Below are 288,358 nucleotides of genomic sequence, written 5' to 3'. Positions count from 1 at the left end.
TCAACAATTGCTCAGCTTGTTAGAAATAAGATGTGCAGTAAGTATAGAAAGGAATAGGACTATACAGCAATTCGCTGGATCTGGAAAATTGCACCTGAAAGTATGCTTTTGCTTTTAATTTTAACTCCTTAATCTCAATTAAAACATTAAGTAATGGTCACATTATATATTAATATGAGCCTGAATAAAGAATTAATGTTCTGAGATAAAAGTTTTAATAAGTGAGAACATCAAGTTCATTGATAGTTAACAGGAAAATAAAGAGATGCTTAGGGGTGTATTTACTAAAGTGTGTTTTTTAAATTGGAGATGTTACCCATAGCAACCAATGAGATTTTAGCTATTATCTTCTAGAAGGTGCTAGATAAATGTTAAGTAGAATCTGATTGGTTATGAGCAACATCTCTACTTCTAAAAACCTGCACTTAAGTAAATATACCCCATAGAGGGGGGAATGCGATACAGGTTGAGATCTTGTAAAACTGATGCAATTCTGATGTATTTCCAGTGAGTTTCAATTTGCTGTCTGTAATAGAATGAGAATAGAGACAAACGTGTTAGAATCAGTCCTCAATCAATCTTCCTGTGATGCAAGTCACAGTCTCAATTTTTCTAATGGTAAAGACAGAAGTGGTCAGATGTAATAGTCAGCATGTTGAAAAAGTGACAGAATAACTCCTGAAACAATAAACATGTCTCTGTACAGCTGAAATCTTGTGGTGAAAGATTGTTACTTACTGTTACAAACATTTTACAAATATAGATGTTCTACTACTCTTCCTATTTGAGGTGATGGCCTTAATCATTCTGCTCTTTATGTCATTGTGTCAAGTTTACTGCAAAAATGAATTGTCTGTCGTGGCGTGACATTAAAAATGTTTTGATGTGTTAAATTTGTTTTGTAAATTTGCTAGATGTAGTGTAATCATACTTACCTACTTTTTCTCCTCAGATAATCACTCTGGGGGTTCTTCACATCATTGAATCGCATCATATAGGCCCTGCCCCCTCCATATAGACCATTGATGCCCTGTATTATCTCCCCATCCTGCCCATTTCACTAAGAAGTGGGTGGGATATGGAAGATCCACACACTGTTCCAGGGACTACCCAGAAAATCGGGTTCCTCCCACACCTTCCAGGACAGTAGGCAAGTATGAGACAACATGGATTCCTTTTAGGTATAAAAATGTCTACTGTATATGTTTTGTAGAAAAATAAAAAATGCTAAATTTGATTAAACACTATTTTTACTTAAAACAAAACAGAATACACAAAATATATACAAATAATATCACACAACAAAATGTTTATTTTCTTTTTGCTACTCAAGATCTGACCCTCTTGACATTCCTCTCCCCTGTCCTCCCCTGTCCTCCCTGGATCTCACACTCTGTCTTGGTGGACTAGTTGGAGCAGATGCTGGTGAGGTCTTGGCTGTGCTTGACTACTGGAAATGTATCTACTTGGGTTTGGTAAGTGAGGACCAGATTGTAGATTCACATATTTGATTATTAATTGTTGATTTGTGCTTTGCTCATGATAAGCTTGTGTAAGGTCAAGCATACATCTAGTCTTGTTAATAATTGTGATTGTATAATATAGGCAATGAAGATGTAAAACTGTAATCAGCCTGTCAGAAGCAGACAGCATATGCTGGCCACATAATCATCAGACTGAAATTGCACCAACTCCCAGACACCTACAAGTGATATCGCTACTGACAGGTGTATGCATCTCTAGGCAGGTTTGACTCAACTTACAAGTACACAAACATTCCCTTACTGTACTCCGTCTATTTTGGTCCCTTCTCTCCCTTGTTACTCCTATCCAATTGTAAGGAAGCACAAGTAACAAATCTGAATACTGATGTTGCACAAATCTTTGTATTTTATGTTAAACAAACAGGCACATGCCCAAGTCATCATCGGCTCCCAAGAGATTATGAATAAGTGTAGGTGTGTCAGCTAAGGAATAGTTGTTTGGGTGGTATAAATGGAAAATAGAATAAGATATACCGGGAATGGGAAGGGTTAGCAGAGAAACTGGAGAGAATGAGCCCACGATGTCCCTAGAATAAAGAGATAGAAGCACAGAGTATAGTACTGTTTGGAAAAAAATGTGTTTAGTTGAAACAGTTACAGCATTAGCTTAGAACCCCAGCTAGAATGAAGTAATGAGGAAAACATATTAATAACATAAAGATCATAGGGAAAGATAATCCCAGGAAAAAAAAAGTTCCATTTTGTGTTTTAAATCCTATGTATATTAAAAGATGAAAGATTACTTACATGGCGTTCACCAATATCATACACATGCCCACCAGGGATCATTTTACTCCTACACACTGATAAAAGACTGATTGTCAGAAGTGAGAGGAGTCTCTAGAAAAGATCAGCAATGTCTGCCTCACTCACTTTGATTTCAGACACTCTGTATTTCCTTTTTGCTTTATAAATCCATGCACAGATCCGTAATATACAATTTTGTGATGTCACAAAGGTTCATGCAATTTATTATTACAATTATACAGTCTTTAAATTGATATTCCACATAACTGAACAACCAAGGGGAAAAAAGTAGTTTCACATGTAATGACAAATGCTGTATAAATCAGACACACAATGGTATACCCAAAGGTATTTGCATATTTTATCAAAAATAATGTGAAAACATGAAAGAAAAATATACTGCAGTAAATCCATACATTTAACTGCAATGGTAATTTAAATTAGCAGAGAGTGTAACAATGATAATAATATTAATAATAATTAACTTCATCATAATAGTAGTGGTAATAGTAGTAGTAGTAGTAGTAGCAGCAGCAGTAGTAGTAATAATAATAATAATAATAATAATAATAATAATAATAATAATAATAATAAATGTAGACATGATTTCAGCTTGTTTTCCAATTGTGAAAGAAACTTTTTTTAAAGCAATTTAAAAAAAAAAAAATCTTTCAATACTGTGTTTCCTTGTGTTTGATGTAAAATAGCTCTCACTTTGCAACATCGCTACAAAGTGTCTGAATTAAGTTATTGCAAGGAAGCAGTGATCATAGCATGAACACATTCAATCTGGTGATCTGTGAAAACAGCCTCCCTGTAGGAGTTCTTAAATTAATTACTTTAGTTCACTTGACAAGGTCAAATCCATTCCCCATCTTGATGGATCTCATCTGTTGCAGTACATAAAGAGATGTTTTCCTTCTCTTGTGACAGTGCTAGAAGCTCATCCATCTCTGAGTTCCAAGAGTGATCTGGCTACAGAGGAAAGGAGTATTCAGGGGGCAGCTGATGGCCAGTATGATACATTGTGTTCACTTTCAAATGGTAACAAGTGATAGAAAGCAGCCCTGATCCAGGTCTCGGGAGTTTTTTAAACAGTATCAGCTACAATACACAGAAGTGGGATAGGGAAAAGGAGAGAGAAAACAATCAAGTGAAAATAAGAAGGTATATGTTTAATTATATATAAAATATCTGCATAGACCTGAGTTAGAGTTATACATTAAGATGTCCTATATTTATAAGAACTTGCATTTTCAAATCATCCAATTGAATTGCATGCCTCTTAAGATATATGAAATTCTTGCACATAAATGCAACTAGACATACACACAACAACAACAATCATCATCATTAATGCCAAAGTTTTAATCTGGGTTATGTAGGTGCAAAATCTACATATTTACATAATATATTATAAGATATGTCTAAAACCAAAATAAATGCGTATTAATGGAGATTATTTTATTTGTACCCTGTACTATGCATCAAGACCCCATGCCTCTTTAAGAAAAAAGGGCTGCAAGTGTAATATACACAAACTTTATTTACATATGTAAATTGAGCACATGCTTAGTGCACCAAGTGCATCTTTGTGTCCAAAAAACACAGTTAAGTTGGATACACACCTTTTCGATCAGAGACCGATTGGGTAAAACTTTCCTAATTAGCCATGTAGTATGTCCCCAGCGTGACCTCCTGTCAGCTGCCTGCCAGCACCCGACACAAGGCTTCTATGGGATCGGTAGGTCGGGCCGACAAATATTAAACAGCACATAACAACTTCCCAATCGAGAACGTTGCAGGAGCATTTTAATCGGCTAACGCTCCTGCAACAGTACAGCATACATACCTATACAATTGTCACCTATATCCGGTGATCGGGCCAAGGATTGTATAGCTTTAGATGCAGTTCTAAATGTTATTTGATGAGAATATATATATTTGCAGAGTTATTTGTGCACATTTTAATGATATGTTTATATTGAGCTACTGCTACATCCTTCCCTCATTACTTGTGTTAAGTACGCTCATTCATAACTTCTGTGGTCATTTCAGTGATTTGATTGACTACATACAGGTTGCTCTATCCCCACTAAAAGGGCAGAGTCAATGGTGATATACAGACATTGGACTTGGAGAAGAAGAGAGTGATATGTTGTCAGCAAAAAGGGAAAAGGGTGGGAGTAGAGGGAGCCTTGGCTGCGAAAGACAATAAGTTCAGTTTAAGAAATTGTGAGTTTCAGAAAGCATTGTGCTATCCAGGATGAGGTGGCTGACAGACAGTAGGTAACATGAGACAGGACAGAGGAAGGTGGGTCAGTGGAAGAGAGTTAAATTTGTGTATTGTTAGCATAGAGGTTATAGTGAATTACAGCAGGGACTGATTAACTAATCAAGGGAAGACATTTCAATGTAGAAGACAAAGTGGTTAAGGGCAGAAACTTGGGGGACCCTGACGGGAACGGGAAATGGATGGGAGGTAGAGGTGATTTTATATATATATATATATATATATATAGTCCAAAAAGGTCCACACTCTCGTCTTCAATAATAAATTGCTGGGGTGACACACCCATATGGGATCACAATAATCCTCTTCATGCAAAAGTAGAAAAAAAGGGGGGGTTGCACTCAATAGTCTTCTTAAAAACATCTCTTTATTATATCTCAGTAAAAATGTTACAACATTTCAAAATCCGACGTTTCGGTCCTGTGCATGGACCTTTGTCAACCTTATTTATATATATATATATAGATATATATATATATATATATATATATATTGTAACACGACCGGATTAGGGGTCCCTCTCCTGGGGTAGATGGACTCCCTCTTCACACACACAGCAGCCGGAAAAATAGTACACCAGTCTGGGGTCTTGTACTAGCTGGTTGGTACCAGTATTTATTGTGCAACATATAAGGAAAACAAAACATAACAGTAAACTCTAGCCCATCTGGGTGCTAACTAGACAAGAGGTTCCCTCTCTAAAGAAATAGTGGGGCCTACTGCCTCCACCATCAACACAAGCGTATGCACAAGACTTACAGGTAGTTTTCACCAAGTGTCTCTGAGCCAGCCAGTTTGCTTGCTCTCCCATGTATGAGACACTAGCTTACAATCACACACAGCCTATATCATCCAGTTCCAGGTGCAGACCCTAATGAGCCTGCTAACAGGCCAAAAGGCCAAAACCTGGAGTGGCCTGTGGATGGAGCCCTCCCTCTCCTCACATCCACACCCCCAGGACCCAAACCGGCCTTTCAAAAAGCCAACACTAAAATCTGGTTCACTGCAGACTTTTCTCCTGGGGTTTTTTAGAACACATAGGTCAAAAACCTAGGACAAATGTATCTGCCACTGACCACTTTATCAGTGTTCCTATCACATATCCCCCCCTTTATTTCGACCTGTGGGGTGGAATACCTGAAGCCCACAAGCAAAGAACGCGTGATAACGCATCTGCATTGGCCAGCTGGCTTCCTGGCCTGTGTTCTACCAAAAATGTAAAGGTTTGTAGCGCCAAGAACCATCTCGTTATTCTTGCGTTACTGTCCTTGTTTTCCGACATCCATTTCAGAGGGGCATGGTCAGTAATCAGTCTGAACTTTTTACCCACCAAATAGTATCTGAGAGTTTCTAATGCCCATTTTATGGCCAAAGATTCCTTCTCCACTGTGGCATAGTTTCTCTCATGTATATTCAATTTCCTGCTTAGGTAAAAAATAGGGTGTCCCTCAGCCTCTTTGTTTTGGGACAGGCCCGCTCCGATGCCTACACTGGACGCATTGGTTTGTACCACAAACCCTTTGTCAAAATCAGGGGTCACCAGAACAGGTTGGGTACATAAGGCTATTTTTAATTCTTGGAAAGCTTTCTCCGCTTCAGACACCCATTCCACCATGATGAAGTGGGACCGCAATGGTGGCAAAACTGGGTATGAACCTCCTATAGTATCCAGTGATCCCTAAGAACGCTCTTACCTGCTTCTTATTAAGGGGTCGTGGCCAGTTCTGTATTGGCTCAATCTTATTGAGCTGTGGTGTTATCAAACCTCTGCCAATGGTGTATCCCAGATATTTTACTTCCTCCATCCCTAGACAACACTTTTTCGGGTTGGCTGTCAAACCTGCCTTAAAGATAGATCCTAACACTGCTTGTACTCTGGGTAAGTGAGACTGCCAATCAGGACTATGTATGACCACATCATCCAGATAAGCCGCAGCGTATCATCAATGGGGTCTTAGAATCCTATCCATCATTCTTTGAAAGGTAGCAGGTGCCCCATGTAGCCCAAAGGGTAACAGCTTGTAATGAAACAACCCTTCTGGTGCAGAAAAAGCAGTTTTTTCTTTGGCATATTCGGTTAATGGCACTTGCCAATACCCTTTGGTTAGGTCCAGAGTGGTTGAATATCTTGCTGTCCCCAACCTTTCAATTAGTTCATCCACCCTTGGCATCGGGTAGGTATCAAATTTTGAATTACTGTTCAGCTTTCGGAAGTCATTACAAAAACGCACACTCCGATCGGGCTTTGGAATCAGCACAATGGGAGTGGACCACTCACTATGTGATTCTTCAATTACCCCCAATTCTAACATTTTTTTAATTTCCTTTGACACAGACTCTCTTTGGGCTTCGGGCAACCTATAGGGCTTTACACTTTAGCCCCTGGGTCAGTGACTATGTCATGTTTGATGACCGTGTTTTTTCCTGGCAGGTCAGAAAACAGTACCCTATTTCTGATCAAAAATTCCTTGACCTCCTGCTGTTGACTGGCTGACAGGGTTTTTGCCACTGTCACTTCAGGTACCACAGGACCTGGGTTTACTGGAGGGGCTTGGACAGCTGCCAGTGCTGCTCTATCCTTCCAGGATTTTATCAGGTTCACATGATATATCTGCTGTGGTTTTTTTTCCCCGACTGGTAAACTTTATAGTTGACCTGTCCCACATTTTCTAAGATCTCAAAGGGCCCTTGCCACTTAGCCAACAGTTTACTTTCTACCGTGGGAACCAACACCAACACTCTGTCCCCAGGAGCAAAGTTTCTTAACCATGCATTGCGGTTATATACCCTCTGCTGTGCTAGTTGGGCCTGTTCCAAGTGCTCCTTAACTATCGGCACTACAGCCGCATTTCTCTCTTGTATCTGGGAAACATGTTCAATCACTGTTTTATAAGGACTGGACTGCCCTCCCCATGTCTCCTTGGCAACATCTAGTAACCCTCTTGGATGTCTCCTATATAACAAGTCGAAAGGTGAAAACCCGGTGGAGGATTGGGGAACCTCTCTTATGGCCAACAGCAGATAAGGCAACAAATAATCCCAATCTTTACCATCTTTGTCAACTACTTTCCTTAACATATGTTTTAAGGTCTTGTTAAACCTCTCGACCAAACCATCGGTTTGGGGGTGATAAACCGAGGTCCTTAACTGGTTAATCTTAAACAGGCAGCACAACTCCTTCATAACTTTTGATATGAATGGGGTACCCTAGTCAGTTAGTATCTCCTTAGGTATTCCCAACCTGCTAAAAGCATGGACCAGCTCTCTAGCAATGGACTTGGTTGACATATTGCGTAGCGGTATCTCTTCTGGGTATCTGGAAGCGTAGTCCAGAATTACCAGAATATATTGATGTCCCCGGGCAGACTTCAACAAGGGTCCCACCAAGTCCATAGATATTCTTTCAAATGGTACCTCTATAATTGGTAGTGGGACTAGAGGACTTTTGAAATGTTGTCTGGGAGCATGATACTGGCATTCAGGGCAGGAGGCGCAAAAGTCAGATATGTCTTTATGGACACCGGGCCAAATAAACCTCTGCACGATTCGCTCAGTGGTTTTCTCTACTCCTAGGTGGCCTGCCCTTATATGACCATGGGCCAGATCTAACACCGTTCTCCTGTAAGCTTTGGGTACTATTAATTGTTCCACAATCTCCTCCCCTTTCTTAGTCATCTGATACAACAGATCCTGACATATTACCATGTGAGGATACATCAAGGGACTATCGGGATCTACGGGTTTACCATTGACCACCTTGACATTCTCCCTGGCTTTCACCAGAGTAGGGTTATTTAACTGCTCTACGACAAAGACCTCTCTTCTGACCTCTAAATCCGGCAGATGATCAATGGGCTCTACAACACTTGGTGAGCCACCATCACGCTCTGCATTCTCTACTTCGCCAATTATACTAGAAAATGGGAACATCTCTGACTCTGCCACTAAATCAGTCACCCTTTCAGATGAGGCAGGGTGATTTACCACTGTGCACAACCGTCTTTCCCACAACTTCCAGAAGTTAGCAAAGTCTCTTCCCAATATCACATCATACATTAAGCCTGGTACCAAACCCACAGAGACTACCGCAGAACCACATGGCATCTCGATTTTCACTTTGGCAGTAATATAATACTGAGTATCCCCATGTATGCATGTCACACCAACAGATTTTCCCTTATGCTTCAAAGGGTTCACCAGCTCAATTCTCAAAAGTGTAACCAGGCTACCAGAGTCTAACAGAGCCTCCACTCGGTTGCCTTCCACAGTGAGTACACACATGTGTTTATCTGTTTCAGCCTGCTGGTCAGCAGTACAGGCTAGCTGTGCAAAAAAAGACCTCCTGCGGTTGACAGAAGCTGTATCACATTGCATTAGCTCAGAGGTAAGTGAATAATTAGCTGCTATATGGCCAAAGCCACCACATCGGAAACATTGAGTCACACTAATGTCTAGTCTTTTGCGGGGTAGGAACCTTCCTGGCCTGGCAGGCCTGTCTTCAGGTTCCCCACCCTCAGTCTTAGGCACATTCCACCACCCAGCACCCTTCTCCCCAGGAACAGTCTTACCATTGTTGATGGGAGTTTGCTGGTGCGCCATCGGGGCTCAGTGAGGCAGACTCATGGGAGGACCAGTAGTAGCATCTCCAGGCCGGGCGACCAGGTGCTGTACCACCTCCTTAAAAGCCTGGTGGGTTTCCTCAAGGGTGACTTGTTGCTGCCTCTGGGCTGCCTCCAAGGCCATCAGTTGTACATTGGTAGCTTCCTGCTGAGCCCGGATAGCTTCCTGCTGAACTTTAGTAGTCTCCTGCTGAGCTGGCGTAGCCTGAAGCAGGGCTTTTAGAATGTCCTCCATTTTACCTCCAGGTGCTGGTTGGAAGCTGAACCTTGCCTCTCTGAGCATTGGCTGATGCCACCTTCAGGTATTCAATAATCACATGTCTGCCCCTTTAAATTTTAAAGGACAAATTTTCCTTGCTGCACTTTTCAGTGTGTGCATGCCCGCATTCTCCACCAATTGCAACACGACCGGATTAGGGGTCGCTCTCCTGGGGTAAATGGACTCCCTCCTCACACACACTGCAGCCAGAAAAATAGTACACCAGTCTGGGGTCTCGTACTAGCTGGTCGGTACCAGTCTTCATTGTGCAACATAAAAGGAAAACAAAATAAAAGTAAATGCTAGCCAGTCTGGTTGCTAACTAGACAAGAGGTTCCCTCTCTAAAGAAATAGTGGGGCCTACTGCCTACTGCCTCCACCATCAACACAAGCGTATGCACAAGACTTACAGGTAGTTTTCACCAAGAGTCTCTGAGCCAGCCAGTCTGCTTGCTCTCCCAGGTATGAGACACTAGCTTACAATCACACACAGCCTATATCAGCCAGTTCCAGGTGCAGACTCTAATGAGCCTGCTAACAGGCCAAAAGGCCAAAACCTGGAGTGGCCTGTGGATGGACCCCTCCCTCTCCTCACATCATCACCCCCAAGACCCAAACCGGCTTTTCAAAAAGCCGACACTCAAACTTGCTTCACTGCAGACTTTTATCCTGGGGGTTTTTAGAACACATAGGTCAAAAACCTAGGACAAATGTATCTACCACTTACCACTTTACCAGTGTTCCTATCACAATATATATATATATATATATATATATATATATATATATATAATGAGCCGACCCCCCACATTTAAGCAATTTATAAATTCCCTGGTGCCATCCTGGGTGTTTCCAAAGAAACAACTAAATGCATAAACAAGGAAAAAAGGTGGCACTCATTGTAGATCAAGAGCCACTCTGACAACTTTGTCTATCAAAACAGACTCAGTTGTCAAAGTGATTCTTTATCTACAAGACCCATGAGTGTTGCCTTCTTTTCCTTGTTTATATATATATATATTAGGGATGTGCAGGCTCGGTTCTACTCGGTTCCGTTCGGTTCTTTTTACCGAATCTTATTGGCTATCCAAAACTCGTGACAGCTGAAACCCAATAAGATCCGGTAAAAAGAACCGAACGGAACCGAGTAGAACCGAGCCTGCACATCCCTAATATATATATATATATATATATACACACACACACACAGCAGTTGAACTAGCAAGACGTGAACCACGAGAAGACGAGTACAAAAGCCTGGAGTGGAGGGTTTGGAAGAGAATGAGGTGATCAAGGCATATGAGCATAGAGAACTGGACTTTGGATTGGGCTGTGAGGAGATTATCAGTGATCATGGTGAGGAAAGTTTTTGGTGGAATTAAAATACCCAAAGCAAGATTAGAGAGGGTCTAGAAAGGAGTTGGAGGAGAGGAAGAAGGTGAGGTGCTTGAAGGTAAAAAGAAGAAGAGAGAAGGGACAGTAGTTAGTGAGGGAGAAGTCAGAGAAGGTTTCTTTAGATTGGGGAAGACCAGGGCATACTTGGAAGATGCCAGAGAAAAGAGATAAGCTGATGAACTGGGCAATGTGGGAGCATAGTTCACAAGATCACAAGAGATCAGATTGAATGGTGTCAAGGGGCAGGTAAAGCATAGAAAGGAGTGCAAAAACTTCAGCATTGTCGACATGTATAAAGGAAGACAAGGTTGAAAGACCTGGAAGAAGGTGGTGGTGAGGGGAAGAGGGGTCTGATGTTATGGTGGATGGACTCTATTTTAGAAGAGAAGTGGGTGGCAAAATCAGAGGTGGGGAGGAAGAAATTGTAAGTACTGTACTGTAGCAAAAAGGCGGTGAGGATTGGAGACCTGGGAGAAGATGAGGGTATTGAGGTTGGATTGTTTAGTGAGTGAGAAAGTTGAACTATAGGATGAGATAATAAACTTGAAATGGTGGAAGTCAACAAAAGAGCAGTCATAGAAGTTGACAACTTTGTGAGGGCAGGTGATGGTAGTAATGGGTGACAGAAGTGTACTTAGAGACGAGAAAAAATTGTGGTCATGGGCATCAATATTCGGTCAAGTAGAAGTGGTAAAGAAAGTAGGTGGTTTTAAGATAAAGGTAAGTGGAGTTGTTGAAGTCAGAAATGGTAAACTGATAAGAAAAGACAAGGTCGAGGTAGTTACAGTAAATGTTGCTGATATGCATGTACTATTTGTGGTATATACAGACCAAGTAGTGAGACTTAACCTGGAATTTGGGTTTATTGCAGTGCTCAGATATTGTACAATGTACTCACAGTAGCATCAGCAGAGAGTGGAGATGGAGTGGAGCATACAGCGGACCGTCCGCTCATGTATGTTGTCAGCAATATTCAGTATAATACAAGGTCTTTCCCAGAGCTTGTCCATGTAGTACTGTAACTCTGTAACATAGTGGTAAGATGGTGCTGCGCTTGCGCAGTAACATTGTGGGTGGCCATCTTGTTAAAGGACAGATGTTGCCAGTAAAAGAAGCGTCATGGAGATAGTGCAGTAGCACACTCCATTTACCAACAAATGTTAGAGGAGGTCCATTGGGAGAGGCCAAACGAGAAGGAAAGAAAGAAAAGTTTGTAGGTTGCAATGTTGGTAAGTACCTCCATTGGGAAGGTAAAGTCTCTCAAGATGGTTGAGGATAATGTCATACGTGCTGGCCACTGCATACCTAGAAACAAACATACAAATAATTAGTTTTTCCTAATTATGGTAACCATAGAACTAATGGAAGTAACACTGATTACTTGTTTGCAATACTTCCTAAGATAAATTATTAAAAGCCATGTATATGCTGTAAAAATGTATACCTGTCTGCTCATCATAAGTTACAACCTTTCCATTACACCCTGTGACTGTGAATATGCCAATGGATGCTGCTGTGTTATTGACCACACAATTAAGCTGCATACACTCATAAAGATTTTCTGTCCAACCATCCAACTAGTTGATTGGTTGGAATGAAAATCTGGTAGGATATGAAAGCAAATGACAATCAGCAATTTGCTCCCAAACGCCGGAAAATGGACAAAAACTGTTGTTTGAACAAATTGTTTAGATCAAACATTTAACAAACTTGTCTAACGACCATTTACATGTTTTTTGGCATTTAGTAGCAAATTGCTGATCATCATTTACTCCCATATGTTACCAGATTTTCATTCCAACCAATCAACAAGTTGGATGGTTGGACAGAATATCTTTACGTGTGTATGCAGCTTTATACTGCTAGTCTAGGCCATAAAAATTTAATATAATATAAATAAAGAGGATTTAGGAATATAATAATTACAGGAAAACTGTTATTTCCAGAAATTCAATCATTCCAAGTGCACACTTTTAATTTTCTTATACTAACACACAGAAGCAATTGCAAAAAAAAAATAAAACATAATTATCAATAAGAGATGCAGCTGAACCTGTTTACTCTGGCTCTCCATCTCATTTGCTCAGAGGCCTCCAGCAAATGGTGACAAGTCTTGGACTCTATTTTAAAAGGTTGCTGCTCCTCTCAGTATGATCCTCTTTATGGAACTTCATACAAGATTACTTTCTCTGGATCATCTTCTTAAGGTTACTATTCATATAAGATATTCTATTTATCTAAGAAAAAAATATTGCCAAAAGAAACACTTACAGCTCTTCGCCAAAGCCTTAAGGGAAATTTACTAAATAATTTCATTTTTTTATGAGTATAATGACAGCTAAACTCACCCTTCCACTTCTGACTCCATGACATTTAATCCAGTGATATTTGGCATTAATACAGCATTCTTCTGTTTTTCTTCCATTTACACGCAGGTTTTGTACTTATTATTAGAAAAAAGTTTTACTTTATAATCCAAAAAATAATGTTTAGTTCCTCAACTTGATCTGCTTAGATCTATAATACAAGAATCAATTATGTAGTAAATGACATTTAGCCAACTTTGGAAACTGGAAGTCACATAATTACAGTTTGACTAGGAATGTGCCTTGAATTACACATAGATGTATCATACCACATTAAAGACATATGGTGAGATGTACTAAGCCTTGGAGAGAGGAAAAGTGGAGAGAGATAAAGTACCAACCAATCAGCTCCTTGCTGTCATTTTACAGGCTGTGTTTGACAAATGACAGTTAGGAGCTGATTGTTTGGTACTTTATCTCTCTCCAATGCTTAGTACATCTACCCCATGGTCTAGATTTGGACTTAAGTCCATATGTGGGCAACAAAAATCCACTTTACCTCACTGCGCAGGCAATTGTAGTTAAACTTAGAGTTGAAGTTTTAAATAACTCTTGTGTCCTCTTATGCCTGATGAGGCACACCAGGACCGTAAGATGAGTGTAAAGACACATGCTGTCTGATGCAGACCCCATTTCTGCCCCACGCAGGACAATTTATCCCGATGCTAAACAGAGGTTCTTCCAGGCATCCCTGAAACAGTTGAAGGGAAATTCAATGGTAGACTGTGGAATGAAGGTAAGCCACACTACAGGTATGCCTTTTATTGCATGACCAGCACAGCCTCACATGACCTGATGCTTGTTGTCACTTTTTTCCATGGTGCCCTTATGCTTCTGTCTCTCAGCTTTATCAGTAACCATATCAGGGCTACAGCATTGGTGTTGGTTGTTTGGTAACTGAGATGTGACAACATGCCTCAGCTGGGCATTTGTTACATTTGGGTGTGAAAGGGTTAATCAAAACAAAACCATCTGGTCTGTCTATAAATTAGTAAACTCAACCAATATGGTATTTTATTTTCACTATTAACTACTCAGTTCTATCACCATTAAGATTAGGTTTCAAAGTCGATACTTTCACTTAGGGGTCTATTTACTAAGCTGTGTTAGGAGATAAAGTGAACGGTGATAAGGTACCAGTGAATCAGCTCCTAACTGCCATGTCACAGACTGTGTTTGAAAAATGGCAGTTACAGTAGGAGCTGATTGGCTGGTACCTTATTACCATTCACTTTATCTCCTAACACAACTTAATAAATAAACCCCTAATTCTTTAGTTACTCCCTGACTTATCTTGAAACACAACCTCAACCTCATTCAAACAGAGTTATAATAAATTAAAAATATCTACCTAAATTGTAGCTTTCTAAGCAAGCAACCCTATCTAGCACATTGATTCTTTAAGAACAGAATGACAGAACATTATTACAGGGACTTTTTTATGACAAAGAAAGTCACAGTCTTTATAAAAATATAACACAATTACATATAAAAAACAGTTATAACAGTTAAATAGTTAAAAATTAAACAGGAATATAATCAGAAACAGAAAACTTAGGATATTATGTAGTTTCTCTGCATTACCGAAAATGAGGGCCAATGCTGAACATATTGCAACCAATGGTCGTGATGTTAATAAGTTCCTGTGTCTTCGGATGCAGGCATCTGATCTGAGATGCTGGCTGGAGGCATCTTTTTGTTTCAGATGCCTCCTGTAGCATAAGCATATATGCACATAGCTGCGTCTTGTGTGCATAGTGTACATCTCTGAATCAAGCCCTAGGTGTTTAATTTACTGTATCTTACCTTATCTGATATGTGTATATTAAGTTGCATGATGTATTTGTATTTTATAGTGCACATATGCACAACTCATAAAATGCATGTACGGCCACAATTTTTCATCTTTAGGTTAACACATATGTACTCAAATTCAGGCTTGAACTCCTGATCTATGCTTCATCAGAATTCTGCCATAAAACAGATGGTAGTAAGAAAGAAAATGTAAGTATTCTCTGCTTTCTTCTAACAGCTAACAAGGTAACAAACACACAATCAGGTTTTAAACTTTTACTTAAATTCTCAAAAAATATAACGTGCATGGAAATTTCTATATATCCCTAAACCTTGATAATCAGAATTATTATCCATTCAGTTTGGTGCTGAGAAACACTGAGACCTCATCTGCACGTGGAAAAAAAAAACATGAAGAATACAATATCTGTAGCCATACTTTAAGAACTGAAAGGGCTCTGTGTGTGGGTGATATTAAGGCTGAAATTGAATTCTACACCCCAATTTTTGTTTTATTTTTAAAAGAAACCCCTTGATGCATGCTCCAATCACCCTGTGCTGTGCTGATAGATAGGGAGTTTGGCTCTTTGGATCATCTTCTAATGGAAATTAACAAATCGCAATAAAAAGTCCAGGCACTTTCTCCAGATTATACAGTGATCATACGATGAAATATAGTCTCTAATCAGCATATCATTCCCATATGTAAATTCAATTCAAACTTTTATTCAGTTACTCCTCATTGCATCATGGTCACAAATATGGAAAAGAAGAAAAATATCACATAAAGTGAAATACTATTTATTCAGGTTTAAAATTCCTCAAAACAACTCTACCCCTCGTGGGATATTCAGCGTACCAGCAGTGAAGGTGTATCCTGTACACCAGACAACACATCAAGCAACAATGGTTTTAAACCAGATTTAAAATCTGCTTAAGCATCCACTGGATACAGAGATCTTTCCCACCGCTCACAGTCCTGGTAGTCAGCTCCGACCTTCCACCAACACGTTTCAACTTATCAAAAGTCTTTCTCAAGGTGTACCTGTGTGGGTTATATTAAGGCTGCAATTGAATTTTACACCCCAATTTAAAAGAAACATTGGTGCATGCTCCAATCACCCTGTGCTGTGCTGATAGATAGGGAGTTTGGCTCTTTGGAACATCTTCTAATGGAAATTGTTCCCAATTACCCAGAGCCAAGAAGCCCCTTATGGGACTAGGGTCTTCAGATCAACTTTAACCTCTTGCATTCAAATCAACCATGCCCTCCTCATGTTGCCCGAAATCTCACTTTTATTCATTTAAACCAAAATTTTACCTCTCTGCAACAAAATCTCTCTCCAACTTCTACACTATACTGTCCTGATCTGTCAGTATCACATATGCTTCCAATCTCTCATCTATTCTCAGGCATTTAGCTACACTTTTTTTGCTACATTTATATATCTTTTCAACCCTTCCACAGCAACTACTTTATCGCCACTTGCTGCCCAAGATCTTGCTTCATAATTCAAGAAAAAGAGTCATAGATATTATGTGAAATGTTGTACTCATTCCCTGCTGAACTTTATTCTTGCATCCTCTGGCACCTTGAATACATATTATTACACATTTTTACACACTCTACTACCTTAATACTTGACCATATCCCTTAACAAATGTGTTGTTTGCTATTTTAATCAGCATATGTAATCTCTACATTTCCTTCTTCATCCCCCTGACAAAACATACCCGGTTAACATCCCTCAAACAAAAACATACAGTTCCACTAGTCATTCTCTTTCACTGAAATCTGGACCCTCTAACCTGCTCTGTATGTTCCTAACACACTGTTTTGTTTTCCTTATATGCTTGTTTCCAATTGTAAAGCATTGCAGAATGCGTTGGGAGTATATAAATAAATGTAATTTAAAACAATAATGTTCCATCTATCTACAAAAAACAGAACTAAATTAAATCTGTTGAGAAATGCCCACCAGCACCATTGAAAATCTGCTGTACAGTACATTGCTGCAAAATTGATTTGTCATAAGAAACTTGGGGCCTGATTCAGACCCGGACGCTAAGAAGGGTTCGCTCGTTCTCAGCGTATGCAAATTTGGAACACACCCAGCAAGGCAGGCAGTCGCACGGCAAGGAATAAACACGTCCACTATGCCTTGGCATGTGTTCACTTTGTGTATGCAGACGCCCACCAGCCTGTCTTAAGATGCCCACTTGTGCACGTCATTTCCAGGATGTGTATGCAACCATCAATACATTGGGTACCATCGGAAGCGAATGCAGCGCTTGAGGTTGACATTACCCTACTACAAGCACTGCGAGCACTTCAGTGTATAAACCAGCCAGGTGACGTGTACTGTGACGCTGCCTGTTAATTATGTATTCCTCTGAAATGGCATTAAGACACTCAGACACGCCTGCGTTCGCACCTCCACTCCCCGGTTTCTAGTGGCCTGCCCTTGTTACCACCCATAAATGGCTTCTCCTGTCACTCACACAACTGGGCTCTCTATGCGAAGCATGCAAATGCTTCCTGATCTTTCACAGTGGTTCGCGCACGTGCCCTGCGATGCATATGCATGCGCACAATGCGAACCATTGGCAGCTACGAGCGAACGCTTCTTAGCATCCGGTTCTGAATCAGGCCCTTAGTGTTTAACACTCCTTTTTCCAGATTGTGTGCCTTAAAATATAAGTTGTGGGAATATAGTAGCCTCCAATTAGATAAAAATAGTGATTTTCTGGTGATTTTCCGGTGTGTAGCAAGTCACCATATGTCTAAATCACCAGAAACACACCATTTTCAAATTCAAGCCACCAAGAAGAGACAAGATAACACAAGTCCAATCAGGAGCTTAGCTGTTTTTTGGGGCTATGAGTCAAGGAAGGTAAGTATTAAGTTAGGATATTTTTTGAATCTGGCAACAATTTTTAAGTTATTAAACAAATAGGGGAACTATTATTAATTGTATGACTAAGCTGGTACTATATTTATTTACAAGGTGGCAATATTTTATTATTTATTTTACCTACAATTGTTTTGTTTATTTTAAAAAGGCGCACTCATTTTTAAATACACTTTATATTAAGACACAAAAATACATTATTAATTTCAAAAGGTGGCACAATTTTCATTATTATTTCCCTGGTACCCACAGCCTTGGGTTACCTGGAAGTGGACAAAGTACTCATTAGCGGTAAGTGGGCACATGTTTATTCCCTACCCAACCACTAGAGTACTGGACACCCGATTCTGAATAACACTGCCCTATTGTATAAAGGGTATGACAAAGTTCTTTCTTACTGTTTAAACAATACACCATTATAGCCCAAGTAGCCTGCAAGGCGTGGGTTTTAAACCTGCATAAGCTGCAGGTAGAGTTTTCACCCTCCAAATCACTGAACATTGAAGGGCAAAATCAATAATCGGCATGATTTGCAGAGTCTTAGAAGTCACCAAAAAATTGCCATTCTATTAGATTCCCCACAATTATCTTTTATGGCAACACCATAATTTGTTTGACATAAAGAAATCATTTGCATCAGTTATGTACTGTTTGTTTATGACTCTGCAAGTGGGTTTACTAATTAATTATGTATTTATTAATTAAAAGAAGGAATTCATATAAAAAATATAATATGTAGGTTTATTAAACAGACCCAAATCTTTATACTTACTTGAAATTTCCTTACAAAAATCTGAAAATAAATAAATACCTAGCTAGCAGGAGATTCTTACAGAGGTAACAGATACAAGTTGACAACTTGATATTCTAAACATGCCAACATATTTAGTGACATCTGAAATCAAAGAATCAAACCCTATTCATCTCCAATATATATAACTTCAAAAGGTATCTCAGATTCTAACATCAGCCTATCTGAGCCACAATATGCGCAAATGTCTAAAAAGAATGTAGAAAACATTAAATGCAATCAAAATCTACAATATTGGCAGCCTAGAAAAAAGAGAAGCTCATGTATTTACAGTCTTTAAGTTACTTTTCAGTGAACCGATTCCCAGTGCTCAGAATTCTTTACTAATATTCCACATTTTGCTGTGTGATGACTAAACCAATTATGGTATGTTCCCTCTCTAAATATTTATTCTATTGCTAGTATTACAGACTCATCATTTGCCAGGTTACTAGCTGTTGCTGTTTTATTTTTCCTGTCTGCTCCCCCTATCTCTCACCCACTTTTCCCCTGTCTCTCTTCCCCATTTCTCTAACCCCTCCTATCTCTTCTCCCACTCCTCCCTCCCATCTCTCTTTCTAACTTTTTTCCCATTTCTCCCTTTTTTTCTTTTTATCTTCATCTTCCTTGTGTCTTTCTTGCTCACCCAGTGAAGGAAGGTGGAGGCCCCAGTTACTCAGTACGTCTCTCCAATCCAGGTCAAACACACACCATGCATTATGCTGGACTCCTCTTGGAATGGATGGATGGATGGTCCAATTTGATCCCTGGCTGTTTCTGTCCACCCAGAGTACTGCAAGAAAGGCTGATGCAAGGTCAGTCCAGCAAAGGTGAATTGGTCAGGGTCACATCATCAGGAATAAAGGTGCACTGCAAACATTGCACACACTCATTTATATTTTAATAGTGCTATGTTAAACAGTAAAAATAAATGTTTATGATTTACTATCATCAGCACATATTATATACCAAGTCTTCAGTAAACACAACAGACTCATTTCCTGAGAGGAATATTTGGATGCAGCCTAGTCTAACTAGGCAAGATGGTTTCAATACAGCTATGGGGTTCTCTAGGTAAAATAGGGGCGGTAGTGGATTGAATGGTTGAATGCCAATAATCCCCAATGCAGTAAATCCTAGTCTGCTTCCAGAATATTACTTAGAAGCATTGGCAGTTTATTTTATTTTACACAGCAGGTTGCTGGTTAGAACTTGAAGGCCTTACCTGCAAGAACCTGTAGAACATTTTTTCCATGGTTTCCATTTCTTTTCGTGGGGAAGTGTGTTGAGAACTTCTAACAGGAGAGTGGCTGATTACGGTGAAGGAATGTAGCCAACGGAGAGTGAGAAGTTCCCTACAGACCACTCTCTGGTGCCAAAGGTAGTGCAGATCTTGAGGACTTGATAAGACCATGTAATGGAAAGGTAAGTTGAGTCTCCTGGCAGTATCTATCAACATGGAAGTAGTGCTGTGGTTGGTGTAGACAGATAATGCCTTAGGCATGGTAAGAAATGAATGCTCTGGATATTCCAAACTCTATAATAATTCACCGTGCAGAAACTAGGGTCCAAAAATGTGTCTTTATTTTTATTGTATCATATTAAGCTACTAAAGGAGCTGCCAAACTATTTCACCTTGGATTTTGCCTGGTTTTAGCTCTGGCAGCGTAGGAGGTTTCCATTGGTATTCAACCTCTAGAATAGCTCAGGATGGTGCTTTAAGTGTGGATAATTATGACTGTCCATTTACGGTTGTGGGCAATGAGGATTTAATGACCGAAACAATTGGCTTAACGGGATAATAATAGTTGGATCCATTAAAAATGTTATACATGTTATCAATGCATACTTTCAGCAGAGAAAAAGTAAGAATGGACTTTTTAAATAAAAAGGTGGAACACTGATGTCACATGACTTTAGTTTGGCCAGTAAAAGCCATCCATTGCTTCTTACTGGATGCTGTAACACAGTTTTACTAATCATAATAATCTGCTCTAGAAGCGTAAACAATGCCGAAAACTGGATAAATTGTATTGACAAATAAATTGCAGAACTGGAAGACCTGTGCAAAAAGGAGTTGCAGGTGTGTAAAAGTTTAAAAGAGAGCGTGGTTTGGTTTCTATAGAGGGTACTGTGTATACACGATACTTACTGTTCCTAAGATTTACCTAAAACCTGCATAACACACAAGAAACATACAGGCACTGATATATTTTTCAGTTGATATTCCTACATAAAATTTTATTTAGGTAATATAATATATATTATACATATAGTATACATATAATGGATCCGTCATTATCTCCTGTAAATATATAAAACTTGAAGCATCTTTTATTAGAGAGAAGCAAAACAGAACATATCAATAAATGCTAGTATCAAAAATAGTGTAAATACCCATGGGGCTTTATATCCAATCCTGTTCCTGCATGTAGACTTGGAACTATTGTTATGAAAATACTGACCTAGAAATATTTAAACTACAAAAAAATGCATTGTAACCAGTCAGTAAAATATTTTGATAGCAGTTGTAGTATCCAATTACATGACTGTCTGGTGGTAACTTGGTAAGTTTCCAGGTCTGATATTGGTTGACATATTCTATCTCTGCATCAGCAGCTTTAATCTGCTTTTGCTTCTTGTGAATAAGCAGTATTGTGCTGTTAGAAACATGTAGGATAAACATTACTCTTGATCCATCTTGTAAAGATGACATTACTCTCTCTCCTTCCCTGTCTTCTTAGTCTAATTCAATTTCACTGTCACTTTGAATGTTTTCCTGTATTTCTGTATGAGCTGGGTGTGTATTCCCAGAACACCTAGTGTTACTGGCTGCAGGTTGCAGTGCCGCCCCCGGGACCTGCGCCCTGGGAGACAGCACTGCTCACACACACCAAGTTACGGCCCAAGTTACTATTGGGGGGTGAACTGGGATGGCTACATGGTGATTGGGTATTGGAGAAAATAGGCAAGTTACATAAAGGGCTGTTAATCACACCACCCCATTACCAATTATAAAACTATACAGTACAATAATGAATTGTTTAGAGAGAATGAAAAATTTGTGGTATCATTGGAAAAATGAAATTACAGGTTATGGAAAAACTACACAGTATATAAGGTACAGGCCTCCAGTATTTACTCCACACTAACATCAGCATTGTCCTATGCTTCTGTCCACAGATTTTCTCATACAATACAGGCTGTACATTATAGGTATGTTGTATTGTGGGTAACCCAGCCCTCAGGCTTTTAAACAAACACACATTACCACATACAAACAAATAATCATAATCACTTGTCATGCAATTACAGGGGCAATTATACTGGCATGTGCACACACAAAATTGTGGGTAAGTCCCTGACTGACTGAGAGACCACCCCCAAGGTTCATTGCACCTTTTTACTCACTGACTGACCATGCTTGACTGATCAGAGATTAACTGACTGACCAAGAGACCACCCCAAGGTTTCACTCATAGGCTGTCCATGGACAGACTGTGACTGACTTAGCAACTATCTGCGAGACAGACTGAGCGATGTTGTTTGTGGGCTGACTTGAGTTAGTTACTGGAGCCAGTCAGTTAGTGGGTGCACCAGGCTAGCATACTGGCAATAGTTCACTATAGTGCTGGGCATTTGCCTTTCTGCACTGAAAAGAAATGTAGGCAATCATAGAAGGACAACAACTCCCAACATGCTGAGAAATAATCCTTAGTTGAATACAATATTGCATTTGTTTAAAGAACAGCTAAACAAAGTAGCAAAATGTATTCAAATTGCAGACATTGAGGGGCTCTTTCAGAAGTAAATAGCGAGTTGTACTGTAGTATACTGCACATAGATGAATTTTCACATTTTTGCTTATTGCCTTCTAATTCTGAGTCTGAGGACACTTGACACAGAAAAAAAAAAGAGATTTGCCCCCAAGCACACTGCAGCAAAAACAATACTTAAATCCTACATGATAATAGTGATTCAGAGGTATTAGTTATATACATTTGCAAATATATGAATAAGCGCCAGGCCAATCGTCAAGGCTCCTCTATACTGGCGTCCCTAGCATTAAGGGGTTCACGTCCGAGAAGCAAGGCACCCCAAAAAAATTCCAACCAAGGGCCATCCCCAGGGCATCACACGAAAAAGGGAAAAATGTGAGTCTGAGGACACTTGGCCAGATCTGTCTTTGCATGACATTGGCGTTTTGGGGTGGGAATTGGGTGGCAACAATTCAACCACAAAGAAATGTTCTGTCTTGTAGGAGTGTTGGGGGCGTGTAACTTGAGTTCCGTGCTATTCTGAGTCATGCGTATGGAGAAAGGAAGCCCATTTCAGATGGAAAACTTGCACCTAGCATGGGACTGGTGCAAGTGACAATACTAATGATGATGGTTGCGAATGTGGAGGAAAACAGCTATACAGCTTCCTGCTTAAGGGGCAAATGTAGGATTTCTAGTGTGAAGTTTCCAAATGCTTGATAGTAGAGTGAGTGTAGCCAGCTTATGCAGGACACATAATTAGCGCATAACAAGCTACAGTCTGCCTCATAAAAAGTGCAGGGTATGTAATACATAAGATATATAAAGAAAGAGTGATCACAACAAGCTTTTAGTTGTGTCAGTAGGGCCAGCCCAGCACCATTCCATAACCCAAGTCCCCTGCTCTACAGAGCATTGGAGCAAGTCCAAGAGTCTGGGGCAGCAGCAGAAGAACCTAGCACCGGCCCTGGCTATATATGTACACATTGGTCTCCTTATAAACTGGATAGTGTATGTAATAAGACATTAATAATTAAAGTATTTGTCGCATATAAATAACTTAAATAGTCAAGAAAAGGTTAAATATCCCATAATAAATATGCATGTATGATGTAGCCTGTAGGAGTACAAGCCAATCTTCTAAGTACACATTCTCCCACCTCATGGTTAGATGCCTGTCTCTTCTTACTGGCGCTCTGCTCCCTGATCTATCTGGTTCAGTGCACTGTTTGATCACTCAGATCCACACACTGCTGCCACTGGGCATGTCCAGCAGCACCATTCCATCTCTTACACTGCATGTTTGGGCTGCAGCACACGGAGAATCATATTATATACTACTGCTATTGTAGTGCTTATTTGAGCAGCTGACTGGGCCAAGAGGGTTTTCAGGCAAATGGAACCCCCGCTCCCATGTTTGCCTATGTGCTTGAAGACACATGGATTCTCACATTAGCCTTATGGAAACTCACAATAGCATAAGGTAGTAAATCAGGCATCTCACAAACACAGCCGCTTTGAATCCCACTAAGTATCAGTTCCTCAATGTCTTATGGGTTGTAGGAAAGATAGCAGCAAAATCTTATTGGTTCAGTACTGATGCAAACAAACAATCATAAGAAAAATATAATTCCACATAAATTATAAAGACTGGCACATGTATTATTTCTGACTTGTATCAAGTAGGAAATAGAGACCTCCCTACCCCATCTGATTATACCCTGTTTTTATCCTGTGATTATATACTGATTTAGGGGGGTATTTATCAAAGCTGGGAGAGAGATAAAATTGTAGAAAATAAATTGCCAACCAATAAGCTCCTAACTATCATTTTTAAACATATCCATTAACAATGTGTTAATGGATATACTATATATGTGACTTTGGGTGAAACTGTTGATAAGTGAGCCTAGTTTGTACGACAGACATTATCACATAATACATTTTACCACAAAACTCCCCCTTACAATGCAACTTTTCATCATGAAACAGAGATGAAAGGAGCAACAGGCAACAAAATTCTGCTGCTTTTCCTACTTTATGTTTCAATAATGTTAACCCCTAACAATACCCAGTTTCTGTTAAACACTGGCCTCCATATACCTACTCCTACCAGAAACAGTCTTTTAATTGGGCTGAAATCAATAGTGCCCCCTATGGGGGGAATTCAATTCAGCGCGATGGTAAATAGCCGGGGGAGGGAGCTAACGCAGCTATTCTATTCAATGCACTGTGTGCCTTGTCGGGAAGCAGGTAAGTCAGAGAATGCCAGTTCTCACGACTTAACCTGGGTGTTAAGGCGCGGTAACCGGCATTCTCTGACTAAAGTGCCGGGCACACGGCAACTGGCAAACAGCTGCATGCCCTGCACTTTTGTCGGATTTCTCCTCGCATCCCCAGGGTGGTGCGAGAAGAAATCCTTTGCCCACCCAAACAGCATGTTGAATTGAATAGCTGCGGGAGCTCCCTCCCGTGGCTATTCACCATCACGCTGAATTGAATTCCCCCTATGATGGCAACAAGTTATACAATAACAGCCATCTAATTCCATACCCAACAATCCAACACATCTAACCAAATGTTCAGGATTATGCTCTTTGAAGTAAATTGCACAAAACATCAATTTACATTGAGTAAAAAATGTATTTCACTAACATATGAACAAAATAAAAAGACATTAGTTCATACTTTTGCAAACAGCCGACTTTATTGTTGCCTCAAATTATAATTTCTTCTTGTGAAAAGTTTAGTAAAAATCCACATTAACAAGTAAAATACAAACTGCTAAAATAGAAGTGAATATTTTGTTTATCTGAGTTAGAAAAATATTGTTTCTACCTAAGGAAATGATTGGTAACACTATTTAATAACTTAATATTAATAAAAGAAAATGTAACAAGTTGAATATGCAAGTTCTCACTGTAAGCAAACAAAGGGTTTTAAAAAGGAAATCTTACTTATCTCAGGATCAGAGAAGAAACACTGTTTAGCATGCATGTGAAGGCAAACTGCTTTACATACAATGCACACCAGACAAGAAGCATCTCTAGGAGTGACATCTGCTTTATGTTACATTCACCCTCCTCACCATAACACATACCCTGCTTACTATACTAAACACTTTACACACACGCAGGTCATCTTGGTTACCTGAAACACATCCATACATATCCAGTAAATGTTACCATTGACATCCGTTGTCTTCCACATCATAAGAAGTAATAATAATTATACCAAAATATCCTTCTTTCCCATCTCCTTCTTCTCCCTCTCTCTTGTCTGCGCCTCTTTATCACCACTCTCTCATCAGCTAAGAAAAGTGGATCCCCCATGTTCTATTGTAACTATTGTCATTTCCTTTTATGCAGACCACTGTCATACTGACGACACCAAGATTTTTTCATTTCATCTCTGACTTTCTGCATATTTGCCCAGACTGCTGTAGTACTTTAGACCAGTGATTCCCAACTCCAGTCCTCGGGGAACCTCTAATAGTGCATGTTTTCTAGATCTCCTTATTGGTGCACAGGTGTAGTCATTACTGTCTGGCACATTTTAAAAGATCCACAGGTGGTGCTAATTATTTCATTTGTGATACTGAAGAGATCTGGAAAACATGCAATGTTACAAGTCCACATTCCAGGCAGTAATATGGGATCTTGTGAGACATATGACCAGCTGGAATAGGATGGATGAGGTGGGTTATGTTTCAGGCTTGAGTGGCTGTGGCTTAAATTCAAAGTCTTTCGACTACCACTGGCTCATTGCATAATTTAACAACTTTGGCAAAGAGAGAATTTGTAGCAATAGACATTCCTGGAAAAAGAAGCATCTGTAGATGGGATTATGGTGTCCTAAGCAAGATACAGTTTTTGACTTTCTTACACACCTCCATTTGTTAGAATAAAATTAAAACAGAAAAAATGGGTTGGAAAACTCAAATTTCCCTACTGGGCCATAGGCAGGAGCCTGGGTTGAGTAATGGATAATGCATCTCTGGGTGGGAGGTAAAGTAATCATGTGACAATAATCATAAGCTCTTAGCTAAACACACATTAACTAAGAATCTCCCAGCCTATGGCAATACATTTTGTGATTGTCTTATTGTAGTTTCCAAATCAAAGGCAACAATCCAGAAGTTGCAGCTCATTTTTGGTCCTCCCGTTCATAACCCCTTCTTTGCCATATAAATTTGGTGCATTAAATTGATTTCATCCACCAGAACACTGTAAGAAATAGCTGCATATAGCAGCACACAGTGCTCTGTATAGGAATAAAGGAATAATAAATATATTTTACATAGTGGTAGCACATCTTTAAATAGCTGGGGGGGGTCTCTTATTAAAATTGCTTTATGAACACCCTGTCATTAGGTTAAAATCAGAATTAAGTGTAAGAAAGAAAAACAATGTATAAATAGTTCATTTGTGTGGTGAATCTGTGGGGCTTCACCTTTCTGCTGCCCCCCTTATATCCTGTACCTGCTTAATTTAAGCTTATATCTATACCTTCGCCAGCAGAGACTGATATAGATGCCCTGGGGCCCAAGCAAGGTACTTATTTGAGCCACACTCCTTAGTGTCCACTGGTCCCTAGGTGTATACCTAGGTTACATAATAAATCTGCTCACCAACAACATAATGATTCACTATTTATCTAGCACAGTCTATAAAATGATAGAAGCTGATTGGTTGCTATGGACAATTTCTCCACTTTAGGTCTCTCTTAAGGTGCTTACACACGGGATGATTTTCTCCCCAAACAAAATTGTCCTGTGTGTCCCCGGCAGGGGTGTGCTCAGTGTTGTTAACGACACTGAGCACAAACACTGAACGAAATCAAGAATGACTTCGTTCAGTGCCGGGCTCCCTCCCTCATCATGTTCAACCTGACAATATCGTCAGGTTGGACAGGAGGTTCGGGCGATGAACGGCAACTACCAACTACAAATGGGAGCGCACAGTGGTAGTTATCGTTCATCGTTTTGGGGCTGAAACTGGATGATTTTTTGGATAACTGAAGGATAACGACATCGTTATCATTCAGTCATCCAAAAAAATCGACCCGTGTGTACGTACCATAAGGTTTAATATATCCCCTCCATAGGGATATATGTATCTAAACTTAGAAAGAGAGAAAGTTTCCCATAACAACCAAACAGTTTGAAACTGTCTTTTTATAGTCTTTGCTGGATAAATGTTAGCTAGAAGCTGATTGGCTGCTATGGGCAACTTCTCTACTTTATTTCTCTCTCTAAGATTTGAAACATCTTCCCCTATATTTTTACCATGACTGCAGTATAACAAACATTTTATGATCTATGTACAATTGTGCATCACACTGAAGGGGAGATGTATCAAGCCATGGAGAGGGATAAAATGGAGAGAGGTAAAGTACCAGCCAATCAGCTCCCAACTGCCATTTTTCTAGAACAGCCTGTAAAATGACAGTTAGAAGCTGATTGGCTGGTACTTTACCTCTCTTCACTTTATCCATCTCCAAGGTTTAATACATCTCCCCTTCAGTGTGAAGCACAATTGTACATAGATAATAAAGTACCAGCCAATCAGCTCCTGTAATTTTACAGGCTGTGCTAGAAAAATGACAGTTAATAGCTGAGTGGTTGGTATTTTATATTTCTCCAAGGTTTGATACATTTCCCCCTGAGCAACAACCAGGTCATATAAAGTAGATTTAAGTGAAAAGCACTTCCCCATTTTTCACTCCATAAATATATTTGTGATCCATACAGCAACTTTTTATTGCTCTCTACTTCACTTGTTTCTCCATAAATACTATTTACAGAATAGGACATATACATCTTACTAAAGGCACATTCAGTGCAATCCCTGCATTTAGTATTGTGAACTCCATAACGGACTCATTTTCAATAAGACTACTTTCTCACTCATCCACAATGCCTGGAATGTGACTGGGGAAAGGGGAGGAGAAGTAAATCAAAGCATAAGGCAATTCTCCAGATGCAGCATATTTTTCCTTTCTTTTTTCTCCACAAAGATTCTTAGTACATTTTTGACATTTTAATCCCTTCAGAGGAAACATTAATGGAATTATGATAGAGAACACGTAGCTCGTCCTTTTTGTGCAAAAATATGATTGTGTTCTGTTTTAGGAAAATTTGTGTTGATTAAATAAATAAATCAATCTTTCAATGTTTCAGTGATATAAAAAAGACAATAGTATTGTTATGTGCCTGTAAAGTATATACATACAATACAATCTTTAGATACAAATAGATTCACACATGTAAATTGCCATTAACTGTGAACTAGACAAGAGTCATTTGTAAATATTTTATACACTATTTACTGCTATAAAGATATGTAGGGAAATACAATATTTAAACACAGTTACTGTATAGCCACTTTACAAGAGTCCTAGGGAAAATAAAGGAAAATGTTTTAACATGAACTATTTCAACATGTTCTTTGCTTCTTATGTGTTCTCTCCCTCTTCTAGGCAACCACTGGTCTTTATTATTACAGTGCGAGGAAATTCCATTTGACATAAATTGCTTTCTGCACGTAGTTAAGGAAGAGAGGTTATTTTCTGTATAATTCTTGTGGACAGTGCTATAATCAAAGAGAAAATAAACTGCTACAATTGTGGCCTTTACAACACATAATGTCAAGGAGAATATCAAAGCACAGAGTGCAAATGGTAGCAAGCAGTAAAAATGGCCGGTAAAGGTGGCGAACACTGTATGTAGCGAGGGCATCAATCATATCCACATCTATTTGCCAGGCATGGAATGCTGTTGGCTGTATGGTTATGCAAAAGGTCTTCACTATTTAAACCATATAGAGTACACCACAAATATTTAAATTAAATCATCATATTCTCATGATGATGTGCTTTAATATTTTACATGTTTGACCTTCAAATTATGACTGCAAGCCTAATTCATCTAGAAGTTGTTTTGATCTCCCCATGTGTTATTTATATACTCAACAATACAAACCAATAATAGACTTGGAAGCGTTTGGTTGTGTTTCTTCTTCTATGTTTTTGACAGCTGCAGTGAAATAGAATTGCAAAGCCACACGGATTATAATTATGATTATAATAATAATAAAAAATACATGGATCAAAATATGGAAATATTTATTGTTTCTTATGTTTTCATTGTTTAGAAAGTGATCTATGCGTGGTTACATTGCATGTCATTAAAACGTATAGAGGTAAAGGGCAATGATTCAAATATTTATTTCCAATATATAAGTACAATAAGGTAAAACGCTTTGGGTAAAATGTGAGAATAGGGGGATGGTGTACTCACTGCACAGTTTAAAAAGTACAAAGTGTGGTAAAAAGACCACATTGCTGTCTATTATGTATTATTGTTTGTTTGTTGTTTAAATGTACACAATAAAAATATTTTCAATTATCAGATTCTCAAGTCTGAATTACCCAGGAAGAAATCTAGGTTAATCATAATTTTCTTTTATTCCTAACATTCATCAGTACAAAGGAAAACCTCTAATCTAATGGAAAAGAGCATTTAGATGGTATGGCCATACACATCAATAGTAACATATATGAACTTTTTCCTAAGGATACCCTTTATAAATCCCTCACCATTTTAAAATGAATTAACAATTCTCCGTCATTATCATTAGCATTTGCATGTTTTTTATTTACCAGAAATATAAATTATTGTTTTTGCACAAATACAATATCTGTATTTTACATTACCGGGCCAGTGGTGAAATATAAATGGGGCAATTCAAGTAGTAGCCCAGGCCCAGTTCTTCCTATTCACACTCTGTGTTGCGAGTCCTTAATAAAACATAGAGAAAGCGTTAGGGAGAAACTCCAATACATTTAGGGGTGATTCAATTGTTTTAGGTGCCCCTCGCTGGGCATCTATAAGATTGGGTGCCCAACGGAGCAATTCAATTGTTGCTCCGTTCAGATGCCTAAAGCTGCGGGGGACACATTTCATCTCTCGGCCTCCTGAGGTGTGAGAAGAAATGTGTGCAAAGTCCATTGTCTGGTCGCCCAAACTGTGGTTTGGCTGCCAAAACGGCTGTTTGGACGCCCTAACCTGTTCATTAGATGGATTTAACCGATTTGCACAGCTAAATCCGATGCTTTTAGACATGTTAAATACTAATGGGTGCCCGAACGGAGAACCAATTGAATTGCTCTGTCGGGTGCCTTTTCGTATAGACGCCCAGCAGGGGACAGGCAAAACAATTGAATTGCCCCATAGAGATGAAATAGCAGGTTGTTGTTGTTGCTGCTATTGTTTTTGCTTTACCATGTTCTGGATGTAATAAAACATTTGGGGGTATATTTACAAAGTGTTGGTTTGTAAAACCCGACACTTCTGTTCGTGTTTATGCCCCATAATTACAAGGGCAGTGCTTTTACTGGCAAGACATGGCTAGGAAAAGCACTGCCATTTTAATTATTGGGCATAAACACGAACAGAAGTGTTGGGTTTTGAAACCCAATGCTTCATAAATAAACCCCTTGGTGTGAGAGCATGATGTGCATTCTCTTGTTATTTTTAAGCCAAAAGTATTAAAAAAAGAATATTGTAAAATGATTGTCATTTGCACACATCGTGGAAGCCATGCCATGTCTTCAGTACTGTGCATGGCAGTTGTAACCAGCCGCTGCCTCTGACAACAATAGTGTAATGAGTGCAGACACAACTAAAATGTAGTAGTACCAAAGATGTATAGGCCTACATAGAAATTTCTAACTTTCATTATGGTTAGTTGATGTGGCCGTGCTTTTAAAATAATTAGAAGCAAGTACACACAGGGGTATATTAATTATTAAAAAAACTGATGCATTATTTTTATAGCATTTAGTTTTATTTTAAAACTTTGTTATTTACATAGATCTGCATCCAATACTTAGTTACAGATTTAAAAGAACATTTGTTTGTACTGTCTTTTTTATCATTACTGTAGACCAACGCTTTCCATTATAATGGTCATCTCTTATAGTGCTTACTGAGAACATTTGATCAGCAGATTGAACATGCCCTATGAGAACTTACAGACTGCTATTGCTCACTCTGCATAGCTTCACGTGTTCTCTCTGATAGTACAATGCAGAGGATGTCCAAGGTTAGGTAGTGCCCCCCAGCCTGTGTAGCAGTCAGAAGGATTAATGTGTCTGTGCTCCATCATTGTCCCATAATCACCACTGTAGCTTGTTTGAAGAAGGCTGGAGGATATAATCTCAGTGGAGGGGAATAGTGATGGCACAACATACGTCGATGGCATGGGCACTTGTCCAATTAATAGCATTATAAAATACAGCAGCACTGACAGCGATATTAAGGTAATCGTGGGTGTCACATGAGAGGGAATTCCCTTCACTACTGTGCACAGCATAGGGGCACTCTCCTGCCTAAGGAAGATGTTAATGAAAAAGACCTATAATCAATTTCTGCAGTTCACGCCTCTGTCCATCTGTTTTTAGATGTTTATTTTAAAATATAAGTAAGACATAGACTTTAGGATCATAGCATGTTATATTTATTTGTTACAAAGGAAATACTTTACAGGGTTGTATTGACAAAACAAACATGATTTGTAGTTTGGAGCATATCTGCACACTTAAGGCCCGATTCTGGGTTGAATACAAGTCTGAAAGTGGCCGCACCTTGCGATTCTCAAACAATCTGCACATGCACAGCAAGCAACTCGTACGCATATCTGCCGATTCTCTGTGGTTGCTGAAAAGGCATCACTGGGTGGCAACAGGGTGTACGCACATAACAGAACCGTTCCGTAGGTGTGTTGCTGGTATGTAGCCAGAGCCACTCACTATTCTGTGTTGCGCGTATGCAAAGTGGACGCCAAACTCAGACGGATCTCCTCCACCTAGCACGGGGCAGTTGTAATTGCTGATAATAGTGATGCCAGCTGCTCTCCTGGGCTCCTTCGTGAATGGAGGAATGTACGAGACACAGAATATGGGCATATAATTGCATTAGCATTCCATTTGCCGCAGGCATCTGGAATTGCAGCACAGAATCAGGCCCCCGTTTAATATAGTGTTAAATATTTCAAAATAAAGTGTATCCACTTTACTTACTAAACAAAAAAGTTTCATTTACATAGCCCATGAGATATTTGCTGTGTGTTCTTTGGCTTTCATTCGAAGAACTGCAATACTAGATGACCGCCGTTCAAACTCAGGTTTAGCTTCAAAAGAATGTCCATTTGTAGATCCTGATAATAATGATTCAGTGAAGAAATTGTTAAGTGGCATGTGGCTGAATTGATTCTGATGATTTGTGAAGCCGGCGTATGAAGAATCGCTGCGAGAAGAGTGAGAATAAGGTGACATGCAAGAAGAAGGTTCTCGTGGCAGCATACAAGACGGGACTACAGATCCTCCACCCGGGCTCCCTGTCCACAAATTGTTCTGCATCTATAAGAAAAGAAAAGAAAATATTTGAAAAAGAACCAATCAGGGTCATTTCATATTAATGTCACATTTTTAAAGGGGAGCAGTACTAAAACACATCCGCACATTGGGGGAGATTTATCGGAGAGTGATAAATTGGAGAGAGATGAAGTACCAACCAATCAGCTTCCAACTGTCACTATACAGGCTGTGTTTGAAAAATGATAGGAGCTGATTGGTTTCTACGTCTCTCTCCACTTTATCAGTCTCCAAGGCTTAGTACATCTCCCCCATATTGTGAACTCCAAGAGAAAAAGTCCTATGAAGATATCAATATGGTTCAGAACACTGTATACAGCCTACATGAAAGGAAGTCCATAGTGTGACATAAAAACAGCTGTGACGAAGTAATGCTTTTAGTGGATAAAAAGAAATTACAGTGTGATGAACAAGAGAAGAATTGATGGGACTGTCGCAATGAGTAATTTCAAATATGACTTCTGAGATGTTTTCTTGCTCAAAATTTTAAATATTTTTTGTACAAGCAAATGATAGTCTGTCTAGATGAATAACTATAGCTTCAATGAATGACTGATGTACATAACCATGCAATGAACAAAACAACATTTTGTGGCTCTTATAACGTGTAAACAAGTGTATAACTGCCCAATGAATGTCTGTTAAGTGTGTCAAAACATTGTTTATTTGTTTGTTTGGTTGTTCGTTTTCTTTATTCTGCCAATGAATTGCTGAAACTATCACTATTCATCAAGCAGCATCTCTGGCATGTTTGTTTACATTAAAGGTATCATGATTTGAGATACACTGTGACATAATTTTGGTTCGATTTGTAATGTACCTCCCATCAAACTACATGTCACCCTGCTGGAAACAGGCTGCAAAATGCTACATATTCTGGTCATACAAAATTTGAGCGGGTCAGTTTAATTTTTATTTATTATTTTTCACAAGTCATGTTGTGACAGTATTCCTACTACTGAATGATGAAGTTCTAGTTCAGGAGTAGGCAACCTGTGGCACTCTATCTGCTGTTGAACTATACATCACAGCATGCCCTGATACAGTTTTATCATGCACTAAGCAAAATTGTATTAAGGCATGCTGCAATGTGTAGTTCCACAAGCAGCTGGATTGCCACATGTCGCTCACCCCTGTCCTACTTAATGATTACATATTTGTTGACATAACACCTTTATTGTCATGTTGACTCCTGCAAAACTTAATCAAGGCAATAAAATCTACACCAGACTAACAAAATGTATTTTACTACAGAGCTATAATACACAGTAAATTATAATGTATACAATACAATCACTTTACAAAAGTGGGCAGCATTTTGTAAATGTAGATCTATTGTATTTCTGTTATGTCTGTATGATTTAGAGAAAATCACATACACTGGTCTATATTGCATAATGGTTTGTCTACTCATTCATTTTGTATGTTGTAAAAATGAAAATAAAGAATATATAATTAAAAATTCTAATGTGTCAGAATCATATATTGCGATGTGGGAGGACTCTTTAAAAAAGTATGAGATTTATTTTTTTTTATTTTTTTTACCAGAAACACGTTTGTATTTTCCCCCTCTAATACTGCACCTAGTTCGTTATCTATTGTAGTAAACTCAATTTAACTGACTTAAACAATTTTTGAGATGCTGTAAAATTGACTATCCTGTAGCTTTCCACCTAGTAAGGGTGCATTACCTATGAGTTTTAAATGACAATTTGCTAATACACTACATCAAGCTTATGCAATTTGTTTTCAGCTGCTATAGACCTAAAAATACTGCTATAGCTTGTCTATCTCTTTCATAGCTAAATATCATCTCGACGCAGTATACATAATTGTCCATAATCCATCTACTGTAGTCCTACCACTTTATAAAGATAATATACAGGTTGGGTCTCCCATAACCAAAATGCTTGGGGCTAAGGGTATTTTGGATATCGGAATATTCCGTATTTTGGAATATTTGCATACCATATTGAAATGTCTTAGGAATAGGACCCAAATCTAAACACAGAATGCATTTACGGTTCATATACACCTTATACACACAGCCTGAAAGTAATTTTAGACAATATTTTCAATACTTTTGTGGCTCAAACTAAGTTTGTGTACATACATGAAATTTATTTATGTTTCATATACACCTTATACACACAGCCTATAGGTAATGTTATACTTTATTTTTAATAATTTTGTGCCTTAAACAAAGTTTGTGTACATTGAACCATCAAAAATCAAAGGTTTCACTATCTCAGTCAAGCTAAAAATATTCCGTATTTCTGAATATTCCGTAATTCGGAATATTTGGATATGGGAGACTCAACCTGTAATATATACAGGTAGAGTATATATTGTTCATTTTCTTTTATGGTGTTGATATTGAAACTGTTTTTCAATTCTAATGTAGATGTAAATTTAATCTAGATATAAATTTATTAAACACACAGCATATTTTGCTATAAAAACTGACAATAACAAGAATATATAGTAAATGTCGTGTAAATGATTTGTCTAGCAACAAACGGCAATTTAACATAATAAAACTAACAAAACATGTACCTCTTTTAACATCAACTCTTTGAAGCATAGGAAAGGTTTATCTTACATTTGAAGAAAGGGTAGATAAAGAAAAGTCATTGAAAGAGTGAAACAAAAAAAATGAAAACAGATGTACTGGCTGGAAAAGGTTATTTCAAGCAATACTTTACCACTGGGTGCCAAGGTTCTCCTAAAAAGTCCCCAAAGGTAAAATACTATCTTATATCGAACTGTTTATTTATTCAACAGTCAACAAAGCCAAAGGACCTACAGTAAAATACTTCAGAGCTCAAAGAATTTCGGTTGCTGTGCCTCAAGATTTGGCAACATTCATTTTGTTTTCCCTCTAATGTACTCATACATTAAGGCCAGTTCTTACAGGAGAAAATTGCTGAATAAAAATAAATAAAAACATAAGCACAGCCCAAGCAAAATAAAATTAAAAGAACATCAAAATTGAAAGGTCTGAACAATACGTCTATAGTTGAAGTATAGATGTTGCTAACTTTTGGGTTTATTAATAATAATAATAATAATAATAATAACATAGCGCAAACTGGAAATATGAGCTATAAACCATAGAAATGTATCAGATATTTAGTATACAACTGCAGGCTAATCAAAGACAATCTCTGATTGGTTGATGTCCGTTGTAGCATACTGTACTATTTGAATCATGTTATTAAATAAGTATTTTAGTGGTTAAAATTTTCAACATTTTGTCAAAATTATAATAATTTTTATCTGAATTTCATCATTTTTGGCAATCCAAAGACTTTACGGATATGCCCGTGCTGCACTATGTGTGCTCACACATCACTACTCCCTTCGCATTTTAAGCTTTGCCCATTGGCACCTCCTTAGTACCTAATCATTCAATACAATATGGGTAAATAATTTCCATGCATCACAGTGCCCCTACTAATATGCAGGAAGCATCAGTGATGTGACACCCGGCAATGGTTAATTAAGATAATCTGGGGACCTGGACTGTAGTTACACCATAAGCCCCAAGCCAAACTGTCCCTTTGTTACAATGGGAGTTGGGAGGAGAGCGCATCCTAACTTTTCTTTAAATCGCAGTGTAAAAATAAAGCTTTCCAATGTTTGCATTCAACATGCAAAATTGTCATTGGCAGTGAGTGGGATAATCTGTTTTTTGGTTTTTTTTGTATTTGTTTACTACATTATAGCTAAATTTTTAGAAAAGGGTTTATGTAGTCAATGAAAACAACCTACAAAGGGCATAGAAAGAGCATCAAAAGCATACATGCATTTTTAAACACATATATATGTGAACATAGGGCCTGATTCAGCTTTGAGAATAGGGTAAGATATAGCAAGTAACTGTGAACTAGTACAAACCATGTTGCAATGAAAGGGGTGCAAATACATACATTTTATTTTGCATGCAGGATAAATCCTGGCTGATTTTGCATGTAGCCCACAAATACAGCACAGCTTTATTTTTACATTGCAATTTAGATGTCAGTTTGGACACACCCCTCTCAAATCTAAATCTTTGCACATTTTAAATCTGCCCCACCTGCAGTGCAGCATGGTTTTACCCAGATGCACAGTTACTTGCTATACCTTACTCTATTCCCAAAGCTGAATCAGGCCCATAGTTGTGACTACGCAGTTGTCACACAACATTGCATGATTTAAAAAAAATGAAAATAAAATTATAATCCACAGAGATCAGGGTGTTAATGTGTACAGAGCACTACTGTTCTAGTTATCTGATATATACATTTCCATTGCATGTAACCTTGCACTGAAATTAAAACAAGCATACTGTTTTACTCCATCAATAAATTACTACTAACAAGAGAACCATAGGAATAAATATATGCCATTTGTACTGGTGTAATATTAATTTGCTTCCATCTCAACAACTCAGTTGCCTGGAGAGAGGTAGAAATGGAACACTCAAATTCTAAAGAATAAACACATTTGTTTTGTTCTAGTATAAGTACATGAGTATGGAACAACCAAATACTGAAGTGTATCTGTACCCTAAGTTACTACTAAGAGTAAACAGAGGCCTAAATGACTAAATGATTAAATCATATTAGTCCCTTTTGCCTCCACCAGCATTAACTGTGCATTTTAAAATTGCACATAAATCAGCATTTAGACTTACAGTTGTTTAACTAATTCCTAACGACTCATATGACATCACAACGTGCTACAAATCCTTCAACCTAATCCCAAACTAAATACTGCACTTACTGCATCCCAACTGTGGAGACACTTTATTTAAAAAAAAAAAAAAGTTTTTTACATTTTAATTATATACTTTTTTATATTAAATGTTATTGGTAAGCTTTAAGTGAATTAAAAACATATCAAATTCTATAGATGATACATGTTTATAGTCTGCTGATTTCAAAATAAACAGAATACTAGCAACTATACCAATGTATGACTGATTTACTGTATTAATCCTGAAAGTTTAATGAAATCATTAACTGATACTGTCTATGGGTGATTTTTTTTTCTCATGAGAAAAATACAAAGCACAACTTTAGAGACTACAAATCTTCATAAACACGTTTCAATGATAACTTTGATTATTTGTGACATATTTTTACATAGTACTTCTGTAGCAAATAAAATATGCATATTTATTCATATTATTCTTATTATTATTATTACTACTATTATTATTATTATTTATAATTACCTGTGGGTAACTGTCACTCCTGGGTAAAACAGAGATATCATAAGTGGCAGCAAAGTGGGTTTTGGCTTGTTGTATCTGACCATAACGTTCTCTCTTTCTCCACTTAGCTCTGCGGTTTTGAAACCAAACCTGAAAAAGATACACAAAAAAGTCTCACTAAGATCATGCATGATAAATGTAATATATATATTAACCACTAATTTATATCTGAATCCTGCTGTAGATTTTACCTTTTCACAGCTAAACCATAGGACAACATAGCTGGTGGCAAAATGTGTTTCTCCAAGCCCTTTCAGGTGTCTGGCTGTGTCTGGCAATCTTATACATGCAACCACAGCTCACATGAACGGCGCCTTGTGAAAATAAAACCGTTTGCACAATACGGCGAAGCAGTAGCCGCAGGCAAGATATGACGGTATGTGCCAGTCATTCTATCTAAATAACATATACATATAAAATTCCTTGCAGCTCAGTGAAAATAACAATTACAGTATAATGCACAACTACTACTTTGTCATTTCCAAATATTATGTAGGAAATATAAATACTAAGGGGTATATTTACTAAAGTGATAGTTTACGAAGTGGAGATGTTGCCCATAGCAACTAATCAGATTCTACTTAACATTTATCTAGCACCTTCTAGAATCTGATTGGTTGTTTTGGGCAACATCTCCACTTCTATAAACCCACCCTTTTGTAGATATACCCCTAACAGTCTAAACAGTCACAAACCTCTTTTTTTATTATCCCTTCAACAAAAAAAGGAGGAAATTGCAGATAATAGTTGAATTTTCTGCATGTTATCTTCTTGACAGCATGTGATTTTTTTTAACCTCGTCCCAATTTTCCAGATAGCCACTCACCAAACCGCATGCTGTCAAATAGAACCAAAACCAGGTTCTGTTTTGTCCTTTTAAGATTTATCCTGTTGATTTCCGATATCTGTTTTATTTTAAATATTAAGTTTGCCCTGCTTTCTCCATGCCTACCCCCACCAAAAACCACATCAAAGAACTGTGTCCAAACCCCATGTGACAAAATGTCATGGAAGCAACCAAAAATGCACATATGTGAATCACTCCCTACCTTTCTCTGGGGGGAGAAATATCAAACCTTGGAGAGAGATAAAATGGAGATAGATAAAGTACCAACCAATCAGCTTCTAACTGCCATTTTACACACTGTGTTTGAAATTTGACAGTTAGACACTGGTTGGTGTATTTTATCTCTCTCTCACTTTATCTCTCTTAGAGGTTTGATACATATCCCCCAAGAGCCCTAGAAGAGGTACCATGGATAACAAATTCAGCTTATTACAAGTTATAAAGGTATCAGGAGAGATTCAATAACTTGGACAAAGAAAAACTATATTCGTTCTCATCCAAATGGACTTGTCACCATAAATTCATATTATCTGCCACCATGAATATTTTTTTTAACTATAAGACTTAGGGGTCTATTTACTAAGCAGTGTTAGGAGACAGAGTGAAAAGTGATAAGTAAGTGATAAGGTGCCAGCCAATCAGCTCCCAACTGTCATTTTCAAACACAGCCTGTGAGATGACAGTTGGGAGCTGATTGGCTGGTATCTTATCACAGACTTATCACTTTTCACTCTGTCTCCTAACACTGCTTAGTAAATAGACCCCTTTAACTTTCAAACTATAACTTTCAAACTGTAGGTTGAAAAGTGTGTTTCAATGGAAAATTGACTTGCAATAATAGTTTTCTCCTATAGAGTATATTACTTCATCTACCTTGCAGGAATTTAAGGTGGTCTAGTAAAAGACATTACTTTCCCCAGCTTGTGAGACATGAGTACACGTTTGAGGACAACAGGGGCTGTTTCTTTTTTCCCAAGGAAGGTTGGACGAGATAAAAGCAAATATAAATACATAATACTGGCAAAAGCTATGCACGTTACTAAATCACCCCCTAACGATATCTAACAATATATGTGTTGTTAACAAAAATTGATTTTCCTTTGCACTTTTAAATTCATAAAGTCTCCATAGCCCCCCTACTGTGCCAGGATATAAAAGAAATCTGTACTGTGTCTGCTTCATTTGAAAACAGAACATTCCAGGTTGGGTATCTTAATGTCTGTCTATGTAAACATTTTACATAACAATGAGTTCATGTAGCAAAATTATTTTCTCACAGTAACATATAATCTATCTTAAATATTAATATTTCTGAGTTGAGACTACCTCTGTGGCCAGATCCCTTTTTTAATGCAGCAATGGGCCGATAAGGTCAAATGTATCAAATAAAATATAATGATATTAAATGGAATTTTTATTAACAAAACGTGTTGAGTTTTTGCACCTTGCTGCACTCGAGAACCAATGATATGTTTTTAATAACAACTTGGCTCCAAAACTGACATGAAGCTTGAGATAAAATGGTATTGAAATAATACTGCAAGGCAAATATACTTTAGAATACATTATCAATCCACCATAAATGTGTATAGAGAAAGAGGGCAATATGGAGGTGAAAGGCAGATCTTATATTCATGGTAATAGCATTTTTATAGAAATTAACATTTGGCCTTTGTTTATCTTTTTTCATATAATTTACAATGTTTTATCTATAAATGTATTTACTATTTTACTTTTATACCAAACATTTAGTTACTGAACTAGCACTATTTTTATTGAATCTATTAAAACATCTTGAGGACTCAAATGACCAAGTAATATTACCAGGCATAGAAGGTTTACAATAGGTCTTCATGAGCAATAAAGTTTTTTTATTATTATTATTTACGTATACAGTATAGGACCACCATACTCTGTTGGGTTTACAATTGTGAACAAAACAGGTAATGAAATTAAAGAGAATGACAAGACAGACAAAGTGGTAAGAGGGCACTGCTTGCATACTTACAATCTATAACTATGTATGCCTCTACTGCAATAGCAATATATTTCTTGTAGTATATAATTTACAAGTACATATCGCTTGCACTTTCTCTGATTTCAAGCAATGGTTATCTGCTGTAATTACATTTTTAGTCTTTTTCATAGTGTTTATATTATTTATTCATATTTTACCTGTTACAAGGACTAAGCAGTCTATGACAACTAAAATGAGCTAAAAAAAAACATTTATTGCTTGGTGCCTTTGTTAGGTATAAAATGTGGAAAGAGGTAGCCCACATCTACAAAGAAAGTAAACATTACTGCTAAAACACAATGTAATACACCTGCAAATAGAAACAGTAACATAGTTACTGGATGTTTTTTATTGACACTGAAATACACAGCATTCTTCTTTTTTTATTTTTTATAATAATAATGGAGTGGGGACAAAGAGGAACAGTAATATGCCCCGTTTTGTCCCCTTAGCACAACAATAGTAGATAGTCATTCTGGCCCTACAATTGGATCTGTCACAGCCTGCATCACACTAACTAAATAGAAACCAGATTTCTTCCATCTGAAATCGGTTTTATTGGTATGATGTATTTACCTACAACAACTATTAATCTGGAAGTATTGCTGTTGAAAGAGTTTGTAGGAAATAACTCAATTAAGTTCAAAGCCCAAAACTGTAAACTATAATAAAAAATTCTCCCCTTAAGGTACACATAGCACAGCATGGTAAAAGTGTAATATCATGAGGGCAATTTCCACCATCAGCTCTCCCAGTTATTCCGCGCGCCACCATATGCAGCGATCGGGCAGGTACTGTAGCAATATTATACCTTCAAACAACTTAATAAACACATGTACTGCTACCAAGAGACAATAAATGTTGCAATGGTGAAATAGATTCCTAGTAGAAAAGGTACAGCTAACATTAGCTCGGTAAATGTATTCATCATGTCAGTGGGTGGAAAAAATATTTCCTGCAGTCTCCCCGGGGGATAGCTCAAGTAAGGAGAATTTAGTAATGAGGCTCTTTCTCTGGGGGTAAAAGACCTTGACAATCTCCTTTAAATGGGTGCCAATTACTACGCTGATGTGAAGCAGGAAAGGCAGCCAGCGAGATAAATTAGGTTCAAGTCTACTCCCCGTGCATACAAGGGAGGGTACTATTAAATCTAATGATATGTTGCAAGTAAAGGGCACTTATGTGGGTTATCTAGCATAGTGCAGGTATTTGTAATACACGGTACTGCTATGTAGTCCCATGCATATGTAACCTATGCCGGCCATCCTGGGATTTCTGGTTGCCCAACTGTACGAGTGCCTATTCATGGTCTATACAGCTGATAAAACCTCTGCATTTCATGCCAGTATGTTCATCTAGTTTAACACAAAGACATTCCTTTTAGATGACTGAACAATTCCAGAAAATGTAATATGAAAACATTACTACATCATCCACCTATCGGAACTAAAAATACTTTGCACATGTAGGAATCACAGTCTTGTAGTTTTATATATCAAGGGTTTAACATTGACAGTGCAATTGTACAAAATGAATATAATAGCTGGGAAAAAAATATTATGGATAGTTAATCCTGGGGCTCACCCTCGAAACTCTAATGCGCTGTATATGTATATATATATATATATATATATATATATATATATATATCCCATTATATTCCTTATAGTTTTTTTATACATTGACTGAAAAATAATTCTGTGTATTCTGTGATCTTACTTATTTGTGGTAACTGGGAGATTTTCTGTACCTGAGATGATATCAGGAAAATATACTTTCGTGTTGGAAACATCTTCCTATCTGATAACCAATACCCTACGTCCCCGAATGCCCCAAAGCAATCAATATAAATAGTATTTTCTTTCCTGTGTTTGCTTTCATTTTTATCCATATATACTGATTTATCCGTGTTCTGTGTGTTTTGCTTTTCTTTATATTCCGTAAAGGCCAGAGAGGTATTATATACATATTACTACATTTCCTGTTTTACTCTTTATAAGAAAAGTTTAAAATATTCACATAACGTATCCCCGAAACCCTGTCAGCGATTGAGGGCTGAAGAACTAAATAAACTATCAACGAAAGATATATGTCCCATAAATAATTCTCTACCATTAAATGAACAATCGCCATTAGTGGCAGCCCTATTACCCGAGTACACTGCTGACTCCAGCGCTAGGCACAGCTCTGTTTTATCTTTAATGACCATTATTTTCAAGGCAAATCGGGAATGAACTTTTACCACATGTTCCACCTTATGGCCTTTAATATAAAATTAAAAACAGGAAAACATGTAGTCAGTTAAATCCCCCATTACACTGAGCTGCCCGGGTTTGGTGATTACTATTAGTGGGAGATTAGCCTGCCTGCTCATATGTGTCATGTTTATTGCTTTGCATTAGTGTGCACTGAGGTGATACTGCACCCCTGCATAACCTAATTACCTGGGAACGTCTGGTACTAGCCTCTGACTTAAAAAAAATCAATAATAAAAATACTGTATATAAATGTATTTAAAATAAATTAAATATATTTTGTACATACACAAAAATATTTAAGGAACACTACTTAGCTTCTGAACTTGTATTTTTAACTTGTACTTTCACAATAAACAGTTAAGAGATATTTATGAGAAGAGAGAGAGAGAGAGAGAGAGAGAGAGAGAGAGAGAGAGAGAGAGAGAGAGAGAGGCTACTATACAATCTGTCTGGCTCCCACCTGTACTCTCGCCTCTGTGAGTTCTGTCCTTAGTGCCAGCTGCTCTCTCACATAGACATCAGGGTAGTGGGTCTTCTGGAAAACCTTTTCCAGTTCTTCTAGCTGCAGGCTGGTGAATGTGGTGCGGTGTCGTCTCTTCTTGCTGCTGGACACGTTGCTGTCACACTTGTCTGCCAGCTCTTCCATCTCCCCTTTGTCCTGCAGTCCCTTAACCGGAGAGACTCGCAGGCTGCAACAGGTCTCTATGGGCCGGCTGAGCTCTGTGTGGAGAGGCTGGCCTTCCACTTTGGTGATGCCATAGTTCACTAGGAAAGGAAAGGTAGTCCGGTTTACATAAGAAGGAGACACTATTTATTACCAACATACTGTACCAGTATATCAGCTCATTAATGCAGCACATCTATATATATATACAGTTCACTAGCAATTTATACTTATGTGCTGTAATCTTCATTTCTTGGAGTGAACTGTTGACAACGTGTCTTACACTTTCATGTACCATGTGAGACTGATTAAATGTGTTTTAAATAGTAGTGTTATGCTTGTATCAATTTATTGTAGTGCACAATCCACTATACCACTTCAGCGTTAATAAACTAACGGAGAATATGCTGAATGATGTCGTTTGTAAAGCAGATAATAATCCCCGGTATATAGTGTGTATATAGAGGGTCTGGCTGATGTGTACATGGAGGTATAGTACAGTAAGAATAACAAGCCACAGTCTCTCTGGTACCAGGCCGCTGGGTATCTGATACAGCATGTTACAAGCCATCAATGATCCCTTGTAACCTGAGAGAAAATAATCAGTGGACAGCTACATCATCAGCTGCAGGCAACCTGTGGCTTTCTGGTTAGTGGGACTGGGAATTCCAGCCGCTGAGGTGGCAGAGCAGCCTGCGACTAGCAGTAATAGTGGGGAGACAGTTTGCAGCTGTGTACTAAATGATGTACTGTAGATGAGATATGATGTTGCATAAAATCAATCCAAATTAATTTGCCTGATTGTAAAATATCTCCTGTATTTTATATTCTTCTAGTAGTTCTGTACTTCTTGCTCTTTGTGTATATCACAGCATAGCTAGCTGGAATGTAAAGAACATCCTTTAATTTACCTGCAAAGCTGATATCAACAAAGGGAAACGATGCTCCTTATACATCAGTGAGCATGCACTTATTAATGTCATGCAGACCACACAGGGTACAGAGAGAAAACTGAATACAAATATGTTAAGGGAATACAATGCAAAGATAACTTGTACAGGGGGAGCACAAAGTCGCCTGTAAGAAGACAGCGATGGAACTTTGACCAGGCTACAGCCGGTACAGTGTGGGTGTTAATATAAACAGTTAAATACAAATAATCATATTACAATAATAAAGTGAATGAGAAGATTTTTATTATTAACCAGAAAATAGCTCTGCATGCCAAATCCTCAGTATTTAGTTGTAGTGTACAAGAACTGGGAGCTATCAAAACAGCATTGGGTTAATTAATTTAGTGAATGCCAAAGAAAATCATACATGCATGAATTACATGCAACCTTAACAGCACATGTATGACAATGCATATATTTCTCTGAACAGGCAATGATCTCATATATCCAAACATTTGCGCATCCTCTCTATCTCTTTATCGCATTAGATGATCTAGTTGAGATAAGTAATATTTCCTTACATGTGTTTGTGAAGTTAAAACTTTTTTTAATTGTTTTCCTTACACTATAGTTCACCTTTTTATTGTAGAAACAATGTGCAATTAATATATGATTAAAGTTACATCAGAGTGATATATTACTATTTTAAAATCTAGACTATTATCAATTAATTACCAGGAACGATCAATATGATGGCGTCTATGGCTTGCTATTATTTTGGCCTGGCAATATTCCTACCTCAGTAAACGTTTCTGAATATATACAAATACACATGAACCTATTCACCTGGCTAATGACTTCAAGATGAATATAGCCGGGCTCCTGCCTGGTATACTACAGACTGTACACAGCTACCATCTGCTGTATCCTATTACAGGTTTGTTATAGATAGATAGATAGATAGATAGATAGATAGATAGATAGATAGATAGATAGATATGTGTATATATATAATATATACATATGGAGAGAGAGAGCGAGAGAGAGAGATCAAGCATTTCTGCTATTCCACGAAACCACACAAGAAAGGATTAGACAATTAAAATTATACTCATGTTTTGCATTGTATAACTGGATATTTTATATTAGACATATATATATATATATATATATATATATATACATGTCAGCAGTTCACCAGAAGATGATTTCTATAATGTATTGTTGAAACACTCCAGTGATGTTCAGTAGTTATCTTTGCACGTATTGGATTGTTCTATATTTACAAATGAATTGAATTAGGGGTGACAATTAGTAAGCCGTAATAGTGTATCTGCTGATCATGCCATTTAGTTGACTCTTTCACTACCAGATTCCATTAGGCTAAGGCCCACAGTGTAGCAGTCGGATTGGAAGAGGGAAGAGGGAAGGTGAATTCTTACCATTGCTGTCCTGACAGGGGGAACTCCGCTCTATCCGAACATGATGCTCATTCCTCTGAATGGCACTGAAGGCCTGTACACACTTACTGGCTGAGTTTTTGCTGTAAAAGGAGTCATTGTCCAAGGTTTCCATAACGTGCTCCAATGTGCCCCCAGCTCCCATGTAAAAGTCACTGTTCTTGCTAGTCTGATTCTTCATGGCAAACTTTTCACTCAGAAAATCCATAATCATCTGAGCTTGTTGTGCAGGGCTCCACTTATAGCATAGGTACTGTAATATATATAATATGAGAGAGGCTGAGAGACGCTTGAGCCGCTGAGCCTGTTAATTTGTACTTGTCTAAGAGGGGGGATTAGAAAGTGCTTTTATAGCCTGCATCGCTGCAGGGGCATTGGAGCAGCCTCCCATTGCTAATGAATATGAAAACAGGCAGAGTGTAACTCCGCCCCTCCCCTACCCACTAAATCTAATCCAAACAAGGGGATGATTCAAGGCTGCTATCCCAAGGCAGTCTGATCTTCTTTCAGCCAAAAGCTATTCTGTAAAAAAAAAAGGAAACCTTCTTTATTACTAAAATCATTCCTATTTTCCAGCATGTCATTTAAATCAGACAGCTCATTACTGGACATGAATGTGCTACACACATAATTTATTATACGCTCGTAGTCAGCAGTAATGCGCATAAACGCCAGGCATCATCAGATTTACATCAATTATATGTTTAAACAATATTTTACGTTTTATTCTCTATTTTATATTTACTATTGGTATTGATCAGATCTACGCCATACATTGTTATGTTAATATATAATGTATTAAATGAATGTGGCTATACATCTGTTTCTGTTATATGCTTAATTTTTTTATAATTTCGTGAAAATCAGAAGTTAATTCAACTTCCATATTGCTTCTTTATCATCCATCTCGAATTTTGAAAGAACCCAAGAAAAACATCTCTGGATTGGTATGGTAAGACGTAAATTATATAACGGTATATTCAATAAAACGTATGTGATATATATCGGTGCATCGGTCTTGGTCGGTCCGTCTGTCTGTCTGCCTATCTATATGTACACTGTGGAGACTTTGCAAAACTTTTTACCAAAGATCAACATTAAACTCAACGTAAATATTGTTTGTTGGTGTTTGTTAGTATTTTTTCTGCGTGTTGGGCTTTGTATTATAGAGCTACTATATGCTGCATGATATATAAGATAGTATTAGAAGTATTGGGAATAAATCAACAGTATATGCCATTTTATTTTATATGGCTGCCTAAATGGGGATTAATAATTCTGGTAGTGAAGCTTTCCTGTCATCCCTCTACTGTAGTTTAGCTCTTGCAAATATAAAATACTTTAGTAGATAATCACATTTTATTGTATTTATTGTAGAGCATTTGCTATTTCTGTGTAATTTTGTGTATAGGGTGGAATCGGACATTTCTGCAGTATATCGCAGCAGTAAATACAATATCTAATCAACTTGGACTTTATTGTTTAACTAATGCAACATAATATATTGGTGTCTTGATGTACATATCATACAACATATATGATATAGGTAGTCAGTCATTACCTCCTTACTATGTATAGGGTGCTTATCATATACACAAATACTGATTTGTCTGGAACCTCTGTTTGTGGCAGAAATGTTTAACAGTCGCTGCCCTAAGAGCTTTATAAATCTCTCCTCAGAAAGGCGGGGTGTCATTTACAAGGGAATTCACATGTGGAGCCCAACAGTGAGCTTTTATCGCAATAAGGCCACAAGCTTTACAAGGGATCTAGTAAACTGCAGGGAGCTGCTGACCAGACCCCACTTTACCTTTGATAATTGTGATTAATGCTGCTCAGGGAATATCATTCTAGAAATGTGGAGTTCAGTGTGTAAAAAGACTGGGATATTTTGGACTAAACTATTTCAACAAACAATCTATATTACAGCATATTATACTATTGATAAACTATTGCTACAAAGGGTTTTTTCGTTTGTTTGTTTGTCTGTTTGTTTTCCTGCTTTTAGAACATTGTATCCAACTTACCACATTGTAGTGCTACTATGGTATTGCTCACTTAGATCTAACGACTTCTCATGAAATTCACACAAAGACTATTTAAGAGCAAAATTTAGAAACGATAGAGGGTGCTCAAGTAACACCCCATCCCCCATACAAATGCCATTGACAAGGTTAGAGGCAGCACAAATATTGGGGTGCTTAGGTGCTTACCAATGCACCCAGAGAGCTGTTTCTCTCTCTCTCTCAATCTCTCTCTCTCTGTCTCTCTCTCTCTCTCTCTCTCTCTATCGCTGTTTTAAGACTGTGCTTCAGTGCTTCTACTCACTGTGGAAAATATTCAGTCATTATGATTTACTGGATTTAGGAATAGGCATTAGTACGATACAGTCTAGTTCCAGTTCTAGGATCAGACAGCAATTAATCATTTTAATGATGAATCGGGTTAAGATGAAAACCTGTCAGTGCCACTGTCAATGAAAAATAGACAGGTCGATGCCCTTTTCCTTCTCACCTCATTGTACATGATAACAGGACTAAGCTATTAGATCTATCCATAGTGATATCTAACCAATTGTTGTGCAATTTAATAAAATGTTTACTGTAACTCCCAAGGCTTGAAACATCCCCGTTATTTGGAAGTAGCTGAAGTAGCAGACGTAGAAATTAGACAAGAGAAAAATGGGGATAGTTAAAATAATTCTAATGATCTTTACAGGAAATACCATTCTAGTAATGAGATCAGAATTTCGAGATTCTTGACATTATTTTAATTAAAAAAATTAGATAAACCTCCAATTTTGGAACTGCAGTGAATTATATTCTGAGGGACCACTCTAGAAATACGGATAAAACATGCTGGGTAGGATCCCAGTACTATAAATCAGATGATAATAGCCAAATTATCTTTCAGTTCTATAAATGAGTGAGAAATCCTCGAATTTCTGGAAATAAGATACTATGGAGACGGACAGTCGTAACAGCAAAATTCTCACTTTTAGAAGTTTATAAGACTTTGAAAGATTCCTATTTCTGGAGATCTATTGAATCGGTCAATTCCAGAATTAAGTTTTTCCAGAGTCTAGACTGAGCTAACAGCACAGAAAACTATTAATGCATAATACCCAGAGCACAAACCTGCCGCACACACAAAAAGTTCTATTGTATCTAGAGGATAGTTACCTAGGATCGTAGACTCGGGTATACCTCCTAGCAATACTATGCTGTAGCTGGAGCTGGAGCTTTCCCCCACTCCACTGAAATGAAGCCTACAATCAGACAATACTAGGTTCTACTGAACTACAGCGTAGATGATGCATAACAATAGGATGTGTCCTTTGGATCAGAATCAAGAAACCATTCATGCATTACAGTATCATTAACTATCTTAATTTAGAATTATTTCATTATTGTATACATAGATGATGTGATAACAGCACGGTAAGACCACATACATGGTGGTTTATGATTGCAGTATTCAAGGTCTGGAGAATTCAATATCATTAGCTGTGGTTTGATTGCGACCTTAGAGGATGTAAAGTAAATATGCCGCTCTGAGCACGGTAAATAAATACAGACTATTAATAATGTATTCAATTTGAAACACGTTTAATTAACTAATCAATGACAGTCTTGTAAGTAGAATGTAACAGGGTAATGAAATATCTAAAAACATAATACATGTTTAAATATTAATTTAACATGTTAAAAGTGCCTTTTATCCTAAAACATTTACATATAGAAATTGGTTAACATATCAAAAAATGTGTTATGCATTTAAAATAAACCATACATTAGGAAAAATTAAATACTGAATAATTTAGGATAACACAGTAACTTATTTTTTCATTCTCTGATATCATGTAGCTCCAAAGCCAAATACATTATATTATTTATGCCGACTGAATATAGGAATTGCCCCCGGTTTGTACCAACCAATAAAAACTGTGTCATAGTATTGTTACTGATCTTTGGCAAAATATATATTTTCTGATATTCTTTAATATCGCTATATTGAAAAATAACAGATTGTTTTAGACAGTTTGGTGCAAATCTGCTTTTACATATCTCACGTATAACGTTTTCATTTTGTGTTCTTTGTTTCAAGTACAGTAATTATGGTCTCTTTTTGTAAATTGTATTTATGTAGCTTTTGCTCTTATTTCCCACACAATTAGTTGTTTATGTGTAAATGCTATAAAACTGATAGTATAAGCAATGAAACGCACTGAAGTGGTGCATAAAATAGTGTTTCTAATAAAATACTGCTTACTCAAAAAATGAATACAAAGCGATCTCTTCATTTCCCTTATAAAATATTACAACCCTATATATCACAAGCAGGACTTGTTAAAGAGTAATTTGCTCTTGTAAAAAAGGACCAGGTAAACCGAGCTCTAGTAATTTCCCCTAATTCCAACCACACATGGCACAGTCACTGAAGCCATTTATCTCCAACCATTTCATCTTCCTGTCACCGTTTTCCAGATAGGGCTTTAACTTTTTTGATGTTGTTTTCTGTGGTATGCGCCTTCTCCTTGATGAGATCTGTAGAAATCCCTGTACTTCCTCCGGGATGAGCCTGTGAAATAGACCTTATTCAATATACAGGCTCCTCTCATGTGGCCTCAAAATAAGAGGGTAACTACACTGTATCTTGCACCATTCTCCAACTCAGGACATGTGCGGTCTCCAGGACGTTGGCCTCCTTACCAGCTACAAGAGTGGAAGAGTCATACAAATATTCTACAAAAGGTGATTTGGGTGTCATAGGTCAGTATATATTTTGCAACAAACTAATTAAACATAAAAAAGTGCTTGATACGTTTTATAATATATTGATGTCTGCCTCATGCAAGGATGTGATCTGAGGAAAGACGTGTGTATGCTGGGGATGAGCAAAGCTTGACAGTTAAGTCTCTTTCTGAACAAGGTGCCAGCATTAGCTGCTCCCTGACTTAGCCAAACTTCAGCTACAGTCCCATCCACATTAGAAAAACAACACATTTTAAGATTTCCATGGAAATGTTGATGTTGGCAATAAGATAAATCCCCAGATTCATGGTATAATACAGCGTTCTTTCTGTGATATGGACTTGGCAAAATAAACGTAGATTTCCATGGAGATGCTGCTTGCCCAGTGAGATATTATTTAGTGACAGGACAACTGGAGGTTGCACAAACCATAGCACACTTCTGTGGAGAGTATCCCACTGACTACACAGCAGTGAGAACAATTCCACCTAGGCTGTACAAGAAGGCACAGCAGTCATGTTCTGCTTAGTTAAACACCAGATGTGTCCATTAACATGTAAGATGCATTACTCTGGATTTATAGTGAAATTTGCTGTTTAGTCTTAATGACATCGTTCAGGAATGCAGCAGCTTTTTGGGCTATTCTGCCAAATGCAAGAGAGTGCCCATCCCAACGTCTATATAGAGGCATCTTGGCACAAGATACATGTTAGTGCTATGACCAGGTGAACTGCGTTTGCGATAGCTGGACTGAGACAGTACACTAGCTACTACTTAAACACTGCAACGTAAGCAGTACCATGTAGATCAGCAGTACCATGTAGTTAGTAAATCCTGCCTTTTGATGGTATAAAAGCAGTCATTACGACGACAAAGCAGAGTGCAATCGACATAACTATAACAAATCAATTTAACCGGAGAGATGGAACAGACTGATGAGAAACATATCTGTGTTGACGCAGAATGCGATTGACGTGCGTACGGTGACAGCTATAAGTACTGTGCATGGAGCAATAGAGTTTGTCTGTGACACAAGTCATTGTGTTGTTTAGATTTTTTTATCATGAGGAAAATTGCTTATATATTATACAGTTAATGATAATCCCATTGAAGCTGTAAGAATGGTCTAACAACGTATGATTCCTGTACATTACTGCTTACACAACGGGTGGATTACCTGTATAGTGTATATGAACAAGCTCTCTTATTTAATTTTATAGCTTCCTGTTATGTTACTTACGTGTGATAATATGCTTACAAATATTGAATTGCATTTTATGTGTTTAGTATTGAATACGTTTTATTTGGAACCATTTACTTTTATCAATTTAGAAATGGATATGTTTTAAAATGCCATTCATTTTCATATCGCCTAAATCATTACATTTAGGTGGCCAGTGGTGTGTGCACATATACGGAATAACTTCTTGTCTAAAGAAAATCACTATGACTACAGCGAATTGTCAACTATAGATAATTGAAATACTATTACACTGAGAACTACAAATTCAATACTATTAGCGCAACCGAATTTTAAAAGATTTCTGTATAACATTGAAATGTCTGTAAGCAATCCCCATTAAGTTTTGTTTTTAAAAAAAAAAATCATCAATCCTCAAAAATAGCCACAGTGTAATGATTTCTCCCAGGTAAATGTATAAACAATACAAAGATGATAAGTATTTTCTGAATTTATAACTCACGATTATTTATTTGCCTGATATAAGGCGGACGTATTAACGTATTGGACTCATGTTTATCTGAGTGATCGTACATTAACCGACAGCTATAAAGTAAGGAATTAACGTTTTCACCTAAATATGAATATTATTAATAACTATTATTATTATTATTATTATTATTATTATATTTTGGAATGTTAATGTGCTATATTTTACACTCCAAGTAATATTTCCCAATGTATCTGAATGTAAAACAAAGTTGCACTGGTGGATAAAATTCATATTAGGAAATAAGCTACTATCCAACAAATGGGAATATCTGGGCATTGTCAGTTAACCTCAGATAGTAAACCACTTTCTATATTTTTTTTTCTTCATTTCTTTTTTGTCCTACAGATATACAAGTGTCCCATAAATGTACAAGTTTTCCAGGTAAAATAACCAAATAAAGAATTCTGAAACGTTGAAAAATCAAGTAACTGACTACATGATTGATTTAAGAAGACGCCTCGAGTGTCGCCCTTTGGAACTTGAATGTAATATATATATATATATATATATATATATATATATATATATATATATATAGTAACTTATTTGAGCTTTACCTTTGAAGAATTCAATTCCTGAAAAAAAGAAATATTCAAGATAGTTGTCTGTGCTGGGATTGATGAATGGTAAATTTTCATTGTTTGTATTGGTATAGCTGTATGATAAATTTTCACTGGCTGTCTGTGCTGAGATTGCCATATGGTAAATTGTCACTGGTAGTCTGTGCTGGGATTGCCAGATGGTAAATCGTCACTGGTTGTCTGTGTTGGGATTGCTGTATGGTAAATCGTCACTGGTTGTCTGTGCTGGGATTGCTGTATGGTAAATCGTCACTGGTTGTCTGTGCTGGGATTGCTGTATGGTAAATTGTCACTGGTTGTCTGTGCTGGGATTGCCATATGGTAAATCGTCACTGGTTGTCTGTGCTGGGATTGCTGTATGGTAAATCGTCACTGGTTGTCTGTGCTGGGATTGCTGTATGGTAAATCGTCACTGGTTGTCTGTGCTGGGATTGCTGTATAGTAAATCGTCACTGGTTGTCTGTGCTGGGATTGCTGTATGGTAAATTGTCACTGGTTGTCTGTGCTGGGATTGCTGTATGGTAAATCGTCACTGGTTGTCTGTGCTGGGATTGCTGTATGGTAAATTGTCACTGGTTGTCTGTGCTGGGATTGCCATATGGTAAATCGTCACAGGTTGTCTGTGCTGGGATTGCCATATGGTAAATCGTCACTGCTTGTCTGTGCTGGAATTGCCATATGGTAAATCGTCACTGGTTGTCTGTGTTGGGATTGCCATATGGTAAATCGTCACTAGTTGTCTGTGCTGGGATTGCTCTATGGTAAATCGTCACTGGTTGTCTGTGCTGGGATTGCCGTATGGTAAATCGTCACTGGTTGTCTGTGCTGGGTTTGCCATATGGTAAATCGTCACTGGTTGTCTGTGCTGGGATTGCCATATGGTAAATCGTCACTGGTTGTCTGTGCTGGAATTGCTGTATGGTAAATCGTCAATGGTTGTCTGTGCTGGGACTGCTGTATAGTAATTCGTCACTGGTTGTCTGTGTTGGGATTGCTGTATGGTATAATTTCACGTGTTGCCTGTGCTGGGATTGCTGAATGGTAAATGGTCACTGGTTGTCTGTGCTGGGATTGCTGTATGGTAAATTGTCACTGGTTGTCTGTGCTGGGATTGATGTTTTTTAAATGGTCACTGGTTGTCTGTGCTGGGATTGCTGTATGGTAAATTGTCACTGGTTGTCTGTGCTGGGATTGCTGTATGGTAAATTGTCACTGGTTGTCTGTGCTGAGATTGCTATATGGTAATTCGTCACTGGTTGTCTGTGCTGGGATTGCTGTACGGTAAATTTTCACTGGTTGTCTGTGCTGGGATTGCTATATGGTAAATCGTCACTGGTTGTCTGTGCTGGGATTGCTGTACGGTAAATTTTCACTGGTTGTCTGTGCTGGGATTGCTATATGGTAAATCGTCACTGGTTGTCTGTGCTGGGATTGCCATATGGTAAATCGTCACTGGTTGTCTGTGCTGGAATTGCCATATGGTAAATCGTCACTGGTTGTCTGTGTTGGGATTGCCATATGGTAAATCGTCACTGGTTGTCTGTGCTGGGATTGCTCTATGGTAAATCGTCACTGGTTGTCTGTGCTGGGATTGCCGTATGGTAAATCGTCACTGGTTGTCTGTGCTGGGTTTGCCATATGGTAAATCGTCACTGGTTGTCTGTGCTGGGATTGCCATATGGTAAATCGTCACTGGTTGTCTGTGCTGGAATTGCCGTATGGTAAATCGTCACTGGTTGTCTGTGCTGGGATTGCTGTATGGTAAATCGTCAATGGTTGTCTGTGCTGGGACTGCTGTATAGTAATTCGTCACTGGTTGTCTGTGTTGGGATTGCTGTATGGTATAATTTCACGTGTTGCCTGTGCTTGGATTGCTGAATGGTAAATGGTCACTGGTTGTCTGTGCTGGGATTGCTGTATGGTAAATTGTCACTGGTTGTCTGTGCTGGGATTGATGTTTTTTAAATGGTCACTGGTTGTCTGTGCTGGGATTGCTGTATGGTAAATTGTCACTGGTTGTCTGTGCTGGGATTGCTGTATGGTAAATAGTCACTGGTTGTCTGTGCTGAGATTGCTATATGGTAATTCGTCACTGGTTGTCTGTGCTGGGATTGCTGTACGGTAAATTTTCACTGGTTGTCTGTGCTGGGATTGCTATATGGTAAATCGTCACTGGTTGTCTGTGCTGGGATTGTTGTACGGTAAATTTTCACTGGTTGTCTGTGCTGGGATTGCTATATGGTAAATCGTCACTGGTTGTCTGTGCTGGGATTGCTGTATGGTAAATTGTCACTGGTTGTCTGTGCTGGGATTGCTGTATGGTAAATCGTCACTGGTTGTCTGTGCTGAGATTACTATATGGTAAATTGTCACTGGTTGTCTGTGCTGAGATTGCTGTATGGTAATTCGTCACTGGTTGTCTGTGCTGGGATTGCTGTACGATAAATTTTCACTGGTTGTCTGTGCTGGGATTGCCATATGGTAAATCGTCACTGGTTGTCTGTGTTGGGATTGCCATATGGTAAATCGTCACTAGTTGTCTGTGCTGGGATTGCTCTATGGTAAATGGTCACTGGTTGTCTGTGCTGTGATTACTGTATGGTAAATTTTCACTGGTTGTCTGTGCTGGGATTGCTATATGGTAAATCGTCACTGGTTGTCTGTGCTGGGATTGCTGTATGGTAAATTGTCACTGGTTGTCTGTGCTGGGATTGCTGTATGGTAAATTGTCACTGGTTGTCTGTGCTGTGATTGTTGTATTGTCACTGGTTGTCTGTGCTGGGATTGCTGTACAGTAAATCGTCACTGGTTGTCTGTGCTGGGATTGCTGTATGGTAAATCGTCACTGGTTGTCTGTGCTGGGATTGCTGTATGGTAAATTGTCACTGGTTGTCTGTGCTGGGATTGCTGTATGGTAAATTGTCACTGGTTGTCTGTGCTGGGATTGCTGTACAGTAAATCGTCACTGGTTGTCTGTGCTGGGATTGCTGTATGGTAAATCATCACTGGTTGTCTGTGCTGAGATTACTATATGGTAAATCATCACTGGTTGTCTGTGCTGAGATTGCTATATGGTAATTCGTCACTGGTTGTCTGTGCTGGGATTGCTATATGGTAAATCGTCACTGGTTGTCTGTGCTGGGATTGCTGTATGGTAAATTGTCACTGGTTGTCTGTGCTGGGATTGCTGTATGGTAAATTGTCACTGGTTGTCTGTGCTGTGATTGTTGTATTGTCACTGGTTGTCTGTGCTGGGATTGCTGTATGGTAAATCGTCACTGGTTGTCTGTGCTGGGATTGCTGTATGGTAAATTGTCACTGGTTGTCTGTGCTGGGATTGCTGTATGGTAAATTGTCACTGGTTGTCTGTGCTGGGATTGCTGTATGGTAAATCGTCACTGGTTGTCTGTGCTGTGATTGTTGTATTGTCACTGGTTGTCTGTGCTGGGATTGCTGTACAGTAAATCGTCACTGGTTGTCTGTGCTGGGATTGCTGTATGGTAAATTGTCACTGGTTGTCTGTGCTGGGATTGCTGTATGGTAAATTGTCACTGGTTGTCTGTGCTGGGATTGCTGTATGGTAAATCGTCACTGGTTGTCTGTGCTGGGATTGCTGTATGGTAAATTGTCACTGGTTGTCTGTGCTGGGATTGCTGTATGGTAAATTGTCACTGGTTGTCTGTGCTGGGATTGCTGTATGGTAAATCGTCACTGGTTGTCTGTGCTGGGATTGTTGTATGGTAAATCGTCACTGGTTGTCTGTGCTGTGATTGTTGTATTGTCACTGGTTGTCTGTGCTGGGATTGCTGTATGGTAAATCGTCACTGGTTGTCTGTGCTGGGATTGCTGTATGGTAAATCGTCACTGGTTGTCTGTGCTGTGATTGTTGTATTGTCACTGGTGGCTTTTCCAGAGACGAAGAAAAGCAAAGCGACCATTTGCTGAAGCCCCGTTTATGGTAGGACTCCAAATCAATTTACGTGGCTCTTTGTGATTGATGAACGTGACATTTTGCTTGTTTGCTGGACGCATTGGCCATTCCACAGAACTCTTGCATCACAGTAAAGTTTTGAGCGATACTTTCACATAATTTTTACTATTGTGGTCCATAATTTTTATATGGTTAAACATGTACACATCTTGTATACATATAATTTAAAAATACAGACTTGTCACTCCTAGGTAAGAAGTACTGTAAACATTTGCGCATGATTAATAGAGAGAGTATAGGTCAAAAGTAACTTGCACTTGATTACAGTTGTCAATCATAAAGACATCTAACTGATAGGTACAGTAGGAAGATCTAGATTAGTTTAAGGTCGACAAACCTTATTTGCTTTCCCACTATTATAATTTGGGAAAATGCCACACATTGATATAATAGATGTATACCATAAACTCTCAGAAATCCTTAATCACTCATTTCATAGCCAAATATTTTAATATTTTTCAAACAGTTAGTTTTAAAAGGTTTCTGCAATATTTACACCACATTGATTTGATAAATATAGCTATGAACAATCATATTAATGTTAGAGAGGGAATGCTTTATAATAAGCACCTTTTCCAGCTCATAAAAATATAAAGCTTTATTACAGTATTTAGGAAGCATTTATTATTACAATTGGTCAGAATCATCCAGTCATTGCTCAATTGTCACAGCAGCCAGATACAATGTATGTGTTTACTTTATACAGGGCAGCGATTCTTAAAAGGGAACACAACACAATTTGTAAGATTCATATCTCCCAGATGAAAGCTAGATAACTGGTAAATTATCCTTAGTAAGTTTGTATTGCCTTCTGGAGGGGCATGAGCATATTTCAAAGTCAACTACTTATTTCTAAGTCACCTTGTTTGCTAGAGTTTTCAACTTAGATCAACTTAGATCAATTGAGTAGGAAATGTTGGCAGTTTGGGGTTCCAGTTCTCATATACCCAGCAGTTCCTTTTCCGAACCTACTGTAATTGCCCAAACTGCTGCTAGTTATTTTTATTTTACTTTGTTGAAATGCAGTTACTGCACTTTGCAAAACAGTTAATCTAACATATATTGCTTCTGAGAAGTTGGTAAGTTGTTTTTTAACCCTAAAGTAGAAGAATTTTTTTTTTCATATTGGGAAAAATAAAAAGGAGGAAAATACGTGAATACCTCTTAAATCAATATCAATATGTTGACTTTCTTAAGTGCTGTAATTTACATAAAGGCGATTTGCAGAATTCAGTCATCGGCCACACATTTCATATCCATATAAAAATTACATGTGTGCAAATCTTCAGTCAAGGCTCAGGACCAGTTGCACTTAGGAGATATAATTGTATGGTTGTTAGCCAGTGACCAGGTACATTTTCATGGTGAAATTCCTTTTATTCCTCCAATTTGTGTTTTATAGACAGAAACTCTCAAATAGTGTATTAATATGTTGACAACTAAAATATTGTAAGTATAATATGAAATCTACGTATATTATAATAATGTATTGTTAAATAAAACTGTTTTCATGTATTTATAATAATATCATGGAGATTCTAGACTATACAAATACATTCTATAGAAAAATTTTATGCCTGATTTTATTTTAAAGTTAGTTGATGTTTACCAAGATCCAAATGACTGTAGTTGGTATAAGAACCATTCACAAATGGTTTGACTAATAGCTGCACACTTTCTATGTCATTAAGCTGGGTACACCCTGTACAAAGCTCACTTAAGTATGCAATGTAACTAACAATTTTTCCATGAGATGAATCATCTACTATTGTGCGTACACACTATTCAATTGTTCTTTTTGATTCTCACTATTTATTTGTGCTAATGATTGAAAGTAATAGATATTTATATCCGCCCATAACTATCTTAAAAACTGTCAGCAAGTCAGTCATTAGACCCTACACATTGTAAAATGCGTATGATACCATGACCCAATTTATCGTATCTTTCAAGCATGTTTGCAGCCCCAATCCTATGATTAGAATGGTCTACATTTGTGGCAGCCTTTGCGGGGAGGGTTCCTCCAGGACTCTCTCCCGGTAAATTTTGTGAAGTGTAGCTCATAGGCTACAGCGGCACAACGTCATTTTTAGATGGCGTTAGCTGCGGGGACCAAACTCCTGAATGCTTTGCCTTCCGAAGCTTGGTAAATCTGATGGCATGGCCTCCACCATAGAAACTTGGGGGTTACAGCTGCTGTTGGAGATATCTGCTGTGATCCCTCCATAGTTCATTTAGAGGATGCTTAATATTTATGGGTATCCCTCGAAAGCGGGTATATGCTGCAATTATTTAATGATAAATAGGTTCCCCTATGTGAGCATGCAATGTAAAATTCTCTGGGTGATCATAAAAATGCATGGAAAAAAAACTGATCTGCTATTTGTGCTTTAGTAATTACTTGCATTAGTTCCTTTATACAGTCTAGGATTTTAGGATATCCTCACAAAAATTGTATAGAAGATACAATGATACCAAGCAACTATGGAGAACAGAAAAATATGAATGTCTTCCATGTGGTCTTTGTTGACATGCAAACATTGATGTTATAGCAGCCACATGCTATTCATCAAAGATCCTAAATCCCACTTAGATCAAACTATGAAATGCATCATTTGAGCTGTCATGCTACATGTAGCTTATTTTCACATATGGTTGCCTTACATACTTACATGTAGTTCTGATTTTCCTTTACTATATTGTACATATTTTTCTCTATTATTTTACATTTCTTCATAATGATTATGTTTGATTATTGTTGGTATGGCAATACAATGTGGAAAGTAAAAGCTTAAAAGTAACAGTATATGCTGCAATTATATATTTTAGTGCTAAACATTGTAAAAGGGCAGTTTTAGTTTAATACAGGAATTGCCAAACTCGGTCCTCTAGGCACCCTAACAGTCAGGTTTTAAGGATATCCATGGTTGTGCATATATGGTATAATCAAACTGACTTAGGTACTAACCAGTGCTTAAGTATGGATATCCTGAAAACCTAGACTGTTAGTGTGCTTTGAGGACTGAGTTTGGGAACCACTGGTTTAATAGAAAAAAAAACCGACACAGAGGGCCTAATTCAGAGATGCACTTAAGGTAGCTGCAATCGTGGCTTCTTTATGTATTTGGAAACAAATACGAATTTCTGTCTGTAGTTATATTTGGCTGCATCTATGCAACTGCACTGCCCCCATCTTTTTGCTGGTGAAAGCAGTCGTCATCATCATCAGTAAACATTTACACCTGCAGATGCCCACAGAACACTTTTCCTACGTGCGCACGTTCCACTGCCACCCAGTAATATCCACTCAGTCGCATGTGGAGGTCCATACAAATCATCTATAATTGCTCTGAGTTGGCCTCAACACATGGAAGGCCTGCTAAACATTACAAGATCTGTACGCAGATGGAATTGTGTGCAACTCAGAATTAGGCTCAATATTGTTAAATGCATAGTAATGCAATGTAATACATTATTACAGCTGACAAAGTACCGTCTATGTCTATACAAACATGGAATTAAGAAGTGACCATGGCCAACAGACCAAAGATATATCCTAGATAGTGTGGCTGTCCTATGAGTTGCAGTCCGCAAAGGGTGAAGCTGTACAGGGGGACCAGCAGACCGGATTTCGACGGTCGCAGCTCCGGACTCTGAGGGGTTAAATTTGCCAGATTTGGTGGGCGAGCAGGGGGGGAGTGGGGCTATCCAATGCCACTCTCTGATTAAATTTAGACCCCCTGAAACCCGGAACGGCAGCCAGCCCACTTAGACCCAAAAATCACTATTCTTAACATAGAGAACTCGCGGTGGATGGGTCCCGTATTTGACCAAATGTCATTCACCAAACTCGGGGTAAGGACACAGAAGGAGTGGGGCTGTCCAGCGGTACCTGGCACAAAATTTTATTCCCCTGGGAACCGTGAGGTGAAGGGTGGGTCAAAATCAAGCAATCTATGCTCCTTGGCAGAGAGCTTGCCATAGCTCCAGTAGGGTCCAAAAGGTAGATAACTCCTTACCCCTACCCCCCTCCATTGGGTGGTAAAGCCTCACTACTGTTTTTTTCAAAGATACCGGCGCTTTAAAAGTTTTGTCACCTGCCGGTCTGCCCCGTGGCCCCACAGAGCTTAGGTCCCAATGGGGCCACTCTAGACCCCCTGGATGCGGAGCTATGCCTGGCCAACCGCAACATGCTAATGCCGCATTTAACATGGAAGGGTGCCCAGCCTGACTTGGCCGCCTTTCACCGGTCACGGCTCCGGACCCAGAGGGGTTAAATTCACAAGATTTTGTCCCGGTTCCTAGCTATCCAACAGTACAAGCCACTTGAATGTAGACCCCCAGGAACCGGAGAACTGGCCACTCAAAGTGGTAAGTACCGCCCGGGAGGAAGTTGTGGTAATGAGTACCTTTTTGAAACAGCTGCCATTCCAGTTCTGGAAGGTCTAGATTGCACAAAATGGTAAGGATACAGTAAATGAGTGGGGCTTTCCAAAGAGACCTAAAAAAAAGTTAGTGTTTGTGGGCACCGGAGCTGTGACTGGTCAAAGTGGGCCAAAATCCCATTGACTTAACATGGAGCGGTCTCAGGTTCTGGTGTTCCGTCTTTGACTGGCTGCCATTCCTGTTCCGGAAGGTGTAAATACACCTCCTTTTGTGTGGAAGCAGAGAAGGAGTGGATCTGTCTAATGGTGCCAGCCACTTAAACAGGCCCTCAGGAACTGGAGCTGCCTTCTATTGGGGGCCCTCGGTTCCCATATTGGTCCAAATTCACAAAAATTGCAGGGAGGATGTAGAAGGAGTGGGGCTTTACAACGCCACCTTCCAAAAAATATTACCCCCCTGGAAACCATACTTTAAGGGGGGGGGATCAAAGTCAACCAACCTGTGCTCCTCACGGAAGCAGTGCAGAGCAACCAGAACAGTGCTGGATGGTAGATTACTCTATACCCCTACCCCCCACCAAAGGGTGGAAAACACCTTGCATTTGGCTTTTTCAGAGAAAAGTGGATTTGCTACATTTGCACGTGCACCGAGTGCCCGGAGGCCCTGGAGAGCTTAGGGTCCAATAAGGGAAAGGTAGCTCTGCAATAGACCTTTCAAATGCAGGGTCCCACAAGCCTCTAGGCTGCATGGATCCAGAGCTAGAGTCACTTAACCACGATTAACATTGACCGCCCTTTGTGGAGCTTCTCCCTGGTCGTCTTGGCCGGTTTCAACTGCGTGCCATATGGCCCCCTTATATGTTAAATTTTTAAGATTTTGTGTGCAAGCAGCCTGGCTCTTAGCTATCCAAAGCCACCAGCCACTTAAATTTACATCCACCTTGGCCGGAGATACAGGCCCCCGAACTGTCAGAATCCTTACCCGGCCAGCCTGGAGCCATTAGTGGTCGTGGCTGCCAGATTTGACTGGCTGGTTTTCAGACCCCTGTTATGCTAAATTTACAAATGAGTTTGCAAATGTCTGTGGGCTGTGTCCACTTTTGGACTTGTGTCTGACTCAGAATCAGGCCCATTTTATTCACCATAAAATGTCAGGTCTATAAGTAATTGCCATTGGCTATTATTCAATATGCAAAAGTGCTGGTCACTCAGCGATGCTCTGTAAGACTTTAGTATTCAGTGTTGCACAAATCATATTCTGTGGGATGGGATAGTGATTGAAGAATCAGAAAAAGGGTTCTGCCCAAGGGCTGTTTAGTGTATATGGCCTCCAGTTTTTAGTAGTTTACTTATATTAGGACCTCTATTCTCCATGCCTCCTCTTCTTCTGTCTCCTCTTCTCCAGTGCACTAACAACAAGAAAGCATGTCCCATGCTGTCATCGGCATCCACGATATTACCAGGAGTTAAGCATTGCCACTTATTCAGGCAGCTGGTTGCTCCCCCTCTGCCCTCATTCTCTGCCCTGGTGGCCAGTGAATGTCATGTCATGACCAGCGCAAAGTAGGCCAGCACAGTACATGGTCCACCTGCTGCCACGTAAAGTACTATATGGCCAGCCAATCAAAACGGTCCCTGCAACCCCCCTCCTCCCAGCGTGTCTCTTCTCATTTTTTTCCCAGCTGCAGGGGCTGGTTGATGAGGTAGCTTTGAACTCTGGAAGCTATTTGTTCTTGTGGGACTTTGTTCTGCTTAGATAGTCACAGAAATTATGGAGCTTGACTGCCTCATCAAATCTGAAATCGAAAGAATTTTGCTAAACAGAAAATTGATAAAAACTCTAGGTGGGTACACGTGTAAAGATTTTCTGTCCAACAATCCAACTAATTGATTGGTTGGAATGAAAATCTGGTAACGTATGAAAGCAAATGACAATCAGCAATTTGCTCCCAAACGCCGGAAAAAGGACAAAAACTGTTGTTTGAACAAATTGTTTAGATCAAACATTTAACAAACTTGTCTGATGACCATTTTCATCTGTTTTCTGGCATTTAGGAGGAAATTGCTGATCATCACTTACTCCCATACGTTACCAGATTTTCATTCCAACCAATCAACTAGTTGAATGGTTGGACAGAAAATCTATAAGTGTGTATGCAGCATTAAAACTCAACAGAACTGATTTGGTATAACACTTATTTTGATGTATTTGATATTCTATTTTTAAGAATTTATTTTCAAAGGGGGATGATGGAATGCTATGTAAAAAGTCTAAAGATATATGTATGTTGACCATGTATATTACACTGCTAAGATTAGGGGAGTATTATCTATCTATAAACCAATCTACATATTTTAAAAAATATTGCACAGGATTATGCTGTTGACCATGGACTAACAGGAGGAGCTTTAATGTGGCTTAGTATATTAGCTTTTCAATCCTTTATATGTAATCCTAACAAATAAACAATTTGGGTTAATCACTAACAAATGAACATTTAATAGATTAAGGGCCTGATTCAGGATTGTACGCACTTCCAAATGTGGATGGAACTCGCAATTTCTTTACAAAGTGAGCATGCGTGCTGACCTATAAACACAACTTATAACATGTATGACTGCTACTGAGTCAGCTGCATCTTGGTCACTTCTTAAATTCAGCTGAATGGGCTGGGCTGGGAAGTGCCCCAATATAGGTCAGCACGCATTACCCCCCCCCCCCACATACACACGCTCACCCTGTCAACAGTCATTCACACACACACACACACTCACCCTGACATGACTCATGAACCCCCCCAACACACAAACTCTCACCCAGCTCTCATTAACCCCCCACACACACTCACACACTGCCAGCACTCAATAACACACACACACTGCCAGTGTTTATTAACTCACACACACGCACTCATCCTGCCAGCACTCATTAAACACCCCCACACACACTCGCCCAGTCTGCACTCAACAAACCCCCCCCCCACACACACACACCATCATGCTGGCAGCACCCAATAAAACCAAACCACCCCCTCCCACACACATATTGCCATCACTCAGTAAAACCTCCACCCCAGACACACACACTAACCGTATTCACTCATTAATGCACACACACAAGCCTCTCACCCTTACACACACAAGCCCCCAGCCCCCTACACACACACACTCACCCACCCATTTCTCATAGGCATCGGAATGGAGGGGGCAATGGGGCGGCTCGGCTTCCCCCCAAACATTTGAAAGGAGGTGGCTATGGGCAGTCAGGGGCTGTGCTTTATAGCAATAGGCTGCATGGTCCCTGAATTACACGAAGGAGATGTAATGTGCGGACTAAGACTGCACATTACACCTCCTCCTTCATACAGTGCAAGGGCTGCGAGCCCCTGACTATTCACGGCCGCCACTAAAGTCCTTTGTGCACAGGTTAAGTTGGAGGGAGGGGAGGGAGGTAAGGAGGGGATGGGGGGGCGTCAGAACAATTTTATTGCTCCCCAACATAAAATCATTCCAAAGCCCCTGATAACTCTATTACTGTGTGTTAGAAATTACACTGTGAGACTATTTATGTACTAAGAGGCAGGGCCATTTTACTTTATTTTTAATTTTAATAAATGTTTCTGAGTGTGTGATGATAGCGCAATCAAAAACTTGGCATTCAGTAGGTGGTGTTCTTTTTAGTTTAATAGTAAACTTTCTCAGGCAAAGAAAAAAATAATGTCTGTCCAGATTTGGCCATAGACATCTCAGAAGTCAACAAGTCAGTTTAAAGTTTAAACCTGAACACAAAATTAAACTGCAAATATTTTGAACAAACATGGAAGTAATGTTCCAAATTAAGGAACAGAAGTTCTTTGGATAAAGTAACCCAAAAAATGTACATAGAACAAGGAGTACACTCCACTTATAAAGAAACCAAGTTTTTCTTCAAGCAGCATCTAAAGGAAAAAACTGGTTCGCTCATCAAACATAGAAATGTTATAGCCCTACACATGATTAATAGTAGGGATAAAATGACCCCATTGACTTTCTAATTACTCTTTTGTTTTTAAGATAACTGCACAGAGGTATGAATAAAATATTTTCTTTTCTTTGTAGGGAAGGCCTCATACTGGGTTGGGTATGGGAGACCGGCAGTCAGGATGCCGGCTGTCAAAAGACCGAAAGTGGCATTCTGATGCTCAGAATCCTGACAGGGGCTAGGTAAGTATCCTAACCCCCCAAAATTACATGTGATTATTGCACTAATTAAGCTAATTGGAGACTTCTAAATGCCTATTGAATCATTAAGGGGGCGGGGGGGGGGGCAAGGAGTTCAGCACGGTGTCCTGAGTGTCCTGACATTTTAACCTTGAAATAAAGATTTTCCCTTCCATCTCTCACCCTCAGGGAGCGGTGCGATTGGAAAAATGCAAATTCACTTTGACTGGTTCAGTGCGAGTTGCTAATTGGATTGCAGAATGAATTCGCTATGTGAATTCGAAGAGAAAACATCAACTCGCACCTGGCAGCTCACACCTAATCGGATTGACCCAATAGATGTCGGCTTTCAACCCAACGGATTATAAATTGTAGTTTTTTTAGACAACAATACACTGTCTATATCTGTGGGTTACCGTTGGTTTTGTAATAGAACCAAAACCGACAGTTAGTAAATTTAGGCCACAATGTCTTTAGATTTTAGTGCAGAAAAAAACACTTGATGATTATGTCTGTGTGTAAGACAAAATCACTGATCTACTTGGTATGACCTCTCCTTTTCATACACCTGAAGAGTACTGCCAGATCGATTTGAGCAGCTGCCATTTTCAAATTCTAAAAAGATCCTGAGACATTTCAATACACGTACAGCACAATATGGCACTTACAGTAATGGATTTCACAGCAGATTGGTTTCCAAAGTCTAAGAATTCACTCTTTAAGTTCTGCATTTGTGATTCCGCAATGTATTTATAAATTCCAGGTTTCAAATAATATTTAGTATACTTATAATGCTGGGACCATAATAGTGTCAGTTGGTCCTGCTTGTGGTATGGTTATAGTATAATATGGTAGAGGTCTAGGTGGATCGAAATTAAAGGAAATTCTTATGGAACACTTAAGGCCAAATTCCACTAGAGAAACAAGTAGGTATCTGGTCAGAAGGTTGAAAGTAACCATGTCATCACAATGTCAACATGGTTCAAACTGTTGACATGCATATCCTTAAATATGTATTGTGCGGACTGCTATCTTGCTTAAAAGTATGTAGAATGGCCATTTAATGCATATCACATATTATGTAGAGTATTGATTATACTTATTATGGTTTATTTTGCCTGTATACCTTTGATGAACAGTGTAATCCAGTAGTGTCCAACTCGTGTCATCCAGCTGCAGTGGAACTACACATCCCAGCATGCCATGCCACAGTTTTAGCATGCAAAAACAAACAAAGCATGTTGTGTGGTAGCTGTGTTGGAATAGGTCATACAGATTTTTGGCAGTCTCCCCTTATTGACTCAAGCAGCATCATTCATTTTTGACTAATGTATTATAGACTCTCCCTTGAATAAAATTGAAATCTGTTTTCAGCGCAAAACATTCTTCACAGCTTCAAAGTAGTTTTCCTTTGGTTTTCAGAACCCTGTGCAAAGGGCTTCATTAACCACTTTTCTAGTACAGGTATTTTGGTGAAAGACTGTTATTTTGAAAGTTTTTAAAAACCAGAAAGGAAAAAAAAAAAGTAAATATGTTCCTTTATCATGAGGGTCCCCGTAGCCCCGTAGGGTCCCCGGTGCTACTCTGGCTGGGCCTCTTTAGGGCATCACCACTTAATACACGTAGTCACTTTTCATATCACCTTTTATGTTTGTTTTTTATTCATGGAATTTTATCACATATATTTTAACGCTTTTTCAACACTTATTAATCATTCTTACACATCTATACTTTACACTTCACTGTCACCCTTTTTTCTCTCTTCGTGTGATGCCCTGAGGGGGTCCTGGGCTGGATGATTTTTGGGGTGCCCTGTGCCCTAGACATGAACCCCTTAGTGTTAGGGACTGCTAGTAACAGAGAAGCCGTGACGTGGCCTGGCAGCTTCCAACAGATTTGCAAATGCACGCAACTAATATCTCTGAATTTCTATCACCATATAGTCTTCATGTATTGTTGCAGGTACAATTCAGTGTGCTGAGAAACAATAAGGGGTTAATACCCCCCCCCTTATTTCTATTTGGTATGACCCCTCATGCACCTGAAGAGGACTGCCAGATTGATTTAAGCAGCTGCCATTTTCTGTTTGTTGTTATGAGATGCATTAATGAGCCAGCATTAGGAGGGCATGCTGGTTCTAGTAGTGCTAGTTGGAGTTCCCAGGGGTGACTCCCAGGTAAGCTGGCTCTGAATTTGGATGCATTTATGTATGTGCCTTTATCATGAGGCCTTACAGTTGTCAAAATATATATGTGCCTTTATCACGAGGCCTTATAATTGGTGAATATATTACCTTTGGTGTGAGCGTTTGGATGTAGGGCCCCCAGGGTTACTCTGGCTGAGCATTTTCAGGGCATCACCACTTAATACACAGTCACCTTTTATGTTTGTTTTTTATTCATGTCATTTTTTCAAATATATTTTAACCCTTATTCAACACTTATTAATTATTCTTACGCATCTATACTTTACAATTCACTGTCAACCTTTTTCCTCTTTTCGTGTGATGCCCTAAGGGGCTGGAGGATTGTTGGGGTGCCCTGCACCCTAGACATGAACTCCTTAGTGTTAGTAACAGAGAAGCCGTGACGTGGCCTAGCAGCTTCCCATGGATTTGCAAATGCATGCAACTAATATTTCTGAATTTCTATCACCATAGAGTCTTCATGTATTGTTGCAGGTACAATTCAGTGTTCCGAGGAACAATAGGGGGTTAAACCCCACCCTTTTTTCTTCTTATTAGAATTTACCATATTTGAGAGAAAGCTGTGAGTGTGTGTGTGAGTGTATATGTGTGTGGAGTATCCTGACAATATAAGGTGTTGGAGGTGAGTGGGCACTGGAGTTTAGACACACTGTTCTAGAGGAATACACATACTGTATTTTAGAAACAAATGTAGTTCCTTTTTTTTGACCAACACTATCAAGGAATTTTGGAGAAATGCTCAACAAAAATCAGATGAGTAACTTAGAGATAATGTACAAAGAAAAATGTTGCGCTGGTATGTCTCAGTCAGGACAATTGTTCTGATGGAGACATACCAGTGCAGTATACATTTTTCTTTGTAAGGTGGGCATACCTCTTTTCTTACTGCAGCAGGTTGTCTGCTCCACACCAATCTAGCCTATTTATAATTAGAAACAATGTGTTAACTATGTCTAGAGTTTACAACTATATGTATATTTCCAATTGGGTACAGTGGACAGACTGGTATTACCTAGCCTTATCCCATAGCAATATTTTTTATGCTTATATTCAAATGTTTGATTTTTTTACTTTAGACCTATGGCCCTCATTCAGAGCCGTACGCTCTGAGCAGAGCGCACGCTCTGAATGAGGGCCGTTCTCCATAATTATGGAGCGTCCTCCTGGACGCTCGTATAGCTGTGGGTCACCACCCACAGCCTATACGAGCGTGCAGTTTGATGGCCGCGATGGTCTTGACCATCGCCACAGCGAGCCGGAGCCTGCGGTTGAGTTTTTCAACCGCAAGGCCCGGAGTGATTTTGGCTCTATCAGAGCCAAAATCACTCCCACTGACATCACTAGTGATGTCAGTGGGCCGGCTTCTGACGGTAGGCGTTCCCTTGGGAACGCCCCCGTCTGGGAGGCACGCCCCCGGCACGCCCACCAAAGGGGGCGAGCTGTCAATCAACATCGACAGCACGCCCCCTTTGATCAGACACAACGAGCGAAGGAAAGTCCTTCGCTCGTCGCGTCTGGCGCATGCGCACGACGGAGCTCCCGCCGACGTGCGCATGCGCAGTGCACAACATCGACCCACTTGCGAGCGGACAGCCGCTTGCGAGTGGGTCTGAATCAGGCCCTATATACAGTATTTCACTAATGTGTAGCAAATAAAAAAAACATACTCTAGCACTAATCTAACTCAAAGATTAAAATAAATGACACTTTTAATATAACTAATAAGTAAAAAAATATATACATTAACCTCTTCGTCACTGAGAGTTTTCCCACAACTTTGCAGAATTTCTAAGCTAGTCACATTCTAACATCAATATCTGTATTTTTTTATGCAGTAACCACAAAAATTATATCTTGTTTTTCTTTCAGAAGACCTTGCTTTTCAGGAAAGATTAGTCTGCTTACTCATCCTAACACAGCAAATAAAATATATATTTTTATTTTTACTGTAATTGCAAGAATGTTGACTAAAGGCAAATGTGCTTAATTTTTATATTTGTTTTTTATTTTGTTGTTCTTGCTTCAGCATTACTTTACCTTTCCAAACAGTAAAAAACAGGATTCTCTGCAAAGTTAATGTTTTCTACAGTGTTGGGTATCATTGTCTGATCACCAGAAAATAGTAACTAAAGGGGTATATTGTTTGAAGGAGAGGACTCCCCTCTTACAAATTACAGTATTGTGCTCCTCAGTACACACAAGATGGCATAGGATAAATAGGGCACTTCAAGAGCTCTTTGCCCATTTCTGGGAAATGTAAAGTTTCTCACAGTAGAGGGTGTTATTGTCTGGTGATCACAGGTGACCACCAAACGATAACTACTTAGGGCCCACATCATGGGAAGCCAAGATGGGGGAGGTCTTTACTTATACCTAGGGGTAAACTTACTAAGATTTGAGATAGGTCGAGATGACCATCTCAGGTGATTTATTGATTTTTTTCCTGCTTGCAAATTTACTAAAGGTAAAGTCGGGTGAGTTAGAGAGAGATTTCTCTCATCTCCCTCGTAAAACTCGGGTGAGATAGCAATCTCGAATCAAATCACCATCGGGCCAAATCAGAAGTACTTTTCACCTAAAACATACATCTCTCAAATTTACCAAAAATTGTGATGACAAGCTCTGGTGAGATAGGAGCAAACTCTCTGTCAAAATCACTTTTCAAACTCTGCGAGACAGTCAGAAACATACACAAATCACTGTGATTTGTGTATGTTTCTTTCTGTAAATGCTGAAAATAGGGATATGGAAAAAAAATGACGTGAGATCCCCCCCCAAAAGACTAACCAGCCCAGGGCTTGCCAGCCTGTCATGGTTCTTAATTTACAGGAAAAAAAATGTGTAGGGTTCCACTGTAAATTACGAACCAGCAACAGGCAGCAGGGACAGAGCTGGTTTTAAATATACGGAGAGAAAAAAAATGACGTGAGGTACCCCGTATATTTAAAACCAGACCTGGACCCTTTCTAACGGGGGACTGATGCCACAGCCAGGGGTGCCCTTCCAGTGGGCCCCCCAGCCGCAGCATCAGCACTGACCGTTAGTCAGCCCAGGCCAGGGATCGCTGGGGAGTTGGGGACCCCCCCAATAAAGGGGTCATACACTCCAGGGCACCCCTGGCCTAGGCTGATAGCCCGGGGCTATCCCCGCCACCCCTGGGCGGTGGGTGGCGGGTTGATAGTGTTAGGTGTAGTGTAAAAATTAGATTTTTCATAATTGTCTTTACAGTGGAACTACAGATGCAATAAAGCTTTATTTTCACGGTGTGTTGTGTTTTATTAACCATTTATTTGCAGGTGAACTACAGGTACCTTTGGAACCTTAATGCCCCACATGCTGGTACTTGTGGTTCTCCAAGTACCAGCATGCGGGGGAGGCTTGCTGGGACCTGTAGTTCCACTGTAAAGACAATGATGAAAATTCTAATTTTTACACTACACCTAACACTAGCAACCCGCCATCCACCACCTAGGAGTGGCGGGGATAGCCCCGGGCTATGAGCCTAGGCCAGGGGTGCCCTGGAGAGGGTGACCCCTTTATTTGGGGGGTCCCCAACTCCCCTGGGCTGACTAATGGTCAGGGCTGATGCTGCGGCTGGGGGGCCCGGTGAAAGGGCAACCCTGGCTGTGGCATCAGTCCCCCTTTTGGTTCGTAATTTACAGTGGAACCCTACACATTATTTTCCCAGTAAATTAAGAACCAGGACAGGCTGGCAAGCCCAGGGCTGGTTAGTGTTTTGTGGGGGGAACTCACGTCACTTTTTTTTAGAAAACATTTATCTATTTTTTACAAGTTTTAACACACAAGCAGCAAGCACATATCTCACTGATGTGTGCCGGCTGCTAGCTCGGGAGAGATTTGCAGAGAGATAGCACTGCAATCTCGGGTGAGTAATCTCCTGCAAAATGAGTTACTCGGGAGAGATATCTCGTTCTGCTTCACCATCAGCCAACTTGTTTAGCCTCAAATCGTCTGTAGGTAAATTTGCAAAAAAAGGGAATTAAATCACCCGAATTTTGGAGAGTACCAGCGAGATAAATCACCTTGAAAATCGGGACCATCTCGAATCTTAGTAAATTTACCCCTTAGTCTTCTTGCTGTTTTTTTGCAGTGGTGTAGTTTTTGTCTGGTAATCATACTGATAACGAGACAAAAATGTATAAAAAGGGATTTTTCTTTTTTAAGGGAGGGTACCCCCAGCTCGGTAGGTGCTAGGATGGGGGATATAGGGGTCTTTTAGTCCCTCCTATCCCTGCACTTAATTTGTGACATCATGCATAACTACTATGGCGCTCTCACAGATTGCATAGGGGGAGGGGCCCTAGATTGCACACCCTAAGCACAATGTGAGGTGCTACTTGCTGAGACTTGTAGTGCTGCAATTAAAAAAAGGAGATGCAAGTGCACACTCTAACTATGCTGAATCTAATAATAATACTGCTAAATTGCATCCAAGAGGTTCTTAGCATAACAATGGCCATAATTATGGGCCTGCCTACCAAGTCCAGGTGACCTCTATCAGGCAGGTCCCTAAAACTCCTATGAAACAAATACAGGGCACGGGACCCCCCCAGGCCAACCCAGCAGAACCGCCCCATGGCATCACACTAGTGTGAGATTTAAAGTGAGGGTTAAAGAATAATAAAGAAGAAAGCCTATGTGTTAGGTCCTACATAAGTAAGAGGTTATAATAAAAAGTGTATAAAGTGCTACATATACAAAAAACAAACTAAAAAAGTGAATGAGTGTACATTATGATGCCATGAAGCATTGCGGGTCTCTCTGGGCTGGTGTGGCTGGACTGCTTCATGGCATCACAATGTACACTTTTTCACTTCTTTAGTTTGTTTTTTTGTATATGTAGCACTTTATACACTTTTTATTATAACCTCCTACTTATGTAGGACCTAACACATAGGCTTTCTTCTTTATTATTCTTTAACCCTCACTTTAAATTTCACACTATTGTGATGCAATGGGGTGGTTCTGCTGGGTTGGCCTGGGGGGGTCCCGTGCCCTGTATTTGTTTCATAGGAGCGTTACCTGTATTTGTTTCATAGGAGCGTTAGGGACCTGCCTGATAGAGGTCATCTGGACACGTTGGGCAGGCCCATAATTATGGCCATTATTATGCTAAGAACCTCTTGGATGCAATTTAACAGTATTATTATTAGGTTCAGCATAGTTAGAGTGTGCACTTGCATTCTTTTTTTTTGCTCTCACAGATTGGCATCCTCCCCTGCTCCACATATGTAGTAATTGCTGCTGGGTACTAAGTATTTTTTTCCAAGTCCTTCACTGCTGAAGATCAGCAAGACTCATATTCGGCATTTGTAATGTACATGTAAAATAAGTCCAACTTGTATTTATTTATTTATTTTTTATCTGAATGACCCATTTGTCCGGGACTTACAGGTAGTTTCTTAAGAGGAGAAGGTATGAGAGATCTCCAGGGGATTAATATATGAGTGTCAGCTAATCAGCAGGCTGACAAATGTATGAATTCAGAATAAATACCATAATTTGAACTAGAAATAAATAGATATATTGATACAAATAAAAAGTATCAATGGCTGGAGAATGGAAATCTATACTAATATAATAAGAACACTGTGTCTGTCTGTTTGTTCCAAGTTGGTGCAAAAACTACTGAGCTGCATCATTTTGTAGTGGAAACTCCTAGAAACAACCTGCACTTTAATTCGTCTCCATCTGTCAAGTTAAAGCTGAGCAATAACAAAAACAAAATTTATTGCCATCATCACTGCAAGAGATAGGTGTGGCACCATGCGTGCGGCCGGTAAGGCATGGGGGAGAGATGCTTTGGGCCACGTTCACTTGAATAGGATAGGCTACATAGCAGTCTGTGCACAGGGCACACAGGGACATTGGTGTAAGTGGTGGGCAAAGGCGGTGCTGCCACTAATCTGTATAGTGCTGCTGGTCACGTGGGCTACTCCCTTTACAGGACTTGATTATTTCAACTAACCGTCTAGTATAGTGTGGAGATTGCAGCTATGGATGAATCCCAGTACATGCTATACAAATGAGAAGACTAAAATGATGGCTATGAATGAAACACTGTGGGCAAAATAAACTTGAATCACCGTAGAAATATAAATTCCTCAGTTGTGAGTCTAGAACATTGCTGGGCAGCATAGATCCTCAGCTTTATCTTCCTGCTAACTGTCAGATTTGCTTGTTACAGTTTGTAATGATAAAATGTCCCATGACGTGTTACTGTATTACAGATAGGTACCTCTTTGGTGAAATGTATAGTTTTAGTTTATTAGTTAGATGAAGGGCAATGGGTGGTCCTTTGGAAGGATAGAGGGCAGCTTATAAAGCCCCTGAAGTGTGTCAGGTTGCCTATCACTGCTCTAGCATATAACATTGTTGTTCATACAAATATAAAATATAAAATTTTTCAATCACTTACAACACTGTTATAAGGGGATGTAGTTATGAGACCGGCGGCCACATAACCACCGGTCTCAATCCCGACAGTGTCATCCCGGCAAGGGATGTAACATAGGCGTTGAAATACCGACGCCGATGTTAATCCTGACGCCAGAACGCCAGACCGATCGTCCTCCTGCCGGGTATGTATGCACTTAGCCAGGGGTTGGGGGGGCTTAGGTTTAGGGACCCCCGGGGGGACTTAGAGTTAGGCACCCCCCCGGGGAAGGTTAGGGTTAGGCTAGGGAAAAGGGGGGTTAGGGTTAGGTACTAGGGGGGGAGGTTAGGGTTAGGCACCCCTCCGGGGAGACTTAGGTTTAGGGTGCGGGGAGGGCGGGGTTAGGTTTAGGCACCCCAGGGGGGAAGTTAGGGTTAGGCACCAGGGGAGGGGTTAGGGTTAGGCACTCCTAAGGGAGGGTTAGAGGGAGAGAGGAGAGGGTTAGTATACTTACAGGCGCCCGTCGGGATCTTAATCCGTCAGTCTCTCACTGTCGGGATTAGAACCAGCAGCTATTAAGCCGTCTATATTTCGATCCCATTCCATTATAAATTACACATATCATATATTTGTAAAGTATGCAATAAGCCGGTGTTCTATAATCCTAAAATGGTCCATCTTTCAAGGAACATACACTGTATATATTGATATTTGAAATGGAAACATTCATTTTTATGTACTTCTCAAATGATGCTCAAGCTCCATTTTAAGTCAAACCTATTTAATTAAAAGATGCTCCCTAGAGTTCAAACCCCAAAGTATCATAAAGTTGTCTCTCCATTCAACTCGAAAAAATATTTTGTATACATTAATACATTTTGCATTCATAGATCTATCAACTGTAGAAGAAACTAAATAATTCTCAAACTCCTGTAATATAAACAAAACAAACAAAAGTACATTATAGAGAGGAGGACAATATAGGAAACTGATGTGAAAAATAGTATGATGACTGAGTCAACAAAGCAAAATGCAGCATTATACAGTAACAAATATGCATAAATAAATCACTACTCAGAGTTTTCATAATATTTCATACATAAACATTTTGAAGTTTTATACAATTTTTCAATAAAATTTTTACAGTTTTAGAAATATATATATCCCAATGTTTGCTCCGGAACTCCAGCTCATCATCCATCTACAGCTTGCTCTGGTGCCCTCCTTTGGGGTATGCACCCCCAAATATACTCCAGTAAAACACGAGGCGACACTCAGACTTCCAAACAATGAACCAAATGTGTGGGTGTTTATTATGTGGTCGATGTTTCAGGGACCATATCCCCTTCCTCAGGACAGCAATATATACAGAGAGAGAAAGAGAGCAATACATACAGAGAGAGAGAGAGAGAGAGAGAGAGAGAGAGAGAGAGAGAGAACCAAGAAAGCAACGACCTTCACAGACTTTGAGTCACACACATTTCTTCTGAAGTTCCCAGAGTGCTGTTGCTTTCTTGGTTCTCTAAATGCTTGTCATGCTTGTGAGCACCCCGGCAAGTATAATCATATTAAAGGAGTGCCACCTCCATTGTTAGATAAAGCTATATATAAAATTAAATCTGGCTCACTTTTATCCACAAAAGATTAAAACCATGAACTTCAGAAAAAAGGAAATGTAATAAAAGATGACAGGTTTTGCATTTTAACTTCCAATAGAGTTAGAATTGTTCTACTGCTTTCCCTTCTTTTTTCCTCCTCCCCAACCACCACTGAGTTGAACTGGATTGTCTCGAAATGAGATGCGTTCCTTTCGCTGAGGTCCTGAATTATTTTTCACTGGAGAGAATGCATTTCTGTCTAAAAGTAGGAAAATGGACAAATATATTAAACTATTTAAATAGTCATTATTGACTAAAAAGGTTAATCTGTTCCAGGTTATAGCACAGTCCAATATTACAGCGTCAGGGTTACAAAACGTTTTTAAAAACACATTTTGGAGGTAAAATGTAGGGAACACAATATCAAATGTTATTTGTTAGATCCTGTTTTTCCTGTCCGGACTCATTAAAAAATATGCAATTCAATTTCTAGGTGCTGAAATTGGCAGTAATGTTACAGAAACCCTAAGACAACACATAGCTCTAACCTAAAAAAAAGAAAAAACAATGTAACCAACAAAAAGCAACTTATGTCGGAGACGTCTGTATGTATTTTTAATTAACTAGTGCTTAAAAATAAAAAAAGCACAAAAATATAACAAAAGTGGCTATAATGTTGATAATATATTTTTTCTTTTACAGAATAACTAAACATTAACAAGTTTTTATTCATCACCAATTTTAGGAAAACCTCAAACTCATGCTCTCTACGAAATAAGGGTATGTTGGTTGCTGATAGTTTTCATGTGTAAAAAATTGACACCGTATATATATATATATGTATATATATATATATATATATATATATATATATTTGCCATATACAAATAACCTTATGGTTTCACATATCCCATTAAGGCTTCTTAGACATCATCTGAAAATTCACAAAACCTACTAAATTTGTGCCACTCAAACTAAAAAAAGCAATGACATTCCGATCATTAAGGCTGATGTCTTAATGGACGTGTTCCTTGCACAATACAGATATGGTAAGCCATCACATCCTGTGGTTAACTGCAGATTCAGCACTCTCACAAAGTGAGATTGCTGTCACTCTCAAAGTCGTGGAGCTGCTAATTCACAGAATTGTGTGCTCATTGGAATACACACATGCAGTCTACGCAGTTATGTGGCACACACATCCCACTCAGTGCCCACAATCTTCCCATTCATTCACCACAACAATCCCACTGGGATCCAACATCCTTCTCACTCCATACATCCATCTCATTCAGAATACACATTCAGCTCCCTAATTTCTAAAACTATTATACTTTGTCTATGCATATACACTATCTTCACCTCCATGCTGCTATAACTTCCCTAATCCCTGCAGCTGTGTGGTCTTCTAACTGTGCTAGTTCTTTATTCCCTCATCCGCACCAATCTGTCTTTCCCCATTCATGGCACTCTGTTTCCTTCCATCTGCACCACCACCTTCCCCCTAGTCACACCACTTTGTCTTCCCCTCATCTGTGCCACTCTTTATTTCTCCATCTGCACTACTCTGCCCAACAGTGGCAATCTTTCTTCCCCCCTATCTGCACCAATCTGTATTTCCCAATCTCTACTGATGTGTATTCTCCCATTGTGCTAATCTGTATTCCTTCATCCGTACCAATCTGTCTTTGCCCATCCATGCCACTGTGTACCCCCATCCACGTTGCTCTGTTCTCCCAAACTGTGCCACTCTGCCTCACCTGCATACGCACTACTGTTTTCCACGCATCTGTATCACTTTGTCCCCCCATCCGCACCACTGTTTTTCTCCAATCTGCATCACCTTGGCTCCTTCCCATCAGTGCTGCTTAATCCCCCCCTCTCCACGATTATATGTCCCCATCCACACCTGCTCTGTCTCTTCCCAATCCACTCCACTCTTATCCCATCTGTGCAGCTCTATCTTCTGCTCAGACTTCAGTTGCACAGACTGCATGTGTGTATTCCAATGAGCACACAATTTTGTGAATTAGCAGTTCCACTATTTTGTGAGTGACAGCATTCTCACTCTGTGAGAGTGCTGAATCTGCAGTTAACCACAGGGTGTGATGGCATACCATATCTGCCTTAATGATCAGAATTTCATTGCTTTTATTAGTTTGAGTGGCACAAAATTCAGTAGGTTTTGTGAAATTTCAGATCATGTCTAAGAAGCCTTATTGGGACATGTGAAACCATAAGGTTGTTTGTCTATGGAATTTCATTGCTTTTTTAAAATTTATTACCATCAGGGTTTTGACGAGCAAACCGGGCCACCTGCAGGGCAGAAGGACAACAAATAGATACACTAGCATGGGTGGAGGAGCGGACAGCACACAGGAGATGTTTTGGGGGAGCAAAGGGAGATTCGGCTGCGGGGGCAGGATACAGGTGTGTGGGGCAGTGGCAGCAACATTGCCGTGCACAGAAACATCAGCGGGCGACAGAGGGACTCACTGGTGCTGGGCATGCACCCAAGAAAATCAAATTAATAAGACACAGATGCATCAACGTATCAGTGAGATACATCCATGCATCTATTAAAAAATTAATGTGTAATATAAAAAAGAAAAAAGGACGTGCCCCCATAGCACAACCAGCATCGGGCTTTGGAGCCCCAGTGCTGGTTGTAATAAATACAGGGGACAAACGACATAGGGGTCCCTTGTATTAAGCACAACCACACCAGGCTAATCAAAGCAGTCCTGCTTGCCAAAATACAGGGGACATACGACATAAAAAAAATGGGGGGGCATCAGTGTTAGGCACCCCTGGGGGGATTAGGCACTAAGGGGGAATGGTTAGGTTTAGGCACCAAGGAAGGGGGGTTCGTGTGCAAGAAGGGAGGGTTATGGCTGTCGATATTTTGACAGCAGGCATCCCAACTGCCGGGATTTCATGCCCAACCCTTCAACAGGAGCAACCAGGTACGAACTCTAGAGTTGATTCTAAATTGGGAGCAAACCAAAAAAAACAAGTAACTGTGCTCCTGGAGAAACCATGTTGCAATGCAAAGGGTGTAAATAAATGTATTGTTTTAGCATGAAGCCCACCAATGCTGAATGATTTCACTTTTATGCTGCAATTTAGATTTGACTTAGGACATGCCCGTCTCACATCTACAGCTGTGTCCTTGCTCACCTAGCCTCAATACACCATGCAGCGCGATATGCCTGGCGTGAATGAGCTGTCGGTTCCCAAGCAACTATGCTGTGACTAGGACGCACCAGGAGACTGTGCTGATTAATTTGATATGTGACACTTTTATATTTGTGTGCGACTGAGATTGCAAACAGAACTTGGTGTGGAAAAAAACTGTGGCTGCTACACTGTAGCACTTCGCATGCTGATTGAGAAACTAAGTCGCACACAGATATACAAGTGTCACATCAAATTAATTAGCACAGTCTCTTGATGCGTCCTAGTCACATCACATTGTGACTTAGATGCACTTTTGGCAAAAAATAAGCAAAAAAGAAGCCTAAACAGGTCCAGGCATGCCAAGAGGGGCTGTTTGGCGTGACTGCAGCAAAGACAAGTGAGGACACATCTGTGAATCTCTGTGCATATTTTAAATGTGCTCCACCTACAGTTGCAAAGTTACTTTTTGCCTTGCTCCCTACTCTGAGTAAGCTCCTCTATATCCATCTTGTTGTCCGAAATAACCATTAATGCTTGGTACCCTGGCAGATACATTGACAGATCAATTGATAGGCGAATATATCTTGTGCTCATCGGCCAGTGTGTACAAGTGATATGTCTGTGAACACATATCGCTGCAGCTAATTAGCACTGCACCGCAGCTAATTACTTTTGTCTCATACCTTCTGCACTGGGACACACAGACCGGGATCAGTGTGCAGCTATTACGGAGATAGAGACACGGCGGCCACCGCTTGTATATCGCTGCTGACAGGTCCGGAACTCAGCGCTGTTGGTGCTTACCAACTATCTGCACCTTCATTAAAATCTGGATATATATCCATTGGGTGAGTGATTACTTGCTCATGTTTTACAGTGTTGCGGTTCAGATTATTTGTTGTGCATAAATTGATATCCCTACAAGTGTTATACATTGGAACATTTCCATTTGCGCTCTATATTAATTCAGAGACTAATTATATATGCGCATTAACAATCTGTGAATAGATGACATCTAACAGCACATTTTTGGAGATTTTGACAACAATCTGTGCTGATTAATTCGTCCAATTATATAAAGTCACTTGAAAGAACAAAGCATTTATTTTAGCCGGGCGCGGCTACATGTTCTAATAGATCTGAAAAAACAAAGGACTTTATTATTATATTATTATAAATTATATATTTTTTTTGTTTGTTTTTAACAAGTTTCATTGATATAGTTTAATATACAGTATATATGTTTTAGAATTTGTATCTAGAGAGTACACATATAACAGGTCAATTTTCCTAATAATTATTAAATATTTTTCAATTATTCATATGTTGCTAATTTATTAATTATTTAGAAGCGCGGTTATTGTTTTCTAATTTTCTATATATACAGTCAGGTCCATAAATATTGGGACATTGACAGAATTTTCAGATTTTGGCCTCTATTCACCACCACAATGGCTTTGAAATGCAACAAACAAGATGTGATTTAACTGCAGACTTTCAGATTTAATTTGAGGGTAATTATATCCAAATCAGGTGAACGATGTATGAATTACAACAGTTTCTATATGTGCCTCCCACTTTTTAAGGGGCCAAAAGTAATGGGACAAACTAAACAATCCTAAATCAAACTTTCACTTTTTAATACTTTGTTGCAAATCCTTTGCAGGCAATTACAGCCTGAAGTCTGGAACGCATAAACATCACCAGACGTTGGGTTTCATCCCTGGTGATGCTCTGCCAGGCCTTTACTGCAATGTCTTCAGTTCCTGCTTGTTCTTGGGGCATTTTCCCTTCAGTTTTGTCTTCATCAAGTGAAATGCATGCTCAATCTGATTCAGGTCAGGGGATTGACTTGGCCATTGCATAACATTCCACTTTTTAGCCTTAAAAAACTCTTTGGTTGCTTTTGCAGTATGCTTTGGGTCATTGTCCATCTGCACTGTGAAGCGCCATCCAATGAGTTCTGAAGTATTTGACTGAATATGAGCATATAATATTGCCCGAAACACTTCAGAATTCATTCTGCTGCTTTTGTCAGCAGTCACATCATCAATAAATACAAGGGAACCAGTTCCATTGGCAGCCATACATGCCCACGCCATGACACTACCACCACCATGCTTCACTGATGAGGTTGTATGTTTTGGATCATGAGCAGTTCCTTTTCTTCTCTTCTCTTCCCATCACTCTGGTACAAGTTGATCTTTGTCTCATCTGTCCATAGGATGTTGTTCCAGAACTGTAATGGCTTTTTTAGATGTTGTTTGGCAAACTCTAATCTGGTCTTCCTGTTTTTGTGGCTCACCAATGGTTTGCATCTTGTGGTGAACCCTCTATATTCACTCTTGTGAAGTCTTCTCTTGATTGTTGACTTTGACACATATACATCTACCTCCTGGAGAGTGTTCTTGATTTGGCCAACTGTTGTGAAGGGGTTTTTCTTCACCAGGGAAATAATTCTTTTGTCATCCACCACAGTTGTTTTCCGTGGTCTTCCGGGTCTTTTGGTGTTGCTGAGCTCTCCGGTGCATTCTTTCTTTTTAAGAATGTTCCAAACAGTTGATTTGGCCACACCTAATGTTTTTGCTATCTCTCTGATGGGTTTGTTTTGATTTTTCAGCCTAATGATGGCTTGCTTCACTGATAGTGACAGCTCTTTGGATCTCATATGGAGAGTTGACAGCAACTGATTCCAAATGCAAATGTCACACCTAGAATCAACTCCAGACCTTTTACCTGCTTAATTGATAATGAAATAACGAGGGAATAGCCCACACCTGTCCATGAAATAGCTTTTGAGTTGATAGTCCCATTACTTTTGGCCCCTTAAAAAGTGGGAGGCACATATTGAAACTGTTGTAATTCCTACACCGTTCACCTGATTTGGATGTAATTACCCTCAAATTAAATCTGAAAGTCTGCAGTTAAAGCACATCTTGTTTGTTTCATTTCAAAACCAAAGGTTCGGCATATTAAGCCATCATTAGGCTGAAAAATCAAAACAAACCCATCAGAGAGATAGCAAAAACATTAGGTGTGGCCAAATCAACTGTTTGGAACATTCTTAAAAAGAAAGAACGCACCGGAGAGCTCAGCAACACCAAAAGACCCGGAAGACCACGGAAAACAACTGTGGTGGATGACAAAAGAATTATTTCTCTGGTGAAGAAAAACCCCTTCACGACAGTTGGCCAAATCAAGAACACTCTCCAGGAGGTAGATGTATATGTGTCAAAGTCAACAATCAAGAGAAGACTTCACAAGAGTGAATATAGAGGGTTCACCACAAGATGCAAACCATTGGTGAGCCACAAAAACAGGAAGACCAGATTAGAGTTTGCCAAACAACATCTAAAAAATCCATTACAGTTCTGGAACAACATCCTATTGACAGATGAGACAAAGATCAACTTGTACCAGAGTGATGGGAAGAGAAGAGAAGGAAAGGAACTGCTCATGATCCAAAACATACCACCTCATCAGTGAAGCATGGTGGTGGTAGTGTCATGGCATGAGCATGTATGGCTGCCAATGGAACTGGTTCCCTTGTATTTATTGATGATGTGACTGCTGACAAAAGCAGCAGAATGAATTCTGAAGTATATGCTCATATTCAATCAAATGCTTCAGAACTCATTGGACAGCGCTTCACAGTGCAGATGGACAATGACCCGAAGCATACTGCAAAAGCAACCAAAGAGTTTTTTAAGGCTAAAAAGTGGAATGTTATGCAATGGCCAAGTCAATCCCCTGACCTGAATCCGATTGAGCATGCATTTCACATGATGAAGACAAAACTGAAGGGAAAATGCCCCAAGAACAAGCAGGAACTGAAGACATTTGCAGTAGAGGCCTGGCAGAGCATCACCAGGGATGAAACCCAACGCCTGGTGATGTCTATGCGCTCCAGACTTCAGGCTGTAATTGCCTGCAAAGGATTTGCAACAAAGTATTAAAAAGTGAAAGTTAGATTTAGGATTGTTTAGTTTGTCCCATTACTTTTGGCCCCTTAAAAAGTGGGAGGCGCATATAGAAACTGTTGTAATTCCTACACCGTTCACCTGATTTGGATGTAATTACCCTCAAATTAAATCTGAAAGTCTGCAGTTAAATCACATCTTGTTTGTTTCATTTCAAAGCCATTGTGGTGGTGAATAGAGGACAAAATATGAAAATTCTGTCAATGTCCCAATATTTATGGACCTGACTGTATATATTGGTTTGCTACCATTTTTCTAACTGCAGCTTTGTTATTCTTCTAGTTTATTCTGTGAATTTTAAACTCATAATTTATTGTATACCACATCTTCTGGTATATAAATTTCCAATTGTGATCTTTTCCAGCGCCTAAGACTTAATTTTTTTCTTTTCCATCTTAACATATCCCTAGATAAGTTATGTTATTTTTAATAGTCACTTAACAGATCACTTACTTGAAGACGCTGCAGAGTTTAACTCTGTTTCCAGTTTCTTTTCTCTGTTCTGACTTAAGGTACTTCCAGACTTCACAGACAGAAGCTCTAAGTCATCATCTTCTTTGCTTATAGCACTCTACAGTTAGTGACATAAAATAATGCTACTTTTTTAAAAGAAACAGATCAGGGGAAATGTACTATGCACAACAAAGGTAGCAACCAGACAATTGCTTTTAAAGACTAAAGTTGCACTTAATCATTCCAAAGTAATTGCTGACAGGGGCGCCGAGAGGGGGGGGGATCGGGCACAGATTACCTGGGCCCGGGCATGGCAGGGGGCCTGGGCCGCTGGAAGCACACTGCCGTTTTTCTTTTCAACTTTTTAATTTCTTTTAATAGCCCCTTCTCAAACCAACCATCGCTGTCAGCGGGAAACCCTGCCGCCACCCGGTGCCTGCTGACAGCGATGGTTGTCACAGCCATGATCGCACACTGTCTGTGTCAATTGTACACAGACAGTGTGTCACTGCTTACATGCTGCAGCCGCGCCATTGCGGGCTCTCATCACCAGAAGGCAGCGCGGCTCCGTGCGGCAGCGGCGGGCGGGGCCAGAGGGGATTACACAGACAGAAGAGGTGAGCGTGGGGCGCGGTGCGGGCATCCATGTTTGTGTGGCACAGGGAGGCAGCACTCAACTGACAAGGGAGAGGGTGAATGAACTGGCTGCACTGAAAGGAAGACCCTGAGGGCGCCGCGGCCACTGACTGTCTCTGCTGTGCTGTGAGCCTGTGTGTGAGTCTCAGAACCACTGTCTGTATATATATATCAATACAGTAGGATGGCGGCACTCCAGATTAGAAATATACTCATTGCTACATTACAAGACATGTTTCAGGCCTTTATTGTGCCCTTATGAGAAACAGCATTACTAATCTGTGCCGCCATCCCACTGGGAAGGTACTGTTGCGGGGCCCAGGATTTCTCTTGGCAGCCCTGATTGCTGATACTTGGTTATAGGTAACTGCATATTTGAATGTTAACCCACAGGAAAAAAATATTAAAATATTTAATTACAACAACTGAAACAAACACAAATTACTTGTTGTATACTGTGCACGTTACACAGGCTATAATGTAGTGTATACAAACACTAGTTAGGTGCTTTTATACAGGGGCATATCTACCCATTGGCCAGGATGCAGCGCCGTATCTGTACGGCAGTGCGCCCTGTGCAACACTGCCGCCCCTCTCGCTCCCTCTCCTCCTCCCCTGAGCGCTTACCTTTCCTTCCAGGGGGTGGAGGGAGTGCGGGATCCTGCGCCAACGTTCTTCGTGTGCCGCGCACCACTCCCAGAGGTCTCTTCCTGCAGACCTCCGGCGCCGGGAAGTGTGTGGCCGGTGTCAATGGAGGATTCCACCCTGTGTGGAGGCACCGGTCACACCACCCTCCCTACGGCCCTGCCAGAGGCACCGGCCAAATGGGGGGCGATGTCCGGCAGTGCCACCAGCAGAAAAGGGGTGGACTACCCCAGGGGCGGAATTGGTGGCAGTGAGCTGTGGTGCAGTGGCCCATAGCCACTGCTGCACCCACAGCTAGTCCCCCTGGCCCCATAAGTGTAGGGCAGACTGCAGTGAGAGCGCTCTGCCCTACACAGTAACAAACACACAGCCGCCAGCGGTGGCTGTGTGCTTGTTAAAGCAGCCAGCCAATGAGAGTCAGACAGACTCTCATTGGCTGCTGCATCCATGGAGGGAGCTGGCTGGAGCTCACTCATGAGCTCCGCCTTCCGGCTCCCTCCGCAGAGGGTGTTGAGATAGACATAATGATGTCTCTCCCATAGTGTACTGCAGAGCAGGCCAGGAGGAGCGGACAGTGGCGGATGCGTCAGGAGCGAGGATTCAGGTAAGTTGTTTTTTTTCTTCTGTGTGTGTAAGCCTGGCACGGAGGGAGGGCTACTAGGGGGCACTGTATAGCTGGTGGTCGCTACAGGGGCACTTTATGGGGGGTGGTGGCCGCTACTGAGGGCACTGTATAGGGGGGGCACTACTGGGGGCACTTTATGCGGGGGGGGTTGCCACTACTGGGGGCACTGTATAGGGGGGACTACCTACTACTGGGGGCACTGTATTGGGGGGACTACTACTGGGGGCAATGCAGCATAGGGGGGATTACTACTGGGGTACTGTATAGGGGGGACTACTACTGGGGGCAATGCAGCATAGGGGGCATTACTACTGGGGGCACTGCATATGGGGGGACTACTACTGGGGGCACTGTATGGGGGGGTGGCCACTACTGGGGGCACTGTATATGGGGGACTACTACTGGGGGCACTGCATATGGGGAACTACTACTGGGGCACTGCATAGGGGTGACTACTACTGGGAGAAATGTATGGGGGGGGTGGCTGCTACTGGGGGCACTGCATAGGGAGGACTACTACTGGGGGCACTGCATAGAGGGGTAGCTGGGGAATCATTTTAAGTACTTATTTAATGTATAGTGTAATTATTCAGAAATTATGGGGGGAGGGGGGTGCCAGTCCATTATTCGTGTATGATTATCTTTATCCAACATTACTGTACTTCCTTTGTTATCCCCTAAGTGGTTTGGACCTATAGTAGCAGCCAAAAGTGCTTTATTCATGGATGAGTTAAGGTGCCTACACACAGGGCCTGATTCAGACTTAGGAATAGAGAGAGATATCTCTCTTATCTGATCATCTTGGTGAAACCATGCTGCACTGCAGGTGGGGCAGATTTAAAATGTGCAGAGAGATTTAGATTTGGGAGGGAGGTGTCCAAACTGACATCTAAATTGTAGAGCAATAATAAAGCTGTGCAGTACTTGTGGGCTACATGTAAAAGCAGCCAGCATTTACCCTACATGCCAAAAAAAAAAAATGTATTTACACCTCTTGCATTGTAACATGGTTTGTCCAGGTACACAGTAAAGTGCTATCTCTCTCTCTATTCCCAACTCTGAATCAGGCCCACTATGCGATGTGGTCACGATGCGATCTCGTGTCTGATTTCCCTTGAACTCTCCCCGCCAGGTCCCAGGCAGTCCTGGACAAGTTTCGGTGTCCATTGTGACAAACGATCTATCGTGCATTCTTAACTTTTTCCAGTGCTTCGTGTACAAGATTGGCAGATATTTAGCTTGCAGCACGGCAAGATCTGAAGATGTGATGTACGACCAGCGGGCACGCGCTTCGGCATCGTGATCATGAGTGGACACTCACGATTTGGACATATTTTACACGATTTGTCGTTCTGATGCATCGGAATCGAGCAAATCGTGTAAAATATCGCCTAGTGTGTAGGCACCTTAAGGATGGACTATAAAATTTAGTTATATACACTGTTTTATTACCTTTAGTTATATACATGTTTTTAACAACTCTATTAAAATTAATTTTCTATAAAATACTATAGTATTTCTGTTCCATATGGTTACACCACTTTACCTTTGAGGTTAAATATAAAGTAATTATGATATAACTTTTGATGTACTAATGATACACACCACTGAGGAGCCCATGGGACACCACGCTTATCCTTGAAACCTGGAAAGCTAACTACTATAAAACGTCTACAAAAAAACTTTATTTGGTACATGCATAAGTTTAAAATAAGAAGCACACTACATCCAACATACTTAACCAGATGGGCATCTGTATGTGATAGATAGATGGATAGATAGATAGATAGATAGATAGATAGATAGATAGATAGATAGAATCTGGGCAATGCTATTTAAACAAACATGGGTTCACTATGTAAGAACACACTATAATGAATATATTTATACTTTAATAAAGGACTCTCTGTGGGAGATGTATTAACCGCCAAAGCGGTAAGTGAAGGGGCGGTAAGTGACAGGGTCTGGCTGGCAAGTGACAGGGCATGCGCCCCTGTCATTACCGGCGCTGCTATCTATAAGATAGTGGCGCCGATAGCCTGGGCTATGTATTATCAACAACTACAGCCTGGCGATGCCATATCCCCACAGCAGGGACAGCGCTGTGGGGGCTGCTGGCTCCAGGGCCGCACGCGGGATCTCGCGATACTTGCGAGATCTCGTGCATGCTCAGTGGAGCCGGTCTGGACTGAGACACAGTGCATTAGCTGTGAGATGGCAGAAAATATCAGTAAGGACTCAAATACTTACTGTATGTCAAATACACATATTATTTAATATAAATTCTACTTACACATTTTTTTTAAGAACATCTATTAGATATAATTGTGTATGTATAAAAAAACAGTTAAATAAAAAACTTGAATTAGTGACTGTTTCAATACTGGACCTCTGAATGTCAATAATGCTCTATCTGTTGCATATACTTAGCTCGTCATACACACCAAGTGAGCTTAGAGTAATCAAAGTTCAATAATAATTGTTCACGGACATCCTGAGAATAATTATATTTAGTGGAGATATTGCTGGTGCTTAATTAAGTCAAAAGATTTTCCACTTTAGACCATAAATACTAATCAGGTTTCCACAGACTGTTTATATACACCGCTGTTAATCACAGGAATATTGATACTTTTTAGCACTTTGGTTGGACAAAACAGCGGATAGATACACAGTCACTAGTGCTCACGGTATACCACACATTAAGGGAGGGTTATTATGGTTCCTGTACTCAGGACCTCTGTCCCACTGGGGAGTATCTTTATTGTTGAAAAAATCAGTGCTGTCTCAGATCACTTTAGGCCTGCAGGCAACACACAGCGGGTTGTAACTCCTTTTAGCAGAAGAGCATAAGGAGTCCACTGTATAGCCACACTCGATCTGGAATTCACCGTCGAGGTATGTATAATCGCGATCACGGTGTCTACAAAACGGGGTACAGCTTTGACGCGTTACCTAAGGTAACCTTTGCGGTTCTCACCTCTGACTTTAATGGTGGGAACCACTCATTGGCTGAGAGGCAGAAGGCTCACCTCTCTCAGCCAATGAGCGCTCAGCACTGGGATTTCCATAGAGGATGGTACTTAGGCCCTGATTCAGAGCCGCTCGTAAGCGGCCGCTCGTTCTGACTGATGTTCGCACATCTGCGCATGCGTACGGATTTTAATACGCATGCGCGAACCAGTCAGTGCGGCCGAAAATCGTTTGTTCGCTATATAGCGAATGCCTGCTATTTTGAGTGACAGAAGGAGGCGTCTGTGGGTGGTAACAGGGGAAGGTGCTTGAAAACGGGGGTGTGGAATTCGAACGCAGGCGTGCTTAAAGGTCAAAACGGGCGTTTTAAGGGAGTGCATAATTAATACAGCAGCGTCATTGACCACGTCACTTGGTTTTTTTTTTACTCAGAACTGCTCGCAAAATAGCGGTTGAAAAAAACAGCCACAAGAATAGCGAGCAGTTCATACGCTGTTCGATGTACTCGATTAATCTAATAAATAACGGACATGACGTATGCTGCGAGCGGCAAGGGGGCGTATTTTTCAAAATTACAACCGCAAGTTTTGCTCGCTCGTTCAGACTTAGAGGCGTGAACAGACCGCAATTAGCGAACGGTTCATTTGAATAGCCACCCCTTGTTTTAGAACGAACGACCGCAAATAGCGAGCGGCTCTGAATGAGGGCCTTAGTTCGCAGGTTTGGGTATTTAAATTTTTTTTGGTCTGCCAAGACTGGGGATTGCCTATATGGACAGAAGAGGACATGATCCATGCATAGGAGGAGGTGAGTATGGATTTTTTTTTACAGGTACCTTATGGATTCTGCATGGAGAAGAGGACGTGATTGGCTACAGGGATACATAGGTGAGTATGTGATACAGTGTGTGTGCATGTATGCTTTAATAAAGTTTTACTTTCTACGGTGTGTGTGTTCTGTGGTTTTTTAATAGAGCTTTTGCTGTGGAACTACAGGTACCAGCGGGCCTGTAATGACCCGCAAGCTAGTACTTGTGGTTCTCCAAGTATCAGCATGTGGGGGAGGCTTGCTGGGACCTGTAGTTCCACAGCAAAAGTCAATATTTGTAACTATTTCAAATGCACCACACTACATAATCAACCCGGCACCCACCGCCCAGGGGTGCTGGGGATAGCCCCGGGCTATCAGCCTAGGTCTGGGGTGCCCTGGAGAAGGGGACCCCTTTATTGGGGGGGGGGTCTTCAACTCCCCAGGGATCCCCGGCCAGGGCGGACTAGTGGTCAGGGGTAATGCTTTGGCTGGGGGACCTGGTGAAACGGTTTCCCTGGCTGTGACACTACCCCCCGTAAGAAAAGTTCGGTGCTGGTTCTGGTAAACACAGGGGAACCCTACTAATTTATTTCCCCTATATTTCCAGATCTAGGACTGGATCAGAGCCCAGTGCTGGTTGACCTAAATACAGGGGACCACTACGTCTTTTGTCCCCTGTATTTAGCCAAACCAGTACTGGGTAAAATAAACAAACCCGGGGCTGGTTGTGCTTTGGGAGGTTGGAGGCCACGTGTTTTTTTTTTTTTTTCACTTCATCGTATACAGATCCGAATGATATATCATTCACGCATAAACACTGAACAATATACCGCCGAATCGTGTATGAGATTGTCCGAGCTTGTCCACTGTAGGCAAGATCTGAAGATGCGATATACAACCCTCAGGTACGCGCATCGGCATTGTGATCATGAGTGGACACTCACGATTTGCACATATTATGCACGATCGGTTGTTTCCGATGCGTGGGAATCAGCCAAATCGTGCATAATATCGTCTAGTGTGTACGCACCTTCAGGCCCGCTGAGAGCCGTGGCGGGCCCGGGTAATAGGGGGCGTGGCCTAATAGTGGGAGGCGTGGCCACGCCCCATTCCTAAAAAATAACAATAAAAAAAGATTTGCGCGCTGGGGAGGGGGCGCTCTGAGCCCCTCAGCCTTGCTCAAAGCAAGGGGGGGCGCGATCAGTGTGATCGCTCCCCCCCACAGGCATAGGAGACTGCTGTGGCTGCTGCTCAGCAGCCATGAGCAGTCTCCACTGCAGCTCAGCACATGCTGTGTGCTGGGCTGCTGTGAGGTAGGAGTAGCGGCGCCGGACCCGGGCCCCCGTCTGGCCCCTCTGGAAGCTCGGGCCCCGGTAATCTGTACCCGCTCCCCCTCCCTCTCGGCGCCCCTGCGCACCTTTACATATATCGGACTTTATGGTTTTCTGCTAAAAAATCTTTATTGTAAATGGAAAACACTCTTCTGTCAATATTTCGATATTCAGCAATCATATGTGACATTGAGTCTGATTCAGAGACTGATAATATTAATAATAATACTATTTATATATCACTTTTCTCCCAATAGAACTCAAAGGGGTCAATCAAATTAGGTGCGATTTGCAAGTAGCGAGTTTGTTTCTTGAAACTCGCAGACTTCGGACTTATCTACGCTCCCGAGAACTATACCATCCAATCAAAAATGCCTATTCGTGGCACTTGCAGCGGAGGGGTGTAAATTGACTGACAAGTGAGATGTGAGAGAAGTGCATAAAAAAGTGGGGAGACCATCCTGGACCCCCCAAAATTTATAATTTCAGTAGCAGGATCTTATAGAAGGCTGTTTGTGGGCATAAGGAAAGTACTGCATGTATTTTAAATGGTGTCAAATGGCTGATTTTTTTTTTTTTTAAATGCAAAAAAATTATAAAAAGCAAACTTTTTTCGTTTAAAATCAAACGAATTAAATGAAAAATGCAAAATTTAACAAACAATTATTTTTCAATTAAACAAATATTGTAATTAAATTTGGGATGCCTAAACTAACAAAAAAGGTGATATGGAGGTAATTTGAGGAAATTTATTGTTACCCCCAAAAATGACATGTAATTATCGGAGTAATTAAGCTAATTGGAAACTTCCAATTGCCTAATTAGTCATTAGGGGGGTGTCCAAGAGGTTCGGCATAGTGTCCCGACGTTTTAACCTTATAATAAAGATTTTCCTTTCCATCTCTCACCCTTAGGGAGTTGCGAATCGAAAAATGCGAATTCAGTCTGACTGATTCAGCGTGAGTTGCTAAATGGATTGCAAAATGAATTCGCTGTGCGAATTCGAAGAGAAAATAGAAACTCGCAACTCGCACCTAATTTGATTGTCCCTATTGTGCTTTACATTTGCATTTAAAATACTAAATAAGCTTAATAGAATTGAGAAACATTACTGAAATGCTTAAACAGGTGAGTCTTGAATTTGTTTTTAAAAGCCTTTTAGGGTGTAATCCTCTCGAACTGTGTGGGGAAGCAAGTTCCATTGAGTTGGTGTAGCAAAGCTAAAAGCTTGACCCCAGATGAATTCAGGGAAATTCTAGGTACTGCTACTAGTCCTTCATCTACAGATCGCAGTAATCTTTTACATACATGTAAAAAGTAGCTCTAAATCTTTAGTACCCCTTTCATTATTTTAAACTTGTCATATTTGCTACTAAATGACTACTCATTTTAGCCTAATATGTAACTTAAGCTATTCGTAAACGTAAGGTGAGGTAGGGCAGCATAGACGGTGTAATGGTTAGCATTACTGCCTCACAGCACTAAGGTCATGGGTTCGATTCCCACCACGGCCCTACCTGTGCAGAATTTGTATATTCTTCCTGTGCTTGCGTGGGTTTCCTCCGGGTACTCCGGTTTACTCCCACACTCCAAAAATATACTGGTAGGTTAATTAGCTCAACACACAAATTATCACTATGTGTGTATGTGTGTGCGCATGTGATAGGGAATATAGAGTGTAAGCTCCACTGGGGCAGGGACTGATGTGAATGGCCAAATATTCTTTGTAAAGCGCTGCGGAACATGTGTGAGCTATATAAATAACTGGTAATAATAATAAATAAATACATGAGAACATATTGTATTAAATGTGGCACTATTGTATGTGAAGTTTGTTATTACACCACTTTCAGAACAAGCTTCTGACCCGGGATATTGCCGGGGCAAGCCGGGTCAACCCAGGTCCTTTCTCTGTGTGATAGGGTCTACCCTGGTCCAAATTGCCAGGGCCTCAACCCTGGTTGCTACCAGAGCTGTTCCCGGGTCGCCTGCTGAATAAAAGGTTATTCAATCAGGGTTACAATAAAAGTATCTAATTGGCAGCTCAGGGGGCTACTTTGAGGAATCAGGGTTACAATAAAAGTGTCTAATTGGCAGCAAAAGGGGGCTACTTTGAGGAATATAAAATATAAAACATATTTTGATTTGTTTAACACTTAACACTTGTTCTTTCATAGTTTTGATGTCTTCAGTATTAATCTACTATGTTGAAATTGTGTCCAAACTTTTGACTGGTACTGTATCTGTCACAGTTTAGATATTCTGTAGATCCATCTTGGGACCCTTAGGTTTGATGGATGTTCATAGGAAACATGGAAGCTTAATATCACGGGTATAAACAGGAGTATAGGCACATTAGTGACAATGTAGGAACCACAGGCTTGTGATATGCATGGATAATGAAATGGAACCAGAGTGAACAGACCAGATCCACTGGGTGACCACTTGTCTAGTGACCTGTGAAAGCCAGCAAGACCAGGGATACACTCCACAGACAAAGGTGACCTTACGGGAACAATATAGTAGTGGTAGATTGTAACTCAGAATAGGAATCAGAGTCCAATGTTGTCAGAGTACAGCTTGAGGAAGCTGCAACTCTGGTACTGATCTGGCGCAAGACGTGGAACTGGAACTAGTGAGGAACTCAGAAGATGAGAGTCAGAATAAGTAAAACAGCTTACTGGACACCTCAGTGTACAGACCATATACTGCACACTGAACCCTAGTCCTGGAACCAGCCCAAGACAATAGCACAAAGCAAAGGTAAACCAATACCCGGGATATTGCCGGGGCAAGCCGGGTCAACCCAGGTCCTTTCTCTGTGTGATAGGGTCTACCCTGGTCCAAATTGCCAGGGCCTCAACCCTGGTTGCTACCAGAGCTGTTCCCAGGTTGCCTGCTGAATAAAAGGTTATTCAATCAGGGTTACAATAAAAGTATCTAATTGGCAGCTCAGGGGGCTACTTTGAGGAATCAGGGTTACAATAAAAGTGTCTAATTGGCAGCAAAAGGGGGCTACTTTGAGGAATATAAAATATAAAACATATTTTGATTTGTTTAACACTTAACACTTGTTCTTTAATAGTTTTGATGTCTTCAGTATAAATCTACTATGTTGAAGATAATTTAAATAAACAAAAACCATTGAATGAGAAATTGTGTCCAAACTTTTGACTGGTACTGTATGTGTCACAGTTTAGATATTCTGTAGATCCATCTTGGGACCCTTATGTTTGATGGATGTTCATAGGAAACATGGAAGCTTAATAACACTTTGGCTCACGGGTATAAACAGGAGTATAGGCACATTAGTGACAATGTAGGAACCACAGGCTTGTGATATGCATGGATACTGAACTGGAACCAGAGTGAACAGACCAGATCCACTGGGTGACCACTTGTCTAGTGACCTGTGAAAGCCAGCAAGACCAGGGATACACTCCACAGACAAAGGTGACCTTACGGGAACAATATAGTAGTGGTAGATTGTAACTCAGAATAGGAATCAGAGTCCAATGTTGTCAGAGTACAGCTTGAGGAAGCTGCAACTCTGGTACTGATCTGGCGCAAGACGTGGAACTGGAACTAGTGAGGAACTCAGAAGATGAGAGTCAGAATAAGTAAAACAGCTTACTGGACACCTCAGTGTACAGACCATATACTGCACACTGAACCCTAGTCCTGGAACCAGCCCAAGACAATAGCACAAAGCAAAGGTAAACCAATACCCGGGATATTGCCGGGGCAAGCCGGGTCAACCCAGGTCCTTTCTCTGTGTGATAGGGTCTACCCTGGTCCAAATTGCCAGGGCCTCAACCCTGGTTGCTACCAGAGCTGTTCCCAGGTTGCCTGCTGAATAAAAGGTTATTCAATCAGGGTTACAATAAAAGTATCTAATTGGCAGCTCAGGGGGCTACTTTGAGGAATCAGGGTTACAATAAAAGTGTCTAATTGGCAGCAAAAGGGGGCTACTTTGAGGAATATAAAATATAAAACATATTTTGATTTGTTTAACACTTAACACTTGTTCTTTCATAGTTTTGATGTCTTCAGTATAAATCTACTATGTTGAAGATAATTTAAATAAACAAAAACCATTGAATGAGAAATTGTGTCCAAACTTTTGACTGGTACTGTATGTGTCACAGTTTAGATATTCTGTAGATCCATCTTGGGACCCTTATGTTTGATGGATGTTCATAGGAAACATGGAAGCTTAATAACACTTTGGCTCACGGGTATAAACAGGAGTATAGGCACATTAGTGACAATGTAGGAACCACAGGCTTGTGATATGCATGGATACTGAACTGGAACCAGAGTGAACAGACCAGATCCACTGGGTGACCACTTGTCTAGTGACCTGTGAAAGCCAGCAAGACCAGGGATACACTCCACAGACAAAGGTGACCTTACGGGAACAATATAGTAGTGGTAGATTGTAACTCAGAATAGGAATCGGAGTCTAATGTAGTCAGAGTACAGCTTGAGGAAGCTGCAACTCTGGTACTGATCTGGCGCAAGACCTGGAACTGGAACTAGTGAGGAACTCAGAAGATGAGAGTCAGAATAAGTAAAACAGCTTACTGGACACCTCAGTGTACAGACCATATACTGCACACTGAACCCTAGTCCTGGAACCAGCCCAAGACAATAGCACAAAGCAAAGGTAAACCAATACAAGGTCTGCACAATAGTATAACCAAATTACCTGAATAACCACAGAACACAGAGTAATACAGTACGGTACTTGCATATAAATACTGCAAATGGTGCAACGGCAATCAGCAGCCACTTCACCATTCCTGACACAAAATTTTTGGTGAACCTACGTGTTTTATGCCGTTCCTGATGGTGCAGATGATGCCGCACCTGTTAGTTAACATGATGGTGTTCCTTAAGATGTTCCCCGGAAGCATCATCCAAGGTGGCATAATTTGGTCCTGCTGGAAGAGGCCTGGTGTAGAGCTCTCCAGGTATCAGCAGGCGCATAAATAAAATTATAAAGTAGGAACTCATGTTCCTTATCCGAATCTTGCTTCAAGCGAGCAATAAGTCACAAGAAATAATACTGCAATGGCTGAGAGACAGTGGAGCACTGAAAAGGTTACAGTGCAAACCTCACTGACCCAATGTCATTGCTGTCATCGACTATTATAATGCATCACAATCACCTTATAGACATTTAACTATAGCTCTGCCAGGGGGAAATCCATAACTGACTGACAGCCTGGAGTCTGTAGGCCAGTTTAGTTGGTGTGTAAAAGGAGAAGGATGCAGAAAATCTATTTTTAATGCATGGTTTATGTATTAGTATTTTAAGAACTACAGATGTGTCCTAATACATCTAGCCTCCAGCGTTACCTAGACAGACGTCTCTCACGTGTTATGTATAACGCGACTTGCAGCACACGGATAGATAGATGTATGTGGACACGTGTGCATAAACATTTGTTTGATAAGATTGAGCAGGCTATATTAATCTTTTGCAGTCTCTGGGGTGATTCAATTGATTTCACTATCAGCTGGTGGTGCCAGGCGCCCAATGGAGCAATTCAATTGTTGCTCCGTTCGAGCGCCTACAGCCATTGGCGCCGGTATTTCTGCTAGCCCCCTACAGAGGAGGCAAGCAGAAATGTGCATTAAGCCATGGTTTTGGGCATCTAAATGGTAGTTCGGGCACCCTAACCTAGGCTTTAGACGGGTTTATCCTTTTAAGTAGCTAAACCCAGTCTGATTGGCCGTGAAAAGCATGATAATTAATTGGCGCCCAAAATAATTGAATTGAAGCATTGGGCATCCATTATTTACTGCAACATAAAAAACAACTGAATCGCCCCCCTGAGTGTGAGGAAATGTTTGGTCACAGGATTCTCACAAGAGAATATTATTAGGACTGGAGCTACCATTAGGCAGCTGTCTAGGGCACTGGTACCAGGGGCCGTCGCTGAGGTCACGTAAACACTAAAATTAAGGATGCCTCTAAAAGAAACTGAAACTTAATGGACCTGCATGTAGACTGCAGAGAAATCACTTGCACTACTACTACTACTACTACTACTACTACTACTACTACTGCTACTACTACTACTAATAATAATAATAATAAAAGAAGCATTAATGTATTTAAAGCAAATTATACTTTCTTCTCTAAACAAGATTATATTGGGAGTTGCTATCCCTGCAAGAGATTTTTGATATAGAGCTTCAACAAATCATTCCTTATTGTGGCCATATGCAATAAATAGGCTCTGTATACCTTTACCTCCAGTGGGTCAAGGACTGATGTGAAAGAGTAAATATTCTCTGTACAGTGCTGCATAATATGATTATATTACCAGTTATGTATATATTGCGCACACATATTACACAGCACCTTACAGAAAGTAGTTCAGTTATTCATGTTGGCAGAGTATGCAAAGGTGTTGGATGTGCAGGGGTGTGTGAATGGAGGTTAGTCCACACAGCAGACGACTTAACCTGGGTATACTTTTATTAACCAGGCAGTGCAAGGCACTGGATTAACACATGTACAGGCTGTAGATAGTATGCCAGATGCAGCCTGGAGCTGGCATACATACCTACTCTCCTGGTACCTGCAGGATACTCCTGATTTTTCAGTTAGTTACCCAGTAAGCAGAAGAGAGGGTACTCCTCCCGCATACCACCCACTTCCTATTGAAGTGGGCAGCATAGCGAGAATAATACCTGGAATCTTTTGTGAAGAGGAAGGCAGTGCCTAGTGAAACAATTCTATGCTAATTGCATAATTTTGGATCTGCACCCTATTCATTTCTGCGCAACATTTTTCGGCAAGGGGGCACAGCATGATTACACAACTTGTCCGGCCTCGGCTACTTGTATCTTCTCTCCGGGAGATTTTTTTTAAAGTAAGTTAGTATGCGTATAGGGTATGCTTGGTGTTGTAATGCGCTAGGTGTCACAAGCACACACACCCTGTACGTTGACAGCGGGATGTTTCCTGTACTAAGTTGTGGTGATGTAGGGTAATGGGTTCTCTGTGGGGCCTTAGAAATTCCCCTGATAGAGGAGTAACTCAGTGGCACGTCCGCTTGCATAAGATGCCATTGGATAAAGACACGCATGTCTGAGGTCAGAGGGAACACTGAATGGCAGCTCCCCTAATCGAACAGGGACCTGCCACTGTTTTTCACCTTATCCAAAAGTAAATAAACAATGTGATCTGTCTTGCTCTGCATCTCACTCAATATCATTAATATCTAAGACCCTGCATTCGCTAAATATACTTGGAGATTTGTACTATATAGTCTACCAATGATGTTAACTTTGTTGTAATCACTGTCAAATTCTGTCTATGGTAGCCAGTAAATATATCTCTTCTTTTTTTTAAACAAAATACTGCTGTTATTGGTGCTTCTGAGATTGTGTCAACATCAAAAGGTATTCTACATGGGCCATTATATCCGTCTGATGTTTAATTGCTGTTTTTCTAAGTTGCTCTATGATCAATGTCACCAATGCAGCATATTCCTCTGAACTTTTGTGGCTCATTTCAACAGTTTCCTCATTTACCTCCTCAATGTTAGATGGCTTCCTGTCATGATAGCTGAAATGATATTACAGCAACGGCATGCTTCGGAGTTTGAGTGTTTATTTTTTAGTTAATGTACAGGACTTTGCCTTTTACTCTGTCAGTAGTCTTATTTCTCTGTCCACCTCACTCATACCCTGCCCCCCTTTCTACCACTTTTTTTTTGTGAAAGGTAGCGTATTACACAGAGTGGGTGCAACCAGAAAAAAGACTTGTAACTGTGAATGGGCAAAAGTTAATAAGTGTGAATGAGAGAGGTAGATCTTGTGCAGAGAGCAGTTGAGTTGGGAGATAACTTAAGATAAGTGAAGAGATGTATGTTGGCGTAGTTTTGTTGAAAGTCTTATATCTTAGTAGAAGTATTTTATACAGTAAACAGGAAACCAATGTACAGACTGACAAAGTGGGTCAGTTGTAATAGAAAGATATGCAAGGAAATCAGTCTAGCCATGGCATTCAAAATAGATTGAATCAATATTTTTACTCTACTTTCCACCAATGTATAAATTCCAAATTATTATAAACAGGTATATTAAAGAATTGTATAAACATTGATGTGAGATGTAGAATATAACAACTAGGGGCCTGATTCAGAGATAGACACAAATCTCATCGCAACTGCATGTTTGTATGCAACAACTGTGCGAAAATATGCAAGTTTTGCAGCTGCCTAGATTTGAATTGAGACAAAGTGATTGCATACAAATACTTCCCAACAGACGCAGATCAGTTAATTATTGAACTAATATGCTAGACACAGTTGCTGGCTGCGACACACCTACTAAACAGCTGCAACGTTCCTGCATGTCTCTAACCATCCCCATTACATCCCATAAATGGTCCCTACCTGTCAATCACACTGTGTATAAATCCTCTCTGTGAGCAACAACGGCAATCCATCGGGACGCATGCACCGTGTGACTATGACACATGCACTATAATTGATACATCCACCAATAGAAAAAATATATGGTTTGCGCCCATCTCTGAATCCGGCCCTAAATCAGTACTTATCAAACTAGCAGGTATTTATATGGTTTCCACTCACAATTCTTTCAAAAGTGGATAAAATGATTACTGTGAGTAATATGAGCTAAATCAAGAATAGTTTGTATAATTGCAGTTATAAGATGATCGAATACAGAAAACATTATTTATCTTTTGTGTGCAAAGGTGTAAGTGGGCAATTATTGGGCCAAAATCAATTCAGTGCGATTTGAATAGCCGCGGGAGGGATCTTCCGCAGCTATTCAATTCAATACACTGTTAGCGTTGTCGGGAATGGGTTAAGTCTGAGAATGACGGTCATCGCGACTTAACCTGGGTGTTAAGGCGCGGTAACCAGCATTCTCTGACTAAAGTGCCAGGCGCACGGCTGTTAGCGCCGCGCTAAGATGGCAAACAGCTGCGCACCTGGCCTTTTGTCAGATTACTCCAGGGGGGTGCGAGAAGAAATCCTTTGGCTGCCCAAACAGCGCGGTGCATTTAATTAGCTTCGGGAGCTCTCTCGCGCGACTATTCAACATCGCACTGAATTGAATTCAGCCCATTGTGAAGCAACTAAATTGCCAGTTCTGTGAAAAAAATATATTTGTCGGTAGGCTCTATAAAGGACTTCAATTGTTCATGAGGAATCTGTATGATATTCCGGAGGCCGCGTGACCGGGAGTTCGAATCCCGGCAGCGGCAGCCCGACAAAACAGCAGAGCCCGGCAGCGGAAGCCCGACAGCGCTGGAAATCCTGATCGTCCTAAGGTAAGTATCTACTAACCTAACCTAACCCCCTAACCCTCCTTAGGGGTGCCTAACCCTAACCTCCCCCCCAAGTGCCTAACCCTAATCCCCCCTCTAAGTGCCTAACCCTAACCCCCCCCTTCCCCGCTGCCTAAACCTAAGTCCCCCGGGGGGGGGGTGCCTAACCCTAACCTCCCCCCAGGGGTGCCTATCCCTAACCCTCCCTCCCCCTAGCCTAACCCTAACCCTCCTGGGGGGTGCCTAACCCTAAATCCCCCCGGGAGCCCTAAACCTAACCCTCCCCCCCTGTGGCTGTCCACTGGCAGCGCCAGGCATCCCTTCGATCGGGATGCCGGGCGCCGGTCTCCCGGCGTCGGAAAAATGACAGGCGTCTAGATTTAGACATTTGTCATTTAACCCTCGCCGGGATAATGCAGTCGGGATTACGTCAGCCGGCTTCCCGATTGCATCCCGTTCATGAAGTAGCACTGTAAAAAGAGAATGCTTCTGTATCATGTGTAGACAATGCTCTATGTACCAAATCTATATGCAGTATATACAGTGTACAAGGTGGCAAAGCTTGCAAAGTTGGAGTGTTCTATATAATAGCCTATACGTTCCAGTAGGTTCAAGCAATGATCCCTACAAGTTCCACAAATATGTACCATTTTGCCAAAGTAATGGAGAGTTAAAAATAAGCTACAAATTCACTTGAGAGTCAATTTGCAATAGCAATAGTAAAAGAGTTAGGCATATTATAGCACTACCGTATTTGGACTGTGTCCAAGCATTATGGCATTTTTAATTATTTAATTTGTTTATAAAAGATAATACAAATGATATCACTAAATAATGTTGGCTCAAACACTGGGTTCCATAGTATCTTTTTTCTTATAAAGACCCATATCTTAAAGTGTATTAGTGACATCTGAAGTACCTGTACGTTACAATTTGCATTTAGATATATACTTTATTTGAAAGCGTACTATTTTAAAAAGTAGTTTTTGGACAGAAGATTGTCCAAGTCTTGCCCACCACCAGAGTTTTCCGTTTGGAAACAATACAGTATGCACAACTACCGTGGCAGGCTGGATGTTATGATGTGTCCAGAAATAAGGTAGCTGTATTATCATGAATATTTATTTAAAAAAAAACTAAAAATAAATCTAATGCCAAAACAGATTGTAAAATAACAGAATGAAGACTGATCTCAAGGCAGATATCATTTAGTTACAGTTTTCTATATATAACAACTAATAAGAAATGCTCAACCATGAATAATATGCATGTAAATAGAAACTCTGAGTTCTGGTTCTTGATATAAACCACGTGACCTTCGCTACTAAGCTACATAGCTCACTAGGAAACACCTTGATACAATTATAGACCTATTATTTATGGTTTTCCTAACATCATCTATAGTATTATAGCAGACAATTTTGTGGTATGTTTAACATATTGCCTTTTATTGTATGTAAATATATTCAGAGTATTTGGTGGTTGCAATACTATCAGATAATATTCCTTAAAGGCAAGTAGGGGATAATATCTTACCACAAGTTGAACACGTCCACCATTCAAGACTTCATGATTCAATTCGGGCAGAAAACGCTTACTGAAAAAAAGGAATTCAAAATCTATTATATACATGTAATGGAGCATAGACACGGTCAGATTTGTCAGATCTGTCAGATGAACGATTTGAACGATTTTACCAAAGATTTGAACGATTTTTGACTGCATTAAAATGAATGGAATCGTCCAAGTCTGACTGCAAACACATCAGATGTCAGATATAGTTATCTGACCATCGGGAACGCGCATCGTTCAAATCGTTCATCAGATATGAACGATTTTTTAAATCGTTATCGTTCAGATCTGAAGAAAAATCTGACCTTGTGTATGTTCCAGGACTCTTGTAGTAGCTTAAGAAGTGGCAATTCCAATGTCTAAGGTAGGTTGATGGAAATGGAAATTCCTTATAGCTGACATAACTGAAATTTTTTTTGCATATATTACCGGCTGTTATCTGTGAATTGTGCATGTGGAGCTTACACGTAGTTCCTGGGAACCTGAATAAAAAACACTCAAGACTGTTTCTAAACAGCAAAAAAGTGTAGTGGTACTAATACAGGGAGTTGTACAATAACAAAAAATGTGGCTGTGTTGTGCTCTAGTTAATTAAGCCATGTATTACTTTAACGATTACATTTCCACATCTGTGGTGGGACCATACTTGACGTGTAAATCACATGTTGCAAGGGGATGTTTTGCCAGGGAATACAGTGTGGATTTATGTGACTGCTGAATTGGCAACAATTTTTTGTGATTTCTCTTTATTATTACTAAAGATCAACAGATTTTCCCTTCAGCAAATAAACAAAATAAAATGTAATGGCTTGTGTTAATATCACTTTGTTCTCATTACTTTGTTCTCAGTATGCTGTGTGTTCTTAAAAACGTTGTACACCAATAGTAAAGATTTCAATGTACATTGGCCCTCATTCAGAGCCGTTCGCTATTTGCGGTCGTTCGTTTAAAAACAAGGGGTGGCTATTCAAATGATCCGTACGCACATTGCAGTCTGTTCACACCTCTAAGTCTGAACGAACGAGCAAAACATACGCTCGTTTATTTGTTAAAAACGCCCCCTGGCCGCTCGCATCCTACGTCATGTCCGCTATTTATTAGATTAATCGAGTACATCGACAAGGGTATGAACTGCTCGCTATTCTTGTGGTTGGTGTTTGCTACCACAAATTTGCGAGCAGTTCTGGCTCTAAAATAACCCAGTGACGTGGTCAATGACGCTGCTGTTTTAAATATACACACCCATAAAACGCCCGTTTTGACCTTTAAGCACGCCTGCGTTCGGATCTCCACTCCCCATTTTCAAGCACCTTCCCCTGTTACCACCCACATACGCCTCATTCTGTCACTCAAAATAGCAGGCACTCGCTATATAGCGTACAAAGGATTTTCGGCCGCACTGACTGGTTCGCGCATGCGTACTAAAAAGCGTACGCATGCGCAGATGTGCAAACATCGCTCGGAACGAGCGTACTGCCGCTAACGAGCGGCTCTGAATGAGGGCCATTATCCTCTCTCAACTTGTGACAGGGGTCTGATATCTTGGAACCCCTAACTGCCAAGTATTTTCTAATCTCATCGCTGCTCACACCTCTGGTTTAGAGAATAGTTAACAACTGAATGCAAGCATTGGAATTGCCCATTTTACTCAAAAGAAGAGGGGAAAAGGGGTTTGCAATTAAATTGTAAAGGTGCATACACACACAACGATTTTTTGAACGATTATCGTTAAACAATATCGTTTAACGATAATCGTTTGAAAAAATCGTTCACTTTCTGAGTCAAATGATGAACGATTATTGTTCATGCGTGTTCACGTTTGTAGTTTGTAGTTCAGTCAGACTTGTCAACTCAACGATTTTCAGTAAGTTAATATGCAAAAATCGTTTGTAGTTCATAAAAATCGTTCATTACATTTAATAAATGAACAACTTTAGTAAACGATTTTAGTTAATTTTTTCAAGGGAAAAAATCGTTTACTAAAATCGTTCATTAACTAAATCGTTGTGTGTGTATGCATCTTTAGTGTGACCATTGAGTGATTAATTTATCTATATAATAAGCAAGAAAGCGTGTCTGTCTGTCTGCCTGTTTGTCCTTTATGCACAGCCACAGTTTAGGAGCTAGCTCCTTCAAATTTGGTATGGTGGTGTAATTTGACCAGGATTAGGTTTTTGCCTAGGTTTGAACTTCAACAGGGCCAGAGACACACTTATACCCCTTTAACACCAGAGCAAAAACCTGGGTTTTTGCTGGGTCTACCCGGGTCGCAGCTCAGTGTAAAAGGGTTCCTGAAAAATAACCCAGGTCAAGTGACCCAGCAATCCAACCCAGGTAGCTACCAGTATTGGACCCAGGATGGACCTGGGTAATGGAGCAGTGTAAACGGCGCAACCCGGGTTATCTGACCTGGGTCATGCCTAAAATGAGCTGATTGGTGGTTGTGGGCATTCACCTCCCACTTTTTATGACCTCACAGGTTTAGCAGGGCAGTCCTGAGTTCAGTGTGAACAGGGCTGACCTGGGAGTAACCCAGATCGAAGCTGCAGTGTAAATGGGTCTGACCTGGGTCTGACCAGGGTTGGAACCATGTCCAAAAACCCAGGTCGGACCTGGGTTTTTGGTGGAAAAGAGGTATTACATTACACAGGTTCTGGAGCTGGCTCCAGTGGAAATTGTCAGTCTGCCAAAAACCTGTGTGAAAGCTACAAAAGTTTCACCTCACAGTCTGAGCAAGTGTCAAACTTTATGAATTATGCAAGTGCATATTAAATCCAGAGTTAGTCCTTTATAAAGTGACCATATACAATCAGGTGCATAACAATTGGGACATTGACATAATTTTCATACTTTGGCCTCTATTCACCACCACAATGGCTTTGAAATGAAACAAACAAGATGTGCTTTAACTGCAGACTTTCAGATTTAATTACATCCAAATCAGGTGAACGGTGTAGGAATTACAATGGTTTCTATATGTGCCTCCCACTTTTTAAGGGTCCAAAAGTAATGGGACTATCAACTCAAAAGCTATTTCATGGACAGGTGTGGGCTATTCCCTCGTTATTTCATTACTACACCGTTCACCTGATTTAGATATAATTACCCTCAAATTAAATCAAATCTGAAAGTCTGCAGTTAAAGCACATCTTGTTTGTTTCATTTCAAAGCCATTGTGGTGATGAATAGAGGCCAAAATATGAAAATTCTGTCAATGTCCCAATATTTATGCACCTGACTGTATATTAGTCAGCCTTCTGTGTTTCCATGCAAGGGCGTAACTAGAACTTTGTGGGACACATAGCAAGATCTTAAAAGGCCCCCCAGCGGCAGATATGGACAGACCGCGCCAGTGGAATTTGAATCTGGTGCTGGTTGAAAGCCAATTGGAGCGCGCAGACTGGCAGCCAATCAGGACCAGACACTGCTGATTGCCTGCCTGTCCGTGAGCTCTCATTGCCTCGCAACCAGCGGCGCTTTCCCCTTCAATGACCCTGACTGGACCGGCCCACCTTGTGTGTGTGACTGGGCGCAAGGGGAGTGGTGGGCCACAGAGGCAGCTTGGGCGCCATAGCAGCCGCACCCCTTGCACCCACGGTAGTTAAGCCAAAGTTTTGCATGCATGTTTGCAAACAGTGGGGTCCTTTTCAGGATCAATGGAATGGTGTTATAGGTGAGGACAATGTGAATAAATAAAGGCTGCAGGTGTACTTCAGAGTCCAGTCTTCAACCCGAGCAACGTCGGATATCCCAGCTAGTCTTATATAAAACAAACCTTCAGCAAACACTTCTATAACGTTTACTATTTATTTTACTGATAAGTCGAAATGTAAAGAAAACTGTGATTCTTATTACATTAATTACTTATATTATTATTATTACTATTAACTATGATAATAGTTATAGAGCATGTTTTCTTCTTGACAAAGGTGGTTTTGTTAAAAAAACAAAACAAGAAAAGTAAGTACAGTACTCCACCCAAATGTTATAATCTATGTAGGGTTCACTATGTTAACATTAAATCCTGTCCCTTAATGGATGCTTTTGACAAATCTACTAGGTAATTTATTTTTATATACTATCCCGACCCCATTCCCGATTCAACCAGAAAGTTGTGTTGTTGACGCCTCTCCCTGTGCTCTTCCAGTACTTGTGCACTACATCTGAGTACACACTAGATGATATAATGGTCAATTTATCATTTTAAGGTGAATCAGAACAGCAGATCATCCACATCTTCCAGTGTACATGCACTATTGCGCGCTCCTGCAGTGCAGGCAGATCTGAAGATATAGCATTCGGTGCAGTGCATATTAATGAAGGACAGAACGAATACATTGTTCCATCATTCATTAAATCTTCTAATGTGTACCGCCAATCTTGCATGGTCCGGGGAAAAGGTCGTCTAGTGTGTATCCAGCTTAATAAATTCACAGATGAGAGGTATTGCTTGCTGTTTGCTGTTGGTGTTTCTTGGGTGGATGTGTGTCATACACAGAAAAGGTTCTATTTTACTATATCATTTATTTTGTAAGAAATTAAACAAATGCACACAAAGAAGGTCCTTACCATTTAGGTATTGTAGACCTAGTTGTTCCTACATCTCCACATTGGGTATGAAGCCACTGGTATGTCATGTCTCTGCTTTTTGCTAATGTTTCTGTAGTTATTTCATTTAAATGATGTACATCTTCTTCTACACCTAAAACAAATATTAAAGACAACGTTGCTTAAAATAACTTTTCTTTTAAACTAAAACTATTATAGCTACATTATTAACAGATCATAATGATTGCTCCCCTGAAGTTAAATATAAGGTTGCAATAAAAATAGTTACGTAATATATTTTCCTTCTGAAATACCTACCCATTATTACTGTCACATTTATTTCTTGTGCATCTCTACAGTTCTCATTCCTTGCAAACACAAATCTAGTGGGAAGTACCACAATACATTCCATAATTTTACATATGAAGGAATCACAACAGAATACATAAGAAACATATGCTGGCCGTGCATTGGACAATAAGGTTGGGCAATGTAATGACACTGTGTTTTGAGACTAAAAAAAACTGCCAATTTTTTCTTTTTTGGTCACTTTGACACATAGGCTGTATTCAATTAGCGGCAAAAACTGATGTTATTTCCGCCATTGGCGAAAACTGACGTTTTTCTCCCCCAAAATATCGAAAACAGAAAAATTTGCACGGTTGTTTCTCGCCAAAGTACGCAACTTACAATTTTTTTTGCGATCATTTAGCATTAGATGGGGTTCTGATAAAAAATCCCAAAATTTTTAGCCAAAAATAGGGATTTTGCTTTTTTTTCTCCTGGTCTGCGATGGGGAAAACTTTTCTCCAGTTTTTTTTCTCCATTTTCACCTGTTTGCAGTTTTCACAGGTTTTTTTGGAGAAAATGGCAGTTTAATTGAATACGGCCCATAGTTTGAGATGCAAATGCACCTATTTTACCATATAGTGTAAGTGCATAACTCTGATAGGCTTTGTCATGGGTTGTATCACCAGACACTTTATAGACAAATATACATATGTGAAAAAAAAAAACTATATATCATAGTGCTGCCCATGCAACCACTACTATAGCAAAACTTTCCTTTTTACCCCTACAATACTGCTCCTTTGACCTTCATGTGTGAATTATTATAGAACAGAGGGTATTAATTTAAAGTGCTAGAAATTCAAGTTCTAGTAGATAAAATAAAACGGTTTATCTTAGTTTAATACTTTTCTATAAAATGCATCTAGAACAAAAAGGCAGTGACCAAGTGCTCACTACCACTATCTCCAAAGTAGTGATAAATGAATGAAGAGGCTCTGCAGTCTCCTACTGAATTGGCAATAGCTATACATTTGTCCAGTACTACCCTTCCTCTCAATCCAAGTCACTGCAGCTGGATGGGAAACCAATATTTGCAATTATGCAGAACACCAGGTGCACAATAAATGATACAGGTGTCTGGCCAGGTTCCCTTTTCTCAAACCACAGTTTTTTCATTTTATCATTGTAATCATAAAAACACACATGAGATAGAGAACGATATATCACATAACAACTCCACTACAGTATACAGACAGAAATGCTGTTTGTGTAATGGAGTAATAGAGACCCATAGTACATTTTCTGTACGAGTGTGTCTATTTGTCAGCTACAGTAAGTGCATTTGATGGTGCTTGCCCATTTCATTACTATGGAGCAGCAGCCAAACAATCCATCTGCACAATGGAGAAAAGTGTGAAACTGTCAAAGGTCCAACGAACTGCTTCCTCAGGACTACCACTCCATGTATTTCATATTATCCCAAAATACTGCTTGGTTTAGCAACATTCTTGTCCTATATTTATCATAATTGTGGGAGGACATCAGGACTATTTCTAATAAATTATACTTATGTACATTCAATTATTATTATATTGACCCATGTGATCATCAACGTACTTTTTTACAAAACTGGAAGATGAAAAGCGCATCTCACTGAATGTATAGGTAACTGAGCTCATTATATATTGAAGTCATTTAAAAAAATCTCATTGTCCTGAATGAGTGCAGAAGTAGGTGCCTAATATATGTTCAGTAAAAAGGCCTTGATCCATCCAAATTCTCAGTGTTTACAGAGTCTCATGATTTGTCACCTGAGTTTGCCTTTAGTAAATTTGCGAGTTGTAAAAAATGGCCAAACACACCCGTGATTACAATCTCGACCAAACATGATTCTTAATAAATGGACCCCTTATTATCCACTTAAACTTACAGGGGCTGGTAAACAGTTGGACGCATTTTATCTACCAAAAATACAGGAGTAAAATGCATCAATAAGAAATGGTAGATTGACACAAGAATCTATACTTATAATAAAGTTGTAATGGTTGTGTCTGTACATAAAATTTTTTGGGAGAAATGTACTCCTTGGGACTGTGCATGAACTGTGTAGACAAAAATAGTTTTTTTTTCTGAATTTTTGTTATCTGTCTCTGTTTGTTTCGACATCATGAAAAAACTATGGGATGAATTTGGATTGTGTTTTCAATATTGCATATCTTAGTCACCTAGAAAGAAACGGCGGTATGTATTATCTTAATGTGACATCAGGGAGAGGAGCAATAAAGGAAATAAAGGCAAAACCAGACGCTTGACAATCAGCAAGTGCAGTGTGCAGGCTCCTCAAGCCAAAAATGACTAGATGTATATAAATATAATTTTTGGGGACAAATATACTTTTATGGACTGTTTATGAAATATGGAGACAAAAAAAATTTGCACATTGGAATTTTATATTAAATATAAATATGCAATATATACATATATTGCACACCCACAAATGCAACCAGTTATATAAGTATGCATATAGAAATACATACATTTATATATCTCAAGATCTATTTCGCAGGAAAATCCAACTATGTATATTAAACACTAATCAGGCAGCTTATCTTGACTCATGAAGTTGATGTCAATCCAGTAGATGGTGCAATAAGACAAATACTACATATCACAGAGTTGCTGCTCATGTTACTTGCAATCTTTCAGTGTTACTGTAGGTTAAACTGCAAATATTGTTTACAAAGACATTTTGTGATCAATGTCTACAATATAAAATATACATCACAATATTAGACGCCACTTCTATATTTGTAAAATTAGTTCAGCTAAGCAATAACAAACATCCACATGAGCAAAGCTGCGGGCAAACGCTAGTAAAAAATAAAAGTTCAAATAAATACAAACATCCGTTGACCTCTCCTTTAAAAAATCAAATAGGAACCTGCTTCCCTGCCATATACTGAATGCAAATATAAATTAAATAATGACACTAAATATCAGCAACCACAAGAATAGTTTCTATAGTATAGTGGAAAGGATCAAGATGCACTCAGCCAATCAGAAGCAGCTGACTATAGTCATAAAAATCAGTTTGTATTTTGCAGCAGGAATTGGGCACCCACAAGATAAACACTTCCTGACAGGCAGATATCCATCTTTGTTGTGGCCTGGCTAAATCATTTTTGATGAGAACACCATTCCCGATCTTGGCATATACTTTCACTCCCCTCTCTCTCAAAGATATGCCTTGCATAAGGAGCTATAATAGCGATAGAATTAGCATCTGGATGGAAGCATAAGATTGTTTGTATGCATGTGCATTATAGTAAAAAGCTTATTTTACACAAAAAATGATAAGCCCCAGTGTTTTTCATTTGGTATGAGCAATTCCACTTGTGTCCTGATTTTGTAATAAACTGGTTTAATTGCACTTTGAAATGCTAACTTCTTTCTGCACACACTAAAAAATGTATATTCAACAAACGTGCAGCCGTGGTATAAGCAGCTTAGCAGCCCTTGTGTCTGCTTGATTCTGAGTAAGAAACATTAGCTGAGGGAAGACTGAAAACTTAAATAATAAAACATCAGCAATAGAAAACAATATATTAAAAAGTCAGAATTTTAGTAGTAATTATAGTAAACAAACGGTAAAGATTTTAATCCAGTTATTTGAAATGAAGAGTCGGAAAAACAAACCCAAAGTAAGAGGGAGAAACCGCTTCTCAAGATTTGTAAATGCATTTGTCCTGTGGGCAAGTAGCTACTCAAAACCAGCTGCCATGACAAAATCTTTTATCCTGTGCAAAAAATAAGCCATTGTTTACTGATCAATCGGCAGATAAAGGGAAACAGAGAGATATCTATCTTGCGTGTGTTTTAACTCAATGCCAATCTCATAGATTGCTCCCAGAAATGTTGGAGAGTTGGAAAGTGTACGATTGTATGAATAATATACAAGTAGCCAGTAATTCTGTTACAACACATTTGCTAGAATTCTGTAATACCAAGCCTGACGAAACTCCTAGTGGCTTATATGAAGTAAAACATATTATAAAAAAATATGTTAATGGTAATATAGGAATGTGAAAAAGAACTAAATCAGTGCCAGTCCTAAAATACCACCAAGACATCAATAACCGATAACAAGATTAAAACAAATAAACAACAAAATAACAGAAATAGTATGGAAAAAGTCACACAGTTCTGCAAAAAAGGGACTGTTATAAAATAACTACAATAACAAACAAAAATGTAATCAAAAGTACAGAATGTGTACATTTCATCAAAAAAATAACTTAACAGCGTACCGAAGCAGGGTCGTAACTAAGAGTGTGCGACCGATGCCACCACATACAGTGCAGGGTTTCTGGCTAGTAGGATGCCTTGAACGGCACGCTGTAGCCAGGATTACTGCTGAGGTGCTGCCAGAGCATCTTTTAGACACTCCAGACAGACACCCTACAGTCTGTACAGTTGATCAAAGCATCCTTAGGGTGCTCCAAGTCAGCGTTCAGAGCTGCACTTACCAGTGCTGCCGGAGTGCGCTAAGTGGCGGATCTGCACAGGGCGCATTTAAGCCCTGTTATGGCTCTGATTCTAACAGATCATATAAAGTTATTTGGGCCATCAATTGTCTAAAATACTATACCTACCAATTGTTCCTATTTAGATGGAACATTTGCAATTTGAGGGCTAATCTTGCCCTACTAAAACAGAATTAGTCTTTAAAAAGGTTGTGTTAACATTTATATTGCTATAGGGCTAAAGGCTTTATTTTAGCATAACAGTTTGATTTGTAGGGGATCACAGAAAGTTGCTTCCTATAACAAACCTACACTTGCACCTGTCACCTACCAACTGCTTCCATATATTCTATAAAACAAACAATATTTTGCTTTATCTTACCTTGAGGTACATTTTTGTACTTTATATTCTCTAACATTAATTAAATCTCACATTGGAGAATAGAAATAATGTAGTCCTTGGGCCTTATGTACTGTAATAGCCTATGACATACAGACACAGGTGAGATTTTTAAAATGGCAGCTTTTTAACTGGTTTATAACATGAGAAGGGGTGAGCTGTTATTTTTCTGTTTGTCTATTCTAGATAACCCTTCCGTGTAAGCACATGCCTCAACTTATAAATTATTTGTGCAACCTCTATTTTGTCTATTAGTATCAGGAAGTGGTTTGTTTGTGAAGTGTGGAGAAACTGTTGTGGGTGTATAGTGAGTATTGTTTTGCTGCTTCTAGTCATTGCAAGATGAATGTTCACACTATTAAAAGGCTTATTCTCCAGTTGATTGCTGTGGAGGCAATGATGTATATAAGTAGTCATTTGGAAGAGTGAGCAAGATAATAGAAGTAATGGGTTTACATACTGGTGTTTCAGTGCCTCAGCATGGGGCACTTGTCTCTTTTATCTTTGAATTACAGCATTTACATGTATGACTACTACCACTTTTGGGGGTCTATTCATCATCACTTAGGGGTATTTGTATCAAGATGTTTTTTCATGAAACTATGCAGAAACTGCAGTCTCTGCATAATTTTATGTAGTGTACCTATGTACTAAAGGCACTATGCAGATTTCACAGACATCTCTGGCAAAGTGTTAATTAGCACTTTAGATCGCAGTCCCCATTATTGTCAATGATGACTATGATCTGACCCCTATGTATTAAACTCCAAAAAGCTAAGCTTTACCGGAGTTCAGCCCAGGTAGTTTACACCATCTTCAGATGGTGTCAACTACTTTAAGTCTATGGAGGCTCCAGGTGAAGGAGAGATATCTTTCGAACTCTCCCCCCGCGGACCCCAGGCCAGCTCAGGAAGCTGACATTGTGCATACGCAGTGTCAGCTTCCCCCGGAGAAGTCTGTACCGCAACCGCTGTCTGTACGAGTTCCCCTTGGTACATAGCGGGGATATTTTCATTAAAAATGAAAATATTCCCGGCGAGATAAATACATAATAATTGCGGAAGTGCCACGATTTTAGTACATAGACCCCTACATTTCTACAAAATCAGGTGAAAAATAAAAATTTTCACCAGCTTTTGTAAAAATTAAGTTTACGGGCCATTCATCAAATAGGTAAAGCAGGAGATATCACAGATATCTCCTGCTTATCTTTCTCTCCCAGAATGGCCCGCTGTCTCCATACACTAGTATGTGGACAGAATTCATCAAGCTCTGAAAATACAATATTTTCTGAGCTTGACTACGGGAGCATTCACCTTCTTCAGATGGCATGGGAAGAAGTCCCGGGTTGCGAAGAGGGGTCCTTTTGGAGCCCTCCGCCCCTGTCCGACTCCTTCCGCCAGATGCCAGGTTTTTGATTTTTGGATCAGCTGTCTCCGTGTCGGAGCAATGATGAATAACTAATATTAAACAGAATCAATAGAGCCCATGATGAGCTCTGGGAGATTGCATAAGCAAGCTTATGAATATTGACATCAGCATAAGGACTACAATATCTACAGAGAAGAGGTTACTGGTGACTATAATGAATTGTGCACTGAACAAAATAAGGAGTGAGGAGTGCTTTTATACATTGGCTTTGAATATCCTTGTTTTTTTCTGTCTTGTGATTATTCTTATATTACAGTACTAATAAATCACATGCCTTTATCAGGAATACTTTATTCCAGCTGTGTTACTGTGTCCTGGTTTAGAGTTATTTAATTACATTGACATTAGTTGAAAAGTTTAATTAGCCGTTCAAGAGATTCTAAAGAGTTTCAATGGAAGGAACGTTGAATATTCCAAATCCCTTTGAGGACAGTGGAGAAGCATATTCTCATGTATTTATAGTTGAAAAGTCTTTCAGTTCAACAAATATAATCTACAAAAACTATATCTTAAAATAAAACTTTATACATCAAGTAAGATCTTTCCGAATATTTTTTGCACATTGTTTAACATAATTTGTATATATTCTAATAAACAGAGTGTCTTCTCTAATGGCATACAACTTTAAATGCATGTTGATCTCAATTCTGATTCAGAGTTGTAAGCAAACCTGATGGTTTATGTACAACTCCGATGTTTTGCGATCTAAGCATACGCAGGATCTGTACTGCACATGTGCAGATCAGTGGCTGCAAAGACAATCGCAATTCCCCTTAAACCATAGCATGATTGACTTGCTGTAGCCATTTTAGGGGTGCATATTGTAGCAGAGTCACTGTGTACAAAGACGCAGCGGCTGTGCTACAACGTCTATCTCTGAACCAGGCCTATGGTCAAAAAGGTGTCACGTGTCCTAGATAACATTATATTCCAAAGAGTGGGCTACAAATGGGAAGAATCCATTCCCCATGAAATGGAAGATATAGCATTGCTAGCTGTTACAAATTACAGACATACACTCAAATAAGTTCGCTCAACATTTTTTACATCCCCTGACAGGAAGGTATATTGGCAATATAATACAATTATGTCAAAATATAAATATCAGTCAAAAGAATGTTTTACATTTAAATATTTTTATTTTGTAAATATAAGTAAATAAAACTTGAAAATGTTAAAAGTATTCTGCTTTGTAATGTTTTCCTTATGTTATCAAACTTTTATAAACAAATTTGTTTAGTGTGTAGTTATGTTTAAAAATTGACATCAGTAAACAAAAAAAACAAACGTCACCATAAAACAATAACCCTAAATTAGTAGAATGAACAATATTAAATAAACAGAAATCAGCATTTACATTTTTGAAGCAGTATTTAATTCAAATCAAGTATAATTACACATTTAACAGAGTAAAGTGCTTTTAACATAATGCTCAAAAAATTGGCACGGAGAAACTGAAGACGCTTTATAAAAAAAAAGAAAAAAAAAAAGGATAAGCCAATGGGTAAACAACTAGATGAAATATTATATACAGTGAAAAACTCAATGTACCAGGTATAATTTTCTTTGTTACATTCTGGTTCACCTGTGATATAGACCAATTTGCTAGCATTTACCACCATAAACTGGTTTCACATTCTGACTACCTAATTCCAGAAGCTCCTTAGTGCTGATTGCCTATAATTACTTTATTCAACATCATCTTTATTTGTCTACCATTTGTGCCACTTCTTCCCTCTGCAGCACCTATACTGCATTGATTTATACAACACTATACTGCTTTATGTGGCAGATACACAAGTGTGAGGTCCTGTAGGAGTCTCATGTGATGACACTCAGCAGGTAAGAGACATCACAACAACTCCAGCTAGATGATATAAAACAGGTGTTCTCAAGCCCAGTCCTCAATTACCACTAAAAGAACATGTTTTGTGTATTTCTTTAATCATGCATATGTGAGTTAATCTATTCTGCTGGGTCAGAAATGATCCCACCTGCTTCCACAGACAGAAATTCCCAAAACATGACCTGTTGGGAAAACTGGAAAGTTAAGGTTGAGAACCACTGATATAAAATATTAAGAAAAAAACCCAGAAGGTATACGGCCCTAAAACAAGATGTAGCAACAGTTGCAAAAAGGCATTTGCATAGCAATACATTAAAGTTGAATGAAGGTGAGAAAATACCTTAGTTTTATCCCTTTCCTTACATACCTGCAGTAACTTTATGCTGTACATAGGGCCTGATTCATAGCTGGACAATGTTCTCAGTCTGCGCAAGCGTCTTGATGGTTACCAATAGGAGACGCAGAATGAGTCTAGTCGCCAAGAGAGGCAATTTCAATGGGCATTCCTGGGAGGTAACAGGGAGCGACTGAGACTTTTCCTGCAGTTGCACAGATTCCAGCGGCCATGTTTAGACAGACATTCTGCACCTCCATGGGGCTTGTGCAGTGTTTGATGATGCAATCTTTTACACAAAGCGGTGGATTAGCGCTGCAGCCAATGCGGGTATGTCTGTATGAATTCCATCATCTGTGGCATTAGCATAAAGCAGCAATAGCTCTGCACAAAAGTTGCAGTCACGCCGGCATTAACGTCCACCTCTGAATCAGGCCCTTAGAGGGATTCAGTATGGTTCAAATCCCGACAGCGACATCCTGGCAGCAGTGAAAATCCCAATCGTCAAGAGTTAAGTATTGGCTAACCTATTCTCCTCCCTAACCCTAACCATCTCTTAGGGGTGCCTAACCCTAACCTTCCCCCCAAGTGCCTAACCCTAATCACCCCTCTAAGTGCCTAAACCTAACACCCCGTTCCCCGCCGCCTAAACCTAAAGGCTCTGGGGGAATGCCTAACTCTAACCTCCCCCCCTCCACCCCGGGGGTGCCTAACCCTAACCCCCCGTCCTCTAGCCTAACCCTAAACTCCCGGGGGGGTGCCTAACCCTAAGTCCCCCCCAGGAACCCTAAACCTAACCTCCCCCCCGGGGAGGCTTATCTTCGATCGGTAAGCCAAGTGTCGGGCTCCCGGCATAGGTAAAATGACAGGCGTCGGGATTTCGACGCCTGTCATTTAGCCCTTACCGGGATTAGTCGGGAAGCTGACGATCGACTTCCCGACTGTTTCCCCCTTAGAGAGGTGCTACACAAATACAGTCTTTGGGGTGCTGGGAACAATTTTGTCAAACAGATTTTATAACATTTAAAGGCAATGACTTTATCTTTCCCATCAGCAGCAGTGCAAAGGAAAGTACATTTCCTCCAATGTCAAACAGTAGATCCCGAGTACCAATAAATCCCTTCCTGCAACAGCCTAAAATGCACTTTCACCCTTGACATGTTTTAAAACACTTTAATTAATGACTAAGTGTGTGGCTGCCCAAGTGCACAAGGAAGAATAAATAAGACCAATAATAAGATGAGATCTCTAGTCAGTGTGGAGCTCATATGTAAGACCTACTTCAAGAGTAGAAAAACTAGCTAAAGTTAATTAATACACAGAAGAGTGTTATACAAAACTTGGCAGATGAAACAAATAGCATACACAGAAGTCTTATCACTAAAACTACAGTACATCTCAGCCTCAAGATGCAATAAATTTGTTATATAATATAAAGAATAATGTTTCAAACTACCAGATGGCAACTACTCAAGGTGTCATTATTTTCATACAAACCACGAGTGACATTTTTTAATCAAAGTAGTTCATAACTACATATAACATTATAGTGATTTATTCCAAAGAAAATACCACATGTCACACAATTATTTCATTATTCTTTATAGTTAGATCATTGTGGACACAAACATTGTTGGTGGGAAATCTAATAACTATGTTCTTATGTTCAAGAAACCCAAAGCAATTTGCATTAGCAACATAATAATTTGCATACATGTATAAGTATTAACTAAACTTTATATTCAAGATTAGATTGACAAAAACTTATGAGGATACTAATGTGAATGATGAAATGATTCTCTAAATGGATAATATGATGGTGCTATATAAACTGATAATAATAATAATAATAATAATAATAATAATAATAATAATAATAATAATAATTCAACTTGAAAAGCTCTACATTTTTATATTCTGGTAAATTTGTATAATAAGTAGTGGATATGATTAGCTTTTTAAAAAGATAACTCCAAATGCCTGCCAACGGTAGGTGATGCTGCTATCCTAGCAAGATGGACTTTTATAATTCATATCTACTTAACATCAGTGTGATACAACACACATAGCTTCATGGATTCTCATTGAAAAACCAAGTTACAAAATCTTAGGGCACATACCCACTGGACGATTCTTATGAACAATATGAATGATAGCGATATCGTTGAACGATATATTGTTCAAATCAGCCAGTGTGTATGAACTTAATGACGAACGATGCGTGCTCCCATGGGTCGTTAACGATATCCCCAGTCGTCTGTACATGCAGTTCAATCTCCACTTAATGATGCCGGCACCCCCGCCGGGCCCGCCTTTAACAATATCGCTCCGTACACACATTGTCCAGAGTGTATGGGGCTTTAGAGCAGATGTAACAATATTTTTTAGACTGAAAGAAACACAGTTAACTCCCTCTTTGATCACATAAAGGTCAGGCTCACAGAGTCACCATTTTGTTATTGAACATCATTAGGTGCAAAATAATGTACTCACCTAACCACACACACTGCCAAATTATCTACTGTACAGCAACCAAGAAGATGTGCATGGATGTCTCATTGGAGTACAAAAGCAAGTATAAAGAAAACAAATTCAGCAGCTTGGAGAATTTAATTGAGCTTCAGTAGACTAGAAATTTAAGACTAAGTACCCCAATGCTATGGAACATTACAACGAAATCTCTTTTGTGACACAATGTTGCGATTTTGTAAAATCGGGCAAAAAAATGTTTTGCAAAAACAAATGTTTTCTCTGGTTAATGAGAGACAGGGCTGTCATCAGAAATTGTGGGCCTGGGACTGACAAAATAGGCAGGCAACTCCGGCCCCGCAGTGTCTTTCCAGCTCCAGCCAGCCTACTTCTGTCTCTCCAGCCAGCACCCATTCTGTCTCTCCAGCCAGCACCAATTCTGTATTTCAAGCTCTCTCTCCTTCTATCTCCCCAGCCAGCACCCCTTCTGTCTTGCCAACCATCACCCCTTCTGTCTCCCCAGCTAGCACCCTTCTGTCTCTCCAGCCAGGACCCCTTCTATCTCTCCAGCCATCACCCCTTCTGTCTCTCCAGCCAGGACCCCTTCTATCTCTCCAGCCATCACCCCTTCTGTCTCTCCAGCCAGCACCCCTTCTGTCTCTCCAACCAGCACCCCTTCTGTCTCTCCAACCAGCACTCCTTCTCTCTTCCAGCTAGCTCCCCTTCTATCTCCCTAGCCAGCACCTCTTCTATCTCTAAATCCAAACATGAGAATAACAATAAACATCTATAATTAATACATACTCCACAAACATATGAAAAGCAGCTTTGCAGCCAGTCACATTACTTTATACTGTTTTTCATAACAATTTTATTGAGACAAAAAGAACAGAAATGTATATATACATATGCCAGGGTCAATGATATGAACAGATGACATGTAACATAGTATTGTGCATTAGAAATCTTCCAATCCGCTATAACTCACAAAAATGATGCATCACAGAAATAATGAGAAAACAGAGACTTAGAAAAAACACTAGTAGTGTAAATGGAAAGTCAAGAAATGTAAAGTAAAACAGTCTGTGTCTCACCTTAAAGTATAGTATGAAATCTCAATAACAGAGAAAACAAGTAACAAAGATATCAATTACCAACCCATTCCCCCCTTGGTGAAGCTGGAATAGTTATTACCTAATGAGTAATAAAGACAAACTGTCCCAATATAGAGCACTTGTCCCAGGCTTCATGGCCTGCCCAGAAATAGGGAGTTTTAGGTAATCTCCAGAGGATGATCAGCTTTGAGTACGATAGAAGTACCAGTCAGTAGTCTCAAATCATTTAAGTATATGGGTTTGAGAGTTGGGATCAAGACAGTCTATATACATGCCCCACGTCTCATATTATGGGGTCTATTTACTAAGCTGTATTAGGAGATAAAGTTAACGGAGATAAGGTACCAGCCAATCAGCTCCTAACTGCCATCTCACAGGCTGTGTTTGAAAAATGACAGTTACAGTAGTAGCTGTTTGGCTGGTACCTTATCTTCGTTCACTTTATCTCCTAACACAGTTTAGGAAATAGACCTCTATATATCTTAATCAGAATAAAATAAGCAATTTATTGAAATAATTCAGAAACTAAATAATAAAGAATATAAAAAATACAGAGCTACTACCTGTCTTTGCACATCATGGACATGATGCAGAAATGACTACCTAATGGTTTAGGCATTTTTAAGTATTAGGGCTATTTACGAAAAGATTACGTTATGGGATATCAGAGATTTTTCCTGCGTTCGGGCAGACTAATGCAGAATACAGTAGTCAGTGCTTTAGCAGGACATGAAGATGACCTGAGCTGGTACTTCCTGCCTCCAGCACACCAGACATCATAGAAGAAGAGCTGGGGAAACAGAAAGATGGGTACCTAGCGTGAGTGACGGACATGCTCTGCACTTTTCTATGTAGCTCTCCAGGCACTCTGCAAGGAGGAAAAGAGTTCTTTCTGCCTTGCTGTCTTCCCTCCACATGATGTGGGAGGTGGCATTGGACGCACACCCCTCTTTATGGCCCTGACCACAGTCCCCATAATTCTTAAAGTGTACTCGGATCAGGAACAATTTGTCAAGCTCAAAAATGCTTAATTTTATGAAGCATAACCCCAATAGTTAATAACATCAGAAAATGGAAAAGTATGTATAGCTTATGGGAAGACCATTCCTGAAGAGGGATCTCCATGCTCCTCCATCCCTCCTCTTACAAATGATTTTCTGTGCAGTGAACAGGCCAGGTCAGAACCTTGAACTAACATGATAGCAATCACCATGATCTTTCCTACAGACTCTTTGCCTGGTCCGGCATTTATTGGACCCACTGTCATGACATGAATTTCTGTTAAGTTGCTACAGTAATTCAGCTGGTATTGTTGGGAGCAGTGAAGGTAACAGATGACACTTAACAATTTAAAAGTGTGATGGCTCATAAATAGACTGCTTAGCACAGTGAAAAAGTGTGATGGCTGCTCAAACCGTATGAGTAAGCCAGTGCATTTGGGGATGCAACCTCAGCTTTCACTATGCAAAATGGCAATTAAAGATCAGTGCAAATTTGGTGCAAAATTACCCAGAACCACTGACCTGGCGTGGTCTCATGGGATGAGACCGCAGTCAGCTGGGCTTTTGCTAACACAGTCGCGTCCCAAGCGAATGCTCTGTCCTCATCTGTCCTCCGGCTGTTACTGAAGAAATCCATTCTGCACATGTGCAGAATGGACTTCCTCCTACAGCTCTAGATCCTTGGCAATGATGAAGCGGCCTCTGACAGGTGACAGCACTGCCTAAATGTCATCCTGAAATGCCTCACCATGTCCCCAAGCAGTGTTAGGCAGCAAGTGCAGATATCAGCTGCAGCTGTGGGAGTATTGATGAGCATTCTTCTCTGACACATACTCCACTGGGCTCTGCTTAATGGAGAGAGGTAATGTCATAGGAAAGAATGGGTAAAAGTACTGGGGAGGGGGTGATCTCTTGGTAGGCGGGTGGGTAAAAAGCTTCAAACAGTTTAGTATCCTTGAGAGGGGAAGGTAATTATTATATATATGTATAGTGACATAAAAGCGGGAAGAGCACCAGTGGAGACCTATGGACACTGGTGTGTAATGTGTTGTGCTACTGTGGATCGATTACCTATAGGGGGGTACTGTTAAAATGTCTTAATTTAAAAAGTCTGAACATTTTTTTACAATATATAAATAGCCAGATAAGTGATACATTTATAAATCAATTTTGACAAATATAAGTAACACATACACATAAAATTACACTGACACATTCAACAAAATAGTCTGTAAAAATATACATTTCTAGGTCTGTTAATTGATAAATGTACAAATTGACTATTTAAATTCATGAAGAAAAATGAAGCATTTAAAACAGTTTGCACTGATTGTATATTCCTATTTAGATTAATTTATGTTAGATGTAAAATCTATTCACAGTACCTTTTGAGGTAAAGTAAAAAATGTAGCTAAGAAGCAGGAGTCATGCCTATTATCTGAGCTCTCAAGGGTATCATGTAATCTGAGGTCGCAATCGAGGCAACAGAAGCAATGTCACAATATCACAGAATGGGCCAATTCAGGGATCCCCTGGACAGACAGAGAGGTCAGGTCTTATGGCACATAATTGTATTACAAAAACAGAGTTCTGTGCACACTTTTAGAAATGTCATCTGAACAAACAAGTCAGGGTCATTTGCAGGCTAAATTATATCAAACTATTTCCTTGAAAAGATTTTAGACAAAGCTTTAAATCTTTTGAAACAGAATGAATAAAAAAAGATGCTGATGTATCTTAATTGTAACAAAATCTTCTAGACAAAGTATTTGTGATAAATATATTTATATCCCAGAAACAATGCCTTGACAAACGAGAAAATAATAATAATAATAATAATAATAATAATAATAACACCAACTATATAAATACCTTGTGTATATAAGCAATAAAATAATTGCAAAAAGTAACTAATAAATGTTAGCAAACGGCTATTTTTATCTCTGTATTTACACACAAATTATTCAGCGTACATTACCAATAAATCATGACACTTACATAGCAATTCATGGAGCGAAAAATGGACAAACAGCAGTACAAAAACTATTTTAATGAATCTGTACATCTCAAATTCCACCTAAACTAATGATTTTAAGAAGCGAGATGGCGGCATTTGAGCAGTAGCTGAACTTTTGCCTACTGTTGAGGAAGTGTGCAAAAATTATTATTTAATACACCATTTATTTTACAATCCCACAAAATTAGCATATCTAATTCTCCTTAGAATAGGGGGGTTGGGTTTGAAATACAGAAGGCTTAAAAGCCATCGGTTGAAATCCCGACCCTGGAAGCCTGACACATCAAAATCCTGACACCGGCTGGTAAGTATATTTAGCCCTACCCTCTCCCCCCCAACTCTATTTCTCCCTTGGTAGTGCCTAACCCTAAGACTTGGGGGGTGGTGCCTTACCCTAAGTACCCCCCGTGGTGCCTAACCCTAACCCCCCCCTCTCCGCACCCTTAGCCTAACCCTCCTGGGAGAGTGCCTAACCCTAACTTCCCCCCAGTGGTGCCTAACCCTAACAACCCCCTTCCCCTAGCCTAACCCTCCCGGTGGGGTGCCTAACCCTAAATCCCCATGGGGTGCCTAAACCTAACCCTCCCCACCCCATGGCTAACATGTCGTGACACCCGGCAACCCTACATTTGGTATGCCGGGCGTCGGGATTTTGGCGTGGGGCTAATGATAGGCGTCGGTATTTAGACACCTATCTTTAGTCTCATGCCGGGCTTTCAGTGTCAGGATTCTGGCAGTCGGCATTTCGACCGACGGAATCCTGGCTACATCCCGTATAGGGATACCAATCATGTGTACATTGCATTAAAACATTATAGGGGCCAAAAAGAGGCATATGTTATTATAGATCTCCTGTAATTTCATTACTAAAGATTCAATAAAAGTTGGACCAGTTAGTTACACCAATGACAGTTACTAATAAATTAATGTCTACATAGATCTATTAGTAATACCTCCTAGGGAATAGTTAATTCATATAACCAATGCAAGATCCTAGTAGCCCTGGTTATGTTATACATTCATGGAATCTTCTCACATTAGTAGATTCCCTCACTGGGAACTGCCTCTCAGTCTCCTCCACTCCGTCAGAACCCACAGCACAAGCCGGACCCCCGCGACACCCGCCAAACTCTCGCAACACAAGCTAGACCTCCCGCGACATCTGCTGGACCCCCCATGACACCCGCCGTCCCCGCAGCCATGTCAAACCCTTTCAACACCCGCTGGACTCTCGCAAACACATGTTGGACCTCCCCACGACACCCATTGGACCCCCTCCTCACAGGTAGTCTGCAAATCGGAAAAATCCAAAATCCGAAATGCTCCTTGTCCCAAGCATTTCAGATATGGGAGACTCAACCTGTGTAAGGAGGATTATATTGAACAATATTACAACTATACTTTAGTGTCATTTGTTTATAGCCTTTCCTATTGATTGATGAGCACAGGTAAATAATACACTGTAGGGACAGTTGCAGAAGTTCCCATGTTACTGTATTTAAGTAATAGCCTTGTTAGGAGTGGAAAATATATGTTGTGACATTCTGGGGTAAATTGTTCAATAGAATGGACAGTGGTGCAGTATTGGGGTGCACAAATAACACAAAACAAAATGGTGCTTTAATAACGTCAGCATATAGTAACAGAAATTAAAAAGAAACCTAGTCCCCATTCAGGTCACTACGTAACTTCTTCTGCCCTAACTATTAAGGGCAGCTAGTCTGCACACATCCTCACACAAAGTTACATAGCCCTGCCTGCTATTTGTAGGTATGGCCCACTAGCTTCTAGGCCCATTGTCCTGCTTGGCAGCCACAGACACGCGATGTATCCTCTGGGCAGCAGATAGGTGTGGTCCCACCCCTTTAACAACTTGTTTGGACAGATCCCACCATCCCACCACAGATTCAGTGGCTCACCAACACCACACACACACATATATGGGTGTCTAATCCTGGCAAGGTACTAATGACAGGCGTCAAAATCCCATCGCCTGTCATTAGACCTACGCCGGGAGCCCGACACCTGGCATACAGAACGAAGGTAAGCCGGGCGCCGGGCGCGGACAGTTACAAGGGGGAGCATTAGGTTTTAGGGCTCCCGAGGAGACTTAGGGTTAGGCTAGGGGAAGGGAGGGTTAGGCACCCTTGGGGGGAGGTTAGGGTTAGGCACCCCCACGGGAGACTTAGGTATAGGCTGTGGGGAAGGGGGGGTTAGGTTTAGTCACTTAGAGGGGGGGGGTTAGGGTTAGGCACTAGGGGAGGAGGTTAGGGTTAGGCACCCCCCCGGGAAACTTAGGGTTAGGCTGCTGGGAAGGGGGGTTAGGTTTAGGCACTAGGGGGGGAGGTTAGGGTTAGGCACCCATAAAGGAGGGTTAGGGTAGGGAATTAGGTTAGCGGTACTTACCATAATTAGCCATCGGGATCTTCACCCCTGCCGGGCTGTCAGGATTTAATACCTATACATATATATATATATATATATATTCCTGAATATATCTCTTTTAATTTTTTTTTTATCTAAAGGGAAAAAGTATTCTGTGGCAATCATGGGACTAGCATCACTGGTAGATACCGGGGTAACCACACCTCACACCGAGAAGAATCCTCATAAGATTTTATGCCAGTGATGCTAGTCCCATGAGTGCCACAGAATACTTTTTCACTTCGCATTGATTCCTGTCTGGCGGCACCTGGGCAAGTTTGACTTTGAAACAGGTTGAGTGCCGGCTCTCTCTGTTTGTTATATATTAATATCTGTATATATACAGTATATATATATATATATATATATATATATATATATAGGAGGTATTGGCAATATATATTATTTTTATGATGTGATGTCCATCTGGATTGCAATTTCTTTCACAATGAAAGAATGCCCAAGTATAAATTAGTTTGCCACAAAGCTTGATTAAACGAGTTAACATGATGTCCAATTCACTTATGGTTTGTCATATGTTAAAGTGGTTGTTCATTCCCTTTTTGTTTATTATTACTTCTCTGAGCTGAAGCTGCCACCCTCAGCCAGAACAGAGATAAATCAATGATTTTGCAAGTGTTTACATAATTAGAAAGTGAACGCTGTGAGATTTGTACCCAAAAAGTGAGGGAAGAGGGTTGATTTGATAGCCATCTGAAGGAGAGAGTATTTTATTACATACTTTGGCAGTCTTCCAAGAGACATGCATACGCTTTTACTACCAGATTAAAAGGTAAAAACTATTAAAATAATGTATCAATGGCTATTGATACATTCTATTAACAATTTCTGAAAACTGACTTCTTGAAAATAAACATCATACATTGGGGTATATTTACTAAAGTGTGGGTTTTTAGAAGTGGAGATGCTGCCCATAGCAACCAATCAGATTTTATTTAACATTCATCTAGCACCTTCTAGAAGATAATAGCTAGAATCAGATTGGTTGCTATGGGCAACATCTCCACTTCTAAAAACCTGCACTTTAGTAAATCTACCCCATTGACTTATTTGTGTTTGTATAGAAGACATGCAATAAGGACAAGTTGATTTTGGAAGGTAGAAAGCAGTGTTATTAATAAATAACAATGTGGACTCATACTGGGTTGGCCGCGTATTAATACCTGTATGCTGAGGCGTAAATATTGCACAGTACATCCAGCCCTGCGTTAGTAATATACGCACCAGGTTATGTCAGGCATACTTACACCAATACACACTTAGGGGTAAATTTAGTAAGATTTATGTTGGTCCCGATTTGTCCCGTTTTTAAACACCGATAGGATCGGTCAAAAACTGCTGTTTTTTTCACTAATAAAATCAGAAATTTACCAATCACCCAGTTTTGACAAGACTCACAACACTCACACACTGTATATAGTAAAACTTTATTACTACCCCACTCACTCATACTTACCTGTTGCCAGCTGTTCTGTCCCCTTGTCTCCTAGGTTCCAAGGGGGGTACCTTGAAAAAAGATCTGATACTCACCTCTATCTTCGTGCCGCTCTCCATAGCATCCCCGTACTTGGCAAAATAAAAAAACGACTGACCCGATCCATGCCAGACATGTGTAAGTATATGTTGTCACAGATACTTACTACACAAAATGGCAGATGATCGCTGTCATCTGTATTTCCCACGGACCGCTAGCCAATCAGCGTCCGCTTTACATGTAGCAGCCACTCATTGGCTGGGACCCACGTGTAACCAGCCAATGAGCAGCTGCTACATGTAAAATGGCCGCTGATTAGCTAGATGTGCTGGTTTTAAATATAGGGGCCCCCTGCACAATTTTTTTCCCACCATTTTTAAAACCAGATATATATATAACACAATGACTACTGGGGCTAATGAAAATAAATGAAAATAAAAAATCTCACAATATTGTATTGATTATATGTATATATGAAAAGAGCTGCAGTAGCTAAAGCGAGCTGGTTGTTTTTTTTTGGTTATTTTTAAAACCAGGACTGGCTCAGCAGCCAGGTGCTGGTTCCTAAAATAAAGTGGGACCCTATTAATTTTTGTTCCCATCTTTTTAAGAGCCAGGACTAGCTGAGCAGCCCGGGGCTGCTTATGCTTTTTGGGGGGAGGGGGACTGTACTTAATTTTTAAAATAAAATTAACACTTTAGAGAAGGTTACCAAGCAGAAACATACACAAATCACACTGATCTGTGTATGTTTCAGGGAAACTCGCAGCACATGAGGTGTTCTATTTGAAACTTTGATTTTCCTGCAAAAACGGCTGAATAGAACAAAACGAATAATGGTAAATTCCTGTGTTATACTGAAGTGAATGAAAAGTACTTCCGATTTGAGTCGATGGTGTATTCATTTCTAGTTTAAAAAATGGCTGATTTTGCGGGAATAACAAATGAAAAAAAACACCCGAGTTTAACAATAATAAATTTCCGTGTTGGTAAAAAACAATATTTTCACCCGAATATTGCTATCTCGGAGCAACACGAATCTGAGTAAATTTACCCCCTATACTCACAATCAAGTCTTAAAGACAAGGACAGATTTTTAAAGTCTGTTATTTGGGTTTCATTTAAATTCAATTAAAAGCTGTATATAATATAGCAAATATAATGTCCCTTATTGCATATGAATGACATTAGAGAAAAATATAATTTTTAAATATATACACAAAATCATATACTATATCACATTCAATGAAAAACTTCAGAGGTGAATTTGCCATCTGCCAATCAAAAATGGTCAGATGTGCAACAAACATCCACAATTAAACGGCTACTAGCAGACGTATAAGTGTCTCAATGTGTTTCTGCAATCTGTTTGCAATTACATCAACATGTCATTTCGGTACCCATCCTACATTAGACTACCACCTCTACTCCTCCACCCCATCTCCCAAACATGTACAAGTGTTAACTGTGAGCATATCCAGTATGTGCATTTTTTTTTGTGCATAAATGCTGTACAATATTACTGAACTAAAGGTGTGCAGATATGTGTATGTTCGTACTATCATAGCTACAGTATATTATGCTGGATACACACTAATAAATATATAGTCGTTCACAGAAATACCAGGTCGATCTTGCAGCACAGCCGATGTCGATATATCATGCAGATACATCTGTGCATCTGTATGGGCGTACAGGCGACCTGCTGACCGTCCGTACGCTAGCTGCAGGGGATGCCAAGACTGACATCACAACTGGGCATGCATTTACATTTATAGCATCAGGAGCTATATAGCTACAGCATCAGGAGGAGGGACTCCAGACAGTTTTGTGTTTAAACTGGCAGCTCTCTTAGGCATATTAAACAAAAGAGGCCAGGGGGTGTTAGAGATGGGCACACATGCACAAAATCAATACATTAAAACTTGACTTTTATTAGTTATTATACTAAAAATTCCATTCACTGGGAATGGTACAGTGAAAATTAGAGGTAAAAAATAAATTTATTGAATTGATAAACATACATATAGATTAATGTATAAAGATAGAAAAATGTGAACAAACAGTGTATAAAAAAGCAGGGTCCACCATTTAAATTTCCCAGTATTATGAAAGCAATGTACTTAGACATCTCAGATGCCGGTATTTTACTGCATCTGAGATGCAGTGAGCTTTTAGTGGAAGCTGTATTGTTTCATTATTATTACTGTCAACATTATGATTGTTGATATTTTGACTCTGTCAACATTTTAGCTATCAATTGTCCACATTATGTCCATGTCCAAATTATGTCATTATCGACATATTGACTGTCTACATATACAGGTCCATAAATATTGGGACATTGACAGAATTTTCATATTTTGGCCTCTATTCACCACCACAATGGCCTTGCAATGAAACAAACAAGATGTGATTTAACTGCAGACTTTCAGATTTAATTTGAGGATAATTACATCCAAATCAGGTGAACGGTGTAGGAATTACAATGGTTTCTATATGTGCCTCACAGTTTTTAAGGGGCCAAAAGTAATGGGCAAACTAAACAATCCTAAATCTAACATTCACTTTTTAATACTTTGTTGCAAATCCTTTGCAGGCAATTACAGCCTGAAGTCTGGAACGCATAGACATCTCCAGACGCTGGGTTTCATCCCTGGTGATGCTCTGCCAGGCCTCTGCTGCAAATTTCTTCAGTTCCTGCTTGTTTTTGGGGCATTTTCCCTTCAGTTTTGGCTTCATCAAGTGAAATGCATGCTCAATCGGATTCAGGTCAGGGGATTGACTTGGCCATTGCATAACATTCCACTTTTTAGCCTTAAAAAACTCTTTGGCTGCTCTTGCAGTATGCTTCGGGTCATTGTCCATCTGCACTGTGAAGCGCCGTCCAATGAGTTCTGAAGCATTTGACTGAATATGAGCATATAATATTGCCCGAAATACTTCAGAATTCATTCTGCTGCTTTTGTCAGCAGTCACATCATCAATAAATACAAGGGAACCAGTTCCATTGGCAGCCATACATGCCCACGCCATGACACTACCACCACCATGCTTCACCCATGAGGTGGTATGTTTTGGATCATGAGCAGTTCCTTTCCTTCTCTTCCCATCACTCTGGTACAAGTTGATCTTTGTCTCATCTGTCCATAGGATGTTATTCCAGAACTGTAATGGCTTTTTTTAGATGTTGTTTGGCAAACTCTAATCTGGTCTTCCTGTTTTTGTGGCTCCCCAATAGTTTGCATCTTGTGGTGAACCCTCTATATTCACTCTTGTGAACTCTTCTCTTCATTGTTGACTTTGACACATATCCATCTACCTCCTGGAGAGTGTTCTTGATTTGGCCAACTGTCGTGAAGGGGTTTTTCTTCACCAGAGAAATAATTCTTTTGTCATCCACCACAGTTGTTTTCCATGGTCTTCCGGGTCTTTTGGTGTTGCAGAGCTCTCCGGTGCGTTCTTTCTTTTTAAGAATGTTCCAAAGAGTTGATTTGGCCACACCTAGGGGGTCATGCAGACCCGGTCGTTAGCGCCGATGCGCTCGGACCGGGTCGATGGCCCCCCACAGAGCATGCGAACGACGGCGCTGGCGCCATCGTGCGCATGCGTGAGACCCGCTACGACCGACAGCGCCGGTCGTAGCGGGTCTCGATCCAAAGGGGGCGAGCTGTCGATGTTGATTGACAGTTCGCCCCGTTTGGAAGGCGGGCCGGGGGGTGGCACCCCATGGGAACGCCTACCATTTGGGGGCGGCCCCACTGACATCACTAGTGATGTCAGTGGAGAGCTTCCGGCTCAGACAGAGCCAAAAGCTCTCCGGGGCTTATGACAAGGGAGACCCTACCCTAGGGTCTCATCGTAAGCCCTGATGGTCGCGATGGTCTTGACCATCGCGACCATCACCTTAGGCGGTCATAAGGCTGTGGGTGTTACCCCACAGCCTTACCACCGCAAAGGAGGACGTCTTCAAAATTCAAGAGGTCCTCCCCTCATTCAGACCGACCGCACGCTAATGTTTTTGCTATCTCTCTGATGGGTTTGTTTTGATTTTTCAGCCTAATGATGGCATGCTTCACTGATAGTGACAGCTGTTTGGATCTCATATTGAGAGTCTACAGCAACTGATTCCAAATGCAAATGTCACACCTAGAATCAACTCCAGACCTTTTACCTGCTTAATTGATAATGAAATAACGAGGGAATAGCCCACACCTGTCCATGAAATAGCTTTTGAGATGATAGTCCCATTACTATTGGTCGCTTAAAAAGTGGGAGGCACATATTGAAACTTGTAATTCCTACACCGTTCACCCGATTTGGATGTAATTACACTCAAATTAAATCTGAAAGTCTGCAGTTAAAGCACATCTTGTTTGTTTAATTTCAAAACCATTGTGGTGGTGAATAGAGACCAAAATCTGAAAATTCTGTCAATGTCCCAATATTTATGGACCTGACTGTAGTCCACATCTAAATTTTGTCTAAATATTGTACCTGCCGATATTATAGTGTCTAAGTATTGAATGTCTAAATTTCGACTTTATAAGTAATGTACCCAACATACTGTATCTACACCGCAAGGACTTAGGTGAGTATAGGATTTCTTTTTTACAGGTAATTCATTGGAATTCAAGGGGACAGAAACAGCTGGCAGCAGGTAAGTATGTTTGAGTGTGGTAGGTGTGTACAATAAAATAAAATCTACGGGTGATTCTTGTTGTTTTTTAACTATTTTTATTTTCTAGTGTGGGTACAGGTGGCAGACACTTGCTGGCACTTGTAGTACCAAAAGCGCCAAAGGGCAGGCACGCTGGCATCTGTAGTTTTACTGTAAAAGACAATAGTTTATCTATATTCAACACTATTACCCCCGTACCCACAGCCCAGGGGTGCGGGGAAGAGCCCCGGGCTTCAGCGTAAGTTATATGTGCTTGGTAGAGGGAGGACCCCTTTATTGGGGGGGTCCCCACCTCCCCGGCTTGGGCTGACCGGCTTGTCATGATAATGCTGTGGCCGTGGAGAGCCGTTGAATGGGTCCCCTGGTGTGGCATTACACCCTGGCCGGATTTGAGCCCAGTGCTAGTTTTAAAGATGGGGGACCCCTGCGCAATTCCCCCCCATATTTTTAAAAACAGGACAGCCTAAGCAGCCCAGTGCTGGTTACTAATATACTCATTTTCCCCCCATATATTTAGGAACCAGGACAGGCTAAACAACCCGGGGCTGGTTATGCTTTTGAGGGGGGACCCTACGTCTTTTTTTCTCACATTTAACCCTTTTTTTTACAGTAAAAACACACAAGCAGCCTTCACATATCTCACTGATATGTGCAGTCTGCTTGCTTGGGAGAGTTTGGCTGCGGTCAGACACTTGCAACTCGGGTGAGAAATCTCAATCTATACTTGCAACTCGGGTGAAATCTCAATCTAATAGACCATCTGAAAACTCGATTTGACCTAATCACACTTCTTAGTAAATTTGAGCGTTTCAGAAGGCTCAAATCAACTGAGTTTCGGCGATATAAATCGAATTAAAAATAAAAACAAGCTCGATCAGACACTATATTTAGTAAATTTACCCAAAAGACTAAGACATTTCATCTGGGTGAATTGGAAAAGTTGGCACTTGTGCTAAGACCACCACCACATCTTCCATACCAAGCGCTACACTATACCACAGCTAGCCGAACACCCGCACCCACAGTGGGTCATGCCACCCACCGGTCTGAGCCTATATCAATGCAGAGCACCACCTATATCAACACCCAGCAGGAATGAACCCGCAAAACCCAAGGATTGGGGAATCATGCCTCATCATACCATGCCAGCAACGTACCCAGATGTAACAGACAAGAAGGATCGATACACCACGGTTAGTCTACATTTGAACTGGAAGAATCTCCTGAGGGTCCCCATTGTGCAAGATCGAAATCACACAGTTAACCACACCAGGCCACCCGTCCCCATGCCTCTCTGCTACACATCCACAAGCATCCAGGCACTAACCTTGCATACCCAGGATGACCAGACCGGTAAACGGGACGCCGCCCCTAGCTCTGAAAGGTCCACAACATTAGGTGGAAATTAGACTCTGCTTACCACGTTTTGGAGTCTCTGAATACCGGAATAGACTATCGTGGGTACTGCTAATACCCACTATCACTATCACCTTCCACTTTATGCAAACACCTGCCACAGTAACATTGTTACTAGACATTGCCACATTGACTTGCTTTGTTTCGATTTGTTTTGCATTTGTTTTGTTTTGCTTGTACTACCTGCCGGCGGTGTATTTGTTTTGGCTGCCAATGAGAGTCAGACAGACTCTCATTGGCTGCTGCACCCATGGCCAGAGCCAGGTTGGAGTTCAGTCCTGAGCTCCACCTTCCGGCTCCCGCAGTGGGTGATGGGAGAGACATCATGGCGAGTAGTAGGGGCACTACTGGGGGCACTGCATAGGGGGGACTACTACTGGGGGCACTGCACAGAGGGGACTACTACTGGGGACACTGTATAAGGGGAACTGCATAGGGGAGACACTACTGGGGGCACTGTATAAGGGGCACTACTGGGAGCACTGCATAGGGAGGACCACTATTGGAGGCAATGCATTGGGGTGACTACTGTGGGCACTGTATAAGGGGCACTGTATAGGGGGGACCACTACTGGGGGCAGAGTCGGCTCCAGCCAAATTAGTGCCGTAGGCAAGATTTTGGGTGGTGCCCCCCACAGGATACTGAAAAAGTGTGCGGCCTCACAGAAGGGGAATGGTCTCACTGTGCTATGGCCCCTTCCCCATTGTGCTGTGCTCCCAGCACCCCTCACCCAGCACAGACAGATCACAGGACAGCACAGCACACATCACCCAGCACAGCACCCTTTTACCAGCACTGTACCCCTCACCCAGCACCCCTGTCCCAGCACAGCACCCCTCTCCCAGCACAGCACCCGCGCTAACCACTAGCCATCATCCAAGTGCCTCATCCTCGCAAACTGCAACTGCAAGCTCACTGTTTGCTGCTGCCAGGCCAGAATGGAGCTGTTAGCTGAGCTCCGATCATGGATGCTGCACAGTGACAGTAGCAGCTGCCAGAGTCTCTGCCCAGCCAGCAGCATGTGCCCCGGCCGTGCATGCTCCAAACCACTGCTGGACATAGGTGGGCTTGGGTGTCCTTAGGCATTTGCTTAGTTTGTCCATGCCTTGGGCCAGCTCTGACTGGGGGCACTGTATAAGGGCACTCCTGGGAGCACTGCATAGGGGGTACCACTACTGTGGGCACTGTATAAGGAGCACTACTGGGGGCACTGCATAGGGCGGACCACTACTGGAGGCACTGCATAGGGGGCATTACTGAGGGCACTGCATAAGGGATACAACTGGGGGCACTGTATAAGGGTGCATTACTGCGGGCACTGTAAAAGGGGACACTACTGGAGGTACTGTATAAGCAGAACTACTGTGGGAACTGTATAACTGTATAAGGGGCACTACTACAGGGAACACTGCTACTGGGGACATTGCATAAGGGGCACAACTACATTATATTGGGCATATGGAATAGAAAGGAATGTTCCCAGAGTGACGAGAAATGGTGGTGTGTTATGTTGACATGCCCCCATTTTCTAGTGACCATGCCCCTTGTGACATGTGACCACATCCACTTTTTTGATGCACGCCTTTGTCGCGTGCACATACTTGGGGGGCCTACGTTTTTTAACTTACCCTTGGCTCCAAATACCCTAGTTACGCCACCGGACAAGGATAAGGTCTGTTCAGCACAGTTAGTACTTCAACTAACTCAAATCAAAATGAGTTAGTGCAGTTTGCTTGGTTAAAATGTATACGCATCTTATGGATCATTTCTCCATTATACAAAAACCTTGGGGACACCATCACTTGTCATCCCTAGGGTACTTCCTAAAATAGCTCACTCATCCAAGGCTCTACAGTGCATCTGGATTACATGGATTATGGCAGAGGCTGTGCGCTATAGGGAGGATGAACCTTATTTGAGTGTATACAACAGCCTTCTTCATTATAACATAATGTACTAAATAATGCTATTTAACATAGTTATAAATAGACAATGGACAATGGGCGGTCTTTTTATGCCTAGCACACCTATAAAATCATTTGCATCAGTGGCGTAGCCAGGTAGTTGTAGGGAGAGTGACAGGTCCCCCAGTTAAAGACTAGTGCCTAATCAGCGCCTATCCCGGAACCAGTTACGCCAGTTCCTGGCAGCATCATGGACGTTATGCAATGGTTAAAGACTGGAAGAGCCACAAACGTCAACACTGCAGAGGACAGGAGATGGCCGTAGGGCAGAAGCAGATAGAATTGGAGCATGGCATGCATGAGGGAATTTGACTATTGAGAGCACAGTACAAGACATGAAAAGACTGGGGTGGGGGTGAGTCTACAATACTAAACAAGCTGAAAGGGGAAGGCAGCTCAGTACAGAATATACAGATGGTGGTGTGTGGACTCAATACAAAAACATAGAAATCAGGGTGGAGTGTACACTGCAGAACCAAGGCAACTGAGACAAAATGTGGGCCTGGAACATTTGTCCTCCTCCACTGCTCTAGTTTGATCTCTGCCGAGTCTCCTTTTTTCATGTGAGGTAAATACTGGCTGCTTTTGCATGTAGCCACAAATGCTGGACAGCTTTATTTTTACACTGCTATTTAGATTTCAGTTTGGACACACCCCTCACAAATCTAAATCTCTCTGCACATTTTAAATCTAGCACACCTGCAGTGCAACAAGGTTTTACCGAGATGCAGAGTCACTTTTCTTTCTTACTCTATTCCCAAATCTGAATCAGCCGAAAGAACAGATCAAACAGGTGAGGTGGAGAGAGCACAATACAGGATGTAGAGCTCAGAGGGAGCAAAAACAGATCTGGGAGAGACTCATGATATTGTGTGGGAAACACCTGCGCTTGTGGAGCCTATTATTCCCCCTCATGTCAAAAGCGGACTACATCACTGACTGGCATGGAGACAGACTAGGGGCCGTATTCAATTAGCGGCGATAATAGTGCCAGCAATAATATCGGACAATTTTTGCCAAATATTTTTTTTCGCAACCACGATAATAGGATAGACTGAAACAGGTGAAAAAATTCTCTCCATCTTGGACCAGGAGAAGAAAAAAGCAAAATCCCTATTTTTGCCTAAAAATGTCTTTCAGAACCCTCTTAATCCCCCCACCCCCATAGCTTTTTTTGGCGGTAATCCCTCACGGCTAATTGAATTCTCATCTAAATCTGGATTTTACAACAGAACCAGGACAGTACACTGCTTGCTACTACATCCACACCAATAGTTTCTCTTTACACTATACTTAAATAAAGGTTTAAACTTTTATGTATCACTAGACATTACAGTAATTTTAAAATTCTACATAAATGTTTGACATAGGTCTTTTCTTAAAATTACACATCAGCCTTATTAATGTTTTTTGTCTAGTTTGCATTTAGCACTCTGAATGCATTTCCATATTGGGGAAATCAGTTTAGCTTTGAATCAGACTTGCACTATCAGGCTTATCTAATAAGATAATGGAAGACAAATGCAAAACCATACTTGCTTTTAGAAAAGTTAATCAAAAGTAATTTAGAAGCAGTATAAATTTGCTAAATATCCATAGTGCTTATTTCTTATTTGAAAGTAACCCCCTACTTTAAATTGACATTTTCGCTATGCCTATTTTCAGTGGCATCACTACAGTTGGTGACACCGGGTGTGGGACTCGGTTAATCCTCGCATGAGCCAAAGGTGCATAAGGCTATGCCTCCTGATGTGTGCCATTTTGGGGACCTTCTTGTCATGCTGGGGTCTTGCCCAGGTGGCACCAGCCGACGGGGTGACACCAAAATAGCATAGATGCTCTGCAATTTTGGTGTCACCCCCTCAGATGGTGTCATCAGGTGTGGTCCCCAACCCCCTAGTGATGCGCCTGCTTATGTTTAATTGCTTATAGTGTTACTCACATCACTATTGGAGACTGATTTAAAAAAAAAATCTAATTGCTATATTAGGAATGGTTGTGAAGGCACTTTACAGCAATGTATTTTTATTAATTTTCCCTTGAACCCCAATGAAGTGCACAGAAAAATGAGCGAAGAATTATTTTCGTAGTGAACAGAAATGTGCACAGATGAACATTGCAATGATGTCTGGCAGAACATCTCCTGGAAGTGAATTGGCCACAAAGTTTATATTTAGAACTTTAAGAATTTGACGTATAAAAAAAAACACCTTGCATACATTGCAATTGACTGAATGCAATAGTATAGAAGCCACATTTGAAATGAAGAGGTTTTATTTATTATTTTTGGAATATGGTAAGGGGATATTCAGTTATCTGTGACGTCCAGCTCAGATGTGCAGCTGCATCACCTATAAGTATGATACAGAACATTGAGGATTTTCTTGCGCAACGTTTTCCCCCAAAACACACCTAGAAATGCAATGTGCTTTCCATAAAGCATGTCATGCATGCTCAACAGGGGGAACTCTACAGTGCAGTGACCATGGAGTTTCATGAATTGAATGTCACCTAAAGCTTTACATGTAGTAGATGCAGGGTCGGACTGGCCCACAGGGGTACAGGGGAATCCTCCGGTGGGCCCAATGCCTGAGGGCCCACCCCCTCCTCTCGGGATCAGGTTCCAGACTGTGGACTTTAATTATACATTATTAATATGTTACATTATATTGCACAGGACTATGGTGTATTTTCTACAATGCATTGCTGTTATTAGTCTGGTACATTATCATGCATGCACTAGCAGTATTTACTATACATATATTTTTAAAGGGGCCAAGACCATGCACTCTCTAATGGTTAGCCACACCCCCTCTGAAGGCTAGCTACACCCCTAAGTATGGGCCCCTATTACTGCATCCCCCTGGTGGACCCTACATGCCCCAATTCGACACTGAGTAGACATTAAATACATTCTATGAGGTTTATCCAGATTAATCCCATTTCCATAAGTGAAATCTGCTATTTTGACTACTACTCTTCCTGTAAATAAGCTACCTAATGCATTACAAAGCTCATTAGACTGAAAAATCGAGTGGAAAATGTATTAGTACTAGTCAACACAATATATAAATAAATACATTAGGTAATAGTGTTCATTCTAGCACACTGCCCCTGTCACAACCCATACACTCGCTCCTCATTCTGCTGCTTCTAGCACACTCTGATCTGTATCTCAGCAGTTTGTTGCATCAGCTGAGTGTGCTAGAAGCACCAGAGCAGAGAGTGACACTCCAGACAGGAAAGAGGAACTGCACAGGTTGTGACAGGTGCAGAGTGCTAGAATGAACACTAGGTTAGTGTGTATTATGCTACATAAAATCATGTACCAAAAAATTTGCATCATAAATTCCAATAATGCTATTATTTATATAGTGTCACCTAACAAGGGATCCTTGCTGTGAATGTAGCGGTAGTGATGAAATATTATTTGTTTTTGCAGGACATTCCACTCATTTCTGTATCTTGTATAGAAGGAAAAAGTATCAAATGATGTAACAGCACAAAATACCTATGTAGTACACTTTCTGCATGCCAAGTCAAACAGCTTTCCACTACTACATGCAGGAAATCATATTACAATTTTTACTCTTACATGTCAATTCAGCAAAACCACTCATGTAAAAAAGTGAATGATAGATGTGTCCTGAATAAATGAATATAATCCCAGTAAAACATCAATTATAGGTTTACCAAAGAGCATTAGATGTGGTGCACAGGAAAATAGTGAAGCTCCTCATAACAACTAATTAAACTGCAGCTATCATATTTCTAGTATCACTTAGAAAATGAAAACAAATTCTGATTGGTAGCTGCAATCATAAATGTTCCCTTTTGTCTGTTATGCCTCATGTAAGGAATGTCTGCAGCATAGAAGCCCTGGAATTTCAGTAGCAGACAAAGTGTTTTTTTATTATAGTGACAAAGAGAGACAAAATTATTTATATTGCTCCCCAGCACTTTGGTGATAAGTATATACAATATGGCACAGGTTATTTACGTATGGAAAAAGCACAATCTACCTGAATGGTTAACTCTTATAGAATTACACTTCCTTTTCCTTTTTCTTAATAGTCATGTCTAAGCAGGAAGAAAGCTACAAGGTGAATTAAATACATCTTCAAATCTGTTTTCAATGGCAAAGGAAAAACAAAGTTCTTCCATTTTATGTTATTTTATTTAACAACAACTTGAACCGTATGAACCTCAGCACATGGCAACAGACTGTTTATTTTTAACCGTTCCGATTAATTCCAAGTGTTGAAACACTTCATCCAATAAGGAATTAATCCAGACTGTCCTCCCCCAATTGAAAAAAAAAAAATCATCCAGGTTTAAATGGATTCTAAAATTATCTGTATCTTGCTCTTTCCGACCCAGGTCATAACCTTCCTTAGGCACAGGAAATAGTTATCAGGTCATACACTGGTCAGATGAAAAAGAATGTGAATGGTCCTAACCCTGTCTTAGTAGGAGTGTGTTCCAATGAAGCTGTCTTAGGAGGAATCATATTGGCAATAAAATCTGTCATAGGCTAACAGCACTTATTAATGTGTGCATTTTGTCCATCCATTGTTTTATTAAGCGGATTCTCTCAGTGAGTAAGTATATGAGGAATGCAATGTTTTGGTTGTAAGACAGTGTGATTCTAAATTATATACAGATTTTATTTTAGGTTTCATTTTAAAATACAAAAATGTGGCTATTACAACTGTGTCAGTGAAGCCCAAGTACACTGGAGAAGGCCACAGCAGTATTTTTCATAGGGTCGCTCTAGTGAACTGGGATTGCACTCTGCCAGCAGAGCAAATCTGACCCATGGAGAGCACTCCTTCAGATCAACACTGCCTCAGGCCTCACTACTTTCTCCAAGAAGTCTAACATTTCAGGCATCAAGTTGAAATTCTTCTGGAGATGATTAACCCAAACCCATGACAGATTTTTTCCAAGATATCCAACTCCTCATGTTTATTTTATCCTAGCTTTTTTTTTTTTTTTTGGATGTATTGGACATAACTAACCTACTCGTTTTACATGTTGAGCGGCTGGTAGAGAGCCATTTATTTCTTCAAATGAGAAAATATTTCAATGTGCAAGCCTCTATTGTTGTGTGAGCTCACACTAGATAATAAGAAACAAAGCTGTGCTCCGCTCGGATTCTCAGATTCAAACTTCCTGTTTCATCACATCTTAAGATAAAGATCTTACATGTTTTTGGAAATGTATATGTTTAAGGTTTACTTGCTACATAGAGAGTCAGAGTTGAACTGCTTTAATTAAAAAAGTTGATTGATCAAAAAAAACCTCCTGCTGATTCTATTTTTAAGTAGATACTTATGCTTCTTCATCTGCCGATTCATTAGTGTGTGTATCTATTTTCTCTCACACACACAAAAATAAATACATACATACCTACATAGATATTTGTATGTGCGCATTATGTACATAGGATAGCATTGCTTTTGCTACAAAACTGTCACACTCAATAAGAATTTCAACAGGAGAACCTTGGTCTTGCATTGCATGCAAAACATTCATACAAGTTATGGTGCATACACACGATCAGATTTTTTCTTCAGATATGGACGATAACGATTTAAAAATCGTTCAGTCGTTCATATCTGAAGGAAAATCGTTCATATCTGACATGCCTGAACGATGGACGATCAACGATGCGCGTTCCCGTTTGTCAGATAACGATATCTGACATCTGATGGGTTTGCAGTCAGACTTGGACGATTCCATTCATTTTAATGCAGTCAAAAATCGTTCAAATCGTTCAAATCGTTCAAAACTTTGGTCAAATCATCCAAATCGTTTAATCGTTCAGTCGTTCATCTGACAAATCTGACAAGTCTGACAAATCTGACCGTGTGTACGCTCCATAAGAATGAAATGACCACACACAAACATATGTTAGTGAATGACTATCAGCTACAGGCAGGCAGAAAACAGTTTTGAATAAGCATAACTTCACAATATGGTGTATTTACACAGGTAAATGTTGACGAGACCAGGGCAATTAATTGTAGTATATGTACATAACTGCAATACATATGATAAAGTTAGTGCCACAACATAAGTGTTTCAGGGGTCTATTCAGCAAGAGTGATGATGTTGCCCAGAACATTATCGGGCAACATCGTCACGAGTTTTTACCAACTATGATAATTTATTGCTGCTGTTCAGCAATATTTTGAGCAGGGACAGCGGTTGTGGTAACACGCTGTCCCTGCGATGTTACAGAAAGCATTGTTTCAGGATTACGAAAACAAACCCTTCTGTTTGTTCTTCTGCGCATGCTCAGTCATGTGCTCGGGAACAGTCTCCGTCCCTGCTTGCGGTGACCGCCGACGGGGTAAGTACATCTCCAGCCTGTCCAAATTGATTGACATGTGTATACAGGTTTTATACTAGCCTGTATACATGTATATTTATGTGCTTTTAGATTTAACATTTATATATAAATTTTAAATATAATCACACATAAATATACATGTATACAGGCTAGTATAAAACCTGTATACACATGTCAATCAATTTCAGCAGGTTTAACATGCTCTAATTGGACTTACCTGTCAGCGATCATCGGAAAGCAGGCATGGAGATTGGGCGGGCTTACAAGATGCTGCAGGGACGTATGGGAAAATTTCCCTCTGTCCCTGCAGTTTTGGGGATATATAAGTATTTTCCTCATATAACGCCATTCTGAAATCTCATTATAAAATAAATATTTATCGAGTGATTTAACACTTTTTGCTTTGCTGAATAGCAAAAAGTGTTAAAGCACTACAGAGATCAACGGCTGATCCCTACAGTGCGGTATGCAGTGTGATGGGAATCAATGGAGAAGATAATTGCGTTATGTTCTCCATTATCCCATTGCTGAATAGGGGATTTACATAACAAATACGGAAATCATAGTTTCTGTATTTTTTATGTAAAAAAAATCAATGCTGAGTAGACCCCCTAGTCATGGAAATTAAAGAGCACAAAGCATAACTGTTATCTGCTTCATTAGTTAAATGTGAATTGCTACTTATTACTCTACAGCTAACAGAGTCAGATTGGCAATGTCTAAAATTTTCATCTAAAGGTGGGAACACACTGGAGCGACGGGCATTCATTACAACATCAGGACGAATGCCCTTCAGCGATGATTGCCAGTACACACTAGAACGAGTTAATGAAGGATCACTGTTCCATCCCTCATTAGCTTACCACAGGTTGCTAGCAGCACATCAAACCTAACTACCGGAGCTAGCAACCGCATGAGCATGCAATCACCAGTACACACTGAGCGATGGACGCAATTTTCTTACAAAATGGTAAATCAGCGCACCCAGCTTAAACCATAAATAATGTATGAGCAAATGAGTTTGTGTATATATATTTTACTGTACCAATGCTGTGATTATTAAAGTAGGTGTTTTTACACTTTGAAGAGAAGCCCTGGAGAGTGAACTCTGTTCTTTTTATATATATATATATATATATATATATTACACTCACCCAATACGGGAAGTACAGAAAGGCATGAAGGACCGGCACTCACTTTTGTGATGAAGACAATAGAGAAAACTTTTAATTCAGCATAAAAATGTATACTGTTGGTTCGACTGCTTCCATTTCTGCCTCAATATAGGCATATACACATATAAAATAGAACTGATAGAACTGTTCTTTTAGATTAGACTTGGGACATTAGGGCTTGAAGAGCAGCTATGACCTTTTTGGATATAGGTTACAATCCACAGATCAGGCATGGAATTTTGCAGGATGGCTTGAAAAGTCATATACTAAGATGGACACAAGTGTTTGAACCACAATGCATTTTGTGTTGTGCATTAAGGGTCCTTTACCACACTGTGGCTGTATTTTTAGTTCTTCCTGGTTAATTATTTGATTTCAATAGCTGCGGAGCATTCTACATGATTTGTTTGATGGCACTTACAGCAATATATTGATTGTTATATACTGTATACAGAGAGTGCAATAATCAAATCAACAGCGGCAATAGTCAATGTTAAATATCAGTTTAGAAATATGTGGAAAGCAAATTTCTCAATGAAAAACAATTTGAGAAACTTAATAATGGCCTATTATATCTTTAACAAACCTTATTTTAATAAACTGAATGTACTGAAAAGTTATGTATATTGTTTTAACTATTTTAGGGTTGAATTACATTTTGAGCTTGAGTAATGCTACTAATACATTGATAATAATAGCAGCAACATCATATTTCATAATATACATAGTTACTAAAAATACTCTTACCAAAAAATAATTTTGGGAAGGGACAATTATTTGAATATTACAATAAATCATAGAGTAGGTTTGTAAAACATTTTGAAAAAACACCTTAGTTAATACTTGGCAAAAGCAAAGAGATTAAATTACTTACCAAAATATAGCAAACTTCTCTGTTTCAAACATGTTTATATATGATTCCATCCACTGAATCTAAAAATTACCAGCACTAACCACAAACGCTAAGACTTAAACACATGAGCAAAACGGACATATTAGGTGCCAAAAATTACACACGTTTCCTTCAATACTTCTAATCATAAGGTCTAAAATATAAACCATTAGAATTAATTTATTAATGAATGTGGAAGTTACATATGTAAGAAAAAGTGGCCTAATCATGGGTAAACACAATGTCCCCCATGCCCATTCTTGCCTAATGTTAAGGACCCCTCTGGGAGCTCCTGGAGGAAGTAATATGTTCTGATTATTTCAAATATTAATATTGTATAATTTATTAGATGTAAAATTATGCACTTCTATAATACTAAACCCATCAAGTACTTATATAACCCTTATCACGAAACGCCCTTGATCCATTTAATCTTTCCCATAGTCCAAGGCAAATTTTTCTAGACTTCAAATTCTGCCATATTACCTAATAATGCAAATACAGGTTGAGTCTTCCATATCCAAATATTCCGAAATACGGAATATTCCGAAATACAAAATAATTTTGGCATGACTGAGATAATAAAACCTTTGATTTTTGATGGTTCAATGTACACAAACTTTGTCTAAGGCACAAATTATTAAAAATATTGTATAAAATTACCTTCAGGCTGTGTGTATAGGGTGTAAATGAAACATAAATTTATGTCATGTATGTACACAAACTTTTGCTTGAGCTACAAAATTATTGAAAATATTGTATAAAATGACCTGCAGGCTGTGTGTATAAGGTGTATATAACACATAAATGCATTCTGTGTGTATATTGGGGTCCCATTCCCAAGATATTTCATTATGATATGCAATTATTCCAAAATACGGAATATTCCGTTATCCAAAATACCCCTGGTCCCAAACATTTTGGATATGGGAGACTCAACCTGTACTTTTTACTTTTAAAATGGTGTGTAACTGTGCAGAGGTAAGCATATGACTTCACAAAGAGGATTACTAGCTGCACATGTGTCTATGTTCATATTTGCTATCATTTTGCAAAGGTTTATATAATTAGAGTGTTAAGAAAAGTATATCTGTTTACATAAATCATAATTATCTCTCTTTGGATATTTTAAATGAAATATAAAATTTCCATGAAAAGACAGTATACTTCATACTTTATGAAGACTTCAAGATAAATAGCTGCACAGTGTATATATTGAAAAAATGTTAAGCACACACACACACACACGCACAGACATATACAATATACTAACCCTTCAAATATTTCAAATAATATAAAGAAATTTATGCAAGAGGGAAAAGATGAACACAAAAATTGGGGGAACATATGCTCCTAGTTCAAGCCAGACTCACATCATAGACACTTATGTCCTACTTACATCCATGTTGTAAGCCATTCATTTTAAATGCAATAAATGCATTCACTATTAAACTACAAAAACCCCTATGTGTAATGAAGCACAAACAAATCACTAGCTTGCATATGCAAAACAAAAAATCTGAAAAAAATTGTTTTTTAAACATGTTTACGACAGAATAATATATGCCAGAGTGATGAATAAAGCACCAGTAAGCACCAGCAGAGTTTTTGCATACTACCAATCTCCAGTGCTGGAGTCCCTCATCATCATCCGCTATATGCGCCTGTCTCCCAGCAAGTAATACACAGTTGTATATGCATTTGTTTACTGTCTGCAACCCACTGTACTTTTCCAACATCAGAACGCACCCGTCTTGCACTGCTCTGCCCATACAGATGCAGGCAGGCATACATGTGAGAATTGTGTATGTATGTATGAATGCATATGCATGCACCACTGTCCTGGGAACGCGTAGTGCAATGTAACACAGGTTACAATACGCTAACTGATGTAGTACTCTCTATGTATCCGTTTTTTTTTAGCTAATAGGCATTGCAATCACCCTGACATATATTTAAAGAACACAATGATATACAGTGTACTGCATTCAGGAAACAGCTGACAAATGGGAAAGGTGACACACAGCCTATTATAGTCTATTTTTCAGGTACATTTTATTCATAAAATGCAACATATGAATAAATAAGAACTAAAGGGTAAATTTACTAAGATTCAAGTTTGGTCAAGTTTTTTTTTTTTTTTTTAATCTCGATTTGCATCGCCGAATTTCGGGTCATTTTCCCGTTTTTTCATATCGCAAATTTACTAAGAAGTGAGTTTAGCTGAAAGTGAGTTTTCCGATGGTGAAGCAGATCGAGATATCTCCCCCGAGTTGCAAGTTTAGATGAAATTACTCACCCGAGATTGCAGTGTTTTCTCTCTGCAAAACTCTCCCGAGCGAGCAACCTGCACATATCAGTGAGATATGTGAAGGCTTCTTGTGTGGTCTACCTGTTAAATCTTAATAAAAAATTACGTAGGGTCCCCCCAAAAAGCATAACCAGCCACGGACTGGTCAGCCAGTCCTGGTTCCAAACATTACGGGGAACAAGATGAGTAGAGTTCCCCCATAATTTAGGTGCTGGTTTTAAATATAGGGGAAAAAAATTGCATAGGGGTCCCCCTATGTTTAAAACCAGCACCGGACCGAAACCGACCGTGGTGTAATGCCACAGCCAGGAGACCCTCTTGCCGGGTCTCCATGGCCAAAGCATTCTAACACAAAGCTGGTCAAGCCAAGCCGGGGATCTCAGGGGAGGTGGGGACCCCCAAAAAAGGGGTCCCTCCTCTCCCGAAACCCCAGGCTTGGTCTGAAGCCCGGGGCTCTTCCCTGCACCCCTGGGCTGTGGGCATGGGGGTAATAAAGTGTAAAATAGTATTAAACTATTGTATTTTTCAGTGGAACTACAAGTGCCAGCATGCCTGCCCTTTAGCACTTGTGGAACTACAAGTGCCAGCAGGTGGCCGGCACACGTACCCCCACTGTAAAATAAATAGTTAAAATAAGAGGGAACACACCGTATATAGGAGAGCTTTATTACATACCTACCTCACTCACACATACTTACCTACTGGCAGATGTTCACGTATATGGTTCGGGTGCCAGTTTGTTTTTTTACCAAGACCCCTGGATGCTACGGAGACCAGGGCGAGGATGGAGGTGAAAATAAGATTGGACGTGAACATCTGGCAGTAGGTAAGTATGTGTGAGGTAGCTATGTAATAAAGCTCTACTCTATATACGGTGTGTGTGTTCTGTCTTATTTTAACTATTTATTTTACAGTCATGGTACGGGTGCTGGCCGCCTGCTGGCACTTGTAGTTACACTGTAAAATACAATAGTTTAATACTAGTTTAATACTATTTTACTCTTTATTACAGCCGTACCCACAGCCCAGGGGTGCGGGGAAGAGCCCCGGGCTTCAGACCAAGCCTGGGGTTTCGGGAGAGGTAGGACCCTTTTTGGGGGGTCCCCACCTCCCCGGATATCCCCAGCTTGACCTGACTGTCTTGGGGTGAAAATGGTTTTGGCCATGGAGATCCGGTAATAGGGTCTCCTGGCTGTGGCATTACACATCGGTCAGTTTGGGTTCTGTGCTGGTTATAAATAAAGAGGGACCCCTATGCATTTTTCCCACTATATTTAAAACCAGCACTGGCCCTGCAGCCAGGTGCTGATTCCTGAATTATGGGGGAACCCTACTCAGTTTGTTCCCCATATTTTTTGGAACCAGGACTGGCTGACTAGTCCAGGGCTGGTTATGGCTTTTGGAAGGGGACCCTACGTAATTTTTTTTAAATAAAAACACTAAACATTAACTACACATGCAGAAACATACACAAATCACACTGATCTGTGTATGTTTCTGGCAAACTCGCAGCTCAGGAGGGTGAGTGTTTGAAACTTCAATTTCTCTGCGAGTTTGCTCTAATCTCACCCGAGATTGAAATCTAGAATCTTAGTAAATTTGCAAACTGCATCTTTTCATGAAAAGTACTTTCGAGTTTGCTCGATGGTGAAAAGATTCGAGTTTGCGATCTCACCCGAGTTTGACGAGTGAGATTAAAGAACTTTCTCCCAAACTCACCCGTGTTTGTCTTTAGTAAATTTGCAAGATGAAAAACATGCCTAAGCTCACCCGAGATTGTCATCTCGACCAAACTCGAATCTTAGTAAATTTACCCCTAAGAGTCACAATAAACCACAGTGAAGACATTTCCTTTTATTGCCTTACTTTTAATACTAAATTAGAGTATATATGCTATAATAGCAATTTGTTACTGAATAATCCCCAATTTCGTTGTGATCATACAAAATGTAAGAGCCTGGTCAATGCATAAGTGTGTACTGTATACGTGTTTGCCTATGAGAGACACAATAAAAAGACTATAGAAAAGTTGGTGCAAATTGCAAAAAAAGAAGCAGCCCCTATAAGCAGTTACTATCAAATTTGTACAATACTGCTCTGCCTGATGCAGCTACTGAAGCAACTACCCTCCAATCCTAAAATCCATTAACGGCTGTGTGATCTGATTAAGATAAGTGGTTTCAGTATACCTTAATTTTCTCAAGTTCTGCTCTATCTAGAATGCAGAATGATGAAGAAAACATAACATGCTACAGATTTGAGGACTATTAATCTCTACACAAGTAGTATGTGTAAGGAATAATGTTGAACAAGCATGCAACATATTGTTTATTCTGTGTCACATTTAACATTGCTAACAATGTAAACAATTGTCCTGTATCAGGACTGGGATCAGTGATCCCTAAGCATGCAGCGTCTTCTGTGCACAGTCCATATATCTCCGTTCCAGATGACAACGGCATGAACAAAAATCTCCAAATGTAAACCACTTGACCGAACTAGTCCTAATACTTTAATGTAAACATTTCACGGCTCATAATATGTAATGAGACTGGTTAGAGATATAAGAGTTCTATAGTTAGTCTGCTTTTAGACCCAGATAAGGGATTAAGATCACTGATCTGTTTATGATCACAATAAGCTGCATACCAGCATAGAAAATGTGTTTCAGGATAGTCAGCCATGGAATTCCCCACCATAGGATGTGGTGATGGCAGGGCAACTATACAGATTAAGATATAAAGGGAATGACTATTTGACCAACAGAAGCTGCAATTCTAAACAGTACATTATAGGGGATACTGTTCCAGAGAATTATTCTTATTGCCACATATGAAGTCAGGAATATTTTGAAATGCTTTTGAATTACAGTGTCCAGTGCTTACACACTGTAGTTGTGTTCATATAAGTATGAGTTTATGTCAGACAGTGGTTTACACACATTACCCATAGGGTTCATAAAGTATAGCTGTGGCGTCTGTACGACAGGAACTCAGTTCTCACTCCTCATGCTACAGTATGTACAGGAAAATACAGTGTATAAGTGCTGGGTACTCAGGTGTAACAGTACGCAGGCTCTCACGGGACCCGTGCGTCCTTGGTCTACAGCTGATTTTCCTTTGTTATGTCACCATGTGGCTGGTTTTGCACCTCCTGCATCTGACTGTATGCTTCTGGGCATTGCTTTGCACCAAAGGAAGATATCTTTGTGAAAGGGAAATCCTTTGCTCTGTATAGTGAGCAAAATGAGTTGTTCCTAATATATAAGGATAAACAAGATTTCTTGCACATGAAGGGCGGGATGTAATAGAGATCAGTCTACATCCCGCACATCCGGGAGACTCGATCTCTATTACATCCCGCCCGAAATGTTTAAACAAACAACATTGGATAATGGACACAGTCGACCGTTTCTATACTGCACGTCGGCACAGAACCTTTACACTGCATATGATGTGATTGTAAGCTAACCACTGTAGCCTTAAATAATTAAGAACCTTTAATAGCGACTTATGTAGGATTTTGCATTTCCTGGTGTTCTGCGCTGACCATCTCTGTTCACTTTGACTCATTCCTTCGTGCGGATTTAACATCTGTATTGCTTTTCTAACCCAGACATTGAAGAGTAATAGTATTATGTCGTTTTTACCACAGGCTTTCTACCCGCCATCTGCATTTAATGAATAATTGTTATTGTTTTGGACCTTTGGAGCCTCATTGCTGTTACGTGTAAATAATATAGGTTTATGCTATAGAAGTGACTTAGGGGAGCTCTCATTTTAGTTAGAAACCAGTTAAGTTGTCATCATTACATTGTCAGAAAGAAATATTAGATTATTATTTACACAGTTAAAAGTGATTAGGGTTTTTTGTGGAAATTATTTTAGCTGGATTAACATTAACATTAATTAACAAATTAAATTACTTCTCCACTGGATCTCTCATATATGGGAAATACAATATATCAACCAGTATCGCATGTAATCATGTACAGTACATGTTTCTAAAGAACTGCAATTCATATTGTTCTCTACAATACTTTTAGTAATTCTTATTCAGCAATTGAACAAATCAATTTTCTTTAAACAAAATCTACTATTCATTCAATACAACTCAAACTGTATTTCTTACAATTCAAGTACCTTATCTTATGTTCTGTACTATACCTTCTACAGAAGCATTTTATTCTAAACTGTTAAAAATGCACCATTTAATATAATGAGCCTCTTGTAATTATATAGAAGTTTGGTATGTTTCAACATAAAACACATCATCCTCCAAATGTGCTGTGACATGTAACTGAGAACATATGTATGGTATGGTAAATATGCATTGACTACATTTCCATTTACCTTATTGTTTTATTTTTTTAAACAACAATTAATTATTGAACTGAAAAGATTTTCATGAACTTTTGAAAATTTGGAAATAAACGTTTATCCGAATCAAATTAATTTTCCACTAATTCAGGAATTGTCAAAAGGTCAATAAACAGTAAGAAAAGTTCAATCCATTGGACTTGTAGAAATAGGAAGCCATGCAAAACAGTTACTATGACCTGCACATTCAAGCAAATAATGTAATAAATCTACATAAGAACTAAATGTTTAAAAGTGTATTTTATGTTTTTTGGTTTCAGACATTAAAAACATTTTTTTATTAGACACTAAAAATATTTTTCAACAGTATTACAGTTGTAATCATCTAAGCAGGAGAATTTTAGTATTGTGTAAGCACATTTACATCCCTATATATAACATTTCGGAAAAAGATAAAACATTCTATAAGGATCTAATTTTTATTAATGCAATGTAACCTGTTATTGGGTATATGATTCATTTCTTTTTCTTACACTTACTTTCATGTAGTTTTCTACATGTATTAGATAAATGTGTGTAATTATTTATTTGGCATATCCATCTGTAATTTGGATACATTTTAAAAACCTGTATACAGAATAATGTGATCAAACTGATCTACCTGGCAAACCTCAGTTTTATGAGGAACAATTTGTTGGAAGGGGGCAATATCAGGATCAAAACCGGGAAACATGCAGATGCTAGCCTAAAATACAGATCCTAAACATGCATCTTCTCCATTATTGTAGACTGCAGATCAAAGTCACAGAGACTAGTACAACCACATAAAACAGAGTTTTAATTAATTCAACTAGTCTAAAACTGAAATATCTTGGATATGGGAGTGCACACAGACACCCAAACATTATATATATACATATATATATATATATATATATATATATATATATATATATACACATACATACACACACACGTATATGCACACACAAACATATTCACACATTCATATACACATATATACACATGGACACACACACATACATACATATTTACCTATATTAACAGTTGCAAGGAGTATTTGTCTTACCATGCAACGAGTGCCGCAACTCCGTTCCATGTATCTTGTCCTGTGAGGGCACCAGCAGCAGCTGCAGATCGTCTTTAGGTGTGCAGGACATTGGACCAGTGTGTGTGTGTGTGTGTGTATATATATATACAGGTTGAGTCTCCCATATCCAAAATGCTTGGGACCAGGGGTATTTTGGATATAGGAATATTCCGTATTTTGGAATAAGTGCATATTATAATGAAATGTCTTGGAAATGGGACCCCAATATACACACAGAATGCATTTATGTGTTATATACACCTTATACACAGAGCCTGCAGGTCATTTTAGACAATATTTTTTATAATTTTGTGCATCAAAAAAAGTGTGTGTACATACATGAAATTCATTTATGTTTCATATACACCTTATACACACAGCCTGAAGGTTATTTTATACAATCTTTTGAATAATTTGTGCCTTAGACAAAGTTTATGTACATTAAACCATCAAAAATCAAAGGTTTCATTATCTCAGTCATGCTGAAAATATTCCGTATTTCGGAATATTCCGTATTTCGGAATATTTGGATATGGGAGACTCAACCTGTATATATAAAGTCATTGGAGTGATAATGTATACGGCGGTTTACTGTACCGCAACGTCTGCTACTGCTTTGATAGTAAACCTATGCAGTCCCTTACATTAGTTGCAAGTTTCTACTTCGAACACTGTACATGTATAAATGTATGTGTATTTACACACAAACACCCAGATGCATTAATTACATAAAATGATCAGTCATGTACCTCCCTCATTCACTATATGCATAAATGTATATATCATTTTTTTTTTACAACTTCATACAAGTTTTCAGGAGTGAAACATCAAAAGAAACTAAGATATTTACCTTTATCACATTGCAATAGACCATTGATTCTCTTTGGATTTAACACATATTAGTTAGATAAATAAAAAAGCATCTTAGGTACTAACCTCGAAAGTATTCTATTTTCGTTGGCTGCGCCTTCTTTGGTGGCTTTGCAGGAGGATGTTTATTTTCATTATTTTTGAACAACGCCAGGCGCACAGCTGGGTCTAGATGAAAAAGTACATGTTAAAATTGAAAGGGCATGATAGCTTTTGCTCTTGTAGAGGTTAGGTTACTCTTGCTAGGATCTAGTTGGCATGAAAAAATGTCTTCAAGCAGTTTCAGAAATGTGAAGAAATCATCCTGCTACAACACTTCACAGCAGACAAGATGGCAAACAATATCAATTTTAAAACAAACAGTGTTTACATTAGAGAAAAAAAAGGAATAATTCCTATTTACTAAGAAAAAAAACTTATAGCTTTAGATTTAAATTGTAAAATTGAATTACCATTTTCTAACTTTATATAAAATTGCAGAAACAATGCATAGATTTATCATGATAAATTTTCACAATCTTTCTTGATTTGCTTTGATTTGGAATATTTCATGATAAAGGCAATCAAACATGCTAGTAGAAAATACAGGGTAAGTATACATACAATAAACATGTTAATCTTTGCTTTGGTTTACATGGTATAAATAAGATCCATGAATACTTTAGAAACATTACATAGATTTTTATGCAAACTTAAAAAATTTTCACATAAAAGTGGACCGTATAAAGCTACAGAATTGAGCCTCTCTAATCAAGAATCAACTAAGTGGATGAAAAAATCTGAAAACTTAGACTGTCATGCTTCTAAAACCTTGAACCAATTTTTATAATACAGTTTCAACTTCAAAGCATGTCTGTTCTATGATGCTTCTCATTTATTTGACGAGTGCCTCAATTCTGAGAGACTCCACTTGAAAACCACTGGAATCTGAATAGGAGTTTAGATACAATAAACGTACCAAAATGATGATTTCTTTCTAGGATTGTGGTTTTTTTGCTCAGCAAAGTATAATTATTATTGTATTCTATTGCTATCTGCAGAACTTACTGCTGCTGATACCTTCTAAACACTGCATGAAGTTCATAGTTAAAAATGTCTTTTTTATTTGGTGGGAGCATTTTGTTTTAATATTACATCTGCACCTAAAAAATATCACTGGGCCTGATTCAGGGATGGAGGCTAATGCTGCTGCTGCTTCGTCCGTGTACGCAGCGGCTGTAAAAAAATATGCAAGTGTCGGAGATGCCTACATTTGAATTGAGACGCCCACCGGCGCCTTCACAAATCCAAGCATCTGCGTACAAAGACGCAGCATCGGTCGCAAATGCTTCGATAATCAGACTTCTGAGTAACCCTATGATTGCACAGAATGGTAGCATGTACTGAGACGCTGGAGTCATTCCTATTGCATATGGGAGCGCAGATGCAGGCTGCAATACACCCCAAAAACGCTTGCAACACGTCTGCGTTTTTGCCACCACTCCCGCATTATCTCCCTCAAATGCTCCTTGACTGTCAATCGCAGTGCGGGTAAATAGTCGTTCTACAGATGTCTCCACACCGATCCTAAAATCTAGCCATATGGCCAAATTTAATGGACTCTGCGGCTTAGCCACTTCTTGTGATGCTACTTTAATCTGTTACTTTATACAAATTGTTTGGCAGCAAAAAAAAATTGGGAATTTATCCAATTGCTACTCGGGGTGGTTGCCGCCAGGAAAAGGTATGTGACCACTGGGCCACCAGGGACGGATTGTTGACAGTTTGTCATGTCGACATATCATTCGTGTAGACATGATGACTGTTGACATGATAACTGTTGACAAATCATACCATACCCGCCTGTCTGTTATTACTCAGTTTGATTTTATTACTGTTTTGTTTCCAATTATAAAGTGCAACAGAATATGTTGACACTATATAAATAATTGTCAATAAATAACTAATTCTATTTCCATGCACGCACTGAGAGTGCAATTGGGGCTGACTTGTGAGCATCTCTGAACGGCTCCAGTTTCTTTCATAACAGCTGTCAAGGCCTCGCTCCCCATTGCATTACTATTGTGTGTTGTACTATCATTTTTAATGTTAGCTCATTGCATGTAATGGGTCTAAAAGTTGAAACAATTGTTTCCAATTACCTCAAACCCAGAATCGTAATAGGACAGTAATGCGCCCTGTGCCGATACTGCATCCTGAACACATGACGTCTTGCCGTGGGGGTGGGGACACTTGCACCAGGAAGTACAGCACTGCCCTGGAGTGTTCAAATGATGCACCAGGGGGCACTGCAGAACAGATACTGGCTGCAGGGTGTTGTTCCAGGGGCCAAGAGGCAACAACCATGCCGTTCACAAAGCCCTGCACTCTTTGTGACAGAACCACTTGCACTCTGTGCAAGGGCAATGCTCACACACCACTGTTACGGCCCTGGTCATACCTACCTATGTTTTTCCAATACTGCCTGCTCTATTTACTTGCATTTACCACAGTGCCTATACAGTACTGTGAAGCCTAGACACCTCCAATGACCTCCCACAAGAAAATCACACATCAATGTTTCATAATGTTGTTCAAAAACATACTAAAACTGACAACAGACATACAGAATCCTATAAAAGACTATATTTTATTATATAAATTCTGCATACAAAGATACCTTATGTTACATGTAGCTGTATAGCCTAATAACTCCACCTCCACTTAGTAATGATGTGATAAGTAATATCAGCGACTCCTACTATTTCTAGGTTTCTTACTTTTTCCTTTAGAAAACAGCCTTTTGCAAGTACTGTGCTTAATCCTGATTGTTATATGACACAACTAGCAGCGTGAAGCATTTATACATACACAGCTAAGATGACAAATTGTGTGTGCGACGTTTAATGAATATTTCTCTCCCAAAGAAGTTCAAAAGGGAACTCCAAATAAAAGTGACATTCAAAGGTTATTAGTTATCAAACTGTAACATATGTAATCATTATGATGAAAGGCAAATGTCTGTATAGCTATATCAATTGCTTTAATTATAAATTTAATTAAACACTAACTCAATAATAATATAATAATAATAAACAGTAATTACTAGTCATTCAGTTACCAACCTGGATTAGAAATGCTATTAATACATTAACTAGATACATGAGTATGGTTCAATAATAACTTAAAGTAAATACTGTTTTGAATTTCTGATTTTTCTCAATGTCAGGGCCAGGGATGATATATAAAGTAATGAAAATATATACTCTAACCAATTTTCTTACATGGGACATGGAATACTGATTATTTTGATTTGGGAGTGGTTAAAACTTGTTTAGATATGCTTGTGGCCTAGATCCGATTACAATAACCGTATCATACAATAAGGCATATAAAGGATGTAATGGGGGGATAAAAACCACAGAAAAGCCTGGGGGGGGGGGGGGCTATATCGTATCTATTGGTCACCAGCTCTAAAGCTCACTTTTATTTATTTTCCTTTACTGTCCTGACTGTCATAACATTACACCAATGTTAAAGACTAAAGGGAACAAAATATGATAGATATTGTTAATATGAAAATGCCATAATCTTAGATATATGTAGAAATTGAAGGTACTATGTCTTTATTTAAAGCTGAAGAAGATGACGGAAGTATGGAGCTCAAGTGAGGTAATTTGTAAACTCCAGTAAAACTCTGATGTATTCCATCTGTCTTTTGAAATATTAAATACATCTTGACAGACCAAAAGCGAATATAATCACAATTTTATGCTCATTTTCCACTTTACGATATTTACCTCCAGGATAAAAAGCTTGGTGGCTACAAATTGGGCCAAAGTTCTAATGTAAATGATGGGACATCTTTGAAAAGTTTGTAGGTTTAGCACATTAACTTTCTAATGAAGAATAAATAATAGATTAACAAGACTAAGAAGAAACGAGCCATTCAACACTACTCTCTCCCCATCTGTATGCACTGTACAAAGTACCGTGAACCTGTACCTAACCTAAAACTTGTAATGGTCATTTATTGTATGGCAGAGGTTCCCAAATTTGGTCCTCAAGGCATCCTAACAGTCCAAGTTTTAAGGATATCCATGCTTGACCCCAGGAGACTTAATAAGTACCCTCAGTCAATTTGATTTAACCACCTGTGGTCAACCAGGAATCTCTCTAAAACCTGAACTGTTAAGGTGCCTTGAAGACCGCATTTGGGAACCTCTGCTGTATGGATTAGTTTCATAAAACATTATACTGTCACAAGCGTCCATAATGTAATAAATACTTCTGTGAATCTTGTTTTACATTATTACACTATAATTAAAAAGTAGTACAATGCAGATGGCATACTGTATATATTTTGTGCCTCACTATTAAATATTTACACTGCATTTTTAAAATGACACAAAGTTCCCGATATTTATTAAATTTTTGTGGTAAAAAGAAAAACAAACAAAAAGATCAGACTGTAAAGATGTAAGATGGAACATGCATGTCGTGACCTTCAGTAGGGCTCCAAATTCTTTCATGTGGGGTCATCGAAGGATTAGATCTGGGCAGTATTTATAAGAGTGTACGGTAGTCCAGTAAACTAAATGTATGAAAATATAAACCTAATGGTTATGGCATTTTTTATATTGTTTGGATGGTGAAATAACAATGCTGTGCCTTAAAAAAGCTCTCAAGTTCTTTAAAATTACATTGCTGTTTTAGAGCAATTACATAGGTGATAGTGGCCGAATGAAAGGAGAAATTACCTTTGGTCATAGCAATATACAAACAAATTCCTGAATCTATGCATTCCTAACAACGTAGTTACATTAATACAAATTATGAACCATATTATATTATCAGTTCTGTTGCTATATGCAATTAATCAGGCCTGCATGTCTGTATATTACACTGAATATGAAACACATCAGTCATGTAAAATCCTGGCTCCCAATTACTCACCCAACATTTTATTTTTTTTCGCTTTTTTGGACTTCATTTTCTGGGCTCTTTTCAGCATTAGTTGTGCAGTACAAGCATCTTTAAATCCCCTACAGGAAAGCATATTTTTACTTACATACATGTTGTGCATTTTGGTTTCATGTTGATATAGAGATATAGCAAAAGGAAGTCTTTTACATACCACTCCTGGGAAATTTTTTCCTCTTTCTCCAACTTGAAGGAAACGTCAATATTTGACTTCATGCTAGACACATGTGACAGATTTTGTTTCTCCGACCTGACATCATATGAAATAGTAGGCCAAATCAGTTAAAAACTAAATGTTCTAAAGCTTTGTAGTCTAAAGCCGTTTCAGCTAACTGTTTATGCATTCCAAAATCTGAAATAAAATCTAGTTCAAATAGTGAAGGAAAGCTTTATCGTGAAAGGTTTCTCAAAGTCTGTAAGCATTTTGAAATGTTTATATTTCAATTACTTAAAGAACATTTCAAAAATTACCTTCAGCACACAAATCCTGTCCTGGGTAGAAAAAACATATATATCTAATCTAGATATAAAAAGACAAGTCCTTCCACTAAATACAAATACTAAAGGCATTTATATCATTTAGTAATCTAGAAGCATAATTCTTTTAGCTGATACATGGCATTGCTGAAGATAAAAGTAAAGAAATGGATGGCATAATTATGTAACAGAGATTACCTAACAATATTATGTTACCTCTATTATCACATGGAAGCTTTAAAACCTCTGCAGCTAGATCAGTGTCTGCTAAAGTTGTAAGGACAGATAAATTTTACATACATAAACACATATATATATATATATATATTATATATATATATAATATATAGAGAGAGAGGGTGAGAGAGAGAGAGAGAGAGAGAGAGAGACATACATATGTTCGAAATTGTAACTTGTAATGGAGTATATAGTATGCAGGCACTGTGTACTGTTGACAAATGTTAAGAGTAATATACCTTTTAGTAATCACCAGACTTCTTTGTGATATCACAATGAAATGCTTATTTGAGCATTTATAGCTTTTTGAGTTACATATAAGTTTTATTATCAAACAGACCCTAAATAATGATCCTTTAATTTTGCTAAATAAGGTATGATTTAACTGACAGCATCGAAGCCATTTCATTTCAATAGTACATATTCTTCAAATCTCAAGTATAAACTCTCATGTATAAGGCTAATTAAAGCCCTTTAGAAAAAGTAAACTAAATAAAAGCTTGGTGATAATGGGATAATGTTTGATGAAACAATTATTTCTGCAACTCTATCCTTTACAAGATAACATTTTGTTTATTAGTGACTTGTCTAGCTGTTAGATAAGCTATTTAAAAACATCCCTTTCCTCAGTTGATAAAAAAACGTTATGCAGTTGTACATATTTATTACTAACATGCAAGTTAGGAAACAAGGCAATAACCGTGAACTTCTAACCAATGTTTCCTAAACAATGCAGCATTGTAGCTACATTTTGAAAGGGTAACCTCTATATATGCTGGTTGCAAGTGCAGCATTTGGGTAATTTAAAGGAATGGTTAAGGTTTATTACCTGAAACTTGGAGCTGGATAGTGATGCAGATTGAACCATATTGCTGCAGCTCATAGCTGACTAACACAATCCATCTAGACTTCTTCAGCAAAGGTCTACGGTGCTATACTGATGAGGACTGGAGGAATGGACTCATACAATGGGACAGTCTAGCTCCAAGCTTCAGGTAACAGGGTGGTTCTGAGGAAGGGAGGGGCTCTACTTTACAGGTTTCAATAAGGTCGATAAATTCTTAAAAAAAAAATGTCAAACTTGGAATGGCAGCAAACCACCCACGTGAGCACAGTGTATATATATATATATATATATATATATATTATATATACTTATTTATATACGTATGTGTGCATATACATATATATATACACACATATATGAACACACGCACATATATAAACAAGAAATGCCCTTATTTTGCGCTATGATGTGGATGCTGCACCTTAAGTAGAACCCCTGTTAGTGGGATCAAACAAATTTAAACACACAAATGATACTTAGAGGGCGCAAATTACTTAAATGTCTTTTACTAATCATTAGTATATATGAAGATTTCAGATTTTTGATGATTCAAAATCAGTTCTTATGGAATGTCCAAAAGAATTCCTTTCATAATGTGTTACTCTTCTCTTAGATATGGGCTGGACTGAGTTTGACACTGTTGATGATAGATTCCATAGGTTCCCAATTAAATTTCTAAAAAAGACCCACTCACCAAAAAAGAAGAACACCCAAGAAATGGACAAATGACCCACTATTAGATATAGTAGACAATGAACTTATTAAAATGTTTTGTCAGTTTGACATATAAAACTTATGCATAAAAAATGCTTACACAATTAGTTTTCCATTTGTATTAATAGAGGAGAATGACAGTAGATTTCCTGCTAATTACCCACATAGGGCTAGATTCCAATAGCCAGGTTTCTCCCTTCTGACCTATGGACCAACTTCACAATCCAACGCATTTCGTACATTAGGACTTCATCAGGGGTATATACATCTTAAATTAAATTTAAACAAAGGGTGAACTCAAATACAGTGTGGGGTCCAACTACAAACAATGTGTCTATAGTAACAAAATTACTGTACGTACCATAATTGGAGAATGTGTATGATCCAATGGAAAAACTGACGATATGTTATCCCTATGATGGACCTATACCTTAACTCAAATGACCATCATATGGTACAATCTAAAAAAACATCAAATATACTCAGTCACAAATTGAAACTTCTTATCTGCCAAATAATCATTATACAGAAAATGATGGGTAGCACAGACGGTGTAATGGTTAGCATTACTGCCTCACAGCACTGAACTCACGGGGTTTGATTCCCACCATGGCCCTACCTGGGTGGGAGTACCCGGTTTCCTCCCACACTCCAAAAAATAGACTGCTAGGTCAATTGGCTCTTAACACAAATTAACCCTAGAGTGTATGTGTGTGATCATGTGATAGGGAATATAGATTGTAAGCTCCACTGGGGCAGGGACTGATGCGAATGGCCAAATATTCTCTTTAAAACGCTGTGGAATATGTGGGCGCTATATAAATAACAGGTAATAATAATAACTGGTAATAAATGTATCCCTCTAATGGCCTGTGCGAAGTTCATCATATAACATTTTGCAATAAAAGCCATATCCTTATATTGGGCTTTATAACGTTCATCTTATAATGTAATTCAATAATGGTATCTCTAAATGGAACCAGACAGAATTCATCATAGTAATACATAATGGTATCCATATATTGGGCTATACAAAATTCATCTTTAAACAAATTAATGTATAGCATTATCCTGAATTACATACAACACTAATCCGATAGATATGACATAATTAAAACATCATTACAATCAAGTTTTCAAACTAACCAGGAATGTACTGAAAGACTTCAATGTACTCACCAATCAACTGAAAAATGCTTCCCAAATTGTGATGTGCTCTGATCCCAAGATCAAGCTATAATTAAGTGCTCTCTCCTTCCACCCTTATATCCTCAATTGGAAATGATGTCACTTCCTGTTGTAGGATCTACTTCTAACGATTATAACTCTCTTTGGAACATAGTGACAATAACCTTAACTTCACCTATGTCTATTTTATTATTTGTTATAACTCTCTAACCAATAACCGGAGTAATAAAGGAATTTAATAAGTGAAAAAACACCTTAATTTAACGGTCCGCCTATTCTCCGAGTGTTCCTATGGAGACCCGCATTTCTGGGTTGGTCACCCGGCAACTATTTTGTTTGCGTTCCAGTAGCCATGTTTTGGATGCCGGATGTGAGGATTTTGTGTGTCAGCCCTATGTAATGTCTCATAGCTCTGAATAAATCATCCGGTAACAGGCAGGCTTACCTTCCGACACCTCGTGGAGGCTTGTATTTCCGGATTAGTTGCCTGGCAACAAATAGGCTTGCCCTCCAGCGGCCATAACTTCATCGCTGGAAGCAAGTGTGAATGATGCTAATATGCGGATCAGTGGCCATGTGTATTAACTAGAGACTGCATATATAATATATATTCCAGTGGCCATATTGACTTTCTAATACCCAGGAGCCTCGCATATATCTGCGTTTCAGCAGCCATTTTGATTGTGCTTCGGCTGCGATACATACCAGAATACTCAGATCGAATTATATAAATATCCTTAAGCCTAATTGATATATTATCAGAGTATGTATATATATTAACTAGGGACTGCATAAAAGAAATATATATTATAGAGGCCATATTGATATATTATAATCATGTGCTCCAGCAGCCTTTTAATTAGCCACTAAATTTGAGCAATTTTGCGCTCCAAAAGCCAATTCAAGACAAATATGTACCATAAACCTAATTAGTGCTTCCCCTATTGAGAATATCACCTATTGAGGATATCACAACAGCACTGATGATATCTATTGTGGATATCTCAACTCTATTAATTAAACAATATTGCCTCACCTCTATTGGTGGATGCCTCACTTCTAATGAGGGAATTAAAAAAAATACCTATTTATAGTGCACAAAAACCTATGTATTCCCATTACTGAATGATAGCTATAAAAAAATTATGAAGTCTTCCAATACATTCACTGGTTTCACAAAAGATTCATAATCTATAGGTCTTTTGTGAAACCAGTGAATGTATTGGAAGACTTCATAATTTTTTTTATAGCTATCATTCAATAATGGGAATACTTATAGGTTTTTACAATTTTTGAAGTGAGGCACCCTCCAATAGAGGTGAGGCAATATTGTTTAATTAATAGAGTTGAGATATCCACAATAGATATCCTCAATATTGTTGAGATATCCTCAATAGGGGATATTCTCAATAGGGGAAGGCACTAATTAGGTTTATGGTACATATTTGTCTTTAATTGGATTTTGGAGTGCAAAATTACACAAATTTAGTGGCTAATTAAAAGGCTGCTGGAGCACATGATTATAATATATCAATATGGCCTCTATAATATATATTTCTTATATGCAGTCCCTAGTTAATATATATACATACTCTGATAATATATCAATTAGGCTTAAGGATATTTATATAATTCGATCTGAGTATTCTGGTATGTATCGCAGCCAAAGCGCAATCAAAATGGCTGCTGAAACGCAGATATATGCGAGGCTCCTGGGTATTAGGAAGTCAATATGGCCACTGGAATATATGTTATATATGCAGACTCTAGTTAATACACATGGTCAGTGATTATTTAAGATTACTGATCCACATATTAGCATCATTCACACTTGCCTCCAGCGATCAAGTTATGGCCGCTGGAGGGCAAGCCTATTTGTTGCCAGGCAACTAATCCGGAAATACAAGCCTCCATGAGGTGTCGGAAGGTAAGCCTGCCAGTAACCGGATGATTTATTCAGAGCTATGAGCCATTACATAGGACTAACACGTAAAATCCTCACATCCGGCATCCAAACATGGCTGCTGGAACTCAAACAAAGTAATTGCCGGGTGACCAACCTAGAAATGCGGGTCTCCATAGGAACACTCGGAGATTAGGCCGACCATTGAATTAAGGCGTTTTTTCACTTAGAAAATTCCTTTATCACTCCAGTTTTTGGGTAGAGAGTTACAACGATTAATAATATAGACATAGGTGAAGTTAAAGTTATTGTGAATATGTTCCAAAGAGAGTTATATTCATTAGAAGTAAATACTATAACAGGAAGTGACATAATATCCAATTGAGGATATAAGGGTGGAAGGAGAGAGTACTTAATTATAGCTTGATCTTGAGATCAGAGCGCATCACAATTTGGGAAGCATTTTTCAGTTGATTGGTGAGTACATTGAAGTCTTTCAGTAGATTCCTGGTTAGTTTGAAAACTTTATTGTAATGATGTTTTAATTATGCCATATCTATTGGATTAGTGTTGTATGTAATTCAGGATAATGCTATACATTAATTTGTTTTAAGATGAATTTTGTATAGCCCTGTATATGGATACCATTATGTATTACTATGATGAATTCTGCCTGGTTCCATTTAGAGATACCATTATTGAATTACATTATAAGATGAACGTTATAAAGCCCAATATAAGGATATGGCTTTTATTGCAAAATGTTATATGATGAACTTCGCACAGGCCAATAGAGGGATACAGTTTCTGTATAATGATTATTTGCCAGATAAGAAGTTTCAATTTGTGACTGAGTATATTTGATATTTTTTTAGATTATACCATATAATGGTCATTTGAGTTAAAGTACAGGTCCATCATAGGGATAACATATCGTCAATTTTTTCCATTGGATCATACACATTCTCCATTTATGGTACGTACAGTAATTTTGTTACTATAGACACATTGTTTGTAGTTGGACTCCACACTGTATTTGAGTTCACCCTTTGCTTATATTTTAATTTAAGATATATATATATACCCCTGATGAAGTCCTAACAGACGAAATGCGTTGGGTTGTGAAGTTGGTCCATAGGTCAGAAGGGAGAAACCTGGCTATTGGAATCCAGCCCTATATGGGTAATTAGCAGGAAATCTACTGTCATTCTCCTCTATTAATACAAATGGAAAACTAATTGTGTAAGCAGTTTTTATGTATAAGTTTTATATGTCAAACTGACAAAACATTTTAATAAATTAATTGACTACACCATCTAATAGTGGACAATTTGTCCATTTCTTGGGTGTTCTTCTTTTTTGGTGAGTGGATCTTTTTTAGAAATTTAATTGGGAACCTACGGAATCTACCATCTACAGTGTCGAACTCAGGGCCTGATTCAGAGCCGGACGCTCTGAACGAGCTCCCGCTCTGAATCAGGGCGTTTTGTTTTTTTTTTTGGTGCGTCCTCCTGGACGTTCGCATAGCTGTGGGTTACCACCCACACCTTATGCAAGCGTCCATGATTATGGTCGCAATGGTCAAGACCATCACGACCATCGGGCTTGCGACAAGACCCTGCGGTAGGGTCTCGGTGACCGCAAGCCCTGGAGTGATTTTGGCTCTATCAGAGCCAAAATCACTCCCACTGACATCCCATGGGAACGCCTCCGTCTGGCAGCCACGCCCCTGGCACGCCCACCAAAGGGGGCGTGATGTCACTCACCACCGACAGCACGCCCTCTTTGGTGCGAGACCCGGAGCGACAGCTTGGCTGTAGCTATGCGGGTCTCACGCATGCGCACGACGGAGCTCCCTCCGTCGTGCGCATGCGCATTAGGGCACCATCGACCCGCTTGCGAGCGGGTCTGAATCAGGCCCTCAGTCCAGTCCATGTCTAACAGAAAAGAAACACATTATGAAAGGAATCATCAAACATCTGAAATCTTCATATATACTAATGATGTCCTAAAAGACATTTAAGTAATTTGCGCCCTCTGAGTATCATTTGTACATATATATATACTGTATACACACACACACACACATATTTATATATGTATACTCACACACATATATATATATATATATATATATATAGTGTAAGGAAAACAGCGGCACTCCGGGGTTTGTAGTGGTTAGAAAAGTGTATTCATATACATCCAACGTTTCGGGGCCGTAACGTCCCTTTGTCAAGGTATACATAACAAACAAAGAAGTGTGCTTACCTTAAATAGGTGAAGAAGCCCGCGAGTAGTGTGCAAACAGACATCCGACCACCGGAGCGTGCAGCGATGACATCACGGCAACCGAGGCTCCCTGGTAACAGTAACCTGGGAAGCCTAACTGTGCCGACGAAACTCGCTGGGCGGAGAAAGGAAAAATAAACAAACGTGCTGTATAGGTAAAGAAGAACCTACGACCAGCGTAAAAAAAGAGGAAATAAATAGAAAGCAAAAAAAGGAAATGTACTAGATAATAATGATGTAAACCAATCAAAATGGAGAAATTATTGCTTGATCATAAAAGATATAGAAGCTTAAAGGTAAATACCATCACAATAAGGGCTACAATAAACAGCATAATCTATGCTGTCATAAATCTTCAATTGACCATACATGTTGAAATTAGGTACTGTTCCTACATGACAATGTGCAAAATTAAATCAAGTGAAATATCTTAAGATAAAGGTACATATCATTAATATATAATATGGATGCAATAGACCTACCAAAAAAGCAAAAAAAAGAAAGAAAAATAAACATAAACAATATGTTAATGTAAAGAATTAGAGGCACGAAAAGGATTCTCAATTAACAAAAGACATTCCAGGCAAATTTCTCGTTGAGACCATTGGGACTCATAGTTCCCAATGTGAAAATCCATCTCGCTTCGGCTTGCAAGAGTTTCTTGGCCCTGTCTCCTCCTCTAAGGGATTTGGGTATATGATCAATGGCCATATGTCTCAAGCTGGAAAGGGGATGTTTTGCTTCAGCGAAATGACGTGCCACTGGTTGTTCAGATAGTTTGCCAGACGTGGCTGCCTTTTATTGCAGAACGATGGAGAGCCATCCTCTCTCTCATCGTCCTGGTAGTTTTGCCCACATAATGCTTCTTGCAAGGGCAAGAGATCATATATACTATAAATGACGAGGTGCAGGAGAGAACGTGTCTGATCTTGAACAGGCGGTCGTTGTGAGGATGTTTGAAAGTGGGACCCGTTTCCATGTGGTTGCAAGTGGTACAATGGAGGCATTTGTAGCAGCCAGGTGGTCTGGTTAAAAAGGAGGAATTATGAATTTGATTAGAAGAAAAGTTGGTGATATCTGTGTGTACGATGATATCCTTGATGTTTCGTCCCCGGGTAAAGCACGACATGGGGCGCTTGTTCTTAAAACAATTCAGTTCTTTATCAGAAGAGACAATGGGCCATAAGGCTCGGGATGCTCGAGGTAAAATCGCACTGGTGGTATTATACCTGCTGACCCAGGGAATGATAGCATTGTTGTTCCTGGTGGTAGGTGACAATAGTTGACATCTTGGTATAGCCATCACTTCATTCAACTTTGTTTTGATCAGTTGATTGGCCTCATATCCCCGATTAACAAACTTAAGGATGACCTTGTCTAACTCAGCCCCTAAACATGCATGATCATTAGTGATGCGGGCCACCCGTATCATCTGCAATTTGGGAAGGCCGTTTTGTTAACGGGCGTGGATGGTGGCTATCGGCCCGTAATAAAGTGTTCTTGTCTGTTGGTTTCGAATTGATGTTTGTTACTATCCTATTATCCCTGAAAAGTGATTTGTACATCCAAATAATTCAGTCTGGTAGTGCTGGTTTGAAAGGTCAGTCTAACTGGCGAGTCCCTGGAATTAATAAATTCCATCAACTGAAAGAACTTAGGTTCGCCCCCCGTCCAGCACATAAACAAGTCGTCTATGTAACGAGCGTTGACCAGGATGTTGGTAGAAATGTTGGGATCTTGAAAGAACATTTTTCGCTCTTCCTCGAACATGTAAATGTTCGCAAACGATGGGGCATCGCGCAACCATTGATTTGCAAGTAAAATTTACCGTCAAATAGGAAATAATTGCGAACCAAGGTGAGTTCAAGGAGCCGGATGAAAAGATCCAGGTCTATATCGGACATGTTCTCCTTTATCAAAAATTGTCTGGTGGCGTCCAACCCGTCTTTATGGGGAATGCAGGTGTAAAGGCTGCTTACGTCCATAACACATAATAATGTACCTGTAGGAATAACCTCAATGGTCTCCAAAAGATTGAGAAAACTAGTGGTGTCTTTAATGAAATTGCACTGGTTGGTAACCAGAGGTTGAAGGATGCTATCTAAAAATTGTGACACAGGTTGGAAAATCGAATTTCTGGCCGATATAATAGGCCTACCTGGAGGGTTTTGTAGATTCTTATGAGTCTTAGGTACCGTAAATAAAACAGGTACTACAGGGAAATCCTGTCTGAGGGCACGTAAAGATCAGACGAAAGATGGCCATTTCTATGTGCTTCTGCGAGTAAGTCATCCAGTTCCTTTTTGTATGCAGCTATTGGATCATAATCGAGACTCCGATACGTCTTGGGGTCTGTCAGCTGGCGGAGAATTTCATCTCTGTATTGAACAAGGTCCATAATGACAATACCGCCCCCCCTTGTCGGCAGGGCGAATGATGATATCTCTGTAGGACCCTAGCTTTTTAAGTGCTGACCATTCGGATTTGTCTAGATTATAATGGGTGTTAGGACAAGCAGATGTATATTTGATCACCGAATCGTCTAATAATCTCAAGAAGGATTTGATTGAAGCGTTGGATGATGGTGGATCGAACTGAGACCTTGATTTGGAATTGAGAAATTTTTGGTGGACCGATGGTATAGTGGAGTTGACCTTAGACTGGAAGAATTCTTGTCGCCTTAATTGACTGGCGAATTTATATAAATCAATCTTCCAGGTCAGAGCGTCAAAGTTATTGGTGGGAACGTATGATAAGCCCTTATTGAGAACTCGCACTTCAGGGTCCGTAAGTTGTCTTGAAGAAAGATTAAGTATTAAACTTTCTTCTTGGGATCCAGATCTTTGGATCCTCGTGTTCTGGACCCCCTGTGGGCGGTCGGTCTCTGCCTTTTGTGTTTTTTGGAGTTGTTAAAGGCTCCCCTAAAGGGGCCACTGGAGTGCTTTGTACATCCTCTGATTCATAAAAGGCAAACTCGCTGTCGCTGTTACTTGATGCCAAATTTCTAGACGACATTTCCCAGCGTTTCCTCCAAATATGTTTAGCTCTATAATTGTATGGGCGCTGTTGACCTGGCTCCCCTCCCATAAGCCATCGGTACACTCTATTCGAATCGTAATCCTCTTTAACTATAGAGTATTTATTACGTTTAAATTTAATTAAATCCCTTTTGTAGGATTCACACTGCATTTTGATTTTATGTATCCAATCCTGTGAAGTGTCCTGTTGGAATACTGACATCTGATCTGTTTCAAACTTGGAAATTTTGTCTCTAGTATGTTTCAATTCGCGGCCCACTTCCTCTATCACAAGGAGTAACAAGTCCATGCTGCATTTGTTTAGAATCCCAACCCATGTTACATGTTCGAGGAAGAGCGCAAAATGTTCTTTCAAAATCCCAACATTTCTACCAACATCCTGGTCTACGCTCGTTACATAGACGACTTGTTTATGTGCTGGACGGGGGGCGAACCTAAGTTCTTTCAGTTGATGGAATTTATTAATTCCAGGGACTCGCCAGTTAGACTGACCTTTCAAACCAGCACTACCAGACTGAATTATTTGGATGTACAGATCACTGTCAGGGATAATAGGATAGTAACAAACGTCTATTTGAAACCAACAGACAAGAACACTTTATTACGAGCCAATAGCCACCATCCACGCCCGTTAAAAAATGGCCTTTCCAAATCGCAGATGATACAGGTGGCCCGCATCACTAATGATCATGCATGTTTAGGGGCTGAGTTAGTTAGACAAGGTCATCCTTAAGTTTGTTAATCAGGGATATGAGGCCAATCAACTGATCAAAACAAAGAATGAAGTGATGGCTATACCAAGACGTCAACTATTGTCACCTACCACCAGGAACAACAATGCTATCATTCCCTGGGTCAGCAGGTATAATACCACCAGTGCGATTTTACCTCGAGCATCCAGAGCCTTATGGCCCATTGTCTCTTCTGATAAAGAACTGAATTGTTTTAAGAACAAGCGCCCCATGTCGTGCTTTACCCGGGGACGAAACATCAAGGATATCATCGTACACTCAGATATCACCAACTTTTCTTCTAATCAAATTCATAATTCCTCCTTTTTGACCAGACCGCCTGGCTGCTACAATTGCCTCCATTGTACCATTTGCAACCACATGGAAACGGGTCCCACTTTCAAACATCCTCACAACGACCGCCTGTTCAAGATCAGACACGTTCTCTCCTGCACCTCGTCATTTATAGTATATATGATCTCTTGCCCTTGCAAGAAGCATTATGTGGGCAAAACTACCAGGACGAGGAGAGAGAGGTTGGCTCTCCATCGTTCTGCAATCAAGGCAGCCACGTCTGGCATACTATCTGAACAACCAGTGGCACGTCATTTCGCTGAAGCAAAACATCCCCTTTCCAGCTTGAGACATATGGCCATTGATCATATACCCAAATCCCTTAGAGGAGGAGACAGGGCCAAGAAACTCTTGCAAGCCGAAGCGAGATGGATTTTCACATTGGGAACTATGAGTCCCAATGGTCTCAACGAGAAATTTGCCTGGAATGTCTTTTGTTAATTGAGAATCCTTTTCGTGCCTCTAATTCTTTACATTAACATATTGTTTATGTTTATTTTTCTTTCTTTTTTTTGCTTTTTTGGAAGGTCTATTGCATCCATATTATATATTAATGATATGTACCTTTATCTTAAGATATTTCACTTGATTTAATTTTGCACATTGTCATGTAGGAACAGTACCTAATTTCAACATGTATGGTCAATTGAAGATTTATGACAGCATAGATTATGCTGTTTATTGTAGCCTTATTGTGATGGTATTTATCTTTAAGCTTCTATATCTTTTATGATCAAGCAATAATTTCTCCATTTTGATTGGTTTACTTCATTATTATCTAGTACATTTCCTTTTTTTGCTTTCTATTTATTTCCTCTTTTTGTTCTTCTTTACCTATACAGCACGTTTGTTTATTTTTCCTTTCTCCGCCCAGCGAGTTTCGTCGGCACAGTTAGGCTTCCCAGGTTACTGTTACCAGGGAGCCTCGGTTGCCGTGACATCATCGCTGTGCGCTCCGGTGGTCGGATGTCTATTTGCACACTACTCACGGGCTTCTTCACCTATTTAAGGTAAGCACACTTCATTGTTTGTTATGTATACCTTGACAAAGGGGCGTTACGGCCCCGAAACGTTGGATGTATATGAATACACTTTTCTAACCACTACAAACCCCGGAGTGCCGCTGTTTTCCTTACACTATATATATATATATATATATATGTGTGTGTGAGTATACATATATAAATATGTGTGTGTGTGTGTGTATACAGTATATATATATATATATATATATATATATATGTACAAATGAGTGCCGCTGTTTTCCTTACTATACAATACTTGTACACGGAGGGAACCCGGGGCCCGTTTTCTGTTTGGTGGAGTGCCGTGCTATTGGTCCAGTGTGTCTATATATATATATATATATATATATATAAACACATCATTTCATTACCTGCTGATGAGGGTTTCTCTTTCATGCTTATGTCCAATGTCTATTGTACGGGTTTCAGAAGCTGACCAGGCTTCTTGTGGGAACCATGGTAATGACTGATCTCGGCCTCCTGAAATGCCACTTTTCTGGGCAGCAAAAAACATCATTAACAAAACATAAAAATCTTTATGTACTAAATTATCAATGCTAAGTTGTGTTTGCAGAAATAGTGCAGAGAGAGCAACTAATTACAGTAATTCATTCTACAATAAATATTAGAGTCTGTAATGAATCTATAAAAGAGCTACTATTGGTCGTAAACACATATGCAAAGGGTTCACGGGTTCATCTGAAGTGAACATCTAAGATAAGTTGTGAATATTGTCAGAAAATGTCCATGCAAGGGAAAAGCTTATAGCATGCATAAATGTCGCAGGTACAGTAATACACAAGTTCAGGGTGTGGACAAAAAAAGGAAACACTAGACCATATAGGGATTGAAACTGTTTGTGTTATGCTGCAAGAACATTTATTGTGCTGATCTGTCGTTATTTTTTTGTGTGCTTATGCCGTGTAGTTCATTATGATGTACTGTGTAGCTGCATTACCGACTGTGTCCTGATTCAAAAAGGATCGCAACTGCGATTACGGACACAATCGGCCAATTGTTGCGTTCTGCGCATGCGTATGCATCACAATGCACGACCACTCCACTGCAATCGAGACTGAAATCACAGTGGGTACGCAGACCCATCGCAGAGTGATTGACAGGAAGTACCGTTTGGGGGTGTTGATGGGGGCATGCATAAATTACGCATTGCGATGCCATTGAAGCTGTGTACTCACTGCATGCGATTAGATTAGCAATTCCTGAGTAAATTCAGACCTTGTGCAAGTGTGTGTGTGAGGCTGCGACTGTAATCGATGTTACCGATGGTTTTGCAGTCTTGCTAAACATTACAGATGTGTGTAAGGTAAGGTGGGCGTTCTTATGTTGTACTGCGATGGCATAGCGATTGCAGAGGATATCTTCACATATATTTGCAGTGACACTGCGTGCGCAATCGCTATTGCAATCGCAGTTGCGATCCGTACTGAATCAGGCCCTGTGGTAACAGCTGTGATGGAAGTACTGTAAAATGTGAGACCTGTCAGATTTTCTACTAGTGCAGACTAGTTATCCATGTTTAGCTGAAGTGCCTGTGACAAAACACTTTAGTCTGTGTTTCCAAAGCAACAATACTAAGGTTACAATGGCATACACAGGACATGGGAAAACATCAGCTAAGAGGAATAGTGGTCACAAACCAAAACTAAGTGAAGAGGATTGTGTAACAATTCATAGAACTACTTTAGGAAATGTGACAGCAGAACTCAGAATTCATCTTACACAAAAACTATCAAGAACTTCACAAATCCAACATCCATGTTATAGTTGCAAGTGCCAAATCTCTGATTACTGACAATGCTAAAAGGAGGAAAAAAATGTGTCAGGATTATAAATTCTGAACATCTGATGCTTGGAAACATGTAATTTTGGTATGATGAGTCATCCTTCACTCTGTTCCCTACATCAGGCCGGGTTTACTTGTCAAGAACGACTCAGCAAGTCTATCATATTGAATGTATGGTTATAACTGTGAAACGTAGATGTGGATCTGTGATGGCTTGGGCAACAATATTTTGGTATGCTTCAGTGACATGTGGTGAGGTCAATGGCTGGGGAGGCATACATGTAGATGGGTCTGAGTGCTGGGAGCTTATCTCACTCCATACTTACTGTAACTCTCCCCTCACCATACTAAGCTTCAGGGTCCATTGATACTCCTACCTGCATCACTGTGTCTTCTCTTGCTGCAGCAGACTGAGCTCCGATCTCTAAACACTGCAGTGCATTTCCTGGTCACATGACACATCCAAGGTGTCCATGAGTGCTCAAGGCACACCCCCATATGCAGAGGCATGCCTCTTTTAGCTCTCTTTTTGTGCAGCTTACTGCCTGTGCTCTGGCCCCACCCCCAGCTCTGCAAGCAGTGTCTGACTATAAAGAAATGAGGCTCAGCTGTTGCTGCTTCATCACTCATCTCCCTGCAGTCCCAGGGAGCTCCACAAAGTTGGTGAGTGTTAACTCTAAAAATTATTACAATAAACAAAGTGGGTTATTAGAAGTTCTAAATATCTTATCTGCCAATGATTACGTGGATATTTTAGTAAACCAGGTGAATCCTGTTGTCTAGATGTTGTTTACCAACAATTGTGCCATTTTTTTAAGATGACAATGTCCCCATGCACATAGCCATAAATGTCCAGTCTTGGTTTGAGGAGCATGAGGTGGAAATTTAGCATCATGTATTTCAAGACAGATTAAAGCAGAATTACAGGCAAACGGTGAGCAAACGCCGTAGTAATAAAGGAATGTGTCTCCATCCCATTTTTTGTCGTGTTCATGTTCTATTATATAAAGCAGTTTAGATTTTAGATTAATTAAGCAGACACTGGATAAGCAAACCCTGGGTTACAATATAAACTGTTGCTATCCAACTTTTTAAAATGGAAGCTTGGGGAATATCCAATGAAATTATGTCATACAGTAGAGTCTATAGAAATTATGAGGGGAACATGGAGTAATTATATGTTGGACTGTGGGCCTGATTCAGACCCGCTCGCGGGCGCTATGCGCTCACAAGCGGTTCGATGGTGGCCCAGTGTGCATGCGTACGATGGAGCCGGCTCCATCGTGCACATGCGCGAGACCCGGATAGCGACGGGCAAACCGTCGCTCCGGGTCTCGTACCAAAGGGGGCATGCTGTCGATGTTGAGTGACAGCACGCCCCCTTTGGTGGGTGGGCCGGTGACGTGGCTGCCCATACAGAGGCGTTCCCATGGGAATGCCTACCGTCTGGGGCCGGCCCCACTAACATCACAAGTGATGTCAGTGAGAGTGCTTTCGGCTCTGTTAGAGCCGAAAGCACTCTAGGGCTTGCGGCAACGAGACCCTACCACAAGGGTCTCTTCGCAAGCCCGATGGTCGCGATGGTCTTGACCATTGCGACAATCTTCCTGGCCGCTCGCTATAGCTATGGGTGGTCACCCACAGCTATGCGAGCGGCCAGGAGTCCGCTCTAAAAAAACAGAAGGCCAGCCCTGATTCAGAGCGAGCGCTCTGTCAGAGCGTCCGGCTCTGAATCAGGTCCTGTATGTGTTAACTATACTCATATACATCTTAATAATTGCAATTTTACTTTATGGCCTTCCAGTAATCAAACCTTCACTGTTCAACATGAACGTGGTAAAAAGTTTAATATTGCTGTTACTCTCTGCCAGTCACTGCAATGGCTGCTTCTTTCCACCTAAAACTGAAAAATCTGGTTCTTACCTACAAATACCTGTATGGTGCTAAACCTCCTGACATCATTTCTCTAGTATTCAAATATCTACATATGATCTGCCAAGGATAGATTCTTGTAAATATTGCCTTATTATCACTTCCCACTTCTAAAATGATTTCCCATATTGTACGCATTCAATTTACAAACTATCAACTAACCTGCAAAGAGGGGTATTCAATATGAAACGTAAACTTCGCTGTCGAAGTTTACGCTTCATATCGGAGCTTTTACCTGGGATAAAGTATCGGCCGCGAGCCCGCTTATCCCAGTATTCAATATGAAACCTACGAAAACGGGAGCCTGCGAAGTGGGATTTGCGTTAAATTACGAAATTTTCCTTCAAAAAATTGTAGAACCCCCTTAAAGCTGTAAAAACATGGGGGATCACTATGGGTACCCCCGTTTTAGCCTGCAAATGAAAGTCGGGGATTTAAATAGCTGCGGCAGGTGTTTTTTTCCCAACATTGCAGAAGTGATGCAGAAGAACACTTAGGGTTTTTTTTTTTTTTTTAAGTGGTCCCATCAAATTTGGGGTACATGAAAATGGGTACTAGCATAATTTTATGTCCCTAAAGTAATTTTTTAACAATTCTGCAACTGTGCACCTGCCGCTATTAATCTATTCTAGAATACACCTGCCGTATATTTGCAGAATAGCCCTGAACCTATTTCCCTATTGTTAAACAATTTTTTCCCTTTTTTTTTTTTCACCCCAATTTTTAAATACATTTTTTGGGGTGTCCCTATTTTTTTTTTTTTGACACAGTTATTTTTAAAATGTCATTCCCAGGGGTGAAGGCTATTTTTTTTTAAGCCTGCATCCCTAAACCCCAACTCTGCACTTTTTTTCGCCACCTATTCAGTGGTGAAAAGTTATCCCCGTTTTTTTTCAAAGACTTTTCGAACCTGCGAAAAGTCTTTGAAATTGAATATAGTGTAAAACTAAAACCTGCGATAATGACGTCATAGGTGCGATATTAACGCAAAAAAACGGACTTATCGCTCCATATTGAATTCCCCTAAAAATTTTAAACTTGCCCTGAAAACACACTAATTCAGGGAATCTTAACTAAGTAATACACTTGTCTTTGTTCCCTAGTACAGTAATAATGTATATCCTCTATTAAAAACTCCCTCTCTTCACAAACTATTCACCTCATCAATAAGGCATCCTGTTATATACACAATTGGTGTCTGTTCCCCAACATGTATTTGTATGAAATCTTCTGGGTGGTAGGATTGGGGCCAGTGCTACCAGTGATGCGTGGTGAAGTTAATGACTGGGGAGGCACTGGCTAATATTAGAGCCAGATTTACAAATACATATGTGAACCCGAGGGTTCATGTGGGCATTATACAAAGGTGTAGCAGTATACAGTGCTGGAATTTTGGTCTGTTTTGAGCAGGGATGGGAGGAAAAGATAGACAAGGGAGGCGGTGCCTCACCTGTCATACACTTTTTACTCCAGAGTTTTGACTATAAAAATAAACAATACAAAGAAGATATTTATAATATGTTCTTTAACTTTTTCTTATAATTTTTATAGTCAAAACTCTGGAGTATACTGAAGCATGACAGGAAAGGCACTACCTCACATGACCGCACATCACTGAGTGCTACCATTAGGCAGCTGCCTCCTGGGGGTAAAGCACTGCTGGTTTTGCCTACAAGAAAATTGAAGGATGTCTCTTAAAGAGACTTACGTAATCTATGTACATAATGTTACCAGCAGTTGCGGATCTTACCAGCCACAGCCACCTCTACCCTTGTACTTTGCCCCTGCTTTCTGGTAAATAGCAGGCTGGCCATGGCATGGACAATCACATGACTGACATGACATGCATGTGATGAATAAACCAGCTAAGAGGGAACCCTGGCCCTGATTCAGACCCGCTCGCAAGCGCTGAGCGCTTGCAAGCGGGTCGATGTTGCCCTAGTGCGCATGCACACGACGGAGGGAGCTCCGACGTGCGCATGCGCGAGACCCAAATAGCGACGGCCAAGCCGTCTCGCACCAAAGGGGGCTTGCTGTCGATGGTGAGTGACAGCACGCCCCCATTGGTGGGTGTGCTGGGGGTGTTGCTGCCCAGATGGAGGCGTTCCCATGGGAACGCCTACCGTCTGGGTCCGGCCCCACTGACATCACTAGTGATGTCAGTGGGAGTGCTTTTGGCTCTGATAGAGCCAAAAGCACTCCTGGGCTTGCGGCAGCGAGACCCTACTGCAGGGTCTCGTCGCAAGCCCGATGGTCGTGATGGTCTTGACCATCGCAACCATCTTTATGGCCACTCGCATAAGCTGTGGGTGGTCACCCACAGCTATGCGAGCGGCCAGGAAGCCGCTCCAATAATAGGTAGGACAGCCCTGATTCAGAGCGAGCGCTCTTGTCAGAGCGTCCGGCTCTGAATCAGGCCCCCAGATCCTACTTTGCCGGTCACAAAATGCTCTTTTTATTGTGTGATCAGTGATTTTAGGGAGCAAAAACAATATTATAACTTGGCCAATCAACCAAAGAACTTTCTGATGCCCTGAATGGACTGTAACTGTGCTTTACTGTTAGCAGACAAATAAGATTATGTCACATCATAGACTACAAGGAAGAACCGAAAGGAGCAGAGCATGGGATGCTGGATGGGGAAGTGCAGAGGAAGAGAAAGAAATAGAAGTCAAGGTACACAGCCAAAGGGAAAGTCAATAAGTTTGGCTACAAAGTTATCAAGCCAAAGAGAATGATAGGATAGGGGATGGGAGGCGAGCGCTGTGCTGGTGCCACCCTGTAATTTTTTTCTGGATCCTCCATAAAATTTGACAGTGTATGTGTACAATGTATGATGTAAACAAATAAACTGACTGACAGTGAAACCCACAATCTATTCCTAGCTATGCATCCTATGTCTGGGTCATTTATGGGTGATCCGCTTCAAGTGCACACTCAAGCTTGAGTGAGAGAAACACAGACAGTAAAAATGTAATTACTCATGAGCTATGGTTAATGTACATGTCCTGTAAAAAGTATTAATGTTATTGATATTATTGTTATAGTGTTATTTTTTTATAAATTATGTTATTGATAAGTCTAAAAATAATATTTTAAATAAGTCAAGTTTCTTTGTGATGGACTGGGCGGCGGGTAATGGGGGGAGCAGGGAGGTTATAGTGCAGTTTTACCTATAGTACCTAGAAAGCTTGCACTGGCCCTGGGTATGTCGTTTAAACACTTTTAAGCATATTGCACGTCAAAAAAAGAGAGAGAGAAAGTATTCCTATGTTGGGGCAGTCACGGACTTAAGTAGATGGTTCACTAAATATCAAAAGAACTTCTAACAAATGATTAATCAATATTCCATTATTCACAGAAAATGTCATTAAAATATAACTTTTATCAATAAAAATAAAATTATGCAGCGAAGTATTATATATTTTATTTTATGCTTAATTATTTAATAAAATCATTGTTTATATTACTGCCAGTGTAATGTCCGGTTATATCAATGCACTACCAGTCTCAAAACGTCTTCATATACTTGAAAACCGGGACCGGTTATACAGGTTGAGTCTCCCATATCCAAATATTCCAAAACACGGAATATTCCGAAATACGGAATTATTTTGGCATGACTGAGATAATGAAATGTTTGATTTTGATTGTTCAATGTACACAAACTTTGCCTAAGGCACAAATTATTAAAAATATTGTATAAAATTACCTTCAGGCTGTGTGCATAAGGTGTATATGAAACATAAATGAATTTAATTTCTGTACACAAACTTTGCTTGAGCCACAAAATTATTGAAAATACTGTATAAAATGACCTGCAGGCTGTGTGTATAAAGTGTATATAACACATAAATGCATTTTGTGTGTTTATTTGGGTCCCATTCCCAAGACATTTAATTATGATATGCAAATATTCCAAAATACGGAATAATCCGTTATCCAAAATGCCCCTGGCCCCAAGCATTTTGGATATGGGAGACTCAACCTGTATCAATATAATAATTATTTCATAACATCTGAGTTAACAATATACTTGAAACCGGTAGGTGTCTGCCAAACTAGGACAAATGGTATGTATCAAATAAAGGTAAGTATACACCCTATCTCGTAGGTTCTAATAGGTCACTGCTTACATGCAAGTACCTCAAGAGCATTAATAATTATACATTGGGGCCCCATATATGTTGTTATTAACAAATGGACAATCAGGTTAATTTAATCACATATCATCCCTTCAAGGATTTATTCATTTGACCTAAAAAATGAAATCTAAATACCCCTTGTCCGATTAGTCGACTGTTATTGGGGCTTCACAACCAATCCCCTGTATAATATATTCTATTTAGCCATTTATAGGATTGATAATCCTTTATTAGGAGTCACTATGCGTCTCATATGTACTATAGATCTTTCTGGATATAAATGAAATTTGATCGATTATTAGTAATTAAATCGGTCATTAATTGATAAAGCGCTCTTAACTTGCAAATTAATATGTGCTTTTATCATCCGTAACTCCTCCGTTCAACTAAATTAAATATGTTGTAATTGTGCTTATTGATGATATACAGCACAAAAATAGGGCAGTGACCTATCTTGCAGGCACCAGTGAGCCAGTGATATGAGATTACAATGTTGCTATTTAAACTAACACATGGATGCCACTATGTAGCAGCAATCCACGATCCACATTAGATTCACTGGAGTACTCATGCCCGATCATATAGTCCCCATGTCTGACAGACACCTCTCACATTAACATTGACAAATTATACATAAAACATTAAACACAGAGCACGCCACACAGCGTGCACCGCGTGTCTCCTGACGCGCGTTTCGCTAGTGTGTTTAATCATGATCGGGTCCCTTAGAAATTCCATACAGCACTTGTGGAAAAAAAAACATACTCACATTCTCCTATACGTGGTTCGGTCCTCTTCAGTCCGAAGTAAGTATCCATGGTCTTCTTAAAACAAAAAAACGAAAAACACGAACCACGCACTTAAGTAACAACCAGGATGGTTGTAACTTCCCGACTGAAGCGCTCAGATGCGGCTTCTTCCTTTGAAGGTCCGTGTCTGAGCATTCATTGGCTGAGAGAGGTCAGCCCCTGCCTCTCACAGCCAATGAACGGCTCCCTCCATTGAAGTCAATGGAGAGCCGCAGGGTAACTAAAGTTTAGTCTGCGGTTCCCACCATTGACTTCAATGGAGGAGCCGTTCATTGGCTGAGAAATGGGGAGATAGCAACCACTGTTGTTATCTAGTGCGTGGATCGGTTTTATTAATTTTTTGTTTTAAGAAGACCATGGATGCCTACTTTGGACCACTCCATGTAATGTAGGGGAGTATGTGTGTGTGTATGTACCGTATGTAATAAAACTGTACTTTCACAGTGTGTGTCTTGTGTTTATTTAAACATTTCTTTACAGGTGAACTAGAGGCATCAGCAGGCCCTTAATGCCCACGTGCTGGTACTTGTGGTTCCAGAATTACCAGCATCGGGGGAAACTTGCTGGAACCTGCAGTTCTACTGTAAAGACAATGTTTTAAAACTTCATTTTTTTATACTACACCTACACTATCAACCCGCCATCCACAGGCCAGGGGTTGCAGGAATAGTCGTGAACTATCAGTCTAGGTGTGCCCTGGAGAGGGGGACCCCTTTATTGGAGGGGTCCCCAACTCCCCAGGGATCACTGGCCTGGGCTGACTAGCGGTTAGGGCTGATGCTGCGGCTGGGGGGCCCGGTGATAGGGTTCCCCTGGCTGTGGCATCAGTCCCCCACTAGAAAGGGTCTGGTGCTGGTTCTGGATCTTACAGGGGAACCCTATGCAATTTTTTCCCTGTAAATCCAGAACCAGGACTGATTCCCAGAGCCCAATGCTGGTTGTATTAAGTACAGTGGAACACTACGTGTTTTTTTCCCCTGTACTTAAACAACCAGGACTGGCTATGAAAAGTCCGGGACTGGTTTTGTTTTAGGGGGTACACCACGTCTTTTTTTTTCTTATTTTTTTACAGTAAGATACATGCATGCATCTCACTGATGTATGCATGTATCTGTGTCAATCCGACCTGCTCATGCTGAAATCGAAAGCATGAAGCAGGTCTATTCATTTTGCGATTTGAAGTTCGATTTATTGTTCGATTCAGTGTTCAATTTCAAATCAAATGATAGTAATAAGGTATTTGTGTGTTGGTCTATGTATAAGTACCGATGTTTTTCCGATGTTCGATTTGAGTCCGATTTGAGTAAAATTCGGTTTTAAATTTGATTTTACATTCGATTTGGCCTTTAGTAAATACCCAACTGCAAATCCGAGTGCAAATCAAATGCAAATCGAATGCCAAATCACTCAAAATGCAAAATTGAATGTTAGTAAATATACCCCTAAATGTGCAGAGAGATTTGGGAGGTGTGTATCCTAGCTGAAATATAAATTGCAGTGTAAGAATAAAGCTGTCCAGCATTGTGGGTTACATGCAAAAGCAGCCAGTATTTTCCCCACATGTAAAATAATAAATGTATTTGCAGCTCTTGAATTGCAGCATGGTTTGGCCATGTGCAAATGTCCTTGATTTTTTTTTTCTTCCATCTCAGAATCAGTCCCTTTATGTATATGTTTGGTGTAGTCATCTGTTTCTGGACTTCTAACAGTACTATTTAATGGTTTATTCCAAAATCTATGTCTTATTAATCAGTCATATTCTTAAAGAACAAAAAAAATAAACTAAAAAATAAACTAAAAAAAAAATAAAATAAAATAACAAAAAATTATGGAAATTCATATGATACAAATAGCTGATTTATACATCTAGTAGCCAGTTGTGTTGCAACAATGCATCAATGTATATAAAAACTTCACTTAAATAAATGTCTTTCAGTTTCAAGAAAACAACAGACATATAGACGAAGACAATTGTGAATCTCATGAACTACAAACAATAACATATATATATATATATATATCAACAAAAAAATAACAAGACAAACTTTTATTTGATATAAAGGATAAAACATTAACATAAACTTGAAAGTTGCTGTTGCCATAAAAATACTCAGCTGTTGATATGAGATTTTCGCTGCTTGTAAGTGCTAAATCAGCTAGTCATTTTTTATCCATTGCCAGAAATGCAGCTGGTATATATCAAAAATGTACTTTTTTTCCCCTCTTTTTTTTTCTTAACATTGTGCTACTGTGAAACAGTGTTGAAATAAATCCAAGAGGCATCTTAAAATAGGCCAATAAATCAGTACATTAATCATGCGTGCCTAGAAAACTTTACTGGACGATGAAAGACTAAGACATCGCAATGACATGTTACCTTTGCTTGTTCTGGTTTACTGGAAAGATGTGTAGCTCCATAATGGGAAATGGTGGAGTCTAGTGACCAACTTTTTTCCAAAACATTCTATAATGGAAAGAAATAATACAAATGAAGAGAACACTTTTAAAATAGTGTTTGATTTTAGTTAAAATATGTCATGTAGTGCAATAACATTTTGACATACTGTTGTCTCATGTACAGTTGGACACATTTTCCATCAAAAATGCAGAAGTAAAATGTGGCTGAAACAAAACACACAAAAAATCCCCAGCCAATTCTGTATGCATGTTGTGTTGGATGCATCTTAAGATGCCTCCAGATCTGCAACAGTCGCATATGTGCCAGGTGATGTCAGGTGCGCAGTAAACCGAATTGTGTCAAATGCCTGGTACACACATGAGCGACCTGCAATAGTGCTGATGTCCAGGGACACTCTGAACATCGCATGATTGCCAGTACACATTACAGCAATGTAATGAAAGATGGAACAATCTCTCATTCCGTCCTTCATTAATATGCATGGCGCACATGCAATATTGTCCGGTTGGCCGTGCAGAATCACCGATCGGACAATGGCCCTCATTCAGAGCCGTACGCTCTGAGTAGAGCGCACGCTCTGAATGAGGGCCGGCCTCCATGAAAATGGAGCGTCCTTCTGGACACTCGTATAGCTGTGGGTCACCACCCACAGGCTATACGAGCGTGCATTTTGATGGCCACGATGGTCGAGACCATCGCGACCATCGAAATTGCGAGCCGGAGCCTGCGGTTGAGGTTTTCAACCGCAAGCTCCGGAGTGATTTTGGCTCTATCAGAGCCAAAATCACTCCCACTGACATCACTAGTGATGTCAGTGGGCCGGCTTTTGACGGGAGGCGTTCCCGTGGGAACGCCCCCGTCAGGGAGGCACGCCCCCGGCACGCCTACCAAAGGGGACGTGCTGTCAATCAACATTGACAGCACGCCCCCTTTGATCGGACACAACGAGCGAAGGACTCCCTCCGTCGTGCGCATGCTCAGTCCAGAACATCGACCCACTTGCGAGCGGACAGCCGCTCGCGAGTGGGTCTGAATCAGGCCCAATATTGCATGTGACCGTGGCCAAATCAGAATGACATTGTTCGAGTGTGTACCCAGCATAACACTGCATACACAGCCATCATAAGATATGTCTGTGTGCTTGCACCATTACCAATGAATTGTTGCTTTTGCACAGCCCACAAAAATACAATGGCACTCCCCCTGTGAGTGCGAGGGATTGTAGTGTTACTAAAGAAATGCAACTATTGGATTTACGCAGTGATTACTCAGCGATTGATCAGAAACATGCCCACAGCTGTCACCTTGTAAAATCTGAGTGCAGTGTGAATGCTATTGGCACAATGGTTGTACGGCTTAAGCTGGGTACACACCATACAACGGTGCGACCCAGGGTTGTGGCGAGAAATGTAACAATACAAAATGGTATCTCTTGTTTGGGTTAGCATATCACTCATACACATTTTCTGGGTTTCAGTCAAGACAGTGCAAACGAGGTAATAAAAATGCATGGTTATTTTAAAGTGCAGATTTTATAATGAATACCTACTATGTGTAGCATCCAGATATTTGCCATTTTGGAAAGATGGATTGATACCAAAGCAAGAACCACAATGTATTTATTGGTGCAGTTTTAAAAAAAAAAGGTTCGGCATATTAAGTCAACATTGACAGTGTCGTCATTCAAAATGTCAACATGATAATAATGTCAACAAACAAAACATCAACACGTTCATCATGCCGACACTGGTGAAATGCTGACATGGTCATAAAAACGACAATGCGCTTCTATCGTGTCCTTAACCCTAACGGTCATGTCGACATTCTCCAGATTTCGACATGTTAATATGTTGACACTGTTAAAATGCCAACATCTGTCAATATAATGAACTTCGACACGCTGACTGCACACTTTCACTTTCTCAGAATAATAATAATAATAATAATAATAATAATAACATGTTGGTGGCAACTTTGGGCAGATTTTCTTAGCAAACTAATGGAATTTTCTAAGCAGTTAAACTCTTCTGAAACAAACAAGTTAAAAATTATGTGGATACTCAATAAACAAATGACTGACATTGATGCTGGAAGGTGTCCACTCTTTAAAACCCCAATATAGGCTCAGCACATGGCCGGGATAAGCATCAGCGGCACAGGAGATACATGGAAATTTGTATCATGGGTTAAATACAAATACTCTCATATCAAAAAATGAGAAAGCATTTTCTAAATAAATAGATGGCATTAATTGATTACATACAGTCAGGTCCATAAATATTGGGACATTGACAGAATTTTCATATTTTGGCCTCTATTCACCACCACAATGGCTTTGAAATGAAACAAACAAGATGTGCTTTAACTGCAGACTTTCAGATTTAATTTGAGGGTAATTACATTCAAATCGGGTGAACGGTGTAGGAATTACAACGGTTTCTATATGTGCCTCCCACTTTTTAAGGGGCCAAAAGTAATGGGACTATCAACTCAAAAGCTAGTTCATGGACAAGTGTGGGCTATTCCCTCGTTATTTCATTATCAATTAAGCAGGTAAAAGGTCTGGAGTTGATTCTAGGTGTGACATTTGCATTTGGAATCAGTTGCTATCAGCTCTCAATATGAGATCCAAAGAGCTGTCACTATCAGTGAAGCAAGCCATCATTAGGCTGAAAAATCAAAACAAACCCATCAGAGAGATAGGAAAAACATTAGGTGTGGCCAAATCAACTGTTTGGAACATTCTTAAAAAGAAAGAACGCACCGGAGAGCTCAGCAACACCAAAAGACCCAGAAGACCACGGAAAACAACTGTGGTGGATGACAAAAGAATTATTTCCCTGGTGAAGAAAAACCCCTTCACAACAGTTGGCCAAATCACGAACACTCTCCAGGAGGTAGATGTATATGTGTCAAAGTCAACAATCAAGAGAAGACTTCACAAGAGTGAATATAGAGGGTTCACCACAAGATGCAAACCATTGGTGAGCCACAAAAACAGGAAGACCAGATTAGAGTTTGCCAAACAACATCTAAAAAAGCCATTACAGTTCTGGAACAACATCCTATGGACAGATGAGACAAAGATCAACTTGTACCAGAGTGATGGGAAGAGAAGAGAAGAAAAGGAACTGCTCATGATCCAAAACATACAACCTCATCAGTGAAGCATGGTGGTGGTAGTGTCATGGCGTGGGCATGTATGGCTGCCAATGGAACTGGTTCCCTTGTATTTATTGATGATGTGACTGCTGACAAAAGCAGCAGAATGAATTCTGAAGTGTTTCGGGCAATATTATATGCTCATATTCAGTCAAAAACTTCAGAACTCATTGGATGGCGCTTCACAGTGCAGATGGACAATGACCCAAAGCATACTGCAAAAGCAACCAAAGAGTTTTTTAAGGCTAAAAAGTGGAATGTTATGCAATGGCCAAGTCAATCCCCTGACCTGAATCCGATTGAGCATGCATTTCACTTGATGAAGACAAAACTGAAGGGAAAATGCCCCAAGAACAAGCAGGAACTGAAGACATTTGCAGTACAGGCCTGGCAGAGCATCACCAGGGATGAAACCCAACGTCTGGTGATGTCTATGCGTTCCAGACTTCAGGCTGTAATTGCCTGCAAAGGATTTGCAACAAAGTATTAAAAAGTGAAAGTTAGATTAAGGATTGTTTCGTTTGTCCCATTACTTTTGGCCCCTTAAAAAGTGGGAGGCACATATAGAAACTGTTGTAATTCATACACCATTCACCTGATTTGGATATAATTACCCTCAAATTAAATCTGAAAGTCTGCAGTTAAATCACATCTTGTTTGTTGCATTTCAAAGCCATTGTGGTGGTGAATAGAGGCCAAAATATGAAAATTCTGTCAATGTCCCAATATTTATGGACCTGACTGTAAGTATTCACCCGCTTGATTAAATATTTTCTAGAAGTATCGTTATCTGCACTTCCAGCTGCATGCCCACAACAGCAGGCTTCTACCAGATCCACTTTACTCCATTCTTCTTTGCAATACTTATATTATTTGTTGCGTTCCATTAGGTAGGATTGGCAATTTTCAAATCATTCCATACAGTCCCAATGGGAGATCTGGACTTTAAATAGGCCACTACATTTTGTTCTATGTAAACCTATCCATTATGTATTTTGCTCTATGTGTTATTATTATTATTACATTTTATTTATAGGATGCCACAAGTGCTCCACAGCACTATACAGAGAGCAAAACAATAAGACAATACAGGGTAAAACCGTACAGTACAAATAGCACTACAAATCTGGACACAGCTACTGATGCATTGTGTGAAATGGAAAAATACAGCATCAGCTGAAACCTGTAGCTGTCAGCGTGTCCAGGGGCAGGGAGCCCAAGGAGGATGTGACAGTGTGTAGCAGGTGTGCAAGAGAAGTAGGAGATGAGAACAGGAGGGAGGAAGGCCCTGCTCATAGAGCTTACATTCTACAGGTAAGGGGGAGACAGACGGAAGACATAAGGAGTGAGCCAGTGTAAGGGGAGCTAAGAGGTAGACTACGTGGTGACATGTTTAAGTGGAGGACGGATATGCTTTTATGAACAAATAGATTTTTAGTGCCCGCTTGAAGCAGTGGGCTGGGGGAGAGTCTGATGGAACAAGAGAGATCGTTCCAATGGTGGGGGCAGCTCGGGAGACATCTTGAGAAACCAGAGAGGAGGAAAGGCAGCAGTCATTGGCCGACTGGAGAGGTCGGGAAGGAGTGTGTAAGGAGATGAGGTTGGAGATGTAGGGAGCTGTGGAGTTGGAAAGGGCCTTGTACATGGTAGTTAGGAGTTTGAAACGGATTATGTATGGGAAGGGGAGCCAGTGAAGGGTTTTGCAGAGAAGGGAGGCAGATGTGGAGCAGCGGGAGAGGAAGATAAGTCTAGCTGCAGCGTTAAGTACTGTACAGATTGGAGAGGAGCAAGATGGGAGCAAGAAAGTCCAGTGAGAAGGTTGCAGTAGTCAAGACGAGAGATGACCAGTGATGACCATTTTTATTTTAGCAAAGTCTTGACTCATTGCTAAAATAAAAATCTTACTCCCAAGTCCTACGTCTCAGGCAGACAGTAGAAGGGTTTACTCTAAGATATGTATAACTATTAATTTTGTGCTCTCGTTTGACAAGTTTTCCAGCTTCTAAAGAAGTCTACCTACAGCATTAATAACTAAAAAAAAAAAGCACCTCCAGCAAGGAGCAAGAAAAAAGTTCAACATTCAATCTTATCAGACCAAACAATCTTCTGTCCACTTGCATGAGGGTCTCCTTCATGCATTCTGACAAAATGTGGGCAGGATTTCATGTGACTTTTCTTCAACAATGGTTTTTGATTCCCACCATGGCACTAACTGTGTGGAGTTTGTAAATTCTCCTCGTGCCTTCATGGGTTTCTTCAGGGTTCTCTAGGGGTACTCTAGTTTCCTCCCAAAATCCAAAAATATACTGGTAGGTTAATTGGCTTCTGACAACAACGAACCCTAGTATGTATGTGTGTGTGCATTTGGTAGGGAATATATATTATAAGCTCCACTGGGGCAGGGACTGAATGGCCAAATATTCCCTGTAAAACGCTGCAGAATATGTGTGCGCTATAAAAATAACTGATAATAAATAATAGATGTATTTTTCTATATGACATAGTATTTTGTGTTGTTCAGTAGCAAGAATTACCAAATAAATCTACTTTTGATTCCATGTAAAAAACAAACAGAAATTCTAAAGTGGGCTATTCATTTGTATATGTACTGTGGCTTTCATACAGTCACAAGTCACTAATAGGGCCCTTTAAAACTGTTACCAATAAGTTTTTTTTTTTTTAATTACCATCTGTTTCATTAATAAATGTTTGAAAGACTTGACATATTGGGGCTGACCCAAGTGTTCTGTGCATGGAATCAAGTGTACTGTGTAATGGGGTGATCTCACATAGGCTAATTTCAGAGAGGGCATGTCAATAGACTCGCGGGCTATGCAGAGGTGGGCATACACATAAACATGCCTGTTATCAGACATATCTTTTGCACAAAGTACGGGGCTGGTGCAATTACGCAATAGTAATAATGACTGTTATGAAACAAAGCTAATGGATAGGAGCGCTCTGGCCGCAGAGATGCATACAAGTCTGCACACAAGCGAATATATTCATTTAGACCCATGTGTGCAATGTGGGAGCAATTATGTCTGACTTACCTGCATCGACCCCACAGTGCAATTTTTAGATCTACATGTTATATTTAAACATATTTTACCAAATATTTTTATTGATTTATTAACCTTTAGAAAGAATCACGTGAGTCCTGCCCCAGTGAAGCTTACAATTCCTATTGCCTGTATATGTGAAACAAAATAACAAATCAATGTAAAACATATAAAAGGGAAGCTTACAATAAATGTAACAAAATAGTCCGAGCAGCCGTTTATTATAGTTACATTGTACATTTGGTGAATTAATCTTGCTTACTTCATCAAATATAAATTCATCCAAATTCACTTCTTCAAAGTCATCTTCCAGTTCTTCTCTTTCAATAGCAGCGAGAGCAGCAGCCAATTTCTTTCTCAAGGAGAAACCTTTCCAAGCTGCCTAAATGAAAGAAATGCCAAGGATGAGGCATAGATCAACTCCAAATACAGATCCACAATGTTATCCCATTAGGAAGATAAAACATCTCTGAGCTTCATTTAATAGCTCAATGATCTATTTTTTGAACTTTATGTGACATCTAAAACTACATGACAAATTAAATGCCTGCATGTGTCTGAAGCTAAGAATACCCAAGAGGGTCTCTTCAAGTAAGCAGAAAGGAATTCTTGAACTCCCCTCACTGCATGCAGCCTGGGTCAACTAATTAATAATTTGACAATTCCTTTAGGGTGTTTAAGAGCCTTAGGGAAAAAATTATACAAAGAGAAAGCAAAGTGTATACTTGCAACCTTTAACTTTCAAATTAGTGTGACTCAAACAACCTCTTGTCTAAAACTTGCCTGGTTTGTGTGTCTGGCTATTTATAGAATTGAGCTATAGGCTGAGTTAAGCTATTCTTAGCTTGATCAATAATATATAAAATAATGCCCTGATATTTTAAATATACACTGTATATTTAAACGTGTATGATATAAAAAGGCTGTGCATTGTGTTTCTAGAAGAAAGCAGAACAGATGTAATATAACAGATTTGTATTCCCTAATAATTTCCATATTTAGTAATCTTTCAATTGTTAATATAATCTCAAAAAATATCTGCAATGATGCAAACCTGTTGTTCCACACAGCCTTTTTAAGTAAGTTTGTTTATATAAAATATTGTTACAGTGTGTAGCTTGCAAGGGTAGAATACAGATAATTCTGATACAAACACACAGTATAAACAGTATGTTCTTATGAACAGTTACACTCTCTGAACAAATGTAGAGTAAATTGTAATTCTGTAACATGTCACCCTCTTTATTGCACCATCCTCTCCATAACACCAGTTTTGAAGTGTGTCAAACCTGGTGTCAACAAGTGGGAGTATTGTGTAAGTTTATTTAGAAATAAGGCAACGAGAAGGAAATTAACTGTCCTGACAAGCTTACAACCTAATTAATTCTAAAGGAAGGCTAACATGGTTTTTCTTTCCTTGTTAAAAGAAATATCTTATCGCTGACATTTATAAAACAACTATTGCTGTGGCAGCTAAGTGATAATCATCTGTCCAAGCGATACTGAGCCGGAGCAGTAAGAGTTCTTATAGTGTTTTTCCAGCTAGACTGAGCAGATTAAACTCTGTTCTACTCAGAACCCCAAACTAATCCGAGCAGGGACTCTGTTTGACTATGGTGTACCTATCTTTCCATATTTGACTGTGCAGATTATACCTTACACTGATGTGCCAAAAGTCATGGGATAGCAGTATGTAAAGGTAATGGTAGGTGGTGCCACCATACTTTGACGTCTTGGAAATGCCCAGACCTGCATCAGTTGTAATCTTATAAATCAGTTTGAGTGCCGGTTGAGGCTGCTCATGGCAAGGTGACATGAATTATCAGAGTTCAAACTGGGCATGATAGTGGGTGCTCGACGGATGGAACATTGCATTTCTGAAGTTGTGCGGACATTCAACATTCACCGATCTATGGCGTCATGTGTGTACCAGGAATACCTCATGGAAGGAATACCACCCACCGTGGACAGCGCAGTGGCCAACCGTGGGTGCTTAATGATCATGACCAGCGGCGTCTGCCCAGAATTGTCCGTGGTAGCAGACAAGCAACACTGGCTCAAATCACATCCATATTCAATGCAGGAGGTACCACACATATTCATCCGACATGAACCCAATAGAGCATTAATGGGACGTAGTGGAAAGGTCCATTTTCACCCAAGATCCTGCACCTACAAATATCAGGGAGCTTTGGGAAGCAATCTAGATGGCAGGGGTCGACATCGCTCCAGAGGTCATCCATCCACTTTTGGTATCAATGCCACGTTGAGCTGCTGCACTTCACTGGGCTAGAGGAGGTCCTACATGATACTAGGCATCTATCCCATGACTTTTGGCACTGTAGTGTGTTTTTATAATAAAATGTCCAAGTAAGCATTTACTCCTTAATGTGGACTACATTTTGTTTGCTTAGTTTTTTGGAATTTTAGTTTTTAGAATTTTGGTTCACAGGAACATTATTCACAGCAGGGCCATAACTATGGGTGTGCAAACTGTGCCGTCACACAGGGCATAGGACCCCACTGCACCTACAAGTGGCTTGCAAGGTGTCTGGAACAGTAGTGCTACCGCAGAGCTGTCCCTTGGACGCTCAGGGCAGGCACCCTGCAACATCGTTAGGACATGCTGGGTAGTGCTCTACTTCCTAGTGCCTGTGCCCCTGCCCCCTAGGCGTGACATCTTGATATCACAGGTTTAGGGGGCAGGGCTGTCACAGAATGCACTGCAGTCCTGTTATGGCGCTGATTCTTTAATTCGGCTGACAGTGAACTGCAAAGATTCCTCTAAAGACTAGATAATGAATCGCAATGGTGAATGGCGTGAACTTACCTGTATTACTGTGGCAGAATGCTTTTTTATCTCGGATGATTCAGTCTTTACACAGTGTTTCTTTTGTAAGGATTTTTTTCGACAGCTATAAAGGCGCCATGCCGACTGTATTACAAAAGCAGCCTCATGAAGTTTTGCATAGTAACAGATATCTCTTCGTACCACATACCCTCTCCACTGAGACTGGATTACAATTGCAGCAGTGCTGATTGTACAAACAAACAAAAAAATGTCCTTAATATGGACCTCTAAACAACATCCAATACACAATATCAGTTCTCAGAAAAAGCATTCACTGTAGCTTTCCATATAATCAGAATGTGTTGTTGTTAATATTGTCATCTTTGGATATATTCCAATTATGGCTATAAGCGTACAATTATCTATGAGACATTCGCTCATAAATTTCGAAACACATTTTGAATAAAATTTATTTTCAAGAAAATGTTTAGTCACCCTTTACAGGTCACATATTTTCAGTGTTAAAACTATTTTGCCTATTTTGCCTCAACTATTGTAATATAGTAAAGTGTTCGGAAATTAGATTCTGTAGCTGCTAATCTCATTTTATTTTCTATGCTTTACTAACATGTTCTCTAGCACTGAGAACTGTCAGTAAAAAAGAAATTCACATTTGTGTAAATTAATACATCATGTAGGGGAGTTCTAGCTAATATATATTCATTCTGCACAATCTGAGCATTGCTAAGCTGAGAATTTGGACAATTGCGTTAAAAATACGGGAAGAATTGCAGGAGTTCCGTGCAAGTCGCACCCCATTACATAAGCCCCTATATTTTTTACCCTATGATCATTTCAAGCACAGGAAATAAATGACCCTGCTATCCGCACATTAGACCACACTGGTATCTGTAAAGTCTATTCTACTTGTTTATGTGTTTCAAAAAAGTAGAGTTTTTGTAGTTACATCCCCCCTTCCCCCTAAAGATAAAGAGGAATCAGTTTATTTTTAATCTATGATAAAACTTCCTTAATTTGTCTCCTCCCCATAAAGAATGCCATAGGCAATAGAACCGATTTACCATCATGAGGATGGAGACCACTACAGAAATAAAACAGAAGTCAATTACTGAACAAGCGATTTGCATGTTAAACAATTATTACTTGGTATTTTAATCAAAAATTATTTATTGATTAAATAATTGATTAAAAAGATCACTGGAGGGATTCTTGAAAAGGATTATTAGTCTAGTTTTTGAAATAATCTGTACATATGGATTGAAAGCTAGCTCAGGCAGAGTTTCTGGGTATCAGTATGAAAGGGCTGAGTGACTATCTAGATGTACGTCTATCATCTGTAAAAAGAGGGATCTTTTTTGTATCAAACATATATAACTTACAGTTCTCTGTCTTTCACAAGTTCAGAACATATTAAAGTTTTTCTTGTGTTGGAACATTTCTCAGTTTCGGCAGTCTCTGTTAGCTGGGATTGGGTGTTTAAGCTTCTTGTGTTCTTCACTTGATCTACTCGCTCACTATTTAAAAAGGAGTCTTCTGGTAATGGGTGAACTTGCTGGAGTGTGATCTGTCTATCTTCATGTGCTCCCTGGATAACAGCACTATTATGCTGACTGACGGCACAGTCTGGTTGACTTGTGAGTTTTCTGAGCATTTCTGGATCTTCTCTATCAGCAACATCTGTATCACCGTACTCGTGTGCATATCTATGTTCTTGGCTAAGCTTTAATAATTCTTTCAAAGTGTTACAGTACATTTCCAGTTTTTCCAAAGATGAAAGTGCACTAAGGAAAGAAATGACATGTGAAATATGAACGTTCCTCGGCAATGACGACTATCTTTTCATTTGTCATAAAAATTTCACTATTTACCTTTGTTGACAATTTACAGTTTTCCATAATTTCTGGATGTTGAAAATCTGAGATTGACAAAGTGCCAGGAAGCTTCCTGAAAGGGGTTTGTGGCATTTATAAACTTCATGCTCTATTTCTTCATTGTTAAGGAATCTCATCGTAGGCAATAGTTTTAATAAAGTGCATCTAAAATGAATTAGAAAAAAAAAGTGAATTAATAGTTATGCTTATTTCATAGCACTGTAATGGATATATCATTTGTCAACATTACGGTATACAGTAGAAGGCTAACACATGCCATCTATTTCTGTTTTGTTTTTTTAAATTATTATTATATGAAAACTTTATATTATTCTATCATGACTAAAACAGGTTTACAAAATTGTGTAGAGCAATAAAAATTAACCATGGGTAGATCCTCTAGCAGTGGACGTCGTATGTTAGAAAACGTATCTTTAATAAAATGTTCACAAAATAGCAAAACAAGCAGGTCAGTTGAGATGACGGGCGCCATAATTCAAACTATAGGGAGGGTGATGTATCAAATCTTCCACAGAGGAAATGTGGAGAAGTTGCCCATTGCACCAATCAGCTTCTTGTTATGATTTTATAGAATGTACCTGATAAATGATAACTAGCAGCTGATTGGTTGCTATGAGACAATCTGCACCTGTCCTCTTTAGAATGTTTGATGCATCTCTGATCTCCCCCATACAAACAGTAAACCTGTTATTTTGCAAGCAATACTACTTACTGTATACTACATAAAATCTTTGTGGGACAATCGTATTATGCAAGGGCATGAATAAAATACATATTTCTAAAAATATCTGCCTCTTTCTCACAATATCTTTCCTTACCAGATATATCCTTTTAACAATAGTACATTAAAGAGTATTACAATTCACTGTCTTGATTATGACAACTTAAAACACATAAGAAACCCTGTGTTACAGCAGTGATGGAGTTATGAGCATACATTTACTTATAATGCATATTAATGTACTATTGTGCAGAGAATATACTTTGGTGGCAAGGGAGGATGACATTATATATAATAATGGCATAAAGAGGGAGCACTGTTATTACATTTTGTCACACTCTTAATAATGCCATCCTTGTTTATTAGTATTGGCAGAAGCCAATTAGCCTGCCAGTAATGCTTGTGCTTTAATATGGTGGTTTCAAGACGGATCATTGTAGTGTTCAGTACTTATATGCAATGTAACTCCTTCATCTCTGAGGCTTTTCTCACCCCCTTTGCTGAGCCTATTTTGGCACTTTCTGTACTGATCATATTCCAACATCAATATTAGTCCTTTTTTGATATAGTAACCACACAAAATATACCTGGTTTTCTTCAGAAAGCTTTGAAACAACAAAAAATACACAAAATGTCTTTTTATTGAAACTGCAAAAAACTAATATGTGTGTATTTATTTTTTAAAAACACCCCAAGAAATAATGGGTGGTTCTTACTTCAGCATTAATTTACCTTCCCAAAAGCTGTAGGGAGTTATTTTCTGGTAATCTACAAACAGATTTCATAATAAAATCTGCATTTGAAAATGATAATGCATTTTTTACTTGTTTAGATGTGGACTTCTTATCATATTTTGTAGTATACATTGTTATTTTCTGGTTCTCACTAAATAGTATTTATTTATTTACAGTTTCTTATATAGCGCAGCATATTCCGTTGCGCTTAAATAGTAATTACTAAGAGGGCACATTGCTTGAAAGATAGGCTCCCATCTTTTAAATGAGGGTGACCCTGAATGTATGTAGAAGCTAATGTTCCCCCAGGACATTAATTTCGTCTGCACTATATATTATTTAATTTTTTCCTATATTTAAAGGACATTGGGCCTGATTCAGAGACGGACGCTCTGAAAGAGCGCTCGCTCTGAATCAGGGCGGGTTTTTTTTTGGAGCGGCCTCCTGGCCACTAGCATAGCTGTGGGTGCCCACCCACAGCTATAGCGAGCGGCCAGGTTGATGGTCGCGATGGTCAAGACCATCACGACCATCGGGCTTGCGACGAGACCCTTGTGGTAGGGTCTCGTGGCCGCAAGCCCCAGAGAGCTTCTGGCTCTAATAGAGCCGGAAGCTCTCCCACTGATATCACTGGTGATGTCAGTGGTGCCACACCCAAACGGCAAGCGTTCTGTTGGGAACGCCTCCATTTGGCCGGTCACCCCCCCGGCCCGCCCACCAAACGGGGTGAGCTGTCACTCACCATCAACAGCTCGCCCCCTTTGGTGCGAGACCCGGGGCGACTGAGCACCCATTGCTAGCCGGGTCTCGCGCATGACGGAGCCGGCTCCATCGTACGCATACCCATTGGGCAAACATCGATCCGGTTGCGAGCGCTCAGTGCTTGCGACCAGGTCTTAATCAGGTTCATTGTTCACTATTTTATCCCCCCCATTTTTTCTACGTTTATTTGCCCATATACTCCTATACACTTCCCTGTACCATATCCTGAGTACATTACTCCTCAAATTAGAGAGCACTGTGACTTCTCAATTGATTTGTATTTACCGGATCCATTAAAACCACCTAACTATTATCCCTGTGTGCTTAGTATTATTAGATCTACATATACATATTGATTGTCACATTAGGCACCTATAGAATTACGCAAACTAGCGCAGGCACTAACTGTATATATTATCATTGTATGTAGAAGCTAAGATGCGAGAAAACAGACACATTAAGTTCTGGCTATACTGGTATTTCTGTAGTACAGATTGTTACTATCTGAATCAGCAGACAATAACCACAAAGAGGCAACATCATTTAAATAAGAAGACTTGTTGCTTTCAAATGAGGATGCCCCTAAATTTATTTAAGCCAGGATGGTGACAAACCTACCTCATCCCTAGACTTCTACACACTAGAGTATCAGCATTTCTTTTTCATGGCACCCCTAGGTCAAATGTTTCTTATTGAAAAATTCAGCAAAAATTATTAAATTAAGTAAAATGTGCTTATGTGTCAAGTCTTCTGTTTGTCTACATATTTTATGTTTGGCAGCCACCAAGACTGGTTTTGCCTATCACATGGATCATAAATAATTTGATTTGTTCCTGGACCACTAACCCATGACACACCTGCAAGTTCCCCATGGCACGCAGTTTGGAAACCACTGGTTTAGAGGGTTATCGTCTGGCAATTACATTAATTGCCAGACAATAACTACTACAAAATTGCTAAAATATGCTTATAAAAAAAGATGAACGATAACAACGACGCGCGTTCCCGCGGGTCGTTCGTCATCATCGTTCATCGGGCTGACATGCAGGCCAACCTGACGATCTCGTCAGGTTGCTGCATGTCAGGGAATGGGGGAGAGAGCCTGGGCTGAACGATATCGTTAATGATATCGTTCAGTGGCTGTGCTCAATGTCATAAACGACATTGAGCACAGCCTGCCGGGGACACACTAGACGATATCGCTCAGGGAGCATATCGTCTAGTGTGTATGCACCTTAAGAGTACGGAAAGGAAATCACTTAACATTAAAGCCGCTCCATCGCGGACAGTAATAAATGTGTGCCACTTAAACCATTTCATCAATGGAGGCAGATGAATAATAGGAAACATTAAGTGTTTTCATAAACTTTGCAAACTGAATTTTAAGAACAATCTTACCTATGGAAGGAGGGAGAGGGTTTTTCCAAAACTGGGCAATAGCTGTTTTGGTCATGACCAAAATATGCCCCAGTACACAACAGTCAGATTCTGTAAACCAGGGGAGTAGACATGAAGACGGGCATGTGAGGGAGAAGTGGGAATTATAATATTTCAAACTTTATAGAGCAGGACACACACTGTACCCCATAAGTGTCTACTAATAGAAGGAGCTTCCCAGAAGATATGGAAAATATCACTCACTCCATAAAATTATGCCAGCAAAATTCTATTGAGCAGGCTATATGGTATGTAGCTTGGCTGGTGTAAAAAACAACTGTTGAAGTATTTTATATTGTAGTTCTAAATGGTTATAATGTTTAAATAGTTGGTGGGCAGATAAATAAATGGATTCTCATTGCTGGGGCATGAAAGTTATTTGTAGGTCAGACTGCCGCAAACATTGAATGCTAGTTTTGTCTGCGGAACTATCATAAAGACAATGGGAATAGCAAAACTGGATGTGCCCCCTGGAGCTACCACAAATCACCTTAGAAAGAAATTCAAGGGTGGACATATGTAGTGGGCCACTCACCTTAACCAAGTTAGTCACTAAATGTCTAATGCAGTAGTATGTGAACAGTTCAAAACAGTGAAGATGGTATTGAGACTGAAGGTGGGAGAATGGAGTTAAAGTAGTAGTACACAGAATGTCTGCAACACATGTAATCCCGCTAGAGCACCAAGGTAGATACAGAATCAAGCGGGAAAGCACATTCAGTGAATGGGCACTAGAAGGCAGAGTGACGCTTAGATGTATGTAACATAGCATCCCATGCCTTGAGGGAGTCCATATGGCTTTAGGGGAGTCTGGGGGAATGGAGTACAATGGATCGGTGTGCAAAGTAGGTCACTAAGCGAGTAATTGGGTAATAATGCCCTTTCAAGGTCGGCCTATGGTTTAGACTTAGGAGGGAGGTCACACTTGCTCATTTGAGCTAATAGACATGCAGGATGGTAAGCTTACAAATTGGGGATTTCTAGCCCACCCTGACTTCTAGGTTTAATGAGACAAGAGTAACCAAGTCAACATTGTCAGCTATATGGTTCAGTATTGGGTCTAAGTTGACCTCCGTAAAACCTGAGGACTTATTTGGAACAGAAATGCCAAGGGAGAGAGATGGATTTCCAGTTATAGTGATATGATAACTTAAGACGATATAATGCCTCTCCAGTTATATTAAAAGCTAAAGCTTCAAACTTATTTAGTTTCATTAGTATTTCATTTATATACAGAGGCTGGGAAAAGATATATCCGGGTTGATTAAAAACAATAAAATAGAGTCATTGAAAAGACATAATTTATGCGAGAAGGATTCAACAGTGATACCTAGAAATGTATTTAAATTTCTAATTGTAGAGGCAAATGGCTCAACGGCGAGAAGATAGGAGGCCATTACTAAAAACCCTAGGCGTGGGACCACTATAGAGAGCTGCAATCAAATGTCTTTTGTCATCTAGAGAAAGAAAAACAAACTTCTGATTCTGTTATAGCTCGTATTCTGTGAGATCAAAGAGTCTACGAGCATTATCTTGTCTGCCACTAATGAAGCCCACCTGGTCCAGATGAATGAGTTGAGTGAGTAAAGGGGATAAGCGATTAGCGATAAGTTTGGTATACTGTAGATTTTTACATCTGAATAACGGAGATGTGCAGAATGAGTCAGTGAATCCAGCCAGACCAGCTGCTTTACTGATAGGTAAAGCCTTGATAACATTAAGAATTTCCTGTTCTGATCATGGGGCATTGAGGGAGACCACATTCTCCTCCCCTATGGTAGGAAGGTGGAAGCCCTGCAAAATTGTTTAAATGGAGATATCAGTCAGTTGACAAGGTGCAGTTTATCCAGGGAAGTGTAATAGTTAGCAAAGGAATTAGCTATATCTGTCGAGTTCAACAATTTCTTACCGACCGAGGACAAAATATACCTAATTCTACTGCTAGCTTGACGCACTTAGTTTGCGAGTCAAGAACCTGCCAGATTTATTACCTAGGTTAAATAATTTTTGTAGAAGCTTTGTAAGCGCACTCTTCATGTGGGATAGGAATAACTTCAGGAGTTGATTCCTAATAGAAACTAATTAACTAACTATTTCTTAAGGAGGTGAATGGATTGAGCCCAATGTAAGGATTCTACCTGTGCTAAACACAGTTGCAGTTCAGATTTGTGGTGTAGGTACTGTTGGCAGAGATAATTCCATGTGACAGCTGCATGGTCATACCAGACTACGTGGATGATCTGAGTCCTGTGATTGTGCTGAAGTGTCCACATTAAATCAATTTAGGAGTATAAAGAGTATACATGGGAAAAATATGTATAGTCCTTAACTAAGGTGGACTGAACCTGCCAGACATCATAAAGGTCATACTGTGCTAGTAGATTTCACGAATATATAAAAGAAATCATAGAGGATTTCCTAATTGTAGCGGATGACACTAGGGGGTAAATTTACTAAGAGAGTTTTTAAAAGTGAGTTTTAGAAGAGATGTTGCCCATAGCAACCAATCAGATTCTAGCTACTGTCTTCTAGAAAGAGCTAGTTAAATGTTAAGTAGAATCTGATTGGATGCTCTGGGCAACATCTCTTCTAAAACTCACTTCTAAAAACTCTCACTTTAGTAAATTTACCCCAAGGAATGTGTCTAGTTTGAAGTCTGGAACCAGGTTAAAATCACCAATTATAATTAATGACCCAGTTTGATCTCCTGAACAGCCTTAAAAACTAGCCACAAAAAAGTTATTTGGTGTGAATTGTGGGCATACAGAGAGACCAAAGTACCTCCCTACCATCTAGTTGACCAACTAAGATGAGATATATTTGCCATTCTTGTCTTCTATTTTACGAGCAAGAGTAAATATCACAGAATTATTGCATAAGATTGTGACCCCATGCCGTTTCAATGGACCATTTGCCTAATGCATAACTGGAAATCTATTATCTCTTAAGATTTGGGGTGTGAGAGAGGAAAAATGGGAGGAGGGCCACTACTTTTGCTTTATGGTTATGGAAGGTTACTAAAGACAACCTGAACATATTTGAGGAGTTAAGCCTGTGGGTATTTAGAAAATAAAACTTAACCATAATGTAGGGGAATAGGTAATGTAAGAGAAACAGGACATAGAGATAAAAACTGAGAAATTGGCATATAACATATCAAAATAGTAGGTAAATGCAGTGGTCTATTGAAACCTAGTCGGAGAGAGAGGAAAAGAGCAAATGGTGAAAAATAATAAGTAAACTGAAATAACACTAGAACAGGGACTACAGTGTTTACTGTTGGGGTAAGGAGATAGCAAAACAGAAACCATGGGGAGAGTGGCCCATATTAAGAACCACCCATGCAGTAACCAAATTGTCAAATCCAATGAAAAACGGTAATGAGTCAATGTGCACTCCCACTGCCAAAACCTATGGGAGCCTGGAGAGCACAACGACACAATGGTATAGAAATAGAAACTAGGAAGTTGCAATAGTCAGAAGTTACAGAGGAAAAATCTGTAGAGGGAATATGATGCCTACAATAAAACAGTACAGTGAGCTATAGGGGACAAAGCTAAAACAGAACACACTATTGCATATTCCCAATAGCAGTGCTCAATGACGCTACACAGGGGCAGTGCAGTGGGAGCACTGCTCGTGCTCACATGCAGCGGGCTCTGTGGCCAGCGGTCACAGGTAATGCACTCCATTCCCATTGATCATTACTGCAAATCAGTGGCAGCATCTGTAAAACCAGTGGAGCCCCACACCCAAGGCAGAAGCAGGCTGAAGCCATGTGCTCCAGACACAGAGGCAACAGACACAGTTATGCTGTCAGAGGGGCCGTTACCGGCGTTCTCATGCTGGCAGATCGCTATTGATGCATGCTGGCGATCGCTAGTGATCCATGTCTGCCATCTTAGGCTCAGAAGCCACCCGTCCCCTATTTTCTTAGCGTCAATACTTTCTTGTTCCTTCAATTCAACACTAGAGGATTGATCATTTCTAGTGTTTGGCTGCTTAATTAACATAAGAAAATATATTCCCCAGGTATTTGCAGTATTTTACTTTTATCTATTAACGCCAGTACATTGATTTTTTTATTTGTACATGCCCATAGGCATGTAGACATGGAATTACAAACATTAACCTTTTGTATTACTATTACTATAAGTAGTAGTAGTACTACTAGAATGTTCATAAATTGTGTGTTCAGTGAACTCTAGTGTCATGGACCAGGTTCCAAGACACCCCAATCTCTATCCCCTGTTCATAAGTTTGTTAAGGTAAGGACTCATTTGAGCCTGCATGATGTGAGTCTGAGTTAATTAAAAAACAAACGCTCACTTTTCCAATAATTGTCACCAAGTAGGGAGTTTTTGATCTCCCAATGCAATTATAATCAAGTTCCAGGTATCATTACACAAATAATAACCTGTAGTACATATATGTAGCATGGATAAGCTGAATCCACGTGCAAAATAGATCTGATGAGAATCACAGAGACCAATCTTATTACATAAAGTTTTTATGTGAGAAAGATATGGACAATGCTTAAACTTAAAGTATATACATAAACAACTGATAACAATGACAGAAAATGATAGCCTTAGGCAAACAATTTACTCTAAACAAAAAGGAACAATTTAATAGAAGCCTCACTTACTGTATATGAATCTGTTTGTGGGGAAACACAAGAACATGGAGCAATTCCCAATTCTATATTGGCTCCCAAGAATTGTACAAATTTGTTCATGTGGCATATATATCCCTATCTGAATGTCAGGCTGATTCTCCCACCCTTTTCCCTTTGGTTTTCTGTGTCAATGAAAATTACCCAAGATCCTGCTTTTCAACACAACTTTGTAAATGTATAAGATGCCACAATTTTACCATTATCTGGCTGTTGAATACTAGCTAGCAGTCCTAATTGGCTATACATAAATCTGCTCTCTTCTACTATTTATCTCCTTTACTCATGACAATCATTTTACTCACAGATGACCACCAGCCCACAAAATGAATGCTTACCTGCAGGGTGATCTGTGATCTGGTGAGCTCCTCTGCGACTCCGGTTAGCTGATCACTGGGCTCCTGCTCTGTGATCCCCAGTAAACTACTCTGTGCTGTAAACTGAGATGACAGCATCTCAGTTTACAGCACAGAGCAGCTGACTGGGGTCAAAGACCAGGAGCTCAGTGATTGGAGTCATAGAGTACCTCATCGGACCATCGGGTCCTTGGGTGCAGGTAAGTGTTAATTTTTTTTTCTCCTATTTTAAATAGTTTTTTTTTTCACTGTGATCAGACTATGGTTTATTTTGACACGCAACACTGATCACATGCGCTGGCTCCCGAGCATGTGTCGGTATAACATGGGAAAGCCATAATAACACCTCTCTAATTTTATTTTAGTAAATCTGAGACAGATCGCATTTCCCATTACAAATATAGGAAATGTGATCTGCATAATATGCGATCTGCCCTTTAATACATTTAAGTGATACTAAAATAATGTGAAAAGTGTGTGAAAACATCCATCTTCACATTATTGTTGATTAAATTAATATTTATAAATATGCCAGTTAGTTAGTTTTAGATGGGAGGTCAGTCCTATTGAGTCTGTTCCAGATACCAAGAAAACCTCTGTCCCTGTATAGTTATTTATTGTGACAGAAATAGCTCAAAGGTAGCAGCATTTAGTCAGTGATTCAGTGTTTAGGTGCGCATAGAATCTCCACCCATTATAAGGAAATGTACAGAAAATAACACTGGCCTCCAAAGCACATAGCTCCCATTTACAGCACTACCTCACTTTGTGACTCCTCTCTGACCTGCTAAGCCACTGACCAGTTTTCTCTTTAGTAGCTGAACACTAATGTACAGTCCTTATATTTCTGAGGTTCAGACCGTGGTCACAATCTCTTTTCAGAGTCAGGATACACCTTATCTTCAGCTTGACCTCTGTCTCAGCTTTGGAACACAATAGCCTCATACTAAGAACCTCCATGAGCCTTAACATTAGTGCCTCATGGTCTGAGCTCTCAACTGAGCTTCAGATGAGTGTGGTCACTTTTTCAGTCCCACTGGGAGAGATACAAAATACCATGGTATGAACACATGGCAAACTAACACCACCTACCCAAAGGGTCAAAGTCTGAACTGTCATTCTATTAAATTTCTATTTGTGAAATTGTCTAAATGCTCTGTAGCATAAAAGAAGGTGCCACTTTCACACCCTTCCTTTTCTATGTAGCACCTTCCCAGTAGTCTAATGTGGGTAATCCCTATTCTAGGGTTGACGACAGGTTCCAAATCTGAAGGATTACAAGCATGTGAAGAACCCCCCACTACCACTTCTATATAAGAGCAGTAGATTAGTTTTATAACAACTAAAGTACAGGTCAATAACCAGTCAAATGTAATGCTTACAAAAGAGTAGTATTCATTCATTTATAAAACTGTCAGGTCTATACCACCAGGATCACTGGTCATATGAGCAAGGGTTAAACACAGACTTGATTTATATCAAATTTCTCTTTAAAGAAGATTATTGTTGAGTGAAGAGTTTGTGACCACTAAGAAAAAAAATTGCTGAATAGTAAAAAATATAAAAAAAATGCCAAATGAAGTTAATATATGTATTAAGACATATATCTGGGAGTGAGAAGACCTCAACAGTAGTTCTTCCAGCTGTTTTTCACATGTTGAAGGGCTAAGTTAATATTTCATTTAGTGAAAACTTCCTAGTGAATATTCAGGCACTCCCAAGGCTGCATTAATCATGACTACAATGAAGCGCATTCCCCTAGGAGTGTAAGTACTGATCCTTAGGATTCATTTGTAAAATACAACGTCTTAGTACTTGGGTTTTGACGGTGTTATCGCTGGCTGCACATGAAAGTAGGCAGTCGATTGGAAAATTTTACAGTTAATTCCTTAGTAGGTATCAAGGGGTTAGGTAAAGTTCATTTGTATGTACTGTTTGAAAAAAGGCAATGCTAAATTCAACAACTCCTTATTTTTTAATATCCCATTAGTCAAAAATGTTTAAAAAAATAATCCCTTGTCCAAATAATAAAAAATGAGGATGCTGAATCGATCTATGTCAGCAACTAACATAACATTAATTTATCATTGAATTAATACACACAAATTGCTCATATTTTTCCTTTAAGGTGTAATTCCATACAGAGTATTTTTTTTTAGTTTATTTTAAGCAGCAAGTTTTTTTTATTTGTGCAACATGAGGCACACAGTAATTTCTTCAGAACGTACTTCAATAACTGAGTTGCCCATTTGCAAAATCAGTCCATGTGGAAATTTAAAAGATTGTCACTGTCTTAACAATGGAAACTTTAGTTCCATGGAGAGTGTAACATGTTCTCTGGGTGAGAGTCAGTCGCACATGTCCTTGGTGGAGGTGTTCAAAAGCCTCCTCTCAATGCATCCAATTTCATGTGACTGTGGATGCCATGGTTATCACATGGCATTCAACAAACTGTGAATCATTAATTCAGATTGAATTACAATTCAAAAGAAAAAAGAAAAACAAAATGGGATTGCACCTTTAACTTGGCTCCAGTCAATTGAAATAACCTTTTAGCATATAACATGGAACTTTCAGATGTAAGCGCCTTCTAACTACAGTATAGTCCACATGCTAACATAAAAGCCAGAACATTCTGTAATATGTATCCGCTTATAGTGGTCTAACAATGCATTGGGCAATATTTCAGATATCCAATTACCTGACAAAAAAAAAGAAAAACAAAAGCAAACTTTTCTATTAATTGCTCAATCTCACAAATTAAGAGCCCAGTTGGCCCTGACACAAATAGAAACCACCATGATATAAGTGAACAACTGCTGTAGCTTTATGAAATCAGGGTGGTATTGTTGGATAGTATGCACAGTCTAAGCATGTAGGAGAATTGCAAAGTGACACAGATTGTATATGACAGATAGAGGATTGTTACAATGCATAGAGGTGGAAACAGATTTCTGTTGGATCCAAAATGTATAGAATGGGATATCGGCACTAAGGCCCTGATTCAGAGCCGGACGCTCTGACCAGAGCGCTCGCTCTGAATCAGGGCCCACCTCCAATAATATGGAGCGTCCTCCTGGACGCTCGTATAGCTGTGGGTCACCACCCACAGCATATACGAGCGTGCAGGATGATGGTCGCGATGGTCTTGACCATCGCGACCATCGCCACTGCGAGCAGAAGCCTGCGGTTGAGTTTTTCAACCGCAAGGCCAGGAGTGATTTTGGCTCTATCAAAGCCAAAATCACTCCCACTGACATCACTAGTGATGTCAGTGGGGCCGGCTTCAGACGGTAGGCGTTCCCTTAGGAACGCCTCCGTCTGGCAGGCACGCCCCCGGAACGCCCACCAAAGGGGGCGTGCTGTCAGTCAACATCGACAGCACGCCCCCTTTGATGAGACACTACGAGCGAAGGAAAGTCCTTCGCTCGTCGCGTCTCGCGCATGCACACGACGGAGCTCCCTCCGTCGTGCGCATGCGCAGTGCAGACCATCGACCCACTTGCGAGCAGACAGCCGCTCGTGAGTGGGTCTGAATGAGGGCCTAAGTCACTATTCTAGGCACAACCTGCCTATGGTGGCTATGGGTCTGTGGGGAGTATGAGGCATATTTTGATGGGTAGATGCTATATATGGAATTAGACTGTGGTGGATATGAGACAGTTAAGCTGGGAACTATAGGTAAATAGTGTGTTAAAGGCTGTATAAACATAAAGCAGTTAAACTTGTGACTAACTGTATATATTTAACATAAGATATAACATAAGATATACAGTCAGTGTCAACATTATACTATGCTTACTATGGTAAGAACAGTACTGTATAGACATTGTACTTATGCTAAGCACAGACTATAAATAGTGGGCATTGAACAGTGTTGAGCATACAGCATGTTATGCTGGACACTCTCTGTACATATTGGGCATGATACATTTTTTCTGAACACTGGATGCAAGGCCATGAGGCTACTACACTGGCCATGATGATGTATGTGGTGCACATAGCTCTAATAGAGAAGGTATTTAATGTCGTCTTACTTCAGACACATGCTATTTACTTTCATTTTGTCATTGCACTTACCGTGAATTGTATCACAATAAAGGACATAATAAGCAGAGTATCTTTTTTTGTTAGATTACTGTGCCCTGCGTTATCTCCTATAGCAACATAAGAGCCAAGAAAGCACAGTTCTAGCTACCACCCATTTGCCAGGCCTCTCTCCCTGAAGGATGTGTCTGTTGAATATATGGAAGCTGGGCACTTCCTTGTACAGAAAGGAAGGAAGCTAAAATGAACAGAATTGTACAATACTATGCCAAAATTACTGGAATGAAAGAGGAGTATGAATTCAGTACAATTAAAGAACTAGTAAAAGATGAAAAGACAACTACAGGAACAAACCTGGAAGTAGGGGTTTACTCCACAAGTATTTTAGTGGAAACACTTCATTTTACAGCACATGGGGGACTATGATGTAAGTCATCAGCAGTCAAGTTTGAGGATTACAAGCCCTTTACGTTAACACCACAGGAGCATTTTTCTTTAATCCAGTGGAAATTGGCTGTTAAATAAAATCACTGCTCCCCAGGGAACATAATGAGATGAGGAGAGGAAATTAATAGAAACTTTAATTTAGGTACATATAAGCAATGTTTATAAACCAATCTATTAAAGTAGCTTAAGAAAATATTGCAATATTTAACTTTTACTGAATAACATTCCAATTTATTAGTAAAAATATGCAGAAACATTAGTATAAACCCTCGATTTAAGTAGAATGAATGCTATGTTTTCCAAAATAGCCTTTTACTTAGATTTAAATAATTCCATGCACAATATTTGTAAAAATGTTTTAGAGTACAGACATGAAAAGGCACAAATGTCAGTTAAAAACTGTACATGGCTGAGAACTGTTTATTGTACATACGGAAACTAGTAAGCGTATAACAAAATGTATAAAGACACACTAATTTTAAGAGCTCACTTGGGAACCCACTGGCTTAACAGACATACATCAACCAAAAATATATCAAGTGTGGAATTCCACTTTTGGCACTGAATGCAAACAAAGATGTTCACATAATATAATACATTTAAATCACTTCTTAACTTTCCCACACCCAACCCACCAGCTACTATCAGTTCACAAAATCTTGTTTCCTGTGTCAAGGACAAGATTGAGAAGATCCGGAAAAAAATGGTATGATCTTTCTCAGCTGTCAATATGCTCAATTCCTTACCTGAACCATCCAACACCTTTTTTTATTTGATCACACAATAGAAGATGAAGTATCTACTCATCATTCTTCTCTACCTCTCCTCTTGATCCTATACCCTACAAATTAGTAGAGCTCCGTCTCCTGTGTTCATCCCAACCTCAACTAAAATCTGTAATCTATCTCTACTGGTATATTTCCATCATTATTCAAGCATGCAGTGATTACGACTATTCTAAAAAACATAATTCTGACCCTAACTCTCTCTCAAATTACCACCCCATCTCTGAGCTCCCATGCCCCTACAAGCTACTTGAGAGACTTGCCTACACCTACCTCACACACTTTCTTCACTTGTACAACTTATTAGAAGCACTTCAGTCAAGCTATCCTCAGATATACCACTGACTAAGTGAATGATTTGATCACTGCTATGTCTTAAGACCATTACTAATTTCTTCTGGATCTCTCTGCTGCCTTTGACACTGTTGACCACTCTCTTCTTATACAAACACTCTAATGCCTTCAGGACACTGGACCTCATTCAGAGTCAGTCGTAAGCGGCCGCTCGGTCATACACCTAACGATCGAGAATCAGAAAAAAAAATAATCGCATGGCCGGGCAATTGCAACCAAAGTGACGCCCAGACATGATCAAAGCACCTCCTCTAGCTAGTGAGTGATAGCAGTTAGCAATCGAGTCAATCGTTGTCAGTCGTTGTCAATCGCTGTATGTTAATTTTCTTCTGATGGTTGCGGCCGCTTGTGTTGTTTGCAAATTACACCAAGAATTAACAAAAAACAGTATAGAATAAGCCATCCCTATGAAATGTATTTATTCTTATTATTCGCTAATGCAAACGCAACTGAATCAATTACAAGCCAATTAGCAGTGTTATTAGCACAACAAACGATTATTAGCTGCTTGCATTGTGTGGCACAAAATAGAAACATCAAACATAACATCAGTCACATTCGATAGTATTGATTGTACTCTGGGGCTTGAAAGAGCACATACCCAACCACAAGCTGTACGATCAGCCAGGCCTCTAACCTGCTCGCAGAGTGATGTTTTACTACTTCCGACCTTCTATGTCGGTCGTAGCAGGAAATTTATGTATGCCCCTGAAACGCCCTGAAAATGGTGAGGAACGCCTGCGTTTTTAGACCACCACCTCCGTCAACACCCACAAACGGCCTTTCATGTCAATCAACTCTCGGAAGCCACTTCCTGCTCGTAAGCCATACGATCGACAGCATTTTGGATCGCAAGGTCTCATACGCACATGCGCACAACTAACCGTACGCATGCGTGGTTTGGAAATATCGTATGCGTACGACCTAGCGGCCGCTTACGTCTGACTCTGAATGAGGTCCACTGTCCTATTCTGATTCTCATCCTACTTATCAAATTACTCTTTCAGTGTTTGTTTCTCTGAATCCACGTCCTCTTCGTTTCCGCTATCAGTTGGAATATCGCAAGACTCAGTCTTGGGTCCTCTGCTTTTATCAAAATCTATACCACATCTCTTGGAAAACATATTAGCTCTTTTGGACTTCAGTATAATCTGTATGTGAATGATACTTAAATCTACCAATCCTCTTCAGATGTGTCACCACGTTACTGAATGTCTTTCTGCCATTTCATCTTGGATGTTATCTTGCTACCTCAAACTTATTCTTTTCAAAACAGAATTAATAATATTTCTACCAACATATAGTAGTTACCAACCTGATATCTCTATCACTGTTGATAAATTGACAATCAACCCTACCTGCCAAGCTCATTGCCTAAGTGTCATCCTGAACTCTGAACTTAAAAAGCATTTCCAAAATATGGCATTATCTTAAACAAAACATTGCAAAAACTCTAATTCATGCAATCATTATCACCCGCATGGATTATTGCAATAGTTGTGTTCCCCAAAACAGACCTTCACCACTACAATCTATTTTAAATGCAGCTGCAAGGTTTATCTGCTTCACTAAAAGTTCATTGACTGCCGTTCCTCTCGGTCACTCCCTCCACTGGTTACCTGTAGTCTACTAAATGTAACAGTTTCTCCTTCTTCAGGTTCACATCCTGCTGACCTCAGGCAAATACTCCTGTGTGACTGGATCATATAGCCCACCATGAACCTCTGCAATCTGGCTAGATCCATATACAAAATGCAGCACATATCCATGTGTATCAATGCCTATTTCCTTATAGATTGTAAGCTTGCAAGCAGGGCCCTTTTACCTCTTTGTCTGTTTGTTTTAGTCAGTTTTATTTGATTACTGTTTTGTTCCCAATTGTAAAGCACAACGGAATATGCTGATGCTATTTAAGTAACTGTTTATAAATAAATAATAAATATGGTGTACAGCGGGTGGCTGCAAATGGTTAGAATGACACAAAATAGTACTGAAATGTAGGTTGGGATAGTAACAAAACATTAGATTCCTTTGTGTTTTTAAAACAAGTTACAAGACAATACAGTTCATTAAAATTAAAATATAAATACGGTACTAATTGTGATAACTTCTCTCTTTATTAACCATTGTGGTATTTCTCACTTTCACAGTGTGGTCCCATTTTTGCCAGGGGCGGATTAAGAGGGGGGGCGACAGGGGCGGTCGCCCCGAGGCCCCCCCACACAGAGGGGCGCCACAGGGTCGATGTGACCCTGCCGAAAACAGGTGTCCAGCGACACCTGTTCCCAGGTGAAGGAGCAGCCGCGGCTGTTTTACTGAATGCAGCAGCACAGTCACTGTAGGCTATAATGCTTTTGCATGTAGCCTACAGATGCTGGACAGCTTTATTTATACTCGCCAATTTAGATTTGATTTTGGACACACCCTTCTCAAATCTAAATCTAAAATCTATCTGCACAGTTTAAATTTGCCCCGCATGCAGTGCAACATGGTTTTACTAAGGTGCAAATTTCCTTGTTTTTTTGTGCTTTGCTCCCACCTCAGAATTGGCTGCATTATCTCTCTGACTATGGGCCTGAATTAGAGATGGAGGCAATGTCGATGTTGGACGCAGTGGAGCAATTTTTTTGCCACTGCGCATGCATTGCAGCTGCACTGCGCATGCGCAACGAAGAAATTAGCGATGGCGGTCGCAGAGAAGATTTATTCGTAAAGAGGCAGGTAGCGTTTGGGGCAGGTAACGAGCAGTTAGAAAAATGCATGTGTGTTGGGACCATTTATGGGTGTATGCTAGTGAGCTTCTGCAAATTCACCCACAGTTGGAGAGCAACTCTGTCTGAGACAGCATGGGCTTGTTCAGAGTTTCAATATGTGACCGATGTTCCCGCTTTTGTATTTAAGCAAAATACCGGCGGTGGGCATAAGACAGCAACTGAGTCATTTGCATATTTTCCCAAGTCAGCTGTGCATGGAATCGCACTCGCAACGGGATTTGCGTCCATATCTGAATCAGGCAATTAGGAAAAGTAAGGAAAAATATACACTATTGTCTGAATTTCAAAGGAAAATAACACTTGTTCAAACCACACATGTTCTGTGAAAGAAATGGGTTCTACATCAGTATTAAAATAAGAGGATCTATCATTGACATTACATAGTTTCCAACTTTGGAAACAATCCAGGGACACCTATCTGGTGTGAAATCAAAGCAATTATTACAGATGAGGGTCTTTCCTATTAAGCAGTGTGTGAGGGAATCTTTGCAGTTAATAATGCCCATGATCATTACAAGCAGCAGTACAAAATAAAACTCATTAGAAAAACACAATTGTCCTGTAAATTGCCCATCAGTAAAAGAAATGCCAGTAAGATTCCTATTAGTAGCAGTAATGCCTAGAAAAATACCCATGAGTTTCTCTAATATTCAATAAATGGATTATTAGTCAATGTCCAGCTGCGTGTCTATTAGTTTCAGTAATGCCTACCAATATGCCAATTACTGGCAGTAATGCCCAATAAGACAAATAATACTGTTACAGTAATGCCCATCAGGACGCCCAAGTACATATAGCACTCACTGCAAAGATTTTTGTAATATCATACTTCAGCACCAGTACTAATGACTGCTGATGAGTCCAGATAATCACTTGATATTACACAACCGATCCCATCAACAATTGATGTAATGCTTAACGCCTTAGTGCCTCGAATGTCATGCAGTACAATTAAGTTAATTTGAGTTTGTGTTTCGCATGCAGACAATGGCATTTTTAAGGCAAAAATCAAAAATCAGTGGGCATAAGGTGCTAATTTATGCCACACTAGTAAAGTTAGATCTTTAGAAAGTGCCTGACAGGAACAGTGTGAGTGGAGTATCCATTTCTAATCCTATGCTGGGTACACACTAGGCAATGTGTGTACCCAGCGACGGCAGATGCGATGGGATGATATATTGGGCGGTCTGTACACACTGCACAATCTGGTGTGCGAATGCCTGATATATCGTTACCCCGCCGCATCCAGAAGCATGGTATCGTCCGCAGGATCTTCAGATTGGCCTGCACTGCAGGCAGATCTGAAGATGCGATGAACGACGCACAGGAGCACGCAATAGTGCATACACACTGGACGATTTGTCTTTCCAATTTGCCTCAAAAATGAAAAAACTTAAATATTTCATCTAGTGCAGTGGTTCCCAAACTGTGCGCCCTGGCACCCTGGGGTGCCTCCGGACACTTGCAGGGGTGCCTCAGGTTGGTGGTCCAGCACCAAATCAAATTATTTAAGGTCAATGTAATGTGAATATGAGGACAAACAGAAGTGCATGACATGTAAGCACAATTTGCTTCATTTTACTAAAAAAAATTCTGAACCACTAGTCTAGTGTATACCCAGCTTTAGTCTTTAATCAGTGCTTGTCAATTGCTGTGATTTCTTACTATTTGCTTTGCACATATTAAGCAGCTATCTATGCAACTGCCAGTGGTTTGCATCTTCAAACTAATATTTGCATCTCTATTCTGTAGTATTCCATCTATAGAAAGATCATTGTTAATACAACAATCTGATTATCCAGTACACATCTCTATCACCCAGGATAGTTATTTCAAGCTGGGCAGAATGTAAAACATTTCATGTCTAAAATGGAATTAGCTCAAATATATGTACCGTATATACTCGAGTATAAGCCGAGTTTTTCAGTACAAAAAATGTGCTGAAAAAGTACCCCCTCGGCTTATACTCGAGTCAAGTGTAGCGCTGACCGGACGGAGTTCGGTCAGCGCTACACACTGCCAAACACACACCCGCCGGAGCCGGCAGCTGCGTGTTTGGTGTAATCAGCAGCCGCTGAGAGTCTGTCAGACTCTCAGCGGCTGCTGCTGCTCCCACTGCGGGAGCCATCTTCCGGCTCCCGCAGTGGGTGATGGGAGACACGTCGTCATGACGACGTCTCTCCCATGCAAAGCGCCCGGAGGAGCGGACAGCGGCGGGACCAGGAGCGGGAGTTTAAGGTAAGTGTTTATTTTTTTTTTTATTCTTTTCACGTCTCTCTCTACTAGGGGGGGGGGGACTACAGGGGGCACTACCAGGGGGCGATGACTACAGGGGGCACTACCAGGGGGCATTATCAGGGGGTACTACCAGGGGGCGATTACTACAGGGGGCACTACCAAGGGGCATTATCAGGGGGCGATTACTACAGGGGGCACTAAAAGGGGGGATTACCACTGGGGGAACTACAAGGGGGGGATTACTACAGGGGGCACTACCAGGGGGGATTACTACAGGGGGGGATTACTACAGGGGGCACTAAAAGGGGGGATTACCACTGGGGGAACTACCAGGGGAGGATTACTACAGGGGGCACTACCAGTGAGGGATTACTACAGGGGGCACTAAAAGGGGGGATTACTACTGGGGGTACTACCAGGGGGGGATTACTACTGGGGGTACTGAAGGCGGGGATTACCACTGGGGGCACTACCAGGAGGGATTACTACTGGGGGCACAACCAGGGGGAATTACTACTGGGGGCACTACCAGCTGCTGCCATTTCCCACACTAGGCTTATACTCGAGTCAGTAAGTTTTCCCAGTTTTTGGGGGTAAAAGAAGGTACCTCGGCTTATATTCGGGTCGACTTATACTCTCAAAGCACATTAGTGCTCATAGTAACAATTTCAGATGACAGTGAAGGGTGTGGCACATATACAGATCAATTACAATGGGCATTTTGGCTTATGTTCTGAACTGTTGGTTTGTACATTAACCATTCTATTCATTAGGTTATAACATACTTACCAGCTTATGTAAAGTCCTCTCCGGGAGCAGCCCAGAGAGCAGATGCTGCTGGCCGGTTCGGGGGCAGGCCGTACTATAGACGACATTAGGCCCCATTCCCAAAACAGACAGAGATTTGCGGGTCCGTGAGAAGGGGGCGGGGCTAAATGATGGGGTTTGCGTCATTTAGCCTTGCCCCCTCCCTACGGACCCAAAAATTCCCCATAAAATCTCACCATCCTGCCCACTTCACTAGGAAGTGGGCAGGATGCTGGATATTTGCCTACGCTTCCGGGAGTATGGGAGGCTACCCAAAAAACAGGAGAGCCTCCCTCGACTTCCAGGAGTGTAGGCAAATATGGGTTATAAATGATAATTAAAAGAGTAAGGGTACTATTTATTCATAACTTTACAAACACTTCCCTACATACTGTCATTTTTAAGTAAAGGAGCCATTCAATAAACTAGTAGATATCTCTGATATCTCCTGGTTACAGTCCTGCTGCATTCATTTCCACACTTTCCATACTTTAGTATGGAGATGTAGAAATTATGCCATTCATCAAATTCCGAAAATTATGTATTTTCAGAATTTGATGGTGTTACTGTACGCCATCCTGATATGGTGTACAGTACCTGCAGCTTGTGCAGCAGTGGGACCGCAGCAGGACTCCCCTTCTCTCCCCTCTCCCTTCTGTGCTCTGTCCTTGCCAACTCCCTTCCCTGTCGCTGCAAGCTACTGCATCATGAAGTGTCTCTTCCCTATGTCTGGTCCCCGGTGGCACTTGTAAGTGCTTAATTAACCTTTCATTTACTTTAAACAGTTAACTAATAAAATAGAAGAAGCATTTACAAGTGCCACTATTGAACAGACAGAGGGGAGATGCTTCATGCTGCAGCAGCAGCAGTGGCAGCAGGGATTGAAAAATTAATTCTTAATTCTCTTTTTTTAATATTATTAAACACTTGCCACTGCTGTTATGCATGCTGCGCATATGTCACTGCTTTGAATGGAAGCGGCGTATGCGCAGCATGCATAACAGCAGTGTTAAAGTAGGAGCAGGCAGAGAAAAATATCTATTTTCTGAAAAGCGGTCATCGCAAATATGACAACTTTTTGGAAAGGATGTTTAGGGAGAGGAGGAATGATGAATTCCTTCAGTAAGTAGGTAGAACTCAATGCGAGTTCTAAACCTAATTATCTCCAAATAATTTTAGATTATGATTAAATAGACCTCTAAGGGGTCAATCCAAGTAACCGCGAAGGGTGCGAGTTGCCGTTGTAACGGCGTTAAAACGCCGGCAACGGACCGACATCTCGCACCTTTCGCGGCCCGTTCTGAGCCCAAATTTGCAGAAGAAAATTCTGCAAATTCGGGCTGCCGTAAAGTGCGGCCATTGCCGTGATGACTAGCGCCTGTGAGATCATCGCGGCTAATTAGATCGACCCCTAAGAGTAAGTTATTATTACTATTATTATAATTATTATTATTTTTCTCATCCTTTATTTATATGGTTCCACAAGTGTTTCGAGCCCCTACAAACTACATAGACAAATAAGAGAACAAGTAACAAGTGACTCACAGTACAATATAATGCAATATAATACAAAGTTTATACACATTGCTGCATTAGTGATCATAACACTCAAGTAAGCAACAGGGCATTAGCAACCAGGTGTTTGGTGCCTGAGTGAGGAGTGGATGACAGTATATTTAAGGAGAAGCACAAGAAGGTCCTGCTCGTGAGAGCTTACATTCTAAAGGGGAGGGGCAAAAAAGTGTTACACAGATAGGGTAGGCAGGGAGGAAAGAGCAAGTAGCAGAAGGTTAGGATGAGAGCTGGAAGGCTTTGATGAAGTAGTCGGTCTTGAGAGTCCATTTGAAGATTTGCAGAGAGATGGGGAGTCTGATGGGAAGGAGAGAGTTCCAAAGGTAAGGAGCAGCAAGGCCAAAATCTTGGAGGCTGGAGTGGGAGGAAGTAATCAGTTGGCAGGAGTGGCAATGTGTATTTTTTTAGCGAAGAGGGGGGATGGGAGTGTGAAAGGAGATGAGGTCAGAGATGTAAATGGGAGAGGAATGGGTGAGGGCTTTGTAAGTGAGTGTAAGAACCTTGAATTGGGCACTGAAGAGGAAAGGGAGCCAGTGGTGGGCTAGGCGAGGCAGATGTAGAACGTTTGGAAAACGTGATGAGCCAAGCAGCAGCACTGAGGATAGATTGGATTGGAAAGATGTGGGAGTCAGGTAGGCCAGGTTACAGTAGTCCAATCTGGAGATGACCAGTGAGTGGATAAGGGTTTTAGTAGCAGCTTGGGTGAGAAATGGTCAGATCTTGGAAATATTTTCTTGGAAACGGCAGGACTGCGGGAGGTGTTGAATGTGTTGTTTGAAGGAGAGGGAAGAGTCTAGGATAACGCCAAGACAGCGCACTTTGGGGCTAGAGGAGATAGTTGTGTCATCCATTAATAATGAAAATGTGGGAAATTAGGTTATGCGGGAGGGTGGGAAGATGATCAGCTCAGTCATTAGACATATTAAGTTTAAGAAAGAGCTGGGACATCCATGAAGAGATAGCAGAGAGACAGTTGGGGATATGAGTGAGGAGAGGGGGGAAAGGTCAGGGGAGGGAGATCTGAGTTTCACCAGCATAGAGAAGATATTGGAGGTCAAAGGAGCTGTTGAGTTCACCTAGAGAGAAAGTATAGAGGGAGAATAGGAGAGGTCTGAGAACAGAACCTCGGGGAACACCTACTGTAAATGGAAGTGGGGGGAACAGGAGTCATCAAAGGAGACAGAGAAGGAATGATCAGAGAGGTAGGAGGACAGCCAGGAGAGCTCAGTGTCACGTAGACCAAGGGAGTGAAGAATTTGCAGGAGGAGAGGGTGGTGTACAGTGTCAAAAGCAGTAGAGAGCTCAAGGAAATTGAGTAGAGAGTAGTGGCCCTTGGATTTGGCAGCAAGAAGGTCATTGCTGACTTTCGTGAGTGCAGTTTCAGTGGAGTGGAAAGGATGGAAGCCAGAATGAAAAGGTTGAAGGAGGGAGTGGAAGGAAAGAAAGGAAGTAAAGCGATTGTAAACAATATGTTCAAGGAGTTTGGAGATAAAAGAGAGGAGAGAGATGGGTCGGTAGTTGGAGAGAGTGTTAGGATCATGGGTAAGTTTTTTAAGAAGTACTATAAAGAAATAATGTAAAAAAACCACCCTGTGCCTTTCAGGGCCATAAGTTCATACCAGGAACCCAGAGGCGAGATAGCTGTGTGTATCCCCCACTCTACATCCTCTGCTCGCATTCATTACCAACACCTCAGTCCCAGCAGCAGTCACCCACTGCCCCTAAACAACATCCACTACCAACACCCCAGCAGCACTCACTCACACACTTTCCTCCTCAATATTCACTTCCAACAACCCAGCTGTACACAGACATACCCTCTCACCCCCTCCATATTCACTTACAACACCCCAGCAGCACCCAGACAAACACTGTATCCCATGCATTCACTGCTAACACTCCAGCAGCACCAAGACACACACTCTCCCCCCTTGAATTCACTACTAACACCTTAGCAGCACCCAGACACACACTCACTCCCCTGCATTCACTACCAACACCTCAGCAGAACCCACACACTCTCCTTCCCCTGCATTCACTGCTAACACCCCAGCAGCACTCAGACACACCCCCTGCCCCCTGAATTCACTACTAACACCCTAGCACCCACACACACACACTCCCCTGCATTCACTGACAAAACCCCAGCAGAAACCAGAAACTCTCTCCGTTCCTGTAGTCATTGCCAACACCCCAGCAAAACCCACACACCCTCCCCCCTGCATTCACTGGCAACACCCCAGCAACACAAAGACACCCCCACATTCACTGCCAATACCCCAGAAGCACCCAGACACACTATCACCCCCCTGTATTCACTGCAAACACTGCAGCAGCACCCAGACACACTCTCCCTCCCACATTCACTACTATCACCCTAGCAGCACCCATACACACACTCTCCTCCCTTACAATCACTGTCAACACCCCAGAAGCAGCAACCAGACACACAGTCTTCCCCTAATTAACTACCAACATCCCAGCACACAAACACTACCTGTTGCTGATCAGAGTCTTCTGTTCTTGCTATTTGCTGCTCTCACAGCAAAAGTAATGAAAATAGGTCCCGTGTGTTAGAGGGGAGAGAATCAACAAAGGAGGGAGGGGCCATGCACTCCAGCCTCTCCTCTGCCCTTTTTATGTACATTGGTGCAGTTTCCTTGTTGGAGAGACCAGACTCCAGGGTGGGGTCCCTGGGATAGAGAGGAGCATAACACATGCCTCCTGGACTCCCTACTTATTTCTGCTCTGGGGAGCATATAAAGCATAACCTGGAGCAATGGAGAGGGTCAGTGTGCCTCCTTCAGTGCTAGAACCTCCCGTTGTCTCCTTTATTTCTGCCCCTGGTGCTTATACATCTCACTTGTTAACTTTTAAGCAGCAAGTGAGAAAACCCCTTTTGCTGTAAAACCTATTACAAATCAACAAACACTTTGCAGAAGTTGTTTACATCTACAAATTTATAGTGGTATAATCAGTTCATTCTAGCAATGATTACAATAAGAAACCATTGAAAGCTATTAATACTATCAATGATTAGAATAATAATCCATTGAAAGCTATCACAATCTAGAGACACAGAAACAAAGATTAATTGCAGTGCCCTCTACTGGTATATAAAGAAAGTGAATAAAAGATAGCTACAGTAGTGGGAAAGAAATATGCCAGTGGTCGTTTTTACACATATTGTACATGTTACCAGCTACATGGCAGTATTAATGCCATATATGTACACAAATCAGAAAGAGTTTTGCTAACGGCGTTAACGATAATAGACTGCACATCTAGGTGTATCTAGCAAATAAAAGCATGGGTAGTTTGTTCTTATTTTAATCAAAACATTTAAGTTTGTAGCCCGTTGTCAAGGGACCCCAATTCTCTGCAATTGCCTACACTAGCATACTGTATATGCCCAACACACCATTACATTGTAGCTAAATGCACTAACCTCTCAGGTACAGTTTGTAACATCAAAATATGAACAAAATCACCATGCTTTTATTTGCTAGAGACACACAGATTTGCAGTCTATTATTGTTAGCTACAGTAGTTGCATTGAAAGAAGAAGGATTGTGCTGACATCTGCTGGTTACCCAGGAGCTACTGAAAAGATAACATTTGAGGGTTGATTTTAGGGACATCTGCTGTTTAAATGTGGAAACAAATGCACATACTGTAGATGACTATGCCTATCTCTCTTAAATATGCACTAAAAAGTAGGGATGTGCAGGCTCGGATAGGTTCGAGTTTGCACGTTGAGTTCGGATTTTTCCCTCCAAAAAAACGGAACTCAGAAAGAGGCAAAACGTCATCTTGCATGGATGAACATCATCATTCCTGGACTTTTGACCAGGAATGATGATGTTCGTCCACGCAAGATGACGTTTTGCCTCTTTCTGAGTTCCGTTTTTTTGGAGGGAAAAATCCGAACTCAACGTGCAAACTCGAACCTATCCGAGCCTGCACATCCCTACTAAAAATCATTCCTAGTGTAGGATGAGAAAACTAAGAACAAAGCTGTTTTTCTCATACAATTTGTGAATATTTTACTTTATATTGTCAGTGGGAAATGTCACATCAGCAATTAACTAGAAATAATACAGAAACTAAAATGAAAAAAAAAATTGTAAAGTTAAATAAATCAAACTGAGACAAAAAAATATGAACGAATTTCAAAATTAGTTTGGGAACTCATTTCATATATCAAGTATGTTTTAATGTACTAAGCACCATGTTTGTGACTCTTTGGGGTTTAAATATGAATCGCTAGTTTTAGAAACCAGTGATTTTTGGCAGTTTTGCTATAGATTTTTTTTTTAAGGCAATATAAGGCATGCATTCATTTTAAAACAAAACTTGCTGTTTTAAACCAAACAGCAAAAACACTGAAAATCATAATTATTTGACAGACCCTTTGTTTGATTACACAAAATTGTAGTTTCAAGGTGCAAAGACCACTTCAGTGTTTTCCCAACAATGTCATCTACGTTAAGACATCTCTCAAAATATTAGCCTCACCTCCAGTTAGCTTCTTGCAGAAATGGATTCTTGCTTAGTGACAGTCTGCTTATGCTCGCACAACCTTCCAGAGACAGTGTAATGGACTGTAACTCTAAAAGTAAAAAGAAATAATGCTAAACACAGTATAAAAAAATGGTAAGAAAAATAAAGCACATGTAATTCCTTAAGTTACTGTACCTGAGAAGCAGTTGTTACTTATGTCCAAATATTCCAATGAAACAAAGGTGTTAAACTGTGCAAGATGGATCAGGCTGTAATTGTACAAATAATACATTTTTATTATCATCTAATATTTTATGATTTACTTATTTTATCAGTAGATAAATTGCTGTTACAATAATTACAATCTTTCGAAACTATCGAATATCCATGTGTATACATGTGTTCTTAACAGTCAGACGTATGATATTCTCTTTTTTCAAAAGTTTAAATGACAAGATACAGATTTGCAAAATGTTGATGTTTCTTAAAATTTTGATATTAACCAATTGAAAAATCTCAGGCCTGTGACTGTTATTCTGGGTACACACTGGCCGACATATCGTGGGCTTGACGGCTGTTGTGTACCAGCGATATTATTTGTGAACGACGTCTATCACAGATATATTGCATCGGCTGTGCAGCACTGCTGATGCCCAATGTATCTGTAGATCACCACTTAATTCACATAGATATTTTTTCATCACCTTTCTATTTGTTTGTCTATTATTTATGTAATTTTAACTCGTTCTCATTATATTAACACTTATTGATTTATCTTTACACATCTATACTTTACACTTCACTATCACCTTTTTTCCCTTTTACGTGTGATGCCCTGGGGATGGTCCTTGGCTGGCATCTTTTGGGGTTCCCTGCGCCTCGGACGTGAACCCCATAATGTTAGGGACGCTGGTATAGAGGAGCCTTGACGTTGGCTGGGCGCTTATTCATATATTTGCAAATGTAACCAATACCTCTGAATTTCTATTATTATGTAGGATTTTTGTTGATATTGCTGCAGTGTGCTGGTGGGAATATCCTTTTTTTTACTGTATTTCAGTGTAAACCCCGCGCTTTACAAGCACCTGTGCAATGTCATTAAGCTGATGTGAGCGACCATCATACTTTTTGTTTGCATATCTGTAGATATATTGGTGCATCCAGGACCAAAACTAGGATTTTTGTCACCCGGGGCAAGACAGTAATTTGGCGCCTCCCCTGGTAATTCCCCCATAGTAATGTCCCCTTCAGCAGTGTATCTATAGTAATGCCCCCTGAGGTAATGCCCCTGTAGTAGAGCCCATATAGTAATGCCCCTGTAGTAGTGCACTCATAGTAATGCCCCTACAGTGCCCATATGGTAATGCCCTCATAGTAATGCCCCTGTAGTGTCCATATGGTAATGCCATTGTAGTACCCTTATTGTAATGCCCCTGTAGTGCCCTTATGGTAATGCCCCTGTAGTGCCCATATTTCAATGCCCCTGTAGTGCCCTTATAGTAATTCACCTGTAGTGCCCTTATAGTAATGGCCCTGTAGTGCCGCTTTTTACACACAAAGAAAAAAAATAATACTTACCTTACACCTTGCTCCTGCGTCCGGTCCGCCCGGCTGCTCCTTGGAACTATGGGAGAGACGTCATGACGGAGAGCCGGAAAGCTGGAGTTCAGGAGAGAACTCCAGCCTCCGCTCCAGGGAAGGAGCAGGGCGCCTGCTGGTAATAAAATCTCAGCGGGCGTCCAGCTTGGAGCCTCCCTGCGGCGCCGGGCTGGAGGACACTGACGCCGATGCACGTGCGCCTCCAGCCCCCCCCTAGTTGCGGCCCTGGGTGCATCATGCTATGTGAATGGGAGGTAAGCCGTCCACAGGTACACTTACTGAGTGGGCAGATGTGAATGCGTGCCCAATTGTGATGGCAATCACAACACATCAGGCCGACGATTGGTAAGTGTGTATGCACTTACCAATCGTTAGATAGGACAGCGGATTGGCCGGGTGGCCGATCCGTCGTCCTAATGTGTACCCAGCATTAGTCTGCAGTCTCAAAATATAATCAACATTTTTAGACTACAGTCTAGGCATATCATAAGGGAAACACAATAAAATCCACACACAAAAAATTGTGCATGAAACCAAAACAAAAAATTTAAAATTGTGACATTCAACGTCACACATAAAAGAAAAACGTTAGACAATCATTATTTTAGGAGGACATATGGAAAAGTACACACTAATTAACAAGTGGTACAAAGATGACAACAGCCTATACTCTTGAAGACATATTTGTACTTTTCCTGGCCATGCAAATATTCATCAGAGTGAAAAATACTGTGCACAACAAATGCAAGAATGACCATGAAAATGTGAAATGGCTGTGTGCACCTAACTATGTAGAGGTATGAAAGAACACAGTTTGCATGGAGTTGAATGGGTTAATAGAGAAAACAGAGGCTCTAACTGTCCCAAGCTATATTCCTCTCTCCGATTACCACACAATCATATAATAATACTTTTATTCTACTGTATTTTAATTATTTTGATTTTAGTGAATATGATGACACAGAACCCTTAAGGACACGCTGATGACCGGGTCTTTTGGCAGTCGTCCGCCTGCAACTTTATGCAAATACAGCTACAAAGTCGTTCCCTGTGTACATCCATGTGTCTGAATGTGCAAGGACTGAGATACACACTGTCAGTGTCCGTAGACGCTGAAATACCGATTGGTGCATCTTTAGACGCACCATGGAAACTTGCACTAGCCCTATGTCAGGTGCAGATTCTCCATCCGAGCATGGCTTCTTATGTGAGTGTTTGAGCATATGTGTATGCAACCACTTTGAGTGACACTCCCATAATGCGCCCATAAGAAGGACCATGCCACCTCCCTGTCTCCTCCCAGGAACGTCCACTACATTTTCAACAAATTTTTGAACACATGCATCTCCTGTGTGCCTCCATCGCAACTCCAACTCTGTGTGTACGCTATCTGGATGCATGCATTGTGGGACATAGACGCATGTGAATAAGAAAAAATTCCCCTGAATCAGACATCAGCAGTGAATGCGTTCATAGCACCCATTATAAAAGCTTAGAAAATCTTACAATCTGCAGCGCACATTTCATATTTATCTGTATTAATCTGAAATCTATTTTACCTGTTTTGGGATACTGACAAAACCTGTAACAAGGGTAACCAATATGATGACATCAGTTTTAATGTATTTATGTTGTTGTCATCCAAATATATTTCTCTCAGGAGCACGTGATTATCCAATTTTGGAATCTGCAACAGAAATATTAAATTAAACAAAAAAAAATAAAAAATTATATATATTATATATATAATCTTCCTGAAGATACATATATACTGCTGGCCATTTTTAGGAGCTGTGTGGAGCTACCATATTGTGTCACGGACACTTTCAAGATGACGCTCGCAATGTAAGTTTGGTTCTATTTTCCTGCATTGACAGGATGGCAGACACTTTCAAATAAACAAGACAATTTATTTTTGGCAATCCCTAGCGCTAATCTAACATGACAATCAGATCAACCAGCTGGTCCATCGTCAATTGCCCCAGCCACATGAACCTTTTTAAAGGCTAATCACAGCAGATCTATTCTAATTTGCTGATTTATGTATTCTTCTCAGAGAGTCTGAGAGTTCCTTTCTTTCCTATATAAATCTGATTACCTTATAAATATTATTTGGCTTGTCTGACTGCCATCAAACTCTGCACACTGCTAGCAATGAGAGCTGAATCTCCTCCAAAAGCATAAGGTAAGCCAATAAGTTATTAAAGCATATTGTAAGTCATTAGCAAAGTTTTGTGTCTTACAGGATTCTTTCGCAATCTATCAAAACTCTGTTAGCGAGAGAAGAGGTCATGTGAGGCCCAAAATGCAGCTAATATAATAAACAATCTGTTGCTTATCCATACCTCCTGGAGTGCTGTAATTTTCCTTCATTCTATCTCTATAAAAGAGAGAGAGAGAGAGAGAGAGAGAGAGAGAGAGAGAGAGAGAGAGAGACTTGCCATATTATCCCTTTAAATTTCTGACACATGTGAATTACACAGGTTCGAATGTTCCGTTTATTTGCCAGGGTTTTTTGGCAGGGTAAAAAGATATCAGAGAACAGCTCTATACAGATTTGCAATGCCATCTAGTGGTGACAACCAACCCTATAGGGGACCTTTAAAACGTACTGACATGCAGACATATCACAGAAACTGTGATATCAACACAGTAGGTCTCTCACTAGAGACAAAATGAAAGTCCTTGTAAATCCCCACAATCTCATTATTATTTTTTTTTTTGCATTCTGTTTTTATTAGAGGTTTCAAACAAAGAACGTACATCATACAGAAGCAAAACATTATCAACGTGTACGTGTCCAAATGTACGCAAATTAGAAACCACTTTTTTACATTTCAATAAACACATCACACAGTATAAAGAAGGTAAAGTAAAAAGAAAAACTATATACTAAGTAACAAAAAATGGGGGAACAGGGAAGGGTCTTCATGTTTTAAAAGTAAGTGGTTAGCCAATATAAAGAAGCTGCAGTCTATATTACGGGGTAATTACGGCTGGAAACATATAATTTCTATATTCCATAGAGTTTTTGTATTCCAACCATGGAAGCCAAGTATTAGTGAGAATAAAAGGGCTATTGATGGAGAGGGTTGAAGAGTCTTCCATTGACATGTAGTAATCGAGTCTTTGGAACCAGTCCCTACGTGTGGGCGGGTTACAAGAGTTCCAAAGAATTGGAATGACAGCTCTTGCGGCATTACTCAAATGGCGCAGCAAGGACATTTTGTAGTATCCCAGTGAGGACTCAGAATAATTTATTAACCAAAATGCTGGATCAGTGGGGACAGGCGCGCCTAAAATTTGTTGTGAAACGGAAATGACCTCCAACCAATATTTAGATAGCTGTGGACAGTCCCACCATATATGTAGTAATGACCCTGGAGCCCTAAGACATCTCCAGCAACAGTTGGATTTTGTTGGGAACATGGCATGTAATAGTGTAGGGTGTCTATACCATCTCATCAAAATTTTGTATTGCGTTTCCTTGATAATTGAGCAAGTTGAGCTGCAGTGTGCCTTGAGAAATATTGTTTGCCATTCTTGCTCTGTGAGGGTAATGCCTAAATCTAATTCCCATTTTTTAGCCCAAGGAGGTATGATACAGGAAGGGTTGTTAAGGAGTATCTGGTAGATAGCAGAAATTGTGTGGGATGGATCGGTTGGTGAAATGCAAAGTTTTTCGAAAGCAGTGAGATCTCGACTAGAAACATTCATTCTACCCGCAGAGGACAGGTAATGGCGAACTTGCAGGTATTTCCAAAAATCTGAATGAGGTATTGACCACCTTTCCTGGATATCAAGAAATGCTTTGATACCTGACTTAGTCACCAGCTGGCCAGTCCGAAAAAGGCCTTCCCGCACCCAGTTAGGGAATTGATTAAAATCAATACCAGGGGGAAAATCCGGGTTAGCCAAAAAAGAAGTAAGAGGTCCAAAGCGTGAAGAAATATAAGGGAGATTTCTTAAAGAATTCCACACCGAAAGGGAAGGAGAAATTGTTGGATGATGGAAATCTAGTTTAGGAATGGAAGGAAGCCAAGGTGTTATTTCAGGGGGAAATTTCATGAAGCGACCTTCAAGGGCAACCCATTGCTTCACCTCTCTATATCTAGTCCACTCAAGAATTCTATTAAGGTGGATAGTGTGATAGTATGCTTTGATATCTGGGAGTTGGAGACCACCCAGTTGTTTTGGTCGAGTTAGAAGAGTACGTTTAATCCTAGGTTGTTTCCTAGACCAAATAAATTGCTGAATTAAGACATTTAGCGAACGGAACCAGGAATCTGGAATCTGAATGGGCAAAGACTGAAAGAGGTAAAGCAATTTAGGAAGCGTATTCATCTTCACCACGCTTATTCTACCCAGCCAAGAAAGTTGTTTCAAATGCCAATGGGAATAGTCCATTCGAATGGAGGAGAGGATGGGAGAAAAATTAATATTAAAGAGATGCGACATGTTTTTAGGAATTTTAACCCCTAGATAGGTAATATGAGAAGGGTGCCAAGGGAATGGGAAAGCCGGCTGCAAACCCGAAACTACAGAAGCATGCGCAGACAGATTTAAGGCCCAAGATTTTGTGAAGTTAATTTTAAAGTTGGACAACTTTCCAAAACGGTCAAACTCATGCATCAAGTGAGGCAGAGACGTCACCGGGTGGGAAACAGTAGCCAATAGGTCATCCGCAAAAAGAGCCAGTTTGTGTTCCTGTTCACCTACCATAATCCCAGAAATAAGTGGATTGGCGCGTATAGATCCGGCCAGAGCCTCCATGCAAAGGATGAAAATCAATGGCGACAGAGGGCAGCCTTGTCGCGTGCCATTGTGTATGGAGAAAGATCCAGACAGCTCACCATTGACCCTCACCCTCGCCGAAGGACAGGAATAAAGGGCCAGAATTCTATGCAGTGTCACGGGACCCAATCCCATGTGTACCAGCACAGACCTCATAAAAGACCAATTAATTCTATCAAACGCTTTTTCAGCGTCGGTGGAGAGTAGGATAATAGGGATCTTTGATTGAGTAGTAGCAAAGTGTACCAAATTGAGGACTTTTGTGGTATTATCACGTGCCTCCCGTCCCTTAACAAATCCGACTTGGTCAGTATGTATCAGCTGAGGAATGAGGGGGTTTAGCCTATTAGCTATTAGCTTGGCATATAATTTAAGGTCCATATTTAATAATGAAATGGGTCTGTAGCTCGAACACAGGGAGGGGTCCTTACCAGCTTTGGGGATGACTGAGATGTGTGCCTCTAGGAATTGTTTAGAAAATTGCGATTCCACTGAGATATGGTTGAAAGCCTTCAACATCATAGGGATTAGTTTATTCTGGAAACTCTTGTAATAACCTATGGTTAAGCCGTCAGGGCCAGGGCACTTTCCCGTAGGTGAAGAGGCTAATGCTAACTCTAGCTCACGCACAGAGAATGGAACCTCCAACGCCAGCTTATCTAGAGGTGAGATAGTAGGAAAGGAAATGGAAGCCAAATAATCAAGAACGTTTTGTGAAGTAAGAGGATTAGAGGATACAGGATTAGTATTAGGTAGGTTATAAAGAGAAGAATAATATTGTTGGAAGCATTCTGCAAGTTTAGAGGTTTCAACTTGAGGCCTTCCCCCACTATCTTTAAGTGTGTGTATGAATCCACATGCTCGCTGGGCTCTCAGCGCTCTAGCCAAAAGACGTCCCGGCTTATTACCCCAGTGATAAAAGCGACTTCTACACTTTTTAACGGACAACTGTATGTTGTTCGAAAGTAATTTGCTAAGAATATTACGAGATTCCATAAGCTTATGATAGTCCTCTTTAGACATGGTTTGTTTATGCGACGCCTCTAGTAATTTAATTTGTTGTAAAAGGGTCGAAATCTGTGCGGATTTTTGTTTTTTAATATAGGAGCCCAATTGTATAAGCTTACCACGGATAACGCACTTGTGCGCTTCCCATATTGAGATTGGGGAAGTTTCTGGTAAGTCGTTGTGGGTAATATAGTCAGATAGCGCAGTATCGATTTCGGCTTTACAGTATGTGTCCTGTAAGAGGGATTCATTTAATCGCCACGTCCATTGTTTAGAGGAAAAATGTGGAAGGATCAACGTCAATGAGACCGGAGCGTGATCTGACCATGTTATTGGCCCAATGTCAGCTTCAGCGAGCATGTGGAGGTGTCTATGGCTGAGGAATAGATAGTCCAGGCGAGAGTATGTGTTGTGAGGATGGGAATAAAAGGAGTAGTTACGGCCCGTGGGATATAATGTCCTCCAGGAGTCTGCCAGTTGGTAATTATGAAACAAAGTCTTGACTTTTTTGTACTTAGCAAGGGGATACCTAGGCGCATCCTTAGATATATCTAGTGAGGGGTCTAAGGACCAGTTAAGATCTCCTCCCAAAAGAACAATACCCTGAAGTAGGGGGTCAACCATATCCATTGCAGACCGGAGAAAATCATATTGGCCCTTGTTGGGGGTATAAATATTGATGAAAGTGAAGACCTGATTATATATGTGGCATGTAAGTAAGAGGAGTCTACCCGGAATCAATCTATGTATGTTTACATCAGAAATGGGGAGTTTGCGTGAGAAAATAATTGCGACGCCTTTCGACTTCCCCTCTGGGTTATTATTATAATAGGCAGCAGAATAATGTCTATCACACAAAGACTGAGGGCGCGCTGCAATTTTAAAATGTGTTTCCTGAACCAGAGCTACATCAACTCTATTTGCCCATAGAGCGCGCAACATTTGAGAACGCTTTTCTGGAGAATTTAATCCTCGGGCATTGACGGAGGAGATTAAAATTTTAGTAGGCAGGGACATTATGGATGGCAAAAAAATAATGGCATTCAAAGACCCAAGGGAAAAAAAAGAAAAAACAAATAAAGAAAAAAAAAAGAAAACAACATTGAAAAACAGACATTAACAAGATATGCAAGATAAACAATACTGAAAAACCCGCGACTGAAACCACGGAACAACAATTATGGTCCGAAGTCTCAGTAGTAATATACATTAAGCGGGTGAGGGGGCACAGGGGATTGGTGTCAACTTCAACCTCAAAAGGTTAGCAAGGTATAAAACTCTAGATATAAACATCAAGACATATTAAAGTTTAGTGAACATTACATTATGGGAAAATATAACACTGTCAATATTAAATATAAATTAGCTCTCTATAGTGAACACTATCCTAGAAAAGGGAAATGGAAATACACAATCAGGTAACTTCTGCTGCGGAATTATCTGGGGAAAACCTGTTTCGACGTTGAGGATTCCTGACCGTCTGCCAAGAGGAAGGCCGTGATTCAGTTGAGGGCAAGTCCCATTGAGCTAATGGTTCTTTCCAATCAGGAGTTTCAATTTTCGGAAGGCCCAGAGCAGAACAAAAGGATAATAGGTCAGAGGGGTTATAGAGAGTGTGCGATTTGCCCGAGAGAGTCACCTGCAGGTGGAAGGGGAATCCCCATCTGTACTTTAATTGGCGTTTGCGCAACTCATCAGTCAGTGGGCGTAGAGCTCGGCGCTGTTGCAGAGTGTGCCACGATAAGTCCTGAAAGATGTGAATAACATCGCCATTAAAATCCACACCATCTAGTTGCCTGACTTTCCGCATTATTTCCTCTTTTTGGGCAAAGTAGTGTAATCGGCAGATTACATCTCTCGGGCGGTCGGATGAGGAGCCACGCGGCCGCAAAGCTCGATGTACTCGGTCAAATTGTAGCTTGTCGTTTGGGTTATTGCCGAGAATTTCATTGAAAATCTTTGTTAAAGCATCGATTAAGTTTGAGGGGAGGACATCCTCAGGCAAGCCCCTGACGCGTATGTTGTTTCTTCGGCCACGATTGTCCAAGTCTTCCATTCTGGTTTTAAGCGAGAGTAGTTCCCTTGATTGTTGGGCAACTATTGTTGTCAACTTAGACAAAGAGGAATCTGTGTGTTCTTGACTATCTTCTAGGGACGTAAGGCGGTCCGACAGTAAAGAAAGATCTTGCTTAACAGACGCCAATTCCTGACGAAGAGTATTTTGGATGTCTGACTTTGTCGGTAATGTCTTGACGTATGTCAGAAGTTCTTGTATGTCATTGTTGGACTTCGCAGAGGATTGCATTGCTGGGGTCTCCATTGACATAGGGCTAGGAGGATTTGATGGATCTGGTGAAGATGCTATTGAGTCAGAGATAGAGTCTTGTTTAGCAGGAGTTGGCAAGAGAAATGGACGTAGGTCAGATTGAGATGGTTCTGTTCTAGGATGAGGAGTCTCTTTCTTGTGAGCAGATTTCCCGGTTTTGCCCATGGCATATAGGTAGCTGAAAATGTAGGTTAATAATAGGCAGTAAACGTTCGTTTAAATGTTACGATGTCATATGAAAAGTTGAGGCAGTCGATCACCAACCCCCAGAGGCCAGGGGATTATTATATAGCCATTATGGATGTATAACGCCTTGTTTCATGGTAGTATGTTAGAGACAGTCATAAATATCGCTCAAAAGTGTTGTCGACAAAGGTGAAAAATATAAATCTACTGCCAAGTGCTGTTATGGCATGCAATAAAAGCTATGACCACCGGGGGGAGCACCAGTATCACTGGATCAGAGAACACTGTAATGGAGAATAATTACTGAGTCCAGCACAAGTTAAACAGGATAACGGACACCACAGAGGGTTATACAGAGAAAGAAGGCCCAGTCATCTCTTCAGAATGTTCCTTAAGGCAGACGACTCCCTGGAGACAACAACCCACACTTATAGTGAGTATGGACTGGGAGGGGTGTTATAGGTTTCAGTTGGGGCTGGAGGCTGTGTACATGTAGCCAGGGGGACACATCCGTGCGGCCTGCAGGGCTTTGCAAGACCCCCTTAAATGGTCACCAAGGAGGGTGGTGGGGCAGAGCCCAGTGTTAAAGCCTCTTCAAAGGGGAAAGAGCTGTGGGCTGATGTGTCACTTCACGGGGCCCAGCAGGAGCCAGCGGCGGCGGCAGCCGCGATTAAAACAGCGCTCCTTAAAGCGGTGTCCAGGGGGCTTATAAGACGGAGTGGGAGAGGCACTCACCGGAGGATCCCCACGGAGGAAGGTAGCGGCACACCCCGGAAGATAGCTGGGGTCAGGAGCGGCAACGTTAGCGGAGGCACAACCCGCGGACCACGGAGGCTCCAAACTCGAGGCCGCGGCTTCAGGGGGAGAAGTAGGCCTCAATCGAGCAGGGGGCTCAAATCGCTCCAATAGTCCGGGCTATGGAGCCAGGGTGGTGTGGGCTCCCACAGGTGTCTGAGCAGCGATGTGTCAAGTGGGTAAGACGCAGGCTCTTCTCTATAAAGGACAGGTAAGGCAGGAGCTGTATAAAGCCACGTCTGTCCACTCTGCCAGTTAGGCCACGCCCCACAATCTCATTATTAAAACTTTGAATGACACTGAAACATACATAGCTTTGTCCATAAACTAAAACTGCAAGAAATGTTTCAACTTACTAATAAAGAAATGTCTCCTATCAGCCAATATTGTAGATCCCACAGAACTTCTACTTTTGACCCACAGTCAACGAATGCTTTAATTAAATGTTTTAGCAGTCTTCTTAATGATTCCATCATTAAATATGAACAGAACCTTAAGCCCTCAGATAAACATGACTGTACAGGAAATGAGAGCCCCAAATAATCTTAGAGAATACAAAGACATCATCACCCACCCATTCTGCTGATAAATCTGGGGAAATTGTCATACAGAATATATCGGACTATAGATTGGAATTGTTGGGACAACTAAAGGATCCTGGTGTTTGCGGTAAAATACATAAGGATCTCATCATTTAAAATAAAATTGGAAACTCTTCTATTAAGTGCTAATTTACAGATTCTATGGAATAGAGAGAAGGAACCTTTTATTTCATTGATTGATGACATTAGCCATCATGACAATGCAAATTAATTTATATTCTAAATAAGCTACCAAAAAATTGAATAGCTGAACATTAAGATCACTTGCCTAATTAATATGATCTCAACCTCTGTGTTCTATAAATTAACTGATGTGAATCGGTATGAAATACCGACACTCAGGATCCTGGCGGCCAGAATCCAGACGTCATGATCCCGACAGGGTTAACATACTGACACTTGTTTGTAGGTATGCTAACCCTTCCCCACTCCCTTCCCTAACCATAACCCTCCCTCTTTGGTGCCTAACCCTATCCTCCCCCCAAGTGCCTGAATCTAACCTAGCCTCCCCTCCCCGAACCCTTAATCTAACCATCCCCCCTTATGTGCCTAACCCTAACCCCTAAATCTAACCCTCCGACCCATCCCGTTACTTACCTTCGGCATCCAGGCGGCTTGGATCCTGGCGCCGGTAATGTAAGCATCGGCATCCTGACCTCCGGGATGCCGAAAGCATACCAACTGATGGGATCCCCCACCGGAGATACAATAGCCATCACCTCCACCCCCAGCTTGCAAAATGGACTACTGTATTCTCAATGCTTTGTGTTGCTAGAATTATGAACAATAGAGATCTGCCAGGTGACCATCTTATAACTAAGAAATTCACACAGAGAGGATATTCTCATTTTACAACAGCAAAAAAAAAGTTCTTACAATACCAAAAGTCAAAATGCTATCCAATAAACATAGGGATGATGCATTGAAACAGCAACCTTAAACCTTAAAGTGACTTTGAGAGTCATGTGGCCAATAAAATAAAATCAATATTTCTTGCTTTAACAGGGGTAAGAATATCAATAGTTTATTCCTTTAAAGCTGAAATTTTTTAATGAAAAATTTGCTATTAACAGTTTTTGAAATTGCTTTTGCAGCTCATCTAATTGAGCTAGAGAGTTGGGCAAAGTCTCATTTTAAACCACTTTTTATGGACTTTCATATGATATATAACACAGCATTATATTTTAAATTAAAATGAAAAATGTTAGGTTTTTCAAAATCAAAATTTTGATTTATTTTTTCTTTCAAAAAAGTTAATCTTTTAATTTTTTTTTTAAAGAACTCTAAAAAAATTGTTAAATGTTGTTAATAAATCTCCAGAGTTTTATTTTGGGCTCATGATGGGGTCATCTGCTACAAGAGGTTTCACTTTGGACTGTTTCTTAAAATAATGAAAATGAAAACTATAGTATCTAGGCCTGATCATTACTTTTAAGTTATCTCCTTAAACAATCCCTTTGATGTATATTATGTACAATGACACAGCATGTTAATACTAAAATATTTAAAACTTTGTGATAATTGTATGTATTTCACATATTGTAAGAAAGCTTACTACAGATCATTACCATTTGGTGCTGCTGCTCTGGATGGATGGTGCTACTTGATGGGTTGGAATTGGCTGAAGGTTTCATTTATTTTTAGTATTTCCATTTCAGAAAGGGTGTACATTCCAACTGTTGGAGTTAACAGATTCACCTTACACAGAACATCTACCAAAGGAAACCAAAAACATCCGGCTTCCTATGGTATGAAAAAAATGGTGATGGACGAGCTGGATGGAGGAATATCACTTATACTTTCATCAATGTTTTCATCTTTCTCCAGAATAAATGTGAGCCATCATTTGTTGTCATTAACAGCAGTTACATACCCTCTATGGGACTATGGCGACAGCGCTGGCCATTTACTCAGAGCGCAGGGTGTAGTGTAGCTGCTTGCCAGGTCAGTCATCAAGGCTGTTTTGACTGTCCTGGCGGCAGTTGCAGGTGGCAGGAGGGTTACTGGGGTCTAGCAGTTATTGGGGCAATGCACTGCTCAGAAATAATTCCCATTAGACTCTGCTGAGGGGTGAGAGGAGCATATGCTGAGCTCTAATTGCAGTAGGTCATTACATGCTCCTCTAGCTTTGTGGAGATCGGCAGCAGCCTCAAGAACTGTGCCTTCTTTTCTCTGCCTGGCTGGGTGACTAATGCTTCTTCTTGTACGTACAGTGTTGCTCCCAGTCTGCTGTGTCTCTCCCTAACAGCACCCCTTCTCCAAGCTGCTGTTCCATCCTGCTTGCAGCACACACTCTCCCAGTCTGATACTCCACTGTAATAAAGCACTCCTCTATTTTAAATGTGACACAAATGGTCCAGGGACAGGTTAAGTTTGGGTATGCTTAAATTAGTGACTAAGGGGCTTTCCTTCACTAATTAAAGCTCACCCAAACCTAACTAGTCCCTGGGCCACTTGTAGTGGTCCAGGAAAATGTAAAAGACGGGCCTATTCAACACAATTGAAGTGTCTTTCCTGTATGCAGTCGGGAAGCCTGCGGACCTAATCCCAACAGCCGGCTTCCCGATTGCTTAATCCCGGCGAGGGTTAAATGACAGGCGTCTAAATCTAGACGCCTGTCATTTTACCAACACCGCGAGATAGGCGCCCGGCATCCCGATCGAAGTGATGCCGGGTGCTGAGCGCGAACAGCCGCAGGGTGGGGAGGGTTAGGTTGAGGGCTCCAGGGAGGACTTAAGGTTAGGCACCCCCCCGGGAGGTTTGGGTTAGGCTAGGGGGAAGGAGGGTTAGGGTTAGGCACCCCGGGGGGGGGGGACTTAGGGTCAGGCACCCCCCGGGGGACTTAGGGTTAGGTGGAGGGGAAGGGGGAGTTAGGTTTAGGCACTTAGAGGGGGGATTAGGGTTAGGCACTGGGGGGGAAGGTTAGGGTTAGGCACCCCTAAGGGAGGGTGAGGGTTAGGGGTGGAATAGGTTAGTGAATACTTACCTGGGGATGATCGGAATTTTCATCCTTGTCAGGCTGCCGCTGTCGGGATTTAAACCGCCGGCCAGGGGTCCGGCAGTAAATCATGCCGATTCCGTCTTTCCACATTGAGTATCTTTCCATTTAAATTTGCGCACCTGCGTGGAATGTGCATTCCACTAATGAAGTCAACTGGAAAAAATATTGTTTTGTTTATTTTCTCAGATAGTAGTAAATACAATTTTCATGTATCAGTCAGAAATGAAAGCCCTTATGGTAAGTGATCTCATTATGATCCCAAAATAAAACTTTGGGGATTTATTAACAACAGTATGAACAATTTTTGAGAGGTTTTTTTTTTTTTAATTAAAATTGTCTTTTTCGAGAAAATCAAAATTTTTACTTTGAAAATGTGAAATCTTTCAGTTGTAATGAAACATACCGCTGAGTTATACACTACCGTTGAAAAGTTTGGGGTCACTTAGGAATTTCCTAATTTTTTAAAGAAAAGCACTGTTTTTTTCAACGAAGATAACATTAAATTAATCAGAAATACACTCTATACATTGTTAATGTGGTAAATGACTATACTAGCAGCAAACGTCTGGTTTTTAAAGGAATATCTACATAGGTGTATAGAGGCCCATTTCCAGCAACCATCATTCCAGTGTTCTAATGGTACCTTGTGTTTGCTAAGCGCGTTAGAAGACTAATGGATGATTAGAAAACCCTTGTGCAATTATGTTAGCACAGCTGAAAACGGGTTTGCTCGTTAGAGAAGCTATAAAACTGGCCTTCCTTTGAGCTAGTTGAGTATCTGGAGCATCACATTTGTGGGTTCGATTATACTCTCCAAATGGCCAGAAAAAGAGAACTTTCATGTGAAACTCGACAGTCTATTCTTGTTCTTAGAAATGAAGGCTATTCCATGCGAGAAATTGTGAAGAAACTGAACATTTCCTACAACGGTGTGTACTACTCCCTTCAGAGAACAGCACAAACACGTTCTTACCAAAGTAGAAAGAGAAGTGGGAGGCCCCGCTGCACAACTGTGCAAGAAGACAAGTACATTAGAGTCTCTAGTTTGAGAAATAGATGCCTCACAAGTCCTCAACTGGCAGCTTCATTAAATGGTACCCACAAAATGCCAGTGTCAACGTCTACAGTAAAGAGGCGACTCCGGGATGCTGGCCTTCTAGGCAGAGTGGCAAAGAAAAAGCCATATTTGAGACTAGCCAATAAAAGAAAAAGATTAATATGGGCAAAAGAACACAGACATTGGACAGAGGAAGATTGGAAAAAAATGTTATGGACAGACAAATCGAAGTTTGAGGTGTTTGGATCCCACAGAAGAACATTTGTGAGATGCAGAACAAGTGAAAAGATGTTGGAAGAGTGCCTGAAGCCACCTGTCAAGCATGGTGGAGGTAATGTGATGGTCTGGGTCTGCTTTGGTGCTGGTAAAGTGGGAGATTTGTACAAGGTAAAAGGGATTTTGTAAAAGGAAGGCTATCACTCCATTTTGCAACGCCATTCCACACCATGTGGACAGCGCTTGATTGGAGCCAATTTCCTCCTCCAACAGGACAATGATCCAAACCACACCTCCAAATTATGCAAGAATTATTTAGGGAAGAAGCAGGCAGCTGGTATTCTGTCTGTAATGGAGTGGCCAGCGCAGTCACCAGATCTCAACCCCATTGAGCTGTTGTGGGAACAGTTTGACCGTATGGTACACAAGAAGCCAATCCAACTGGTGGGAGGTGCTTCAGGAAGCATGGGGTGTAATTTCTTCAGATTACCTTAAACAAATTAACAGCTAGAATGCCAAAGGTCTGCAATGCTGTAATTGCTGCAAAAGGGGCATTTTTTGACGAAAGCATACAGTTTGAAGGACAAATTATTATTTCAAATAAAAATAATTATTTCTAACCTTGGCAATGTCTTGACTGTATGTTCTATTCATTTTGCAACTCAATTGATAAATAATAGTCAGTTTTCATGTAAAACACGAAATTGTCTGGGTGACCCCAAACTTTGAACGGTAGTGTATATCATATGAAAGCCCATAAAGAGAGGTTTAAAATGAGACCTTGCCCAAGTGCAATTTAAAAAACTGTTAATAGCAATTTTTTTGTTAAAACAATTGCAGCTTTAAAGGCATATAACTTCAAAACCAGTGTACTTATCAGGCTAAGATTTGGAGGTTCTCTTTACCCCCATGGCAAGATTTATTATACAAAATTTAATTGAAAGTAGAGAAAGTAAAGTAGAATTTTTTCAGAAATTGTGTTGATTTGACTGACCCCCTTCGTATTAAATAAAGTTTTTTTTAAAAATTCTTAATTTTCTAAATTTTTGCAACAATGTTTAAACAACAAATGAGAATAAAGGAAGGGAGAAGGCAAGAAGGTAATTAATAGTATTCACAGGTGCCAATTAAAAATTTCCCCAATATAACATAATTTGCTGTAAATACATATAAAGAAGGAAAAGAGAGAGAGAAAAGAGGATATAGGAGTAGGGAAAGGCAAAGGAGGAAGGGAAACAGTGGCGAGAATAGTGATCTGAGGCATGCAGGCAATTATGCAACTCAGAGGAGAACACTACCAGGCTAAGGGACTGGAGAGATGGCAGTAGCCCGATACTACAACTGAAGAGGAAGGCAGGAGCCTGTAGCAGTAAACGTATATTTACTTATTGGACATAAGTGTACAATTGGTTTGAGATTCTTATAAATCCATCCAGCTAAACGAAATTTCCATGAACTCTGAATATCTATCTGAAGCTAATAGAAAGATATCGTCCATAGCCATGTAAAAGTCTATCTTCTGACACCAAACCAGCAATGAGGGGATATGGAAGTACTAGTGAAATGGCAAACTGCACTAGCAGCATTATTCATATATTTAAGCAACAATTTTTTTAGATGTGGCCAGCGGTATGTCAGAGTACAAAAGTAGCCATACCTCGGAGCCCAAGGGCACACGGTGACCTAAAATCTCTGAAGCCAAGTCTATTATTTTGGTCCAAAAGGGAATAATAAGAGGACAGTCCCACCAAATATTAAATAAAGAGCCTGTTTCTCACAAACATCAGCATAGAGTAGACACAGTGTGAGTGTATTTGTGAATTATGGCTGGAGTGTGATACCATCTAGTTAACACCTTGAGTCTTCAGTACCTCGACACTGGAGAAGCAGGAATGGACAACCTGGAAAACCATGTTCCATACTACTCTCACTCCTCTCAATGCCAGGTCTGTTTCCCACAATTCCAAGTAGTAAGAAGGAATTACATGATGTATTTGTAAATACCAGAAATTGTGTGAGCAGGAGCTGTCGTGTATCAAATGGGGTCAAATCCCAACCCACTACAGGTAGACCACCTATAGAAGACATAAAATGACAGATCTGAAATGTTTTATCCTTAGCAACTAGATATCCTACTCTGCAGCCATCCAAGTAAAGACAAAGTAATGAGAGGTACCTGGTATGAAAAGAGAATTGTAAAGAAGGGGAGAAAGTGGTGAGACTGCAGAAGAACACAACTCTTAGGGGTAAATTTACTAATGTTAAGGTTCATAGAAGTGGAGATGTTGCCCATAGCAAGCAATCAGATTCTAGCTATTATCTTCCAGAAGGTGCTAATTAAATGTTAAGTAGAGTCTGATTGGTTGGTAAGGGCAACAGCTTTACTTCTAAAAACTCTCACTTTAGTAAATACAGTCAGGTGCATAAATATTGGGACACTGACAGAAATTTCATATTTTGGCCTCTATTCACCACCACAATGGCTTTGAAATGAAACAAACAAGATGTGCTTTAACTGCAGACTTTCAGATTTAATTTGAGGGTAATTACATCCAAATCAGGTGAACGGTGTAGGAATTACAGTGGTTTCTATATGTGCCTCCCACTTTTTAAGGGGCCAAAAGTAATGGGACTATCAACTCAAAAGCTTTTTCATGGACAGGTGTGGGCTATACCCTCATTATTTCATTATCAATTAAGCAGGTAAAAGGTCTGGAGTTGATTCTAGGTGTGACATTTGCATTTGGAATCAGTTGCTGTCGACTCTCAATATGAGATCCAAAGAGCTGTCACTATCAGTGAAGTAAGCCATCATTAGGCTGAAAAATCAAAACAAACCCATCAGAGAGATAGCAAAAACATTAGGTGTGGCCAAATCAACTGTTTGGAACATTCTTAAAAAGAAAGAACACACCGGAGAGCTCAGCAACACCAAAAGACACAGAACACCAAGGAAAACAACTGTGGTGGATGACAGAAGAATTATTCCCTGGTGAAGAATAACCCCTTCACAACAGTTGGCCAAATCAAAAACACTCTCCAGGAGGTAGGTGTATATGTGTCAAAGTCAACAATCAAGAGAAGACTTCACAAGAGTGAATATAGAGGGTTCACCACAAGATGTAAACCATTGGTGAGCCTCAAAAACAGGAAGACCAGATTAGAGTTTGCCAAACAACATCTAAAAAACCCATTACAGTTCTGGAACAACATCCTATGGACAGATGAGACAAATATCAACTTGTACCAGAGTGATGGGAAGAGAAGAGTATGGAGAAGGAAAGGAACTGCTCATGATCCAAAACATACCACCTCATCAGTGAAGCATGGTGGTGGTAGTGTCATGATGTGGGCATGTATGGCTGCCAATGGAACTGGTTCCCTTGTATTTATTGATGATGTGACTGCTGACATAAGCAGCAGAATGAATCTGAAGTGTTCCGGGCAATATTATATGCTCATATTCAGTCAAATGCTTCAGAACTCATTGGACGGCGCTTCACAGTGCAGATGGACAATGACCCAAAGCATACTGTAAAAGCAACCAAAGAGTTTTTTAAGGCTAAAAAGTGGAATGTTATGCAATGGCCAAGTCAATCCCCTGACCTGAATCTGATTGAGCATGCATTTCACTTGATGAAGACAAAACTGAAGGGAAAATGCCCCAAGAACAAGCAGGAACTGAAGACATTTGCAGTAGAGGCCTGGCAGAGCAGCATCTGGTGATGTCTATGCGTTCCAGACTTCAGGCTGTAATTGCCTGCAAAGGATTTGCTACAAAGTATTAAAAAGTGAAAGTTAGATTTAGGTTTGTTTAGTTTGTCCCATTACTTTTGGCCCCTTAAAAAGTGGGAGGCACATATAGAAACGGTTGTAATTCCTACACCGTTCACTTGATTTGGATGTAATTACCCTCAAATTAAATCTGAAAGTATGCAGTTAAAGCACACCTTGTTTGTTTCATTTCAAAGCCATTGTGGTGGTGAATAGAGGCCAAAATATGAAAATTCTGTCAATGTCCCAATATTTATGCACCTGACTGTATACCCATAGACCTCACTTTTATCTGCACATTTAGTGTAGGGCCATAAGTTGGATGAGCGAACCGAAGAATATGCCTCCTCCAAGTCCAGCCAATGTATCCACCTTGACCAGTCTATAATCCTACTAAGTGCTATAGCCTGACAATACATCAAAATCATGGGAAGCTGCTTCGCACCATGAAGCATATGTTTAATGAGCATGCAGCGTGTTTAAATTTGGATTTCCTAAAGCCCCACACAAAGTGACAAATGGCTTTATGAGTATCAGCTAATTAACTGAAGAGAACACCCATGGGCAATGTCTACAAGAGATAAAGTATTCAAGAAAGAATGTTTTTTCCCTCTTTCGGAATTACCGTTATATGCACATTAAAAGATTGATCCAAAACAGGCTTCCCGTCTGAGACCATATTAAAAGCTTGAAACGAATCAGGAGAAGTGTAATCTGAAATGTCTTGTAATATGTGATGAAAAATCCATCCGAATTTGGGCTTTCTAAGCAGGGTGACTTAAGAGCATCTTGCCTTGAGAACAGGGAATCTAAAGCCATCATTACCTCAGGAAGCACCTGAAAGGCAAGCTCCTCGAGATACTTCCAGATCTCCTCACAAGACAAAGCCTCTTGAGGTGTGCATGAGTGAGCTAAACTGTCTTGTTTGGAATAAAAGGTCTGAAAAGCTACCACTATATGTGCATTCGTATATATCATAATATCTTTGTCATCTTTAATACAATTAATACATTGCAGCAATCTCTGGGTTCTAAGAGCTCTCACTGACATTTTATCAGTCATATTACCCCATTGGAAGTACCTATTTCTACATGGTCGATACACCCTTTTAACATCACTATTAATGAATCTATTGAAAGATGCTTGGTCATTCTGGAGCTCCACTAGAGTGTCAGGGGCCAATTTAGGTTTGTGTAAAAGTTCCAGGGCAAAGATTTGAGCTAAGAGATTCTCTAATTCAGTTTTCTGCCATTTAAGGAACGTGCCTAACTAGATACATTTCCACCACATAACACATTTGTAAGCCTCCCACAAAGTAATTGGAGAAATGTCATATCATTGAGGGAGATGTAGTTAAAAAATTGGGTGTCATGGTATAGTTGCTCATTGAATTTCCAGTGCTAATGCCTTGGGGGTAGATCGTGTACAGGTAATCGTAAAAAGACAGGGACAAGACCTGAAACGGTTATCTGCCCCAAAACAGAGTTAGCTAACATGTCTAAGTGGTTGTGTTCAATAAGAAAGTATTCAATGTTTGAGTATTGTTTTTGAGGGTGAGAACAAAATCTGAAATCCCTCTCTACTAGAAGTCTTTACCCATCAACTAATTGAAAGTCATAGAGAATTTTCCTAACTTTACTAGTCTCTTTAAGTGAGGCCCTTGTGGCCCAAGAGGATGTGTCTATGTGAGGCTCCATAGCCAAATTAAAGTCCCCAAAAACTATCAAGGCCCCCCTCTATCTTGTCCTAGATAAGCTCCAGTGACTTGTCCAGGACTGAGTCTTGGCCTTGGTTAGAAGGTAAACCTCTGGTTAGTAATGGTCTCCTTCACCAGGAGTCCTTGCCCATCCCCAATGTGAAATTCAGACAGATCTATCTAGCCTGAAGCAGGGTTACTAAAGTTTATTCTGCGGTTCCCACCATTGACTTCAAGGGAGGGAGCCGTTCATTGACTAAGAGAGGTGGGGGCTCACCTCTCTCAGCCAATGAACGGTCAGATACAACTCTACAAAGGCTAGAGTCGCGTCTGAGAGTTTCATTCGGGAGATAACAACCATCCTGGTTATCAGTTGCGTGGATCGCAATTTATGTTTTTTTGTTTTAAGAAGACCTTGGATGCCTACTTTGGACAAGGGGACCACTCTTGGTAATGTAAGTGAGTATGTGTGTATGTATGTAATAAAACTGTACTTTCACGATGTGTGTGTTGTGTGTTTTTTACACATTTCTTTACAGGTGAACTACAGGTACCAGCGGGCCCTTAATGTACCGCATGCTGGTACTTGTGGTTCTTCAAGTACCAGCATGCGGGGGAGGCTTGCTGGGACCTGTAGTTCCACTGTAAAGATAATGTTGTTAATTCTATTTTTTACACACTACATACACTATCAACCTTCTAAAAAGAAGAAGGACTTAAGATACATATTATATACAATTCACCCTTTTAAATAAGGGAAACAACATATACGAAAAACAACCTATTCCATTTAAAAGGGTGAATTGTGTGTTCTATGTATATTATATATGTCTGTATGTTAAGTCCTTCTTCTTTTTAGAAGTAATTCATTAAAAGTTACTTTTTAAAGCAATCACTAATCACATTAAGCAGTGCCCCCAACAAAGAAGTATTTTTTGTCTCCTTAGTCTATCTTGAGTTTTCTCTGACTCGGGAGCACCACCAACGTATGTAATTTTGGTCCATAGAGTTGCATTTAAAAAAAAAATAATAATAAGTTGGTCCTAGTAAATAAAATATCTACCTAACTTGGTCCAGTGGATCTAGGGGTGGATTCTAAGACTAGTCTGGTACGACTCTCACCCCCTTGTGTCTCTTTTGGGGTCCCCAACTCCCCAGGGATCCCTGGCCTGGGCTGACTAGCGGTCAGGACTTATGCTGCGTGTGCGGGGCCTGGTGAAAGGGCTTCCCTGGCTGTGGCATCAGCCCCCCGCTAGAAAGGGTCCGGGGCTGGGTATAATTATAGGGGGACCCCTACGCAATTTTTTTCCCCCTATAATTAAAACCAGGACTGTCCCTGCAGCTGGTGCTGGTACCTAAATTACGGTGGAACCCTACTCGTTTTGTTCCCCGTAACTTTAGGTACCAGGACTGGCTGGCAAGTCCAGGGCTGGTTAAGCTTTAGGAAGGGGGACCCTATTTAATTTTTTTCAATAACATTTAACCCGTTTTTTACAGGTCTTAACACACAAGCAGCCAGCAAATATTTTACTGCTAGCTCGGGAGAGATTTGCAGAGAGAAAACACTGCAGTCTCAGGTGAGTAATCTCATCTTCACTTGCAACTTGGGGGAGATATCTCTATCTGCTTCACCATCGGCCAACTCACTTTCAGCTAAACTCACTTCTTAGTAAATTTGCGAGATGAAAACCGGGAAAATCACCAGAGATTCGCCGATGCAAATCGAGATTAAAAAAAAAAAACTAAACTCGACCATTCTCGATTCTTTGTAAATTTACCCCAAATAATTTAAGTCTAACAGGTGTTTGCTATGACATTAAGAACACCTTTAGCTTTTCATAAAACCCATAAAGGTTATAGAACAGAAAGATTACTTTCTAATTTTTGTTCTCTTACCTGTGACTGTCTGAGTCTATACTAACCTGAGGACAGCTTACTGCCCACAATATATTGCAAACTTAACAGTCAATCAGGTATTTTACTAACCACACTGAGTATTACTCTTGTTAGGGTTATTAATATTTACATATATGTTAAGGTAAGATATTGGGATTTGTGTAATTTTAATCATCATATGAAAAGTTATCATTTAATAATTCATTAAATAATATACAGTATAATTACGAAGTGTGCCACACAAAATAGTCTTCTCCTGTTCTTTGACATATATGCTCATTACATATGACTCTGGGAGAACCACCTAATTGTTAAACGTTCCCGTAATACAGGCATTATAAAATGGTACATTGGTTCTACAATTTATCTAAAATTAAATCTTTTCACAGGAACTAGTGTGGCATCACTCTCTCTTTAGAAGACAAAAAAAAATACCCACAGACCCTTGGAGCTGCCTGCGGCAGCGAGTGGGTCTGAATCAGGACCTTGGTGCAAAGAGCAATGGTGCACTATAGGTTGGAGAAGTCTAATGCCTGCTGAATACTGAACGGTTGCAACTGATTGGTTGCTATGGGTTTACACTGAGATGTAGTCAAAAAGTTGACAAAGACAATGCTGACATTCATGTTGTTGACACCACAATGTCAACAGTTATTATGTTGACATTGTTAAAATGTCGAAAGGAAATGTGTCAAAATTCTCAGCATGTTAGCATTAGGGTTAGGCTGAATCGGAAAAGGTAGGGTTAGGTTGTGCGGGAAGGGGGAATTAAGGCTTGAGCACTAGAGGGAGGGTTAGGGATAGGGGAGAAATACTTAGCCGAACAGGGGACCGGAAGTCTGATCCAGAAGTCACAGTCAGCGTCGGACTGGCCCACAGGGGTACAGGGGAAATCCCCGGTGGGCCCCACTGCCTGTGAGCTCCACCTCCATTTCTAATGTCAGGTTGAATTATAAATTGTTACTCTATTACAGAGTCAGATACTTGGCAGAGCAGGAACATGGATGAATAGTCCATGCTCTGCAGTGTCCATGTTGTCTAGAAGCTATGTCCTCTATAATGGTTAGCCAAGCCTTTGTGATGGCTGGCCAAAACAATCAGGAGGTTGGCCACACCCTTTAAGCATGGGCCCCTACCATTGTCTTCCCCTGGTGGGCCCTTCATGCCCCAGTCCGACACTGGTCACAGTCACAAGACCACTGGGACCTGGAAGACGTCGCTGGGGCTGCTGCAGCCGTTGGGAGCAGGTAGGTCACCGCTGGGCCAACAGGGATGATATGTTGACATTCTGACATGCCAACATTTCATCACTGTCTACATGATGATTGTCGACATGGTCAATGTCAACATGATGTATGTCAACATCATGACTGTCATCAGATCATACCCAACCTGTTTACACCCTGTGTTTTTCTTGCAAAACCTGCAGATGTGTCCACATACATCTATCTTCAGCCTCGTTTCATATAATGCGTGAGCGCTGTGCAACTCAGTAGCACCAAGCATATTTTTGTGTGACTATTACCCTGAAAATGCGTCTTATTCCCAAATCAATGCAACTAGGATGAAGTAGCTTCTGCTTATTAAATTGATATGCGTCATGTCTATATTCTATGTGCACCTGCGGTTATATCTGCATGCAAAATGTTAGCGGATGTGACACTGTAACGTAGCATTTTGCATGCAGATACAGTCACAGTCGCATACAGAATATAGGCATGCCGCATATCATTTTAATCAGCAAATAAGACACATTTTAAAGGTTAAAGTCACACGAAAAGACGCTCAGTGCTAGACGCATAGTGCAACTAAAAGGGGTGCTTAACGTGCAAGGAGGCTAGATGTATGTGGACACATCTGTAATCATAATAAAAACAGATTTAGGGGTAACAAGTATATGTCCCTACATAAAATACATAGAAAGGAACCTGCCAAATGGAAAACAACAAAATATATATTGCCCTAAAACAGATGAGATATAAAGGGGGAATTGTATTAAACCTTCTAAAAAGTGGATGTTACCAATATCAAGCAATCAGCTTCTATCTATCATTTATCAAGTAAATTCTATAAATATATATTTAGAAGCCGATTGGTTGCTATGGGCAACTTCTCCACTTGTCACTTCTCCCCTTTTTAGACGACTTGATACATTTCCCTCAATGTGTTTATAAGAAGTGTTGTAATTGTGACTGCAGTGTACATATAAACAAGAGGTGACATGTAGTCTGTGCTAGACAGGAGTAATGTCAGGATGCTCCTACACAATGCAACCAATGCTCCTATAGGACAATAACAAACAAAAGGAAACCTGTAAGACACCACAATGTAGAACACGTTACCTCAGACAAGTTGTTCCCTTGTAACTTGAGAAATTGCATCAGGCCACAGTTCTGAATTCCTTCAAGCTCAGTGAGATAATTATAGGAACAATCCAAATATGTAAGCATAGGAGTGGCCTCAAGACCTTTGGTTGATATTAGCTGATTATGATCCAAAGCTAACCGTTGTAGATTAATGAGAGACTCTATTCCACCTACACAAAGTATATATACAGTAATCAGGACTTCTGTACAATTGTCAATGGCCAAATACTCTCTGTAAAGGCTGCAGAATATGTGTGCGCTATATAAATAACTAATAATAATACTAACAACAAAGCAATGCAAATAAATAAATAAGATGGGGAGGAAATAACTATAACATGATAAACATAGGAAGGAGTTCCAAATAAGAGGACAGTAGAAAAAGGCTGAACAAATAAATATCTCTCCACTGTTCCTACTACATATCACTACAATTAGGGATAATCAAAAAAATTATAATTGGGAGTATTTTTTGGTGTACTTGTGTTACATTTTAATATTAATGTGGTATAATGGTACTATATAAGTGGAAGCTAGTAATTATTAATAATTTTCTTTCTGTTTTCAAAATTAGTTTTTAGAATTATATTCCATTTTTTTTTCTTTCTTTTGCGCTTTTGGGGATTATCATATACTAAGTGGGATACCTATCAAACAGGTTAGGTACGGAATGCCACTACATATCTTTTTGTTTTTTAGAATTGTTTTTATAATTATATTCCATTTTTTTTTTCTTTCTTTTGTGCTTTTGGGGATTATCACATACTAAGTGGGATACCTATCAAACAGGTTAGGTACGGGATGCCAGTACTCGGGATCCTAGTGGTCAAAATCTCGACGCCAGCATCCTGACAGGGTTAGGATAGTAACACCTGTCAGATTGTATCCTAACCCTCCCCCTCTCTCTACCTCTAACCCTCCCTCCCCGCTGCCTAAACCTAACCTCCCTCCTAGTTCCTAAACCTAACCTCCCACATCCCCGCACCCTAAACTTAACCCTCACGCCTTAGTGCTTAACCCTAACCCTCCCCCTAGTGACTAACGCTAACCCACCCCCTAACCCTGCTACTTACCTTCGGGATTCCGGTGGTCAGGATGCCGGCATCAGGATTCTGACACGTGTCAGGATTTCGGCGCAGGTATTCTGACCGCCGAATCCCCACGGTTGGGATATTGACATTGACATCCCCTATCAAACATTCTAAAGAGGACAAGTGGAGAGGTCGCACATTGCAACCAATCAGTTTCTAGTGATCATTTTATACAATGTACTAGATACATGTTTGCAGAAAGCCCATTGGATGTTCTGGGCAACTTCTGCACTTGTTGTCTTAAGAATATTTGTAAAACCTCCCCCATAACTACACAAGATTTGAATACATATGGTATGTTTTATGCACCTATGGTGCCATCCAGTATAAACTGCTTTCATTCTCATGTGCACTGTGAATGGGGATAGACCATGGCTGCTACTTGTGTACTTTCTTCATGGTACTGTACATACAGCATTTAATATGAACATCACGAGTTCTTCTCCATAGGAAGCAATGATCCTTGATCTATGAGATGTTAAAAAAGTAATCACTATGCACCTTAATGTAAAGCAGAGTAGACTATGAGGCAGGTAGGCATTTAAATTGCCTTGTATACTGTACATTGAGCTATAAGCACAGCATGCTAAATTAATGTAATCAGTAATAAGGTTTAACAATGAAGCTATATTTTAGAAATCCAAAAGGAAAAGAGGGACAGAAAAATATTTAAAATAAATCAAGGGGATTGGCTGATATATGCTTCTAAGAAAAAGCATGATCTAATACCACAATGACTATGAACAATGGCCATTAGCCGGAAATATGTGTGCTTTCTAAAAGTGGTAAAGACTACAAAATCTTAAAGGAAAAAATATTAAGCATTCCAAATATAAATTTAATACAGCAAATTATGGGATATTTGCAGCTCTTTCCCCTCTTTGTAAAAGCATTAAGAGCAATTAAAATTGGTTTCTAAAATCTATATTACTTTCTACATTCAAACTTTCTTAAATCATTCATGACAAAATAATGCATACAACATATTTGCAAATGCGATGCTTACCAATTCTGGTTATTAAGTTGAATGATAATTCCAGATTCATAAGGTTTGTGCAATTGTCTATTCCATGAATTGAAGTAATTTGGTTCTTGCTCAACAACAGTACAGTTAGATTCTCCAAATCTTGACAGTTAATTACATTAATACAGTTTTCCTGTATAAAGAAAATATGGAAGCAATTTATTGCAATTAGTAAAGGTGCAATTTTGATTTAACACATAAACCACAATTAGCAGCATTAATTTTTCTGCAATGTGTGCAAAAACCAGGGCCTAAGCAGATCAGCTTTCTAAATCTAATACAGTTACACTGCTTTCGCTAAATTTCTTCACTATGCAAATCAAAATGTATAAATCAATTATACCTACAATTAGGGATAATCAAAAAAATATATAATTGGGAGTATTTTTTGGTGTAATTGTGTTAATTTTAATATTAATGTGGTATAAGTGGAAGCTAGTAACTATTAATAATTTTCTTTTTGTTTTCAAAATTTGTTTTTATAATTATATTCAATTTTTTTTCTTTCTTTTGTGCTTTTGGGGATTATCATTTATTGATTTAATTAATATATTAACTGTAATGAGTTACATTAATTGCATTTCTATCAATCTCTGTTCATCTAATAATGAGCATCTTATATTAATCATTTACTAAACCATGTTACTTTTATTAATTCAGCCAATATGACCTGATTCAAAGATGCTGAACTCACAATTTTTAGCAACAGCTCATGCATCAGAGTCTGCATATTCAACTTTGGGCAACTAAAAGCGATTTCGATGCATACAAATGTCAGCTGCATCTCCACTTGCGGCTTAGTGGATGTAACTGGTCCACAACTAGGAGCTAGCATGTAGGATAAGTGTGCTGTTAGCATGCAGATGGAATTGCAGAAGTTGTGTGTAGGCATAGATTTGTCTGATTTCAGATGGAACTCTTGTACCAAGCATAAATGTCTGCACTGATAGTGATGGCAGTACTTTCAGTGAATGAATGGGATCGGTGTCATTGCATACAGATGTGTCCACATACATCTATCCTCCACGCGCTACCAGTTGCAATACACATAATGTATAAGCGCTGTGTGACTCGGTAGCACTGAGCGTCTTTTCGTAAGACTTTAACCCTTCAAATGCGTTTTATTTTTATTTGTATGCATCTTAGGATGCACAAGCAGCTTCTGCTGATTAAAATGATATGCAGCATGCCTATATTCTGTGTGTATCTGCGGGTGTATCTGCATGCAAAATGCTACTTTCCATTGTCAGCGTCTGTGACACTGTAACGTGGTATTTTGCATGCAGATGCAGTAGTGGGGTGGTAGCAGCAAATAAATACAAATGGCAGCAAACAGCATATCTGCAGAAGAGGTAATGTCACCACAGTGACTACCTACGCTCCAGAAATGAAAACATAGCCGAGAATTATTGACACGGTCAATGGGTGGTGTGCACAATTCATACTTGCCTACCCTCCCGATTCAGCCGGGAGCCTCCCGAAAATTGGGTTCCACTCCTGCCCCCCCCCCCCGGAAAGGCAGGCAAGCCTCCCGGCCCCCGGAGATCCCCCCACACGCGGTTCCACGATAAACCCTGGCAGCAGTGGGGACCCGTGACGCAATTCACGCTGAATCGCGTCATCGTGGCCCCACCCCCTGCTTCACATTGCCATTAATCATGGCATTGTGAAAAAGGGGTGGGGCCACTATAACGCAATCACATTGTCCTGCCCCATGCCCCGCCCCCTTTTGCTGCTACACACCCTCCACTGTGAAAGACCGACAGCTCCCTCCCGGAAGGAGCTAAAAGTCGGTAAGTATGGCACAATTTCATCAAGTAAAAGCACCATCTGTGATTGAACGACAGTGGAACAGATGTTGTGTAGCAACACCCCGAACATGGCGCAATCATGTCCCCTTCATCGGTGCTACATATATGGAGGGGCCTGAAATTTCCAACGCGGTGTGGCTATGTCCCAGTTATATCAGGGCTTGAAATTTCTCATGGCAGCCCTGCTCACTCTGTGATAAAAGCATCAGTAGTAAATGGACAATAGAGGGGATAGTAATCTAGTGCAGATAACCTTGTGAATGTCTTCAGTTGTCCAAAACCGTTTTACATTATTGAAAGGTTTATTTTGCCAACATTGCACCTGATACATGTGAATGATTGATTCAGTGTCATATAAGATGAATACTTTATTAATCAAAGCTGTGATGCTAATTAATAACATGACAACAGAAAAGAACCGTGAGCAGTAAAGTTTTTAAATAATTTGACAACATAGTACAGATCTGGCAAACCTGTGGCTCTACAGCTGTTGTGAAACTACAAGTCCCAGCATGCCCTACTACAGATTTGCCATTAGGGAATGCTAAAAGTGTGGCAGGGCATGCTGGGGCTTGTAATTTTACAACAGCTGGAGAGCCACAGTTTGGCCAGGCCTGCTATAGTAGAAAAACAATACACTCATTACGTATTTGTACCTATCTCCGAGAGAAGAGATAGCCCGCACATTGTGAAGTGGTAAGGAGAATAATGACAATACCTGCACATCTATGTATTGCAGTTCTTTGCAGCTACTTAAACCATCAAGTGCGGTTAATCCACAGCGTGTCAGAGCCAGATATTTCAGTTTCGCACATTGAGACAATGTGGAAATACTGCATCCCGACAAGTCATTAAGAGTCAGTGTTGTAACCTAGTAATAACACAAAGGTTAGGTCTTGTCTGAACAACTTTACTAATGCATTGCAATCTACATTATAAACATTCATGATTATGTTAATAATTAGACTATATTTCTAATAGAAGAAAAGAAAGAAAAATATCCAGTAATACACACAATGATAATATCTAAAATAGGGGAAGCAGTCAGGAAGCCGACAGTCGAAATGTACTAAGGTATGTACTAAGGTATGTACCTAAGGCATGTAACTAAGGCATGTACCTAAGGCATGTACCTAAGGCATGTACCTAAGGCATGTACTAAGGCATGTACCTAAGGCATGTACCTAAGGCATGTACCTAAGGCATGTACTAAGGCATGTACTAAGGCATGGTCAGACACATTACAGACATTTGTTGTAGTAATAGTTATGCCAAGAGTGATAAGAATATTGGGACCCTCATATTTGTACATTTTTAATCTCTATCTAAATTTATAATTTGAATTAATTTGCACAGTAATGCTCCCAATTACTGATTTTGTAGAGTCCTGTCAGTGGTAAAAGCATAATTTCAGATGCGCTGGGTCATAATATGACAGGAAAGAAAGCTGTGTTCCCCTACCAGAGACAACACAGTGCTGGAATAGATCACTTCTACTTTGGGGATTGGAGAACGTTGAGCGTTACATCATTGGGGAAGAGGACAGATGGCCCTTCCCTGGCAGAATACAGCCAATGAGCCTTGCTGACAGCAGCATTTCTCTGCAAAGGACGGAACACCCTCCTCCACCCTGAATACAATGTGGTAGCATCCCAGAGAGGATTACTATGTTGACAGATTTTTTTAAAAATATATTGGTTCCTTTCATGAATCATAACAAGAAGCAGTACACAGGTCAAACATATTTTTTAAAATACAAAAAGACAACTCCATCCTTCTAACTGATATATATGACATAGAATGGATTTATTATAAATAGTAGATTGAGATGATAGCAAGAAATTGCTGATGCTGGGATTAATTTTATTTTTCTACTATTTTTTTCCAGTTTGTTTTTCTTTTATAGTCAGCCGAAATGATCTATACATAGTATCAAATAAAGTCCCTGGCAGGCACCTGTCTGTTTGTTCAGGCTAATCTTGAGAACCACTGGACAGATTTTGATGCAGTTGCCACTATTCAATAGAGCAGTGGTTCTCAAACTCTGGGCCTGATTCAGAGCCGGACGCTATTTGTGCTCGCTCGTTCAGAAAAAGGGGCCGGCTATTTAAATTGAGCGCTCGCTCTTTGCGGTCTGTTGACGCCTCTATGTCTGAGCGAGCAAATGAAACATGCGCTCGCTATTTTGAAAAGACGCCCCCTGGCCGCTCGCATCATACGTCATCTCTGCTATTTATTAGATTAATCGAGTACATCGAAAGGCGTCTGAACTGCTCGCAGTGCTTGTGGTTGGATTTTCCTACCGCAATCTTGCGAACAGTTCAGGCTAAGAGACAACCAAGTGACGTGGTCAATGACGCTGCTTTGTTAATTATGCACACCCTTAAAACGCCCGTTTTGACCGTTTGGCACGCCTGCGTTCAGATCTCCACTCCCCGTTTTCAAGCACCTTCCCCTGTTACCACCCACAAACGCCTCATCCTGTCACTCAAATTAGCAGGCACTCGCAATTTTGCGAACACACGTTTTCCGACCGCACTGATTGGTTGGCACATGCGCAGTACGACCAATACGCATGCGCAGATGTGCGAACATCGCTCGGAGCGAACGAGCGGCCGCTTACGAGCGGCTCTGAATCAGGCCCCCTGTCCTCAGGACCCCACACAGTGCACCCACCAGGTGCACAGGTGTCCAGATTACTCACTGACACATTTTAAAAGATTCACAGGTGGAGCTAATTATTTCACTTGTGATTCTGTGAGGAGACCTGGAAAACAAGACCTGTTTGGGGTCCTGAGGACCGAGTTTGAGAACCTGTGCTATAGAGCATTTGTCGAGGAAGGATTAGGTGTATGAAGCAGTAATGTATGACAAAAGTGAGCTGAGCAGTGACGATTATAGTGAAGGAAGTCCATGAAAAAACGGACGTCTGAGCGCTTTCTTGGCTTACGCTGCCTAAACCGTTAAAGATATTTCAAAACAATGGACTTTATTATATACCATGTAGAGATTGATAAGTATTATCCGGTTTCCCCAGAAATACTCATGTAAACTCTATTTACTATTACAAAATTTCAGTTTCTCCTCTTTTACTGTTCCTATTTCAGTTATGTAAAAAACGATTCTTTAATTTCAAACGAGTCCAATTCCCGGTAAGAGTCTGCATAACTATTAATAAAGCACAGGGACAGACACTAAACATGGCTGGAGATTACCTAAGTGGAGACTGTTTTTCTCATGGACAACTTTACGTGGCCCTTTTACGTGTCATGTCAAAAAGGAAATCTTTTCGTGTTGACGTCAGAAGGAAATCTTATAAGATCTCAATTAAAAAAAGTCTATCGCCGTAAATTCAAAATTGCTCCTGTGCGAAGCCGGGACGGGTCACAAGTTTGTTATAGTTACACTTAAAAATAATTTCTTATATATTAAGACAGTAATTGTAAATTAATCATTTCAGTTTATCTGCACTAACCAATGCATGCAAAATGTTTCCATTGTATTACTACATTTCTGTGTTCTTGTTTAGTCTAATCCATGTAAACAGAACTGTCGTTATATATAAAGGCTCTTCCTATGCTGCACCACTGCTTATTACAATATTTATTTCTAGAACATTGTATTTTTATTTTCTAACCCGTAGCAATCTGACTCATGTTTATATATACAATCTATTTCTTTTTAGATCAGCCACAAAGAAGGTTTTTGTGTTTTACATTAATCTTATCAAACAAATCTTTTATACATATAAATAAGAACACTGATATTTCCTGAGAGCACTTGTATACAAAATGCACATTACATGTACATAAATATACACATATATAACATTAAAAAAAAATCACAAACATGTTTCTTTCCAAAACTTAAGTGGCTTATTTTGAAATGTGTAAACAGATGTAGAATTGTTTTTGTTAAGTTATGCATGTAATATTGCTGACTTTTTCTGGCATGTAAAAAAAATCAAAAACACAGTAACAATTTAAAGTACTGTATAAGTTTATATTTGTGGACTCTGGGTTGAACATTGGACGTCCATTGGACGCAGAGTTGGGAGAACATTGGACGTACATTTCTCAAAAGGAACAGACACAGAAACATGTAGGAGCTGTATGCATTTAGAAATGCATTTGCATCTGCGTTTGTAGTATAAGCATCTGATTTGCTATTACTCATCAATATCAGTGAGCACTTGTACCTGACCTATACGAAGTGCTAAAAGGCACGATGTCGAAAAGGTTTATTGTTATGGTTACTCAGGTCTGCAAAGCCCGCAGTTGCCTGTACACGCCCTCACTGAATTTTTCCTACATGAGCACGTCCCATCACATCCAAGTTCTACATCTTCATTCATAAACGATCAAAATGCATGTGACTCTGTAGTGATCGTAAATGCATGTGCAATGCAACTTCATACAATATACGCTCTGCAAATAGAGTATGTTGAACTCTATATATTTATGGGCTCTCTCTAACTTGGTAAGATACTGTACACTCTTTAGCAGACTGGTTAACTAGTATATTTGGAGTTTTCAACAGTCAGCTGTATATTCCTAGATTCTATTAACATATCGCATACAAAATGTCAATGAATTTGAACTAATGTTGAGAGATTTGTTTTTATTATTATTATTATTATTTTTATATATATATATATATATATATATATATATATATATAGTTCCTGCTGGAACTTCGCTATCAGGGAAACCAGGATCTTCAAGTACTGGTGAGCATGACTGGACTACTTTTACAATTGCACTTTCTCGTTATACACCTAAGTGCATACACTGACTCTTATTCTCCATTGATTGAGGCACTACAGGTATTAAGTTCTGTTTGAAAATGTGTCCACTAGATACGGAGCCTTTTGGAAACTATGCAATATCAAGTACATTACTCTTTTGAGTGAACTGGCTTACTGGCTAAGGGGGGTTTCAGCAGAGGACGAATATGCTATTGAAGCTGCTGACATGTTAGCAGCTGCAATAGCTGTAATATGGTAATGCAGCAGGAGGCTTCTCGTCTCATACATGCATTACTGATCCGAGCTGCGCTCAAGGACGCAGCATCGGATGATCTGCTATACCATCGGGTCATGTAAGCTGGCCGTCGCAGATGCTCAAAAGAGGCCAGGAAACCTCCATCAGCCGTCGGAGATCCTGGCCTCTCCACCCAATGGCGGTGACACACTTCCGCTTTGAGAAACGGAGGCCGTCGCCGCCACCTCCCCACCCAGAGACAGCAGAAGACTGTCAATCACTGACAGTCTGTTACCCAGGTTGCAAGTGAGATTGCAGACTCGTTCTGCACATGAGTCCTGGGCCTGTGATCAGCACACGCCAGAATCAGGCCCTAAAGTCTGAATTATGCATTATCAACTGCACTATCCATAAATACGTTAACTGCACCACAACATTTTCTGTTCATCTAGATTACTGACTTTTTTTAATCTGTTGATGCATATTACTTTTTAACATAGGTCTGTTATCTTCATGAGTCTACCATGTGCTAATAAATAATGATGTATGCATGTATAGGCTAGATACTGTGGTTTGGAACTAAATTATTCTAATTATTTGATGATTTATTTTTGGACTGACGCCAGCGTGGTCTACCTTCTTCGTATATTACCTAGTGCCTTAGGGCTTCCTCAGGGTTGAGTATAGAGAGACAGCTCTGAGTTAGTCGCAGGATAACCAGGGACTGATTGATCCTTTGAGGCATGTACAGGTTTGTAGGATTGGAAGGCTTGAAAGACTGATACCGATATGCCTGACCCCTCTTTCCTGCCATCATTTCTTTTCTATCTCCTCTTTATGCTGTTATCAATGAATGATGACCAATTGTAAAAAGGATTGTGTCATGTATTTATTGTTTCATGGTTATGGGTTAGTTAAAGGGCTAACCGAGGTATCTCAGGAGACATTTGCTGGGCCCCTCCCTATGTAGCTGAAATAAAGAAATAACTGCAAAATATATATGTTTTCACACACAAAATCAATGAGACAGGTTCTTATTTATGAAGGCTTTTTTTGAATTTAGATCAGGAGCAGTCTTCTGCAGGCTCCCATGATGGAACAAATTTTGTCAAGTGCTCTTCACTGCTTCTACTGGCGCCCAAAATGGTACTGAATGCATTGTGGGTCTTAAACTTGCCATACTGCCCATACCGCTCCATTTCTTATATATGGCTAGTTTAGCTCTTCCAACCTCTTTTTGTATGGCTGCGCATGGGACTTCCTTGACTTTATGCAGATCTCGGCTCAGTATCATATAGTCCTTCTCCGTCAACTTGGACCTTGGAATGAAGTCCATCAATATGCCAGCAAGACTACCCAGCTGCTCTGTTCTTGTAAATTTGTTTAGCTCTTTTGAGGCCTGAAAACAGTATAGGTTTTATCATGTGTTTCATGGCCAGTTTACTATAGATTGTCACTCTTCGAATAGTTAAAACCACCTTTTTACCTCTGCTCACACTGCACATCACTCACGGCTGGTGCTGAGGACTACTCCTGCCCCGTCTGCTCAGTGTCCTGTCAGTGAGCATGGAGTCATTTGCTTACAGCGAGTCTCCCCAGCATGATAGTATACAAACTGCATTCCAGAGTTCTTTCCAGAACAACATTATTATCGCAGCCATGTTAGACTGCTCTCAGAACAGCTGATTGCAGCATCCAATCCCTGGGGATCCTCCCTTATAAATTCCATTCTGTGACTGACCCTCATTGCCAGTAAAACGTTGCTTCTTGCTGAAGTTACTGCTCAGTACTGAGCTCCCAGATACTCTGTATCTGAATGGTCCCAGTCTGTTATAGCCAGCTCCTATATCTGGTAAACAAGTCTCCTATACCATCTTGCACACCAGTCTTGTTCTTACAGCAACCATTGGTTCCAGTCAATATATCTACAACCATCGGTCTCATCCGATGCTTCAAATATCAGACTCATATCATTTAAGTTCCTCAATTCATCAACATCGGTCCCAACAGATCCAGTTCATCAATTCATTAATATTGGACTCATTTCAATGAAGTTCTTTAATTCTTCAACATTGGTCTCAAACCGATCAAGTTCATCAATTCTTCAAAATCGGATTCAATTCCATCAAAATCGGTCTCAAACCGATCCAGCTCTCAATCCAGCATCATTGGTCCCAGTCTGATTATGCTCATTCATTCAGTATTATATATTCAGTTCCACCCCAACCTGCTGTTCAATAAAGACTGTCTATTCCTGTCCTCGCCTTCGGGCCCATCATCCACTGCCATATCTCTACCTCCTCACATCTATACATGAGCAGGTCCTGGCTCAACCACCTAAGTTCATCCACGCTTCTCAAATCTTCTCTTCAGTCTCTCACTCGTGTTCCAACCCAAAATCAACCCTCAGGTGTGACATAGATCATATAATGAAACTTGGGCTGGCAGCTTTGCAGTGATGCCACAACTGCAGAATCTGATATTTCTCTCCATTATTGCAATGCGGTAATACAAGGAGCATCAGCAGATTCTCCTTTATGATGTATTGTGAGTTCCTAAAACACACAGATAGTTGCCAGCTGATCTCTATCATCAGGATAGTTGATGTACTAGATGGTCCTGTACAACATATCATATTTGTGGCAATCATTATGTGTCCACCAGTTCAATCTTGTTGAGAGTTTGCAGCAATCCTGGCTTTGTTTGATTGCCAATGAGCCCCCATATTGTATGTAGCTACCTCTAGCTAGTTTTTCTCCTCTATATGGGGCCATAAGGATTTATACCATCACAGCCCCGCATCACTCCCATGTCATTCCAATACACTACCATACACTAAAGTGCCAAAAGTCATGGGATAGATGCCTAGTGTAGGACCCCTTCTAACCACGTGAAGTGTAGCAACTCAATGTGGCATCAATTCCACAAGTGGATAGACAACCTCTAGAGAAACGTTGACAGCTTCCCGATATTTGTAGATGCATGATATTGGGCACAAATGGACCTTTTCACCATGTCCCATAAATGTTAGGTTCATCTTGGGCGAACGTGGTGGCCACACCATTCGTCAGAGCTCTCCAGAAACCTCAACAAACCAATTCTGGACAATTTAGGACCGATGACATGGTGCATTATCCTTCTGGAATATTCCATCTTTGTAGGGGTACATGAAGTCCATGAAGGACTGCAAATGGTCATCAAGCAATGCAAGGTAGCAATTACCAGTTAATGACATGTTAATGAGGATCCCATGCGGTGTGAACACACCCCACACCATTATGGAACCACCACCAGTCTGCATGGTGCCTCGTGACAACTGGGGTACATGGCCTCATGGGGTCTGCGCGACACCCACCAGCCCAGAAATGAAACCGTGACTCATTGGATCACACCACATGTTACCAATTCTCCAGGGTTCAATTAGCATTATGAGCACAATGAGGTGCTGTGTCAAGTGTTGCAATGTTAACAGGGGCACTCTGGTGGGCCTTCTACTCCCATATCCCATGGAAGCTAAACAACGTTGCACTGACCTGCTGGATATGTGTCTGGTACCTCCTGCATTGAATGTGAATGTAATTTGAGCAAGTTGCGCTTGTCTGCTACCACGGACAATTCTGGTCAAACGCCGATGATCACGATCACTAAGCCCCCGTGGTCAGCAACTGCCCTGTCCATGGTGGGCGGTAATGTCTTCCATGAGGTATTCCCAGTACAGACATGACACCGTACATCAGGGAATGTTGAATGTCTGCAAAACTTCTGAAATGGAATGTTCCATCCATCGGGCACCCACTATCATACCCTGTTCGAACTCCGATAATTCATGTCGCCTTGCCGTGTGCAGCCTAGATGGTGTTCAAACTGACTAACTAGATGTCAGATTACAACTGATGCAGGTCTCAACATTTCCAAGATGTCACAGTATGGTGTCGCCACCTACCATTACCTTTACATACTGTTATCCCATAATTTTTGCCACTTCAGTGTATATGGTCTGAGAAGAAAATACACTACCATGTATGGCTATTTTATCTCAGAAAGGAGGCAATACACTACCATATATGGTCATTCTGTCTCAGAGAGGTGAAAATACACAACCATATATGGCCCCAGAGGAGTAAATTTGCTGATACAGAGGTGGGATCTGGAATGCATATGTCCAAGACAGCTAATATTTGCTGACTCCTTAGTAATGTACAGATAGAAGGTGCAGGGAGGAAGCCGGAAAGCTACAATGATACAATGTTCCGCAAATCACATCATCCAGCCCCCAGATTGCCTATCTCACTACGGAAGTGAGTTGACCTGGGAGGCAGGTACAACCTATCGGAACTGCCAGAAATTTGTGAATCTCTGGGAGAGTAGGCAACTTACTGAAGATCCAGGCTTCTCCAAATGGCTACTAGCTATGCTGTGCAATAAATACTACATATAACCAATGGCTACAGACTGATTTGCAACATTGAACAATTTGGGCCTCTTTACACAAAAAGAGAATTCAGAAAAGGCTCAAATTAAAATTAGTATATACAATTATATCTAATTAGTAATTATGTTACAACAGTATAAGACTGGTCAATGACAGCAGTAATGTGACAATGAATTACATGTAAATTAGGTTTACTTAGCTGATCTGTGTGCATGCTCTTTAAAATCCAATATTTATTGTGATTTTTCATCTGTAAAATGAAAGCACTGCTGCAAACAAAGTATAACACTAACACAAACTAAATTATACAAATGACCTCTCTAGAATTGTAGTACAGTATGTCGATTATAGTAAACTCTCTGATCTCTGTAACTTATGGACAAGCTCTTACAATCTGTTAGCCAGTGTTTTTCACTGACTGTCCATTGCTAGGGCCAGTAATTCTGTGATTTATTTTAGAGGTTCCAGCTGTTTTATATTTATATTTTTTGATTCATTTTTCTAACTATTACCAAGCATTATTAAGCACATTATAAATTCAAAAATATGAAATGCTCTCTAAAAATCAGTTTGATATTGCTCGTTTAAGCATCGTGCAATAAAGCATATCTGGGTCAGCCTGTTTAGAAATTTCCCAGCTAGGATTATTGTCTGTGAGTGAAGAAAAAGAACCACACACATCATGACATATTGGAATCATTTCTTTTATTACTGAAGCTGGGTCTGTTTTCCTACACATGACGTTGGGTCTTATTTGATAAAGCAAAAGCTGAGACTTATATGTAGTGGAAAATGTTATAATGAAAAACAACAGATGAAAAAAAAAGACAAATTGTTTTTATAAAAACAACCAAATAACTAAAAAAAATTGTTTGTCTCGATTAATGTTCTTTTGTGGCTTAAACAATAAATCTAACTGCTTATGCTGCTGCAATGCACTATATGTCTGTGCGGGATGTAGCCAGGAAGCCGGCCGTCGAAATGCCGCTCTGGCGGTAATTCATACCGATTCCGTCTGTGCTATTACACAAGGCTTCTCACCTAGGCACAAAGAATGTATAAACTGCGTGGCCTGAATCAATACTCACAAGAAAGTAGCCGAATAATTCACTAGGGACTAATGACAGCATTAAAGCATGAAGCACATAAAAATGACTTGTAATGTGGATTAATACACTGCATTCCCATGGTTCATCTCACAAAATGGCTGTCTTCACTGTGTGTCTATGGCAGGTACACTTTAAATGCACCTCTAGCCTGGTGATAGATCTTGTTTACAGCTATCTGCAACACTTCTACACTGATGTAATCACACTCAGGTCAATGCTATGCGTGTGTGTATTTCTTGGGCAAAAACTCATTTTCATTTCGCTGCTGCAACATACATATCACAGTAAGGGCACAGTGCGAGGAACTGGAAACAATTTTGCAGATTCATCTGAACAAGAGCAAAAGTGCCAATTGGTACTTTTACAATGTGTCTCCATGTGTGTTTTTAATATATTATGTTGCTAAATTATATGCACTTAGGATATTACTTGCTGCAAAACCACAAAACTTTCAATTTCCTGTGCTTTCTACCTCGTAGAACAAAGTATAAAAACATGTCCTGGACATTACATTTTCTAATTATTTTCAGACTAAATCAGTAAACATTTACCATTTCATCTACCCAAATACAATATGTAATAAATACAACACAGTTACAGTTACATTTCGGAACTGTGGCCAGAATGCGTGGAAAGCTATGTGAAGAGTAATAACTAAATACATATGTGTCATGCAATGAAGGAAAACCATGACGGAAGAATATCGGAAACTGCCTGACTTGTGTTCCACTGTACTACAAACAGGTCATATGTATTAAGGTTATGCTATGAAAAGTCACAAGCAGTATAAGCGTTTCATACACCTACTAGTCTAATAAAGTACAAAGTCCTACTACATTCATGCTAAACTTCTCTTCCAATATTGGGAACAATGCTATACACTATAACTTTAAAGTTTTTCCTTTTTTATTAATAAAATATTAATACATACATAACCATGCTTCTGGGAACCATCAATGTATTATTTGTATATGAAATGTTGAATAACAAATATAATGTACATAATAACTCTCTATGTGTGTATGGGCATTAATATAACAAGACTATCTGTGAATTTTAATTACAACCAGACAACAGAGTGTGGTCTGTAAAGGTGCCAGTATAGTGGTCTGAGGTGCTTTAAGATATATTATGGGCTTGGAATAATGCCACTCTTGGCAAGTGCTTTACTTGATGACTCTGAGAGGGGCTAGAACCTTAGCCAACATCAAAGTCTAGATAATTGCATTTATATTGTAAATTGTATCTCTGCACCAATGTTAAATATTAAATGTAGGTTCAGCTCCACTTTAAAGTTTTTAAGCTATATAAAGTATCATACCACACACTACATAATCAAAGTTTTTGAAGAGCATATCATATTAAAAGTATTACATTCAAGTATCTACCCCCTAGCAAATGTCACATTTATGAATTCATCATGAGGTTGTTCAAGGCTATATTAAATAAAAAAAGAAAAATAGTATTGCTTTTTCTCAGCACTGTGATGTTCACTCATTGCACAAAGGGGTATATTAAGATGTTGGGAAAATGGGAATAAAAAAAAGAGCATGGAAAACTAGCATACTTCTGCACATACAGATGTGTCCTTTATACATCTTAGCTGCAGGTGCGCTAAAAAGCCCTTCCCGGTCGACCAAGTCCCGTGAGACTCTGCTAGTGCTGGGCGTCTTTTTTGCCGAAAATGTGTCTAAGTATCAATGCAATAAAACTAGGATGCCCTAGCAGACCGTGTCACATAACAAATTAATAAGCACAGTCTGCTGTTGCGTCCTAGGTGCATCGCATTACGGCTTAGATGCAATTTCATTAAAAAAAAGACGCCTGACACTAGCAAAGTAGCACGGAACCTGGCGGCTCACTCATACCAGGCAAGTCATGATACATGGTGTATTGAGGCTACATGTAAGAGGACACATCTGTATGCAGTACTATACACATCTTGAGATGCATACTCCTCTGTATTGGCAGTATATGCATCTGGTATAGATAAGTCATCATCATAAGCCCTATATAAACTATACTCCACTCAACAGGTGCATGACTGCATGAACCTCAGTTGCATAAACAAACCTTTTATCTACTCAGCCCTCAGCCTCCCTGTCTCTACAAGTGCAGGTGGGTGCAAGTTGCAGAATCGTGCAAGTCTACATGCACGTGCATACACCCCACTCTACATTAGGACTATAATCTACAGAGCAAATCCTCTGTGATATATTGTACATAACTACAAATAAATAATTAATATACAATGATGTCACTCTATGTGGCCCTTTAAATCTGCTGCAGAAAATGCAGTTGCCAGTTTCACAACAATTATCTGCACAAAGTAGACAAAAACCACCACTACCTGTTGCATGTCATGCCAAAGATTGTTTTGAAGGATGAGGCTTTCCCTTAACGGAGGTAATTTCTTTGCTGAAGGGCTTCTCCTTGGTCTTATCTTCCTAACCACATTCTTTTTGTTGTTATCCCTCAAAATCTTGGCCCACGGCTTGCATGATTTCATCCACGCTAGTCTCTTTTCCTCAATGTGATCCAGCAAGAGAAGAGACCTTGCTGTCATGGATAAAATTGGAGTTTCACTGTGTGTGCTTGCAGAGATCTCCTCTACATTTGGGTTAACATGTTCAGTTTCACTTTTTGGGCACAGATGAGGATCAGATCCAGGTTGAGAAAAGAAGGACTGCATGCCATGTTCTTCTATATAGCTTACATCAGACTGGGTATTGGGAATGTGCTCTACAATATCTGCAATCACCTTTAGAGATTGCTCACCTAACATAATAGATTTATTTTCATTTACTAAAATCATCTGTGCTACCTTTGGCTCTATATTGTACACCGATGAGGAATTATCAATGCATGCTAAATAATTGTTATTGGTTTCTTCATGTTTCCTGTCAGATGTATTTACACTGTCCAAATGTGTATTTATGACATTGTTGATTAGATTTGTTTTGGCTTTTAATTCTTGTTGTTGCATCTCAGTTTGCTTTAATTCCATTTGTTCTATATTCGATTCTTCCACAGTTTTTTCAGCTATTTTTAGATGGAGATGACCAGTTTCAACCTTTTGTATAATGACTTCACCTGGGCTTTTGGGCTTGGTAGTATTTGTGATATTGTCAATTTCTATTTTCTTTTTTGATTCTTCTTTGACGAGTTTTTCTTTCTCCAATCTCAGTTTCTCTTGATTTTTCTTCTTCTCATACTCTCTCTGCCTCATTTCCTGTTCCAGATATTCTTGTCTTTTGGCTTCTTCCATTTTCTTTCTTACTATTTCTTCATTACATTTTTTCTCTTCCTCCCTCCGGGTTTTCTCCTCTAGTTTAAACTTTATTTTGTCTTCCAATGTTTTTCTTTCTGTGTCCATTTTCTGCTGTAGTTCTTCCCTCCTTTTCCTGTCCTCTCTTTTCTGCCTTAATAATGGTGTATATTTTATCAATATTTGGTGTGCTCTGAATGCTGCCTGGATTTTAACAGCTGATTTATACTGCAAATCTTCCAAATCTCTTCTGGCTTTAGCCATCTGTTCCTCAAAGGCGTTTCTCTCTTTAATCAAATCTGTCTCCATTTTGTTAATCAGATTCTAAGAAAATATAATAGCAAGACATAAAATTTAGAATCCCAATTTAGAATTCCAAGCACAAACAAAGATTAAATAAACCAGGCACTGAAATAAATACTATACTATATTTAATATATATATATATATATATATATATATATACACACACACACAATCTATGTGTGGGAGTAGGCAGTTCAATTACACTGCACAGCAATGAAAATGTTTCCGATATGAAAATAGTTACTTCTAATTGATTTCAGCATGCAAAGAATGAATATGACAGTTCCGAGATATAGCCCATTTATGACGATGTAGTTGTATTCCTAGTGAAGTGGGCAGCATGGAGAGAATCTTACCAGCAATCTGCTTTCTGTGCAGAGGGGGTGGGGCCTAATGACCCAATTAAATGAATCAGTTATTTTGTCCCCTCCCCTATTCAAATATATGCGTTTCACGGCATTACCCACACAAGATAACTGTGGTGCACTGAGTGACAGGCATAGTGAGCGATTCCACCAAGACATTTCAGCAATGGAACAAAGATATCAGGGTAGGTGATCACTACTGTTGGACAGTGACAAGAGATGCCCCAGAAGAGGAGTACAAGTGACAAGCAAAGAGAAAGCACCCCCATGAATAGGCCACTATATTAGATAGTACTTTCGTATGCTGTATGTTTGTTTCATATGCTGTATGTTTGTTTCGTTTTGTATTCTTATTTGTGATTGACTAAATTAAAACAACTGTTATTTATTTTCAATCAAGAAAATATCAGATTATTTTAAAATAGCTTTTCACTATGACTATATTACTAATGTACATACAGTATAGTGCAAGTAGTGTAGCTAAAAAAATAGAGCTAGTAAAAACATTCTGAAATCATTTTAGTTTTTCTTGACCTCAAATTGGTAATGTATGACTATTTTTAGAAAGGAAACAAATTAAAAGTATTTATTTGTTGTACAGTGTTATTTAACTTTAAATCAACAGTACTGAGGCCCTGATTCAGAGCCGGACGCTCTGACAGAGCGCTCGCTCTGAATCAGGGCCGTCCCTCCTACCTTTTGGAGCGGCCTCCTGGCCGCTCGCATAGCTGTGGGTGACCACCCACAGCTATAGCGAGCGGCCAAAATGATGGTCGCGATGGTCAAGACCATCGCGACCATCGGGCTTGCGACGAGACCCTGCGGTAGGGTCTCGCTGCCGCAAGCCCTGGAGTGCTTTTGGCTCAATCAGAGCCAAAAGAACTCACACTGACATCACTAGTGATGTCAGTGGGGCCGGCCCCAGACGGTAGGTGTTCCCATGGGAACGCCTCCGTCTGGGCAGCCATGCCCCCGGCACGCCCACCAAAGGGGGCGTGCTGTCAATCACCATCGACATCACGACCCCTTTGGTGCGAGACCCATAGCGACGGCTTGGCCATCGTTATTCGGGTCTCGCGCATGCGCACGACGGAGCCGGCTCCCTCGTGCGCATGCGCACTTGGGCAACATCGACCCGCTTGCGAGCGCTCAGCGCTTGTTAGGGGGTCTGAATCAGGCCCTGAGTTCTGAAACTACAGTATATGCAGATGACAATTATTGTTTGATGAAACTGTAAGGAGCTGATCCTATTAGCTGCGAGTCCCATTGTGGAACGAGTAAGTGCGGCTATATGCCACACTTACGGTACTTTGGGCGTGTTGATGTTTGTTTCAGCCTCATAGGGCAGTGTATAAAAATCTGCGAGTCTGGAGCAAGATTGGGTCACGAGGAGGGCGATTTGCCATTTGCAATGGCTACTCGCCCCCCTCGCACCTAATAGGATAGACGTCTAAGATGTACATTTGCAACACTTGGCTCAAAATTAGAGTCATTTTTCATGCGCAGGCCAATTACAGTTAATATGAAAGTAAATATTACGGGTGTAGCATGACTTGTCGACAGTCAGAATGTCGGCCGGTTTTGAAAGTTGCCAGTTAGAATGTCGACATGGATGTTAGGTCGACACCTAATATGTCTACATAAACAGGTCAACATGATTAAAATGTCGACATGTCAACACCACATACATCTAACCCCAAACCCTAATCCTGAACCTTAACCTAACCCTAAACCTAAGAATCAAGAAAAACCCATATGACAACATTCTGGCGTCAACATTTTAAATGTCGACATGATGAATGTGTCAACATTTTAACCATATCAACCTAATTGTATGTCAACATATTGGTTGTCAAAATTCTGACTGTCAACTAGCTGACTAGATATCATAAATTACAGGGAAGAAAATGAATTATGGCCCCTAATTAACAATAAAGCATAACCCCTTTAGCGCTCGCTAAAGGGGTTATGCCACTCTCTGTGGATTTAAGAAACAGCGGTAAGACGCACAAAGAATTATTGCAGAATGTGGGCATTTATGTCCTTGCATATTTGGACCATGCATGTACACCAGGGAAGGGCTTTGTAGTGGCATTAGCATAAAGTCACAGATGCAACTGCAGCAAAAGACGCAAGGAAGGCAGGCAAACTCAATCAGGCCCTATGAGGGATCCCGTCCCCATTAGGTCAGCTTCCATAAATTTCCCAGTTTGGTTTTCCATCCCAATACGCTTGGTTGGGGCCCTTTTAAAATGTTGCTATGGGGCCTACACATTTTTTTGCTATGCCCCTGGTTAGGGTTTAGGTTTAGGCTGAAAACTGGCCATTGACATTATGTACCAGTCAACATTTTGAACATGTCAGCATTTTGTCAGTGTCGACAGTCTGAACATGTCAATATTTTGTACTTGTGAACATTATGGTGTCTAGATAATTAATGTCGACAAAGCTTACTGTACTCTACGTAAGTGGGATAGGATGAATTACATTCAGGGCAGATGGAGCTCGTGCTCTGGGTTAAACGTGGTGGCAGTGTTTTTTTTTCTTTAAACATTGCAAATATAGTCCACCATGACCGCCCAGTCCCAAACAGAACGTCAGCTGCACAGAAATGACGCGGACACTGTGCGAGGAGTCATGAAGGAGCAGCTGATGGCCCAACACTGCCCTACTGAAAGAGTCCAGTCACCAGTCACACAGATGTAACAGTGAAGTAAAGAAGAGTTCGAGGAGCCAATAAAAGCCACAGAAAAGACAGAATGAGGAGAGATAGATGAAGAGGTAGGTGTGTGTGGGAGGGGGAGGGGGAAAAGGGGAGGGGTAAGGAGGGAGATTGACAGTACTGCTACCAAGGCATTAATGATCTTCCATGGGTCCAGTGCTCAGGTCCATGTTATTGAAGTGAGACTTGGGGGTAGATTCATTAAAGCTTTTACAACAGACAGGTGGAGGTGTTGCCCATATCAACCAATCAGATTACGTCTAGCATTTTCTAGGATGCAACAGAGAAATGCCAGAATCTGATTGGTTGCTATGGGCAACACCACCACTGTTTATTTTTAGAAGCTTTAGTAAACCTACCCCTTGGTCTCAGTCTGCCCGCAGCCTCCCACCCCAGTAGTCTGTGCCTGCTGTTGGCGCCAGAGCTCCATGCTGCATCTCTGGTGAGGGGGACAGAATGAATAACGTGGAATGTGGGGATGAGAGAGAATAATCTACAGGGAACTTGGGGCCTGATTCAGACCCACTCGCAAGCGGCTGTCCACTCGCAAGTGGGTCGATGGTGTGCACTGCGCATGCGCACGACGGAGGGAGCTCCGTCGTGCGTATGCGCCAGACGCGACGAGCGAAGGACTTTCCTTCGCTCGTTGTGTCTGATCAAAGGGGGCGTGCTGTCGATGTTGATTGACAGCACGCCCCCTTTGGTGGGCGTGCTGGGGGCGTGTCTCCCAGACGGGGGCGTCTCCCAGACGAGGGCCAAAATCACTCCGGGCCTTGCGGTTGAGAAACTCAACCGCAGGCTCTGGCTCGCAGTGGCGATGGTCGCGATGGTCAAGACCATCGCGGCCATCAACCTGCACGCTCGTATAGGCTGTGGGTGGTGACCCACAGCTATAAGAGCGTCCAGGAGGACGCTCCATAACTATGGAGGACGGCCCTCATTCAGAGCGTGCGCTCTGCTCAGAGCATCCGGCTCTGAATGAGGGCCTTAGTTACAATATATACATGTTACGGCTGATGTCAGTAATTATTTCAAATTATCACTATTAGGCTAATAACAAAATCTTATAACATTAACAGAAATATACTGTAACATACACACAAATATATACAGTATATATGGAAAGAGAAAGAGAGAGAGCCTGACTTGCACTAGATGTAAAATGTAAAGTTTACATTGTAGCAGACAAAATTTTATTTGGGGGAGACAAACATGTAAACCTTCCGGTCATAACTGGAAAGCCTCCAAAATATATATATCATGTCCCGCAGCAGATTGTCTTATCTCTGGATTGAACCCCTGATATTATTCTCAATGTTATCACCTGGGACCTACAAGTTGGGTAAGGGTATTTGACATTTAAGTTGTTTCCTATTATTGGGACCTATAACAATTTATATTATATTGCATTTTATAACAGTATGTGTAAACTAATGTTTTATTTATTTATATTAATGCTTTGGTTAGATCTGCAGCCAGCATGATTTACCTGATGATGTTTTAGCTCTTCTTCCAAGGACTCATTGTTTTTCTTTAATTCGGATTCAAGTTTCTCCTGTTGTTCCTTCAAAATAAATGTAAAATGAAAAAATTGACATTCCTGAATCAGTTTAAAATACTTCCAAACGGTCATAGATTTGCTTACAGCTACAATCATTAACAATTAGATAACTGTTATTACATTTAATAAATGTAAATGGTAAATGTACATTTTAAATAAAAAAAAACTTATTAATATACGGTCAGTCTAGCAAAAACTAAAGCTGGGTACACACAAGATGTTACATTGGGCAATTTGTCATTTTGGGATGAATCAGAATGATAAATTGTCCACATCGCCCAGTGTGTACGCACTATCGTGCGCTCCCATGTGTCTTCATCGCATCTTCAGCCGACACCATGGTTCTGGATGCAGCGGGGGTAACAACATATCGGGTATTTGTACATCAGATAGTACAGTGTGGGTACACATATCAGCTAGTGTATACCCAAGCTTATGGGTTTTACGGCAACCTGGTTACTATAACGTTATCTAAGAAAACTATTAATTCATGCGGTCTGCAATGTTTCACTTTAAAGACAATCAACTGACAGTCAGTTACCGGCCATTTCACCATTATGTAGAGGTCTCTTGTGAACAATAGCCCTTTTTAATTAGCAACCCTGCATTTAGAGGGAAAACCCTCTAATGCACCACTGTCAGCATGGACAGGAAAGTGCAACAACTGATTGGTGGGGATATGTTCAGTATCTCGGCACATGGGATGCTGGCGCTTAGAATACAGGCGCCAGAGTCCCGAACCCTGTCAGAATCCTGGTGCCGGCATTCCGAAGGTACAGTAACTAGCGGGGTTGGGGGGAGGGTTAGGGATTAGGGTTAGGTACTAGTGGGAGGGTTAGGGTTAGGCACTAGGGAGGGATGCAATCGGGAAACCGGCTGACGTGATCCCGACAGCCGGCTTCCCGACTGCTTTATCCCGGCGTGGGTTAAATGACAGGCGTCTATATCTAGACGCCTGTCATTTTCCCGATGCCGGGAGACAGGCGCTCGGCATCCTGAGCGAAGGGATGCCGGGCGCCGCTAGCGGACAGCCGCGCGGATAGGTTTATCGCACCCGGGGGGGCCTTAGGGTTAGACACCCCCAAGTTGACTTAGGTTTAGGCAGCGGGGAAGGGGGGGTTAGGGTTAGGCACTTACAGGGGGGATTAGGGTTAGGCACTTGGGGGGGAGGTTAGGGTTAGGCACCCCTAAGGAGGGTTAGGTTAGTTATTACTTACCTGAGGACGATCAGGATTTCCAGCGCTGTCGGGCTGCCGCTGCTGGGATCTGTTCATCTGTCGGGCTGCCGCTGCCGGGAATCGATTCCCACTAGGGAGGGAGGGTTTGGTTTAAGGTGCGAGAAGGGGGAGGTTAGGTTTAGGCACATGGGGAGGAGGTTAGGTTCAGGCACCTGGGAGGGAGAGTTAGGTTAGGGAGAGGGAAGGGTTAGGATACCTACCGACAGGTGTCGGTGTCCTTACCCTCTCGGGATGCCGGCATCAGGATTTTGACCGCCGGGATCTCGAGCGTCGGCATCCCGTACCCATCCCGATTGGTGAATGTACAATCAAGTGCTGCATGCAATTAATGCTCATCAGTGCAGTAACAGGGCTTTATGACGCCCTGTGCTGTCCCCCTTCGCCTCAAAACAAGTGACATCGTAATGTCATGCCTAGGTGGCAAGGCCGGCAGCATCACCGCCGGCTCCATTGAACAGAGCATTGCCTTGAGGGTCCTTTGAACATTCTGGGCAGTTCCACAGGCTCAGGGTGTCTGCCCGGAGTGTCCCTTGAATGCTTCTGGCAGCTCTGCAGTAGCACCAGTGGTTGCATGGTACATGCAGTTGCCGTGGAGCAATGACGGTGCTGCCCACAGTGCCCTGCGCTCTGTGCGGCGGCCCTGCTCGCACTCCGCTAGTTACGGTCCTGAAGCACAAACTGTTCTAGCTGCCTGATTTCGTAGTGTGGGTTCATTCATCCACAGCCAACACAACCTTTGTGTGGTCAGCTGTATCTGATTGGCACTTTAATACAGGTAATGGTGGGAACACTGAGCTTGGCTTCATGAGCTCGGTAAACCAGATGAGAAGATGAGCAGACAACCTTTTTTATGGCGGAGATATATTAAACCTTCTAAAAGAGTGGAAAAGTGGAAGTGTTGCTCAAGCAACTAATCAGCTTTTAGCTATCATTGTATAAAATATACTTGAAAAATGCTACCTTGAAGCTGATTGGTTGCTATGGGTAACTTCTCGACTCTTTAGAAGGTATGATACATTTTCCCCCAAGGCTGATGACAAACAGGCGCTTTTAGTATCTACATATCAAACTTGGCATGTACACACTTTTCCCACATGAAGCAGACTGTGCAGAGCCTGAGCTGTAGACTAAAATGTGCAGGTAAGCGAAATGAATACTTTGCTCTGTCTGCATATAAACAGGCTAAGCTTTATTAGCACAGCAAGTGATATCTATAAAGCATACCTGTGCTCATATACTGGAACTCACTGTTAAGTACAGGCAAACAGACTTTGTGAAAGGCAAATAGGAGACACTAAATGCCCCTAACTACTAGCCCAAGTTGAAGAAACTGGTACAGATAATAATCAACAAAACATTTAAATATTATGGGGCTGATTCTGAGTTGGGAGCAAAAAAAATAATAATAACAAGTAACTTTGCACCTGGGAAAAACCATCCTGCACTGCAGGTGGGGCAGATTTAAAATGTGTAGAGATATTTAGATTTGAGAGGGGAGTGTCCAAACTAAATTGCAGTGTAAGCATAAAGCTGTCCAGCATTTGTGGGCAACATGCAAAAGCAGCCACTATTTGCCCCGCATGTACAAAGAATAAAAAGCATTTTGTAGAAAGACACCTAAACATAGGGTTCTAGCTTGTTGCTTTATAATAACAGCGACTGAAAAATGCCTCTTCTTTCATAACATTGTTGCGTAAGCCGAAAATCACTTTATTTTCAGACCCATTTTGTCATTTGAATGGCAAAACGCAGATCCAGAAAAATATATGTTGTAATATAAAATCTGCTCTTTTTAATGAACGCTGTTTGAAAAAAATTGGTTATGCTTCTTTTTTGCTATTGGACTTCAAAAATAGCCAAAGATTCACTGCAAGATTTGTGAGAGTAATTTCAGGTAATGTTACCACAGGAAATGAAGTACTGTAGTCTGGAATCTAATATTTTCTAACTGTTTTCGTGACCACTTGGGTAGTTAGCTACACTCATGTCATACTAAAATGATGTTTTCCTTTGGAGATATAGGCAGCTGAATTTCAGGTTAAGCTCTACGCAATAGAATTTTTGCTTACTTTGGCCTCACACTGTGAAAAAAGTAAAATCAGCTACAAAAGTTGTACAGGCCTGTTCACTTACACAACTTTTACTCTTCTAGATCCGGCACAGCAATAACCTGCACACTGCTGATTGTGCACTTCAGAGTTGGTGACAGTTGCACCCACCCCCCACTTTGAGGATCATAGTTTTGTTACTGTTGCATATTGTGAACTATAATTTTCCCAAAGTTAGTCTGACATACGAGGTCTGTCTAAAAAGTTCGGAGAATGGTCTGATATATGAGACCCGAGGCCGACACCGCACTGCCATTGCATTCATTTCAATAGAATGTCCCGAGCAGTGTGCGTTGAACAGCAATGGGGCAACGACACAACATTAAGTTCTGCTTCAAATTGGGTAAATGAGCAACGGAAACGCACGAAATGTTGGTGAAAGTGTACGGGCAGGATGCTGTGAGTAGAAAATGTGTGTACGATTGGTTTGCATGCTTTCGTAGTGGCAAGGAATCATCTTCCACCGATTCCTTGCCAATGCGAAAGCATGCAAACCAATCGTACACACATTTTCTACTCACAGCATCCTGCCCGTACACTTTCACCAACATTTTGTGCATTCTAGTCGCCGATTTACCCAATTTGAAGCAGAACTTAATGTTGTGTCGTTGCTCCATTGCTGTGCGACGCACACTGCTCGGGACATTCTATTGAAATGAATGCAATGGCAGTGGGTTGGCGGCCTCGGGCAAATCCCGACTGGGGGCAGGTCCAGACATGTCCATGCATGTCAGCACGCATGAGCGACCTTGTTGCAAGCGTTGCATACAGATATATCAGACCATTCACCAAACTTTTTAGACAGACCTCGTATTTGCCAACCTTCATGTAATATTTTATCAGAATTGGAGATGGTCAGGTGGGGACTTGATATGGAATGACCCACATCCAAACACCACAGACAGAGGCTGGAGAAGCACCCCAAATGTTGGGAGGTATCATAAATGCAAATATACAGATATATTAGATTCTTTGCACAGTTATTAAAAAAAGTGACATAAAAAACTCATAACCATAGTTTTATCAAAAGTAATAAAAGTAATATACGATGTATCAAGTCAATAGTAATATTCTACCTTACTTTTAGTAGATTATTCAGCATTAAGTGTTCTTTCTCAAACGCCTTTCTCCAATTTTCTTGCTTTTCATCTTGTTCTTTGATTTCTCTCTCTAGAATTGCTCTCTGAGCACTGAGTGCAGCTCTCTCCATCTCATTATGTTTCTCTTGTTCCTTTTCCCACTGTTGCAGTTTCTGTGTACAGATTTCTTCCACCTCAATATAGCCAAAGTTTATACCCTTGTCGTTGCCTTCTGCAAAAAGACACAATTCACTCTCCGTGCAATGGTCACTTCTGAGAATGACTATTTGTAGCAAATAGCCAAACAACTGCTAAATACTACATCTCACCAGGAACACATCAAAATGTATTATCGGTACACATATGCAAATTGAGCATGTGATATTTACTGATAAATTTGGTACCTATTTGGCACAATATGGCTGTAGAAACACAAAAACCATGGAACCGACATGCTGACCCAAGTTGTTTCTAGCAGACTTCAAGGTGTTTTACATTTATTTAAAAATACTAAAAGCTGGGCACACACCTTTGCGATCATTCTTTCTATGCAATATTTCTATCGATTTCACTCCCAATCGGAAGTCCTGACCACAGTGCCGATACGCGAGTACACTATACAATCATACTTGCGACCTTCAAACCCTGACTGCCAAAATATTGAAAGAAAATGATTGTACCAGCCACAGAGGCAGCACTGCTGCTAGTGTAGAGCCGCAAGAACAGTGGAACATTCGTACACACTGCACTTTTGGTCCGATCTCGCCCGGTCAGATGACTATTAAACTGCCCATAAGATGTGATCCTTCGATTCGACCACTTTTCTTCCAACAAAACATGATTGAAGGTGTGTACACGCTCTAGAGATATGGCATGAACAAATCAAAATCGAAAGAACGGACCGAAGATTTGTATAAATGTGTACCCAGCTTTAGTTATATATGTCCTCCTACACTGCTTTTTTCCATCTGTCCGCTATAGCTGTATACTTACATTATTAGACAGAGTTGTTATTCCTACCCTGGTCTATGACATATCTTTATACTTCCTTCTGAATTGGATACAATTACATCCAGTGAGCAGTTTTGTGCCATATCAGGACAGTACAATTAGACATCTTTACCTGATAAATAATAAATGACTTAAAAGCAAGAAGGGAATTATTAAGAAAACAATTGTATGTAGCAAAAGTTATTGGAGATAAAGTCAATAAATTAAAAGTAATATGAAGATAGTAAACAGACCCATGACTGGATCCGAAAGGAGCAGTGAGGCCGCTCGCTGGGACTGCTGAATTTTGCTGATAAATTGCTCCAGCATCCGCGGCGAGTCTGAGTGTTAATTATCGGGATCCATTCGGACCTCGATAACTAACATCTTGAATAGGCCCCTAAATGAGACAAAGTGCTACATTGAAAATTACAAATATTGTACATTTCAAATGATTAAAGAGAGGGACACGCACTGTATGCACACTAGAGATACCTTCATTATAACTACAGCAAAGAGTAACAGAATGACTATGGGTACCTAATATATCTAGAGGCACTGCACCTTCTCCTATTTTCATATTTGCATGATCTATTTTAGTAATATCACAACTAGACAGAGTTCTTCTGTCATCCTCTTCTATGTCCGCCAATACCTAAGAAAGAAACAGAATGTATTGTGAATAAAAGTAACATTGTGGCCTAGATAAAGACTTTGCAGTTGTTTGAGGAAGAGGAATAAGAAGGTATGTAAGGGACAAACATACACATAGGTGAAGGTAGAAAGGCATCAAGGGTCTTTTACAAAAGTGTAAAACTGTGGTCCAGTAGCACAAATGTTGCTTATTTTTAAGCAAATACAGTATGCCAGTTTAAATTAGGAAGCACATGGATTGTTGGCCAAGGTGGTGGCATCTGTTCGGGGGGGGCAAAGCTTTGTATCATTTGATGGAAGTACAGTAGCTGGGAGGATTGAGTCATTGAATTAATTTAGGCTAGATACTTTAAAAGTTCACAGATTTAAAAATATATTATTTTATATACTCACAAACATGACAGAAACCTAATGGACTATTGAAAATCATGGTCCCTAATACATTTAAAGTACAACAGGAAAACATTTTATATAACATACCCGTTTCTTAAGTGCTTCTGGTTCTTCATTGTACTCATAGGCCAGTTCAGCCAAATAATCAGATTCTGTGCCTATTAAATGATTAGATTTGTCTATGGAAAAGAAAGGAAACGATTTTTATGAATCACAAATAATACCACAAGGGTCTCGTTGCAAGCCCCGATGGTCTCGATGGTCTTGACGATTGCGACCATCATCCTGGCCACTCGCAATAGCTGCGGGTGGTCACCCACAGCTATGCGAACGGCCAGGAGGCCGCACAGAAAAAATAAAAAACGCCCTGATTCAGAGCGAGCGCTCTTTCAGAGCGTCCATCTCTGAATCAGGCCCTATGTTCAATCATGACAACGGAGTGAAATTATATCTGATGCTTTCATAGCAATACTGTGTCTGCTAGATTTTATCTAGCAATCATGTATTATCTGATCGAGATGGACACAATATAAGAACTATCAACATGATTGGACTATTTCTATGTGTGGCAATATTTTAAGCTATACATGGGTCTTATGGCACTTTTCCTAATCACATATTATAAATTAATAAGGAGAAAGTTTATTATTGACTCCCACAGAGATAACCTTCAAGAGATTGCATTATCATAGATACCTGGAGGTTGGTGGTTGAAATTGATAAGAGTCAATTAATATATGCTAATTAACCTTTATCATTACATACTTGTACACATGTAAGATACAGACTTTAGGCAGTGACAATCAATAAGCCTACTCAAATGTTTGGAGCTTTATTTCTAATATAGCGGTTCACAAAAGTATAAATTATAAGAGTATCTAAGACTTTATTGTAAAATAATACGCAACAGAGGTTCATGATCATAATTTTAACTTAGATTTCTTTTTTCACAATTATATATAATTTTGCACATTTGTTATATTTTGCCAATTATAAATTATTCAATAAAAGTTATGTTTTAATATTTTATCCAGATTTCTGCTATATCTACATAAAAGGATATAATCTGTGAGTGCCCATCATAACAATACTTCTTTTCTTTTTCTTTATTTAATATGTATGATTGATTCTTAGGTGCACCTCCCTATATATACGAACTTATGTAAAGTATAAATATATTTAAAGGGAAGAGATTGTCATATACAGTCAGGTGCATAAATATTGGGACATTGACAGAATTTTCATATTTTGGCCTCTATTCACCACCACAATGGATTTGAAATGAAACAAACAGGATGTGCTTTAACTGCAGACTTTCAGATTTAATTTGAGGGTAATTACATTCAAATCAGGTGAACGGTGTAGGAATTACAACGGTTTCTATATGTGCCTCCCACTTTTTAAGGGGCCAAAAGTAATGGGACAAACTAAACAATCCTAAATCTAACTTTCACGTTTTAATACTTTGTTGCAAATCCTTTGCAGGCAATTACAGCCTGAAGTCTGGAACGCATAGACATCACCAGACGCTGGGTTTCAACCCTGGTGATGCTCTGCCAGGCCTCTACTGCAAATGTCTTCAGTTCCTGCTTGTTCTTGGGGCATTTTCCTTTCAGTTTTGTCTCCATCATGTGAAATGCATGCTCAATCGGATTCAGGTCAGGGGATTGACTTGGCCATTGCATAACATTACACTTTTTAGCCTTAAAAAACTCTTTGGTTGCTTTTGCAGTATGCTTTGGGTCATTGTCCATCTGCACTGTGAAGCGCCGTCCAATGAGTTCTGAAGCATTTGACTGAATATGAGCATATAATATTGCCCGAAACACTTCAGAATTCATTCTGCTGCTTTTGTCAGCAGTCACATCATCAATAAATACAAGGGAACCAGTTCCATCGGCAGCCATACATGCCCACGCCATGACACTACCACCACCATGCTTCACTGATGAGGTGGTATGTTTTGGATCATGAGCAGTTCCTTTCCTTCTCCATACTCTTCTCTCCCCATCACTCTGGTACAAGTTGATCTTTGTCTCATCTGTCCATAGGATGTTGTTCCAGAACTGTAATTGCTTTTTTAGATGTTGTTTGGCAAACTCTAATCTGGTCTTCCTGTTTTTGTGGCTCACCAATGGTTTACATCTTGTGGTGAACCCTCTATATTCACTCTTGTGAAGTCTTCTCTTGATTGTTGACTTTGACACATGAACACCTACCTCCTGGAGAGTGTTCTTGATTTGGCCAACTGTTGTGAAGGGGTTTTTCTTCACCAGGGAAATAATTCTTCTGTCATCCACCACAGTTGTTTTCCGTGGTCTTCTGGGTCTTTTGGTGTTGCTGAGCTCTCCGGTGTGTTCTTTCTTTTTAAGAATGTTCCAAACAGTTGATTTGGCCACACCTAATGTTTTTGCTATCTCTCTGATGGGTTTGTTTTGATTTTTCAGCCTAATGATGGCTTGCTTCACTGATTGTGACCGCTCTTTGGATCTCATATTGAGAGTCAACAGCAACTGATTCCAAATGCAAATGTCACACCTAGAATAAACTCCAGACCTTTTACCTGCTTAATTGATAATGAAATAACGAGGGAATAGCCCACACCTGTCCATGAAATAGCTTTTGAGTTGATAGTCCCTTTACTTTTGGCCCCTTAAAAAGTGGGAGGCACATATAGAAACCGTAGTAATTCCTACACCGTTCACCTGATTTGGATGTAATTACCCTCAAATTAAATCTGAAAGTCTGCAGATAAAGCACATCTTGTTTGTTTCATTTCAAACCCATTGTGGTGGTGAATAGAGGCCAAAATATGAAAAATCTGTCAATATTTATGCACCTGACTGTATATATGGGTCCTGTGCGGATAACCAAACCGTTTAGTTTGGTCTGTGCAGAGGGGAGCACAGCTTTTCCATTCCACAAAAGGACTCAGGGGCCTATTCAGCAAGTATCACAGTACGTGTCATCTTTTAACACCACAATGCGATGAGATAATACACTGGACCGATTTGTCAATAAGCTAATATCAGGACAGTGTTACTGATTCAGAGGTGGACAAGGTGCTGATGTTTGCGGAGTTGTCTAATGTTTTTTACACGTGTCCCGAGTCTTTTCTCACAGAGAGAAGCATTTTCGATGGGCGTTCCTGGGAAGTAACAGAGGGTGGCTAGTCAGACACAGGCGTGTCGTAAATAGGCCATGCAAAAGAAGTGCAATTCTAAGCACATTATGAGCTATATACTGAAAAACATCACACACACAAAATTGCAACATATTCCAAAGACCATCCATATATAACCTCACTCAATTAACTTAAACCACACATTGTCATATTTGGATGTTTTTTTTTATTTGTTTTTTGAATACAGGGCCGGATTCAATAAGCCACAGAAATTTACCACGTGAGGAAAAACGTAGTAGGCTATTCAATTACAACCCCTTTTCCTCGCACGGTAAAATTGCAGCTAATGTGCATTAACCCATAAGTTCCAGGGTAAGTACCTGGTACCTGGAGCTATGGGTTAACACGTTTGCAGCAGCCGCAATAAGGGAATTTACAATGGCTTTCTGATTGAGTCTCCCTCATTCTCAAACAGAAATTCGCTTTATGTGCAGCCTGCGGGATCATCGCGGGCTGTAATTAAATAGCCCCAGCCAACCAAATGGCCCGCAGTTAATTAACGCGGCTAATTGAATCCAACCCAAAGATGCACTTCTAGGTGGCGGAAGCGTAAAACAAAAGGGAAGGGCAGAAATACAACTGGGCTGACCATCCATGTGCAGCAGTGCAAAAATGTAGGCATGCTGCAGTGCTAACTAAGGGGGAGATGTATCAAACCTTCTAAAGAGGATGAGTGGAGAATTCTACCTATTATTACCATCCTGGTCTTCTCATAACAAGCCTGTGACTATGGGTCTGATTCAGAATTGTACTCAAACCTAATGGTTTACATACGACTCCAATGGTGGATGGACTGATCATATTAAGTATGGGTACTGCGCATGTGCAGAACGAGTCCTCTGAGACTGCACTCAGTGCCCCCCAGCCACAGCAGGATCGTCATCCTGCAGCCAATTGGGGGCCGGGACCGGGCGGTGCTGCCTACTGTTCCAGAAACCGGGGGCGTATATATAAAAGGATAACGCTGCTCCTCACCTCTATGGAGGGAATTCAAGTGTGTTCCACACCAGCGGCCACTAGATGGCACCTGATGGAACAATTCAATTGTTTCTCCGGGATGCAATCGGGAAGCCGGCTGACATTATACCGACAGCCGGCTTCCCGACTGTCATATCCCGGCGAGGGTGAAATGACCGGCATCTAGATGTAGACGCTGCTCATTTCACTGACACCGGGAGACCGGCGCCCGGCATACCGATCTAAGGGATGCCGGGCACCGCGAGCGTACAACCGCGAGGGGCGGGGGGAGGTTTAGGTTCAGGGCTCCCGGGGGGGACTTAGGGTTAGGCACCGCATCGGGTGGTTAGGGTTAGTCTAGGGGGAGGGAGGGTTAGGGTTAGGCTAGGGGGTGGGAGGGTTAGGGTTAGGCACCCCCGGGCGGATGTTAGGGTTAGGCACCCCCCCGGGGGACTTAGGTTTAGGCACTTAGAGGGGGGATTACTGTTAGGCACTTGGGGGGGAGGTTAGGGTTAGGCACCCCTAAGGGAGGGTTAGGGTTAGGGGGGTAGGTTAGGTTAGTTCATACCTACCTGGGGATGATCGGGATTTCCAGCGCTGTTGAGCTGCCGTTGCCGGGATCTGTTCCACTGTTGGCCTGACGCTGCCGGGAATCGAACTGCCGGCCATGCGGTCGCCGGTATTACATACCGATTCCGTTTCTCCGTTCGGGTGCGCACAGCCCCTGGTGCTGACATTTCTACTCACAGTCCCCCAAGCTGGCAAGCAGAAACTACAGAAAAGTGACCCATTTCAGAGCTCAAACAGGACATTTTATATATATATATATATATATATATATATATATATACACATAGAGAATGCTGCCTGGCCGCTCGCATTGTGAGTAATTCACAAACAGAGCAGCCTATGCATGGACAAGCCACACACCCAATGTAGATGCCCCCCCGGGTCAGCCCGCCTCTGGTCGAAGGCCCCTAGAATCATGTGTCCCTGGGCAGCTGTCAAGTGTGTCTATATATTAAGATGGCCCTGGCTTGTCCCCCTGTGTATAGCCGGGACATAATACCATCGCAAAACCACTACTGTCCGTGCTAGTGATGATTATCGCTACTTATCAATTTTCCAATATATCAGAAATTTTTTTTACATTTTTTTGTTATTATTTTTTTTAATATAGTTATTACTATGAAAGTGAATTTCATGATCATTTCCATTATGGTGATCCTGTATCGATCAAGATTATCAATATGAGACCTTCAATTAGGCATGGCCAATTGTCCTAAATAGTTTAACAGTGTTTAAAGTTCAAGCACAGTATACCAGGGATGACCATCAATGGTTTACAACCATTGATGGTCTATGGCAGATGACAAGTGTTTTTTCCATTAAGAGCGTGCATGCTCTTACTCACCGCTTATATGTTCCCAGCACGCTTGCCACCGGACACTGCTTCACACAAATTAGCTTACCCGGAGGAACCATTGGGACACTAGACACATCAGGCGTCTGGAAGAGGTAAGCCGCAACATCACGTAGCGGGATCCCGGCACCAGCAAGTGAGGGAACAACACATTGATAGACATTCCGAGCTGCAGAGATGTAAACAAATGCCCAACATCTGACCATATAAGCAGGATATTAACTTGCACCAAGGAGGACTCTTTTTTTTCATTAAGTCTTCTTTTAAACAGGTGCGCGCACCAAATTTTTTTCCTTCACCCATTGTGTTTTATCTTTTCATTTTTTCATTTTTTGCTATTTCCCTCAACCAGTTTTTTATCAGGACTTTGATTCTCTTTGGGAATATTTTGAAGTTTGACTATTTATATATTTTTTATGCAAGGACAAACCTTATCCTCAACAAATTGTTTTTACATGTTTTTTATAAAGCACTTGATGTTCAGTTTTATCCAATTAACTCAATTCACTTAATTAACAGATTCTTTATAATTTTTTGCTAATTTTTTACTTAACTTTTAAGGTGCATACACACACAACGATTTTTTGAACGATTATCGATAACAATATCGTTTATCGTTCAATCATTGAAAAAATCGTTCACTTTCTGAGTTAAAATGATGAACGATTATCATTCATGCGTGTTCACGTTTGTAGTTTGTAGTTCAGTCAGACTGACCAACTCAACGATTTTCAGTAAGGGAATATGCAAAAATCGTTTGTAGTTCAAAAAAATTGTTCATTACATTTAGTAAATGAACGATTTTAGTAAACGATTTTAGTTAATTTTTCCCTTGAAAAATGAATGAAAATCGTTTACTAAAATCGTTCATTTACTAAATTGTTGTGTATGTATGCAGCTTAAAGGTGCATACACACACAACGATTTTTTGAACGATTATCGATAACGATATCATTCAATCACTGAAAAAATCGTTCACTTTCTGAGTTAAAACGATGAACAATTATCGTTCATGCGCGTTCACGTTTGTAGTTTGTAGTTCAATCAGACTGACCAACTCAACGATTTTCAGGGACTATGCAAAAATCGTTTGTAGTTAAAAAAAAAATTGTTCATTACATTTAGTAAATGAACGATTTTAGTAAACGATTTTCGTTCATTTTTCCCTTAACCACTTAACTGACGAATTTTTTTTCCAAAAACCGCTCCAAAATTGTCGTTTTTTTTTATGACTGAATTAGGTCAAGAACGTTCTTTTAAAACTTATCCAACACAATTTTATAAAAATATATATTTTTTAAACATCTTATACCATAAAAATAGCAATTTTTATGGAATACCTTAATGATGGCCATTGACAGCTGTGGACGCCACTGGATCCTCCCACACCCCTGCCGAACCCCCTTGTACCCCGTCACGAACACCGCTGGAGCCATGGACTCAGCTGAACCCGCGCAACGCAAGCTGGACACTGTACCTCCACGTACGCCACCGTACCCCGAGGTACTCTAAATGCTGAAAACATTCCATATCCAACATGCTCCTGGCTCCGAGGATTTAGGATATGGGAAATTCTCTACCTGTATATGTGTGTGTATGTATGTATGTATATGTCTATGTATATATATATATATATATATATATATATACATGCACAAATATATATACACATATATGTGTGTATATATATATATATATATATATACACACACACATGCACACATATATATACATATATATGTATATATATGTGTGTGTGTGTGTGTGCGTGTGTGTATATATATATATAAAATATGTGTGTGGTTTTTTTTTTTTGTGATGACATGGGGGACGGACAGGGGCAGTTGTAGCTGGTAGGAGGGGCATGTGACGGAACAATAGCAGCCAGTAAGGGGAACAAGTACTGGAGAGGAGCAGCAGCCGCACTGGAATGTAAGGGATGGGAGCGGCCAGGGACAGAGCGCAGCTGCTGCTTCTCTACAGTACTTATATCAAATCAGAGAAGCAGCAGCCGCTTCCACCCCTTCCATCCCGGAGCGGCTGCAGCACTATGTCCCTAACCGTTCCCACCCCTTCCTTCCCGGCACGGCTGCTGCGCTGTGCACGGCTGTCCCACCCCTTCAATCCCGTAGCGGCTGCAGCGCTATGTCGCCAGCCGCTCCCACCCCTTCCTTCCCGGCGCTCTCTGCCCTGGCCGCTCCCTTCCCGGCGTGGCTGCTGCTTCTCTACAGTATGCCGCGCCGGGAAGGAAGGGGTGGGAGCGGCTGGGCACAGTGCTTCACTATAATACTTGTATGCCGCGCTGGGAAGGAAGGGGTGGGAGCAGCTGGGGACATAGCGTTGCAGCCGCTCCGGGATTGAAGGGGTGGGAGCGGCTGTGGATAGAGGTCGGGCCGATTGTCAGGTATGGGAAGCTGCGCCGGGACGGGGTTCATGCCGGCAGCAGCTGTGGCTGTTGGGAGCCGCAGCTGCTGCTTCCTTCTTCTATTGATAACAGGCTGCCGAGAGGGGGTCCCGCGGGGTGCCCGATCACTGTGGCCAGCAGTGATCGGGGCACACTGGTGGGGAATCCGAGGGAGCAGAGGGACCAGAAGGTCCCTCTGACACAGGCGGTTGTGGGAAGATTAGCTTCCCGCAGCCGCCTAGTGGGCACTTCTGACTGGTTGTATCAGATACGACCATGTCAGGGAAAGCCCAGCCTGGTATGGTCGTATCTGATACGACCGTGCCAGGCAAGTGGTTAAAAAATTAACAAAAATCGTTTACTAAAATCGTTCATTTACTAAATCATTGTGTGTGTATGCAGCTTTATTGTTATATTTTATTAATATATATATTTCTATAGTATTATATAATAAATTACATATTTTTCCTTATAGTGTATATTATTTCCATAATAGGCACTTGTCTCAGCCTGCGACTGTGATCCCGTATACAGTAAAAATGGCTCCAGTGTCTCAGTTCCGTTGGCCATAGGGTCAGAAAAAATAGGGTCCAAGGCAAACAGGTGTTCCATTAGTAGAGACCAGAGATTATAACACTCAGGTCCTGGAAACAGGGCATACAGTCATTCATGTAGTTTATGTCTTAAATTAATCAAGACAGCGACAGTACATTAAACTTCCATTTTGCACTTTATTACATTGAGGATAGAAATGTGTCTCACTAACGGTACAGGACAAAATCCGATCTCTGCCATGGTGTAAAGTAAACATCAAATGATTTTGGAGATGAAAATGGCTGGATGGCTGTACACAAAGCAAGCCCTGTCCCCGTAAGTATGCCTTCATTCTTCTAATTCTATTATTCTCGCTCCATAATAGAAAACCAACAGTTTACACTGCTCTGCACAAACAGCCGCACTAGCTCACCTATAAATTAGAGTTCAGCATGATGACATCACTATTCTGCAGAATCTTTTGTAAAAGATGAAGGTATTTGGGCAAAAACTAAACTATTGATTTGGTGCATTTTCAACAGTAGGAGCACTGCAGCGGCAAACCAGCGTAGAAGTAAAATATCCTATAAGCGGCCCAGAAAGAGGCATCTTCATACATAAAAGATCATTTAAAAAATGTAAACTATTGAAAATAACACTTTAAGTAGAGCAACAGTTCAATTTACTAGAAATCCAACCTAATATTACATTAAGAAATAATATTAATAATAATAATAATAATATCTTTTTAAAATAACATTTTAAGTATTTTAGGCACCTGGAAGATAATCACTTATCCAAACATCTGTAGATTCCAAATCTTGAAAAATCAGTTTTTCAGCATATTCACTCCTTTGCTTAACAATTTGCAAATATGAAAAAACTGATTCAGGAAGTTCATCTGTTATCTGGAAGACAAAAAAAAAAAAGCATGAAAGCTCCAAACAATTGTCCAATCTCATGAAAACCAGATCAGATTGTATTATCACAGTGGACGCAGCATTAACGCATAAATAAATTGGAAATTAAACTGCACTTCGATAAAGTTTCACATTGAAACGAAACCTGTCAGGATATTTGTTCTGAAGTACAGCTCTACATATGGAAAACTAAACGTGACTTCAAGTTTGGGATTATGATATATATTCCCTATGAGAGAGCGGACAGTGGGGGGAGATTTAATTGTTTAGCCAACGGCTATTTGTTTAAGCCAACCGATGGAGCAATTCAATTGCTGCTTTGTCTGAGCGCGATAGCCCCTGCCGCCGGCATTTCTGCATCCACAGGAGGGTGCGAGCAAAAATGTGCGAGAAACCTGTGGTTAGGATGCCCAAACAGCAGTTAAGGAGTCCTAACCAGGTCTTTAGACGGGTTTAGCAGCTTTACATGGCTAAACCTGGTCTAATCGGCGTGAAGTGTGCGATAATTAATAAGCGCCCAGAACAATTGAATTGCAAAACTCAGTGCTCGCAAATACGCGCTATAGCGCGTATTTTACTCGGGATTGCAGACATGGGACTCACTTTTAAAAAGTGGGCGGGTCCCCGGGGACGCGCTGTGCTGTGGACAATCCCTGACAGGCTGTCAGAGATTGGCTGCAGCACATCACGTCCCCAGGGACCCGGCACACCTGCCCTGCAGATTAAAAAAAAAAACAGCGCTGTCATTCAAATAGACGCCAGGGGCGAGCCGATTGGAGCTCGCAGACCGGCAGCCAATCAACAGCAGCTGCCGGTACGCAGGCTCTGATTGGCTTGCGGCTGGCACCAGGTTAGAATGATGGCGCTATCATGAAGTGGTGCTCTCTGCTGCCTGGACTCCTGGAATCTCCACACCAGTCAGAGACAGCAACTGACGTAGGAACCGGAGCAATGGTTAGTGACAGTGGGGAGCCACAGCGGCGTCTCATGGGATCGCATCAGCCCATGGGAGAGCCTGCAGGATGGGAGTCTCCCATTGGTTGCCGGCCTGCCTGTTAACCCCGGGGGCGGAATTCTTCCTTCATGTAGCGTGCGCTCCTGAGCACCGCAACGCCATCTTCACACTGCATGGTCAGCCATTTCCCAGCAGCAGATCCTAGTTACCCATTCCATAACAATGACAGGGTAAACACGTTTGACATCTATATTTACATATATATAATGATAATATCCAGCCAGCTATACAAGGTCTGCTTTCTTTGAAATTGAGGTGCGGTCACTGCTGTCCTCTCCCTAACCATGATGCCTGCACCTCTGTGGCTTGATGCATTATACTGCCAGTTACAGGAAAGTAATGTTTGCAGGACATACCGCCTATTAGCAAATATAAGGGACTAGTATTTGCAAGGTCGTTATGTAGTGTGGCCAGTGCTGTATAGTAGCCCTTTCTGCCCTGGCTGCAAACTTGTCTTGTCCGTCTGTCACAGCAGTGGGAGCCAATGGTGGGACGCACACCCTGGCTACCACTGCGCATGATGGAGACGGGAAAGGCCATAGCGTATATTCATATAGACTAGTATTATGCACTCTGCATATGATGTGTCACCCAAGCCTTAATCCCAGACACTTAGATGTGTCTGTGCTGGAGGGCTCTCATCTGCAGGTCTATCCAGTCTCCACTACAGCAGCAAGAGCCGTTGGTGGTGCATGAATGTCTTTCCTGATTTACATGTCGATCTCAGGATATTTCATAGCAGATTATTATTCTCTCTGCCTTTGCCCTGAGCTCTACCTCAACTGCTACCTGCCCATAGACCTGTCCCAACTGCTGCCTGTCCTCACCCCCCATAATGTGTTATGGGACCCAGAAACAGAGAAGTAAAACCCCAATTTTTTTAAAGTGAGGGGTCCCCAGACCCACAATTTTTTTTACTCAGCGCGATCACTGAAACTCATTAATTATCACCGCCCCCACAACAATTCAATCACCCCCAGTGAGATTTCAGTTCTCACACAGTGGGGAAACATATTTCTTTACAGGAAGTAGGGAACAAGTGGAAACTTCTTATACTAATCAGGTGGCCACCACCTACAGAGTACCCTTGTGCTATACAGGACAGGATAACAGAGCATACTTTATAGGCTGGAATCTATCTGGATAATTTTTTTTTCCAGGGCCACTTCAAGGTCCCAATCCGTCCCTGAAAATGGAAGTAGCAAGCCCTATTTCCCTTGTGCCCATGCCCCTCAATAATTCACTGTATCCACTTTTTAATTGGAATCAATGAACTCTAGAAAATGCTGCTAAAATCATATGCACAATAGGTGCATGAAAAGAACCTGTGTACAAGCCCTTAAACATAAACAGAGGAGGCAAGCAAGATAATTTGTAAACCGGTACAGTGGCGAACTCTGGGGGCTGTTTAGCAGTGGAGTAATGACGGTGGGGCAGACAGGGCATGTGCCCTGGGTGCCAGCATGTGGTAGTTGCAGGAGTAAGGCTTGGTGTGCATGCTGATCACCCCCTGGTACTGTGATATCGCAATCACCAGCCACTATCTCCCTAACACACATTTTTCCCACACTGCTCAGTTTTTTCTACCTATGAAAAAGTCTGCCTAAGTCTGCTCTGCTGGGTTACCATGGCTGGTCACATCCTGAGCACCAGACACCAATGAGCTGTATTTATTTTCTCCCAGACCGACCCGTCCTCAACTTCTCTCCTCCTATTGTACCACTACTACCCCTCCCCTGGATTTACATTATGAGGCTGCAGACAACGAGGGGTGGCCTGAATCTGGAGACATGTGCTCCCCTTTGGCCAGTCCCATATTGTATTAGTTTGGGCAGGGCATGTTTTAATAATAATAAAAAAGTTTATAATAAAGATCCTCTACAGCACACTGGCTGAACACAGGACCATTTGGGTGGAGCCACAGCAGTCCTGCAATAAAGAAGCCACACGAGCCAAGCTGGACTACGAGTAGCAATTAAGGTAGGTGACACTTCAATATTTTTACTTTTGACAGTTCCCTTTTAGATTTGTGGAATTACAAGGAATTACCTCCAGTGGCGTATCGATAATGGGTGCAGGGTGCACACGGGTTCCTGGGTCCAGGTGGGCCCACACTGCACGACCTGCACACATATCTTTAATACTTACCTCTCCAGAGCTCCACATCGGCGGTAGATGTACAAATCACTGGCAAAATGGTGTGGTGGCCATTTTCCCGGCATTTAGCGCATGTGCATTAAGGAAATCTCTGGGAAAATGGCAGCTGCGCATGCGCAGTAGACTCTGGCCCAGCGCTAGAGTCTACTAGTGCCCAATGTGTACTGCTGCCCTCATTGTGCTGCCGCCCACCGAGTAGAGAGCAGAGTCCCTGGACGGGGACTACAAACAGGCCCCCTCCTCTTTTAATACACCCCTGCTTAACTATATATATATATATATATATATATTTATACACATACATACACAGTATATATATATATATATATATATATATATATCCCCACCATCCATAACATTAAAACCGCTGACAGGTAAAGTGAATATCACTGATTATCTTGTTGCAGTGGCATCTGTCAAAAAGTGAGACACATTAGTCAGCAAGTGCATCGTCATTTCTTGAGGTTGATGTGTTGGAAACAGGAAAAATGGGCAAGCATACGGATCTAGGCTACTTGGACAAGGGACACATTGTGATGGCTAGAAGACTGGGTCAGAGCATATCCGAAACAGCAGGAGATGTTGTGGAGTGTTTCTGGTATGCAGTGATTATTACCTACCAAAAGTGGACCAAAGAAGGACAATTAGAGAACCGGCGACGGGGTCATGGTCCCCAAAGCTCATTGTCGTGTGTGGAGAGCAACGGCTAGCCTGTCTAGTCCTATTCCACAGAAGAGCTACTATGGCACAAATTGCTGTATATTAATTCTGGCTATGAAAGAAAGGTGACAGTGAATCACAGCTTGCTGTGTATGGGACTGCATACCTCCCAACATTTTAACATACCAAGGAGGAACAGGTTGTGCGCCAAAGGCACGCGCGCCCGAAAAGGGGGTGAAGCCTCGCAACTTCCCCCGTTTTCGTCACTTTGGGGACATGCCCAGCGCTCCCCGAGATGCTGGGCAACCCCAAGGCTGTCCGTACACAAGAAAACAGATGCTGTGTGCAAGCGCATGGCATCTGTTCTCTTCCTGCACACCATGCAGAGCAGCGGTTTGTGCTCTCCCCAACTTCCCCCCCACCGCGGGACACTGCAGCCTGCGGGAGGGAGAGTCCCAGAAAAACTGGACTGTCCCGCTGGATGCGGGACAGTTGGGAGGTATGGGACTGCGTAGTTGCAGATTGGACAGAGTGCACCCTATTCACTGATGGACAACTGGGTGCTTGGGGAAGAGATGGCACCAGGATGCAGGCTGAGGTGACCCAGCAGATGCTGGGTCCATTAATTTACCTGGTATATATGTTACACACACGTAAATGTATAATTCCCATATATGGACCCAAGTCCTGCGTTTGCCCCTGCAGTGAAGCATATTAAGTGTTTATTAAGGAATATGGTAAAAAACACATGCCAAAACAAGTCCATTTCATGACATAAATGAGGACGAGTGTGTCTTTGCTCCAGTAATGCATGAATTAGCGTAAGGCTTGCTGGAACTAATATTTTATCTACATTTTAGTATACATAACTTCGAATATATTTCTGCTCAGCATAAAGTCATATTTTGTGTTACCAGTTATGTGACCCTATATATTGTTACAACGACAGTTTGTTTGTTTTGGGAAAAAATTAGATACCTACAAGTGCTATATATAATGACGGTACGACGAGCGAGGCTGCCAGTGTTGTGCAGAAGGCGGCAGTAAGCGCTAGGAGACAGCGGCAGTGACTGAGCAGTGACAGCAGTGGGCGCTGTGGGCAGTTACCTGGCACGCTGTTACCTAGCAACGGGAAAAACACTGAGTCGCTTCCGAGCCCTGCACACTGCGCCACCCCCAGCATCCCGGTCCGTACCTCTGCTTCCCCGTTCCCCGTTAAACTGTCGCAGTCATCGTCGGTTTCCTCCGCCAGTGACTCGCTCCCCGCACTCTCTGACAGAGACAGTCTGCTAAACTCAAGCTCGGTCTCTTCCTCCATGTTTCCCAGCAGCCGGCTCACTTGTCCACTGGGCAAGCAGCAGCTGCAGCAGGGGCGGTGAGACTGGGGAGGGGAGAGGCCGGGCGGAGTGGCAGCAGGCAGTGCCGCCCCCTCATATCACTTCTCTCTATTCTTCACTGATTCTGATAGACTACAAGTAAGCAGATAGAAGTCCATTCTCCAGAAAAATCAGTGTTTACTCAATATATTTAGCATATTTTTAAACACTTATCTTTTTTGGGTCTGGATTAACAGTAAAAGGGTCGACATTGTCTAGATTGACACAGATGTGTCTATAGGTTGACGTGGACAAAAGGTCGACACACTAAATTTCGACATCTAAGAAGGTCGACAGGTACAAATGGTCGATAGGGACAAAAGGTAAACACAAAAATGGTCGACACATGATTTTTTTTAGCCCTAATCTTCACCCTAACTCTAACTCTCCCTTTGGTGCCTAACCCTAACAATCCCTCCTGGTGCCTAACCGTCGGGGTAAGTGCCTAACCCTAACCCTCCAGTAAGTGCCTAACCCTAACCCTCCAGTAAGTGCCTTACCCTCCAGTAAGTACTTAACCCTAAACCTAACCCTAACAAAAAAAAAAATCATGTGTTGACCATTTTCTGTGTTGACCATTTTTATGTCGATCATTTATACCTGTCGACATTCTTACATGTCTACCTTTAGTGTGTCAACCTGTTGTCCCTGTCGACCTTTTGCCCAGTCGACATTATCAAACTTTTTACTGTCTATCTATAGTCCGTAACCCATATTTTTAAAAGTTGTGCCATGTGATATGTGCGTAGATCTATATTATTATGGTTGCAGATAGATCCCCTTCAGTAGATGTACCCTGACATCATCATTTACTATCCACGTGGACATAGAGTGGAAATAGTAACCTGTGAGAAACGCAGCCAGCCACCACGCCCAAAGCGTGGCGAGAGAAGCGAGTCTGCAATTGTACAAATTTCCACTATTGGTGGTCAGATAACACAGTTCAGACAAAATAACAGCGCTGTCAGGGTATGGAACTACGCTTTTGCCCTCATTCCATGTCACGTCCGGTACATTCACTGAAGGGGTTTATACAAAACCTATTGAATGGTTCTGCATTAATATATCTGACTGTATTTTGATAAAGTTTCACATTCAGACATTTTGACTTACTGTACATGTATATTTAATATGTGCCTTTAGGAGGAGTATTTACGAATCCCATAATCCTCGTACAGCTTTCCAAGATGATAGTCACAGATGTAAAGTGGCACACATATTTATAGATAGGAACTACCCGAGGGAGAAGACCTGGTTACCGCAAAAAATTTACTATATTGGAGAAGTGAGAATTTTATATTTGCCCTTGTTTTAGGGTTTATTTTTTTCTGTGTAAAATGTATTATTTCATTCCCCACCCCAGCTGGTGTTTATTGAACTATCATTATGTTTCAATAAAAATCACTTAATTCAATTTGTTCTTGGGAGATCCCTTATTGATACAGGGCCCGATCCGAGTTGCGTTCTAGAACACAACATCGGATCATCTGCGATCTCATTGGCTGGCTAAGTGACCCACGGGGTCACGCAAACTGTCCACCGCAAATGCACAAAAGAAGCCATGAAATCTCAGCCGACCGAGATCCTGGCCTCGTCGCTCCCCCCTAATGGCAGCGACATGTCTCTGTTTTGGAAAACGGAGGCCGTCGCCACCCAGAAATGGAGCAGACTGTCAATCACTGACAGTCTGCTGCAGAACTGTGAGTGACAACACAGACCCGTACTGCACATGCGCCATTGGGAATCTGCACGATCCACTCAACTGCATTCTCTGCTGAATCAGGCCAACAGCTTACAACTAGTGAGTAAAAGGGGTATGCAGTTATGAGATCGGCGGACGCATGCCCGCCAGTCTCAATACCGACAGCATAATCTCGGCAAGGGTTCTTACATAGCCGTCGAAATGCCGACGCCTATGTTAAGCCCGACGCCAGAACCCCAACAGGATGCCGGGCCGATCGTCAAACGCCGGGGGTAAGTATGTATGTAGCCGGGGATGGGGGTTTAAGTTTAGGGCACCCCGGGGGGGGACTTAGGGTTAGGCACCCCCCCAGGGAGGGTTAGGCTAGGGGAAGGGGGGGTTAGGTTTAGGCACTAGGGGGGAGGTTAGGGTTAGGCACCCCCCCAGGAGGGCTAGGTGTAGGGTGCAGGGAGGGGGGGTTTAGGTTTAGGCACTTACGAGGGAGGGTTAGGGTTAGGCACTAGGAGGTTAGGGTTAGGAACCCCTAAAGGAGGGTTAGGGGGGGAGAGGGTTAGGAATATTTAACTTACCTCCGCTGTCAGGATCTTGTGCATCGGCCTGCCGGTGTCAGGATTTATACTTAAATGTAAACATTACTGTTACAACTCTTTAGCGAGTAAGATCCCTTTTACCTATAATTATTTCTTTGTTAGAATTAGAGCACATAGGCCCTCATTCAGAGCCGTTCGCTATTTGTGGTCGCTCGTTTAAAAACAAGGGGTGGCTATTCAAATGATCCGTACGCACATTGCAGTCTGTTCACACCTCTAAGTCTGAACGAGCGAGCAAAACATACGCTCGTTTATTTGTTAAAAACGCCCCCTGGCCGCTCGCATCTTAC

At 40.3% G+C, this 288,358-nt stretch overlaps 2 protein-coding genes across 2 annotated transcripts; both read right to left on the bottom strand.

Moving 5' to 3' along the window:
- Window positions 1-31,992: 31,992 nt before the first annotated feature.
- On the bottom strand, window positions 31,993-46,617 carry ALX1 (ALX homeobox 1). The gene is made up of 4 exons (XM_088453748.1): window positions 46,299-46,617; window positions 43,760-44,064; window positions 38,139-38,267; window positions 31,993-32,899 (listed from the first exon to the last, which is right to left on the bottom strand). The coding sequence occupies exons 1-4, from the start codon at window positions 46,528-46,530 to the stop codon at window positions 32,579-32,581; spliced, it is 987 nt and encodes a 328-aa protein (XP_088309874.1). The 5' UTR covers window positions 46,531-46,617; the 3' UTR covers window positions 31,993-32,578.
- A 28,746-nt stretch (window positions 46,618-75,363) lies between these two features.
- On the bottom strand, window positions 75,364-285,718 carry LRRIQ1 (leucine rich repeats and IQ motif containing 1). Its single transcript, XM_088455388.1, has 26 exons — window positions 285,596-285,718; window positions 280,427-280,556; window positions 271,234-271,325; window positions 270,640-270,754; window positions 269,112-269,341; window positions 264,613-264,687; window positions 258,813-260,054; window positions 246,658-246,810; window positions 244,111-244,261; window positions 241,990-242,183; window positions 219,856-219,983; window positions 216,893-216,966; window positions 216,713-216,806; window positions 190,462-190,629; window positions 189,973-190,374; window positions 188,612-188,816; window positions 186,044-186,163; window positions 179,516-179,602; window positions 168,820-168,944; window positions 155,800-155,895; window positions 155,619-155,707; window positions 150,750-150,851; window positions 106,261-106,393; window positions 101,656-101,716; window positions 83,775-83,892; window positions 75,364-76,420 (listed from the first exon to the last, which is right to left on the bottom strand). Exons 1-26 carry the CDS (start codon window positions 285,716-285,718, stop codon window positions 76,293-76,295), a joined length of 4,635 nt encoding a protein of 1,544 aa, XP_088311514.1. The 3' UTR covers window positions 75,364-76,292.
- Between the last annotated feature and the right edge of the window lie 2,640 nt (window positions 285,719-288,358).

Source organism: Taudactylus pleione, unplaced genomic scaffold (genome assembly GCF_031769625.1).
Source record: "Taudactylus pleione unplaced genomic scaffold, aTauple2 ptg000040l, whole genome shotgun sequence".
Classification (NCBI taxonomy): Eukaryota; Metazoa; Chordata; class Amphibia; order Anura; family Myobatrachidae; genus Taudactylus; species Taudactylus pleione.
The sequence above is the reverse complement of the archived record's forward strand: the minus strand, read 5'-3'. Positions and strand labels throughout refer to the sequence as shown.

Excerpts from the sequence above, each read along its gene's own strand:
- ALX1 (XM_088453748.1), bottom strand. The coding sequence starts at position 46,530 with ATGATTATGGATTTTCTGAGTGAAAAGTTTGCCATGAAGAATCAGACT. Across the intron at positions 44,065-46,298 it reads CCCCTGTCAGGACAGCAATG|TGAACTATGGCATCACCAAA; the intron begins GTAAGAATTCAC and ends TTCCTTTCCTAG. Across the intron at positions 32,900-38,138 it reads GGAGTGACAGTTACCCACAG|ATGCAGAACAATTTGTGGAC; the intron begins GTAATTATAAAT and ends CTTTTCTTATAG.
- LRRIQ1 (XM_088455388.1), bottom strand. The coding sequence starts at position 285,718 with ATGGAGGAAGAGACCGAGCTTGAGTTTAGCAGACTGTCTCTGTCAGAG. Across the intron at positions 186,164-188,611 it reads ATTCTGCCACAGTAATACAG|GCAGCTTGGAAAGGTTTCTC; the intron begins GTAAGTTCACGC and ends TCTTTCATTTAG. Across the intron at positions 76,421-83,774 it reads AAACTCTGCAGCGTCTTCAA|ACAGAAATGCATTCTCTCCA; the intron begins GTAAGTGATCTG and ends TCCTACTTTTAG.